Below are 288,358 nucleotides of genomic sequence, written 5' to 3' on the forward strand. Positions count from 1 at the left end.
TAGCTTTTTGCCACAGTTGTGTTCCTGGTTGTGTTTGAAGCAAAGTATTTCACCTAAAAAGTTGTGTTTATTGTTGGTGATTTCATAACAATGTACACAACTTTTGTTAAAAGGTGAAATACTTTGCATAAAACACAACCAGGTACACACCTGTGGCCTAAAGCTAAAAATAGAGACCATGACAAGATAGCCAACTTTGGTTGGCAAAGGTATATACTGTTGGTACAGAAGGTACACAAGTTTGGTTGGGCACAAATTTTTCACACTCTGTCATCCTGCCAGTGTACTCTGCCTTGAGGTGACATAAAGTATAGTGCAAAATTGTCCCTCATTACTGAAACCGTCACAGAACTTCTAGTGGTAATGTCATGGTAATCTTGCAAGGTGGTTTCTTCAGAGGTGTCCTCAATGGAAATGGGTTCCTTGCAGATAACAAAATTGTGGAGTACCACGCACGCTTTGATCACCTCGTCCACAGTTTCTGTCTTGAGGTTGATCGCAGTCAATAGGACCCGTCATTTGGCTGTCAGAATACCAAAGGTATATTCAACCATTCTTCTTGCTCTTGTGAGGCGGTAATTAAAAATGCGTTTTGGTCTTGTCAATCCTCTGCTAGAGTACGGTTTCAAAAGGTGTTCTGACAGCTGGAAGGCTTCATCCCCTACACAGACAAATGGCATAGGTGGACCAGATGTTTGCGGCAGCGGTCTAGGTGGTGGGAACTGGAAGGTGTTTCCATACAGTTTACGCCCCATGGCAGACAGTTTGAAAACTTGAGAGTCATTGGAGCGGCCATAGGCCCCAATATCAACCGCAATAAATTTGTATTCCGCGTCAGCGATGGCCATGAGGACAATTGAAAAATATTTCTTGTAATTTAAATATTCCGATCCCGATCCGGCTCACTTTACAATGCGGATATGTTTCCCGTCCACAGCGCCCAAGCAGTTGGGAAACTGACATATCTGTTGAAACTTGTCAGCAATTTCAATCCACCTCTCTGTTGTGGGCTCTGGTAAAAACTCTTCAGCTAAGGAGTCCCACAGTGCACGGCATGTGTACTTCACTATTCCAGATATGGTGGAAATCCCGAGTCTGTACTGGAAATGCAGTGACGAAAGGGATTCTCCAGTTGCAAGAAATCTGTGGGGAATTAAAAAACAATAAATTAGTTTTAAATCACAGCATTACAAAACTGAGCTATAACACTTGGAGATACAAACTACCACCAACAAGATTGCAGTGAAAGTGTGCTCTGATGCGATCACATCCAATAAATGTGGCTTACCTTAAAGTCACCATCAGACGCTCTGTGGGTGAAACAGAGAAGCGGCAATAGGTGTCCGCTTTTCTTATGAGGTGTGCAATGCGCTCCACCAAGTAATCAAAATTCTCCATTTTCATCCTAACACATCCAAAAAATGTATCCGGGTTTCGTCGAAGGTCCATGCAGAGTGTAGAATAGACCCCACGCGTCATTCTCTTGGCTGTGATGGGGTGGATCCACAAAAGTCGTCTACGATGCCTGATGCGCTGCTGTCTCGCTCTCTCCTTCTCCAGAACAATCACCCTCAAACGATTCGCCTCCGCTATAAAATCCGCCAAATTCTTCAAAATATTTCCAATGACAACATCCATCTTCGCCAGTAACTTGCTCTTCTCTCCAACCTGTACTTTCTCCTCTACAACCTGTCAAAGAAGGGCCGTAGGAACATGCTATATATAGTTTTCCAGGAGCCAATCCCGTTCGGAAGGCCACAAGGGTCAATTTTAAAAACCGGATCCGGCGTAATCCGTCGAAAAACGGATAGAAAAACGGATGAACCGGATGAGACGGATCCGGTTTTGTCTGTCAAGAAAAAGACGGATCCGGCAGAAAACCGGATCTGTCACATCTGGTTTTACTAAACATTTGCCGGATCCGGCGTTCCGGCACGACGCCGGATCGCGCCTGACGCCGAAAACCTGAAGTGTGAAAGTAGTCTTACTTGACCTAATCTAACATCTACATATTGTATATTTACAATGCACAATAGTAAAATGTTAAGACAATACAAACACAGCACATAAATAACAGGGTAGTTATAACAAACCGTCAGGGCACTGCATGGGGACTCGTGCCCTACATGAAAGAGAGAGGGAGCAACTGAGGGTCCCCGCCACCTCCTTACAATACAGAATTTTCCCTCATTAAGCTATAAAACACACGGTCCTGTCCAGCTCACGTCACTTGCTGCCTGCACAGGCGTGATACCCTCACAGTACAAGTCTACACACCCAGCCAGGAAACACACTTTTATGTAGCGCGCTGGAGCATAAAGGAGACGATTGCCTCACCCGCTGCTACTGTCCTGGCCGCGCTACAGAGGCAACAGTGCTCCAGAATGAAAAAGGCACATCATTGCACTACAGGCCCCAACTTTTAGCTATGCAGCACTGCCCATCTAGCAAACAAGAAGTCGACCAGCTTGACGACAGTTAACTGCTAAACAGGTTACGTAGGACCAACCATTTGAGGTATATAATTTTGGGAAAATGTTTGTTAGGTGTAAAATAAAATTATGAGTTTAGCAAAAGATTGTTTATTGAGTTTATTAAAGGAGTGTTCTGAAACTAACCTTCATATTAATCCTAAATATCTCTGTCTATTTAATGTAATAATTGAATCTTTTTTCTAATATTCTTTAATTAAAAAGTCACTATCGTTCCCTCACAACACTTTGTTTGGGAATCCCCCTGGGCAAACTGGGATACTCCAATGAGACGTCATCACGGAGCAGAGGCTGCCGTCACTGCCACAGCCTCTACCCCCAGCATCATTAGTGACGTCCTTTTCAGGGGCTGGGCTAGACCAACTACACACTTCAGTTGTAAATTCCAATGAAAGCTCAGTAGGATCTCATCACTGTGTAATATTCTAATTAATACGCAGTGACAGTGCGCTCCTTCGCCGACTCTGAGAAGTGATGAGCATGCAAGAGAGCGCACTGTAAGTGCGCATTTTAAGGAGAAAACCAAGCGAGCAGAGTACAATACTGGCCCTGCAAGCAACGTCATCAAACAATGTCATCAAATAGGAAGTAGGTAAGAAAAAAAATAAAGCAGTTAGATAGTGTAGTGAGGGAACTATAGGGAATTTTTAATTAAAGTGTATTAGAAAAGACATTAGATCATTACAATAAATATATAAAAATGTAGGATTAGTATAAATGGTAGTTTCTGACTAACCATTTTAGTCAGTCATTAGTGCTTCTAAAATTTGGTTTGCTCTGGAATATACAGCTTTCAAGCATTTTAATATTAGAACAAGGGTTTGGTTTAATGATTTTGTTGCTATTTTTCCTATTGGTTTCAAGATGAAATGAAGTACCGCTGTCCTAAATCAAAGAATTTAGCTGTGTCATATTTTCAGTAGCCTAGAACAGCTTGTTTGAATATTCATTAAAGTGGTAAAGGATCGTATTTAATTTTTAAAAACATATGGTTGGGATTAATGGGTATTTAGGAAAGTTACTGTAGTTTAGCAAAAACATTTCATATTACTCAGCATCCAGTTCAAATGAAATGTATATATTTCATTGGCTTACATTCAATATTTCACCTCTTAACTTAAAGGGAATCTGTCACCAGATATTTGCAGCCCAGTTTTCTAGGGAACTGCAAGAAAATGAAATGGGAAAACTCGAGCTTAGCCTTCTATGCACATATTGTGAAGAATGCTGTTTTCATTTTAAGGTGTACTAATCAATAAGTGTGTAGAGAGGTACTAAAGTGCTGTAATATCTTACCATTGGAGTGCCCTTGTGTTACCTACTCTAATATAGGGATCGTGGATAGAAGTGAAAGTGCCTGTACGCAGGTTACTTGGGTGGAGACAGACAACAGACAATGAGGAGACCGCGATACTTAGCCAACTGTATTTAACTAACACAAAAGTAAAATCTATTTATAAGTATATATATATAAAAGTAAGCACTATATTACCGGTAACAGTAACAGGGTTAATATAGTAAATTAAGATACAGCAATACATACACCGTTCTTGATATCTAGCAGTTAAACGACTATTAATGACTTTATGTCTCAACTTCACGAGCGTCACACTCAGCACTAGGCCCATCCCCGTTGTAGTCTCTATAATTACCTCTGATGGTTAAACTGGCCCTAGTGGAGGTCACAGGTATTTCTCGCTAGGCTGCAAGTCTTAGATATGCGAGTCACTGGGTACACAGTGTGCTTGTCACACATGCCGTCTCCATTCCCTGAGGCACGGCCTCAACCCACACCCTGTACCATACGTCTTTGCTGGAAAAAATGGCCCAGAGGAATGCTCCTCTGCTACAGCCGAATCATCTCCTGAGCTTGGTTTGGTTCTGGTCACGGACTTCTACTGGTGCTGCTTTTGAAATTATATTGGTGCTGCTTAAGGACTTCTACTGATGCTGCTTAGAGACTACTACCGGCGCTGGTAACAGACTTCTACTGCCCTGATCACTGACTTCTACTGGCACGGGGCACAAATCTTCCTCATAGCTCAGGCCTTCTCCTGCATCTGAATGCACTCAGACCTTTCTGTGGCAATGGTGGCTATAAGACCACCTTTCAACCACATGACCTGTCCTGCCGCCAACTCCCTCTTCTCTGCCTGGCCAGGCCTTTTATAATTAGTAAAAGCGATACAGGTGTCACCCGACCTGGTATCGTTGTAATGCAGGTGACTGAATGCAATGCACAGGTAATGCAAGGCAAGAACAGCCAGTGAACTGTATGATCCTGTTTAAATACAATATTAGTTTACTATAATTGTAAGCAGTTGGTGATAATAACAAGGCAAATCAAACAGTAAACCAAATAACGATACACGTAAAATAGCAACAAAAGTTCTTCAATGCATAATACTAATGTCCTCTTCATGAAGTTGGTGTGCCCACTCATGGGAGTTACCACGTAGCTTCTTTCTCTAACTCTGGCCCTAGCGGAGATTACCAGGTTTTCCGGCAAGGCCACAAGTCTTTCTGACAAAGTCTATTTAAACACGTTGAACTTCCCACACACCAACCAGCCCCCTCCCAACCTGTTGTCCGGACCCCAACCGGCCCCGGTACCATATGTCAAAATTAGAAGTGGCAGCCCTGCTCACACGTGCTGTCCCACTGCAATTGCAGCCATGCCTCCCTAGCCGTCGTCTCCTCATGGATCTTCACTGCTTGACAGTCGTCGAATGTTTACTGGGCCTGGAAAGAAGAGATCTGGGACTAGGCTCTTGACAGGCAATAACCAACACAAACCCAATAAATAATTATCACGGCAAAAACTCAAGATACAAACCATAAACCACGAAAATAAGTATAAATTGCCATAAATACAAATTTTATTGAATGCAAAAGCATAACAAATGAATAAATAAAAATAACAAAAATGGATCACTGCTATCCAAAGAGGGAGCCATATTGCACACGTGCCCGAATGAACATATACAAGTAAAGATACAAATCAATTACAATTATTAATCATGGAATGGCATAAAATATGCTGCACTCAAACTAGTAACCATTATCAGAATAAGAACAGCGCGAATGCATCTGAACTCACAGTGCTTTCCACAGTGGGAATGAACATAGCCAATCCATGATTACATATCAATTACTAGGAGCGCCCAGAACAAAAGCACTATAATGGAAAGACAATATAAATGCATACGGACAGTCCAGAAAAGGGCACTTACAAGATATGAGTAATGGCGCTGGCTTCCCCCTCGCCCCAACGCGCGTTTCGCTTCTTCGTCTTCGTCTCAGGTCTCTGGGTCATGACTGGCATAGGGTGTAGGTCCTGGTCTTGTTTGACTGGGTCTTCCCAGATGTAATCCGAACCTTGTCAGGCGATGACCGGCAACCTGGTGATGCAGACTATCCCGCTTCCCCCTATTATGCCTGCCTCAGCACCATCCCTAGTTCACGTCTGTTCCTCTCTCTTAGTGCCAAATCTGCCTGCAGTTTGATGAGCAGGAATTTTATATCCTGGGACTTTGTCCTGTGAGTGACCTGACCAGATCCAGCACACGAAGCTTCTCCCCTTCCAATTCTTTCGGTACAAATTGATTCCACCTGATTGCGCCTGGCAAGCAGATGGCAGTCTTTCCTCACTATGGTCACGTCCCATAAAAGCTCTTCAGCTCTTCTTACATTGTTTTCAAACTTTTCCTGTGGTAACATGGGTTCCCAATATTAGGCTCCTACTATTATAATTATTTATTTTCTTTCCCTTTTGCCTTTGAGCAACAAATGGCGGAGTTCACTTGATTCACATTCTATTGTACTCCTCTTTTGTCAACTTCCTTACCAGCCGTTCCCCAAAACAACTGTGAACTGGAATTGTAACCTGTCCTTTTGGTAGTGAAATGTTGAACTTGATGTGCCTAGGTCTTTTTTCAACCTATGTAACTATGTAACCGTAAGTATGTATTCAAATTGAGTTTTCTAACTTGGATTTTGAAGTGGATCAAAAAATCAACTCACCAAAAAAGGACATAAAATTTGAAAAAGATTACAGAAAAAAGGCTGTAATTACCAACACCAGGTTACAATATACAGTGAATGCACTGCACAATAAAGCAGGTCCCCATGCTAAAAGCAGTGGCAATAAAGGTGCAAAAAATTAATGAAACAACCACTAACAAACCTACCATTCTTGAGGGTAGAACATTATCTGCATTACAGCTTATTAATGACACCCATACTATAAGATCAACGGGCTGCCGAGCACTGTAAAACTGCACCCCACAAGGACAGTCACTTCAATTCACCCAACACTATAGTGCCTGGCTGCACCCTGGAAAAGATGAAAAAAAGTGCAATTAAAAAAAGATGTATAAAATACACAAAGTATTTTGACCACAATTCGCAAGCTCGCAACCCACATCATTATCTTGCAAGTTCCTACATTACAATGCAAAGCAACTCACCAAAAAGGACACAGAAAAAGGGCAACCATATCTACCAACACCAGGTCACAATATTGAAGGTGTTGTCTGGCCTTAGACTTCAAGTCTTCAGTCACTCTAGATGCCTTTAGACTTGCAAATCCTCACATCGGGCACACTGTGAGGATTTTTCAGTGGCTGTGCTAGGAGCAGGTGTTCATGTGACTGTAAATATGCAATTTTTATACCCTCGGCCACATTTCGACTAGACTGTGTCCGGCCCCGCTCAATAGTGAGCATTGAGCGAGGCCGCACACATCTAAGCAAATCACATACTTGCAGTCACGTGCCCCCGGAAATCCCCACAGCTCTCAGTGTGTGTGATGTGAGGATTCACAAGTCTGCAGAAACATAGAGCCTCCATGATAAAGGCTGAGGAAGCACAGGTATAAAATAAAGCTCAACCAATCACTCAAACACCTACCATTCATTTAGACGGTGGTTGTCTAGTTTTAAAAATGCAGACGGCTAAGGCTTGTGTAGGGCGCCAGTCACACAGATACTTGTAGAGCACAGTCTCTGGCTTACAGCCTATTAGTGCTATTAGTGACACCCATACTGAGTTTTTTATGTGGATTTTGAAATGTATCAAAAAAGCACTTAAAATACTCTTTAAATATTCTTCCTATCATTTCAGTAAGAAATCCAGATTGCAGTTCACGCAACAAGTATTTTGTGGTCTTTTCATCATATGAGGCTCCTGACATGGATTTCTTTCTGAAACTACATCAGATTTTTTCGTCTCAGAAAATACTCCATATGAAAATACCATAAGTATTTTTGGAGTCCTTTTAATGTAAAGCTGAGTTTAGACGAGTATATGTAAAAACATCTATTTTTCATGAATTCGCTATCCGTATGCTTTTTTTTTACACTCCAAGTAAAAAATTTTACAGTGCCAAATCCAGTTTCCTATGTTAATAAGTGGATGGATCCATAAAAAAATGAATTGAGTCTGTATGGTATTTGTTTTTTTTAAAACATCCATTGATCTTAATGGGTGTATCTGGTCCAGGAAATGGATCAAACAAGTGCATGCTGAAATTTCTAAGATGTGAACCATTGGTCCATGTGTGAAAACACTCATGTGTGCTCCTCCATTCATTTTGCATGCAAACACCATATGGAAGTAAAAATACTTGTCTGCATGAGTCTTAATGCTTCACATGCTAATGCTATCATCCTGCTGCTTGACAGCTATGTTTTCTATATTAGGCTAGGTTCACATCGCGTTAGGGCAGACTGTTTAACGGATCCGTTAAACGGATGTGCTAATGATGAGCCCCAAATTGTCTGTATTTTTGCGATCGCGATAACACATGCGTTAACGCGTGGTTGTATTGCGTCGGCATACATTAGCAATAGAGCTCTATGCAGAGCGAACGCTTCCGTTCGTTTTGCGTTTGCCATAACGTACCCGAAAACGCGATAGTCCGCGTTCGAAGGTGCGTCACAAAATAATGGACCATCGCTAACGCATGCCAATTTTGACATGTGTTAGGATGTGTTACGCTAATGGAAGTCAATGGATGCATTAACGGATCTGTTACATTGCGGTAGTGCCGCATAGAAATGGATCCGATAAACAGACTGCCCTAACACGAGGTGAACCTAGCCTTAAATATATCAAGAAAGCTGTAAACTAGGGGCTGGAGGGCAGGGTTAGTTTGTAGGTCATCAGAATCAAATTGAAGACCTGGATGTTTGGGTTCAGTGGGTTCAACTGAACAGTTAAAAAAGGTTCAGGTACGGTACAAGAACTGCACCTGGACTCGAACTTGAACCCGGACCCCATTCACTTGAATGGCGGGTCCATACATCGAGTGTATTAGAGTGCCTCTAATCGGCTGTAAAATTATTACCGCTGATCAGAGAGTCGCAGTTCCCATGCTGTCAAATGACAGCGTGACCATGCAGCTGTGAAAGGAGGTAAAAAGTTTACCTCCGTTCACTGGCATCGGATGATGGGACTACGATTCTCATCAGCTTACACCTGCAGCTGCTAATAGAAGAGAGAGCAGGCGGCGACTAATGGGAGTATTCATCAGTTGGTGCCTGCGCTCTAAATAAATAATTAAAAAAAGAAACGGCGTGGGTTCCCCTGTATTTTTAATAACCAGCCAGGCAAAACTGACAGCTGTGGGCTGCAATTCTCAGCTGCTAGCGTTAGCAAGGCTGGTTATCAAGAATAGAGGGGTCTCCCGCCGTATTTTAAATTGTTATTTAAATAAAGAATTCCATTAAAATGACGGACACCAAAGGGGTGAGTCTATAGAGTGTTTTGAGAGTAAGTCAAGTTATTGTAAGTGCTCCCTCCTCCTTCCTCCTGCAAGTGATCATGGTATCAGTGCTACATTGTAGGATCAGGTCCTTAAATAGTCCATGAGAACATCAATAGTGGATCTGAGTTATAAGAAGTTATTATCCTGTGGATGTGTGGCTGCTGTTTAATATTTGAGAAATGGCCATATTTAAATTCCCAGAGGAGTATTGCATGGCCTGTAAGTCTCCTTATTTCTTAGGAGAAACGTTCTCCCTTAGACATCAGTCAGAGGCCTCTCACCTAGCCAAATCAGATCTCCTACTTTGCACTGAGGAGGAGCAACACTCCAAAACACGCGTCTGCAAATGGAGTGTCTTGTCTGGCTTATTACCCTAAGTCATGTGCAGGGCACATTAAGGCTGTGTGCCCACGTAAGCATTTTTACCGGCAAAAATGCATAAAAAACGCTTACAAGAAGCATCCCATTCATTTTAATGAATTCTGCACTTTTTGTGTATATTCATGCACCTTTTCCCGTGGAAAAAACGCATCGCGGTAAAAAACGCAGCATGCTCATTAATTTCGAGGAAAAATCCACATTTCTAACTATATTCTATGAGACTGGGGACGCTCCGGAAAAAACGCATAACAAACGCACAAAAAACGTGTGGAAAACGCATGGAAAAAAACGCTCGTTTCCTGGGAAGGAGTCCTGTTTTTAGTCAGGAATTTTCTGCATATGTGGGTACATGGCCTAAAAAGTCTATATTGACTTTTAGGATTGCTACATCTTATAGTTTGCTCTTGAGGAGTGGGCCAAAATACTTGTCGAGTGGTGCAGAAATCTCATTGACAGGTACAGGAATTGTTTGATTGCAGTGATTGCCTCCAAAAGGTTGTGCAACAAAATATTAAGGGTGCCATCATTTCTGTCCGGGCCTAGTTCATGAGTTTTATTTTATTTTTTTTTATTCTGTGGAAGCATGGTGGAAAAACAATGTCTGACTTTCATCTGTTCATTTTCATAGATTTTTGATTTATTATTACTTTTGTCAGATTCAAGTTATTCCTGTGACCATTGTGGGTTTTTCTGTCGTTAAACGAGGGGTACCAACAATTTTGACCATGTGCATATATCGGCAGCATTTTCTTACCAGAGAGCAATACATTGTAGGCGCTCAGAAAATATTTGTATAGTTAGAGTTAAGCGCATATGTGGGGAGGAGGACCCCCATATAGTGATTGGGCCGGAACCAGGGGGACCGCCATCCGGGTTATTGAAGAAACCACATCAGGGGAATTACAAAGGGAGACATGCGATTGAAGTTGTCAGGGCAACAGGGGGTGGGGCGAGGGTAAAAGGAGCAGGGGGCGCGCTGAGGTGGCAGTTGGAAGAGAGCCTGACTAGGGAGAGAGAGCCGTGTGGCAGAGGGAGGACTGTGGCAACTGACGGTGTGGGGAAGAGAGACAGGCAGGAGACCGTCAAAGGAAAATTTGAGACTGACCGAAGAGCGACGCGTAAGAGACTCTCCCCGGGATTCCCTCCCCGCAGACATTCAGAAAAAGTGACGCCCGCTGATTCCCTCTGTGGTGTGACAGGACCGGGATCTCAGGCGACCTCTGCGACGAGACAGCAATCCGGTACAGTGGCCAGGACACTGCCCCCCTGTCTTCTCCCACAGCTGCGGCCCCGTCATCACCGACCTCAGGGGACGCCACCTCGCTATAGGCGGCCGCAGAGCCCCGTCCCGGTTACTGAGGGGACACTGAGCAGAGTTTGTTAACGTTTATGTTTTTGAAACTGCGTCATGACCTGGCTGGGGAACGAGTGCCTCTAAACGGACGCCTGGGAGATTTTCCCCCCCGAACAGTCTCTTCAGGGCCTGTTGTGCCCCACCGTTCTCATTTCTTCAGGGCCTGTTGTGCCCCACCGGTCCAGCTTCTTCAGGGCCCGTTGCGCCCCACCGTTCCCATTTCTTCAGGGCCGGATGCGCCCCACCGTTCCAGCTTCTTCAGGGCCCGTTGCGCCCCACCGTCCAGTTTCTTCAGGGCCTGTTGCGCCCCATCGTTCCAGTTTCTTCAGGGCCTGTTGCGCCCCATCGTTCCAGTTTCTTCAGGGCCCGTTGCGCCCCATCGTTCCAGTTTCTTCAGGGCCTGCTGCGCCTCACCGTTCTGGTTTCTTCAGGGCCAGACGAGCACAAGTCCTTCCGGGAAATCGTGGATTACAGGGCAGCCACATCTGCAACCCCTGAGTGGTCGTGAACTCGAGCGACGCCCGGAAGGCTAAGTGCATTATAGAAAAATAAGGACCCTTTTTGTTTTACGAGTCCCTGCGAGGACAAATAGGTGTTTAAGCAGTTTAGCCCTTGCGGCTTTAAACTTATAAAAGTTTATTTCACCCCACATTCAGTCTCATGTCTCGTCACTGCATCCTGTGAGCCTGCTCGAACCCTACACTTGGCGTAGTCGGCAGGATGCAGTCTCCGAGCGCGGACAGTGGTGGCCCCGAACATGGGGGAGCTGTAAGCTCTGTAAATAATGAGGGTCCCCGTACCAGCATTTCATTGGGGGCCATGCTGAACAACCTGCCTAGATTCTCTGGCTCAAATACTATGCTATGGAGCTGGACAGAGCGGATGAGGGGGCTTTTTCGGATGCACCCAATGACCCCTGACCTGGAAGCTGAAGTGGCACTCATGGCCCTAGACGGGGAGGTGCGGAGGTCAGTAATGTTGAAACCTCCGGGGCACCGCAACACTTTTGAAAAGGTGTTGCAGATAGTGGAACAGACCCACGGGGATCCCACTAATGTGGGAGAGTTAAGGACCCATCTGTTTAGCCGGATGCAGGCAGAGGGGGAGACGATTACTCAGTATATGAATGTACTCCAAGAGTTGCATACGGCTATTGAAAGAAAAGACAGGGTAGGGGTAGGACCTGTTGACATTACCCTACGTGACCTACTGGTGACTGGACTGCGAGATCCACTGATAAAGCAGGCATTACGGAAACAGATCAGAATGAATCCCCAAATAGACTTTTCAGAAGTGGGAAGTCAGGCACGGGTTCGGAAGCAAGAGCAGGGGATGGCGGTGCCCGTGGGGAAGGTCCGAGGTGTGGAGGCCTCCTCGAACACAGTTGAGGAACCTCAATGGGTGAAGGAGATGAAGGGAGTATTGAAAAATATTAAGAGCGAGTTGGCTGAAGTAAAGAGAAGAACCGAACTGGAGACTGGGCGACCCAGTGTTAATCCCGGTCCCTGGGGGTCACGCTCTCCGCGGGGTGGTCAATCTCTACCGGCCCGGTGTTATGAGTGTGGAGAACTAGGCCACTTCGCCCGAGAGTGTCCGTGGCGTGGGAGATACCCACCCCGGCGGCCATTAAACTAAAGGGCTCCGGGCTGGGGGGACGCCGCTCGGAGCCGAAAACCACAACTAGGGGTGGTGGAAGTCTGGAAGATTTGGTAGCAAAGTGTCCTGAAGTTTGGTCAGAAGCAGAGAGCCGGGCTGTCCGGTGTCTGGTGGACACGGGGTCACAAGTAACCACTATGCCCGCAGCGTAGTTTCAACAAAACTTTCCGGAGGCAGCAAGGCCTCAGTGGGGGCCCATGATTAGACTAGTAGCCGCCAACCAACTGCCGGTTCCGGTTGCCGGGGTAGTGTGGGTGCAGGTGACGTTGTGCGGTAAACCCCTCGGCCGCAGAGGGGTGGTGCTGACTCAAGGAGAAGCTGATCAACGACACCCCGTCACCCTAGGCATGAATATTTTAAAAGAGTTTGGTAACCTGTTGCTTAATGATCCCACACAAAGGACACTGAAGCAGTGGGGTTCTCGCACAGCTCAGGGACAGGTATTCCAGCAGCTGGTGCGAGGTGCGCGGGTGCATCGGGACTGCCAGGAGGGTGAGGCTCTGGGCAAGGTCATCGCGACAGCGGCACCCCTGCTTGTGCTGCCTCCTGGACAGACAGTGGTGGCCCTGCCAATTCGGGCCCCGATACCTTTGGAAGGCGTAGAGGTGCAGGTGGAGCCGTGTCACACAGAGCACTTACCTCCTGGCATACTGGTGGCCCATTCCCTCGCTACGTTGCGAAAAGGAACCGTCCTGGTCCACTGCGTTAACCTTGAAGACCGTGATACCATTCTGAAAGCACGGACTGTACTGGCCAAACTAGTAAAGCCTTTAGAAGAAGTGCTGCCCGCTCCTGCGGTTCAATTACGAGTACACCCCGAGGATCCTGGGGAGGTAACAATACGAACCCTACAGGCCCACGAAGTCTCGACACAAGAGAAGGGCCGAAATATTTTGGAGCAGATGCGGGCCGAGCTTTCTGGACTAACTGCGGCCCAACTTTCACAAGTAAAAGCATTGCTGGGACAGTACCATGAAGTATTTGCTAGTCATGAGGACGACTTTGGGTGTACCACCGCCATCACTCATGAGATCCCCACAGCAGGAGCGGCCCCTATTCGAGAACGATATCGACAGATTCCGCCACAACTCTATCAAGAAGTGAAAACTTTGCTGGCTCAGATGCTACAAAAAGGGGTGATACGGGAAAGTCAAAGCCCGTGGGCGGCCCCCATCGTGTTGGTCCGGAAGAAAGATGGTACACTACGATTCTGTGTGGATTATCGTAAATTGAATGCTTGCACTATTAAAGACTCATACCCACTGCCCCGCATAGAAGAATCTCTGTCTGCTTTGGGCAAAGCAACATATTTTTCGACCCTGGACTTGGCCAGTGGGTACTGGCAGGTGCCCATGTCAGAAGAGGACAGAGCTAAGACGGCGTTCATAATGCCCATGGGACTGTTTGAGTTTAATCGAATGCCATTCAGGCTGGCCAACGCCCCCGGGACATTTCAGCGATTGATGGAGCAATGTTTAGGGGATCTCAATTTTGAGGCCACGTTGATCTACCTGGACGACATCATTGTCTATGCCGCCTCCTTCGAGGACCACCTGAAGCGGTTGGGACAGGTACTCAGCCGGCTGCAAAAGTACGGGTTGAAGGTGAAGCCTCAGAAATGCCACCTATTTCGCTCTCAGACTGAGTATCTGGGTCATGTCGTTTCGGCAGAGGGTGTGAGGCCATCCCGGGAGAAGATTGCTGCTATCCAGGAATGGCCTACCCCCGAGACGGTGAAAGACGTGCGGGCTTTTCTGGGGTTAGCTGGATATTACCGTCATTTCGTAAAGAATTTTGCATGTCGAGCTCGAGCCCTGCATGACCTGCTGAAGGGGGCTCCCGCTGGCGCCAATGGGCGAAAAATCCAGTGGCAACACCCTCAGGAAGAGGCCTTCCGAGATCTCAAGGCTGCACTCTCAGATGCCCCAGTGTTGGCTTATGTGGATTTCTCTCAGCCGTTCATCCTGCACACTGACGGGAGTCTTCACGGGCTAGGAGCTGTGTTGTCACAGGTTCAGGATGGCTGGGAGAGGGTGATCGCATATGGAAGCCGTTCACTCCATGACTCCGAGCGTAACCCTGATAATTACAGCTCTTTTAAGCTCGAGCTCCTTGCAGTGGTGTGGGCTATGATGGAGAGATTCGCAGAGTACCTAGCGCGCTCCGAGGTGGTAGTGCGAACTGACAACAACCCACTGGCTCATTTGGAAAACACCAAGTTGGGGGCTTTGGAGCAGCGATGGGTGGCCCGAATGGCGAAGTACAATTACAAGATTATTTACAAAAGAGGGGCCGAGAATGTTCATGCAGATGCTCTCTCTAGGATTCGACATACAACTCCCGGACAGAATCGAGACGAAGAATTAGAAGGAGAGGAAATACCGTTCGCTCTTACCGCTGCCGTGCTCACCAATGTTGATGCAAAAGTATCTTCCCCAGAGGCCCACAGGGGCATCCTGGAACAATCTCATGATAAGTGGATACAACAGCAACAAGAAGATGAAGAAGTTGGACTTCTCCGGAAATGGGTCGCCGCTGGTCAATTGCCCACTGATACTCAACGACAAGCTTTGACCCAAGACCTGTCGCTGATGCTGCGACAATGGGAGAGACTGATTATCCGAAAGGGACTACTGTACCGTAAAATCACTTCGCAAACAACCTCAACGACTGTTTGGCAGATGGTTACGCCCGGAGCACAACTACACGAACTGGCTCGAGAGGCTCACGAAAGAGGGGCCCACTTTGGAGTCAAAAAGACTTTGCAATGGTTACAACAGAAAGTTTATCACCCACGCTTGTCGGCTGTTGTGGAAGAAGTTTGCCGTACCTGCCGCTTATGTGAATTGGCCAAACCGCCTGCTCAGAGGGCCGCAACACAGACGATTGTGACTTCAGAACCCTTTGAGCTCCTGACGGTGGATTATCTGCACATTGGTCCCGCATTCCAGGGATACGAACACTGCCTCGTCATGGTGGATCATTTCACCAAATTCGCTGTGGTCATCCCTACTCGAGACCAGACCGCGGAGTCAGCCGCCTCCGCAATTTGCAGAAACTTTATACAAGTGTACGGCTGTCCTCAACGTATACATTCCGACCAGGGAGCATGTTTTTTGGGGAAAGTTATGGAGGAACTACACCATCTTTATGGGATTGATAAATCCCGGACCACACCATATCACCCGCAAGGGAATGGGGCTTGTGAGCGATTTAATCGGACATTGATTCAAATGCTACGCACTCTGGAGAGTGACAAGAAAGCTCGTTGGCCTGAATATGTTTCTGAATTAGTGTGGGTTTATAATAATCGGGTACATCGAGTAACGGGCTATACTCCTTATTTCCTGCTGTTCGGACGAGAGGGTAAAGGGATCACGGAGATAGAGTTGGACCTCGAAGAGCCTCGGCCCTGGACTGGAGTGTCGTCTTGGGTCCGAAATCATCGCCACAGGTTGAAAACTCTTCACCGAATTGTACATACCAAACTTCAAGACTGGGAACACCCAGGGAAGAATACAACCTCCCCTCCCTACCTCCAAAGCGGGGACCGTGTGCTTGTACTAGATCAATGCCCCCAGAATAAACTGGAGTCACGTTGGGAAGAGAGTCCTTATCGGGTACTACGCCGTATCCATCCAGAAGGACCCGTGTACGAAATACGGCCCGAGCAGGATGAAACACTGCCCACCCGCATTGTGCATCGTAATATGTTACGCCCGTGTATTTCCACCGACCCGAAGCAACTGGAACCTGTCCCAAAGACATCCGAACCGGAGTCCATATGCTGGGACTCGGACGACGAGGATTTCACTCCAGTTCCCAAGGGCCCTCCACCCAATAATGAGCCAGTTGACACAATTAACCCACCGGCATCTTGCAGACCACCGATGTCCACCACCCCAGAAGATTCCACCCCAGTCGAGCTTAGACGCTCCGAGCGGTCAACAGCCGGCAAACCCCCCGAACGGTATGAACAAGACCAGTTCGTATGGCAACAAATATTGACACCTTTACAGGCCAATCTCAATAGACTAACACCCTCGCCCGAGGACTGGCGAGCTTACAGGGTGGGGGAATGTGGGGAGGAGGACCCCCATATAGTGATTGGGCCGGAACCAGGGGGACCGCCATCCGGGTTATTGAAGAAACCACATCAGGGGAATTACAAAGGGAGACATGCGATTGAAGTTGTCAGGGCAACAGGGGGTGGGGCGAGGGTAAAAGGAGCAGGGGGCGCGCTGAGGTGGCAGTTGGAAGAGAGCCTGACTAGGGAGAGAGAGCCGTGTGGCAGAGGGAGGACTGTGGCAACTGACGGTGTGGGGAAGAGAGACAGGCAGGAGACTGTCAAAGGAAAATTTGAGACTGACCGAAGAGCGACGCGTAAGAGACTCTCCCCGGGATTCCCTCCCCGCAGACATTCAGAAAAAGTGACGCCCGCTGATTCCCTCTGTGGTGTGACAGGACCGGGATCTCAGGCGACCTCTGCGACAAGACAGCAATCCGGTACAGTGGCCAGGACACTGCCCCCCTGTCTTCTCCCACAGCTGCGGCCCCGTCATCACCGACCTCAGGGGACGCCACCTCGCTATAGGCGGCCGCAGAGCCCCATCCCGGTTACTGAGGGGACACTGAGCAGAGTTTGTTAACGTTTATGTTTTTGAAACTGCGTCTTGACCTGGCTGGGGAACGAGCGCCTCTAAACGGACACCTGGGAGATTTTCCCCCCCCCGAACAGTCTCTTCAGGGCCTGTTGTGCCCCACCATTCTCATTTCTTCAGGGCCTGTTGTGCCCCACCGGTCCAGCTTCTTCAGGGCCCGTTACGCCCCACCGTTCCCATTTCTTCAGGGCCGGTTGCGCCCCACCATTCCAGTTTCTTCAGGGCCCGTTGCGCCCCACCGTTCCAGTTTCTTCAGGGCCGGTTGCGCCCCACCGTTCCAGCTTCTTCAGGGCCCGTTGCGCCCCACCGTCCAGTTTCTTCAGGGCACAAGTCCTTCCGGGAAATCGTGAATTACAGGGCAGCCACATCTGCAACCCCTGAGTGGTCGTGAACTCGAGCGACGCCCGGAAGGCTAAGTGCATTATAGAAAAATAAGGACCCTTTTTGTTTTACGAGTCCCTGCGAGGACAAATAGGTGTTTAAGCAGTTTAGCCCTTGCGGCTTTAAACTTATAAAAGTTTATTTCACCCCACATTCAGTCTCGTGTCTCGTCACTGCATCCTGTGAGCCTGCTCGAACCCTACACTTATCTAAGGGGTACTTCACACTAAGCGAGATCGCTAATGAGATCGCTGAGGCGTCACAGATTTTGTGATGCATCAGCGATCTCGCCAGCAATCTCGCTGTGTGTGTGGCACGCATCAGCGACCGGTCCCTCCGCCGGGTATCGCTGTTCATGCAGGAATGTCCTGGGCCATTTTTTGATAGTTGGTCTCACGCTGGCCAGCATGCATCGCTGCGTGTGGCAGCGGGAGACCAACGATCAGCGAACTCCCAGCGATGTTAGCAGACGCTGGGAGCTGGTTACCAGGGTAAATAGCAGGTAACTAAGAGAGCGCGTCCCTTAGTTACCCGCTGTGTACCCTGAATACCAGCTTGCTTGCGTTGGGAGCTGGTATCCAAGGTAAACAGCGGGTAACTAAGCGACGCACGCACTTAGTTACCCCCTATTTACCCTGGTTACCAGCGTCCTCATTGGTCCTGATCGCTGGTGAGTCTGCCTGTTTGGCAGCTCACCAGCGATCATGTAGCGATGCACCAGCGATCCTGACCAGGTTGTATCATTGTCGGGATCGCTGGTGCGTCGTTTAGTGTAACGGCACCCTAACAACAAACTGGAATTAAGCAACTGACACTATCCAAGGACAGGAATGTGTGAATGTATGCTAAAACTGGGAAAAAAAATATTAATCAGATTTTAATGACGCTTTAATGATAAAAAGAACACAGCCTTTCGGCAAACAAATAAATGTTTTGCCTATTTACTGTCTATTTAGTTGTGGTTTCTTTGAGGTTTTTTTTCACTTTTCCTTTCTTTTGATGGAATTCTAGAATTTAATTAGATATATTAAGGAAACGTCTCATTATTAATATCTCATTACCGTCCATTAAAGAACTTAAGAATACGGTTTATTGTAATAGTGCTTTTCATGTGATGGTTTGCTAATATATAGTTTTATGAGAATGCGTATTAATGTGAGCATGTTGTGGGATGAGGTAATGGACAGGAGGCGGAGCAAGGGTTAACATTAATTTTACATGAACAGGGGGGATACTCCATGCAGGGAGGAGAAGAGAGAGACAGGCAGATGATATGAGCACAATACTATAGATGTGCAGAGTGAGGTAACAATGGTATTAAGTATCACAACTGTTCATTAAGGGTTAATTTATGAGTCCGACGGCTTCCTGAATGCAGAGTCGTAGGTTCAAACGGTAGCGCCAACGCAGTTAGTGCATGATAAGTCCAGTGTCATCCTGAAGGCGTCGATGATCCGGCTCCCGGCGGTAACGGTGAGTCCTCGATGTCTTGTGTGGGGTCCTGGGTACAGGATTCGTGGTGTGAAGTGCAGTCTCCAACACTGCCGGAGCTTAACGTAGCTCGACAGAAGTATGCGGGTGAGAAAGGGCACAGTTCTTGGTGAGTCACCCGGTCTTTCTTAAGCAGCACGCACGTGGTATTTACTAGCCCGGAACGTTTGGCACGTTCAGTTGCTGGAGCCAGCCGGCATACCGCAGGTCTCTGATCACAGTCTCTGTAAGGCTAAGTTAACATTAGCATTCGGCTGAGCTACGGAGGGCTGCGCACTTCCTCCGTTAAGCTCCGCCTACTTCTGCACTTCTATTTAGCTCCGCCTACTTCAAAATGATGCATCCACATACATCCGCATACATCCGTATGTCCTGCGTACCCAATGTTAAAGATAGGTACGCAGGATGCATGCAGAGGTAGGCAGAGCTAAACAGAAGTGTGGAAGTAGGCGGAGCTTAACATAGGAAGTACGCAGCCCTCCGCAGCGCAGCCGAACGCTAATGTGAAACTGACCTAAGTGGCAGCAAAGATTCTATAGCAAGGGTCTGCGCTGTCATGGTGCTCAAGAAGACGGAGCACCAAACTTCCCCTGCTGCGCATTCTCGCTAAATCTCCCAGCTTTTTCGCGCACTCTGGCCTTTTTACCTTAGCCATGCTCCCTGCTGTCGAGTGCAAAGGTTGGTCCGGGTTCCTAAGCTTTCCCCCCGGACAACAAAGGTGACAGCCCCGACAGTTCCGCACCCAGCGCAAGAGAGGTACCACCTGTCTGGTCCTTCTTACATTATCAAGGCCACATATGTGTATTATGTAAGCAGAGCGAGGTCAGGACATTGGGTCATCGGGTTTTACTAGAATGCGTTTCTCTCTTTTATCATGGATTACATGACAATGGATTACAAAAATGCATATCGTAATTCCTAACATCTGAAAGGCTAATGGTTATAATTCTTTTTAAGGATTTCATTTTGACTATTCTATTATCTGATGTTGTGATAAATATACAATGTATTGATGTATTAGGTATAGGGAAAGTATAGGGTTAAGATGTAGGACATAAGGTATAGTGAAAGATTTAGGATAGGGCTCATAGTTTAGATATAGGAATTCCAGTACATACTGTTAGAAGATTAGACTAAAGTTAAGTTGGTGAAAGGTGAAGTTTCCCCAGCAACAGACTGCTGAGGCAAGGCAGTTTAGCATGCAGTTTATATGGTTGGGACCAGCCCACCAGCTGAGGGGACAGGTCAAGCAAGGAGAAACACTTCCTGGTTAAGTTAGATAGTGTGAGAGTTCAGTGTTAGTAAGAAGAAAAGCGAATTTCAAGGGCAGTGGGCTGGAGGCACGAGAAGTACCTATCGTTCGGGCAGTATCAGTATAGGAGCCTGTGGAACTCCCTGCGGACATTCCTGGAACTTCCAGAGCCTAGGGCTCAAATCAGTAGGTAAGAAGAGTGCTGACATTACTTCCATAACATGGAAGATAAACAGAGATACGCGTGAAAGGGACATAACAGATCCTGTGAGTACTGCGGAGACTGTCAGAAAATCCCTGGTGCTGAAGGGTCTAATAAGCGGAGGGATAGAACAGACTGAAAGAATGTTAGCCCCCCCGTTGGCCAAAAGAAAATAAAGGGGGGGACTCATGGCCGCATAGACCCCTCGTTTTATGTATAACCTTCTGTTTTGATGAGGTTAATATTGGGTCAATTGAAGGTCATTAAGGCTCAGTCAGGTGAAGCTATGTAAATATAAACAAGCTAGAACTGGTTTAACCGGTTCTTGGTGCCCAATTCTATTTGAATATTGATTGGTTGTGGCATTTTGGGGCTTATTGTGTTTTCTAGCCCGTGCTTATCTCTGTGTGGCATTACGTCAGCATCTGAAGAAAGAAGATTCATTACCTGATGGATGACCTGCTTCAGCAACTCATCGCTAGGGCTGGCAGTGAGGATGGAGAGGATTGGCTAAGGAGCTGCTTAGCTATAAAACCTGTCGTGGCGGCTCCGGTGGTCGTCCCTCCTCCTCATGAGCAATGTTCTCAGGCACAGCCCCCGTCTACAAGCACTGCACCCTCTCCGGTTCACGGTGGTTCCTCCCGGGTCAGGAGACCCCCGAGCTCCTACTCCCCGGCAGCGTCACCTCCGAGATCCAGACGCGCACAGGAAGTGCGTTCTTCAGCCAGAGGGCGGCCGGCGAGGAAGTCCCAGAGCCCAACGCGAGACCTTCCCCGAGATCAGCAGTCCTTGCCGGCTCCGGGTCGTCTTCCGGTACAGGTGCCCGCCGCGGCCGTAAAAGCGCCCCTGCGGTGGGTTCCTATAGTACCGCAGCGGCTCCGGTTGAAGTCTCCAGCGGGTGTTCGCCTCCCCGTGGTTCTCAGCACCGGGGAACGGAGAATCTACTAAAGCTAATGCTTCCTCTGTAGACACCCCAGTTATTATTGAACAGCGCAGTGTCATGATTTAGAAACAAGGGGACCAATTGCTTGGCGGATGGTAATTTGGGTAAAGGAATAAAGTGCGCCATCTTACTAAAGCGATCTACCACAACCCACAAGGTAGTCATTCCCAGGGAGGGAGGTAAATCAGTAACAAAGTCCATGGACAGATGGGTCCATGGCTCGGAGGGAACAGGTAGAGGACATAGTTCTCCCAAAGGCCGTGAGCGGTTAACCTTAGACCGGGCACAAATGTCACACGCCTTGACATAGGCAGTGGCATCCCGGCGTAAAGTCGGCCACCAAAAAATTTCTGGAGATTGACTCCATAGTACCCGAAATACCAGGGTGACCTGAAAGAGGAGAGTTGTGGTATTCATTCAGCAGTCTCAAACGCAAATGACAGGGAACGAACCATTTATTATCAGGAGAGCCGGACGGAGACAAATGTTGAAATTGTTTAACTTCAGCAAACAAATCAGAGGTATTAGCAGCCAAAAACACTTTCTCAGGTAAAATGGGAACAGGTGGGATGTTTGACGGTTGTTCAGGCAAGAAGCTTCTAGATAGCGCGTCTGCTCTGGCGTTTTTGCAGCCGGGTCTGAAAGAAATCACAAAATTAAAACGTGAAAAGAACAACGCCCACCTTGCCTGTCTAGGATTTAGCCGTTTGGCCATTTTGAGATATTCAAGATTCTTATGGTCGGTGAGGACAGTAACAGGATGTTTGGCCCCCTCCAGGAAATGCCGCCATTCCTCAAAGGCCAACTTTATAGCGAGCAGTTCCCTGTTCCCAATATCATAGTTTTTTTCCGCTGGGGAAAACTTCTTTGAGAAGAATGCACAGGGTTTCAAATGAGTCAAAGACGAAGTCCCCTGTGAAAGTACTGCCCCCACCCCCGCTTCCGAGGCATCAACCTCAACAACAAAGGGTCTCTCCTGATCGGGCTGGGTAAGAACAGGAGCAGTGGCAAAGCTCTCCTTAAGAAACGTGAAGGCGTCCACTGCATCCTTACTCCAGTTTACCAAGTCGGAACCTTTCACAGTAAGATCTGTGAGAGGTTTCACCACAATAGAGAAGTTTTTTATAAACTTGCGGTAAAAGTTGGCAAACCCCAGAAATCTTTGAAGAGCTTTCAAAGATGCAGGAAGAGCCCAATTAAGAACCGCTTTTACCTTCTCCGGCTCCATTGTGATGGCCTGGGGTGTCAAAATATGACCCAAAAAAGATAGACTTTGGACCCCGAAAATACACTTTTCTTGCTTGGCGAAAAGTTGGTTATTGCGGAGTACATCCCTTACATGATTCAAATGTGAGTCCCAGTCAGGAGAGAACACCAAAATATCATCCAGATAGACAATTACATAGCGGCCAATAGCATGTTGGAAAATATCATTGGTGAAATTTTGAAAAATCGCCGGAGCATTGCACAGCCCAAAGGGCATAACCAGACACTCGAAGTGGCCCTCGGGGGTATTGAAGGCGGTCTTCCACTCGTCGCCAGCCTTTAGACGAATGAGATTATACGCCCCTCTCAGGTCCAACTTTGAGAACCATCGAGCCCCCTGAACCTGGTTAAACAGGTCCGGAATCAACGGTAGTGGATATTGGTTACGGACAGTTCTCATTAAGACCTCGGTAATCTACACACGACCTGAGTCCTCCATCCTTTTTACTGACAAAAAAGAAACCTGCGGCCAGGGGTGAGGTGGACGGACGAATATGCCCCTTTCTTAGAGCCTCTTGTACATACTCACGTGAAGCTTCTCTTTCAGGAGGAGATAAATTGTATAAGCGTCCCTTAGGGAATTTACAATTGGGAACCAAATTGATAGTACAGTCATAAGAGCGATGAGGTGGCAACTGCTCAGACTCCTTCATAGAAAAGACATCTGCGAATTGGCCCAAAAGACTCTGAAGAGAAGCTTGTACGGAGACGATACCACAAACGTGTGTTAACAGGCATTTCTGTGAACAATCTGCACCCCACTTCTCTAATTCACCAGAAACCCAGTTAATGTTGGGATTATGGAGCTGGAGCCATGGGAGCCCCAGTATGACACTAGTTGGGAGGTCATGCATAACCAAAAATGACAGTTGTTCCACATGCAGTACACCAACCTGAAATGATAGTAATGGAGTAGAGAGACTAATCTCCCCATTAGCTAGTGGGGTGTTATCAATACCAACTAATTTAGTGGGGTGAGCGAGTGGAATTAAAGAAATACCCAAAGAGACAGCAAACTCATAACACATAAAATTAGCAGTAGCCCCTGAATCAATCATGGCCACTCCTCCCTTAGAGGAGGAGAAAGCGATAGAAATTGGCACTAAGAGTCTCTTAGAACTTAAAGGAATTACCTGTCCACCCACAGGCCTAGGTGGTGTATTCCGAGAAGATTCTTGTGGAGTGCAAGGGCGCCGCGGGCAATCCTTTATCCAGTGCCGAGGATCCCCGCAGTAAAAACAGGTTCCAGGTGCGTGGGGTGGACGGCAAGGGCTAGGTTCTGTGGTAGTTTGCATGGCTCCCACTTCCATGGGTTCGGCAGCTGGCAGACTCGGAACAGCCGGAGTGACCCTAGAGAAAACGGAAACCTGCGCTGCTGCCTGCTCCGATCTCCTCGCCCTTAACCTGCAATCAATTCTGACCATTAAGGCCATCAGGTCCTCTAGAGACTGGGGCAGGGTGTAATGTACCAGTTCATCCTTTAGGGCTGGAGAAAGGCCCCGCTGAAATTGATTCCGTAGGGCGGGATCATTCCAACGGGTAGCTAAGCTCCATCTACGAAACTGGGTGCAATAAATCTCTACCTCCTGATCACCCTGAAACAGGGAGGTGAGATTTGCCTCAGCCAGTGCTACTTGGTCAGGCTCATCATAAATATTCCCTAAGGCTTGAAAGAAGTCGTCTACTGAAACACGGAGATTTGAATCTGGCGGCAGAGAGAAGGCCCACTCTTGGGGCCCCTCCCGTAAGCGAGAGATTATAATACGGACTCTTTGAGCTGGAGGACCAGAAGAAAGAGGTCGTAATTGAAAATATAATTTACAATTTTCTCTAAAAGAAACAAATTGGCTTCTATCTCTGAAAAATGGCTCGGGTAAGTTAACTCTAGGCTCAGAATTAGTTGTCCCTGCCACGGCAGCTGCTTGAATTTGCTCCTGACGCTGGACCTGCGCAGCAAGATCTTGCACCAGCTGAGTAAGACCCTGCATCTGATTGACTAAGTAGGTCATAGCGTCCATTTGGGGGGCCGGTGATTATGTTATGATTCCACCACACGGCGGGGAAGGAAGGTGCCACTGAGCTCCACCCCCCCGCTGACCCTACCTACTTGCCGGTCCCACCCTAGCCGGTGGGTGACAACTGGGCGGCGGTCCCTTCCTCGGCATAAGTGCAGGGAGCTACAGTGAGGGTAAACCGAGGGTGGAATTAATGCTGGACAACCTAAGGGAGACAAGCAGCAGCAAGGAGGACTACAAGAGTGATACTAAAGAGAGAACGAACCTGAAGGGTTAATCCATGAAACCCAAAACTACCACACCAAACAGTACTAAACTTTCAGCAAAGACAAGCGGAAAGCTAGAGTCCAGAGGTACTCAGACGAAAGAGAGACCGGGAGGCTGTCAGAGGTTGTACCGGGCAGCGCAGTGGAGAAGGCAGGAATCCGTACCACAAAAGAATCACCGGCAAGGAGTGAAAGCCCTGAGGAGTGCTAAATAGGAAGAAGGCGGGACATACGAACAGGAAACAGTGAAGCAGCCAATCACCAGAACGGGGAAGAATGATGAACGAAAAAGAACTAGTTGATCAGAAACTGAATATTCTGACTGGCTGTGTGGCACAGCCAGTAAGGCAGCGAAACTTGCTGTGGAACCCAGACTAGACCCTGGTACGAATCCTGACACAACCCCCCAGAACCCATTTAAAGAGGCTCTTACATGCGAGCTATCTCCATTGGGTTTCCACTTAAGCACCTCCACAAAAGAGCAGATTTGGGAACATAAATACGTAGATTTATTTTCCCTTCTCCCTCGCAGGGACCATCCGAGCAGGGTTGAGAGGGACAAACCTGAACAGGATGACATCAGGCGTGTTTCCTTGAGGTCGTTCAACAATTGGGTTCAGGCCTTTTCAATATACTCGGCTGTTCTCGGAGAAAAGTTTCCTCATCTCTGTAGTATGCTGTTTCAACATTTGGATATAATATTGGAGGCTTATAGGAATTTTGGAGGCTTCGCTTGGTTAAACTACGACGAAGCTTTCCGCCAAAAATTGGCTGTACACCCTGAAGTTAAATGGGGTGTGAAAGATGTAGGTTTGTGGTTGAATGTAATGCTTCCACAAAGGCAATATGTTAATAGGCAATCCCCTAATATGACCGTGAGGAAAGGTTTTTGCTTTGCCTTTAATGATTCTGTATGTAAGTGGAGTAGTAGTTGTAGATTTCGGCACGATGCTCCTTCTGCGGTAACGGTCACCCCGTGTTCAAATGTTTTAAGAAGCAGTCCTCTCAACAACCACCCAGAGACTTTAATTCAAAGGGCTCAGACCCCAGTGAGACTGGAAAAAATGCTCCCATGGTTAGGCAGATACCCAAATCAGGAGACCAGTAACCTTTTATTCCGTGGTTTTGCCTTTGGGTTCCTTATTCCTACTTTTCAAGGTTCCGGCTGTGTAATATCCAAAAATTTGGTTTCTTTATCTACATATCCTGAGGTGGCGAGAGAAAAGATTTTTCACGAGGTATCGTTAGGCAGAGTTGCTGGCCCCTTTTTGTCCCCTCCTTTTGTTAATTTTCGTATTTCTCCCCTTGGTGTAGTCCCTAAGAAAGAGGTTGGGTCATTTCGCTTAATTCATCACTTGTCATATCCAAAAGGATTATCTTTAAATGATGAGGTGGACAAATCTGTATGTTCTGTTCATTATTCCTCCTTTGATTTAGCTCTGAATTTGTTGAGGAAATTTGGTCGTCTTGCTTTGTTATCAAAGTCTGATATAAAATCAGCTTTCAGGCTTCTTCCAGTCCATCCAGATGGTTTTAATTCTCTGGGTTTTTTCTTCGATAACAAATATTTTTTTGATAGATGTCTCCCCATGGGATTCTCCCTTTCGTGTTTTTATTTCGAGAGCTTCTCAACCTTTCTACACTGGGTATTGGAATCCAGCTGCAGTGAGTCTGGTATATTGCACTACCTAGATGATTTTTTATTTATTGGTCCTCCTGATTCTGATTCCTGCTTAATTGCACTTCGTAAATTCTTTGATATGTGTAGCTATTTTGGGGTTCCAATTGCTCACGATAAAACAGTCCTTCCTTCTCATTCTATCGAATTTTTAGGTATTACATTGGATACCGTAAAAATGGAGTGTAGCCTCCCAATTGAAAAAGTGTTGAAGATTCAGTTTTCTCTCACAGCGATTTTGTCTCAGGAAAAAACTACTTTGAAAGAATTACAATCTGTGCTAGGTTTGTTAACTTTTGCTCTGCGGATTATACCTATTGGTCGAGTTTTCTCCAGGCGTCTTTATGATGCCACTAAGGGCCTTTCCTCCCCTCACTCTCACGTTAGAATTGGTTCTGAATTGAAGGAAGACATAAAAATTTGGCTTTCTTTTTTGTCAAATTTCAATGGCAGATCTTGCCTACAATCTAATTTCGTTATGGCTACTTCTCTTCCTCTGTTAACAGCTAGCGATGAGCTTTCTGGCTGCACAGTCTTATTTCTTTCTCACTGGTCGATTCAGCATTGGCCCAAGGCTTGGTTGGATTCGAAGCTATCCAGTAACGCAGTTGTGACTGATCTTTTTTCAATATTTTTAGCTATCCTTCTTTGGGGCTCTGACTTACAGAATAGTAGATTACTTTTTCTTTCTTCTAATCAAGGTGTGGTTTTCGCAATTAACACTTTATCTTCAAAGAACATCTGGGCGTCAAGAATTCTGAGACAATTGGTTTTACTTTGCCTGAAGTTCAATATTTGGTTAAAAGCGAGGTTAGGTTGTATTGAGAAGGAATTGTCGGTTAAATCTTTACTCTCTGGTGAACGGTCATATTTTTATCAGCAGGTTCCCAACGCGGACCCAGAAGTGACTCCTTGTCCACCATCGGTTTGGAGCTTATTGGAAAGTTAATTCCTCAATTTATCGAGCAGTCCGTCTCTAAGAGAACATGGGCCGATTATTCAGCTGCATGGCAGGTTTGGATTGAATTTTGCCAATGGCATAATATTGATTTTATGGTATCAGTCCTAATGCAGATTTACTATTTGCAGAGATGTTAGTCGCAAAAGGTCTTTCCGTCGCAGCGGTGGCAAAATACTTTGCTGGAATTTCATTTTTCTTAAAATTATCAGGTAATCCACCTTTAACAGGCTTATTTCCCATCAAACAATTTTTAAAAGGTTTCAAAAGGAGTAATTTTACCCCAGATTCCAGACGTCCTATCTCCATCTGCTTATTGCGGGATCTTTGCTTATCGTTGGCTAATGTTTGTAGAAATTCTTATGAAGCGGCTCTTTTTCGCTCTGCTTTTTCCCTTTCCTTTTTTGGAGCTCTCCGCATAAGCGAATTAGTCTCTGGTAAGAAGTCTGATCCTTCCGGCTTAATGCTTTCGGATGTTAGCCTGCATGATTCTTTCATTTTTCTTTTTATACGAAAATCAAAAACGGATCAATTGGGTAGGGGTTGCAGGTTGCAACTAAATAGTTTTCCAGATTCAATCATCTGTCCGATATCGAACATCAGGGCTTGGCTCGGTATTCGGATTACCTCTTCTGGTTCATTCCTGATTCACGAGGATAAATCCCCCGCCACGATTTTCCAATTCAACTGCATTCTTAAGAAATGTTTACGTTTTTTGGGTAAAGACCATCTCAATATAACATCACATTCTTTTCGAATAGGAGCGGCTACAGAAGCAGCGAGATCTGGTCTTTGTCAATCTGACATCATGAAGCTGGGAAGATGGGAGTCTGGGAGATATAAAATTTACGTCAGACATGAATTATATGATTCTTAATTTTATTTTATTGCAGGTCCAGTGATTGTCTGGATTATCGGACATTCTTATGTGCATTGGGCTAGGAAGAGAGCCTATCAGAGATCCTATACCGAGAACTTGTCTTTTAACCATAGTGAAGTTCTAATTTTCTGGCATAGTGTTCGTGGTTTGAGGTGGTCGAATTTTGTTTTTGAATTTATGAAATGCTATTCTCACCTCCCTCGTCCTAATTTGGTGATTTTCCATCTGGCTGGTAATGATCTCGGAAAAGTCAAAACTCTTGATCTTTTGGCCTTCTTGCGTTCTGATATTACGGGCCTGAAGCAGTCTTTTCCAGACATTTTCTTTGTATTTTCCGAAATCATCCCCAGATTAGTGTGGTCTCAGCGTGAATACTTATTTATGGAAAAAATTCGTAAGAGAGTCAATAGAGGGATGTTTAAATTTTTACCGCTCGTTGGCGGTTTTTCATTCAGGCACGAGGACTTGGAGGGTTTCTTGCCCGGCTTTTATCGAAGCGATTCGATTCATCTTTCAGACATAGGTTTGGACATTTTTAATTTGAACCTCCAATCAATTGTGGAGAGATGGCTGTGTTGTTTTGGGGGGCCATGACCCTTCGTGTCGTGGCGTTTGGGAAATCGCCCAGGTATTGGGTGGATTGGTGTTGTTATTTGGAGTATGGTGATTTTATGGTGGTATATATTTATGGAGTTAATTTATTAAAAGTTATTTTTGTAACCCTAATAAACAGCACGGCCATTTTCTGCCAAGTTTTTCTGTGTCAAGTCTTTTATTGTATGAGTGGGTTTTGTGCGGCCATGTTAGCCCCCCCCCGTTGGCCAAAAGAAAATAAAGGGGGGGACTCATGGCCGCATAGACCCCTCATTTTATGTATAACCTTCTGTTTTGATGGGGTTAATATTGGGTCAATTGAAGGTCATTAAGGCTCAGTCAGGTGAAGCTATGTAAATATAAACAAGCTTGAACTGGTTTAACCGGTTCTTGGCGCCCAATTCTATTTGAATATTGATTGGTTGTGGCATTTTGGCGGGCTTATTGTGTTTTCTATAAATAGCCCGTGCTTATCTCTGTGTGGCATTACGTCAGCATCTGAAGAAAGAAGATCCCTCCCACCCTCCCGTTAATTTGACGTTTTTTATTTTTAGTCGTGTTGTTTCTTGTGGGGAAATCGCCCAGGTATTGGGTGGATTGGTGTTGTTATTTGGAGTATGGTGATTTTATGGTGGTATATAATTATGGAGTTAATTTATTAAAAGTTATTTTTGTAACCCTAATAAACAGCACGGCCATTTTCTGCCAAGTTTTTCTGTGTCAAGTCTTTTATTGTATGAGTGGGTTTTGTGCGGCCATGTAAAATGTGAATGGGTCACCCTCCCAGGGCTGTGGGGTACCCGGTACCGGGCTGGTGTCAGCGAGGTGTGTCACAGCAGCGGTGACCCGGTCCGTGGCCCTGGACGCCCAAGTAATGGGGGAATTGAAATGGTGGAATGTAGTTAATGGAATAGTTTGTGACGCCACCCGTGGTGTACGGCAAGTGAGATGTTAAGCCGACGCTGCATGCAGATCCACTGGGACTGATGGTATGGTGCAGCCAAGATGTGAAAGCTCCCCACAGGTGAAGCTATAGTCCCAGGGCAGTGTAGATGTGGCTGGCACGAGGATGTAGCAGTGCCGGAAGGGTAGGAAGCAGACAAAGACACAGCGGGGTGCAATTTATGTACCTTTACTTGATAAATGCAGTCCAGGGTCCTGATTACAGATAGTACTGGAGCAGGCTAGCCTGGAAGCAGCTCAGGGATTCTCTCTCAGCAGATGGGCTGTGCAGTCTCCTTCTTAGCGCTTATTTGAGTGAAGTACTCCTAGTACTGAGTTACACTGAAGTTCTTCCTACTTCTCTTATTGTCTCTTAGAACTACCTTGTATGGCAGACAGCTGTAGCCGTATACCTCCCTTGGCTCACTCCATGCTGTTATGCCTCCAAGTCTTAGATGGGAGTAGGGCATTTACAGCCTCCTACTCCTCTGGTATCTTTTGCAGGACCGTTAGTATCCGTACAACCGTGGAGACCAGGCTCCAGTTCATGCGCTCTCACTGTGAGGGAGCTCTCTTTCCTCAGCTCAACCTCCAGCTTCTCTCCACACGTCTGCACACGTGGACCTCCTCACACTAACTGACCACTCCTTCCTCTTGGCCCTCAGAGAGCACTCCTCCCTTCAATTCCGGTTCAGAGTCCCCCCTGCTGGCCTGGAGTGGAACTGTGTTGCATGCATAGGTTAACTGCGAGAGAGACCCTTCACTGCTTCCAAGCCTGGCATTACCCTCCCTGGAGGAAGGCAAAGCCACTGTGGCGGCCATACTCCTGGAGGCGCCACATGAACGTGTACTGTGCCAGGAACCATAGTAACGAAAATGAAGATTGTGCCCAATACTGCATGATGCCATCTACTGAACTTAAACTGTTAAGTAAAGTTGGACTGGTTAAGCAGAACCGGTGTTGTCTGGTTTATGTGCAGCTGTTCCTGGAGACAAAGACAGCAAAGGTCTGCGGCCAAACCGTGAGTGTACTACAGCACACACAGCACATGGGAATCAGGACACCATTCATTTGTAGGGTGCCAGGGTATGGGAACACAGCAGTCCCTCTCCCATGACTACTGCCCTGTGCACCATACATTTGCATAGGTTTCCTCCGGGTTCTCCGGTTTCTTCCCACACTCCAAGACATACTGATAAGGAATTTAGATTGTGATCCCCAAGGGGGACAATGATGACAATGTCTGCAAGGCACTGCGGAATATGCAGATATGCAGATGGTGCAATATAATTAACACATAATAATACTAACAATAACAATGAGATTATTGCAGGGAATCTACTGATCTACTGCCAGACCCATAATGGTCATGGTCCTCACTAATGTATTGATGAAATCCTGAGGCTTAATTCACACGTCAAGGTTTTACATCCAAGATGGCTCACCTCTCACTGATGACACACCTATCACTGACAGCACACCAGTAACTCATAGCACAATTATCACTGACCGCACACCTGTCACTGACAACACACCTATCACTGACAGCATACCCATCACTGACAAGTGATGGGCGAATTTGTTCAGAAAACGATCGCCAAACATAAATTCGGCCCGAATATGGCACATTCAGATTCGTGATCGGAAACAAAAGCAAAGTTTTATAAGCGCAAAAAAAAATCGGTAGCCTTCGGTAAAAGTGCGAGAAAATATTTGCGTTGCCACAAAAGTATTTTCAGCACTTTAGCAATGATAATGGTGGTGTATTATGAGCGTTTGGCACGTGTTTGATGAGGGGAGAGGGTTTGCAGAGCTCAGAGGCACGGCGTTCTTGTAAACAGTCATTTCTTCCCCCTAACTTTATGTGTGCGCATTGCGGCTAGCCAGTCAGGGTGTAGGAAACACACATAATGTCCTAACACAATGGTCTGTGCAATTTAGTACTGTGGTGATAAGAAACTGTCTACAGACCTAAGGCACATTAAAAAAAAAATATTTTTTCTGTTGCTAAATGTGAAACAGCCTGCTGTATCCCATGTTGTCATATTGTGGCGGTAATATGAAACTGTTTGCAGACATAAGGCACATTAAAAAAATGTTCTGTTGCAGAAAGTTAGACAACCCACCGTATCACACGTTGTCATTTTGTTGGGTTGAAATGAAGCTGTAGAGGCATGATCCATAGGCCACATAAAATGATTCTGTTCCTAGTGTCATACAGTGGGGGAACTGACTTTCAAATAGTTTGTAACATCTAGTGTGTTATAGAGGCCTGATCCATAGACCACAAAAAATTATTCTTTTGCTAGTGTCATACAGCAGGGGACCTAGGGACCTGATTGCCATGGTCATCAGAAGTGGATGCAAAAGCTTCACAGAATCAAGAAGAGGAAATCTGTACTTATGCCCAAATTTTTTTTTAGCTTGGATCTGGGGCAGGACAAACTAGGGTCCAAACAGCATCCTGACCCTCGCTATCAGAGGTTAACTCCTGGGGGGTGATCCTATCTGGGGCTCACATGGACTGTACTGTGCTGTCAGGGCAAGAAGAGGAGGAGGGTATGTGGCACCCCAGGAGTCCGGTTGCCACAGTGGCATTGCCTCCCTCACGGGGGTGATGTCATGCCTGAAAGCAAGGAGGGGTCTACTTACCAGGTAACACCAGCATCCAACACTTCTCCTGACTCTATACCAGTAGGGGGGAGCTCTAACACCTGGTTTCAGGGGAGCTCCCCTATAAATTCTGGCCTGGAGGCGAGGTGAGAGAGTCAGGAGTCTGGGAGAGTCAAAGAGTGAGAGAAAGACCAGTGAGGGAGGAAGAGGGAAGTCAAGGAGAACGTGGGGAGTGAAGCTGTAACCAAGCTCACCCCAGAGCTGAGCACTAGAAACCGGATGCCGGAGTCCGTGGCTGCGTGGGTACAGAAGTCCCAGCAGCTAAATCCAGAGGGCAGGGGAATGCAGGTCTCCTGCCCCCATCAAACACCCATCGTCATAGCAGCATCTCAGAGCTCGGAGCTGCCACGAAGGAGCAACACCTGTAGTAGGCTCAAGCTGCCTGCCATATGGACAAGGACTTAAGTACAGGAAGGAACAGGGGGCTGAGCATAGTTTTAGGCAGCAAGGACCTCAGAGAATATCCCAATAGGAAGGCCTCCAAACCCATCTGGCTTAGTGGACCCTAAATTGCTTCCAGGCTGCGTGGATCTCCGTTACCATCTGTTATCAGTGCTCTGGTCTGCACCTCGAACCATCAAATAAAGGTAAAGAAAACCACAACCCCTGAGCGTTGAGTCATTCCTCACTTCCTCTGTCCTGCACCCCAACATCCATGATCCCTTATAAGAACAGTACCGGTAGCCCTGGGGCCCCGCTCCACCTCTGGGGAGCAGAACCATCCCAGCTGCGTCACCATGGACTCCTTAAGTAGCGTCAGCCATCCATTGCCGAACACGTTAGGTGGTGTCACGTGAAATCCCCTATAAACTTTCCCCTTCAGCATTTTATTGCACGCCCAGGCCCACGGACCGAGTCCCTGCTGCCGTGACAACTCCTGGAGAACTGTCCGACCCGGACCGGGTACCCCATAGCCCTGGTGTGTGTTGCAAGTGACTCCAAAGATGAGGAATGTGATAACATAGACTAGAGGATGATGATGAGATGTTAAATCCCAGTTGGCGTGAACATAGAGGTGCACAGCTGAGTAGGTAATCTGAGGAGGAAGACGAGAAGGTTACGTTGCACCGTACGTTGCAGACACATAGTGATGCAGCCCCAACGGGCGATGCATCCTAGGTCACAACTGTGCCTGCAGGTCTGCAGCTCGCAGGGGTGGCAAGGGTTGCCAAGCCTTGGCATTTTTTGACACTGTAAAGGATGAGCCAACTCACGTAATCTGCCAACTTTGCAAAAAAACTGAGTAAAAAGTGCAATAATTTGACTACTACATGTATGAACCTTCACATGCGCAATCAACATGTTTTACTGTGGGAATCCCACTGCGCAAAAATGCAGACCAGCGGACCTCAACAACCATCAGCGGCCCCATCAATCGCATCTGCTGCTTCTTCTTCCTCCCCTGTTACCATGCCAACTATTGAGACACAGGTCTTTGACCGCAGAACTTCGGGTTCTTTACCCGCTCCAGTCACACTGACTGAGAGCCCACCATCAGCTGTAACGGAAGTGAAAATGCCTGCTGTTTTTGACCGATCTCAGAGAATGAGTGTAAGGAAACAGACACGACAGAGAGCCGGATATCACCCTGCTGTCACCAATCTGTGATGGAGCTTACACAGTCACAGCTCTCTGGTTCCCCCCTTACCCTCAGGTTCATCAGGGAACTGCACCTAGGATAAGTAGTCGCTGCAGAGGCTGCCCTGTCACGTAGTGGTTATCGGGGCACTCTGCAGTGAGGTTGGTGTATATATCACCAGTCCCAGGCCGGAAATATATATATAAACCTCCGGTCCGTCATTGCCAGGATCACCCAATAACACCAGAACGGTACGCTGCCACCGGTTCCTCGTTAGATATAAGCCCGGTCTGTTAACAAAATTATATCGGGTCAGAAACCAACCAGAGGTAGCGTATAAGTACTAGTCGAACGCACGGACGTGGGAAATCGAGTTTCGAGATAAAAAAGCAGCCTAAATTTATTTGATATTTTAATTGCTCTAAGGCACACTAGATGCTACAAATATATACAGAGTAATGTACAGCAGTTACAGGCAGAAGTACAGATAAAAGTAGGGTACAGGTTGGGGATAGCAGTTAGCTGCATGTGTCACGTTACTGTTTCTTATCACTTGTGAATGAGGTGAAGCTCTCGTATCCACAGGCACCTTCTTAGTTTCTGGTGCGCCTCCACATGTCATGTGACGCAGCTTCCATGGCAGGACAAAGAAAAAGGCTAAAGGTGTATAGCTAGCTTTTAACCCCTAGCTCGCCCCCTCCCATATTTGCCACCGCCCATCTGGGTTGGACTGAAGTCTCCTCTCTTGACCTGCTAGCTGAAATAACTCCCAATATCTAGGATGGGTCTTATCTTCCTAGGGGGAGGTCCAAACAGGACGACTGACGTCTCAACAGGTTAGTTGGAGCTGGACCGATATGGAGATTCCAAACTTGGGTCAATTAAGAGGTTCTGGAGAGCAAGTCACGATAGCTCAGTATCTGGGACAGCTAGAGAACTATGAGACACTGGGGTGTGTGCGGAGGGCTCCCAGGGTTCTGATGATATATTGGACTTAACCCTGAGATGCATAGTACTCTCATAATTCATCTCTAGGTGTCGGTGCCCAAGTGTGTTGAGCTTTCCCTTGATGTTAGCTGCTTTGCACAACAGACAGCAGGGGGCCCTAGGTCTCCCACTCCACACCTTCATTAGCAAGTGGCCTCTAATTCTATGGTCATTTGGCAAAGTTCTGTTCTTTTGGGGATTTGTGTACTTCTCCCAAGGGTGGGGGGCCACTTCAGGAGTGGAGGAAGATCTCTGGACAATATACTGAACCAGAATTATTAAATCCAAAATGTCTCCCTCGTCCCTCACAACGAGCACACCACAAGTTTCTCAATCCACAGTAACATCTCCGCCTGCACCTCTCTCACAATTCAGCAGTTTGTTCGGTTCACTGTACTCCGCCCTCTCTCAGCACTGCAGTTGTGGTTACATAAAAGATTGTTTCCTCCTATGCATGACAAAGCTAAGAGGTTGAACTCCACCATCTCCAATCTGTTGGCCACGGAAATGCTGCCTTTCGACCTGGTAGATACAGACGGTTTATGGAAGCTGATGGCTGTCACGTCCCCCAGTACCAATTGCCCAGTCGCCATTACTTTCCTAAGAAAGCTGTGCATGCGCTACACCAGCATGTCGCAGACAACATCACTTGTTCCTTGACTAAATCTCTGTCTGCCACGGTGCATTTCACCACAGACACTTGGACGAGTAAGCATGGCCAAGGGTGTTACATCTCGCTGACTGGACACTGAGTGACGATGGTAGCTGTGGGACAGGGGCTGGAATCCCCAAGGCATGCAGGACAAATCTCTACATTTAACACTTCCTCCACTGCTTCTGCTTCCTTGATCTCCTCTAGGGCCTCCACCTGTTCCCTCAATCTCTGCCTTAACGAAACATGCGTTACAACAGTGCAGAGTGAATCCCCACCACCTCAGTACTGTGTGGCCAGGGCTCACCACAATCAGGCAGTATTAAAATTGATATGCCTTGGAGCTCGCAGTCATACAGCTGAAGAGTTGTGGAGTTGTGGACAGTTCTCCAGGCTGAGTTTGATCAATGGCTGTCTCTGCTGAACCTGCATCCAGGGAAGGCGGTGTCCGATAACGGTGACAAGCTCACATAGGTGCCTTGCCTGGCTCACGTCTTCAACCTGGTGGTACAGTTTTCTCTGCCACTATCCTGGCCTGGGTGAGGTGCTCCAGAAAGCGCAAAAGCTATTGAGGGGTGCTCATTTCCACCATTGGCACCCCTCTGGTCATCGACTTGCATCGATACAGAGGTCTTTGTCCATACCAGTTAACAGATTGAAATACAATGTGCTGTCACTGTGGAATTCCACTCTGCACATGTTTCAGCGATTGTGGCAGCAGCGAGCCTTGACGCAGTATGTCATGATGACGAATAGGCTGGGCTAATGCAGCATGGATGTGGTGTATATCACGTTTACAGAGTGGGCGCAGATTAACGACCTCTGCACCCTTCTGCACAGTTTCGAAAAGGCTTCTGAGATGGTTAGCGCTGATGATGTCATCATCAGCATAACTACTCCGGTCATCTATATCCTGGAGCAGAATTTGAATAGCCTGCGTGAGGAGATGGTGGTACCAGAAGAAGAAGTGGAAGCAGAGGAGGAGGAGGAAGGGATAGCATTGTCTGTAAGTTCAAGACTGTCGTCACACAGGCGGGTGCGAAGGGACGGTGGATCAAGGGGGGCTGGTGATAACAAACTGTTATCGAAGGTGCAAGATTCGAGCAACAAATGGAGGAGGAAGAGGTAATGGACAAGTAACTGTCAGATGAAGAGGATAATCTTCCTCTCTCTGTTGTTCGAGTTTGACAGGAGGGAATGGAGAAAACGAGCCTCATTGTTACCCAGCCACCAACATAGCATGGGCTTGGACCTCATGGTAGAGCCCGACATATGAGTGCCTTCTTGCTGCAACATGATCCCTGTATAGTTATGATTAGAAATACTGCTGACTACTAGGTTGCCACTCTGTTAGATCCACATTATAAAACCAAATTTTGCTAGATGATTCCCACCATGGAAAGGGACCAGTGAATGCTTGAGTATTGAAACACGCTTTTACACAACCTTAAGAGTGCTTTCCTCAAGACAGCAGTGAAGCACACAGTTCGCATCGCAGCTCTAGACTTCCAACCTCCGGCCCGTCAATTTGTCAACGCCAAAACATTAGCAGCAGCAGCAGTGTAAGTGGAAGAAGCAATTTCTGTGAGTCCTTTGCCACTTTGTTTTAAACCAACTCGTCCACTAGCACAACAGAGTCCAAGTCTTACACCTGGTTAAGGAATGGAGAGGATGGTGCAGGAGTATCTAGAACTGAATATAAATACCATCAGGAAGGGTTTGGACCCTTACTAGTGTTGAGCGATACCGTCCGATGCTTAAAAGTATGGGATCGGAATGGATCGGCCGATCTAAAAAAAATATTGGGTATCGCCGATTCCGATACCGGAAGTCCCATTCAAGTCTATGGGACTTCAGGTATCGGAATAAGAAAAACCCTATTTTTGCCTTGTACAGCCTCTCTGGGGTCTGTACGGGCCTTTCGGGGGGCTGTGCCGGCCTGCCGGGGGGTCTGTGCAGGCTCCGGTGGTCTGTGCCGGCCTGCTGGGGGGCTGTGCCGGCCTGCCGGTGGTCTGTGCAGGCTCCGGGGGTCTGTGCCGGCCTGCCGGGGAGCTGTGCCGGCCTGCTGGTGGTCTGTGCAGGCTCCGGGGGTCTGTGCCGGCCTGCCGGGGGGCTGTGCCGGCCTGCCGGTGGTCTGTGCAGGCTCCAGTGGTCTGTGCCGGCCTGCCGGGGGGCTGTGCCGGCCTGCCGGTGGTCTGTGCAGGCTCCGGGGGTCTGTGCAGGCATCGTCCGATGGGACTACAAGTCCCATCGGGCGATGCCTGCTACCATGACAGTGATTGACACATTAGCCAATGATGGGACAGTAGTAGTCCCATCATCCGGCTAATGTGTTGAATGTAAAAAAAAAAAAAAAAAAAAAAAAATTTGCATGCTACATACATGCTACATACATGCTACATACATACAACATGCATACTACATATATACTACATGTAACATACATACTACATATATACTACATGCAACATACATACTACATACATGCTACATACTACATGCATACTACATACATGCTACATACTACATACATGCTACATACATACTACATACATAATACATATATACTACATGCATGCAACATACATACAACATATATACTACATGCATGCAACATGCATACTGCATATATACTATATGTACTACATGTAACATACATACTACATATATACTACATGCTACATACTGTACATGCTACATACATGCTACATACATAATACATATATACTACATGCATGCAACATACATACAACATATATACTACATGCAGGCAACATGCATACTACATATATACTATATATACTACATATAACATACATACTACATATATACTACATGCTACATACATGCAACATACATACTACATACATGCTACATACATACTTCATACATAATACATATATACTACATGCATGCAACATACATACAACATATATACTACATGCATGCAACATGCATACTACATATATACTATATATACTACATGTAACATACATACTACAAATATACTACATGCTACATACATGCAACATACACACTACATGCTACATACATGCAACATACATACTACATACATGCTACATACTACATGCATACTACATACATACTACATACATGCTACATACATACTACATACATACACTACATGCATGCAACATACATACTACATATATACCACATGCATGCAACATGCATACTACATATATACTGCATATATACTACATGCATGCAACATACATATATACTACATACAATACATACATATAGACATACAGTACATATAACATAGAGTACATACTCACCGTCACTTGTCACTTTGATCCCCGAAGCCATTGTCGCCTGAGGAATAAATATCAAAATAAAAAAACACGAATATACTTACCCCGATCCGCAGAAGTCCACGAGGGTCCCACGTCCATCTTGCGTGGAGAACAGCAGCATCAGCTGATGCTACCGTTCTCTACCAGCTCCAGGAATACAATGACGGAAGGTAGGTATCCTTCCGCACTGTATTCCTCCACCACTTTAAAAAAAAAAAGTCCCTAGTCTCACTTTATGCCATTGCTGCGTGGGAAATTGCTGCTGATGCTGCTGTTCTCCACGCAAGATGGACGTGGGACCCTCGTGGACTTCTGCGGATCGGGGTAAGTATATTGGTGTTTTTTTATTTTGATATTTATTCCTCAGGCGACAATGGCTTCGGGGATCAAAGTGACAAGTGACGGTGAGTATGTACTCTATGTTATATGTACTGTATGTCTATATGCATGTATTGTATGTAGTATATATGTATGTTGCATGCATGTAGTATATATGCAGTATATACAGTGGGGCAAAAAAGTATTTAGTCAGTCAGCAATAGTGCAAGTTCCACCACTTAAAAAGATGAGAGGCGTCTGTAATTTACATAATAGGTAGACCTCAACTATGGGAGACAAACTGAGAAAAAAAAATCCAGAAAATCACATTGTCTGTTTTTTTTTTCATTTTATTTGCATATTATGGTGGAAAATAAGTATTTGGTCAGAAACAAGCAATCAAGATTTCTGGCTCTCACAGACCTGTAACTTCTTCTTTAAGAGTCTCCTCTTTCCTCCACTCATTACCTGTAGTAATGGCACCTGTTTAAACTTGTTATCAGTATAAAAAGACACCTGTGCACACCCTCAAACAGTCTGACTCCAAACTCCACTATGGTGAAGACCAAAGAGCTGTCAAAGGACACCAGAAACAAAATTGTAGCCCTGCACCAGGCTGGGAAGGCTGAATCTGCAATAGCCAACCAGCTTGGAGTGAAGAAATCAACTGTGGGAGCAATAATTAGAAAATGGAAGACATACAAGACCACTGATAATCTCCCTCGATCTGGTGCTCCACGCAAAATCCCACCCCATGGGGTCAGAATGATCACAAGAACGGTGAGCAAAAATCCCAGAACCACGCGGGGGGACCTAGGGAATGAACTGCAGAGAGCTGGGACCAATGTAACAAGGCCTACCATAAGTAACACACTACGCCACCATGGACTCAGATCCTGCAGTGCCAGACGTGTCCCACTGCTTAAGCCTGTACATGTCTGGGCCCGTCTGAAGTTTGTTAGAGAGCATTTGGATGATCCAGAGGAGTTTTGGGAGAATGTCCTATGGTCTGATGAAACCAAACTGGAACTGTTTGGTAGAAACACAACTTGTCGTGTTTGGAGGAAAAAGAATACTGAGTTGCATCCATCAAACACCATACCTACTGTAAAGCATGGAGGTGGAAACATCATGCTTTGGGGCTGTTTCTCTGCAAAGGGGCCAGGACGACTGATCCGGGTACATGAAAGAATGAATGGGGCCATGTATCGTGAGATTTTGAGTGCAAACCTCCTTCCATCAGCAAGGGCATTGAAGATGAAACGTGGCTGGGTCTTTCAACATGACAATGATCCAAAGCACATCGCCAGGGCAACGAAGGAGTGGCTTCGTAAGAAGCATTTCAAGGTCCTGGAGTGGCCTAGCCAGTCTCCAGATCTCAACCCTATAGAAAACCTTTGGAGGGAGTTGAAAGTCCGTGTTGCCAAGCGAAAAGCCAAAAACATCACTGCTCTAGAGGAGATCTGCATGGAGGAATGGGCCAACATACCAACAACAGTGTGTGGCAACCTTGTGAAGACTTACAGAAAACGTTTGACCTCTGTCATTGCCAACAAAGGATATATCACAAAGTATTGAGATGAAATTTTGTTTCTGACCAAATACTTATTTTCCACCATAATATGCAAATAAAATGAAAAAAAAACAGACAATGTGATTTTCTGGATTTTTTTTTCTCAGTTTGTCTCCCATAGTTGAGGTCTACCTATGATGTAAATTACAGACGCCTCTCATCTTTTTAAGTGGTGGAACTTGCACTTTTGCTGACTGACTAAATACTTTTTTGCACCACTGTATGTAGTATGCATGTTGCATGCATGTGGTATATATGTAGTATGTATGTTGCATGCATGTAGTATGTAGCATGTATGTAGTATGTATGTTGCATGTATATAGCATGTAGTGTGTATGTTGCATGTATGTAGCATGTAGTATATATGTAGTATGTATGTTACATGTAGTATATATAGTATATATGTAGTATGCATGTTGCATGCATGTAGTATATATGTTGTATGTATGTTGCATGCATGTAGTATATATGTATTATATATGAAGTATGTATGTAGCATGTATGTAGTATGTATGTTGCATGTATGTAGCATGTAGTATATATGTAGTATGTATGTTACATGTAGTATATATAGTATACTGTATATGTAGTATGCATGTTGCATGCATGTAGTATATATGTTGTATGTATGTTGCATGCATGTAGTATATATGTATTATGCATGTAGTATGTAGCATGTATGTAGCATGTATGTAGCATGTAGTATATATGTAGTATGTATGTTACATGTAGTATATATGTAGTATGCATGTTGCATGCATGTAGTATATATGTTGTATGTATGTTGCATGCATGTAGTATATATGTATTATGTATGTAGTATGTATGTAGCATGTATGTAGTATGTAGCATGTATGTAGTATGCATGTAGTATGTAGCATGTATGTAGTATGTATGTTGCATGTAGTATATATGTAGTATGTATGTTACATGTAGTATATATGTAGTATGCATGTTGTATGTATGTAGCATGTATGTAGCATGTAAATTTTTTTTTTTTTACATTCAACACATTAGCCGGATGATGGGACTACTACTGTCCCATCATTGGCTAATGTGTCAATCACTGTCATGGTAGCAGGCATCGCCCGATGGGACTTGTAGTCCCATCGGACGATGCCTGCACAGACCCCCGGAGCCTGCACAGACCACCGGCAGGCCGGCACAGCCCCCCGGCAGGCCGGCACAGACCACCGGAGCCTGCACAGACCACCGGCAGGTCGGTACAGACCCCCGGACAGTCGGCACAGCCCCCCGAAGGCCCGAACTGACGGCGCAGACAGCGCATCATGATGACGTCATTTCGGCAGCCAATCAGAGCCACAAAAGTGGCTCATTGCATTTTGGACTTCCGATTCCGGTATCCGATACGAAAAAAGTATCGGTACTCGGTATCGGAATTCCGATACGGCAAATATCGGCCGATACCCGAAACTTGCGGTATCGGAAAGCTCAACACTAACCCTTACACATTTTGGTCTTCCAAAATGGATCAGTGGCCTGAGCTCGCCTCACATGCCTTGGAGGTTTTATCGCACCTATCACTGATGACACACCTATCAATGACACTGTAAGATTCAGCAGGTACGTGGGATGCAGTGACAAGCAGGAGGCTGATAAAGAGTTAAACAGTATTTAATACAGGGAATACTCCATGCAGGGAGAAAATAGGGGAGGTATGGGAGATTAAGTTTTAGGAAGAGAACAAGTGTTCAAATAAACACCATGGAAGTTAGGGCAAATCCCTCAACGCTCTGATTCTGGGGAGGTTCTATTAAAGGGATCATTGGTATGCAAGTCACGGCAAATCCACTCAGCACTCTGGTTCTGATCCCAGTCTCTCTTAAAGGGATCCCCGGTATGGAAGTGAGGGCAAATCCACTCTGCGCTTTGGTACTGACCAACAGGCCTCTCTTAAAGGGAACTCCGGTATGGAAGTTAGGGTAAATCCCTCAGCACTCTGATTCTCACCCCAGGCTTCTAATAAAGGGACCATTGGTATGGAAGTCAGGACAAATCCACTCAGCGCTCTGGTTCTAACCCCAGGCCTCTCTTAAAGGGATCCCTGGTATGGAAGTTAGGACCGTTCCACTCAGAGCTCTGGTTCTGACCCCAGGCTGACGGGATGATGTGGGATATTAGGGGTAGTAGTCCGGTGGCTCTGGCTGATGGGATGATGTGGGATATTAGTGGTAGAAGTCCAGCAGCTCTGACTGACGGGATGATGTGGGATATTACGGGAGTAGTCCGGTGGCTCTGGTTGACGGGATGATGTGGGATATTAGTGGTAGTAGTCTGGTTGCTCTGGCTGACGGGATGTTGTGGGATATTAGTGGTAGTAGTCCGGTGGGTCTGGCTGACGGGATGATGTGGGGATATTAGTGGTAGAAGTCTGGTGGCTCTGGCTGACGGGATGATGTGGGATATTAGTGGTAGTAGTCCGGTGGGTCTGGCTGACGGGATGATGTGGGATATTAGGGGGAGTAGTCCGGCGTCTGTGACGGGATGATGTGGGATATTAGTGGTAGTTGGCTGGTGGCCCTGGCTGACGGGATGATGAGGGATATTAGGGGTAGTAGTCCGGTGGCTTTGAAAGGATGATGTGGGATATTTGGGGTAGTAGTCCGGTGGCTCTGGCTGATGGGATGATGTGGGATATTAGTGGTAGTAGTCTGGTAGATCTGGCTGATGGAATGATGTGGGATATTAGGGGTAGTAGTCCAGTGACTCTGACGGATGATGTGGGATATTAGGGGTAGTAGTCCGGAGGCTCTGGCTGATGGGACAATGTGGGATATTAAGGGTATTAGTCCGGTGGCTTTGAAAGGATGATGTGGGATATTAGGGGTAGTAGTCCGGTAGCTCTGGCTGACGGGATGATGTGGGATATTAGGGGTAGTAGTCTGGTGGCTCTGGCTGATGGGATGATGTGGGATATTAGTGGTAGAAGTCCGGTAGCTCTGGCTGATGGGATGATGTGGGATATTAGTGGTAGTAGTCCGGTGACTCTGACGGGACAATGTGGGATATTAGCGGTAGTAGTCCGGTAGCTCTGGCTGACGGGATGATGTGGGATCAGAGGCGTAGCTAGGGTTTTGGTTCAGGGGGGGGCGAAACTTCTGAGTGGGCCCCTAACTAGGTAACTTTGATTACAACTCGGTGACACCCCCTAATAGTGGATGTAAGAGATGACTGCGCTGTTACTGAAAATAATCCCTATATAACCACCAATATTGATATTATCGCCATATGGTCAGTGGTAAATACCAGTCCTGCAGAACATATAAGTGATTACTGCACAGTTATAGTTGGTGTCTTACCGCTGACGATCTTTGTGATGGAATCGTTCACTTTTCATGTCTGGCCCAGACCGACATGACAATTTCTCCAGCTACGACTCTGCTACAGAGAATACAACAACACATTTCACTTCTCATATTCCAGCCCCATCTCCATCTTTCTCCAACCTGCACAAACCCCTCATCCTGCTGATACCCCAATGCTGAGCCGCTGCTGCCATATGTGTCCCTATTACTGCACCTGAAACCCCAATACTGAGCCACTGCTGCCGTATGTGTCCCTATTACTGCACCTGATACCCCAATGCTGAGCCGCTGCTGCCATATGTGTCCCTATTACTGCACCTGAAACCCCAATACTGAGCCACTGCTGCCGTATGTGTCCCTATTACTGCACCTGATACCCCAATGCTGAGCCGCTGCTGCCATATGTGTCCCTATTACTGCACCTGATACCCCAATACTGAGCCGCTACTGCCGTATGTGTCCCTATTACTGCACTTGATACCCCAATGCTGAGCCGCTGCTGCCATATGTGTCCCTATTACTGCACCTGATACTCCAGTACTGAGCCGCTACTGCCGTATGTGTCCCTATTACTGCACTTGATACCCCAATGCTGAGCCGCTGCTGCCGTATGTGTCCCTATTATTGCACTTGATACCCCAATACTGAGCCTCTGCTGCCATATGTGTCCCTATTACTGCACCTGATACTCCAGTACTGAGCCGCTGCTGCTGTATGTGTCCCTATTACTGCACCTGATACCCCCTATACACACACTGTTCTGCTCCGCACACCCTTATACACACATGGCTCAGCTCCGTACACCTTGTACACACGCGGCTCTGTTCCGTACACCTTGTACACATGCTGCTCTGCTCCGTACACCTTGCACACACGCACCTCTGCTACGTAAACGCTGTACACATGCACCTCTGTACACACGTGGCTCCGCTCTGTACACCTTGTACACACCTGGCTCCACTCCGAGCACTTGTACACATGCGGCTCTGCTCCGTACACCTTGTACACTCGCAGCTCTGCTCCGTACACCCGCGGCTCTTCTCCGTACACACTGTACACACGTGGCTCGGCTCCGTACACCTTGTACACACCTGGCTCCGCTCTGTACACCTTGTACACATACGGCTTTGCTCCGCACACCCCGTACACACGCGGCTCTGCTACATACACCTCGTACACACGGCTCTGCTCCGTACACCCCGCACACATGGCTCTTCTCCGTACACACACGGCTCTGCTCCGTACACCCCGTACACACACGACTCTGCTCCGTGCACCCCGTACACACACGACTCCGCTCTGTACACAAATGGCTCTGCTCACCCCATACACACGAGGCTCTGCTCCTCTGTACACCTCATACATGCATATCTCTGCTCCGTACACCTTCTACACACACGGTTCCACTCTGTACACCTCATACACACACAGCTCTGCTACATCCGCCCTGTAAAACCCCTCCTGACCCCACACAGAAACTTACTTCACCTCATCCAGCACCATGACAACCAGCACAGCAGAGTCCTGCAGCCCTTGATCATGTGACCCCTCTGACTACACCCCTCCTGTGACCTCATCACAGGTCCTGTGCACACAGAATAGCCCAGGATGACATTGCTGGCTGTGAGATGAGGGGCCTACAGCTGGCATCGGGGCCCCCCCCACCGCCCTCTCCGGGGCCCATAGCGGCTGGGCGGCAGAGTAGGGAGATCGATTCTCCCTGCTCTGCCGCTGAATGTAACTGTATGGGCTCGCTGTGCATGTCGATACAGTTACAGTAGCGTAGCTCCATGGGCTCCCTCAGAGCTCGGGGCCCGGGGCCATCGCCCCCTCTGCCCCCCCGGTAGCTACGCTACTGTGTGGGATATTAGGGGTAGTAGTCCGGTGGCTCTGGCTGGCGGGATGATGTGGGATATTATAGTGAATGTGGCTATGCAGAGTGGGCGGGGCTCTACATTAAGCTTTATATATATAGATATAATTTGTTATAACTAACCATAATTAGTTACTATGCCCGGGCAGCACCGGGCTCTTCAGCTAGTACATAATAAAAACAAGTACAGTAATCTTAAACAATACAAGTCACTGACTGGTACAGGAGGAGAGAGGACCCTGCCCGTGAGGGCTCACAATCTACAAGGGATGGGTGAGGATACAGTAGGCGAGGGTAGAGCTGGTCGTGCTGTGGTTTGGATGATCGGTGGTTACTGCAGGTTGTAGGCTTGTTGGAAGAGGTAGGTCTTCAGGTTCTTTTTGAAGGTTTCCACGGTAGGCAAGAGTCTGATATATTGTGGTAGAGAGTTCCAGAGTAGGGGTGATGCGCGAGAGAAATCTTGTATGCAGTTGTGGGAAGAGGAGATAAGAGGGGAGTCGAGAAGGAGGTCTTATGAGGATCGGAGGTTGCGTGCAGGTAAGTATCGGGAGACAAGGTCACTGATGTATGGAGGACACAGGTTGTAGATGGCTTTGCAAGCCACTTACCCCACCTAATAAATATATAAACTAATTAGCACCTGTACTCTTTCCCCCAATTCAATACCAGCCACTGCATTCTCAACGCCCCCACTATGTATCTCCCATTCCCCCAGTTCATTATATCTACATGACCTTCCCCACGTCATCATTAGCTATCCCCGTCTCCCCTGTTCAACATTTGCAGTCCCCTATCCCCTCTCACTTCATCATTTGCAGTCCCCCACCCACCCTCACGTCATCATTTACAGTCCCCTTCCCTCCTCACTTCATCATTTGCAGTTCCCCTCCTGCCTCACTTCATAATAATTTTCAGTCCCTCTCTCACTTCACCATTTGCAGTCCTCCTCCCCCTTACTTTATCATTAACTGTCCCCCACCCACCCTCACTTCATCATTTACAGTCCTCTTCCCTCCTCACTTTATGATTAACTGTCCCCCAGCCCCTCTCTTCATAATTTACAATCCACCTCCACCCACTTCATCATTTGCAATCCCCCTCACCCCCACTTCATCATTTGCAGTCCCTCTCCTCCGCCGCCTACATTGAATTCATTTTATAACGAAAATAAAAACGTTTTTCAAACTTTCCTCACTGGTGATCCCTTGCCGGCTAGGCTCCGCTTCTGGTGTCCTGACAACAGTCAGTGGCATGTGTACATGTCACCAGATGTCCAGAAAACAGGGAGAGAACTTTAGCTGGAACTTTAGCTGCACAGTCTTTCAGGATCCCAGAGCCAAGGTATGTGCTGCGGCGCACAGTACTTTATTACACCCTGGGGACCAGTGAGAAGCACAAGAGGGGGGCCCAGACTGGTCCAGCCCCCCCCCCCCCTGTACTTCTGCTCATCGGGCCCTATTCAGCAGTAAGGACAATAATGCCCTGATGGGGGCCCTGCTGGTGTACTTCACCCTTTGCACCGTACTTTAACAAGCTTCCATTCCGGCTGGATTCAACAACTGCATTCATCCTGAAGCTCCCAAGAATTATGAATTAGGAAGGTACAAGTCCCTGCTTCCCTTGTACCTTCCCAATTCCCTCTCCAATGCCTGGGGTCCATGTCCCCACCTGTACCTGATACTTAGGGGATCCACCTCACCAATTATTTTGGCCACTAAAGACATTGATTCTGCCGAACTGTGGCTCACTCTGTGTATTGAAATATACCACCACTGTATATTTTCAACATACTTCATCGTGTGCAGTGAATCCTTTCTATCTTCTCAACATTTCTATATTTCAGCAGGTGAATCTCTCAACAACGACAATACAAGACATTTTGAAAGACAAGCTGAAAAGTAACACCACATCTTCCTATGATAATTAGAAATCCATGGCTTTAATGATTATTCACAGAGAATTCATTATACTGTGAACACAGTCAAAAATGACGCCTTCGAAAACTTACACTTGGGTTTAAGTGCTCGGTCCTACAGGCTGATATATTTCACTGTTTGTGGGAATGCGGTATGGTGGATGGATGCTTAATTCATAATGGTTACTTTCACTATTTCATCTTCGTTGACCCCAGAGATGACTTTGTTAAATATTCTAGATGAATACTTTAGCTAACTAGTTTTTCGGCAAGATAGACACATCTTATATTTGCTGGTGTCAGCTACATTTCACTTTGATTAATAAAAATACTGTTTCTTTTCAGGATGGACCTGATGAAAACCTTACTGGAAAATGAAAATATAGCTAAAGACTTCTCAACTCTCTCGGCAAAGTTCATTGCTACACAACCGTTGACCATGAGACAAGCGTTAGATTCTTGGTTTCAATGTACGGGTTGGTACGACGGAATAAAAGGCTGGAGATATTACCCTGCTACTGAATTGACTTTCTATGGTACTGTATGCTCCTGGTTTATGCACATTCAGAGATTCCTTTTAACCCAATTTCCTATAGAGAGATTTGGGGGTGTTAGGCTGTTTGTTAAACCTGAGTTGTAAATGATAATTGGTATGTGTAACAGCTTGGACATAGGGATGAGCAAGTAGAGAAATACTCGGACTCGCTGTACTCATTACGAGTAGCTCCTAATACTCGGGTACTCGTAACGAGTAGCGAGTCCAATGTATGTCTATGGAAAACGCGAGTAATGAGCGGAGACTATGTGTGCAGGCAGAGAATGCATGCGGGGGTCTGTGGGGCTGTGTGTGTGCGGGCTCTGCCGGGCTGATCGGGGGTCTGTGCGGCACAGACCACCGATCAGCCTGGCAGAGTCCGCACAGACCCCCGATCAGCCCGGCAGAGCCCACACAGACCCACGCACACACATATGAGGCTGCGCGGCCAGCCAATCACAGTAATGCCACAACAAAGAAGGCAGTGACTTTACTGTGATTGGCTGACACATGCCTAGTGGGACATCCGAATAGTGCGAGGCGAGTAGTGACATTTATTTGCTAGGATTCAAGTACTGCGAGTACTGCATTACTCGCCGAGTACCAAATCCTAATGCGTATACTCGCTCATCCCTACTTGGACAATTTGTGTCTACTCTGTCTCTGATTTATTGGTGGTGACAACTCACAATGACAGTCCTGTTTTTTGTTTAGGACTTTTCCTGCTGCTTAATCGGGGAGCATTGGTGATAATTTTGGTCTGGTTTTCCACTGCCAGTCAATAGTTCTGTCTACCTGGTCTATAGGTCTGTTCTGTGCTCTTGCTGTGTCATCGTGATATATCCCTTTCTTTGACCTCAACTTGTATTTTGACCACCCGCTTGCTTTCTGATTTAGTCTCTGATGTGACCTCTTGGTATCAAGCCTGCGTGACAAACCTTTTACTGCCAGCTTGCTCCACCGGGCAGCAGTTGACCGTGGCCCCTGCCCTAGGGTCCTTCTCTCAGTTCACATCCCTGTACATGGGTTAAAGGGTGAAAGCCAGGGTAAAACCTGGCATCTGGTAAACAGAATGGCTTGCGCTAAGCCTGTCCGTAGAAGCTCTATTAACAGCTGCCAGGCTTCCACGAACTTGATCATCTGGTTTAGCAAATCCTTGTTTTTCTCATAAAATAAAGCCTGAGAAATTAAAAATTATTCTGGAGCATCTTTTTATAGAACTCTGCCTTGCATCATTTTCTGTTATTCCTCCTGGACATGTATAAATAAATTAATAGCAAGGTGTTACCACCATTCTTTTTGTTATTATGGTGTGTTTCTACATAGTCTGACAGTGTCAAAATGTATAGCAAAAGTCTTTTTACTAGGTAAATGGAGCACACAGTGGTTCATTTGTAAAGACAAGAAGGCATCATGCCACAGAAACCATGCCTCTTTTTCTCTTGTTTGCCAAGTTTTGTAAAATTGCCATTTTGTTGGAGAACTTTATCATAGCCTCTGAGCTTCATTGACGTTGTTCTTGGCATCAGTGGGGATCCCAGCGATCGAACCCCTACCAATCAAAAATTTTTCACCTAATATTTAGGGTAATTAGGCATTCATACACATTAGACTACTTTAGGCTGGACCCACTGATATTGAGGGGTTTAGAAAACATTTTAATGTTTATGGAAGCCTTGGACAATTCATTGTCAGGGTAGATATAGATCAGGCATGTCTGGTTTTGGACTGTAGCTTGCATTACCTCCCAGATATATACTGTTTCCCAGGCATATCTGGAGGAGGCTGTCTCATAGAAAACCCAGGAACGCTCAGCCAAACGAGTGCTTCTGGTTTTGGGATAGCTGGCTGAGATGGCTGCAGGACGAACGGTCAACTGTACCGCCGTTCGGGTGACACTGCATCCATCTTATGCATATGGCAGCCTTAAACCTTTAACTATAATAAAAAAAAGTGCGCCCAATGTGTTCTTTTTTTGCATCTACATGGAACAAAAAGTATGTTGCACACCATATCTATTTTTTTAATGGAAGCATATGTTATTCATACTATTTCAAATCTGTAATAAGTGCTGGCAATTCCCTCATCACTGGTTATACAGCTATGACGAGTGCCCAGTCCCTAGATGTTTGTACTGTATATTCTTTTTATATTTTGAATATAGATATAGATTGCACTAAATGCAAGACTGTAACACTCTGTGCTGCCCACACCACTGAATATGAGCATTCTGCATAGTACAGGAGGGTCATCTCATCCATCTGCTTTATCTCGTACCAAGGTCATATCTGTGCCATTGAGATTAGATTTGGTGGCTTGGAAGCAGCCTTCCATATTACTTGCCACAGTTAATATATAGGTCAAAGCTTACCGTATATACACACACTGAAATATTCTTCTCCAGTTGCTATTCTTTGGAACCAGGATGGTAGAACATCCATGATGTAACTCATGTCTGGAGTACATTTTTACAATTAAACATGTATAGGGCTACCAGCCCTCATTTATCTTACCCCGTGTCTTTCATTGCTACATTTGGATGGTTGTTTCAATGGTAGAAAGATGTGTAAAACCTATTTGTATTTAAAAAAACCTCCCTTGCTAGGTAGTGCCATGGCGTGCCTGCCAACTTTTATAGAGGGCTTTCCACCAGATTAGCTAGCAAAGCACATTGTCAAAAATGTTCACCCAAAAGCACATCTACTTTGCAGCCTACAGCTTTCTACGATTTTTCATGCTCCATAAATGTATCATTGGACACCAGGGCTTCTTCTGGTGACCATACAGTTGTGGCCAAAAGTATTGACACCCCTGCAATTCTGTCAGATAATACTCAGTTTCTTCCTGAAAATGATTGCAAACACAAATTCTTTGGTATTATTATCTTCATTTAATTTGTCTTAAATGAAAAAACACAAAAGAGAATGAAGCAAAAAGCAAAACATTGATCATTTCACACAAAACTCCAAAAATGGGTCAGACAAAAGTATTGGCACCCTCAGCCTAATACTTGGTTGCACAACCTTTAGCCAAAATAACTGCGACCAACCGCTTCCGGTAACCATCAATGAGTTTCTTACAATGCTCTGCTGGAATTTTAGACCATTCTTCTTTGGCAAACTGCTCCAGGTCCCTGATATTTGAAGGGTGCCTTCTCCAAACTGCCATTTTTAGACCTCTCCACAGGTGTTCTATGGGATTCAGGTCTGGACTCATTGCTGGCCACCTTAGTAGTCTCCAGTGCTTTCTCTCAAACCATTTACTAGTGCTTTTTGAAGTGTGTTTTGGGTCATTGTCCTGCTGGAAGACCCATGACCTCTGAGGGAGACCCAGCTTTCTCACACTGGGCCCTACATTATGCTACAAAATTTGTTGGTAGTTTTCTGACTTCATAATGCCATGCACACGGTCAAGCAGTCCAGTGCCAGAGGCAGCAAAGCAAACCCAAAACATCTGGGAACCTCCGCCATGTTTGACTGTAGGGACCGTGTTCTTTTCTTTGAATGCCTCTTTTTTTCTCCTGTAAACTCTATGTTGATGCCTTTGCCCAAAAAGCTCTACTTTTGTCTCATCTGACCAGAGAACATTCTTCCAAAACGTTTTAGGCTTTTTCAGCTAAGTTTTGGCAAACTCCAGCCTGGCTTTTTTATATCTCGGGGTAAGAAGTGGGTTCTTCCTGGGTCTCCTACCATACAGTCCCTTTTCATTCAGACGCCGACGGATAGTACGGGTTGACACTGTTGTACCCTCGGACTACAGGGCAGCTTGAACTTGTTTAGATGTTAATCGAGGTTCTTTATCCAACATCCGCACAATCTTGCGTTGAAATCTCTTGTCAATTTTTCTTTTCCGTCCACATCTAGGGAGGTTAGCCACAGTGCCATGGGCTTTAAACTTCTTGATGACACCGCGCACGGTAGACACAGGAACATTCAGGTCTTTAGAGATGGACTTGTAGCCTTGAGATTGCTCATGCTTCCTCACAATTTGGTTTCTCAAGTCCTCAGACAGTTCTTTGGTCTTTTTTCTTTTCTCCATGCTCAGTGTGGTACACACAAGGACACAGGACAAAGGTTGAGTCAACTTTAATCCATGTCAACTGGCTGCAAGTGTGATTTAGTTATTGCCAACACCTGTTAGGTGCCACAGGTAAGTTACAGGTGCTGTTAATTACACAAATTAGAGAAGCATCACATGATTTTTCGAACAGTGACAATACTTTCGTCCACCCTCTTTTTTTGTTTGGTGTGGAATTATATCCAATTTGGCTTTAGGACAATTCTTTTTGTGTTTTTTCATTTAAGACAAATTAAATGAAGATAATAATACCAAAGAATTTGTGTTTGCAATCATTTTCAGGAAGAAACTGAGTATTATCTGACAGAATTGCAGGGGTGTGAATACTTTTGGCCACAACTGTATATACTGACATCATGTATGAGGAACATTTTGGATCCATTGTTTTTGGATGATTATGGAAGTGCCTAGAAGATTTTCCATGAATTCTGGGAATATTTCAAAGGATCATGGTGCAGATTTTTCTGCACGTGGATTTGCAGTCTGCATTATGGAAAAGAAAGAAACTGACATGTCACTTCTTTATGTAGATTCCATACAAAATCACATGGAGCTACAACCACATACAGATCCACAGGAAGTAAGATTGCAAATCCACAGGAGATACCTGAGAGTCAGACTAAGGCCGGGGTCAGACTTGCGAAAAATTTGCACGAGTCTCACACGCCAGTGCCCGGCACTGCCAACGGCACTCGGATCAGAGCGTTCAGCTGCATGTATTTCTATGCAGCTGAAAGCTCCGGTCCTGAGCGTCGGCGGCAGAGCCGGGTATTGACGTGCGAGACTCGTGCGAGTTCTTTGCAAGTCTGACCCTCGGCTAAGGCTGGGGTCACACTTGCGAGTGTGATGCAAGAAACTCACACGAGTCTCTCGCCTCAATACCCCTGGGGACCGGAGTGTGCAGCTGCATGTCTTTCTATGCAGCTGAACTCTCCGGTCCGAACTTCCGGCGGCAGTGCCGGGTACTGATGCGAGAGACTCGCACGAGTTTCTCGCATCACACTCACAAGTGTGACCCCGGCCTAAGGGCTCACTTACACCACCGTATACATTGGACAAGTGCTATCCGACGTTTCGGACTAATGTTATACTATGGGACAGTGTTTTTTTTTCTCATACCGATTTGGCATAAGAAAAAAAATCATAGCATGCTGCAATTAGCAGTGCAAATCAGATGCTACTCACCCATTCAAGTCTATGGGTGCGTTGAAAACATCGGACGGCACTCAGATGAAATCCAATTTATCCGGACTCACAGAATAGAGAAGAAAGAAATTTCTCCATCTTCTCCTTACAGTGTGCTACCATTCTCTCATCCACGAAATACAGATCACACTAAACTGACATTCTGATCAAACTCGAATCAGAGTTTGATCGGAGGGTCATTAACATAATCGATCCGATTCTCTCGCATGAGAAAATCTAGGGTCGTGTGAGCTAGCTCTAAGATGTCTGCTGCAGATTTCAAGGTGTAGTTGGGTCGCCCTCCCAGTGCTGTGGGGTACTCGGTACCGGGCCGCTGTCAGTGGGATGTGTCACAGCAGCGGTGACCCGGTCCGTGGCCCTGGGCGCCCAAGTAATGGGGGAATGTAGTGGTTTGAATGAATAGTTCGTGACGCCACCTGTGGTGTTCGGCAACTGGGATGTCAGGCCGACGCTGCATACAGATCCTCTGGGGCTGATGGTGTGGTGCAGCCAAGATGATGAAGCTCCCCACAGGTGGAGCTGTAGCCCCAGGGCAGTGTAGGTGTTATGGATGAGAAGAGGCGCAGGCGGTGTGGAAGCTGGTACCCAGATGTAGCGGTGCTGAGTGTGTTGGCGAGATAATGAATGGAGGACACTGGGGCTTGTAGTTCCAAAGCTTTACTCACAGTCTGTAGTACACACAGGTGCCTGCCTCTGGGCCGTGTGCTCTGCGTCAGAGACTCAGTCAACCTCCAAGCAAGATAGGATGCTCCCCTCCAACACTCCGCCAACATGTACCTTTCTGAACGTCTCCTCTATAGCGCCTTTAAGTGTGAAGATCTCCTAGTACTGAGTTACACTGGAGTGCCTCCTGACAGATGTTCCCAAGAACTCTACTTGTATGGCAGACAGCTGTAGCCTGCTTCGGGGACTCCCTTTTACTGAGTCCCGGCTCAATATCCAAGTGCTGTTGTGCCCCAAGTCTTAGATGGGAGTAGTGCATTTACAGCCTACTACTCCACCGGTGTCTGCTGCAGAACCATAAGTGTCCATACAACCTCGGGGACCGGGCCCTGGCCTTGCACTTAGTACCTATAGGCAGGGTGCTTCCTTCCAACCCACGTCCTCTCTGTTCTGTTTTACTCCTTCGTTCTGTACTAATCTCTCTTTCCTATGGATGCTTAGGTTACAGTTCAATGTCCTTCTTCCTCCTTTCCTTTCCTGTGCCAGATGGCTCAGATCACTGAGGCAGCTGCAGCACTCCTTCCTCCATCCCTTCTTCTAGGGATCCCCACTCCTCTCCGAGTGGCTTCCTTCTCTCCAACCTCCTCTCACGGACTGACCTCACGGACTGCCCACACGGACTGACCTGTAATTCTCAACCTCCCCGCTCTCTTATGTATTCTAACTCCACCCACCTCCCAGCACGTTTAGTGTTCCAAGCAGGGAGCCACCAAAGGTGCTCTGCTACACTCTATGCAAGAGCCGCAATGTGGCTTTGCTGAACTACTGTGTTGTGTGAGATGTGAGTGTTGGAGCGTGGAAAGGAGTTCCCACCTTACCTGGATGGTGGGGCACTACACCTTAGGAGAAGGTGCAGTACCTCTGTGGCGGCCGAGCCTCAGGGCACCACATATTGCTTTAATGGAAAAATCCTCATTTCGAACATACACTTACCGAGCCACAACCCATTTATTCCCAATAGTTAATGTCAGTATTAAGGCCCCATAAATGTGTCACATATATGATGCATGCCTCTAGAGGGTAAAATAGTGCGAAGGCAACATGCAAAATCATAATGATTTCATAGGCAACATATACAGACTTGTGGGAATTTGCAAGGTAAGATTAACATATTTTTTTTCCAAATGGTCCATATAAGGATTTCTCTATACAAAATGATGTTTTTCCACCCATCATAAGTCACATAGAAACTTCCTAGTAAGGAATTTCAATTAATTTTCTTAGAAATTGCATAAAAATGTAATCTTGGCCATCATGGTGGCTCAGTGGTTGCTTTACAGCACTGGGGTCCTGGGTTCAAATCCCACCAAGGACAAATCTACAAGGAGTTTGTATGTTCTCCCCCTGTTTGCGTGGGTTTCCTCTGGGTACTCTGGCTTCCTCACACACGTCAAAGACATACTGATAGGGAATCTAGATTGTGAGCCCCAATGAGGACAGTGCCCATAATGTCTGTAAAAAACTGTGGAACTAATGGCGCTATATAAGTAAGCGTAATAAATGAATAAAACAAGCCTGCAAATTTTTGAAAGTTGACAATTCAAGCAATCTAGGAACACTACTTGGGGGTCAAAGCTTGGAATTTAATTCAATTGATGTCTGATTTTCCTTTTCTTTACCCTCTAGACTAGGATAACAGGGTATTTTTCTTTTACTAGCGCTGGCTCAGGGTAACACGACACAGTGGGTTCTGGACCTAGGTCACTATTTCATGGTATTTTCCCGCGGAACCGGCATACCTTTGCAGGCTAATTCCTGAATTACCCTTTTCATCCGCTCTCTCTTACTTGTCTCTCATTTCACTTTGATTGATCTGCAGGTCATAGAGATATGTTGAGGAGGCCATAATCATCCCTGACGCTTCTCATTACGTAGAAGGTGATTCAGACTATTGGAAAGAGGTTCCACCACGTACTGCGGGATGGGGAGGCTCATCGGTCACTTAAGTGACTATCCAGGAAAAATAACAAAGAATACACATTCGCTTATGAGGAAAGGGTTCCTCCACTGAACTCCAGACTAGATTTGGTGGGACCTTCTCCTGGGATAGAGGGTAGCTTATTCTTCCTGGAGATGTTCTAGCACATGTGCGATGTTCAGGACAGCCACTAGAGATCCTACTTTTAGATTCCTATATGGACTGGAAGGTCATTTGAGATAATATTGCCTAACCGTAGAGAACCTCATTACCGGTCACTGTGCCCTGGGCCGCTTGTCCCATTTATTTGGTCTTCTTCCTATCATGGTGTGTATATTTCATCTCCATCATCTCCTCACCCTCCTGTAATGCTGCGTGCCCCCTCCTCTCCTAGCACATACTGTACACCGTACACACACGGTCTGAGCTTCTTCCAATTCATCCTGTGTTTTTTTTTTCCTTTCTCCTTTTCTCCCTTTTTCATCGTTTATTATTTCTGTGTCGTGTCTCTCTCGCCTCTTTCTTCGCACTCGTTGATTCCCACAATCTCTCCCTTCATCCTGATTTCTTTCTCGCTGGCTTTTCAATTAGGTTTGACCCACAATAATCTCCTCTCTGGCTCAGTCTGGCGCTGCACTGGCTGTGGCTGTTCATGATTTTCAAGGCTTCGGTCCCCACCGCTTTGATTTTCTGCTCTCTCTTCTTTTCTCTCGCTCAATGCGCGCCTATCATCCATCATGCTACTGCCTTTTATTTGCTAGATGTCTCTCATCTCTTATGCGGAGTCTCACGCCTCATTCATGCAGCTCTTTCTTTTTGCACCCTGTTCCTTATAGATTTTTGCAATTCTGAATGGTTATAATTCACTATTTTACATTTCAGATTTTTCTTTCCCTATCCATCCATCCATCCATCCCCTTTGCTCCATCGCTGTATTCTGTATTCTTTTCCTCTTTCTATCCTCCTCCTCTATTTTCGCTCCCCTCCCTTCTTCTCTCCCTCTCGCCTTGCTGTGTGGGTGCCTATCTGTTGGAGTAAGACAGCTGGGGAGATCTGGAAAGATTTCTGTCTGGGTGCCTGTCTCTGGCGCCGCAAGGGACACAGCTCTGCTGGTGACACCGTATAGGGGGAAGCGTCAGTGACAAGAAGAGCACGAAAAGTGACAGGGACACCGGTTGCTAAACGGATGAGCAGATCCCTAATGCCAGAGAGATGAGGACCAGGGACCGATAATACCGAGACACTGGTAAAACTGCTTGAGTGGTCACATATGTGTCATATATGCATGCGTGCGTATGTGTATGGATACATGCATGCCGTACGTCCACCGGATTGTGTTGTGCACTGCCAATCTGCTGCATTTTACATATACATTTCTTCTATTAAGTCTGAGCCTCTTGCAATGTATTATACAGCAATGGTGTCTGCATTTTTATTTTACAAAACGAGTATGAAAGCCTTAATCCTAATATGTGAAGAAAACACTATAATACGCTGGGTTTATGTGATCACATTGGGTGTGTTCGGGCTATCGCATGTGGAACTCATTAAATGTGTCTGGTTTGGGGTTAATCAGTTGCATCTGACGAGATCTGCAGATGTACTGTATCGCCGCCAGTTTTGTGCCACTGTGTGCGGATCTGCGTCTATGTAGGCATGTGTGCAGCGGTAGTATCCATTCTGTCACACTCTCATCCATGCTGCTTTGGGTTTTTTTTCTTATGATATTTGCATACGATCATTATGTTTCCAGGCATCTGCTACCTTGTGTCTTACTGTATGAGGTCCCGATATTGAAGTTCATGATGTGTTTTTAACTGATTATTTATTATTTATGGGCATTTAGGTGTCTGATGTGTAATCCTTGAAGCCCACTGTACGTACGTCATGCGCTTTACTACGTCTAGTACATGCTCTTCGTTAACATATGACCGTAAATACGATTGTGGAACAGATGTAGCGCACATTTCTGCTCTACGATGACCCAGCTAGGATTTAGTTTCCACGCTCATTGGAGACTGAGGGTTGCCACCTTCTTTACGACTTGGATGAAGACCAAGATCCTGTGCATTCCTTTAGTCATTGTTTTTATCCGGAGAGCAGCATCATTTCCATACAGTGATAATAATAATTAGTGATTTTCCACCTCCCATGCATGTCCAATCATTACGTAGGCAGCGCCAGCATTTTTTTTCCAAAGGGTTTTCCTTATAATACATTGAAATTCAAGTTTTAAATGTTTTTTATTCCAAATTTTTTTTTTTTTTTTTTTAAATCTCCTTTATTTTGGCCTTGGGTGTCATGTAATAATTGGAAATCACACATACCAACTTGAAATGTGTTTGTTCCCCTCTATAATAGTAGAATGAAAGTCTCGAAGAGGGGTTTCAAGTTTCAATATATGAAATTGGATTATTTGCACTTCTTAATCCCCATTGATGATGAATCCGGTCTTACGTTTGGATCTGAAGGTTTTCTCATGAACAAAGTACATGTTAATCCATAGATCTTGGAATAATAATAATTTCTGCAATTGGATGTGCTTAAATAAAATGTTCCTGTGCTGAGATAATCTTATAAATGTGCCCCTGCTGTGTACTGTGTAATGGCTGTGTCTGACCGTACAGGATCATGCTCTGATCATACCACAGCTCCTGGGCAGGGGAGGAAGCAAAAGAGTCTACAGACAGTACAATTGTGTAAATTATTATTATTCCAAGATCTATTGATTAAAATCTACTGTGTTAGGCCAGGTGGCGAGATCACACATGCGAGGAATACGGCCGAGTCTCACATGTTAATACCTGGCACTCACGCTGACACTCGTATCGAAGCGTGCGGCCGCATAGCAATACACAGTGCCACACGATCCGCTCTTGAGTGCCGGGTATTAACATGCGAGACTCTGCCGTATTCCTCGCATGTGTGATCCAGGCCTTAGTTTTAAAACCCCTTTAAGGACAAAGTATATGGACATATTTTGCCTGTTTATATGTATACAACAATAGAACAGCCTTTAAGGAAACACTATCTACATACTGATCAATACAGACAGTCTGCACCAGATAAAGCGCTATGGACGTGCAACGCCCCAACGCTGGACTGAAAAGTCAGCAAACCTTCCCTAGATTGGAAGCATCTAGTGAAAAAAACATAGTATTTCATTCAAATCCCTGGTCTCTCTATGCTTAGAAGTCCAGTGGGCGGAGCTAGATAGTGAGTGACCGCCCTTTTCTCTATAACTGTGCATAAATAACTGTCAATCACTGAACAGGACCGCCTACTGGACCTCCAATCATAAAAAGTGCAGGGATATAAATGCAGGGATATTAAATAAGTGATGGCAAATCTTTTCTAAGAAGGCTAGCAAGCTCCTCTAGCTTTATACTGTAGGACTCCATGTACAATGGGACTAGACCCCATTAAATAAGTAAGAAGTGGCATATATATACATTGAGGCAATGTATTCTCTAATCCTCTACTGTACAAATAGCTGAGAAGGGTTAATGACCCTAAAAAATTTTCATTTTGTTCCTAAAAATAGGGACAAAGATTTGAATCTGTGCTGTATCTGTAGCCATACTGGGACCCATTATAAAGTAGGATGTCATTTACACCATGCCAGAAATGCTAATATGGCGACATACTGGCAGGTCTATAACTTGGCAAAAGATGAGGAAAAAAATAATATTTCTGCAATACACTGTGATGTGCCAGGTTTATATTAATTGAATCACTGCTTTCCACTATTGGGGGATGTTTAGCTATGGAGGAAATCTCATATTGGAGATGATTCGATGATGTTGAATGGTTTCCAGATGATCCGATCGCAGGTTTCATTTTGAATCAGTCTTTTTAACCCCTAAACAACCTGGGAATTTTAGTTTTTGACTTTTCGATATTTTTTTCCTCCCCTTGTTAACTTTTTGTTTTTCACAGCCATGTGAAGGCTTGTGTTTTGCATTTTTTTTTTTTTAGTTTTGAATGCCACCATTCGTTTTATCACATAATGTAATGAAAACCAAGAAGCATATGCGGTGAAATTGGGAAAAGAATCGTAATTCCACCATCATTTTATGGGTTCTGTTTTTATTGGATTAATGGGCAGTAAAAAAATTGATTGTGGGTGATTCTCTATGTCAGTAACATTACTGCAATACTAAACATGTCCAGTTTTTTTTTTTTATATTTATATTTTAACTTTTTTTTTTAAATTTGCATATTAGAACAATTTTATTTGTGGTGCCATTTTCTGAGCCCAATAACTTTATTTAGTTTTTTTGTCCAGTCCTAGAGCTGGGTGAGGGATTTTTTTAAGGGCTGAGATGATGTTTTCATTACGTATGTATTTTATTTGTAATATATTATTTTGGGGTTCATAGGACATTTTGATTGCTTTTTATTGTATTTGTGGGTATGTTCAGTGACTCTTTCAGTTTTATATTTTGATCGATTGTGCTGTTTTGGACATGGTAATATCAAATATGTGGGTTGATGTGAATTTTTATATTTTTTTATAGTTTTTTTAAAGCATTTTTTTGCTTGTTTTTAGACCCCTTGGAGGATTTGACCCTGCAATCATTTTATCGCTTATGCTGTATACTGCAATATAATAGTATTGCAATATACAGAGAAATTGTGATCCTCCAATCTCCTGTGAAGCTCAGCCTTTGACTTAGCTTCATAGGAGAACCAAGATGACAATTATGGGGGCCTTTGGTAGGGCCCCTGCTGCCTTGGAAATCCAGCGAAGCTCAGCCTTTGACTGAGCGTCATAGGAGAACCAAGATGACAATTATGGGGGCCTTCGGTAGGGCCCCTGCTGCCTTGGTAAACCAGCGAAGCTCAGCCTTTGACTGAGCTTCATAGGAGAACCAAGATGACAATTATGGGGGCTTTCGGTAGGGCCCCTGCTGCCTTGGTAATCCGGTGAAGCTCAGCCTTTGACTGAGCTTTATAGAAGGACCAAGATGACAATTATGAGGGCATTCGGTAGGCCCCCAGCTGCCATGGTAATCCAGTGGTTCACCAACGATTGCGTCGCTGGGTGGCAGATGGGTAGCTGGAGCATTTGGGCACTGGCAATGATATTCTTTAAATTCCATTATTAGCGATTGATGGTTGGTGACATTTAAATGGTTAAAGTTGCTCAGTATTTCTCCAAGTAGGAAAGGAATAACGTTAGTGGCACTTATTGGAGGTACCCTGTAACTCAATTTATAAGGTACCAGGTCCCATCAGGGCAGACCACTCTTTTGACTGTCTGAATTAAATCTTTTGGCACTCCCAATACAAAAACAGTGTGAAGAGCGTCTCATTCTTTCAGCCAAAAACCCAGCTCTAAACTGATAAGAAGCAAGTACCCCAAAACAGCTGTCTGGCTTAGCTAATATCCTTAGTCATGTTTCAAGGCTTGTTAATGTGTCAGATATTCACTGGTAGGGTACCTTACATTTGCAAGATAACTTTTTTCCTCGCTAGAAATTACAGTAATTATTATGAATTAATTGCATATTTTTCTTCAGGAGAGCTTTTCTCTCTTCATTAAGGGGTGGGAAATTTTTGGACACCCATGAAATAGTTTTTGGGCACCCATAATATCCATTTTTCAATGAGAAATTAAGATCTTTCAAAGCCAAGAGTCACAAAATATCTTGGCTTAACTCATGAATCCAATCCGGGGGAATATCCTCAGTTAGAGCAACAGCCCCAATAGGAAAGAACGCAAGATGGTGGTCTTTGAAGGAAAGAGGGCTAGATGGTGGTCTTTGAAGCAAAGAGGGCTAGGTGGTGGTCTTTGAAGGAAAGATGGCTAAGCGGTGGTCTTTAAAGCATTTAAATCTACTTTGAGTATTGAATCCAACTTGAGATTTTGGATATTGCCATTGTATTGAATTGTCTTGATCTTGACTGTTGGGTGGAAACAAAATATACAAACTTGTGAGGTTCTCTACTGTTATCTGTCAAATGTAGTAGACTTTAAACTTTAAGTTTACGACACATACTCAAATACATAATAATTGCAGGGCAAGGATGAAGAATTCAAGGGCCAAATCGTTCTTCTTTACTGACGGCACATTATCTCATTTCACCAGGTGCCATTGTTAATTCGGTAGCAGCTATTTTTACAACCTGAAATGTAGGATACAATATGAGAAAAACAATGCAACCTGTAGCTTCATTATGTATCATAGTTGGCCAATCAATAGCTATGTATACATTAATTAGATGAGCTGGTTCTGAGCAGCCTTAATAAATCACTGTGTTGTGTCAGTAAAACAGTGTAACATGGACACGCATGAAGCCTTCTAATGGGCGATCTGTCATGTAAATCCTGCAATCATAACACAATGCGGAAAAAATAAATAATGTTGACAAAAATGTAAAAGACAACACAATATTCACAGCGCACACTTACTGTCAGTTATATCAGTCACTATTAAAGAGAAAATATCAGAAGGAAATAATTTATTATTTCAGTCAAGCTTTTATCGCAAAAATATTTTTACAATTTTTTTGTGACTTTTTTTGAACTTTCGATTTTTTTTTTATTACAGTTTATACTATGGTCATTTAGCCTAAAGGGGTTATCCCCTTTCAGAAAATCTTAGTCCCCGACTGCAGTTCGTAATAAAAAGACAAGCCGCGCCTTACTCACCGACCCCAGGTCCAGTGCTGAATATCTGTCGCTGGTGTCTGGCATTAGCTGGGGTGCCAACATAAAGTTGAACCAATCAGTGAGCTCAGCAGCTCTACCTGTGCGGATAGAATGCCCTCCACTCAGAGCTGCTGAGCTCACTGATTGGCCGCCATGCTGGTTTAGTCGCCGCAGCCAATATCAGAAACTGGAACCAGCGCAAGAGACTCAGCGTTCAGCTTGAGGATAGTGGGCAATAGGTGAATTTCTTTTTTTTTACAACAAATTACAGCCAGGGACCAAGATTTTCCCAAAAAGGGACAACCCCAGTAATTATATGCAGACATTTTCTGTTCTGTTCTGTGCCTTTAAGAAGTCATTCATGCTCATCTCAGGCATTATAAACAATGAAGGTTATCACTTATCTACAGATGACAAAGGATCCATCGTTCACGATAGGCTATGATCAAAGCTCAACTCTTCCACCCTCCCTGTGCAATGACCTCTGCGTAGATCACAAACTATGCCCACAACTTTTTCCCATAGAAATCAATGAAAGTAATCTCTAAACTATTGTTTCTGATTGTCAATGTGGAGACTATAAGGAATTTTTTCTAGATGTCGTTAACAGCAAATTGTCCCCCCCCCACTATCATGTACAGAAATCCCCAAAAATGTTCACCTTTTGCTTTGAAAAAACGTTTTCAACCTTGAATTGACATTGGCTTTGTTGCTGTTTTAGTTTTGTTTTTTTTTCGTAGCTTTTCTTGTGTTTTATCATAGAAAAAAATTCTCTAGCAACCAGTATACTCACCTCTATACAAAACGTGTGCAATAAATGTGCCATAAATACTGGTATATTTTCTACTGCTTTGAATCGGCTGTTAATATCCCCTGCAGATGTAATCATACCCAATGCCTGAATTACGTATTTATGTTATCAGACTATATAGCTTTTCTTTGTTGTTTTTTTTTTGTAATCTACATATCAAAGTTACAATATAAAACATTAGACATAGAGACGTATTATTAGTTATTTTTTAACGCCTTTTTGCTTCTAACCCTTATTACCTGTTCCAGAACCTTCTCCCAGGCCCGCAAAACTAAAAAAAAACCAACAAAAAATGAAAAGGGGTTTTACAACATTCTTATTCATAAATTGAAATGTTAAGTAATGTTTATTTTTCTAATCTTTTAAAGTTATTCAACCACAGATTATAACCTGTACCAGGCTGGGATTTTTTTGGACTGCAACCCAGATCTTTCATATAAAATCAAATGATTAATGCACCTCTATCCGGAAAGAGAGGAGAGACGAGTTATGGGACATTGTAACCTCAGAAATGTTTTTTAAGTCACCAGCGGTAGTTTTATTATACCTTTCTTTTGTTGGAAAGTAAATTGTAAATTATAAAAATGCCAAAAAAAAATGCACAAAGCGGAGTCCAAAATAAGCCGCACCTGAAATGTACTCTCCATACATTGTAAGACATTCTGCCAATGTAATTTAAAGTGAACCTGTCACCGGGATTTCCCCATATAAAGTAACATCACCACCATTAAGGTGTCTTTTACAGCATTCTGGAATACCGTAAAAAATCCCCGATCCTATCTGCGGTCCAGTCAGATGGGCGTCACTATCTTGATCCGGCGCCTCCTCTCTTCTTGTGATTGCTGTCCTCCTTCCTTACAAGTGTCCTCAATCATGCTCCTGCTCAGGCTCACTTCTCTCTGCCCTGCCGTGCGCATGCGCCGGTTTTACTTCCGGGTCATCGGTGCTCTTTGGCCTTTCCCAGCGCATGCGCACTTCAGTACTTTGCTCTTCCTCAGCAGGGCAGAGATAAGTGCATCTGCGCAGGAGCATGAGTGTGGGAGACTATGTGGTTGATGTAGGACACATCATCCACACGAAGCAGGGAAGGAGGGCTGTGACTGAAGGAAGAGAGGAGGCGCTGGATCAAGGTTAGAGACAACTCTCGGACTGGTCTGTGCCATCTGTGCGTATAATAAAGATCTTTTTTGGGATCTGCAAATAGGATCGGTGACTTTTTTTTACAGTCTTCCAATATGCTGTAAAATATACCTTAATGGTGCCGGCCGTACTTTATAATGGGGAAACCTGGTGACAGGCTCCCTTTAAGCTTTCGGCGTCACCAAGATGGGCTATTAAACTTGCCCCTATCTCCTACATTTCGGACATAGAGACAAATCTCTGTAAGCTGCTCTTGTGCTAATAAGGGCTCAGTAAGTCGCTTGCCATAATTCGAACAACCAAGACACAATAAGATCTGTCAACAGCATCTGGTCTGTTTATTGACTTTTTCCAGTAAGCAACAGAGTTTTTTTAGTATGGCTTACGAGCAAAAAGTGAAATTAGGAAGCCTAAAAAAACAAACAAACCACATAATAAACCTTCATGTCTCAGAATTACTGTATTTTCCGGACTATAAGACGCACCTTTTCCCCAAAAAATTTGGGAGGAAAATAGGGGGTGCATCTTATATTCCAAATTCAGACTTACTGGGGAGGGGGGTGTAGCAGTGGTGTTGCAGCATCCCTTACTCAGGGAACCGGCAGCAGCAGAAGTGTGGCAATGCTGAAGCTTGGTGTCGGCAGTGAGCAGTGCGGAGTGCATCATTGGTTTCCCTGCGGCCACCTTCCTGAAGCCGTGGGCCACCGGAGGCGGTGCATACGCAGATTGAGATCTCGGCTGGGCCTCTCGTGCTCCATTTTCTTAAAGCTGTGGGCTTCAGGAAAATGGCCGATGGAGGCTGCGCCTGCACAGATTGAGATCTCGGCGTCCCTCGGCTTCAGGAAAATGGCCGCCGAGAAACCAATGATACACTCGACTCTGCTCACCATTGATACCGGGCCGCAGAATTGCACTGCTGGGATACCCCGGGACTGCATCATTGCTCCACTTCTGCCGCCGCCGGCTTCCTGAGGAAGGGACCATGCCTCCTGTGACCCCGCTCTACCACCACCGGCCCTCAGATACGATACCTTAAATTCGGAAGATAAGACGGACCCCATCTTATAAAAATTGTTTTTGCTATTTTCCTCCACAAAATTTGGGGTGCGTCTTACAAACCGTGCATCTTATAGTTTGAAAAATACGGTATGTTCCAAAATTATTTTTTTTCACTACTAAGGCCATGTGCACTCCTTGCATTTTGCATTGTTTTGTTGCTGCTTTTTTATGCATATTCTCATGCGCGTTTTACAGTACCAGAAAAGTCTGAGATTTCAGAAATCCTTGTTTTTTTTTTCTGACTGTTTTGTCAAAGAGCTGCTTTTTTTTTTTTTTGTGCAAAATACAGCACATCACTTCTTTCAGCATTTTTGCAGGGTTTTTCACCCATTGAAAGCAACGTGTAGTACAGAAAACGCTGAAAAACAATGCAAAAGAATGGAGGTATCAGGTTCTGCTGCGTGTTTCGTGTCAAATCCTGATGAAGTGGAATTAAATAAGTTTTTTTAATGCACTAAACTTTATCAGCATGTACAGGAGACAAATGTACCCTGACAAAAACACAGCAATAAAATTGCTGCAAAAATGCCTCAAAAACTAAGCAAAAAAACACAGGAAAAACTAAGCAAAGCCTGCATTTTGTAAGCAGCTTAAACTTTGCTTAAAAAAAAAAAATGCAGCAAAACTACAAAGTGTGAACATAGCTCTACAGGTTTAGCTAGAAAAACTTTAGTTCCTCTTTAACACAGAATTCTGATCTGATTGTAAAGTATTATGGTTACTATTGCTGTGTTTATTATTTAATGCTTCGGTGAATATTCACATTTCAGTGATGCTTTGAAATTATTTTCCTAAAAGGGACAGCTTTTTGTACTGATTAATCAAAAATATATCAGTGTAAGGACAAGTGCAGACGAGTGTGTATTCTCTCATATGAGAGAATAGGGACGATTATGCAAATCACACTCTGATGATCAGCGTTTGACCAGAGTGTGATCATAGTGTGATCACATTCTCACAGATAAGAGAAGATAGAAAAAGAATTCTCAATTTTCCCCATTCTGTCAGTGCGTGGAAATTGGACTGCACTCAGATGTCATCCGAGTGCAGTCCGGTGGATTTCACTCACTCGTTGACTTGCATGGCCGAGTGTGATCCGAATATTGGATGAAACTCGGGCATGCAGGAATAAAATCTGACACGTGCATAGAATAACATTGTGAAACATTGCAAAGGCCCTAAGGGACAACATAGATGTAAAATCTCTGCCTAATCATAAAGCGAAAAAAAAAAAATTCCCTCTACCTGCAGTGACCTCTAGAGGATGCTATTGAGATGTAATATTAGGGAACGTTTCTTTAACTTTAAGGGAGTCTGTCAGTACAAAGTAACTGTTCAAACAAAGCACCGGTGCTTGGTGCAGCATTGGCGCAGCAGAGCAGTTCTGTGAAATTTGTCACCTACCGATTTTTATCTACCACCACCCGGAAAGCTGCTCGTGTGTTAATGATACAGACAACTTTAGCTTTACAGGGAACAAAGGAGGGATGGTGATCGATGCAAAGCAAGTAGGCAGGAAGGAGCACTGAGCTGCTTGGCCGTGCCAAGGGTGCACCGAGCGTCTGTGCTGAGTTTGAATAATTATTTTGGGCTTTGGGATTCCATTTGAAATGGTTGATCATTGAAAAAAAAATATCCTTAAGCCATGGGCTCACATTGAGTATTTGGTGAGTTTCGTACCTCAGTATTTGTAAGCCAAAACCAGGAGCGGAACTCTCACAGGAAAAGTGTAATAGAAACACGTCACCACTCCTGTATTTATCACCCACTCCTGGTTTTAGCTTACAAATACTGATGTAAAAAAAACTCACCAAATACTGGATGTTTGCATGTAGCCTTACATGTTTATACAGTGGGGAAAAAAAATATTTAGTCAGCCACTAATTGTGCTAGTTCTACCACTTAAAAAGATGAGAGAGGCCTGTAATTGACATCATAGGTAGACCTCAACTATGGGAGATAAAATGAGAAAACAAATCCAGAAAATCACCTTGTCTCATTTGGCAAGATTTATTTTGCAAATTATGGTGGAAAATAAGTATTTGGTTATTAAAAAAACTTCATCTCAATGTTTTGTTATATATCCGTTGTTGGCAATGACAGAGATCAAACATTTTCTGTAAGTTTTCTGAAGGTTGGCACACACTGTTGGTGGTATGTTGGCCCATTTCTCCATGCAGATCTCTTCTAGAGCAGTGATGTTTTGGGCCTGTCGCTGGGAAACACAGATTTTCAAATCCCTCCAAAGGTTTTCTATGGGGTTGAGATCTGGAGACTGGCTAGGCCACTCCAGGACCTTCATATGCTTCATACGAAGCCACTTCTTTGTTGCCCTGGCGGTGTGCTTGGCATTATTATCATGCTGAAAGACCCATCCACATTTCTTCTTCAATGTCCTTGCTGAAAGAAGGAGGATTTCACTCAAAATCTCACGATACATGGCCCCATTCTTTCTTTTGTGTACATGGATCAGTCATCCTGGTCCCTATGCAGAGAAACAGCCCAAAAGCCCTAAGCATGATGTTGCCACCCCCATGCTTCACAGTATGTATGGTGTTCTGTTATGATTGCATCACCGAGGAGGAGAGAAAGCCCAAGCTAAACCACAGAAAACCAAAGAGGTTGATAACTAAGTAGATTGCAGACCCCTAATCCTATCCACACAACTAGCAGTAGCCGTGGAGCATGCCTACGATGATCCTAGATGCCTCGGCACAGCCGGAGAGCTAACTAAGCCTAAAGCAAGAAAGGGGAAATCTAAACTGCCCCAGAGCAGACCCCAAAGGAATAGATAGCCCCCAAACATATATTGTTGGTGAGACAAGATGAAAACACAAACGCAGGCAGGAAAATAGACTGAGCAAATGATGGGGCCCACACTGACTAGACAGGACAGGAAAGGAAAGACACTGTATGCAATCACGCAAAAAACCCTGCAAAAAGTCCAACACATCTGATGCAAAAAATACTGAAGTCGCACAACTTCGCCCACTATATCAGCACTCTGGTATATTCTGAAAGCAGAGCAAAAAGAGGCCAATCTAATAATGGACAAAAACAAACTGGCACAAGCAGTAACATATGGACGGTGATTCAGCACAGCCCCAGCAGGAGCTGGCTGACCCACACAAAACTAAGATAGACAAAACCAGATCAAATGTAAGCAGAATAGCAAATCAATCAATCAAATTTATTATCGCCAAGTACATATTACATACAGTCATATGTAAAAGTTTGGGCACCCCTATTAATGTTAACCTTTTTTCTTTATAACAATTTTGGTTTTTGCAACAGCTATTTCAGTTTCATATATCTAATAACTGATGGACTCAGTTATATTTCTGGATTCAAATGAGGTTTATTGTACTAACAGAAAATGTGCAATCTGCATTTAAACAAAATTTGACCGGTGCAAAAGTATGGGCACCCTTATCATTTTCTTGATTTGAACACTCCTAACTACTTTTTACTGACTTCCTGAAGCACTAAATTGGTTTTGTAACCTCATTGATCTTTGAACTTCATAGCCAGGTGTATCAAATCATGAGAAAAGGTATTTAAGGTGGCCACTTGCAAGTAGTTCTCCTATTTGATTCTCCTATGAAGAGTGGCATCATGGGCTCCTTAAAACAACTCTCAAATGATCTGAAAACAAAGATTATTCAACATAGCTTTTCAGGGGAAGGATACAAAAAGTTGTCTCAGAGATTTAACCTGTCAGTTTCCACTGTGAGGAACATAGTAAGGAAATGGAAGAACACAGGTACAGTTCTTGTTAAGCCCAGAAGTGGCAGGCCAAGAAAAATATCAGAAAGGCAGAGAAGAAGAATGGTGAGAACAGTCAAGGACAATCCACAGACCACCTCCAAAGACCTGCAGCATCATCTTGCTGCAGATGGTGTCACTGTGCATCGGTCAACAATACAGCGCATGCATAACGCCTTTTTGTATGACCAAACAACTCAGTCTTTGTTTCATCAGTTCACAGGACCTTCTTCCAAAATGTAACTGGCTTGTCCAAATGTGCTTTTGCATACCTCAGGCGACTCTGTTTGTGGCGTGCTTGCAGAAACAGCTTCTTTCGCAACACTGTCCCATACAGCTTCTCCTTGTGCAAAGTGCGCTGTATTGTTGACCGATGCACAGTGACACCATCTGCAGCAAGATGATGCTGCAGGTCTTTGGAGGTGGTCCGTGGATTGTCCTTGACTGTTCTCACCATTCTTCTTCTCTGCCTTTCTGATATTTTTCTTGGCCTGCCACTTCTGGGCTTAACAAGAACTGTACCTGTGTTCTTCCATTTCCTTACTATGTTCCTCACAGTGGAAACTGACAGGTTAAATCTCTGAGACAACTTTTTGTATCCTTCCCCTGAAAAGCTATGTTGAATAATCTTTGTTTTCAGATCATTTGAGAGTTGTTTTGAGGAGCCCATGATGCCACTCTTCATAGGAGAATCAAATAGGAGAACTACTTGCAAGTGGCCACCTTAAATACCTTTTCTCATGATTTGATACACCTGGCTATGAAGTTCAAAGATCAATGAGGTTACAAAACCAATTTAGTGCTTCAGGAAGTCAGTAAAAAGTAGTTAGGAGTGTTCAAATCAAGAAAATGATAAGGGTGCCCATACTTTTGCACCGGTCAAATTTTGTTTAAATGCAGATTGCACATTTTCTGTTAGTACAATAAACCTCATTTGAATCCAGAAATATAACTGAGTCCATCAGTTATTAGATATATGAAACTGAAATAGCTGTTGCAAAAACCAAAATTGTTATAAAGAAAAAAGGTTAACATTAATAGGGGTGCCCAAACTTTTACATATGACTGTATATACAAGGAATTCTTTGTGGCAAAGAGGCAACATAATATATAACAACAGATACAACAAGTAACATCTAACAAGACAGATACAGTATATAGTCTACACATGACGATTTAATTGTTGAACAGAGAGTGGATAGAAGCTGTTCATATGGCGGTTGGACACTTAGCTGAACATGCAGGGACTGAGCTGTAAACAAGGACCTCAGGAGGAAGGAACAAAATCACCAGCAGGGATAGAGGGAGTCGGCTGTCTTAATTCCCAATCTGAAACCCCAGATCTCCAATCGTCGTCCTCATTATCAGGTGGCAAGCCTCTGCTAATCAGATCAGCTCCATTACTTCCAGCAACCACCAGAGGGAGCCCAGAAAGAGAACTCGCAACCCCTCTGTCAATTTGACCAGCTCCACTACCTTCAGTAATAACCAGAGGGAGGCAAGAAAGCAAATTCACAACAGTACCCCCCCTTGAGGAGGGGTCACCGAACCCTCATCCATGCCACGAGGCCGATCAGGATGGGCCCGGTGAAAAGCATGAACCAATCTATCGGCATGAATGTCAGAAGCAGAGACCCAAGAATTATCCTCCTGGCCATAACCCTTCCATTTGACCAAGTACTGGAGTCTCCGTCTAGCCAAACAAGAATCCAATATTTTCTCTACCTCATATTCCACATTGCCTTTAACCAATACAGGGTCAGGAGGTGCCGCCATAGGAACTACTGGCTCCACAAACCTCTTCAACAAAGATTTATGAAACACGTTATGGATCTTAAACGTAACTGGAAGAGCCAATCAAAAAGAAACAGGATTAAGGATCTCCAAAATCTTATAAGGTCCAATGAATCTTGGCTTGAATTTTGGAGACGCAACCTTCATAGGAATATTCTTTGATGACAACCTAACCATATCACCCACTTTAAACAGGGGACCAATGGTCCTATGCCGGTTGGAAAACTGTTGGGCTTTTTCCTGAGAGAGGGACAACTTATCCACCACTTGGTCCCAAATCTGCTGCATTCTCTGTACCACAGTGTGCACACTTGGGCAGGTCAAAGATTCCACCTGCCCTGAAGAAAATCGAGGATGAAACCCAAAGTTACAGAAAAAGGGCGACATCAATGTGGCAGAACTAGCTCTATTGTTCAGCGCGAATTCGGCCAAGGGCAAAAATGAGACCCAGTCATCCTGATCAGCAGATATGAAACATCTCAAATAGGACTCCAAAGTCTGGTTTGTTCTCTCAGTCTGCCCATTGGTCTGAGGATGAAATACAGAGGAGAAAGATAACTGAATTCCCAGTTTGGAACAAAAAGCTCTCCAAAATCTGGAAACAAACTGGACTCCTCTGTCCGACACAATGTTCTCAGGAATCCCATGCAACCGAACCACCTGTTGTAAAAACAAGGGCACCAACTCAGAGGAAGATGGCAACTTTGGGAGTGGTAGAAGATGGATCATCTTAGAAAATCTATCACAAATCACCCAGATAACAGTCATTCTCTGAGAGACAGGAAGATCGGAAATAAAATCCATTGAGATATGGGTCCATGGCCTCCTGGGCACCAGCAGGGGCATCAACAACCCACTAGAACGAGAGCAGGGCTTGGACCGAGAACAAGTCCCACAGGACTGCACAAAATTCCTGACATAACGAGATAAGGCAGGCCACCAAAAAGACCAACTCGCCAAATCTCTGGTACCAAAAATACCTGGATGACCAGCCAACGCGGAGCAATGAATTTCAGACATTACTCTTTTAGGAAAATATTCAGGATTGAGAGTCCTCAGTAGTTGATACCTTTTAATGGCTAACTGAAAAGATGGTAACACATTGCAAGCTTTCGAGACTACTCAGGTCTCTTCATCAGGCTAGACTAATACAAAATCTGAAGTCACATATTTATGCACAATACAGCCTAGAAAAAATGCAATAGATAAGACAAGTGACGTGAAGCAGAACTATCAATATGGGAGAGGGAGAAACATAAATATAAACATTGGACCAGTTCATAGATAAGGAGTCTGGATGTTTTATGGTCCTCTGATTGGGGTCTAGTTCTGTGTTGCCCCGCAAGGTTTTAAAAGGAAATTCCTTAATTGATGTAAAAAGACATAAATCCATGCGACACATTCATTCCAGCACTGAGAGTGTCAAAGTTCGTCATAAATTTGTACTCCCAAACTCGTCTCTCTCTCTGAGATGTGAAGTTACCTTTCAATACCAGTAATTTCATATCCATGCTGCTGTGATCAGGGATACAGAAATGTTTTGCCACAGGTAGATCCATTCTTTTTTCTCTTATTGTGTGACGATGAGCATTCATCCTTGTTCTAAGCTTTTGCCCTGTCTCCCCCAAGGATGAATGCTCATCGTCACACAATAAGAGAAAAAAGAATGGATCTACCTGTGGCAAAACATTTCTGTATCCCTGATCACAGCAGCATGGATATGAAATTACTGGTATTGAAAGGTAACTTCACATCTCAGAGAGAGAGACGAGTTTGGGAGTACAAATTTATGACGAACTTTGACACTCTCAGTGCTGGAATGAATGTGTCGCATGGATTTATGTCTTTTTACATCAATTAAGGAATTTCCTTTTAAAACCTTGCGGGGCAACACAGAACTAGACCCCAATCAGAGGACCATAAAACATCCAGACTCCTTATCTATGAACTGGTCCAATGTTTATATTTATGTTTCTCCCTCTCCCATATTGATAGTTCTGCTTCACGTCACTTGTCTTATCTATTGCATTTTTTCTAGGCTGTATTGTGCATAAATATGTGACTTCAGATTTTGTATTAGTCTAGCCTGATGAAGAGACCTGAGTAGTCTCGAAAGCTTGCAATGTGTTACCATCTTTTCAGTTAGCCATTAAAAGGTATCAACTACTGAGGACTCTCAATCCTGAATATTTTTCTATCCACTGGCTAACACGGTACAAAGATATACATCTTTCCTGTACTCTTTTAGGGCAACTCCATAGGGCAACGTTCAGATTTGTCCTCCTGAAATTCCTCCAGGGCACGTCTTAAATCGGGTGAGATGGCGGAAAGAACTACACCCTCATTTAGAATGGTAGTAGGCTCGGTCACATCAAGAGAATCCACAAAGAAACTCCTAGAAAGGGCATCGGCCTTAACATTCTTAGTGCCCGGAAGAAAAGAGACCACAAAATTACAAAGCGTGAAAAAAAAGGCCCACCTAGCCTGCCTAGGATTCAAGCATTTGTCTGATTCAAGATAAATCAGATTCTTGTGGTCAGCGAGGACCACAATTTGATGTCTAGCTCCCTCCAACCAATGTCAAAAAACCCTGCAAAAAGTCCAACACGTCTGATGCAAAAAATACTGAAGTCGCACAACTTCGCCTCTTTTTGCTCCGCTTTCAGAATATGCCAGAGTGCTGATATAGTGGGCGAAGTCGAGTGACTTCAGTATTTTTCTATCAGACGTGTTGGACATTTTTTGCAGGGTTTTTTGTGTGATTGCAGACAGTGTCTTTCCTTTCCTGTCCTGTCTAGTTAGTGTGGGCCCCATCGTTTGCTCAGCCTATTTTCCTACCTGCGTTTGTGTTTTCATCTTGTCTCACCGACAATATATGTTTGGGGGCTATCTATTCCTTTGGGGTCTGCTCTGGGGCCGTTTAGATTTCCCCTTTCTTGCTTTAGGCTTATTTAGTTCTCCGGCTGTGTCGAGGCGTCTAGAATCATCGTAGGTACGCTCCACGGCTACTGCTAGTTGTGTGGATAGGATCAGAGGTCTGCAATCCGCTGGTTTTCTGTGGCTTAGCTTGGTCTTGCTTTCCTCCTCGGTGACCCAATCATAACAGAGTCGGCTGTCTTAAATCCCAATCTGAAACCCCAGATCTCCAATCGTCGTCCTTATTATCAGGTGGCAAGCCTCTGCTAATCAGATCAGCTCCATTACCTCCAGCAACCACCAGAGGGAGCCCAGAAAGAGAACTTGCAACCCCTCTGTCAATTTCACCAGCTCCGCTACCTTCAGTAATAACCAGAGGGAGGTCAGAAAGCGAATTCACAACAGTATTCTTTGGATGCAGCTCAGCATTCTGTCTCCTCCAAACACAACCAGTTTTGTTTCTACCAAACAGTTCCACTTTGGTTTCATCAGACCATATGACATTCTCCCAATACTCTTCTGGATAATCCAAATCCTCTCTAGCAAACTTCAGACGAGCCCGGACTTGTACTGGCTGAAGCAGGGGGACACATCTGGCACTTCAGGATATGAGTCCCTGGCGGCGTAGTGTGTTACTAATGGTAGCCTTTGTTACAGTGGTCCCAGCTTTATGCAGGTCATTCACTAGGTCCCCCCGTGTGGTTCTGGGATTTTTTCCCACCGTTCTTGTGATCATTTTGACCCCCACAGGGTGAGATCTTGTGTTGAGCCCCAGATCGAGGGAGATTATCAGTGGAATTGTATGTCTTCCATTTTCTTATTACTGCTCTCACAGTTGATTTCATCACACCAAGCTGCTTGCCTATTGCAGATTCAGTCTTCCCAGCCTGGTGCAGGGCTACAATTTTTTTTCTGATGTCCTTCGACAGCTCTTTGGTCTTCACCATAGTGGAGTTTGGAGTGTGAGTGTTTGAGGTTGTGGACAGGTGTGTTTTTACTGATAAGTTTATAAGTTCAAACAGGTGCCATTACTACAGGTAATGAGTGGAGGACAGAGGAGCCTCTTAAAGAAGAAGTTACAGGTCTGTGAGAGCCAGAAATCTTGCATGCTTTTAGGTGACCAAATACTTATTTTCTACCATAATCTGCAAAATAAATCTTGCCAAATGAGTCAAGGTGATTTTCTGGATTTGTTTTCTCCTTTTGACTCTCATAGTTGTGGTCTACCTATGATGTCAATTACAGGCCTCTCTCATCTTTTTAAGTGGGAGAACTTGCAGAATTGGTGGCTAACTAAATACTTTTTTTCCCCAGTGTATGTGTTGTAACTTTAGATGTGTATATGTGTAATATGAATGAATTATCAGAATAGTGACTGCGGCCGGGTAAGGCCTCTTTCACACTTCAGTTTTTTACAATCAGTCACAATCAGCCAGGTTTTGAAAAAAACGGATCCTCAATTTTCTTTTGAGGATCTGTTTTTTTTTCCCCATTGACTTCCATTAATGGCGGATTGTGACGGATTACCGTCCGTTGCATCCGTTTTTTTTGAGGATCCGCCAAAAGTTGCTGTCCGTCACCATCCTCAAAGATTTCAAAACGGAGCTTGCAACGTTTTTTTCTCTGGCGGATCCTCCAGACACTCATTTAACCCGAAATTCTGTCTGGGTGCCAGACAAAAAAAATTCTCTCTCTCTCTCTCTCTCCTTTTCCAGGCTGCGATTCCTTTAAAATTCTTCATTTGTCGGATCCGTCAAAAAAACGGACAGGTGGCATCCGTTGTCATCAGTACTAAAACGGATCCGCCATCCGTCCTTTTGGCGGATTTTGACTGATGCAAAAAACTGAAGTGTCAAAGAGGCCTAATGCACATCTACCCAATATTGATTTGAGCAGGGGTCAGATGTGCAGTACCCGGCCGCAGCCATTGTATAATTGACAGAGCTGTGCTGTTCAGCTGCGTAAATGAGCAGTTCCAGCCAACATCGGAAACAGCTGATTTGTTGGGGTGCCGGGTGTCATACCCCCACCGATCAGACAATGATGACCAATCCTATGGATATGCCATCAGTGTCAAAGTCACAGACACACTGATCAACAAGATCTCTTCGGTGTCCAACACAAGCTGGACATGGAACTGCTAGGATTCAGGCCTAACACTTTTATCTTGGGCCACCTTTCATGCTAGAAGTACATTAGTTGTATATACAGTGGCTTGTGATAGTATTCACCCTCCGTGGATTTAACCTATCTTGTTTTTAAATATTTTTGTAATACACTTTGTGTGTGATTCTTCTGCGCTAAACAGTCTAAGTCTAAGGTTATAAAAAAAAATCCCAACCTCTGATGATCCCCCCAGAGCATCATCAAATCCATTATCATCAAATGGAAAGATCATGGTACTGCAATAAACCTGCCAAGATATGGCCGCCCACCAAAACTCTCAGCCTAGGCAAGGAGGGCATTAATCAGAGAGGCTGGACAGAGACCAAAAGTTAACCATGAATGTTCCCAAGTAGAGACTGGAGTTTCTTTTCTTACGACAACAATATGCCTTTACTTTACTTACACACAAAAATTATAAGGCTTGTTTAGAGTTTGCCAAAGACATGTGGAAGGAAGGTGCTGTTGTCAGATGAGACCAAAATTGAACTTTATGGCCACAAAGGCAAACGCTATGTCTGGCACCAAACCAACACAGCTCATCACCCCAAGAACACCAGACCCACAGTGAAACATGAAGGTGGGAGCATCATGCTGTGGGGATGTTTTTCTTCTGAAGGAATGAAGAAAATGATCCGAGATAAGGGGAAGATGGATGGTGCGAAATACAGAGATATTCTTGAGCAAAACATGTTTCAGTCTCTCAGTGATTTGAGACTGAGACAGAGGTTCACCTTCCAACAAGACAATGACCCAAAAGCATACTGCTAAAGCAAGACTCGAGTGGTTTAAGGGGAAACGTGTAAATGTTTTGGAGTGGGCCTAGTCAAAGCCCAGACCTTTATCCAATTGAGAATCTGTGGTCAGATTTGAAGATCGCTGTTCCCCAGAGGAAACCATCTTACTTGAAGGAGCTGGAGCAGTTTTGCCTTGAGGAATGGGCAAATATCCCAGTGGCAAGACGTGAAAAACTCATAGAGACTTATGTAAAGCAACTGGTGCAAAAGGAGGCTCTACAAAGTACTGAATTTAGGGGGGAGAATAGTTATGTACACTGAAGTTTTCAGTTATTTTGTCCTATTTGTTGTTTGCTTCACAATAATAAGAAAACCAAATGTTCACAGTTGTAGGCATGTTGTTTACATGAACTGATTCAAAACCTAAAAAAGTGAAATTCCAGGTTGTAAGGCAGCAAAGCACAAAAAATGCCAAGGGGGTGAATACTTTCGCAAGACACTGTAATTTTTTCAAAATTTTTTGCTTTCTCACCTGAACTTTGCCCCTCTATATTTATCAAATGTTGAATGCTAATGATCAATTTGGTACAGATTGTGGCAGTACAACATTTTAAGTGTTGAAGAGCACTTCCCTATGGTACGCAAGAACTTGAGAGCAATGTGTCAAATCTTGCAGAAATTGTGACTTGTTTATGTATTCTGATAGGTATATTTCCCAATGCTATGAAAAAAGCGGAACTAATTTGTCAAATGTGACACATTAAGGGTATGTTCACACATTCAATTTTTTCCACATTTTTCAGCATTTTACTGTCCCAGCAAAGTGAAAGAGATTCCTGAAATCTCATGCAAGTTTCTTATTTTTTCCTTACAGATTTGAAGCAATAACAGCTCTGTAGCATATCAATTTCATTAGTATTTTTCACCCATTCTAATAAAAAAAAACTGCATAAAAAAATGCAGGACACATTTTTATGCAGCGTTTTTCCTGACAGGAGATAAATTTTTGATGTGGAAATGTCTGCAGCAAATTATTAAAGGGAATCTGTCAGCAGGTTCTTGCTAACTAATCTGAGAGCAACGTAATGTAGGTAAAGAGAAGCTGAATTCATGTATCCCTTAGTTTACTGGGTGCAGCGGTTTTGACACAATTAGAGTGTATAGATGTAGCAATGCAGCAGAGCTGAGAAAGCTAACCCCACCCACACCACAGCTAACCCTGTCCTCACCACAGCTAACTGCACCCACACCAGGCTCTGTGTACATTGTCTATAGACAGTGAGCTGCTTATTACAGGAGGGGGCAGAGTCAGACAAGTGCCCACGCACTATCTAGTCACTGCAATGATAATCTCCTAGTGATGAAACCCTCAATGTAAGTAAACAACAGCACACAGCCTAACATGTGACACATTGTTGAATTCTGTGTTTTAACTCCTATGTCATGCTGTTCTTAGATTATTTAACCTGCTGACAGATTCTCTTTAACATATGCACACACACTAGTGTAGAATTTTGTGCAAAGTGCAAAACTTTATCCTTAGTAAAAATGGTTGTGACATAAATGTATGCGTTGTATATCTTTTTTTTAAGACTACTTGTCTAGAATATGCAACTTTTATGTTGAAATGCAATTATAAATGGCGTCCGTGATGCCAATCAATGAAGCATGCCCCATTTTCAAGTTATGGCGCAGGTATTAAAAAATGGTGCAATAAATGGTGAAAACATGGATATGTTTGGCTTAAGCATTTGAGACAATGAAATCTTGCAATTTGTTCAAAACTGTTGGTGAAAACACCATGACAAATCTCCCCTACTGATTTTCTTTCCAACAGGAGTAATTTTCAACTGGGTGGACATCTCGTTTAAATAGTACCATTTTTTAAAATAATCTTAAGGCACCACTCCAGTGTTTTCTTTTATTTCAGGGTTGGAATGGCGCTATCAATCTAAATTCACTGACTCTAGTCTTATACTTACCAGTCACCGTCTTCAGCTCTTCCCAGCACCACTCCAGTCCTGCACCTCCATATTGTGACCACAACTTCTGACTGACCGGAAGTGAGAGGTAACGGTCACAAGCTTTCAATGCTATCCTAGCAGAGCCTTGTCCTGGCCTCGTTTTGCCTCTCATAAAGTTGTGCCCTTCGGCTCGCCCAGCAAACACTGGAGCAATCCGGCAGGTCACAACCTGCAGAAGAAGACGGGAGCGGCGCCGATAAAAGACTAAGGCTGGAGTCACACACAATGAATAAAAAATCGGTCCCATTTTAACGGTCCGAAATCGCACAAAGGTATCTTAACCAGTGATGCGTTATTGATGCGATTTTTCTTCATTGATGCGATTTTAATCGCATGTAAGCATCCTTTTGACATCCTTCTGGCGAGATTTTCTCACAGGAAAGCAAAATGGACATATAATGGAGCCCAATGACAGGTTTCCCCACACAAACGAATTAATAGATATAGACACATTAAATAAATATATATATATACATATATATTTTATACATGTTATAGAGACACATTAATATATATATTTCTAGTTCATACAGTTCTTAATTGCAGAATAGCCGCTGACACATTAGCCGGCTTTTGTATAACATTCTCCTGCCCGAGATGAAATGACACATGGTTTACATATAGTTAACCATTTCATTTCATGTTTATTTTTTTATGTCTATCACTATTAATTATATGAGGGCTTGTGGGTTAAATTTTGAGCTTGTAGGGGTTCATTTAAGGGGTTAATTCGTTGTATTAAATTGTGGAGACTCCCGCTGACGTCACTGAGGCTGCATTGAATCCCCGTAATTTAATACAACGAATTAACCCCTTAAATGAACCCCTACAAGCTCAAAATTTACCCCACAAGCCCTCATATAATTAATAGTGAGAGACATAAAATAAAAAACATGAAATGAAATGGTTAGCTATATGTAAATCATGTGTCATTTCATGTCGGGCAGGAGAATGTTATACAAAAGCCGGCAAATGTGTCAGCGGCTATTCTGCAATGAGGAACTGTATGAACTAGAAATATTAATGTGTCTCTATGACATGTATAAAATATATATATATATAAAATTATATATATATATATTTATTTAATGTGTCTATATCTATTAATTTGTTGCTTTATTTAACTAGACACTGTGATTTTACTGTCTTTAGGAAAAAAAATTGCCGGCTTTTGGTGCGATTTTTATCGCAACTCACACATCGGGTCCGTTTTTACTCCCATTTTTTCTCGCCCCCATAGACATGCATTGTCGAATCCGATCCGAAAATCGGTGACAATCGCAGCATGCTGCGATTGTCTCCGTCAGAGGATCGGATGCGATAAAAAATCGCATGATGGGAGCTGCCCCATAGAATAACATGGGTTCGAATGCAATGCGATTTTTTATCGCATTGCATTCGTCCGTTTTATTCGCCAGTGTGACTCCAGCCTAAGATGGCAGATGGTAAGTATAAGACTAAGGGCAGGGTACAATAATTAGTAGCGCCACTCCAACCTTGCAATAAAAAATTCTGGAGAGGTGCATTAAAAGAAAAAGTAAGGGATGTAAAAATGGGATGTGACCATACCTTTACTCCTGGTCTTTGCGCAGATCTACTGAAGCGTCTACTTATGGTAAATGGAGCTCTAACGGTGGTTAATTAGGGCTATGGGGGGGAGGGTCCTGGTGTAATATCTCCCACATGGGAAGTAACATAGGGATGTAATCTGTACATCTGAGCACGACTACATTTCCATTACATTACATTAATGTCTTGTCTGAAACTGGAAAATCCTGATACTGATAAGGCAAACCTAGTGGCTTTTAGTTGTGACCTTTCGCAAGATTAAGTAACTGATATATTAGTTATTGACAATAATGAAGGGTGTCTGGAACACATCGGAGCAGGGTGGGTGATATATAATGTGGCGAGCATCAATCCAGCAAATCCTTCCATTCATGAAATTGCACATTGCCACCTCTAAGAGCACATCACTATACTTATCCTTGCAGCGCGCAACCTTATAAGACATTGAGTTGCAACGAACGGGAAGATGTGATCCTGCAGATCCAGTTGAGCATTCTCCTCTCATTTACATGATAGATATTGATATGGAAATCTGCGCTCCAAGCAAAAAAAAAAATCTAGTCTTCACAGGTGATTTGAATAAAAAGAAAATTTATTTTGCTTAATAAATAAAAATAGATGAAAAGAAATACCGTACATTCATGGGGAGGCCAAGGTGATAGAGGTCTGGCTTGCCACATAAAGGGTGCACAATTTGACTCAACATTCTTGCACACAGCCACAAGGCTTTTGCACGTGCCCAAACCAGACTGTTATTGTATATTATGAAGAATCAGTTTTGTAGAAACAATTTCAAGGATCATTTTATGCAAAAAAGTTAAAGGGGTTGGACAACCCCTTTTCATTCCTCCTGTTTGGCCTTGAAAAAATAGAAACACCTATACTCGCCTCTGGTTCCCGGAGCCATTCCAGCGGTGTCGGCACTCCCATTCCCAAGGCTCATGTGCGGTTGTTATGTCACATGAGCCCGGCGCCCAATCAGCGCTGGCGTCACTGTCCCCGCTTTCAGACAAATCGAACATCAAGAGGAAGTCAGCGCGCAGCCATGTCTTCCTGTTGATGTTCAAACTGTCCAAAGGCGGGGATAGTGACGCCAGCGCTGATTGAGCACATGGTTCGGGTGATGTCACAACCTCACGTGAGTCTCAGAAACGCGAGTGCCGATATCGCTGGGATGGAGCCGGCACCGGAGGTGAGTATAGGTGTTTCTATTTTAATGGGCCAAACATAAGGAATGTTATAGGAGTTGTCCAAGTAGAGCAAATGTCCTTCAGTTACAGATTAGAGGTCTCTGAGTGAAATCTTTTTTTCAAAACATTCTACAGAATTAATAGAAAAATGTACAATACAGCATGATTCACACTGGGGTCACACGACTGTATGTTCTCTCATCTGCGAAAATTGGTCCAGTTATGCTAATCGCACTCTGATTAGACCCTGATCAGAGTGAGATCGGAGTTTGATCACAGTGTGATCTGAATATATATACAGATAAATGAACACAGATAATCAGGGCCGGCCCGAACGTATAGGCGAACTAGGCGGCCGCCAGAGAAAAATAGAAAAAATTATAAAAAATCTTTTCAAAAGGCAAAAAGTTTTAGGGATGGAAAGAAAAGTGTACATATTTAAGGGCAAATATGACGCAAGGGAGGTTGGTTGGGTTGGCAACAATTTCGATAGAATCTGAAGTTGCTAAACAAATTAATCTCGGTGACTTAGTGTCATCCTTTTAAAAAAAAGGCAAGGAAACAAAAATTTTAATTACCTATGGTCATTTGTGTTTTGTGTTATTGATTGCTTTGTATATATTTGTCCTATACAACTTCTCAGAAGATTAAAGAGTTAGGAGAGAGTTAATTAATCATTGTTGTTGTGGTTTATTTTGCTCCTAAATTTATATCCCAAGTTTTCATCTACTGCCAAGAATAGTAGGGGCGCAACAAAATAGTTTCACCTAGGGCGCCGTAATCTCTCGGGCCGGCCCTGCAGATAATTATCTAATAATTTCTGTTATCATCCGCAGGGTGATGATCCCTATGTATGCAGTTTAGCAGAGATCCAGTAAGGACTCTCACATAGTAATTCAATCGTGTCTGTCGCGGCCTATTTTTTGCCTTTTTACAGCCAGACATGCAGTGGACAGATGTTTGTTGTAAGTTTCTTGTAAGTAGACAATCTTTATTTTAGTGGAATGGTCCCTTGACAATAGACTGATTACAAGTTATCGTGCTATTAGGACACATAGCAATCAGCCTTAATCTGTGGGGTATCTCAACCTTAAGTGTTCCGTGTAGCGCCACCACAGGAGAAATGAAGTACTACACTGTGTTAATGGAAATCACTAGGCTTTCTGTATAAAGCTGGTCCTCTGGAACAAGAAAGGCTTTTTATAGAAACTCTCTGATCTGGGTTCTAGAAAGAGTCTCCCTTCAATTTAATCAAAGGTATTTTTGCAATGGATTTGCAATCCCTTTTAATTCCCATTTGAAAAATTTGGCGTCTGCACAATTAAAACACTGAAACACTCTGGCATTTAAAAAATATATATATATATATACTTTAAAAATCTGGTTGGGGGCAATAGCCAGAGAAGGTGTCTTCCATAACAAAAGATCTACTAATCAGGTACCGTGGCACTGTGAGGAGCCGGCTAGGGGAGGTGCCGGACTAGTCTCGTTTCTGGCTATGGTCCCCGGCCAGATCTTTAAAGTATATTTTCTCTGAGCATTTAATAGAAAAATATATCCAGCTACAATCATGCTGCCAGGCTCTGATTCATGCTGCCTGTACTTTAGGCAGCAGCAATCAGGTGATAGATTCTCTCTAATGTCTGGTAGTAGAACTCCAGAGGACCATCAGTTTAGACTGACCCTGAGTCCTCCAGGCTATCCCATTGAAGAATAACACCTCTACCAATATTCTACCCCGTTATACATAAAATATTTCTCATAACCCATATCTGACTTCACTAAAAGGCATCAATGAAGGGTGTGTTATAATTGTTAATTACGCCAGACCAAAAATGTGGTCCCCATACAATAAACCACTTTTAACATCCAAGTTTTGAACACAGGTTTCAGCGTAAAAATGAGGAGCCCTGGGTACAATATGACTAAAAACACCACCTGACTTCTTATAATATGACCATTAGTTGATGGTAAAAATCCACATTAGTAACAGAAAACGCGAAGCTCTCTAACTGCCAAAATCGCCTTTCCTCCACACGTAATGAGTGCCACCTGGTCCTGCTGGAGGACAGGAGGTAGGGAGTTAGATGTGCACAGTAGACAACCCAAGCATGAGAACATTAACAACACAACTCTACAGATACATCTGAGGACAACCATTCAAAAAATTGGGCAACTTTAAAGATCATCTATATTTTTTTTAGGGGCAGGGCATGAAACGTCCTGCTGATCATTGGGAGGACTCTTAAATAACTGCTTCTACAGTGCCGTAGAAAAAAGCAGCCAGCACTCCATCTACAAAATGTGGGGGTGTATTATTGACCCACCTCAATGCCACATTTTGGCTCCAGAAAAAAAAGTGGTGGGCCAGTGCAGTACTAGCTACATATTGAATGGAGCTGTACATTGCACATCATTCATGTTCTTACATCTGGAGTTTATTTCAGCAGATTGGTCGGGATTCTGAGGGACGGAAATTGATGAACTACTGATTTACTGATGACCTATTGACTTATTGGGTAGCTTCCTCCAGTTGGTGATATTAGCAAGATACAATAATTGACTTCCCTTTTGAAAGAGAATGAATTTTTCTACGTTCTTTCACATTGAGCATGGGAAAAACAAGTATATAAATTCTCTTTCAGAAGGAAAGAAAACTACTGTTTTTTGCTAATGTCACCAACTGAAGGAAGCTTCCAAGTAAGTCAATGTCAGACCAGTAACGAGCCTCGCAGCATAACTGGGAATATTGGGCCAGATACACATCTGTAGACTGGGCAGCATGGTGGCTCAGTGGTTAGCGCTGCAGCCTTGCAGCGCTGGGGTCCTGGGTTCGAATCCCACCAAGGACAACATCTGCAAGGAGTTTGTATGTTCTCCCCGTGTTTGCGTGGGTTTCCTCCGGGCACTCCGGTTTCCTCCCACACTCCAAAGACATACTAATAGGGAATTCAGATTGTGAGCCCCATCGGGGACAGTGATGAAATGTGTGCAAACTGTAAAGCGCTGCGGAATATGTTAGCGCTATATAAAAATAAAGATTATTATTATTATTATTATTAGACAGACAACTGTTTCAGAAACCCAGGAACAGCTGTCTGTAGATGGCTCATTAAAAGGTGGTACATTAACTTAAAGGGGTTGTCCGGTCTCAAACTTCAAGTATGCAGTCACTCTTTGTGATTGCAGACTTGTGAATACTCACATTACACACGCACTACGCCCATCCCGCCAACGAGTGACCATGTGACTGCAAGTATGCGATTTGCATACTTCTGGACACTTTCCAAGTAGACTGTATCCGACCTCGCTTAACTCACTTGCATTGAGCGAGGCCAGATACAGTCTAGTCGGCATGTGACTGCATGTATGCAAATCACATATTTGCAGTTAAATCTTACAGCGCTATGTGAGGGTTCGCAAGTCTGCAGTCACATAGAGTGACTGCAGACTTGTAGTTTAAGACCAGACAACCCCTTTAAGCCCCCCATAACCTTTAGATAACTGAATGATGGTTTAGCAGACCATTTGACCAACAGCCATTCTCCCCGACTCTTCCATACGTAGGAGAACTCAGCTGGCGGAAAACTTCTATGTTCTCAATGAGAGAGCCACTGTCAGACATCTCTGATGACAGTCTATTGCTTAGAGAGAAAAAGCAAAAAGACATTCCAAAAATCAGACATGCTGGATCTTTCCGTCTCGTGAGATAAATTGTCGGGGAAGGATTGGGAGGCCTCCATACACATTAGGCCTTCAGCCAAACTTGTCAATATATGTTTGGCTCCAGCTATCATTAATCCAATGAGGCCTTTACAATGTAGCTACCTCCAATATATGACCATATCAAGATGCAATAGCTCAGTTGTTTTTCCATCTGAAAGAGCAAATTTGCATTTTGGCTGCAGAAGTCAATAAGCCATTCCAGTTAATTGATAAAGGTCCTTAACAATGATGAGTGCAAGTGCTCGTTACTCGACTTTGCCCAGTGTGCTCGGGTATGCACCGAGTATCGCGAGTGTTCAAGTCCCCGCAGCCGCACGTTTAGAAAGCCACAAAAAATGTTGGGATTGCCCATGTTTGTCGGGCAATCTTGTGACTGTCTAACAGCCGCAAAACATTCGAACACTCGCGATACTCGGTGCATACCCGAGCACCCTGGGCATACTCGAGTAACGAGCACTTGCGCTCATCACTAGTCCTCAACTTTAAATCCCCAAATGGAGTTTATAAAACTAAGTTTTATGAAGCAACCTCTTTTTATATTACATATAGACCTGTGTGCCGAAAAAAAGCCTTAAAAAGCTTCTGAGACAAAGCGTGGCGTGCAAATATTAATAACCATAATAGAAGAGCTATAAAAGCTTAGGGTCAAAATTCTAAAATCTAAACATAAAAGCTTTAATGAAGATATACAGCATGCTTCAGAAAGACACGCTTACTAAGTGATGCCATGCACGTTACTTGCTAACGAGGCCCATCTCCTTTAATGCATATCCCCAAGCGGGTGAAATATTCAAATCGGTTATTAAGTAATTCCGGCACTGCTCTCACTTAGTACATTGCCCCTCCAGTAAGGACAGGGAAGGCCGATAGCAAGAATGCGCACAGACACAAGAAAAGACATAGACATAGCTACAGTATCTGGCATCGAGAGAGCGATGCCCTAATGCTACTAGTATTGCGCTAACTGGCTCCAGGTTCCATTTAATTATACACAGTACATGAACATGAGTCCCATAGCACATCATCCTTCTGGAAATGCATTAAGGGCTTATCCAATCAATTTTCTCCCACTGCATCTTAAAATAAGATCGTTGCTTTTCTTAACCTACTGCTACTGCATTAAGGTCACTGCACATTAACAAAGTGGCACTGCTTTGAATTAACCGGTATATATATACATATATATATATATTATATATATATATAAATATATATTATTTATTTTAATTTATTATTTTATAAAATAAAATTATATATATATACAGTTAATTATATATTTTTTTATTTTTTCTAATTTATTTTATTTTATAAAATAAATTAAACAAAAAAAAAAACATATATAATACATAATTAACTGGTATATATAGTTAAATATATATAAATATATATATACATATATACAGTATATATATATATATATATTGTAGGTACATTTTTTTTGTATGAATGCCATTTAACCACAAAGGTTGCTTATCGCGGTTATATATTCATTTACACGGGCAGGTATACTCCACTGGATTTGCAGATTGATTGCACGTAGGCCGCCGTCTCTTCGCCAGCTCGGTCTCTCTCTACATCATTTTGCACGGTCACACATGGATTTGCTCTGAACGTTGCTTCGGCGATGCTGTTTTTAAGAGACTGCACATTAACACAATGGCGTTACAAGTCACTTCCAGTATATTTAGTGGCTTTGATCTTGGTCTATAGCGCGGGATTAAATTTGCCCGCTTGTACTTACACCGTAGGTGCTGCACTCCAGGTCTTACAATTACATTAGGGTCCCCCGACGCTGCATTAAGAAGTCTTCATCACTGCTCGCACTTACAGTACAATATGGAAGGTCAGTTGAATTGGTTTCTATGCAACAAAAGTAACGCTGCTCATGGATGGGTGATTTGGGGGTGATGTTTGCAGGGGTGGTGGATTTTCCTTGTTGCTATGGAAACATGGTTATAAGTGATTGTGTATGTATTCCTCAGGGGCCTTTCGTTGTTTATCATTTTTCCAATGCTAATGTTTAATGTATTCGGACATTAATGTACTAGATTTCAGAGCTCTAACAGAAACAGTTGTGGCACGTACTGGGCAACTTTTTGAAATAGACTTGGGTCGCCCTCCTAGGGCCGTGGGGTACTCGGTACCGGGCCGGTATGAGCGGGATGTGTCAGAGCAGCGGTGACCCGGTCCGTGACCCTGGGCACCCAAGTAATAGGAAGATGTGAATGGTGGAATGTAGTTAGATGAATAGTTTGTGACGCCACCTGTGGTGTTCGGCAAGGGAGGTGTTAAGCCGACGCTGCAGACAGATCCTCCGGGACAGATGGTGTGGTGCAGCAATGATGGTATAACCCTCCACAGGCAGGGCTGTTGTCCCAGGGCAGTGTAGATATGGAGACACTTAGATAGTGTAGTGTCCAGCGCAGGGGATGCAGCAGTGCTAGGCGGACGGACGCAGGAAGGAATGGAGGACACCAGGGCATGTAGTTCCAAAGCTTTACTCACAGTCTGTAGTGCCCGCTTCCGAGCCGTGTCCTCCGGGTCTGGGACTCAGCCATCCTCCAGGCAAGATGGAAAGCTCCCTTCCATACTCCGCCAACTTATGTGCCTTTTCTGGACATCTCCTCTATAGCGCCTTTAAGTGTGAAGATCTCCTAGTACTGAGTTACACTGGAGTTCCTCCTGACAGATGTTCCCAAGAACTCTACTTGCACGGCAGACAGCTGTAGCCTGCTTCGGGGACTCTCTACTCCTGAGTCCCAGCTCACTATCCGTGTTGCTGTTGTGCCCTCAAGTCTTAGATGGGAGTAGTGCATTTACAGCCCACTACTCCACCAGTGTCTGCTGCAGAACCATTAGTGTTCATACAACCTCGGGGACCGGGCCCCGGCCTTGCGCTTAGAACTTCTATTCAGGGTTATTCCTCTAACCCATGTCCTCTATGTTCCCTTTTACTCCTACGTTCCGTCCTTGTCTTTTCCCTTCTATGGAAGCTCAGGCTTCGGTTCAATGTCCTTCTCCTTCTTTCCTTTCCTTTCCCGTGCCAGCTGGCTCAGGTCACTGAGGCAGCTGCAGCACTCCTTCCTCCATCCCTCTTCCAGGGATCCCCATTCCTCTCTGAGTGGCTTCCTCTCCTACTGACCTCCTGTCAGGCTGAACTGAACTGAACTGCAATCCTGGAACTGTCTCATTCTTTTATATCTAGTCTGAACTCCACCCACCGCCCAGCACATCTAGTGTTCCAAGCAGGGAAACACCAAAGGTGCTCTGCTTCTCTCTAAGCAAGGAGCCGCAATGTGGCTATGCTGAACTACTCTATTGTGTGGGGTGCGAGTGTTGGAGCATGGTCAGGCGCCTCCAAATTACCTGGATGGTGGGGCACCACACCTTAGGAGAAGGTGCTGTACCTCTGTGGCGACTGAGCCTCAGGGGCACCACATACCCCCCGTTAAACACAGCATGTCCGCGGGCTGCAAGGTAAACAAAGTTGACAGTACAGGAACATGCAACTTTTTGTAATGCTGAATAAATGTTTCTTATACTAAACTTCCCCATATGAGAGTCACTCATTCTTGAACATTGCAAGCAATTATTAATTAACTATCTAAAATTCTAAGTCAAAAAGTGCAATTTTCCATATAATACTTAATTCACAGTGTTATTATCTGTTACTCAATATCACTTCATTATTCTTCATCTTTCCATCTCTAGTACACATTTCTTTTTCTCTCTCTAATGCACATTTCCTACTTTCTTTCAAGTGACAACCGTGATGCCTGGTTCATCATCTACATTTTCAATTCTTTATTCAAATCTCTCATCTCTGTATCAATTCTATATAAAAGCCATTTCCTAGTTACCAATACTCTTATAAGATATATCATTATCAAATACTTCACATTAAAACTTTTCAACAATTCTTGTAAGTGCTGGACACCGCTCCCAGCCGTGATCTCTTGCAGTGTCCTTTGATTGGAGTCATGCTCCAAATGAGGTAGACGTAATCTTTGCAAAGTGTCTATATGTAAAACCAAGAGAGGGCACCTAAAGAGGTGCAACTATTTACAAGCAAAAATTTTGGATCACTCAAAGTTCATGATCGCTAAGTTCAAATGTAAAGGCTGCCAACAACACAGGGCAACTCTGGGAAAATAAAAACTAACCATGATGATCAAAAATAGAACAAAAGGCACAACGGTGAAAATAAACCCTCCTGGGTAACGAGAGTTAGTGTAAGTTATTAGTGTTGGTCCCCTCCTGGGGTTCTGGAAGCTGCTGATTGGGTACCGCTACCAGATGTAATACTTTGGGTATCTTCATCCTGTTGCTGGTTGCTTTCTAATCGCATATACTCTGCCTCCCACAGGGAGAGATGGGACTGTTCGGGGTAATTGAAAGGGCCATGGAAATGTCCACTGCCTGTGGGGACGGCATATCCGCTAACTCCGATGGCACTTCTGCTGCTGCTGGTGACTCAGCCAGCGCTGTCGCTGGTTCCTCGGAATCTGATTCTTCAGTGTCCATCGGGACCTCGGCTGGTAGCACTGCAGCCTGGGGCCGCCGACGGAGGTCAATTGAGCCATTTCTATCTGTGGGTTCCGTTCCCAAGACTAGGGTCAGGTCGGGGGCAGTGGTCGTACCTTATGCCTCCAGGCAAAGTTCCAGTCCTGGCACCTGGTAGTGGACAGCGGCAGCTGCAACTCCCGGAGTTGTTGATGGGATGGACCGCAGTTGGATTTGGGTCATCGGTGGAGGCCGGTGCAACCGCGCCCAGTCCAGACGGAGACGTGGTCCCGGCCCTCCGTTCTGCTCCAGAGCCCTCATATATCTCCTCCAGACGGGGCTCATCCAATGGCAATATCGGTTGTAAGGCGGTGGCGGACGCTGCACAGGATGTATCAACGGTCGCAGCCTCCGTGGGGGCGGCCTGAGGGCGAGTAGCTTCTCCTCCCCCCGTTCTTCTGTCTTCTCTTCTCTTTCCATCATGGCATTCTGGTGTTCTTCTCCCTCCTCTCTTGGCCCCTTTCCCGCCACTGGCTTCTGCCCCTCCTTGGGGCGGCATCTTCTTCCAGCACCTCCATACCAAGCCAGTATATGAACCCCTTCGGGGGTGGGCCATGTTGCTGTCGCATAGTAATTCAGGCAGGGGAGGCCCAATACTTTTCGCGGTCTTTTCGTAGGACCTCCCATCTCGTCACGCCCTTCTTCTCCACGCCAACGGCCATTTTTAATGTTCATTTCACAGTCTATTAAGCTGGGTCTTCTGCACATTCTCAAAAGTTATAAGTCCAAGAAATCCTAGGCGCACAGAACCCGATGGCATCGGGTCTCGTCATCCTGTTCGTGACGCCAAGTTGGGTCGCCCTCCCAGGGCCGTGGGGTACTCGGTACCGGGCCGGTATCAGCGGGATGTGTCACAGCAGCGGTGACCCGGTACCGTGGCCCTGGGCGCCCTAGTAATAGGAAGATGTGAATGTTGAATGGTGAAATGTAGTTAGATGAACAGTTCGTGACGCCACCTGTGGTGTTCGGCAAGGGAGGTGTTAAGCCGACGCTGCAGACAGATCCTCCGGGACAGATGGTGTGGTGCAGCAATGATAGTATAGCCCTCCACAGGCAGGGCTGTTGTCCCAGGGCAGTGTAGATTTGGAGACACTTAGATGGTGTAGTGTCCGGCGCAGGGGATGCAGCAGTGCTAGGGGGACGGACACAGGAAGGAATGGAGGACACCAGGGCATGTAGTTCCAAAGCTTTACTCACAGTCTGTAGTGCCCACTTCCGTGCCGTGTCCTCCGGGTCCGGGACTCAACCAACCTCCAGGCAAGATGGAAAGCTCCCTTCCACACTCTGCCAACGTATGTGCCTTTTCTGAGCGTCTCCTCTATAGCGCCTTTAAGTGTGAAGATCTCCTAGTACTGTGTTACACTGGAGTTCCTCCTGACAGATGTTCCCAAGAACTCTACTTGCACGGCAGACAGCTGTAGCCTGCTTCGGGGACTCTCTACTCCTGAGCCCCGGCTCTCTATCCGTGTTGCTGTTGTGCCCTCAAGTCTTAGATGGGAGTAGTGCATTTACAGCCCACTACTCCACCGGTGTCTGCTGCAGAACCATTAGTGTTCATACAACCTCGGGGACCGGGCCCCGGCCTTGCGCTTAGAACTTCTAGGCAGGGTTCTTCCTCTAACCCACGTCCTCTATGTTCCTTTTTACTCCTACGTTCCATCCTTGTCTTTTCCCTTCTATGGAAGCTCAGGCTTCGGTTCAATGTCCTTCTCCTTCTTTCCTTTCCTTTCCCGTGCCAGCTGGCTCAGGTCACTGAGGCAGCTGCAGCACTCCTTCCTCCATCCCTCTTCCAGGGATCCCTACTCCTGAGTGGCTTCCTCTCCTACTGACCTCCTGTCAGGCTGAGCTGAACTGAACTGCAATCCTGGAACTGTCCCGCTCTTTTATATCTAGCCTGAACTCCACCCACCTCCCAGCACGTATAGTGTTCCAAGCAGGGAACCACCAAAGGTGCTCTGCTTCTCTCTAAGCAAGGAGCCACAATATGGCTATGCTGAACTACTCTATTGTGTGGGGTGCGAGTGTTGGAGCGTGGTAAGGAGCCTCCAACTTACCTGGATGATGGGTCACCACACCTTAGGAAAAGGTGCAGTACCTCTGTGGTGACTGAGCCTCAGGGGCACCACAGACTTGAGGGAGATTTTAGAGTGATTTTTTTCCACCCCATCAGTGTGTGTGTAAAGTGACCGATTGCGGTAGCCGTGGACCAGCTGGTACACCCCTTTACAGGAAAATCATGTCCCTGTCTCAGTGGTCTGTCAGGTGTGTGGTGCATCACACCCACTTGAAGGCCGCAGGCCTCCGCTGTCTCCAGGCCTCCATCTTCTGGAGCCACTACACATAACTCAGGGGACACCCAGTTCGTTCCAACACACAGTAGTTTACTGGACAGTTCAATATCAGTTTGTAACACGTAGCATCGGGCACAAAACGTCTCATTTCTTGTTTCCTTAATAGAGCACATTTTCAGCATCACTATCCGTTCCTTCTGGACTATCTCTAACTTTACTGGCTCTGTCAGCCTCAGAGATTTCCTGTCCAGTTCCGCAGTACACCTGGCATCTGTTATCTTCCCTTCATGTAGTTCCACACCCATCTTTTCCTGTACGCCAGAGGTTAAGACACTCTTTGCAGTACCTGCATCGATCCTTAAGCTCCGGATGTTGCAGGAATGTCCGCAAGGGATCCCAGTAAGGCCCCGAACAATAGATCCATACTTCCACTATCAGCCCACTGCAACTTGAAATTGACCTTGGTTAATGAACATCCCTATATGTCTGCCCATCAGGAAGTAGTCCCTTTATATTGTGGCTTGCCCCTCTCACCATGGGCTAGTCTCTAACTTTAACTATGTTTGTCCCTATGTCTGTACCTAACAGATACACTTTTACAAACATTAAACATTGCATTTGCATACATCAAACATATTACCCTTATAATGCTTACCAAAGTCTCTTACCCTATAGTCACTACCTCATGTTCTAAAAGCTAACCTATGTCTTACTCTATATTTTATACAATACCATAATACAGTCTATATTATAATACACACTAAACACCTCAAGACATAGTTTACACTTCACATGACACAATTTATGAATATAAACGCATGACATTATTCACATGACGCAATTGCTGTCTTTAGGGGTAGAAATGTGACAGCATAGTCCACCACTCTTACATGTATCTAGATGCTGGAGCTTAGGGCTCATTTACACTGGTTGACCCTCCTTTAATAGCCCATTTTGAAAAGGTTGACCAAGATTCTAATGCTCACATAAGGATGGCAAGTAGACTGTCATTTCTCTCGGCAGCACAAACAAGCTTAAAAATCATTTCACCTGACGAACAAGCATTTCGCTCATTCATCAGGTGATTGTCGGGAACGAGTAGTTCATGCTGCAATTTTTTTCACGCAGACCATTAATCCGAATGGAAAATCGGTCATGTACACCGGCACATTGGCTTGTAATGGGTGCGAGTGTTCACCTTTTGCAGTTCGTGATGCACACATGACATCCATATAATGTATGCATCTAATTGAGCCCTAAAACACTTGATAATAAAAAGATATGAAGTAGAAGGTATAGACTTGCATCAAAATGTGTGCATTTTTCTAATTCTAGTATTAATACATATGATTAATGATTGTAGACCGCTCTCCATGCCCATCTTTCTAATACATTTTAAATTTGGTGTGTGCAGTAAATAGTTATGAGGGGGTTTTATTAAAGACGGACTAAAAGATTTGCATTTCCCTGGTCTGGTATCCTCCATGATTCTCCGTTGCAGATGGAGCAGGGTAGTATGAACTTCCACTGCCAGCACTAAGATGCCATTATCTTAGGCCATCGCGATATCATGACATTCCCAGTTTCCTGGTCCGGCGGCAATGAAGTGCCGAAATAGCTGCCAGACCAGGGTAGGGTGAATCTTTTTGCTCATCCCTAGTTTTTATATCTCAGTTAAAAGGGGAAAAAGTTGTTCCGGATTGATTACTCCATTTAGAAAAATAGCTGCCCAAGGAGTCAGATCTGACTGGTTAAACGTCCAATTATTAATTCTGGGTGGTCACCCGTTTTTCTGGCAGAGGACACAGCAAATGAAATGTTGGATTATTTGGTGACTATTGAAATACATGGTGGACCATTTAATACACGGTTGTACTGAGTTCTCCAGAGCATTTGTCCCTCTTTACAGTATCTCTCTGCTATTGTTAAAAAAAGGGGTTCACCAGTGGGACACTCCACTGTATGACCTCTATGCCCTATTAAGAAATAAGTGGAGGTACTGTCCACTGCACATTCCAAAACTAGATTATATTTGCCATTTTTCTGACATATGTTTGAAAAATGACCTGACTGTTATAAGGAACCCAACTTTTTTATTTGCTATATGCGTTCTATCTTTTTCCAATGATTCCCGAGTATTAGAAAAGCGAGAACAAGGCATAGCAAGGTAGCCAGTTCAAAAAAGCCCATCCATGTAAGACTTGATGGAGTTTGGGTCTGGTTCACCAAAGGCTTCCTTTTTCTTCTATTTACCCTAACGTACCCTGAGGTAGGTTTGTCCCATGTGTGATCATCACCTTTCAGGCCTCATATATAGCATTCTATAATGCTATATGTATGTTCCCAGCCCAACCTGAACGAGAAGAGCTTTTATTATTCTCACCTGCGTGGAGATCCAGTCTGAGGATTGTCGCCGGTCTTGATCCGGGGCCTTCCATCTTCTTACGATCGCCGCCCTTCTTCTTCCTTCGTATGAAGATATGTCCCTACGTCATCCACGCAGTCTCTATGGCATCGCGTTCCTGCGCAGGCGCACTTTTCTGCCCTGACTATAGCAGAGTAAAGTACTGCAGTGCGCATGCAATGGTGTTAAACTTTCCCGGCACTGAGCACTGAAGTACTTTACTCTGCCCTCACCACGATGCCGTGGAGACTGCATGGATGACGTAGGACCGCGTCATCCACATGAAGCAAGAAGGAGGTCGGCATCGTAAAAAGATGGGAGGCGCCGGACCAAGAAGAGCAACACCCCTCGTACCGACCGCCTCGCAGATGAGTATAATAAAAGGTCTTTTTCTTCTCTTGTAGGTCAGGTTGGGGGAGATATACAGCATTATAGAATGCTGTATATCAGGACTAAAAGGTGGTGGCCATAACTCATGTCGGCCAAACCTGGTAACAGATTTACTTTAAACAATGGATCTTATAAACCACAATTGCCTAAAATGAAAACTGCCATTGTTGCAAGTAGTAACCGATCACAGCTTAGATTTCATTTTTTCAAACTTATCAAGATAAATAAAAGCTGCAATATAATTGGTTTCTATGGGCAGTTGTCCTTTTAGGGAGTTTTGATAAATTTGCCTGTATGTTTTATTTAAAATGGCAGCTTGTTTTTGTTGTCAGGTTCCCTTTTAAAATGAATCTTTTATCATGTTTTCACCATCTAATATTAGAGCAGCAAGCTGTAGGGGCAGAGACCTTGATTACAGGGATATGTCACTTAGTAAGCTGCTTGTTGTAGTTTTGAAAAATTATTGGTGGTCTAGTAACCCTGCCGCCATGTAAGCCAACCCCGCCTCCACCACTGATTTGCAGGTTTCCGCCTATGCACAGTATACACAAAAATGTTGCCCATAAGTGATGTGTGTGGGTTTATACGAAGCTCAGGCTTCAAAGAATTGTTATATATGCAGCAAATAAAACTGTGATTTTATCAAAACTGCAGCAACCAGTAAGTGATACATTGCTGGAATCAGGCTCTCTAATGTGGTAGCAAAAACCTGCTAACAGACTCTCTCTTTAATGTAGGTGGTGAATGTTTTTCTACAAATTTGGATATTTAAACCATTTTTTGGGGGGTCGTATAAAATGTATAAAATTATCAACTTGAAAATTATCCTGCTATATTTGGTCAGACATTTGATTAACTCACCCCTAATATGATGACTGGAGCTGCTTCTCTTTGGTGCAGATGTGATGTTAGGTGGTATGGGTGATGTTGCTACTATGGGCGAACCCGAACAGTAAAGTGTTATCAGGAATAGAGGGGTCCCCTCCCCATGCCATATTTTTTCATTATTTAAATAAATAATTTTAAAAAAAAGGCATGGGGTCCCCCCATTTTTGGCAACCAGTCTTGCTAAGACAGAAAGCGGGGGGGCCAAGAGAGGGGCAATATCCATGGCCCCTCACCAGCCTGAGAATATCAGCCCCCAGCTGTCTGCTTTAGCAAGGCTGGTTGTCAAAAATGGGGGGGACCCTATGCAGTTATTTATTTAAATAATTAAAAAGTACGGCCTGAATGGGGTCTGGGTTCAGGTTCAGGTACGGGTCCTGTTCTGGTACACAAACTCAAACTTTTTGTAACTGTTCAGCCGATCCCGCCGGACCTGAACATCCAGGTGTCCGCCCATCTCTAGTTGCTACTCATAATTGCCTTTCCAGTTTTGTGCCGGTCTGAAGTGCAGATGACTCTTTGCGATGATAAGTTTTGTAATGAACTCACAGCAGTAAGTTGTTCCAAACACAGATGTATATTACACTGCAGGTCTCCTCACAGAGGGAAATTCCTCACTGCTCATGTTACATTTATAGAACTCAATCAGTGGGAGATCTGCAGTGTATACATCAGATAGGAGATACTGAGACTGCTGTATATACATCACATTTGAGAAACCGAGACTGCTGTATATACATTGGAATGGGGACACCAAGACTACTGTTTACACATCACATAGGAGATGCAGAGAAAGCTGTATACACTACATGGGAGACACCAAGACTGCTGTATATATATATCACATAGAAGACACCAAGGTTTCCATATACAGCATGTGAGACACCGAGACTGCTGCATATACATCATCTAGCAGACATCGAGATTGCCATATACATATCACATAGGAGACACAGTGACTGCTGTTATATAAATCACATAGAAGACATTGAGACTGCTGTTCATACAACACAAAGGAGACACCAAGACTACTGTACATATATCACATAGGAGACACGAAGACTACTGTGAATACATCACATGAGAAACACTGAGATTGCTGTATACATCCATAGGAGATACCAACACTTTTTTATGTACATCACATAGGAGACACTGGGGCAGGGGTAAATACATTATGTAGGATACACTGGGGCTGGAGTATAGAGATCATAGGATACAAAGTGGTTGAAGTATACATTACAGGATACATGTTGGATGTAGTTTGTAAATCACAGGAGGCATGGGGCTGGGCATATTCATCACAGTTGACATAGGGCTGCAGAATATACATCACAGGAAACATGGGGCTGCGATGCACAAATCACAGGACTCGGCTATGGGGCTGGGGCAAATACATCACAAGAGGAGACGGTGCTGCGGATTATACATCACAGGAGGAGTCATAGGGCTGTGAATTATACATCACAGGAGGCAACACAAAGGCTGCTGCTGTGGTCTTCTACACCCAAAAAGTATGTCCTGATGCTGGCACTGGCCAGCATATAATCTTTCATTGTATGTGCTGTAGAGTTCAGCATGGGGCTCGCGCTTGCAGAGCAAGAAAAAAATTAAAGGGCCAGCTGCAATCAAAATGCAGCTACCAACCCGCACACTGCGTTCCCCGGGAGTCTGCTAGGGGCCGGAGAAAAGGTCGCTGAGGTATGGCCCTGGGGTTTTAAGTTTCCCCACACTGCTTTAAGGGAACATGTTATTGGAAAATGGCCTAGTATTTAAATAAGGCTTTAACAATGTGGTAAATATACATTTTTTATCTCATAACATTTTCTTTTCAATTTTCCATCTTTCTATCTATATAAAAAGCACTGATCTCCAAGTTTAATGTTTGCCTGTAAGTTGTATTGATGTATTTAGTAAGCCTGCTCTGCTTATGGTGAAGGGAGGTGAGGTGAGCTGCGATCATCAGCCATTGAGAATGGTGGATCCTGTGTAATCTACTTTGTGCGTAAGTGTTACCTGTAACTGTAATCCTGTCTGTGATGATAATTAGACTGATGAAAATCCCTCTGTGCAGAACAGGAAGTGTGAGTCTAGCATTAGGCTTAGTAGCCAGTGTGAAAATTGCAAGATTGCAAAATTTGTGAATTTCATCATGTAAGTCATGATGTGGAAGATTGAAAAGTGCTTTTTTTTTTAAATATTCCTTTAATGTGGTATTCCCATCTTCAAGATGCTATCCCAATATGTACCAGGTGTAATAATAATCATATCAGCAAATAACTCCAAATAGGAATGTACCATAGTTCTTCTGATAAGCTATATCGCTTAACCTATGTTCACGGCATTGCAGTAGCTTAGAAATCTATGGTTAAGACCACTAACAATTAAATGTCACTATATGTGTGGTCGTAACCATGGATTCCTAAGCTACTGCAATGCCCTGCACATGGGGTAAGCGATATAGCTAATCAGAAGAACTATCTACATTCCCAGGAGGTCATTGCTATTATTGTTACACCTGCTACACATTGGGATAGGATCATGGAGATGGGAAGACCCCATTTTACACAAAAGCCTGTTTTTAAACAATAGGTCATTTTCCGAGGATAACGTCTCTTTTAAGGAGGGAAAAGTGCTGTGAGACAGATAAATATCCGGATTATGCGTTTTCGTCCTTAAGTGCAGAGCTTTGGCTACTGTGAAAAGTGTCAACGTATGTGAAATACAAAAAAGACACATTTTATTATTTTTCTGAAAATGAAATCTTCTAGAATTGGAGCCAGGACTTCGAAAAGATGGGATCTATAAAGTGAATATAGATTAGGAGTCTAATGCTGAGAATGCACCGATGTCACAGATGGAGATGAGAGAATCAATAAGGAAAAAATGAATTCTGGCTCCCCATGCTTGCACAGTTTGTCCAATTTAATATCATGAATTCCCAATTGAAAAGCCATTGATATAAAGCAATACAGGTAATTTCATTCATCTGGTTCATAACTTCTTACACAGCATAGAAAAGAACGGGCAACAATTCCAAATTTTGCATCCTAAAACCAAAGAAGAAGAATATGGCATGAAAAATGTCTCTTCGTTCCTCCATTTTCCAGGAGAGTTAACGCTTGCATCCATAATGCCACCCAGCAGTAGGAGTTGAAAGGAATCTTTCAGCAGGTTTTTGCTGTGTAATCTGACAGCAGCATGAGGCAGGGATAGAGACACTGATTCCAACGATATATCACTTAGTATATTAGGTATGATACAATCACGGTTTTCTCTGCTGCAGGTCTAGCAGTGCTCTGAATGCTGAGCTCTGTATAACCCTGCCCACACCACTGATTAACAGCACTCTGTGTACACTGTATATTGATAGAAAGCTGGAAAGCTGCTAATCAATGGTGTTTTACTGTAAACTTTTTATTATACTAATGGACCAGGATATTCTGACATTTTCACGGCATTACTGAGAACCTGTCCCCAAAGTTTATGGTCCCCAAACTCCGGGCAGCATAAATTAGTGACATAGACCCCAACTCTATCACTGGAGTTCATACTAGGTTTCTTGTTTGGTTTTCATAAAGTCATCCCTGATCAGCCACAATGGGGGCTACGTCCTGGAGATCTCTCCATTATGTGTGGGCCCCCAGATTGTGTAGCATAATCATAGTCCGGTGTGGGGGTTGTCTCCGGATCCTATATTCAGGAGCGCACTGGTTCCCTGCCTCACAGCTTCCTACTTGCTTGGGGGTGGTGCACTCTTGATGTCTTGATGGTTCTGATCAGCTGTACTATGCCCTCTCTGCAGCATCGGGTTCATGCTGGCCACCTCCGGTGAAATGGCCAGCATCAGGGCAGCACCTTCCCGCTGTATATCATACCGCTTGCAAGCGGGCACTCTTTACCTAGGAAACTGTCCACCTCTGATAAACTGCAGAAATGGCCGGTAACCTTGTCAGCGAACGATAAACAATAAAATTAAAAATCCCTCTGTTCTTAACCCCTTCATGCACCTTTGCTGCACCTGTCCATTGAAGATCGTGTCCCTTACTTTCGGAGTGCTAGCCCGCATCTTTCCTGGCAGATGATGACTGATTTAATCACCCATCATGTGCCTTTAATAGTCACAGGTGGAGTGGAGCCGAAGGCTATTAGCCTGTTAAATCAATTTCTGACAATGGCAGTCAACACGCGCTGGCAAGGGGGCGCCTCACTCCACCCGCCCAACAGCACACCCATGACGTGATCGCCGGGCGCCATTGGGTGCAATAAAAGTCCATGGTCTACTGATGACCCTCATCTTTGTCAACCCAATGCAGTCCTCTATATCCTTTAATCACCCCTATTAGCCTAACAGCACTGGACTTGGCCAGTATTGGAGCCCACTTGTTCTAATCGTGATGTTTTTTATGTTTCTTATTGACTCCATATAACTCAACCATGGCAGTGATGGCACAGTCGTGGGATATGCCATTCATTACTTATCGGTGGAGATCCAACAGCTCTGACTCCCATTATTTCTCATAATGAAGGAGCTGGCTTAGTGGTTACATGCACCTTTCTTTGAATGACGCTGTATGGCAATTTCTCTATGCATCAGTTGAACTGGAGCAATGCTATGCAGGAAAATAAAGGGATTTATTTATTTTAAGTGCTTACATAGGCATCATTAATTTCTACAGACATCGTTACTGTCCCCATTGGGGCTCACAATCTAAATTCCACATCAGCATGTTTTTCAAATGGAAACCCATGCAAATATATAAACTCCTTGCAGATGTTGTCCTGGGTGGGACTTGAACTCAGGACCCCAGTGCTGCAACACAACGGTGCTAACCACTGAGCTAGCATTCTGCCCAGCTGATAGGTGGGGATCACAAAAGGGTGTGACATCATAAGTTCACTTCACTCAGGACTGCTACATCTGTATCAGTCACATTCATGTGATTCTTTTATACTAACTTGATACAAAAGTTGTGTCCCCCAGAAAACTTATAATAAAATTAGGTAGTCTCCCCAAGCACAACTATCTGTCCACCCCAATATGTTTATTTTAAGGAGGAAAGGAGGAATATGAAGTGAGACCTTTTTCTCAGTGCCCTTTTCTGTGGTCCCCTAGTCAGTTTTTGCCATTACTTTATCCTATTTGCTCCCCTGAGTATTCATTTTTTTTTTAAATAGACCATGTGGATCTAGCGATATGGATACACCCACAGGGAATCCTGTAAGCCACGCCCACTTGTACAGATTATAAAAATTTGCGCTGAATAGAAAGGCCCATATATAGAGAAAAAATAAAGCAAAAACTAGAATATTAAGGCGAGTAGGGAATAAAATAAGAGAAAACACTGGACACTTCTGCCTTGGTGACAGAATTGAATTTCTTTTTTTTGTCATAGTAACAGGGGACACTAATGTGGTAACAGTTTTGATGGGACTAACAAATATAATATGAAGTAATCTATGAACTTAAATATTAAAGAGGTTGTTCACTACGGGGACAACCCTTCTAAATCCCTCAAACACATTTATTCACCTCTGGTGCCGGCGCTGTTCCAGCGATTTTGATGCTGTCTCTCCCGGGGATCGTGTGACATTGTTATGTCATGCAATCCCTGCGGCCAATCAAGTGCCACTTCACTCTCCCCGCCTTAGGACAAATCACATACATCCGGAGGAAGTGAGTTCTCGGGAGAGACAGTGCTGTCACCGCTGGAACAGCACCAGCATTGGAGGTGAGTATAAGTGTTATTTTTTTACTGGGAGGGAACTGGGGATTGAGAATTGGGTTGTTCCAGTAGTGGACAATCCATTTAAATGATACAACGTCAGGCTTCTGAAACCAGAAATGAATCCGTTAAATTGTGGCATTCGGAAGCAGCAAGTTCCATTCTAATGCCGGTAGGTAGTAACAGGGTTATGATGGTGAGAAGTCTTACTTTACACCCAAGGTCGGGCGGTTTACATGTGTTTGCGGAACTGACATGCTAATATTGATTTTCACATATATAATTCAGTCTAATATAATTCTTGTATTTACTGGGTGAGGAAAAGACTGAGACATATCCTTCCACATGATAGCTACTAAGTTACATCTAACTTGTTTGCTCACATGTCTGATTATAGAAAGGAGAAAAAGAGCTGTCGACAGCAACCAGCAATGGAGAACACGTAAAGACGACCTGTCACTTGCTATTAATAAATATTTTTTTAGCTGGTGTAAAAGCTACTGTTCTCCTGAGTCATGATATATGGCAATTTCTTCCCTGTATATAATGCCAGCTTTTTAGCCAACTGGGTGTGGTCCCAATGAAGATCCGCATAGACAGTAGTTGAAGATCATGCCAAAACGTAACATGTACCTACATAAAAGCAAAAAGACGTAGTTGTAATGTATCTCCTTGTTTGGAGATGTTTGATGAACATAATGCAGCTTTTAAAGGGAATCTGTCAGCAGATTTTTGCTACACAATCTGAGAGCAGCATAATGTAGGGGTAGAGATCCTGATTCCAGTTATGTGTCGCTTGTTTAGCAGCTTGCTGTAGTTTTAATACAATCAGTGCTTTATCAGCAGGAGATTATCACTGCAGGACTAGGTGTCTCGATCCAGCTAATCTGTGTAATCTCCACCACTGATTGGTAGCTTATTGACAATGTGCAGTGTATCCGTTACTCTTCCAATCAGTGGTGTGGGCGGGGTTATACACAGCTCAGCATTCAGAGCACCGCTAGATCCACAGCAGAGAAATCAGAGATTCTATCACATCTGCACCAAGCAGCCCAGTAAGTGATACATTGCTGGAATCAGGGTCTCTGCCCCTATTTAATGTATTCACAAGCTCTTTGAGGATCGCCTCCCAGCAACACCCTATAACTACACTTGCTGGAGGCGTTAGGATTATTATCACCAGTCACATTTGAACTTTCAGGTTTCGAGGGGATTTCAGACTTTTTATTCTTACAGTTTTGCACAGGCATCCTTTTTTTGTTGGCGGTGGACCAAACGTTTAGGCTAAGGCTGGCCCACCATTCTGTGTACATACAATGCATGGTTTTCTGCAGCACATGTTCTGTTCACACAGGATGACGTGCTGCCGAGAACAATGACTTGTAAGCAAGCTTAAAAATCAAATGTTTTTCTCATTAGTTGGATGATTGGCAACCTACATAGACAGACTGATAACTGGGAAACGGGTGTTCCTAGGATGGTCGTTCCTGGGTATTGGCCATTGTAAATCCACCCTCTATCTGTAGTTCATCAGTTTTAGATTTTTTTTTACCTTTATATACAGTACGTAACTCCTTTCCGATAATGTTTCTCTATGCTAAGCATTCTTCTGTTACTTTGATAATTATGGATTTTGCGCATTGATTTAGCACTTTTATTTTTCTCCCATGTCAAGCATTCTTCTGCTTCTCTAGTATGGCAGCATTTTCTGCACTCGATATAAGCACTACTTTCAGATTCCATTTCGACACTCTTGTAATTGTTTGTTTTTTTTGGGCTAGAAAACTCTCCCGGTACCAAGGAATGGCGGAATTTTCGTTTTTCTGTATAGTAATGGATGACATAGTAAACGTGCGGTTTCTTCTATCTACTGGTCCAAAATATTTTGTATCCCTGCACTTGAGATCCAAGTTTAGGTGTGCCAGTAATCAGGACTATGTGGACATAAGCTTTATAAGGCAATGTGCTGCATTTTGCATCCATCTTCTAAAACGCCGTCCTAACTATAAAAAGCTAAAAATTCCTATGTAATAATTTAGGATGGTCTGTATCCAGACTGTGAATGCTGTATATCATCCGTAGACAGGTCTGCAGAATTTGGCAAAACGGACAGACTGGACGAAATGACTTATTATTTTCTGCCGTTGACTTTTATGTTATTAGACATTATCATAAAATAACCGTGTAATCATAAACTTCATCTCTGAGGTTTCACCAATGACTATGTTATAAAAATGTATATTAATTTGCCTAAAATAAAATTATTAGCAATTATTAATATTTTTTAAACAGTTGAATTGTACGTGTATCAACTACTAAACGCCTATGTAAACAGGTAAAGGTCCCGTAGTAAGTAACCGAAGGTTCAGTACCTTGGACAAGACCTTACATACCATTGAAGATTGTGCAGCATCTAAGGGTCTATGTGAAGCTGAGGACCACCTCAGGCCAACCTAATCTCCTTTCTTGTAGGCTTTGTAGATCTTCAGAAAACTTTCTCTCTTAATAATCATAGTTAAGTAGAGATGAGTGGAAAATTTGAAAATCAAATTCGTTGGGTTCTCCAAATTTTCTTCCAAAATTTGATTTGAGAATACATTTCGTCTGATCGCAATCCTGGGAAGGATGTGGAGGAGAGAGACAAAGAGGGAGAAAGAAAGAGAGAGAACACAAGAGATCTGTCTGTTCTGCTTACCCAGTGAATCTGTCGTAGTCAACACCAGTTCTGCGTCCGCCAGGGAGCGCCTGATGTCCAATGACCCAGTGGTGTACTAACCATTAATGTAAAAGCTATGATAATCCACTTGATAAATGGAGATATGATGTCATAGCTTATGAGTATTATGGGGAAGCCCACTCAGCCACAAAAAGCAAAAATAGTCGGGTATTGTCACGAATGTGTCAGAGGCTGCAGACAGGCGCACTGCATCTGGCTGCAGAAGGTCTCAGTGGTTGGCCTTGCAGACTAGTGGCCACCTCCCCCAGCCTTAATGGTGTCACCTGGATCTGGGTGTTTATAACTCCCAACTTCCTGTAGGGAGTTGCGGGTGTTATTTTCTATTTGCTCTTCCCTGTTGAGGCTTGAGGCTGTAGCAGTCTGCTGGCATCCTCTTTGGAGTTTGGAGGTCGGCAATGTTTCTCTCTGAGCCTACTCAAGCTAAGTGTCTCTTTTGTTTCATTTATCCCATCTGTCTTTAGTTGTAGTGGGGATTGACTAGTACATATCCTGTCCTTCCCAGTGCAGCTATTATCGCCAGGGTCAGGCAGGGATTAGGTATCCTACTTGGCAATAGGTGCAGAACCTTTATAGGGATGATAGGGCAGACAGGTGACGTTAGATCTGTCAAGGGGTCTCCACTACTGCACTTCCCTAGTGTTGGGCCTTTGCTTCCCCTTATCCCTTTGTGTTGAACTTAGTCTGTCCTACACTGTGCGTGACTCATACTTCACCAGTGTAGGGAGCGGTGGTAGGTAAACTTATTTTTACAATTCTTGAATCAAGATCAAAGTGTTCGAATTCGGGTGGAACTACGAATTGCAATAAATTCAACTCGAACTTGATCCTCCACTGATCTCTAGTAATAAGACAACACTTACAGATAGATAGGCATGGCTGGAAAACATCTGATTTTTGGAGCAAAGCTGTGGCCAAACAAACATTTTAGCTGTAGACACTTTAGCCTATATACAGTAAGAGGGAATCTATCTAATGGGGCTTGTAGACAAGGGTGGTCTTCATAAGAAAACCCTATTAAGCATGGTACAGCATAGGAAGGGGAAGCTATTAAGAGGGGACCATATTTATGTATTTTTTTTATTTTACTCATTTCCATAGCACCATTAATTCTACAGCTCTTTACAGACATTATCCCCATTGGGGCTCACAATGTAAATATATAGTTACTTTTCCTTGTGGCTGCTTTGCCATTAATTGCTCAAAATCTGATAAAGTTTTGCCCAATGTTTTACAAATTTGAGGTATCTTCTAATATCACACTTCTTTCTGTAAATGTAAAGCCGTCCCCCCTATACAAGGGATTTTGTGACTTATTTATGGCTTTTTTTTAGAAACTCCCAATACAGAAATCTAGCTATAATGTAATTTGCATAGTGAACAGTATCCACATCTGCTTTACTAAATACTTGCATTACCCACAAAATAACAGGGCCTTGTGTCGTTCCTCTGCTATTCCTCTTGAGACAGTAAATAATTTGACACTTGGGTGTTAACATTACCCTTGGCATAGAGGCAGGTTCCTACACAATTTGTCACTGTCACTATTAATTGGACTGTAACACTCAGTTGTCAATTTATTCATTAGTTTATGGGAGGAATAACAAAAGAAGTGCAAAACACATGGGAGGAGATTCATTAAAAATGCACCAAATTTTTTCATCTACGGTAATTAAATTTGGTATCTTCTTAAACGATTGCAAAACATTTTCGGGAATTTATAATTCCCTCTTATGCCAGGTTTTAGACTTCAAAAATCTGTAAATGTGGTACCAGAGGGATTTTTACAAGGAAAAGTATAATGGGGGGCATTATACAAAGTATGGGCTGAGGATGGGAGGCATAACATTTTACCAGGAAGGGGGTCATTACACCAGAAAGGGGCCCAGGACGAGAGACATTATTCATGATGTGGGCCACAATGGGGGAGATTATTACAGGGAACAGCCAGGATGAGGGACATTATTATATGTGGGGTGAACACGCATGCCATTATAGGATCTAGAAGACTACAAGGGCCCATACATCTGACCAACATGCAGATCGGGATCCAAATTTTGCATTGGGGCCTATCGGTCTCTAGTTACGCCACTGGCAGTAGATGAGTGGTTTAGACTTAGCACTGCTCTCCCCCAGTGCCCCATGCCACTATAGAGGCTATCTTGGATGCCGGAGGAATGGAAAAGCATTTTTAGCCATGGAAGCAACCGGAGGCAAATAGAAGGCACCAAGAAGCATGACAGTACATGCAAAATGTGTGGTCCCGTTCCAGGCCCAGGGCGGTAGATCACTTTAATAATGCTATTTTCAACTTTCTCTCCTTTCATCCAGCTGAGAGAAAGTTCACAAAATTCATCCCAAAATTCTAAGAAAAGCTTTAGAATTTTAGCTGTGACTTTCCTTTAAGAATGCTAAGTTGTGTAAAAAAAATAAAATAAAATAAAAAGAGCTGACGGTCGTTCTAAATTGTTAAGTGTGCATATTGATTGCCATAGGTAAAGGAGATAAGAAGATGGTGCATGTCAAAATCCAAGATATTCAACCCTTGTTTGCCCCAAAGCAGACACTGAGGTGCCAGTTATCAGATAGCCGGCTATAAGCAATTACATAATGTGTATGGATAGTTTGTTAAAAGGGTTATTTCACAAATTACACTTAAATCAGCTATCCACAGCAAAGGTGATAAATGTATGATCGCTGGAGGTTTGTCCAATGGGATCCTCACTGATCAGGAGAACCAGGTTACATTGAAATCAAAATGAATAAAGCTGTAGTGTGCATCAGGGGCTGACATATCATTGGTGCAACACGGGCCCATGAGGTAAGGGGGCCCATTTCTATCTCCAAAGCATGTGTAATTTTGCATTTTTAGGAGATCTTGGCCTGCAAAGGGCCCGTATATTGTTGTTGCACAGGTGTCCTTTTATTTCTGTGTCCACCAGTGGTGTGCATGCATGACCAACATTCCACTCTTCATCTTTGGTGGCCACGCAATCGATCCCTTAAACCGATAGAAGTGAACGGATGATGGCCATGGATGCCCAATACTCTTCCATTCACATGAGGGATATGGACTTCATCTCAGGGGTTTGATCCGCCCTGATTGAAATGGTTATAAACTATGGGCTCTCCTGTTCGAGGAGTGGGATGTGGTGGTGGGATGTGGTGGCATGAAGCAGCATCAGCAGGGTGCCAATTTTAGGTATTCTCCCACAATTTAGCAATCATGTATCTCACAATAGTGTATTATAAATTTGAATAACATTGTCTTGTGATTATCCAGAATATTGACACATGTATTTTGGCATTGTGCCGTTTTCGGTGTATTTGTTGATCTGTCCTAATTCAATGTTCTTCTATCAGGGACACGACGAGTCATCTAATACCATTTTTTTTCTGGATCTCATATTCAGATGTTTTTAATATTGACCTCAGGCCGCCATTGTGTGTCTGTATTTGCTTTTCCATTTCGCCTTTGTGCTTGTAATCCCTACATTTGTGGATTTTATCCATCACACTGCACGAATTTCCTCATACAGCTTGTAATCAGAGATTATAAGAAAATAATCTATCGCTACCATTCTGTAAAATTCCAATAAATGCCACCACATTTACATTCTAGAGCTTCTCATTTATCGCCACGCTTTGTGAATCTGTCACGTTCTGTCTCGTATTCAGCCTTTATTGTTTAATTGACGTTTTCCTTCTCCTTGGCCTTTCACTTTCCCAGCCATATTCCTATCGCTCTCTCTTTCCTCATTAGACACCCCCTTTCTGCTCTTTTTCCCCACTGGTAAGAGGCAGTAGAATAGCGGGAAGCTGTCTTTCAGCATCATGTATAAAATGACACATCTTTTCCCACTCCCTCCTTCGCATTCCTACACAAGGACCCCCACCTTCGTTTCTACCGGCATAATCCACATTTTAGTGTGGCACAATGTTCTGCAGGTCCCTCAGCATTGGAATTAACCCACAGCAACACGTTATAATCACAGCCCCGCAACCCCTCCTCCTGCCGCGCTGCACCCAGCTCTAATTAACAGCCTCGTTAGGAGATGGAGGAGCATTACCATATGAAAACACGATGCACTGTTTGTTTTAGTCTGTGTGGGTGCGAGGGAGGGAGTGTGCTTGTCTGAGGAGGGGGCGGCCATGGATTTCGGGGAGACCCTTAACTTTTTCAATGCCATATTGACCTTTTATTCATTTCTTTGGCAGCATGTTATGCATTTTAAGAAACGACTTTAAAAAATGATGTCATGATATGATGTCTTCAAATTTCTTCAGCTTGTCCATTATGATACTCTACTAAATCCGCTTTTTATGGTTCTATACAGTAGAGAACTTTCTCTCCTCCACGCGTCGTGCACATATTTCCCTCCAGGTTTTGCCCCCATCCCACTCATTCTTCCCCCATTTTTATCAGCATACTGCTGATTCTCTGCTTCTGCCATTCTTCACACATTCTCCTTCTTGCCACCACACACCTCAGCTGCTGTCGTCGTTCCCTTTAATTCTCTGGCACATTCATTCTTTCGCCTAAATTCCCTTCTATGTTCCCTTCACATTTGAACATTTTGTATGCCCATCGCAGAATACCACTCCCACTACACCTTCTCCCCATATCTCCGAGCATTGCCCCCCACACACACACACATCTGTCTCTTTTTTGTTCTGCTCACACTCTCCTCCTCCTCCACCCTCTGTGCTCTCCTTCCTTTTATTCTCTCCTTCGACAAGTGTGCCACACTCTGTGGTTTATTCGCTCAAAGCATGAAAGCTTTTTTTTCTCTTAAGGAGGAAGGGAACATATACCTGCAAACAGAAAAATTCACATATGTTCTTATACAAAATATAGGATTTTCCTTTAGCCCCTTGACTAGATTTTCCTCCAGTCACCATGCAGTATTGAATTTAAAGTCAAGCTTGTAAGCACAGAATGGTCCCCCCTATATTGATGGCCTATCCTCAGGAAAGGTCATCAATATCAGATATCAGTTTGGTGGGAATATGACACCTTGGACCTCCACCAGTCCTGGTGCTGGAGTGAATCTGCAGTACCCTGCTGTGGCCACTATACAGTTGACGGGGAGGTGTAGTTGTGCTACGCAACTAGGCTGGCATCGGGAACCGTTGGTTGGCGGGTGTGAAGGATGTCACACCTCTAAAGATGTGATATTGATGACCAGGACTAACTGTTATGAAAAATCAGCCCTGGCACACAAACCCCATCAGCTAACATACTATAACAACCTTTCCTCCCATCTAGGCGCAATGCAAGGTTCAGCAAACTTCGCTTTATATGTTCATGCCGCTCACCACTCCCTTTAAGGGTTTTTGAGGAGCAGCATGTGAATGGAGCTGCATTGCACATGATCGACCATTGCTTGGTTCAGATGGAGCAATTTAGAGCCCCAGTTCTCTGGATCAGAGGGATCTCAGCTGTCAGAACCCCAGTGATCAGAACTTTATCCCCTATCCCAAAGATAGAGGATAACTTCCAAACTTGGGATAATCCTTTAAACAGGTTGTTAAGGATTTTTATTTGCCCATAGGATTGCACACGTAGAAAATAATACACACCAAACCTGACCCTTCCCAAGTCAAATGCTGCCTGTCTGTCAAGAGGGTGCACTATGATATGAATGTATACAGTATATCACAAAAGTGAGAAAACCCCTCACATTTTTGTAAATATTTTGTTATATCTTTTCATGGGACAATACTGAAGATCTGACCCTTTGACACAATGTAAATAAAGTAGTCAGTGTACAGCTTGTATATCAGTGCAAATTTGGTATGCCTTCTAAATAATTCAACACACAGCCATTAATGTCTAAACTGCTGGCAACAAAAGTGGGTACACCACTAAGTGAAAATGACCAAAGTGTCAATATTTTGTGTGGCCACCATTATTTTCAAGAACTGCCTTAATTCTCTTGGGCATGGAGAGGTCACTAGAGCTGAAGCCACTGGAATTCTCTTCCACTTCTCCATGATTACATCATGGAGCTGGTGGATGTTAGAGACCTTGCGCTCCTCCACCTTCCTTATGAGGATACCTAGCAGATACTAATTAGGATTTACAGTGGGGCAAAAAAGTATTTAGTCAGTCAGCAATAGTGCAAGTTCCACCACTTAAAAAGATGAGAGGCGTCTGTAATTTACATCATAGGTAGACCTCAACTATGGGAGACAAACTGAGAAAAAAAAATCCAGAAAATCACATTGTCTGTTTTTTTTTCATTTTATTTGCATATTATGGTGGAAAATAAGTATTTGGTCAGAAACAAGCAATCAAGATTTCTGGCTCTCACAGACCTGTAACTTCTTCTTTAAGAGTCTCCTCTTTCCTCCACTCATTACCTGTAGTAATGGCACCTGTTTAAACTTGTTATCAGTATAAAAAGACACCTGTGCACACCCTCAAACAGTCTGACTCCAAACTCCACTATGGTGAAGACCAAATTGCTGTCAAAGGACACCAGAAACAAAATTGTAGCCCTGCACCAGGCTGGGAAGACTGAATCTGCAATAGCCAACCAGCTTGGAGTGAAGAAATCAACTGTGGGAGCAATAATTAGAAAATGGAAGACATACAAGACCACTGATAATCTCCCTCGATCTGGTGCTCCACGCAAAATCCCACCCCGTGGGGTCAGAATGATCACAAGAACGGTGAGCAAAAATCCCAGAACCATGCGGGGGGACCTAGTGAATGAACTGCAGAGAGCTGGGACTAATGTAACAAGGCCTACCATAAGTAACACACTACGCCACAATGGACTCAGATCCTGCAGTGCCAGATGTGTCCCACTGCTTAAGCCTGTACATGTCCGGGCCCGTCTGAAGTTTGCTAGAGAGCATTTGGATGATCCAGAGGAGTTTTGGGAGAATGTCCTATGGTCTGATGAAACCAAACTGGAACTGTTTGGTAGAAACACAACTTGTCGTGTTTGGAGGAAAAAGAATACTGAGTTGCATCCATCAAACACCATACCTACTGTAAAGCATGGTGGTGGAAACATCATGCTCTTGGGCTGTTTCTCTGCAAAGGGGCCAGGATGACTGATCCGGGTACATGAAAGAATGAATGGGGCCATGTATCGTGAGATTTTGAGTGCAAACCTCCTTCCATCAGCAAGGGCATTGAATATGAAACGTGGCTGGGTCTTTCAACATGACAATGATCCAAAGCACACCGCCCGGGCAACGAAGGAGTGGCTTCGTAAGAAGCATTTCAAGGTCCTGGAGTGGCCTAGCCAGTCTCCAGATCTCAACCCTATAGAAAACCTTTGGAGGGAGTTGAAAGTCCGTGTTGCCAAGCGAAAAGCCAAAAACATCACTGCTCTAGAGGAGATCTGCATGGAGGAATGGGCCAACATACCAACAACAGTGTGTGGCAACCTTGTGAAGACTTACAGAAAACGTTTGACCTCTGTCATTGCCAACAAAGGATATATCACAAAGTATTGAGATGAAATTTTGTTTCTGACCAAATACTTATTTTCCACCATAATATGCAAATAAAATGAAAAAAAAACAGACAATGTGATTTTCTGGATTTTTTTTTCTCAGTTTGTCTCCCATAGTTGAGGTCTACCTATGATGTAAATTACAGACGCCTCTCATCTTTTTAAGTGGTGGAACTTGCACTATTGCTGACTGACTAAATACTTTTTTGCCCCACTGTATGTATGGAGACATGCTTGGTTAGTCCAGCACCTTTACCCTCAGTTTCTTTAGCAAGGAGTTGTCGTCGTGGAGGTGTGTTTGGGGTTGTTATGATGTTGGAATATTGCTCTGCAGCCGAGTTTCCAAAGGAAGGGGATCATGCTCAGATTCAGTAGATCAAATTACATGTTGGCATTCATGGATTCCTCAATGAACTGTTGCTTCCCAAAGCCGGAAGCACTCATGCAGCCCCAAACCATGTCACTCCCACCACCATGCTTGACTGTTGGTAGACACTCTTGTCTTTGTACTTCTCACTTGGTTTCCGCCACCTACGCTTAACACCATCTGAACCAGATAAGTTTTTCTTTTCCTCATCAGACCACAGGACTTGGTTCCAGTAATTCATGTCCATAGTCTGATTGTCTTCAGCAAAGTGTTTGTGGGCTTTCTTGTACATCATCATTAGAAGAGGCTTCCTTCTGGGACACCAGCCATGCAGACCAATTTGATGTGGTGTGCAGCGCATGGTCTGAGCATTGACCAGCTAACCCTCCCCTTCACCCCTGTAACCTCTGCAGCAATGCTGGCAGCACTCAGACGTCTATTTTGAAAAGTCAACCTCTGGATATGACGCTGAGCACGTGCACTCAACTTTTTTGGTCGACCATGCCAAGGCCAGTTCTGAGTGGAACCTGTCTTGTTAAACTGCTGAAAGTTCTTGACCACCATGTTGCATCTCAGTTTCAAGGTGTTGGCAATCTTCTTATAGCCTAGGCCATCTTTATGTAGGGCAATAATAATTTTTTTTCAGATCTTCACAGAGTTCTTTGCCATGAGGTGCCATGTTGAACTTCCAGTGACCAGCATGAAAGAGTGTGAGATCGCTATCGCCAAATGTAACACACCTGCTCCCAGATTGGAGCAAGAGACCGGAGGGCATTAAATAATGTCCTGCTAATGCTGGCACTTACTCCAGCAATGTATACGCTGTCGCTGCATACTGACCATTGCATGCATGTGTTTGCACAGGTGTATGCACGCATGTAAACCTTGATTAGGAAGAAAAATTGAAGGGCTGGCAACCCACTATGTAGCTGAGTGCTACAGTCCACCAGGAATTTACCCAGTTATGCAGATGGCCAATCCTGGCCTTTTATGACCTATCCTAAGGATAGGCCATCAATATAAAGTACTGCACAACCACTTTAACCCCTTAATGTCCAATGACGGACACAGTCCGTCATCAGACATCTCCCCTGCTTTGATGAGGGCTCCGGTGCTGAGCCCACATCAAAGCCGGGACATGTCAGCTGTTATGAACAGCTGACATGTGCCCGCAATAGGCGCTAGCGGAATCGCCATCCGCCCGCGCCTATTAACTAGTTAAATCCCGCTTTCAAAGCTGACAGCGGGCATTTAAATAGCATTTCCGGACGCCGGGCTGGAAATGATGTCATCGCCGACCCCCGTCACGTGATCGGGGGTTGGCGTCATGTTGCCTGGACAACCAGAGGTCTCTATGAGACTTTTATGGTTGTTACAGGCATATGGCTTTCAGTGCCACCCGGTGGTCGGCGCTGAAAGCACAGCAGTAAATCTGCTACATATGGGCAATCTGCTCATCGCCCATATGTAGCAGAGTCGATTGGGTTGCGCATGCTTCTAGCCTCCTATGGAGGCTATTGAAGCATGCCAAAAGTAAAAAAATAATGTTTAAAAATCAAAAAAAATCAAAAAAACCTTAAAGTTCAAATCACCCCCCTTTCGCCCCAATCAAAATAAAACAGTAAAAAAAATCCCACATACACATATTAGGTATCGCCGCATTCAGAATCGCCCGATCTATCAATAAAAAAAAGCATTAACCCGATCGCTAAACGGCGTAGTGAGAAAAAAATTCAAAACGCCAGAATTACGTTTTTTTGGTCGCCATGACATTGCATTAAAATGCAATAACGGGCGATCAAAATAATGTATCTGCACAAAAGTGGTATCATTAAAAACGTCAGCCCGGCATGGAAAAAATAAGCCCTCACCCGACCCCAGATCATGAAAAATGGAGATGCTACGGGTCTCGGAAAATTGCGCAATTTTTTTTTTTTTTTTTAGCAAACTTTGGAAATTTTTTTCACCACTTAGATAAAAGAGGACATAGACATGTTTGGTGTCTATGAACTCGTAATGACCTGGAGAATCATAATGGCAGGTCAGATTTAGCATCTAGTGAACTTAGCAAAAAACAAGTGTGGGATTGCACTTTATTGGCAATTTCACCGCACTTGGAATTTTTTTCCCATTTTTGAGTACACGGCCTGGTAAAACCAATGGTGTCATTTAAAACTACAACTCGTCCAGCAAAAAATAAGCCCTCACATGGCCATATAGATGGAAAAATAAAAAAGTTATGGCTCTGGAAAGAAGGGGAGGGAAAAATGAAAATGCAAAACCAAAAATACCCCTTGTCGTTAAGGGGTTAAAGTGAATGTTCACACTTCATTTTCTTTTTCATTAAATTCTAAAACACACCTGTCTTTTCAGGTGACTTTTCAAAATAAGTTCTCCTGTGTGTTCGTAAGGATAAACACAATTTCTGGACAATAGGTGATTTGAATCCTGCATTTTTCACCACTTTTCCCCTTTGCAGACGTGGATTCTAATCATTAGTTGTTTCTGACCTAATCAGTGTAGATGTCTGCTAGGGTCCTCAGAGGTTGACTTGATACCTTTTAATGACTAACTGAAAAGATAGTAGCAAATTGTAAGCTTTTGAGACTACTCAGGTCTCTTCATCAGGCATGGAGTAACACAAAATCTGAAGAGTATCATATTTATGCCCAAAAGGGAGCAGGAATAATGTAACAGATGAGACAAGTGACATGAAGCAGAACTATCAGTATGGGACTCGGAGAAGAGTTGTTGCCATAAATATTGGAACAGTTCAAAGATAAAGAGTGTGAAAGTTTTATTGTCCTGTGATTGAGGTCTGGTCCATGGTTGTGATGCCCCCAAATGGTCTGAGGAGCACATTTGTTGTTGTAGAGAGACATAAATTCATGCAATACATTCATTCCTGCTCTGAGTGTGTCAAAGGTTGTCATAAGACTGCACTGCCAAATGTTTCTGCCTCTTTGAGATTTGAAGTTACCTTGTCCTAAACGGTAACTTCAAATCTCAGAGACAGAATAATTTGCAAGTGCAATCTTATGACAACCTTTGATACACACAGAGCAGGATTCCAGTGGGGGACACAGGACAGAGGGCACAGGAGTAACACTGGTCAGTAGGTGAGCATAGCTTATTTTTATTCCTTATACCTTTCTGGATCCACTAAATTAGGGAATATCGCCTCTAATCCCCTTATTAAAAATGTGCTTGGTGTTTAATTGTCGACATAAAAATGTTATCTTTTCAAATACATACAGTATATTGTAAGATGTAATATCTCATATTTGATTATACAGTATATACTGTACATATGTATATATATTTATTTAAATATAGTACTAGGTGGAGGCCCAATGCTATCGCATCTGGAGGGTGGTAACGTCACGATGGGGGCAGGCTAAAAGACAATACTGACATTACTGCAGAGGATACATTTTGTGAGATAAAATATTGTTTAAAAACAGTCAGTGTAATATTTTACCTCACAAAATGAATCCTCTGTGATACCCTGCTGTAATGTCAGTATTGTCTTTTGCTTCCTCCCCTGCCCAGGAGATGTGGTATGCTTCGTACACGGTCAGGCAGACAATTTTTAAAATGAACTTTCCTTTGTGGGAAAACCCCTTTAATATGACCAACTTCCTCTGCTTGTAGACACGTCACGCATCTGCTGCCAGGATCAGCCGAATCATTCACTGCACCTGCGCGGAATTCACGCAGGTGCAGTAAATCGGACCGCTGCCATCTTTGTGCAGATAGCGGCGGTCACATTAAAACTATGCATGCGCTTCTCCTGTACAAAGATGGCGGCATTCAGTGAATCATTTGGCTGATCCCGGTGGTGGAGTGTTTGCGACAGTGTTCCGCTGGTGGTACCGCGCAAGAGGCTGCGTACGGTGTGTACAGTGTATGTGGTGTGTACGGCGTATACAGTATGTGTGTGTGTGTGGTGCGACGGTGTGCTGTTGGAGGTAACCCACAAGTGCTGGTACCACCAGTAGTTTCCATATTGATACACCCATTACTTGGGTGTCAAAATATGGCGGTCGGTGAACTTCCGCCGCATGGAATTCTGGGATCTGGACACATCTGGACGGAACAGAATGTAAAGACATTACAAGGTAAGTATATCTTAGATGCATATACTGTATATAAATATATATATATGGTATATATATATTTAGCAATTTCCATGGCATACATTTTTCTGTCATACAGCAATAAAAGAAGATCAATATTCTTTTTTTTCAATTTTATTTTATATAGAGAAAAAGAGTATAGAGAAAAAAAAAATCTCCAGTTCAGTAGAATCGGACAGGCAATGTGCCAGTCAATCTCTTTAATGCAAAGCGACATTTACCGCTGAAGCGATATTGGAGCTATGAAACAGAACAACTACCAGCATGAAAATATAGCAAAACCAGTGCAAAATTTTGAACCTGAAAATGATAAATTGTCAAAAGGTCATCTCTCACTTGAACTCATGTGATGCATTCTGGCAGGAAAACTTTTGACAGGCAGTTGCCTTATTTGTGTCCCAAATTGCGGTTCTGTTCTTATTTTAATATTTCTTCTCCATCGCTGAACCTCATATAAAGTCTATCTAGAATTGACCCCTTTGTGCAACTCTTGGCATTATAAGACCAATACCATCCAGTGACTTCTGAAGCCTTCCTTCTGGCCTTCTAATTCCTTCCTTCTGGCCTTTCCTCATTCCCATGTCAGTGTACATTATGCATGAATACAGAATTCTTAGATTTGTTTTCATTTGTAATTTTCACTCTCACAGGTTCCCTTTTTTATCCTGGTTGTATTCTTTCTAGAGGTAATTCTAACCTTGGTGGTGCAGAAAGTTACAGATCACATATTGTATTACAATATTACAATGAATGCCTTCGTACAAATTACAGAAGAGTCAGCTGAACCTGCAACTTTTAGTGGGATTGGGCAACCACCTAATGGAGGGACTTTGGGACCCCATAACTCTCTTCCAAAAATTAATAGAGTCTAGATCACATGAAGTCATTATCCCCCTCTACTCCTCCTTGGTCAGGTCTCATCTGGAATACTGTATCCAGTTCTGGGTACCACATTTTAAGAAAGACATTGAAAAACTGGAGCAAGTTCAGAGAAGAGCTGCCAGGATGGTGAGCGGACTGCAAAGTATGTGCTACAAGGAACGGTTAAAGGATCTGAGAATGTTTAGCTTGTACAAAAGAAGGCTAAGAAGAGACTTAATAGCTGTCTACAAATATCTGAAGGCCTGTCACAGTGTAGAGGGATCATCCTTATTCTCATTTGCACATGGAAAAACGAGAAGCAATGGAATGAAACTGAAAGGGAGAAGATACAGATTAGATATTAGAAAATACTTTATGATAGTGAGGTTGATCAATGAGTGGAACAGGCTGCTATGAGAAATGGTGAAGTCTCCTTCAATGGAAGTCTTCAAACAGAGGTTGGATGGAAATCTGTCTGAGATGGTTTAGTGAATCCTGCATTGAGTAGGGGGTTGGACACAATGACCCTGGAGGTCCCTTCGAACTCTAACATTCTTTGATTCTGTGAATTAAATAGGAAAATGGTCTGTATCTGATCATCGGTGTGACATTTGCATTTGAGAGCTCTTACTGTGAACCCACAACATGCGGTTAAAGGAGCTCTCAATGGAAGAGAAACAGACCATCATTAGACATCTGTATGAGATGGTTTAGTGAATCCTGCTTTGAGCAGGGGGTTGGACACAATGACCTCAGAAGTCCCTTCCAAGTCTAACATTCTATGAGTCTATGATGTCACAGGAGAAAGGGATGGAGTATGATGAGTTTCAATATCTGATCCTTTCATTCTTCTGAGAGATGTCACCACTAGATACTCTGATGTCTTCATTGAGAACACATGCAGACTCGGCCGCTTTGAGCATGCATGTGTTTAGGGGAAATGGGAGAAAGAACCTTTGACTGACAGTTATCTTTGGTGTCCAGAAGTTTATCCACCTTTATGGACAACTAGCTGAAGAGCCAAGCATTTCCTGGGTTATAACAAATTATAATGATTATATTTCACATAAAAACATTTCACCTCATATATTCAACACTATAGATTTGCAACACAAATTAACTAAACGATTACCCAAGTATTGAGAAGTATTTTATTTTCAACTCATTCAAGAGCCTTTTGATAAACAACATTTTTGGTTTTTCCTTTCGGTGCAAAGATGAACAGATTTTTGGCAGTTTCCGCTCTAGAACAGGCAATGTAAAGCTGACCATGAGAAAAGCATGGAGATTGCAAATCGATCCCTATTACTTTCAAGGACTGTCCCTCAGCATTGTTAATGGACATTACAAATAGCAGTTGAACTGGAAACTGGAGGCGTTTAAAATCAAAAAACAAATCAGATGGAATGAGTGAAATTCTTGGAATGAAAATGTCCTCTCCTGTGGCACATCCTGTTTCTGAGCTGTGTATCTAATCCCATCCTGTGTGATACTGACTGCTGAGCCATGTATCTAATCCTATTCTGTGTGGTTCTGTCTGCTGAGCCGTGTATCTAATACTATTCTGTGTGATACTGTGTGCTGAGCTGTGTATCTATTCCTATCCTGTGTGATACTGACTGCTGAGCCGTGTATCTAATACTATCCTGTGTGATACTGTGTTCTGAGCTGTGTATCTAATCCTATCCTGTGTGATACTTTCTGCTGAGCCGTGTATCTAATCCTATCCTGTATGATACCAACTGCTGAGCCGTGTATCTAATCCTATCCTGTGTGATACTGACTGCTGAGCTGTGTATCTTATCCTATCCTGTGTGATACTGACTGCTGAGCCGTGTATCTAATCCTATCCTGTGTGATACTGACTGCTGAGCCATGTATCTAATCCTATCCTGTGTGATACTGACTGCTGAGCTGTGTATCTATTCCTATCCTGTGTGATACTGGGCTCCCCCTGCAGTCTGTGTCAGAGGGTGGTCTGTGGTGGCACAGTAATAAATTGTGTTATTTCCAGCTTTACAGAAGGACGATAACACCATAGAAATGATAAGAATAATGGTCAAAATTGTTTGGTGAATTGGAACGCGTGGGGTTAAAATTTCGCCTCACAACATAGCCTATGACGCTCTCGGGGTCCAGACATGTGACTGTGCAAAATTTTTTGTCTAGCTGCAACGGTGCAGATGTCAATCCCGGACATACAAACATATACACACACACATTGAGCCTTATATATTAGATTTTCTTTTCTTACTTAAAGGCACTTATTTTTGTATCTGGGTTTCATTAAACATTTTGCACCATTGCCTTCTATAGCCTCTGTGAGTAAACTGAGAATCCGTTAGTGAGCTCTTTTTGACAATTTGACAGCCGAGTTTGTAATCCTTATCTATCTTTTTCTGAGCTCCTTTTAGCTGATTTATAACCACAGACCGCATGAAAGTTGAACGTGCAATTTAAACAAAGAGGCTGTAAAAGTCAAGGGGTGCAACATTTTTAATGAAACCCAACTGCAAAAATGATTTTTATACATGAATTTAGCAAAAAACATATCCCAAAAAAACGGACAACCCCTTTAAGGCAATGTTCACGCCAAGTTTTTAAGGCTGACAGATGCGAACAGTTAATCAAGCAGAAACTGCTTCAGGAAATGAACCTTTTTTTATGGAGTTTTTTTTATCCCTGAATCATTTTCTATAGATAGCTTTAAAGAGTTTTGGACATTTGGTCATGAATTGGTTTTCAAAACCTTTTCTTGAAATAACTCCTGAGTAGCAAAGTGGATTTTCATAGAAGTAAATGGCTATGCACATGGAGTCTTTTTGCTGAGTTTTTGGAGCAGAAACTCAGCAGATGTTTGAAGCAGGATTTCTAGATTTTCCTCTCGGTTTCCGCTCCAAAAACTCCTTAAAAACTTGTGTGCACATAGCCAACAATAAAGGGCTACCAACCACGTTTGAAGGCTTTATCATGCAGAAAAATAAGCGCTGAGCTTTTGGAGCTGAACTAAGTGGAAACTCCAAGTTTTTGATGAGTTCTGATTTTTTTTTATGGAGGATTCGGAGAGTTTGCGCTCAATTTCTGCTCCAGAAACTCCCCAAAAGACGAATTCATCAAACCTCTACTGGAGGAAAATTTGGCGGTGTGGGGGTTGCCACGCCCCATCATGTCCCCGTCCCGCCCCAGCTCCGACAAAGCGGGCGCGAATGGTGTGAGAATGCCAGAAGTCGCATTTTTTGTGCAATATGTTATCTTATTATTCATCAGTTGGGTTCGACTTTCACAGCAAATCCGTGATTTGCATTTTGGTGAACAGGGATTTTTTTTTTTTTAGGGTGAGCTCATCTTATATTTTTAGACATAAAGCTGTTTAGTCATAAAATAAACAAGAAGTAACTGGATATAAAGTTTATTTCTATTGTGCCTGACTTCATTCTGGTTGTCCTGGCTACAGTCAGGATCAGGTTTTTGTATACAATTTTAATTTATTATGCTTATTTATATAGCGCCATCATATTCCGCAGCGCCTTACAGACATCATCATCACTGTCTTCATTGGGGCTCACAATCTAGATTCCCTATCAGTATGTCTCCAGGAATGTGGGAGGAAACCAGAGAACCTGGAGGAAACCCACGCAAACACGGGGAGATGTTGACATGTCGGTGAATCTCCTCTATATTCTGCTGTGAGTGTAGCAATATGCACATAAAAATCATGACATTTTATAAAGTTATTAACCATGAAGATGTTTTTTTTTATTACAAAAGATAATTAAAAAGAACACAATTACAGTAGTTGGAAAGTTTCCTCCATTTTTTTATTTTGCCTGCTACGCGGGTGATGCAGATGTTCAGAATTGCTGGAGGCACTTAGCGACCTGGAAAAAAATTGTGCAACAGAAGTAAGGTTTATATCTAATGTCTGGCATATGAAACTAGCAAATGATATTGGTGCTGGAGTCACCGAGTGGACTCTGTGGGTGCAGTCAGATGACCGTATAAATCAGACTGAGGTCGTAACTCTATGCACTGGCCGGCAGGTGTCCTTACTGAGACGGATTGGCCGGCGGGTCTCCTTACTGAGATGGACTGGCCGGCGGGTCTCCTTACTGAGACAGACTCGCCGTCGGGTCTCCTTACTGAGACAGACTCGCCGTCGGGTCTCCTTACTGAGACAGACTCGCCGTCGGGTCTCCTTACTGAGATGGACTGGCCGGCAGGTCTCCTTACTGAGACAGACTCGCCGACGGGTCTCCTTACTGAGATGTTATGTATGGAAACGTTGTAGCACAACTAGAAAGTGGTGGTGCACAAGTAGGATCCCAATCCATATACTAGTATAGAAGAACTTGGCACACACATAGATGATTGCAAGTGAAAAGGGGGTAATTTAATAAGATACAGTACATACAGTAAACGTTTCGGTCACAAACGACCTTCGTCAACGTACTGAAAGCAAAGATAACAAAGGGTTTTTTTAAATTAAATTAAACAAAGTATACACAATATAAATAATCTTGGGTACAAATATGCAGAAATTGACAATGTGCCGTGTACCAATAACAATTATAGCAGAAAAACGTAATGTAAGAATTGTTGGTGAACATAGATACCCTAGAAGACTCAAAATTATATATATATATGCACGTACCTATATAGTGTACTGACTGCACTTGTATACAGGGCAACCTGTTCTATAAAGAGAAAATATTATATTCTAGATGTTCAATATGAGTGCCCATATCTGAGTCACCTTGTGCCCCTAATATCAAACGGTGCTACATACCATAAGGGAAAGATGCTAGAAGCATAAATGGTTAATTAGTCTCCTTGTAAAAGAGCCTGAAAAATAAGAGGTACTGAAGTGATCTATTTGCGCCATGCTGCCAGTCAAAAGTGTATGTCAGCAACAAGTCACCTTACCGTTGGTGATAACGTGGTTCGGTAAATAGCCTAGACGCGGTTTCCACCGCTTGTCCCCAGTGGTGTGAGGAGTGCGCACAGACCGTGTTATATACACGGTAATAATCGCCGCTAACCGGAAGTGCTAAGGCGGAAGTGCCTTGGCGTGCGGTCCAGCGATGCCGTTCAGTGTGTTCCACAGACAGGAAAGACGTGGGCAATGGGCATGTGCAATATCTATCAATCATGGATTACCAACTCAGGCTCTGGTATACTTAGCGTGCTGATGTATCAGGTTGTGATTTAGTGCAGCGGTACAAGTGCTCTCGAATTGTGCTGATCGAGCGGAAGGGTGATCATTGTGATTCCTTGTTTTACTAGGAAAGAGTTCAATTCCGAGGATTCTGTAATAAAGATTAATGACATTAGTGATATGTATTATATCTGTGTCACAATCACATTGCATACATAGGATAAAAATCACAATAGACAGCCATTTCACGGGACTCCGGTCGTTTGTGACCGAAACGTTTACTGTATGTACTGTATCTTATTAAATTACCCCCTTTTCACTTGCAATCATCTATGTGTGTGCCAAGTTCTTCTATCCTTACTGAGATGGACTGGCCAGCGGGTCTCCTTACTGAGACAGATTGGCCGGCAGGTGTCCTTACTGAGACGGATTGGCCGGCGGGTCTCCTTACTGAGATGGACTGGCCGGCGGGTCTCCTTTCTGAGACAGACTCGCCGACAGGTCTCCTTACTGAGATGGACTTGCCAGCGGGTCTCCTTACTGAGACAGATTGGCCGGCAGGTGTCCTTACTGAGACGGATTGGCCGGCGGGTCTCCTTGCTGAGACGGATTGGCCGGTGGGTCTCCTGACCCAAGTGTGTATAGGAATACACAAATCTGTCACACTCGGGTCAGGAGACCCACCGGCCAGTCCATGCATTGAGATACAATTCCTCTTCCATTTATAGGGCCATCTGACTGTGTATGTGAGCATCCCAAGCTTTTTAAGGGCCAACACAATCCAAGGGACCACCAACATGAGCAATACCTTCTTTATTGTGGAGGAAAAACAGCAATTTGTCTGCATGCAGATGTTACTGGAGTTAATTTTGCTTCTCAATAAATCAGTAATTGATCCTATTGATTGCGTCTTGGACTCTTTTGCACTTTGAAATCCTTAGATGGAGTAAAGAAGATTCCATCCTGCCCAAGACAGCATGCCACCCATGCAATAGGGGTATACAAAATCTGCTTACATGTAGGGTTTTAGCAATCTTTAGCCACTTTACGACCACCATCAGTCCAGAGAGCATAATATGACCGCTCCAAATACAGAAGAACAAAGTACCTGATCAAGGCATTACAGCCGCAGTATCCCAAAAAGCCTAGTATGTATTCTAATAAACTGTTATTGGGTAGCAATCATTGTCCTCCCACTACCGGACTCTCTGTTCCTCAGTTTGGATTGTTGGTAGAGGACGATGAGCTTGCTCCTCAAGTAGTCCTTGGATTAGAAGCTGCAGAGACGCTAACTACAAGCAAGGAGTAATGCCTTTTTAAAGGGTTTTAGTGTTACATGTATTATTTATAAATCTGGTAATTTTTTTTTAATATACTTTTCATAATCTAAATTACAAATAAAAAATAGAAATCTTGCAATTTTCATACCGGCCTCTGGGGCTTTTTTTTACATTCTAACTTACTATTGATTCAGGAAACAACACATGTACAAAGACAAAATCACCTGACCCTATCTTTTGCATTGAAGTATCAAATAAAGTGAGGGAGAGCAGGGTAAGTTGTGACTTTCTTTGTTGTGATTGCTTGATGCTGTGTGATCATCTATGTATAGAGATGTTACCTGTCTGTGTAATCCTGCCTCTGATGATAAGAATCCTGCTGAAAACTCTTCCTGAAAGGAAGTATGAGTCTACAAAAGCCCCAGTGGCCAGTGTAAAAATTGCAAGATTACTCTTTTTTTTTTTTTTTTAAAATAAAGATGTTTATACGAAAAAAAGAACATTTGCCAACATTAAAAAAAAAAATACATGTAACACAAAAAGACTATGTACATATATATATATATTTTACGTTGCTAGAAAATCCGTAGAAGTTTTCATTAAATTTTTTTGCTCACAGCCCTATGCAATCTTTGGTCTAGGGTTCAACCAATCTTTTAGTTGCTGAGTCTCTCACTATGGGGCAACGCTCTGTAGATCATCCGTGAAAAATTCAGACCAGGTTGTAAATGTGAAAGCCGGGGATCAAATTTGTGGTCAGTTTAACCGAGAGGTTACCGCATGAGGTACTATGAGGTCCAAAAATTTTTCAATGGTCTAGGTCAGTTGTTCCCCAACTCCAGTCCTCAAGAGCCACCAACATGTCATGTTTACAGGATTTCCCTTAAAATTACACAGGTGAGAGCTACTCACCTGCACAGACAATAATTCCACCACCTGGGCGATACAAAGGAAATCCTTAAACTCTGACCTGTTGCTGGCTCTTGCGGACTGGAGTTGGGGAACACTGGTCTAGGTCTTCCATTTATAATATATATGCAGACCCTTATACATATATGACAATTCCAGTTCTGACTAAACAGATAAGACAGATTTCTGTGGGGTTTTTTATTGTTTGTTTTTGCTGTGAAGAATATTATAGTAATATATTCTGTTATGAATGAGTCACCGAAGGAGGAAAAAACAAAAATACAAGCTAAGTCCAGAAAACCGGAGAGGTCTGTAGTTATCGGATTGCAGACCCCTGATCCTATTCACACAACTAACAGTAGCCGTGGGGGGTTCCTATGGTGCCCTAGACCCCTCGTTCACAGCCGGAGAACTAAATAAGCCTAAAGAAAGAAAGGGGAAATCTAAACTGCCCCAGAGCAGACCCCAAAGCAATAGACAGCCCCCAACATGTATTGTCGGTGAAAAGCAGATGAAAACACAAACACAGACAGAAAGACAGGTTGAGCAAACGATGGGGCCCAACTAACTAAATAGGAAAGGACAGAAAAGATGCTGGCTGCAATCCGCAAAAATTCTGCCAAAATAATGTCCAACACGTCTGATAGAAAAAAGGCCCTGAAGTCACTAGACTTCAAAAACACTATATCAGCACTCAGGTATATTCTGAAGACTGAGAAAAAGATCAACTAGACCGGAGACAAAAATGAAGCTCAGCCTGTACCAACAAGGGCAGGCAGAACACAAACACTAAGTAAACAGACAATATCTCATGGAAAAATAAGAGAGCAAATACTTAGCTTTCAGAAGACAGATACTGAACAGGTTTGCAAGAGCTCAGAGCAGAAAGGATCACCAGCACCCCTGTAGGGCATCGGCTGCCTTATATCCACTCAGTGATTCCGGGTGTCCAATCAGGCTCCACCTGTTCAGATGACAGGTTCTTCCCAACCCAGTCAATTTCACTACCTCTCTTCACCAGCAGAGTGAGTTCATCAGACATCAACGGTGAAGGGGAAAATGAACTCACAACAATATTCCATTCTGGTTTTTCAAATGATTTGGGGTATAACATTAATTGTGGAATTAAAATGAGCATTGCAAAGAACTAATGCAAGTATAGGCAGAACCTTAGGCTCTCGTCTATGTAAATGTATTGGGTCTTCTATGTAATACCTTATAAAAACAATCGACAAGTGCTTTATGTTGATCTTGTACATACAAACAAATCTCATTCCCAGTGTAGGGGACCTCAAACACTTTGGATTGCTGTAGGCCAAACCATGATTCGGCCTGCAGCTATCTCTCCCAACTCCTCCATACATCGGCACGCTCCCTCTGCCCAGCATTCCTGTATTCTCTGGTATAAGTGAAAATGGAGAGACAAGAAGGGGGTAAGAAGGTGTCGGAAGTTAAGAAGTCCAATCACTTCATGGAGTTGTGAGAATCATAACTCAACTCCTGTAAAATGCATGAGAAGACTCTCGCAGGATCACCAGTGGGGTTTGATGCATTAGAACGATGAATCCGGTCAAGTGTCCAAAGCACGGTCACAGACGGAGATTTGGTCTGATCGTGGTTTATTGCACCAACACGTTTCAAGGCTTACAAACCTCTTCATCAGGGTAAAACCACAGTGAGACTGTAATGTAAAGGTAGGGGACAACCTCTTTGAGACCTATTTGTGTATATATTTCTTTTCAATGTAAAGTCATTCCCCATTTTTATGATTGACATTGGTGTCGATTCATTAAGACTGCCATTGTGGACTCCAGTCTTAATAAAGGGGCTTGCTGGAGTACGATGCACCTCATCAAGAACCATACACAGCTTCGTGAAATAGGAGCATCCGTGAGCTGGTATGTACCATCACCAGAAATGTACTCCAGTCAAGTTTCGCCAACAAGGTGCCTTTCATGAATTATACTGTATGACCAGGCATAGACACAACCCATCCCAATCATGTCCCGCCCGTGTAAAGCCCGTATTGGCATGGTTATCCGCAACTTCCGAGTTGCACAAAAATATTGCGACTTATCAAGGTGTTTTATGCCAGCGTTGGCGCCATAGTGTTCAGCTTTATTCACGATGTCATTGTGAAAAATGCACTACCTCCTGACAGAAGGTTAAATGTTACTTGTCAACCTGAGAAATATAGCAAGTCATGGCTAATCTAACAGGACTAGACAGAGACTATCACGTAGGTCTGGTGGTGACCAAAGTCCAGTGGTATAAGAAGGGACATTTCAAAGAACATCTGCTTGTAGCACCTGTAAGGATAAACTCATACAAGCAAAAATTCTGCCACCATTATATGCTTCTGAATTCAGATCGTTTCTGGATTTTTTTCAAGCTTAAGTTTATGTGTACATGACGCCCATTTATATTTGGCGCAGCCGGAGAGTTTTTCTTGGTGAAGCTCCTTCAGGAAAACACCACTGGTCTTTTTCGCGAAGCAGCTTGGCCATCTTTTTTTTTGCAACACCATAGCCTTTCTCTTCATGAGCGAAGCCAAACAAAGCGGTCCGAAGAATGAACTTGTCACTTCCTTTAACCTCGAGATTTCCAAACCTTGAAGCGGTTAAAAGACATTACAAAAAATGAATATGTGCACGGCAGTGTAGTTTTGATATTATTGTGCCTTATGTTCATTTCTTACAGAGCTTTTTCAGGCGGATGCCACCTGAAGAAGGTGTCGTGCGCTCCTAGCCTGATTCAGATCAATGAAACTGTCATAGCAATTTTGGCAACAGATCCAATAATATGTTTGAACATGACCCAAAATTGAGATCCAATTTGAGACGTTAGCAATTGACACTAGAGGATTACACAGCATCCATGTGTTGTTTACTTTAGGCTGTGGTGACACGTGGTTGCCCACGCCAGTCTTACGGAAGGGAGCACTGGATTAAGATGAGCCTAATTTACTGAGAGGTGCACAACTCAATGAATTAGGTCACATTCACACGTTCAGTATTTGGTCAGTATTGTACCTCAGTATTTGTAAGCCAAAACCAGGGACAATCAGAGGAAAAGTATAATAGAAACAAGTCACCCACTCCTGGTTTTGGATTACAAATACTGATATAAAATACTGATCAAATACTGAACGTGTCCACGAGGCCTTAGGCATATCTTACAACTGCCATCTGTGTGCTGTCTGTAATTAACAATGCGAAGGATTTCAAAAGCTTTAACAGACACATGGACAAACACTGATGAAACATTGATGGTAAAAACAGACCAAACACTGATGACACTGATGGTAAAAATGGACACATGGACCAAACACTGATGATACACTGATACAAAACACTGATGGCACACTGATGGTAATAACGGACAAAGGGACCAAGCAATTATGACACACTAATCCAAAACACTGGTGACACACTGATGATAATAACGGACACACAGACCCAAACACTGATGACTCACTGATCTAAAACACTGATGGCACACTAATGGTAATAATGGACACAGGGACCAAACACTGATGACTCACTGATCCAAGACACTTATGAAACGCTGATGGTAAAAACAGACCAAGCACTGATGACACTGATGGTAAAAATGGACACATGGACCAAACACTGATGATACACTGATCCAAAACACAGATGAAACACTGATGATAATAACGGACACAAGGACGAAAACAATGATGACACACTGATCCAAAACACTGATGACACACTGATGATAATGGACACACAGACCAAAACACTGATGACACACTGATGGTAATAATGGACACAGGGACCAAACACTGAAGACTCACTGATCCAAAACACTGATGGCACACTGATGGTAATAATGGACACACAGACCAAAACACTGATGACACACTGATCCAAAACACTGATGGCATATTGATGGTAATAATGGACACAGGGACCAAACACTGAAGACTCACTGATCCAAAACACTGATGGCACACCGATGGTAATAACGGACACATGGATCAAACACCGGTTACACACTGATCCAAAACACTGATGACACACTGATGATAGTAACGGACACACAGACCCAAACACTGATGACTCACTGATCCAAAACACTGATGGAACACTGATCCAAAATACTGATTTCACACTGATGGTAATAACGGACATACAAACCAAACACTGATAGAAAACACTGATGGCACGCTGATGGTAATAACAGACATACAGACCAAACACTGATAAAAAACACTGATGGCACACTGATGGTAATAACGGACAAGTAATAGAACAAACTGACGGTACATCTAGAACTAGTCTGAATAGGTGCATACCAAAAGGCAACTTACATATTAAATTAGAAAATGGTAGCACACCAAATATGAAATATGTGAAATACGAATAGCAAAATGGCTTTAGTAATATATTTCATAATGGCTTTTGTAAGGCATATCAAATATGAAATAAGTGAAATATGAATAGCATAATGGCTTTTGTAATCTAGAAAAACATATGAGATACTTAGCACAAAATTTGGCCAAAAGATGTGAGCCCATTCACCAACGACAAGGTGATCTCAGATTGAATGGGTCCCTATACTGACTGCCTGGTGTGAACTGACCTCTGGCTAGTAGCATGATAAAGCCTGTATATATAGGACGATAGGAACCAAACATGATGGCACACTGATGGTAATAATGGACACACTGATCCAAAACACTGATGACACACTGATGATAGTAACGGACACACAGACCCAAACACTGATGACTCACTGATCTAAAACACTGATGGCACACTGTTTTAAAACACTGATGGAACACTGGTAAAAAGAAAAGAAAAAACAATCCAGCTCACCGTACTGCCCTGCCGGCAGAATCCAAATCCTTGCGCACGGACTTGATCAGGCAGTCAATCAACAGTGAAAAAGAAAGAAGAGAAATTCCAGCGCCAGAAACGAAAAATTAAAAATCCATTTTATTGTGCCAATGCATATTAAAATTCCAGCAGGTACAGCATACTAGTCGGATGACTGCAGAACAACGCGTTTCGACACCTCAGGTCTTAATCATGTTCTGACATTAAATGTAACCAACTTCCTTTTATTGGATTCTCCCACCTGCAAAAATCAGAAACACATGTGTGGACTGCTCCAAAGCAGCTCCCGATATGGTAATGGTGGGAGAGCCAAACAAAGAGGAAAAAAAAAAACACAGTCAATGTAGACAACACAACATAAATAACATATAATTTAAAAGGGAGATATATATACTTATTTTTGTTATATATTCATCTTTTTCATCTTACATTAGGAGTATATATATCTCCCTTTTAAATTATATATGTTATTTATGTTGTGTTGTCTACACTGACTGTTTTTTTTTTTTTTTCCTCTTTGTTTGGCTCTCCCACCATTACCATATCGGGAGCTGCTTTGGAGCAGTCCACACATGTGTTTCTGATTTTTGCAGGTGGGAGAATCCAATAAAAGGAAGTTGGTTACATTTAATGTCAGAACATGATTAAGACCTGAGGCGTCGAAACGCGTTGTTCTGCAGTCATCCGACTAGTATGCTGTACCTGCTGGAATTTTAATATGCATTGGCACAATAAAATGGATTTTTAATTTTTCGTTTCTGGCGCTGGAATTTCTCTTCTTTCTTTTTCACTGATGGAACACTGATCCAAAATACTGATGGCACACTGATGGTAATAACGGACATACAGACCAAACACTGATAGAAAACACTGAAGGCACACTGATGGTAATAAAGGATGCATGGATCAAACACTGATGATACACTGATCCAAAACACTGATGGCAAACTGTTTTAAAACACTGTAGGAACACTGATCCAAAACATTGATGGCACACTGATGGTAATAACGGACATACAGCCCAAACACTGATCCAAAACACTGATGACACACTGATGGTAATAATCGACACATGGACCAAACACTGATGACTCACTGATCCAAAACACTGATGGTAATAACGGACATATAGACAAAACCCTGATGGCATACTGATGGTAATAAAGGATGCATGGATGAAACACTGATGATACAGAGATCCAAAACACTGATGACACACTGTTTTAAAATACTGATGGCACATTGACCCAAAGCACTGATGGCACACTGATGGTAATAACAGAAATACAGACCAAACACTGATCCAAAACACTGATGACACACTGATGGTAATAACGGACACACAAATCAAACACTGATGATACACTGATCCAAAATACTGATGGCAATAATGAGCACACAGATTAAACACTCATCCAAAATAGTCTATTGGATGTCAAAAATTATATGCACAAAAATAATGAGAGCACATAGATAATGTACTATATTTCTTAAATGGTCACTCTTTTTTCACACAATGTCTTGCTAAATGAAAAATAACAAAATTATTACCCAAAAATTGCATTTTTCCTATAAAAAAAGTGCGATAGCAACTGAATTTTGGCAGAAACTGGGACCATTCCCTGCCTGAGCATGCATGCTCCCGATGTCGACAGGTATAATAGTGAAGCGGGCTCTACATGTGGATGAAGCATCTAGTTGGTGACGGTCAATGCATGAGCGAGCTCCAGCTGGAGGTGCAATGCATGATGTTTAGTAAAGAAAAAGAAGCGACTGGCAGATGATAATTGCCCTATGGCAGGATGGAAATGCCATACAAAAATTCAGTAGCCTACAAAATACATGTACGTGACAGGTATGACTTCAAGGGCGGCCTGTCATCAAATTTCACACTACAATCTACATACATTATTAACCACTAAAGGAAGCAGACAATTGTCATTTTCCGCTTTTGTTTTTCCCCCTTCCTTTTTCAAAGAGCCATAAGTTTTTTAATTTTTCTGTCGACAACTATATCGGGGATGGTAATAAAGGACACACAGACCAATCACTGATGACGATATCAGTGCCATTTTTTCACAGACAGGTGAATGAGGCCTTAGATACAGGTGCTTCTGACAAAAATTAGAATATCATCAAAAAGTTAATTTATTTCAGTTCTTCAATACAAAAAGTGAAACTCATCTATTATATAATGTCATTACAGAGTGATCTATTTCAAGGGTTTATTTCTGTTAATGTTTGATTATGGCTTACAGCCAATGAAAACCCAAAAGTCATTATCTCAGTAAATTAGATTACTTTATAACACCAGCTTGAAAAATTATATTAAATCTGAAATGTATGTTCAGTAAATGCACTCAATACTTGGTCGGGGCTTCTTTTGCATCAATTTTTGCATCAATGCGGCGAGGCATGGAGGCGATCAGCCTGTGGCACTGCTGAGGTGTTATGGAAGCCCAGGTTGCTTTGATAGCATCCTTCAGCTCGTCTGCATTGTTGGGTCTGGTGTCTCTCATATTCCTCTTGACAATACCCCATAGATTCTCCATGGGGGTAAGGTCAGGCGAGTTTGCTGGCCAATCAAGCACAGTGATACTGTTGCTTGTAAACCAGGTATTGGTACTTTTGGCAGCGGGGACAGGCGCCAAGTCCTGCTGGAGAATGACATTTGCATCTCCAAGAAGCTTGTTGGCAGAGGGAAGCATGAAGTGCTCTAAAATTTCCTGGTAGACATCTGCGCTGACTTTGGTCTTGATAAAACACAGTGGACCTACACCAGCAGATGACATGTCTCCCCAAACCATCACTGATTGTGGAAACTTCACACTAGACCTCAACCAGCTTGGATTGTGGTCTCTCCACTCTTCCACCAGACTCTGGGACATTGATTTCCAAATGAAATGCACAATTAACTTTCATCTGAAAACAACATCTTGGGCCACTGAACAACAGTCCAGTTCTTTTTCTCCTTGGCCCAGGTAAGACGCTTCAGGCATTGTCTAATGGTCATGAGTGGCTTGACACAAGGAATGCGACACTTGTAGTCCATGTCCTGGATACAGTTGTGGCCAAAAGTATTTACACCCCTGCAATTCTGTCAGATAATACTCAGTTTCTTCCTGAAAATGATTGCAAACACAAATTCTTTGGTATTATTATCTTCATTTAATTTGTCTTAAATGAAAAAACACAAAAAGAATTGTCCTAAAGCCAAATTGGATATAATTCCACACTAAACATAAAAAAGAGGGTGGACAAAAGTATTGGCACTGTTTGAAAAATCATGTGATGCTTCTCTAATTTGTGTAATTAACAGCACCTGTAACTTACCTGTGGCACCTAACAGGTGTTGGCAATAACTAAATCACACTTGCAGCCAGTTGACATGGATTAAAGTTGACTCAACCTCTGTCCTGTGTCCTTGTGTGTACCACATTGAGCATGGAGAAAAGAAAGAAGGACAAAGAACTGTCTGAGGACTTGAGAAGCCAAATTGTGAGGAAGCATGAGCAATCTCAAGGCTACAAGTCCATCTCCAAAGACCTGAATGTTCCTGTGTCTACCGTGCGCAGTGTCATCAAGAAGTTTAAAGCCCATGGCACTGTGGCTAACCTCCCTAGTTGTGGACGGAAAAGAAAAATTGACAAGAGATTTCAACGCAAGATTGTGCGGATGTTGGATAAAGAACCTCGACTAACATCCAAACAAGTTCAAGCTGCCCTGCAGTCCGAGGGTACAACAGTGTCAACCCGTACTATCTGTCGGCGTCTGAATGAAAAGGGACTGTATGGTAGGAGACCCAGGAAGACCCCACTTCTTACCCCAAGACATAAAAAAGCCAGGCTGGAGTTTGCCAAAACTTACCTGAAAAAGCCTAAAACGTTTTGGAAGAATGTTCTCTGGTCAGATGAGACAAAAGTAGAGCTTTTTGGGCAAAGGCATCAACATAGAGTTTACAGGAGCAAAAAAGAGGCATTCAAAGAAAAGAACACGGTCCCTACAATCAAACATGGCAGAGGTTCCCTGATGTTTTGGGGTTGCTTAGCTGCCTCTGGCACTGGACTGCTTGACCTTGTGCATAGCATTATGAAGTCTGAAGACTACCAACAAATTTTGCAGCATAATGTAGGGCCCAGTGTGAGAAAGCTGGGTCTCCCTCAGAGGTCATGGGTCTTTCAGCAGGACAATGACCCAAAACACACTTCAAAAAGCACTAGAAAATGGTTTGAGAGAAGGCACTGGAGACTTCTAAGGTTGCCAGCAATGAGTCCAGACCTGAATCCCAAAGAACACCTGTGGAGAGATCTAAAAATGGCAGTTTGGAGAAGGCACCCTTCAAATATCAGGGACCTGGAGCAGTTTGCCAAAGAAGAATGGTCTAAAATTCCAGCAGAGCATTGTAAGATACTCATTGATGGTTAACGGAAGCGGTTGGTTGCAGTTATTTTGGCTAAAGGTTGTGCAACCAAGTATTAGGCTGAGGGTGCCAATACTTTTGTCTGGCCCATTTTGGGAGTTTTGTGTGAAATGATCAATGTTTTGCTTTTTGCTTCATTCTCTTTTGTGTTTTTTCATTTAAGACAAATTAAATGAAGATAATAATACCAAAGAATTTGTGTTTGCAATCATTTTCAGGAAGAAACTGAGTATTATCTGACAGAATTGCAGGGGTGTCAATACTTTTGGGCACAACTGTACGTCTGTGTGTGGTGGCTCTTGAAGCAATGACTCCAGCAGCAGTCCACTGCTTGTGAATCTCCCCCAAATTTTTGAATGGCCTTATCTTAACAATCCTTTCAAGGCTGCGGTTATCCCGGTTGCTTGTGCACCTTTTTCTACCACACTTTTTCCTTCCACTCATCTTTCCATTAATATGCTTGGATACAGCACTCTGTGAACAGCCAGCTTCTTTAGCAATGATCTTTTGTGGCTTCCCCTCCTTGTGGAGTGTGTCAATGACTGCCTTCTGGACATCTATCAAGTCAGCAGTCTTCCCCATGATTGTGGAGCCTACTGAAACAGACTGAGGGACCTCTTTAGGGACCTTTTTAAACACTTAGGAAGCCTTTGCAGGTGTTTTTTGTTAATTATTCTAATTTACTGAGATAATGACTTTCGGGTTTTCATTGGCTGTAAGCCATAATCATCAACATTAACAGAAATAAACACGTGAAATAGATCACTGTTTGTATTGACTCTATATAATATATGAGTTTCACTTTTTGTATTGAAGAACTGAAATAAATTAACCTTTTGGTGACATTCTAATTTTGTGAGAAGCTCCTGTAGATTGTAGACGCACTTTCATCTAATTTGTATTGACGTCCTAAATACCCGAGTGTCTTTTCTATGGGCACCTTAAATATTTGAGTGTCTGAGAGCTAAATTAACCAGATCAATGTGAAGTTACATAAAAAGGAGGTTGATGATGATGATGGAAATGATACTAAAGTTCATGTAGAAAATCCTTGGTTGGAAAAGAAAATGAAATGCCTAAAGAATTGGAACAAATAGGAATTCCTGACTGTGAATAAAATGTATTCTGAACCTTGTTCTCTTCTGCATAGCAGTTTTTTTTTTCAGTTTTGCTATGGAGATTTATTACAGTTGCAGGTGTAGACTTGCAGCAGTCTCAGAGCCTCCAGGAATATGAGTCATAACACCGCACGTTATTTCCAAAAGATGTTTTCTCCTATAAGCTAATGTGCTATAGACAGGGGAATGGACTTTGGTTCATTAAGGTCTCAGATTTGACACATGCAGACAGATTTTGACTTTTTTCTATTTCCATTCCATAGGAATAAATGGCTTTATGATTGTACCCATAGAACTTTCCTTAGAATCAGTGTATACAATATGGAGATGTCACTCTCCCATGTCCTTTTTTATTTATAGCTCTGACCCTCTTTCATCTGCTATGTGTCTCTCCCTCCCAGCTTTCTTCTCCATCATTTCCCTTATGTTTTCCATACTTGTTCTCTATTTCTGTACCTCGATCTCTCTGCCGGGTACCTCGTGCCTTCTCTCTGGTGGATGCACAATGTTAGAGGTAGCAGCTGGCATCGTGAGATAGCGGGCTAATTAAATCGGCATTGTGTTAGCAAACTTGGGGTGGGGGGAAGAAGTGTAAAGAAATGGCACTTAGTGCCATAGAAACTGTTTAGCCACACTTGTGTCAACTGCTCATTCCTGCTCCCCCTTAAAGGGAATCTGTCACCTATTTTTTGGCCTATGAAATGCGGCCACCGCCATCAGGGTCTTATCTACAGCATTCTGTAATGGTGTAGATAAGCCCCCGATATAACCTGAAAGATATGAAAAATGAGTTAGATTATACTCACCGGGGGGCGCGGTCTGGTGCGGTGGGTGTCGCGGTCCAGTGCCTCCCATCTTCTAGCAATGACGTCCTCCTCCTTATTTCTGCCGCAGCTCCTGCGCAGGTATACTTACTCTGCCCTGGTGAGGGCAGAGTAAAGTACAGCAGTGCGCAAGCGCCGGACCATTCTGACCTTTCCCGGTGCCTGCGCACTGCAGTACTCTGCTCTGCCCTCAACAGGGCAGATAAAGTGCTCCTGCGCAGGAGCTGCAGCAGAAGTAAGGAGGAGGACATTATCACTAGAAGATGGGAGGCGCTGGACCGGACCGCGACACCCATTGGACCGAACCGGACCCTGGGGTGAGTATAATCTAACGTGTTTTTCTTATCTTTCATGTTACATTGGGGGCTTTTCTACAGCATTACAGAATGCTGTAGGTAAGCCCCTGATGGCGGTGGCCGCATCTAATAGGCCAAAAAATTGGTGACAGATTCCCTTTAAAACATTCATATATGTAAATGTCTAAGCACTTGTATCTGTAACGTGTCACGGGTCGGAAGCCGTTGGCGAGGTACTTGTCTATTCCGCCCCGGCACTTTACATGAAGGTGAGGGTCCAGGCTGGGTGTGTGGACTTGTTCTGTGAGGGTGCTATGTCCGAGCAGGCTGTATATAACTGGTGTTGTTGGTTTGACAGGACCAGATGTTTCACAGTTCAATGAGGAAGACCACCAGTCAAAATTAAACTCTTTACTAAATGGTAACTTGGTAGGAAATATACAGTATATACTGTACAAAAGATAGCTGGTACACAGTCTTGTGGTCATTTCCTTTACAGCTCAATGCGTTTTCCACTCAGTTTCCTTCCTTCTTTTCTCTGTTGTTCTCTATCTTCACCTTTTCTCTTTACTCTCTCTACCTGTTTCCACTGTTTCTCACTACTTCACCATAAACCAGCTTGACACTCCAACTCTGTTTAGAAAGAGTCAAGTACTCGTCCCGCAGTTCCATGTCTTCTCTCCCCTTGGGGTGCCAGTATGGCCGGTACTTTTCTCACATGATGCGGACACTCTGGAAATCCCTTCTAGGGCATTTTACTGGTGTCACATACTCTGTCCTGTCTAGGCCTTTTACCTTCAAGAGTTATAAACTCTGGACCTTTCTGCTAGGCATCCTTTCCTAGGACCTGTCTCCGGTAGATCACTCTGTTTTTTTAGTCACTTTTGTGTTATGATTAGGTCACCTAGGATAACCGGGAAATAAGCTAGGCAAACAGAAAACCAGAAAGGTTGGTGACTAAATGGATTGCAGATCCCTAAAACTAACAACACAACTAGAATTAGCTGTGGGACGTACCTACGATGCTCTAGACGCCTCAGCACAGCCAAAGAGTTAAATAAGCCTAAAGCAAGAAAGGGGAAAGCTAAACTGCCCCGGAGCAGAACCCCAAAGGAATAGATAGCCCCTAAACATAGATTGCCGGTGAGACAAGATGAGGCACAAACACAGGCAGAAAACAGAGTAAGCAAATGATGGGGCCCAAACTGTCTCGATAGCACAGGACAGAAAAGATACTGTCTGCAATCACGCAAAAACCCTAAAAAATCCAACACGTCTGATGTGCAAAAATACTGAGGAGACACGACCTCTCCCCCATTAGATCAGCATTCTGGTGTGAACTGGAAGCAAAACCAAAGACAGTGCTATAGCAGGGGATTAGCAATATTGAACAGACTGACATAAGCTGTGGCATATGGAGCGGGGTCCAGCACCGATCCCAGCAGGGAACAATGCTGAACCCACACAGCAAAGCAGAAAGCAGAGAAAGGCAAAACTGGATCAAATGCAAAAAGATTCCAGCAAACAAATAACTTATCTGAACGATGCAGGACCAAGCAGGGGATAAGCGGACTTCAAGATGCACAGGAAGAAAAACAAATCACCAGCAGCAACTGAGGGAAGCTTGCTCACTTAAATCTTCTCAGTCTGTAACACCTTACTTCCACTCATCGTCTTCAGGTGATGGACTTCTGTCAACCCGACCAGCTCCACTACCAGCAGCCACCACCAGAGGGAGCCCAAACTCAGAAGTCAGGTTAAGAGTGTTCACAACACTCCTGCTCTGGATCTCACTATCTCTTCTTTTCAGTCTCCTCTCACTTCAGGGACACCCCAGAATGTGGCACTGCAAATATTGGACTTTAAAAGCTCTTTCTATCGACTCCAGACCCTATCTGCCTTGCTGACAGGAAAACTGTCACTTTCCATTCAACTTAGGTCCTCCCACTCTGGGATAGTCCCAACCTTAACTCACTATCCCCAATGTTAAACTACACACATTATCAATATTACTAACACTTTTAACGCATATCACAATTCACATTATAGATCACATTTCATATTGCCCCACATAATGTTAAACCTGTATCTTTAAACGGAATGTGGGCAGTGTCTCCGTCTCCTAACATATTTTCTTTGGGGGGGAAGTGGTTGTAGTTTAACCCCTTCCTGACATGAGACGTACTATCCCGTCCACGGTACCCGGGCCCGTATGACCGGGGACGGGATAGTACGTCTACCGCGATCAGCGGCGCCCACGTGGTGAGCGCCGCTGATCGCGGCCGGGTGTCAGCTGATTATCACAGCTGACACCCGGCACAATGTGTCAGGGGCGGTCACGGACCGCCCCCGACACATTAACCCCTTGCACACCGCGATCAAACGCGATCGCGGTGTACCGGGAGTTAAAGGGAAGCATCGGCAGGGAGGGGGCTCCCTCCGTGCTTCCCTGAGCCCCCCACGGCAGCGCAATGTGCAGCGCTGCTGCGGGGGACTCCTATCCCCCAGGCCCCCGAATCCAAGATGGCGACGGGGGCCTTCGGGGGCCTGGGGAAGCTGGCTTCCTCAGTGCCTGCAAAGCGCAGGCATGAGGAAGCCTTGTGCACTGCCTGTGACAGATTGCTGATCTGTCACAGTGATCTGTGATGTGACAGATCAGCGATCTGTCACAGGACAGTGATGTCCCACCTGGGACTATGTAATAAAGTAAAAAAAAATTAAAAAAAAAGTGTAAAAATAAATTAAAAAAAATCGCCAAATAAATTAGTAAAAAAAAAAAAAAATATTCCCCAATAAATTCATTTTTTTAAAATAATAATAAAAAAAAACAATAAATGTACACATATTAGGTATCGCCGCATCCGTAACGACCTGCCCTATAAAACTGTCCCATTAGTTAACCCCTTTAGCGAACCCCTTAAAAAATAAAAATAAAAAACGAAGCAAAAAATAATGATTTATTATCATACCGCCAAACAAAAAGTGCAATAACGCGCGATCAAAAAGACGCATATAAATATCCATGGTACCGCTGAAAACGTCATCTTGTCCCGCAAAAAACAAGCCGCCACACAGCATCATCAGCAAAAAAATAAAAAAGTTATAACTCGCAGAATAAAGCGATGCAAAAATAATTATTTTTTATATAAAATAGTTTTCATTGCATAAAACCGACAAAAACATAAAAAAAGACCTAAATGAGGTATCGCTGTAACCGTACTGACCCGAAGAATAAAAGCGCTTTATCAATTTTACCGCACGCGGAACGGTGTAAACGCACCCCCCCCAAAAGAAATTCATGAAACGCTGGTTTTTGTTCATTCTGCGTCCCAAAAATCGGAATAAAAAGCGATCAAAAAATTTCACGTGCCCGAAAATGGTACCAATAAAAACGTCAACTCGTCCCGCAAAAAATAAGACCTCACATGACTCGGTGGGTCAAAATACGGAAAAATTATAGCTCTCAATATGTGGTGATGCAAAAACTATTTTTACAATAAAAAGCGTCTTTTAGCGTGCGACAGCCGCCAAACATAAAAACCGCCATAAATAGTAAATCAAACCCCCCGTTATCACCCCTTTAGTTAGGGAAAAATAATAAAATAAAAAAAATGTATTTATTTCCATTTTTCCATTAGGGTTAGGGCTAGGGTTAGGGCTAGGGGTGTGTTGGGGTAGGGTTAGGGTTAGGGCTAGGGTTAGGGTTAGGGCTAGGGCTAGGGTTAGGGTTAGGGCTAGGGTTAGGGTTAGGGCTAGGGCTAGGGTTAGGGCTAGGGTTAGGGCTAGGGTTAGGGCTAGGGTTAGGGGCGTGTTGGGGTTCGGGTTGGAGTTAGAATTGGGGGTTTCCACTGTTTGGGCACATCAGGGGCTCTCCAAATGCAACATGGCGTCTGATCTCAATTCCAGCCAATTCTGAGTTGAAAAAGTCAAATGGTGCTCCTTCCCTTCCAAGCTCTGCTATGCGCCCAAACAGTGTTTTACCCCCTCATGTAGGGTATCAGCCTACTCAGGACAAATTGCAAAACAATTTTTGGGGTCCAATTTCTCCTGTTACCCTTAGGAAAATAAAAAATTGGGGGCAAAAATATCATTTTTGTGGAAAAAAAATGATTTTTTTATTTTCACGTCCGAGTGTTATAAACTTCTGTGAAGCACTTGGGGGTTCAAAGTGCTCACCACACATCTAGATAAGTTCCGTGGGGGGTCTACTGTCCAAAATGGGGTCACTTGTGGGGAGTTTCAATAGTTTAGGTACATCAGGGGCTCTCCAAACGCACATGACAACCGCAGACCATTCCATCAAAGTCTGCGTTCCAAAACGTCACTACTTCCCTTCCGAGCCCCGACGTGTGTCCATACAGTAGTTTTCTCCCACATATGGGGTGTCAGCGTACTCAGGACAAATTGGACAACAACTTTTGGGGTCCAATTTCTCCTGGTACCCTTGGGAAAATAAAAAAAATGGTGACTAAAAGATCATGTTTGTGGAAAAAATACGAATTTTTTATTTTCACGCCCGGGCGTTGTAAACTTCTGTGAAGCACTGGGGGGGTCAAAGTGCTCACCACACATCTAGATAAGTTCCTTGGGGGGTCTAGTTTACAAAATGGTGTCATTTGTGGGGGGTTTCCACTGTTTAGGTACATTAGGGGCTCTCCAAAGGCAACATGACACCCGCAGACCATTCCATCAAAGTCTGCATTCCAAAACGTCACTACTTCCCTTCCGAGCCCTGACGTGTGCCCATACAGTAGTTTTCTCCCACATATGGGGTAGCAGCGTACTCAGGACAAATTGGAAAACAACTTTTGGGGTCCAATTTCTCCTGGTACCCTTGGGAAAATAAAAAAATGGTGACTAAAAGATCATGTTTGTGGAAAAAATACGAATTTTTTATTTTCACGCCCGGGCGTTGTAAACTTCTGTGAAGCACTGGGGGGGTCAAAGTGCTCACCACACATCTAGATAAGTTCCTTGGGGGGTCTAGTTTACAAAATGGTGTCATTTGTGGGGGGTTTCCACTGTTTAGGTACATTAGGGGCTCTCCAAAGGCAATATCACACCCGCAGACCATTCCATCAAAGTCTGCATTCCAAAACGTCACTACTTCCCTTCCGAGCCCCGACGTGTGCCCATACAGTAGTTTTCTCCCACATATGGGGTATCAGCATACTCAGGACAAATTGGACAACAACTTTTGGGGTCCAATTTCTCCTGGTACCCTTGGGAAAATAAAAAAATGGTGACTAAAAGATCATGTTTGTGGAAAAAATACGAATTTTTTATTTTCACGCCCGGGCGTTGTAAACTTCTGTGAAGCACTGGGGGGGTCAAAGTGCTCACCACACATCTAGATAAGTTCCTTAGGGGGTCTAGTTTCCAAAATGGTGTCATTTGTGGGGGGTTCCACTGTTTTGGTACATCAGGAGTTTTCCAAACGCGACATGGTGTCCGATCTCAATTCCAGCCAAAAACGTCAAATGGCGCTGCTTCCCTTCCGAGCTCTGCCATGCCCCCAAATAGTGGTTTACCCCCACATGTGGGGTATCAGCGTACTCAGGACAAATTGCACAATAACTTTTAGGGTCCTGTTACCCTTGGAAAAATAAGAATTGAGGGTGAAAAGATCATTTTTGTGGAAAAAATATTATTTTTTAATTGTATGGCTTTATGTTATAAACTTCTGTGAAGCCCATGGGGGTTCAAAGTTCTCACCACACATCTAGATAAGTTCCTTAGGGTGTCTAGTTTCCAAAATGGTGTCATTTGTGGGGGGTTTCCACTGTTTTGGTACATCAGGGGTTTTCCAAACGAGACATGGTGTCCGATCTCAATTCCAGCCAAAAACGTCAAATGGCGCTGCTTCCCTTCCGAGCTCTGCCATGCGCCCAAATAGTGGTTTACCCCCACATGTGGGGTATCAGCGTACTCAGGACAAATTGCACAATAACTTTTAGGGTCCTGTTACCCTTGGAAAAATAAGAATTGAGGGTGAAAAGATCATTTTTGTTTAAAAAATATGATTTTTTAATAGTATGGCTTTATGTTATAAACTTCTGTGAAGCCCATGGGGGTTCAAAGTTCTCACCACACATCTAGATAAGTTCCTTAGGGGGTCTAGTTTCCAAAATGGTGTCATTTGTGGGGGGTTTCCACTGTTTTGGTACATCAGGGGTTTTCCAAACGCGACATGGTGTCCGATCTCAATTCCAGCCAAAAACGTCAAATGGCGCTGCTTCCCTTCCGAGCTCTGCCATGCGCCCAAATAGTGGTTTACCCCCACATGTGGGGTATCAGCGTACTCAGGACAAATTGCACAATAACTTTTAGGGTCCTGTTACCCTTGGGAAAATAAAAATTGGGGTGAAAAGATCATTTTTGTGGAAAAAATATGATTTTTTAATTGTACCGCTGTACGTTATAAACTTCTGTAAAGCCCTTGTGGGTTCAAAGTTCTCACCACATATCTAGATAAGTTCCTTGGGGGGTCTAGTTTCCAAAATGGGGTCACTTGTAGGGGGTTTCCACTGTTTAGGTACATCAGGGACTCTCCAAACGTGACATGGCGTCCAATCTGAATTCCAGCCAATTTTGCATTGAAAAAGTCAAACGGCGCTCCTTCCATTCTGAGCTCTGCCATGCGCCGAAACAGTCGTTCCCCCCCACATATCAGGTATCTGCGTACTCAGGACAAATTGCACAATAACTTTTGCAGTTCAATTTCTCCTGTTACCCTTGGTAAAATAAAAAAAATTGAACCTGAAGTATTTTTTTTATGAAAAAAAGTTAGATGTTCATTTTTTTTTAAATATTCAAAAAAATTCCTGTGACGCACCTAAAGGGTTAATAAACTTCTTGAATGTGGTTTTGAGCACCTTAAGGGGTGCAGTTTTTAGAATGGTGTCACTTTTGTGTATTTTCTATCATATAGACCCCTCAAAGTGGCTTCAAATGTGATGTGGTCCTAAAAATAAAATGGTGTTGTAAAAATGAGAAATCGCTGGTCAACTTTTAACCCTTATAACTTCCTAACAAAAAAAAATTTTGGTTCCAAAATTGTGCTGATGTAAAGTAAACATGTGGGAAATGTTAGTTATCAAGTTTTTTGTGTGCCTTATCTCTGTGATTTAAGGGCATAAAAATTCAAAGTTGGAAAATTGCGAAATTTTCAAAATTTTTGCCAAATTTCCGTTTTTCTCACAAATAAACGCAAGTTATTTGAATGAAATTTTACCACTAACATGAAGTACAATATGTCACGAGAAAACAATGTCAGAATCACCGGGATCCATGGAAGCGTTCGAGAGTTATGACCTCATAAAGGGACAGTGGTCAGAATTGTAAAAATTGGCCCGGTCATGAACGTGCAAACCACCCTTGGGGGTGAAGGGGTTAATAGTCAGAGTATGGATGAAATAGTCTATTGGATGTCAATGTATATTTCTCTGAATTTTGCCATCTGGGAATTACATTTATACGTATTAGATATTACGAATGTTACAAGTTCCATATAGGCATGCCTAAAATTATATGTATAGAAATAATCAGAGCATATACTGTAGATGTCGTACTATATTTATTAAATTGTCGCTCTTGTTTCACACAATTTATTGCTAAATGAAAAATAAAATTATTAGCATTATTTTTATTACCCAAAAATAGAATTTTTCGCAAAAAAAAAGTGCGATAGCAACTGAATTGTGGCAGAAACTGGGACCATTCCCTGAATCTCCAGGCGATAACAACCATGCATACTTTTCTACTATTTAAGCGGCTTAAAAATTTTTTTTGAACTCTGTAAAAAATTCGGTTTGATTTGTGTTGCATTTTTTCAAGGCTTATAACATTTTTTTTTCCTTTTCTGTTGATGAAGCTGTATGATGCCTTGTTTTTAATGTGCTGAGTAGTAGATTTCATTGGGACCATTTTGGTTTTTTTCAGACATTTATATTGCATTATCTTTATTTGTATGGTGCCGTGACCGAAAAACAACAATTCTGATATTTCAATTTTTTCTTTCCTTTTCAAATTGTACATGTTAAATAATTCCATATTTTGATACATTGGACTTTTATGGATACCAAGTATGCAGTATTAAGCAGGAATGTGTATATATATATATATATATATATATATATATATTCTAGCTGAAGAGCCCGGCGTTGCCTGGGCATAGTAACCAACTGTGGTTAGTTATAACAAATTATAATGATTATATTGCACATAAAAACCGTGCATCTAATCCTATCCTGTGTGATACTGACTGCTGAGCTGTGTATCTAATCCTATTCTGTGTGATACTGCCTGCTGAGCCATGTGTCTAAAGCCCCCGTTACACACTGCGATATCGCTAGCAATATCGCTGTAAAGTCACTGATTTTGTGACATAGCAGCGATATTGCTAGCGATATCACTACATGTGATACTTACCTCCGACCGGCTCCCCCGCTGGTTATTGCTGGTCGCGCGAGAAGGTCCTGGATCATTTCTCGTCGTCAGCTTCCTGCTGTGACGACGAGCGACGTGTGGACGCGGGCGGGAGGACATCAGGATCGCCGCGTCTGACAGGTAAGCAACGACCCCCGACCCCTGCGATGTCGCTGGTGAGATCTGCCTGTGTGGCAGCTCACTAGCGACCACTTAGCGATGCACCAGCGATCCATATCGTTGTCGAGATCGCTGGTGCATCGCTATGTGTAACGGTACCCTAATCCTCTCCTGTGTGATACTGACTGCTGAGCTGTGTATCTAATCCTATCCTGTGTGATACTGACTGCTGAGCCATGTGTCTAATCCTCTCCTGTGTGATACTGACTGCTGAGCTGTGTATCTAATCCTATCCTGTGTGATACAGAATGCTGAGCCGTGTATCTTATCCTATCCTGTGTGATACTGACTGCTGAGCTGTTGTCTAATCCTATCCTGTGTGATACTGACTGCTGAGCCGTGTATCTAATCCTATCCTGTGTGATACTGGGCTCCCCCTGCAGTCTGTGTCAGAGGGTGGTCTGTGGTGGCATGGTAATAAATTGTGTTATTTCCAGCTTTACAGAAGGACGATAACACCATAGAAATGATAAGAATAATAGGCTTCAGTTACCACAACTGTCTACAAAGAAAACTGTTGCTGATAGCAACCAATCACAGCTCATTTTTCATCTTTTAAACAGCTCTGGGACAGCGTGGCGAGTTTTGAGTGGCGACTATTGTGTTTCGACTTTTAAGTGGCGAGGTTGGTGTATGTGTGGTGAAATGTGTGCTGAGGGTGGTATATGTGTTGAAGCACGTGGTAGTGTGTGGCGCATTTTGTGTGTGTGTTCATATCCCCGTGTGTGGTGAGTATCCCATGTCAGGGCCCCACCTTAGCAACTGTACGGTATATACTCTTTGGCGCCATCGCTCTCATTCTTTATGTCCCCCTTGTTCACATCTGGCAGCTGTCAATTTGCCTCTAACACTTTTCCTTTCACTTTTTCCCCATTATGCAGATAGGGGCAAAATTGTTTGGTGAATTGGAATGCGCGGGGTTAAAATTTCGCCTCACAACATAGCCTATGACGCTCTCGAGGTCCAGACGTGTGACTATGCAAAATTTTGTGGCTGCGACGGTGCGGATGCCAATCCAGGACATACATACATACATACACACCCACATTGAGCTTTATATTATATATATACTAGCTGAAGAGCCCGGCGCTGCCCGAGCATAGTAACTAACTGTGGTTAGTTATAGCAAATTATAATTATCCTCCATCCCATAGTCCCGTGCCCATATACCCATCATACATATCCTCCATCCCATAGTCGAGTGCCCATATAGCCATCACACATCCTCCATCCCATAGTCCCATGCCCATATACCCATCACACATCCTCCATCCCATAGTCCCATGCCCATATACCCATCACACATCCTCCATCCCATAGTCCCATGCTCATATACCCATCACATATCCTCCATCCCATAGTCCTGTGCCCATATACCCATCATACATATTCACCATCCCATAGTCCCGTGCCCATATACCCATCACACATCCTTCATCTCATAGTCCCATGCCCATATACCCATCATACATACCCTCCATCCCATAGTCCCATGCCCATATACCCATCATACATATTCGCCATCCCATAGTCGAGTGCCCATATACCCATCATACATATCCTCCATCCCATAGTCGAGTGCCCATATAGCCATTACACATCCTCCATCCCATAGTCCCATGCCCATATACCCATCACACATCCTCCATCCCATAGTCAAGTGCCCATATACCCATCACACATCCTCCATCCCATAGTCCCATGCCCATATACCCATCATACATATTCGCCATCCCATAGTCGAGTGCCCATATACCCATCATACATATCCTCCATCCCATAGTCGAGTGCCCATGTAGCCATCACACATCCTCCATCCCATAGTCCCATGCCCATATACCCATCACACATCCTCCATCCCATAGTCAAGTGCCCATATACCCATCACACATCCTCCATCCCATAGTCCCATGCCCATATACCCATCATACATATTCGCCATCCCATAGTCGAGTGCCCATATACCCATCACACATCCTCCATCCCATAGTCAACCATTATGACATCATAGTGAGCGGTGGGGCTTGCAACCTATGATGACATCAGCGTCGCCATGGCAACCATTATGACATCATAATGAGGGGCGGGGCTTGATACACACACACTTTTTCCCCCATTATGTAGATAGGGGCAAAATTGTTTGGTGAATTGGAATGCGCGGGGTTAAAATTTTGCCTCACAACATAGCCTAGGACACTCTCTGGGACTGTGCAAAATTTTGTGGTTGGAGCAGCGACGGTGCGGATGCCAATCCCGGTCATACACACACACACACATACAGTACATACATACATACATACACACACTTGAGCTTTATGTATATATATATATATATACACAGTATATATAATATATATAATTTTTTACGATCTTTGTTATTTTTTTTAATATGTATTTTTAAAATCTTTTTTTTTTGTTCCCATTAGGGAATTGAACCTGTGATCATTGTTACTACCGTATATACAACATTACTTCAACATTCAATAAATAGTCCTACTCATAGTTTCCTACAAAGGTCAGACACAGGCTTCATAGGGGTACCAACAGGGCAATGATGTGGACCTTTATTAGGCACATGCTGCCCTGGAAACCTAACGGCATCCTGCGATCAAGATGCGGGGAGTGATGGCCACCTGAAAAGGAAAACCAAGCAGGATTTCAAAAATGCCACTGACAGTGATCAACATTGGCATCTATCAGGTTAACAGCTGCTACCGGAGCTTGTTCCAATTGCTGCTCTTAAATGCTGATGCTGGCTATGAATTACAGCCGGTATCTGCCTTTGTTGAGTGGGATCAGCTCCAGAGTCCTCCCCGTACACTTACACCCACTTTTTAATGCAATGGTTCATCATGGAGTGGGAAGGGGTGAAATTGGACTCTTAGACCTGATGAGGCTGGTTTGCTTACTTAGAAAATATATGAGTGAATAACTATACGATCTTGTTGAAAAGTTTTCCTGTCTATGATCCAAGTATATTTATTGATGACTAGATGGATATGGCTTTCAAATAAATTTTAGCATTTAGCCATCAATCATACGAGCTGCAAGAAAGGTGATAGACACCAAGGTGTGCAAAAATTCTAGGAATCTTATTTTTAGGTTTTTATCTAGGGTTGGGAAAGGAATTAACATACAGGACTTAATTAATGAATATGCCTTACTACAGGTTATGGACACATAGACGTTGGGTCTGAACACTATAGGAGGCTAATGTTGGTTTCTTACTATACTCTGCATTATCTTATAGCGTATAGAAATAATTGAGGGTAGCGCTCGTATGGATCTGCTCTTTAAATATAGGTTAAGTTAAGAGAGTAGTAAAGGTTATAGTGGGCAATTACTTCATAAATTAGCGGAGGTGACGCCGGGTACAGTGTGTTGTGAGAAGGCACTTACTATACAATAAATGGAAGTATGTTAGTGGAGAATGAGTCCAGGGTACAATGTGCGATGTCAATGGTATTGACTGTTGACCTCTCTTGTATTTCATTTCCATCATGTATTATAGATACTAAGAAAGTACATTTATAACCAAGAGCCATAGCAGCGCATCGGAAGATAAGTCGGTGAGGCTTTTAGTCCAAACATTTTTAATTGGAATATCAAAAAAGCCAATCTGAATTAATTTTATAAGATTTGTACCACCAAATGTATTCTATCCTAGCTTAGGGATTCAACATTCTGGACTGTACTGCCAATGATAAAGACCTCCAACTGATCTGTGCGGAGAGATTGGCACTAGTGATGAGCGAATGTGCTGGGATTAGGTGTTACCTGAGCATGCTCAGGTACTAACAGAGTATCTTCAGCGTGCTCGAAAAAAATGTTCGAGTCCCCGCGGCTGCATGTCTCAAGGCTGTTAGACAGCCGCAACACTTGCCTATTTGTTAGGCAATCCCCGTATGTATTTCAGCTGTCTAACAGCCGCGAGGCATGCAACCCTAACTTCCCAGAAAGTAGTCACTTGCTCTAACACTAAACCCCTTCCATTATGGGCTAGTCTCGAACATTAGCGCTTTCTCACCCTATGCTATCCCACGCTGTACACTACCCACATGTTACACTTATGCATTTTCATACCACAACACACAATAAGCATGAGAAAGAAAAAAAAATGGAAAGGGATCCAGCAATAGACGGGGTAGTTAAAATATAACTTTTATTACAAAAGTGTTAAAAATAATGGATACACATATTGTCTGGCACTGTACACACAGAGGAGCAGATCAACGCGTTTTGACGCTAGTCTTACCCATATTAAAGGGTATGTAAACACCCACTAACCACAAATAAGACAAATAGAGGGGTTGAAAAGCGTCATTGAGAGATTTTATCTTTCTTTGACAGGTTCTCTTTATGACAAGACAATCTAATTGCAAACAATTAATTTAAGATGAAGTGTCTCCCCCAATTCTGTGAGTAAATGTACACCAATTTTGCAACATTGAGGCACAGTGGCTCGAATGTCAGTGCTGTTTGCATTTCCCCGTACATCTAAGATAGGTGTTGACTGGACACTCATTTGACCAACGAGCCGCTTCTGTCTACTCTGCCGTATATATGAATGATTGAGGCCACAATGTTTTCAAACTGTTGCCAAACAACGCCGGCACACAGTGGGATAATTTGAAAGTTGGGCGCCCCAAAGCAAAATTTCCAACAGGGCACCCAACTATCATGAGTCTGGGTGTTAACATATGGACCAAAGGGATCTTTTGGCCTCACCTAAGCAACCCTTATGCCCAACTATGAGCACAGACACAAGAGGGACCCAGTATATGGGCCTATATCATCAAAATGCTCAATGTCACCTGGTTTGGGGGTTGAAATAAGCCCTCTTATCTCTTGGGCCCCTGGTTGCACCAATGATATGCCCAGCACTACTACAGTCACACCCCAACTGGCATGGCTTTTCTCCCATGAGAACAGAATTGGAACTGCTTTGGCATAATCTGTCGGAGATAGCTGAGACCACCATACATATTAGATGACTGAAAGTTGGGCTTGGAAGATTTTTATAGAATATTTATGGTCCCTTTTGCCGCCAACAAATTTAGCCTAGAGTGTATGTACTATTTTTGTTACGAGTAAGAAGAAAAAGTGGAAAATCTAAAGAGTTTGGAACTGAATCATAAGCGCCACTCAGGGCATATGCCGGTGTGAGACATGCCACTATGATCGGTATGCCACCGGGACTTGGTGAGTGATAATGCCTGAAAGATAGGAAGGAGAAACCATTTTTTGTGCGATAACCGGAGTCAAGTGTTGTGTACTGATCTTTCGGATAAAAAAAACTTGAAAACCATAGCAACTAGTCAGCCGTCACATGTAAATTTTTCTACCGTGAGTTGAAAACAATGAATACAATACTTATTCTGAATAGTGTTTGTAATTAACCCTCATTGCGTCCAAAATCGCTGGAGTGGAGGAGGGGGAGCCATGCTGCAATTAACAAACCAACAATACAGTTTTAATGACTTTCACGTTATTAATAAAAGCTAGAGTAACTGCCCAGTTTTTGACATTTCAGACATTTTTGGCCAGCTCTTCTTGTCGTAATAATGTTGGGTTTTTTTTTCTGATGTCATTTATACCTCCTCTGTAGACCAGAAGCTAAACATAGCTAGTCAAATTTTGACTTTCTCATTATCTTTTACATAATAGCGCTTGATAATATGATCCTGACTTGCTTATTCATGCTTATAATTAGTGATATGTATAATTGGGGTAAACAGACAAATAGGAGATAAGTGTCCATGTGGGAAAGTAAAGTGAGGGTTCTAATCTCGGTAATTGCACGCCTTGGGTTTTATCATTTGTCTTACACGTTTGTACAAAAAGTAACTCTAAATACTAAGATGTTAAAGTCTTTGCTTTATTAGTGATCAATTTTTAATCTTCATACATGGAAGTTTTGGATAGGGTAAGTCAAGACACCGGGCTCGGAGACAATTTTGCAATTGCAATTTTGTAAATAATGTGATAAGTTGGGAAAATGAATAAAAGAAAGAAAGAAGTTGTGTTTTACTATCACATTATCAACACTGTCCTCATTGGGGGAAAGTGGGTCATAGCGAAAATTATGCATTTCACTATTTTACATAAATGGTTCTTCCTGTTGGTTGTATTTTCAAAAGCACAGATATCTGCGTTATATACAGTACCTACATACATGGTGCTGCCCAGGGGCGGACATATCGTTGGTGTAGCCAGTGCAGCCACTACCTAAATGAGCCCACTATCACCTTCAAATCAGAAAACAGCTACTCTCATAGTCAGGACTATTGAACTGCAACGGGCCCATATACTGTTCTTGCATGGGGCAATTTTCTGTGTCCGCTACTGGTGCGGCAACAAAAGCCCGAAATAATACAACTACTGTAAATAGGTCACCAATAGAATATAACGCGCATAAAATGTCTTTAAAACGAAAAAAGTGGTTTGGTACCGTGTTAGCCAGTAGAAAAAAATAAATAAAGTGCTCTCAGTGAGAGAAACAAAATAGGAATCTTGTGGGTATGACACCTTTTAATGGCTAACAAATAATAGTGAATGTTGTTACAAAGCAAGCTTTCGGGACTGCTTACGCCTGATGAAGATTCCTATTTTGTTTCTCTCACTGAGAGCACTTTATATATTTTTTTAAAATGTCTTTGTGCTGTGTCCAAATAGCACTGCCACATAGCACCTCATTAAAACTACTATATGACTTATATATGAGTAAATGGTGCTCATATGAAAGCGTGGTGGCTCACTCTTCCACAGAGGCCCACCGGAGGATTTTCCTGTTCTCCTGTAGGCCAGTCCAAGCCTGTATTTACCCCATAATGACCATGGAATCTTAGAGAATGTACTAGCAGCAACTAGTACCACCAAAGTTGCGTACTCTATACACTCCTTTACTGCCTTAAAGCAAAAGTGGTGTAACCATCAACCTCACCTGATTCTAAAGAAGTGTCCTCATTTTGTAAAGTGAGATCATATTACCGGGATATTCTATTACTTTATGATCAGTGGGGTCCAATCTTTCATTTCCTTGGAGAGTGGCCCTCCGGCCACCAGAGTGTGCAAGGAAATCGATCTGATCTTAATGAGTGCACAATGCTGTGGCTCCTTTAGTCTAATGATAGGTGGGGGTACAACTCATCATAGCTTTTTCGTTTGCGCCTTTTTAAAGTCACTTTTTCATGCTTTTGTCTCTTTAGGTTGTTTTAGTTTGTCACTATGGGTGGTGTTTAGGTTTTTGACTAATTCTCAATTTGTGACTTTTCAAAAAGACAAAATTAATGAACAAGGTTTTTGCTACCACATCTGAAAGCAGCATGATGTAGGCGCAGAGACCCTGATTACTGGGCTGCTTGCTACAGTTTTTATAAAATCACTGTTTTATCTGCAGTAGATCTAGCAGTTCTCTAAAACCAGGGGAAGAGTCTTGAGGAGATCATTTGCATATTCCCAGTGCCTTCTGGGATAAGTGAAGAGTCTCCGCGATCTCAACGATCACTGGGTTTTGCACGTTGCAGCTGAAAAGAGGAAATTTTGGCTCATCTTTCATCGTTTTAAAGAAATCTCAATATGGAAGAGGCCAGGAGCCATTTGGTGAGCTGCATTTCTTGCTACATGTTCACAGACTTACCAGTGGAAAAGCCAAATTCACATGCCACAAATGCAAGCTTGTGTCCCTGTTGGAGGAAAAGTTGCAAAATCTCGAAGAGAGGTGAGCTACACTGAAGATCATTAAGGAAGGTGAAGAGTTCTTAGACAGAGCAGAATTATCTCTTCATGTTACAGAAAGAGAAGAAATTCGAAGTGCACCTGAAGAAACAGAGGAATGGAAACGTGACCCAGAGAAGCAGGAGGATCAGGAGGCAGTCAGCTCCCATACTTCTCAGGAACCAGTACCAGGCTCTAACGCAGGAAAACGATGAAGATATACATCAGGATAAGACTTTGCCCACAAACAGCAACCTTGTACGCCTTCAGAGTCCTCCTTGATGGAGAAAGAAAAACGTTGTGAAGAAGAAACGGAGAGTGGTGGTCATGGGGGATTCCCTGTTGAGAGGAACAGAGGCCGCTATCTGCAGACCGGATATAACTTCAAGAGAAATGTGCTGTCTTCCAGGTGCAAAAATTTAAAGATGTGTCTGACAGGATATCAGGACTCTTCAGACCTACAGATGAATACCCATTCCTGCTACTACATGTGGGGACAAATGACACCGCAAGAAACTACCTGGAAACCATCTGTAGAGACTTTGAAGACTTAGGCAAGAAAGTGAAAGAACTGGGAGCACAGGTGGTCTTCTCTTCCATCCTCCCAGTGGATGGCCATGGAACAAGGAGGTGGAATAAGATTCTGCAGGTGAACAACTGGCTACGTCGATGGTGCCGTCAGCAACTATTTGGATTTCTGGATCACGGAGTGAATTACCTTTACGATGGACTACTTGCTAGAGATGGGGTGCACCTTACGAAGACTGGAAAACATGTATTTGGAAGTCGCCTTGCTACACTTGCAAGGAGAGCTTTAAACTAGAACAACATGGGAAGGGAAGCAAAAGACCAGAAAAAGCCATACACCTGACAAATGCTATTGAGAACTCTGCTATTAGAAGTGGAAAGGAAGAACAAAGACAAAAGAATCTAATTAATACAAATATTAGAGAAAGAGAAACCAATAGTAAACTAAAATGTTCCTATACTAGTGCACAAAGCATGGGCAACAAACAAGGAGAATTGGAACTACTAACACAGGAAAATAAATATGATGTCATTGGAATCACTGAAACTTGGTGGGACAATACACATGATTGGAATACAAGACTAGAAGGATACAACTTATTTGCAAGAAACAGACTTGATAAACGAGGAGGAGGTGTCGCATTGTATGTTAGAAACGCGTATATCTGCACAGAGATTGAAGCTTCAGAGACTGGTAGTTCTGTGGAAACTGTTTGGGTAAGAATACAAGGACAGAACAATGGAAAGGACACCATTGTAGGCATTTACAACAGGCCGCCTGTGCAAGCTGAAGATATGGATGAACTCTTTATGCATCAAATGGACAAGTTCTCCAAAAAATATGACATAGTTGTCATGGGAGATTTCAACTATCCAGACATTTGTTGGGAATCTCTCTCAGGCAAAACTAACAGGTCAAGGAAATTCTTATCCTCTCTTGCTGACAGCTTTATCTTCCAAAAGGTAGGGGAGAAAACAAGGGGAACTACTACCTTGGATCTAATCCTTATAAACAGGGAGGAAATGGTTGAGGAGGTAAAAGTGGCTGGGACCCTAGGAGGTAGCGACCATGCTATTTTAGAATTTTGGATAACTAGAGGAGGAAGACCTGTGAAGACTCAGACGTCAAGGTTAGATTTCAGAAAGGCAGATTTTAAGGGATTCAGAAAGAGAATTGGAGGGATCCAATGGCTGGATATCCTTAAAGACAAAAATGTCCAGGAAGGATGGGAAATCTTGAAAAATGAAATTCTCAAAGCACAATTGTTAACAATTCCGAAAAGAGGGAAGAATAGGAAGCATTTAAGGAAGCCAGGATGGATGAACACAGAACTTAAGCACATGCTAAAAAGGAAGAAAAAAATGTTTATAAAATGGAAAGAGGGAGGCATATCTAAAGAAGAATATAATGCTGTCTGCAGAACCTGCAGGGCACAAATCAGATTAGTAAAGCTGACAATGAATTGAGGCTTGCAAGAGATGTCAAAAGCAATAATAAAGGATTTTGGGGATATGTCAAAAGTAAAAGAAAAGTCAAAGATGCTATAGGATTTTTACAGGACGAAAATGATGAAATGGTAAGACAGGATGTTGAGAAGGTCAAACTTTTAAATTGCTATTTTGCATCTGTTTTCTCTCAGAAAGGAAATGTAACATCAACTGTTCTTCACTGTCCTATTAAGGGAATAGAAGAATCCAGGATATCTATAGACAGAAATATAGTGAGGAAACACTTAGCTAACCTAAATGAATTCAAGTCTCCAGGTCCAGATGAATTACACCCCAGAGTACTGAAGGAGATAGCAGAAGAAATTTTTGAACCCCTCTCCATAATCTTTGAAAATTCTTGGAGAACAGATGTCCCAGAAGACTGGAGAAGAGCAAATGTTGTTCCTATCTTCAAAAAGGGGAAGAAAGTGGACCCAGGCTACTATAGGCCGGTGAGTCTGACTTCTATACCAGGAAAGATCTTTGAACAAATTATTAAACAACATGTATGTCAGTACCTGGATAAGAATGAAGTGATTAAACAGAGTCAGCATGGGTTTGTAACTAATAAGTCATGTCAGACTAACTTAATTTCCTTCTATGACGGAATCACTGATTGGGTGGATCAAGGAAATGCTGTAGATATAGTATATCTTGACTTCAGCAAAGCATTTGACAAAGTATCTCATAAAACCCTTATTGAAAAAATGACTAAGTATGGAATGGACAAGGCAACTGTTAGGTGGATTCATAACTGGCTTAGTGATCGGACCCAAAGAGTGGTCGCAAATGTCTGCACATCCAGTTGGAAGAATGTCTCAAGTGGGGTACCACAGGGCTCTGTCCTGGGCCCTGTATTGTTCAACATCTTTATCAACGATTTAGATGAAGGAATTGAGCGTAAACTGATTACATTTACTAATGACACAAAGCTAGGAGGGATAGCTAATATTAGAGAAAAGAGAGAGGATTCAAAAAGATATAAAAAAACTTGAGAAGTGGGCAGCAACTAACAGAATGGTTTTTAACAGGGAAAAATGCAAAGTACTACATCTGAGCAATAAAAATGAAAAAAGCATATACAGAATGGGAGGAATAGGGCTACGCAACAGCACATGTGAAAAAGACTTGGGTATACTAATAGATCACAGACTGAATATGAGTCAACAGTGTGATGCAGCAGCAAAAAAGGCAAATGCAATACTAGGATGTATTAACAGAAGCATACAGTCTAGATCACGTGAAGTCATTATTTCCCTCTACTCCTCTTTAGTCAGACCTCATCTGGAATATTGTGTCCAGTTTTGGGCACCACATTTTAAAAAAGACATAAAAAAACTGGAGCAAGTTCAGAAAAGAGCGACCAGAATGGTGACCGGTCTGCAAACCCTGTCTTATGAGGAAAGGTTGCAGGATTTGGGAATATTTAGTTTCCAAAAGAGAAGACTGAGAGGAGACTTAATAGCTGTCTACAAATATCTAAAGGGCTGTCACATTGTAGAAGGATCAACTTTATTCTCATTTGCACAAGGAAAGACTAGAAGCAATGGGATGAAACGGAATGGGAGGAGACACAGATTAGATATTAGAAAAAACTTTTTGACAGTTAGAGTGATCAATGAGTGGAACAAGCTGCCACGAGAAGTGGTGAGTTCTCCTTCAATGGAAGTCTTCAAACAGAGGCTGGACAGACATCTGACTTGGATGATTTAGCAAATCCTGCTTTGAGCAGGGGGTTGGACCAGATGGCCCAGGAGGTCCCTTCCAACTCCACGATTCTATGATTCTAAATACTGATCTCTGTAAAACCACGCCCACACCACTGATTGGAAACCTTCTGTGTATACTGTGCATAGGCAGAAATCTGCCAATCAGTGCTGTGGGTGGGGTTATACAGAGCTCATGAATATTGAGTTCTACATGGCAGGAGTTTTACTAGTCATATAGTGATATTCTCCTGCTGATAAAACGGTGATCTTACCAAAACTTCAGCAAGTGGCTCAGTAAGTGACACATCGCTGTAATCAGGATCTCTGCCTCTACATCATGTAGCTCTCACATCAGGCAGCAAAAATCTGGTGACAGGCTCTCTTTTAGTGGAGACCTAGGGAGGATTATTGTGTTGTGCTAATATTTAGATAACCAATAACACAAATATTTTGGCACCGAGAACTATATGAATTTTATATGGTTATGATACATCCCAATGTTTTAGGCAATTAGTTATAGCAGAAACCTGTCACCCTCCCTGGGCATTTTTAACTAAAAGAGCCACCTTCAGCAGCACTAAGGCTGCATTCTGTGAAGGTGGCTCTTCCGTTTCTGACCCCTAGTAATGCCGAAATATTAACTTTTATAAATAGGTCCTCATAATGTACCTGTAATGTGTCCCATAGGTATGGTGTGTCCCCCTGAAGCAGCCGCCTCCCCGTCATCAATCATGTCTCTGTAGCGTCTGGGCCCCGCCTCCCATAGCCGTCCATCATGCCCCTGCTCTGCTGTCTGTGCCCCGCCTCCTTCTGTCTCCTATGTCGGCACCTGCTCTCTGAAAACAGTTCTTGAGCATGCGCAGTGCGATCTGCCCATGAACTGACATCAGGCGATCACGCCTGCATGTTGTGGAGGCCCCAGATCCTGCCCCACAGTGTGAATACATCATAACACACACACGCAGTTGTGATCGCCTGATGTCAGTTCACGGGCAGCGCGCACTGCACATGCCCGAGAACTGTTTTCACAGAGCAATCGCCGGCATATTAGACAGAAGAAGGTGGGGCACAGACGGCAGAGCAGGGGCATGATGGATGGCTATGGGAGGTGGGGCACAGACAGCAGAGCAGGGGCATGATGGATTGCTATGGGAGGCAGGGTACAGATGGCAGAGCAGGGGCATGATGGATGGCTATGAGAGGCGGGGCACAGACGGGAGAGCAGGGGCATGATGAAAGGCTGGGAGGTGGGGCCCAGATGCTACAGAGACATGATGAACGGCTGGGAGGCAGCTTCTTCAGGGGGACGTGTTGTGAGCTCATTTTCTCGTTCACTTTTGATGTCCGATGAACTCCCTCTGCTGGTGAAGGGAGGTCGTGAAACTGATTTGGATGGGAGAGACCTGTCACCTGAACAGGTGGATTGCGATTGGACATCCGGAATCTCTGAGTGGATATAAGGCAGCCAACTCCCTGTAGGGTTGCTGGTGATTTCTCTGCTCTGAGCTCTGGCCTCCAGTTCAGTTCCTGTCTTCTAAAGCTAAGTTTTGCTCTGTCATTGTTCCATGAGATTTTCTCTGATTTGCTTAGTTTTGTGTTCAGCCAGCCCCGGCTGGGGCTTTGCTGAATTTCCATTTTTGTCCTGATCGGTTAAATCTCTTTTACTCTGTCTTCAGAATATATCGGAGTGCTGATGTAGGGATTTTGAAGTCTAGTGACTTCAGGGCCGTTTTTCCTATCAGACATGTTGGGACATTTTTGGTAGGGTTTTTGCGGATTGCAGCCAGCATCTTTTCTGTCCTTTCCTACCTAGTTAGTTGGGCCCCATCGCTTGCTCTTCCTGTCTTTCTGTCTGTGTTTGTGTTTTCATCTGTTTTCACTGACAATACATGTTGGGGGCTGTCTATTGCTTTGGGGTCTGCTCTGGGGCAGTTTAGATGTCCCCTTTCTTTCTTTAGGCTTATTTAGTTCTCCGGCCGTGACGAGGCGTCTAGGACCACCGTAGGCACGCTCCACGGCTACTGTTAGTTGTTGTGAATAGGATCAGGGGTCTGCAATCCGCTAGCTACCAACCTCTCCGGTTTTCTGGACTCAGCTTGCATTTTTGTTTTTTCCTCCTCTGGTGACTCATTCATAACAGAATCACCATGCATACTGCAGATTCTAGGGTACTCAATAACAGGAAAGAATTGTAAAAAAAAATGTCAGAATTTTTTTATGTATATTTTTTCCTCTTTTTCTCTGGGGCCGTAGGAGGAATTTTTTTTTAATGGAGATTAAGCAATTGTCTGATCGTGTGGAGCAGCTCACTGCTGAAGTGCGGGGAATTTCCGCCTATCTTGCTCATTCACATGCTGCTGAACCAAAGATCCCTACTCCTGATGTGTTTTTTGGGGATCGGTCTAAATTTTTGAATTTTAAGAATATTTGTAAATTATTTCTTGCCTTGAAGCCTAGCTCATCGGGGAGCTCTGCGCAGCAGGTTAAAATTGTCATCTCTGCTGCGAGGCGATCCCCAGGATTGGGCGTTTTCTTTGAAACCAGATGATCCTATTCTGACTAATGTGAACGCATTCTTTCAAGCTTTGGGGTTGTTGTATGATGAACCTAATGCTATTGATCAAGCTGAAAAAGCCCTGTTGGCATTGAGCCACGGTCAGGATTCTGCAGAGTTGTACTGTATAAAATTCCGAAAGTGGGCGGTCCTTACTACCTGGAATGATGGTGCTTTGGCAGCTCTCTTTCGGAAGGGTTTGTCAGAAACCGTAAAAGATACTATGGTGGGATTTCCTGTTCCCTCTGGTCTTGACGATTCTATGTCATTAGCCATTCAGGTTGATCGGCGTTTACGTGCACGTAAAATTACACGAGAAATGTTGCCACCTGTTGAACAAATGTCTGAACCTATGCAATGTGATAGAGTTTTGTCTAGGGCGCAACGTCAGGAGTTTAGAAGGCATAATAAGCTGTGTTTTTTCTGTGGAGATGCCTCTCATATTATTTCTGTCTGCCCTAAACGAGAGAAACATTTTGCACACACATTTGCTGTGGGTGGTGTACAACCTAAGTTTCTTCTGGCAATTACTCTGATCTGCTCCCTGTCCACATTTTCCGCTAAGGCTATTGTGGATTCAGGAGCGGCTCTGAACCTGATTGACTTGGATTTTGCTAAATGTTGTGGGTTTCCTATGGCACCTCTGCAGACGCCTATCCCTTTGAGGGGTATTGATGCTACTCCTTTGGCGAAGAATAAACCTCAGTTTTGGACCCAGGTGGTAATGCGGGTTGCCCCAGACCATCAAGAAAATTGCAGATTTTTGGTGTTGCATAATTTGCATGATACCATTGTTCTGGGCTTTGCCTGGTTGCAAATCCATAATCGAGTTTTGGATTGGAAATCTGTGTCTGTGCTGAGTTGGGGTTGTCGGTGTGCTCTTAGTGATGCTCCTGTTTTCTCCACCTCTCCCCAGTCGCATGATGTTCCTGACTATTTGGCTGATTTTTATGATGTATTTAGTGAGAATAAGTCTGCGTCTTTGCCTCCTCATAGGAGTTATGCCTGTGCAATTGAGTTGAGCCCTGGGTGTAAATTTCCCAAGGTTCGACTTTTCAATTTATCTGTACTCGAGCACGAGGCTATGCGATCTTATATTAAGGAGTCGTTGGAGAAGGGTCATATTAGACCATCCTCTTCACCCTTGGGTGCTGTGTTTTTTTTCGTGGCCAAGAAAGATGGTCCATTAAGGCCTTGTATTGACTATCGTTCCCTCAACAAAATTACTGTTAAATATCAGTATCCGTTACCCCTGATTTCTGATCTATTCTCCAGAGTTAAAGGTGCTTGCTGGTTAACCAAGCTTGACCTCAGGGGGGCGTATAATCTTATTCGCATTAAGCATGGGGATGAATGGAAGATGGCGTTTAATCCTCTGGAGGGACATTTTGAGCACCTGGTGATGTCTTTTGGGCTCACTAATGCCCCTTCTGTCTTCCAGTGCTTCATGAATGATATTTTCCGGGACTTTGTGGATAAATTTTTGATCATCTATCTGGATGATATTTTGATCTTTTCCAGGGATTGAGACTCTCATGTGGAACATGTTCAGATTGTGTTCCGGATTTTGATGGAAAATTCCCTGTATGTTAAGGGATCGAAATGCCTTTTTGGTGTACAGAGGATTTCATTTTTGGGATTTATTTTGTCTCTGTCAACTATTGAAATGGACTCGGCCAAGGTACAGGCCATTTATGATTGGGTTCAGCCCACTTCTTTGAAGGCCCTCCAGAAGTTTTTGGGTTTTGCTAATTTTTATCGGAAATTTATAGCTAATTTTTCTGGTATTGTCAAACTATTGACTGATTTGACTAAGAAGGGTGCTGATGTGCTGAATTGGTCTCCAGAGGCTATTTCTTCCTTTCAGGAGCTGAAGCGGAGGTTCACTTCTGCTCCGGTTTTGCGGCAACCTGATGTCTCACTCCCGTTTCAGGTAGAGGTGGACGCTTCTGAGATTGGTGCAGGAGCTGTTTTGTCCCAAAAAGATCCGGTAACATCTAAAATGAATCCCTGTGTTTTCTTTTCCCGAAAGTTCTCCCCATCTGAACGCAACTATGATGTGGGGAATCGGGAACTGTTAGCCATGAAATGGGCATTTGAGGAGTGGAGACATTGGTTGGAGGGAGCTAGACATCAAGTCGTGGTCCTCACTGACCACAAGAATTTGATTTACCTTGAGTCGGCCAAACGCTTGAATCCTAGACAGGCTAGGTGGGCCTTGATTTTCACACGTTTTGATTTTGTGGTCTCTTTTCTTCCGGGCACTAAGAATGTCAAGGCAGACGCCCTCTCTAGGAGTTTCTTTGCTGATTCTCCTATTGTGACCAAGCCTGCTACCATCTTAGGTGAGGGGGTAGTTCTTTCTGCCATCTCGCCCGATTTGAGACGTGCTCTGGAAGAGTTTCAGGAGGACAAACCTGAGCATTGTCCCATTGGAAAATTGTATGTTCCTGACCAGTGGAGGAAGAGAGTAATGTCTGAAGTTCATTGCTCCGCATTGGCTGGTCATCCATGTATTTTTGGTACTAGAGATTTGGTGAGTCGGTCTTTTTGGTGGCCCACCTTATCTCGTGATGTCAGGAATTTTGTGCAGTCCTGTGGGACTTGCTCCCGGTCTAAACCTTTTTCTCGCTCTAGTGGGTTGTTGATGCCTTTGCCGCTGCCCAAGAGGCCATGGACCCATATTTCAATAGATTTTAATTCTGATCTGCCTGTCTCTCAGAGAAAGACTGTTATCTGGGTGATTTGTGATAGATTCTCTAAGATGGTCCATCTTGTACCACTCCCTAAGATGCCATCTTCCTCAGTGTTGGTGCCCTTGTTTTTGCAACAGGTGGTTCGCTTGCATGGGATTCCTGAGAACATTGTATCTGACAGAGGAGTTCAGTTTGTCTCTAGATTTTGGAGGACTTTTTGTTCCAAGCTGGGAATTCAGTTGTCCTTCTCCTCTGCGTTTCACCCTCAGACCAATGGGCAGACGGAGAGAACAAACCAGACTTTGGAGTCTTATTTGAGATGATTTATTTCTGCTGATCAGGATGATTGGGTTTCATTTTTGCCCTTGGCCAAATTTGCTTTAAATAATAGAGCTAGTTCTGTCACTTTGATGTCACCTTTTTTTTGTAACTTTGGGTTTCATCCTCGATTCTCTTCAGGGCAGGTGGAATCTTCTGCCTGCCCAGGTGTTGACACTGTGGTGGAGAGAATGCACCAGATTTGGGACCAAGTGGTGGATAAGTTGTCTCTCTCCCAGGAAAAGGTCTAGCGGTTTTCCAACCAGCATAGGACCATTGGTCCCCGGTTTAAGGTGGTGGTTTGGTTGTCATCAAAGAATATCTCTATGAAGGTGGCTTCTCCAAAGTTTAAATCTAGATTTATTGGACCTTACAAGATTTTGGAGATTCTTAATCCGGTCTCTTTTCTATTGGCTCCTCCTGTTACATTTAAGATCCATAACGTGTTTCATAAGTCTCTGTTGAAGAGGTTTGTTGAGCCAGTAGTTCCTGTGGTGGCACCTTACCTGACCCTGTATAGGTTGAAGGTAATGTGGAATATGAGGTTGAGAAGATACTGGATTCTCGTCTGGCTAGACGGATACTCCAGTATTCGGTTAAGTGGAAGGGTTATGGCCAGGAGGATAATTCTTGGGTCTCTGCATCTGATATTCATGCCGAAAGATTGGCTCGTGCTTTTCATCGGGCCCATCCTGATCGACCTGGTGGCGTGGATGAGGGTTCGGTGACCCCTCCTCAAGGGGGAGGTACTGTTGTGAGCTCATTTTCTCGTTCACCTTTGATGTCCGATGAACTCCCTCTGCTGGTGAAGGGAGGTCATGAAACTGATTTGGATGGGAGAGACCTGTCACCTGATCAGGTGGATTGCGATTGGACATCCGGAATCTCTGAGTGGATATAAGGCAGCCGACGCCCTGTAGGGTTGCTGGTGATTTCTCTGCTCTGAGCTCTGGCCTCCAGTTCAGTTCCTGTCTTCTAAAGCTAAGTTTTGCTCTGTTATTGCTCCATGAGATTTTGTCTGATTTGCTTAGTTTTGTGTTCAGCCAGCCCCGTCTGGGGCTTTGCTGAATTTCCATTTTTGTCCCTGATCGGTTAAATCTCTTTTGCTCTGTCTTCAGAATATATCGGAGTGCTGATGTAGGGATTTTGAAGTCTAGTGACTTCAGGGCCGTTTTTCCTATCAGATGTGTTGGGACTAGAGTTGAGCGATACCGTCCGATACTTCAAAGTATCGTATCGGATGGTATCGGCCGATCTTTAAAAAAAGTATCGGTATCGCCGATTCCGATACCGGAAGTCCCATTCAAGTCTATGGGACTTCCGGTATCGGAATAAGAAAAACCCTTTCCTGCCCTTGTACAGCCTCTCTGGGGTCTGTACGGGCCTTTCGGGGGGCTGTGCCGGCCTGCCAGGGGGTCTGTGCAGGCTCCGGTGGTCTGTGCCGGCCTGCCGGGGGGCTGTGCCGGCCTGCCGGTGGTCTGTGCAGGCTCCGGTGGGCTGTGCCGGCCTGCCGGGGGGCTGTGCCGGCCTGCCGGGGGGCTGTGCAGGCTCCGGGGGGCTGTGCCGGCCTGCCGGGGGGCTGTGCCGGCCTGCCGGTGGTTTGTGCAGGCTCCGGGGGGCTGTGCCGGCCTGCCGGGGGGCTGTGCCGGCCTGCCGGTGGTCTGTGCAGGCTTCGGGGGTCTGTGCAGGCATCGTCCGATGGGACTACAAGTCCCATCGGGCGATGCCTGCTACCATGACAGTGATTGACACATTAGCCAATGATGGGACAGTAATAGTCCTATCATCCGGCTAATGTGTTGAATGTAAAAAAAAAAAAAAAAAAAATTACATGCTACATACATACAACATGCATACTACATACATGCTACATTCATACTACATACTACATACATGCTACATACATGCTACATTCATACTACATAAATACTACATGCAACATACATACTACATATATACTACATGCATGCTACATACATACTGCATGCTACATACATACTACATGCTACATACATACTACATGCTACATACATACCACATATATACTACATACATACTAAATACATACTACATGCATGCTACATGCATGCTACATGCTACATACATAACACATATATACTACATGCATGCTACATACATAGTACATGCTACATGCATGCTACATACATACTACATGCTACATACTACATATATACTACATGCATGCTACATACATACTACATGCTACATACTACATATATACTACATGCATGCTACATACATACTACATGCTACATACATACTACATATATACTACATGCATGCTACATACATACTACATGCTACATACATACTATATATATACTACATACATACTACATACATACTACATGCTACATACATACTACATATATACTACATGCATGCTACATACATACTACATGCTACATACATACCACATACATACTACATACATGCTACATGCTACATATATACTACATATATACTGCATGCATGCTACATACATACTACATGCTACATACATACTACATATATACTACATACATACTACATACATACTACATGCATGCTACATACATACTACATACATACTACATGCTACATACATACCACATACATACTACATACATACTACATGCTACATACATTCATACATATATACTACATGCATGCTACATACATACTACATATATACTACATGCTACATACATACCACACAGCAATGGCATAAAGTGAGACTAGGGACTTTTTTTTTTTTTAAGTGGCGGAGGAATACAGTGCGGAAGGATACCTACCTTCCGTCATTGGATTCCTGCAGCCCGTAGAGAACGGCAGCATCAGCTGATGCTGCAGTTCTCTACCCAAGATTGTCGTGGGACACACTCGTGGACTGCTTCGGATCGTGGGTGAGTATTTTTGTGGTTTGTTATGTTAATATTTATTCCGGAAAAGACAATGGCTTCGGGGAACAATGTGACAAGTATTGGTAAGTATGTTACTCTATGTTATATGTACTGTATGTCTATGTATGTATTGTATGAATGTATTGTATGTATGTAGTATATATGTGGTATGTATGTAGCATGTAGTATGTATGTAGTATGTATGTAGCATGCATGTAGCATGCAGTATGTATGTAGCATGCATGTAGTATATATGTAGTATGTATGTAGCATGCATGTAGTATATATGTATGAATGTATGTAGCATGTAGTATGTATGTAGTATGTATGTGGTATGTATGTAGCATGTAGTATGTATGTAGTATGTATGTAGCATGCATGTAGTATGTATGTAGTATGTATGTAGTATATATGTAGTATGTATGTAGCATGTAGTATGTATGTAGCATGCATGTAGTATATATGTAGTATATATGTAGCATGTAGCATGTATGTAGTATGTATGTGGTATGTATGTAGCATGTAGTATGTATGTAGCATGCATGTAGTATATATGTAGTATGTATGTAGCATGTAGTATGTATGTAGTATGTATGTAGTATATATGTAGTATGTATGTAGCATGTAGTATGTATGTAGCATGCATGTAGTATATATGTAGTATATATGTAGCATGTAGCATGTATGTAGTATGTATGTGGTATGTATGTAGCATGTAGTATGTATGTAGCATGCATGTAGTATATATGTAGTATGTATGTAGCATGTAGTATGTATGTAGTATGTATGTAGTATGTATGTGGTATGTATGTAGCATGTAGTATGTATGTGGTATGTATGTAGCATGTAGTATGTATGTAGCATGCATGCAGTATGTATGTAGCATGCATGTAGTATGTATGTAGTATGTATGTAGTATGTATGTGGTATGTATGTAGCATGTAGTATGTATGTAGCATGCATGTAGTATATATGTAGTATGTATGTAGCATGTATGTAGTATGTATGTAGTATATATGTAGTATGTATGTAGCATGTAGTATGTATGTAGCATGCATGTAGTATGTATGTAGTATTTTTTTTTTTTTTTTTAACATTTAACACATTAGCCGGATGATGGGACTACTACTGTCCCATCATTGGCTAATGTGTCAATCACTGTCATGGTAGCAGGCATCGCCAGATGGGACTTGTAGTCCCATCGGACGATGCTTGCACAGACCCCCGGACATCAGCACAGCCCCCCGGCAGGCCGGCACAGCCCCCCGGCAGGCCGGTACAGACCCCCACAGGGTGCACAGACCACTGGCAGGCCGGCACAGCCCCCCGGCAGGCCGGTACAGACCCCCACAGGGTGCACAGACCACCGGCAGGCCGGCACAGCCCCCCGGCAGGCCGGTACAGACCCCCACAGGGTGCACAGACCACCGGCAGGCCGGCACAGCCCCCCGGCAGGCCGGTACAGACCCCGGGCAGTCCACACAGCCCCCCGGCAGGCCGGCACAGCCCCCCGGCAGGCCGGCAGAGACCCCCGGAAGGCCCGAAATGACGGCGCATCATGATGCGCACACACCGCGCATCATGATGACGTCAGGCTGTCAATCAACTGAACTTCCGATTCCGATGCCGAATTCCGATATTGAAAAAATATCGGAAGTCGGTATCGGAATTCCGATACAGCAAGTATCGGCCGATACCCGATACTTGCGGTATCGGAATGCTCAACACTAGTTGGGACATTTTTGGTAGGGTTTTTGCGGATTGCAGCCAGCATCTTTTCTGTCTTTTCCTATCTAGTTAGTTGGGCCCCATCGTTTGCTCTGCCTGTCTTTCTGTCTGTGTTTGTGTTTTCATCTGTTTTCATCGACAATACATGTTGGGGGCTGTCTATTGCTTTGGGGTCTGCTCTGGGGCAGTTTAGATTTCCCCTTTCTTTCTTTAGGCTTATTTAGTTCTCCGGCCGTGACGAGGCGTCTAGGACCATCATAGGCACGCTCCACGGCTACTGTTAGTTGTTGCGAATAGGATCAGGGGTCTGCAATCCGCTAGCTACCAACCTCTCCGGTTTTCTGGACTTGCATTTTTGTTTTTTCCTCCTCCGGTGACTCATTCATAACAGGGACGCATTATACCTATGGGACGCATTACAGGTATGAGGACCTATTTATAAAAGTTAATATTTCGGCATTACTGGGGGTCAGAAACGGAAGAGCCACCTTCACAGAATGCAGCCTTAGTGCTGCTGAAGGTGGCTCTTTTAGTTAAAAACGCCCAGGGGGTGATAGGTTCCCTTTAATATAACTAGTGATGTCATGTGCAGTGAAGTCCAAATATGCAGAACATATGGTTGCTGAAATGCACAGTGCAGTGTGGTTGACGTGGAGTGTAATGGCTGCATGTAATATATGACATATAGCTGTATGGATTCCTACTTGTGCTGACCCACTGGACCTTAGTCTGACACTGCTTGCCGTTGCATCCTTCTTTGAGGCCAGTGCTGAACTACACTGCCCTCTTCTATGTCAATGTGTGCTTTGAACACTTACATCCCAAAGATAGTGTCAAGCATAACCCCATCTCATGACAGCGACATAGTGACAGCCACCATAGTCAGCCAAATAAAATGACAGCCACTGTCACTTGTAGGGAAGCTGTGAAGATAGCTGCCGCCTGGTTGTGCTATTAATAATTTTCTCAGATTGGAGATATATAGCTGATGTTGTCTTCAGCTGGTTCTGAGTCCTGCTAGCTTTATTGCGATCATTTAAGATTTTGCAGGACGTTTCTGTGGATACTCATGACTTAACCCAGAAACCAAGGCTAGCGGTGAATCTGAAACACTGGTAGACTCTTTATAAAGGTATATGTACCCTAATTTATGGGATCTTGCATTGATCCACACTATAAACTGAATTTAACAGAACAACCAAGGAAGACTGTGCATATTTACTGTACATGGTAGAAGTGACCACGAATAATAACCTGATCACAGGAGGTCCTACTGCTGACACCCTTGATAAGTGTTCAGTTTCCCTTCTGCACCATAAAAAAATCAAATCATTACATAGTTCTCACTTAAATAAGGATTAGAGGCTATCCAACCAATAAAATGGAATTAGCGGCTTTTTAATGATACCCCTTATAGACATGATCCTAATTTTTGTGTCCTCTTGCTGTGATTCACCAGGTGTATGCACTGCGCATGCACAAAAACTTTCACAGTAGCTATGTGCTTGTATGCTGCTAACGGCCCACATGATAATGTCCAGACAATAGAAAAGAATGAACAGATAAAGTGTATAACGTAGTGTGGTGTGGGCCGGTGACTGTGGGCAAGGCAACTTGTTTTCTCCTCTTACACCCCGACGCTCTACATGAAAGAGTGGGTCCTGGCTGAGTGTTGGTGTTGGTTCTGCGAGGGCCTTGTGCCCGTACAGGTTGCTTGTAGCCGTTGGCGTTAGCTAGCCCAGATCACAAGTTCCACAGTTCAATAAAGGAGACTCCTGTTCAAACATAGAGTCTTTACTGAATGATAACTTGGCAAACGATAAATACAAGGGATAGCGGGTATAAAGTCTTTTGGACATTTCCTCTACTGTATAAAGCATTTCTTCCCTCATACCGTTTCTTTTCTCTGTAGTTCTTCTCCAAGGCTCTTCAGCTTGTCTGTTTCATTCTTCAACACCACAACCCAGCCTGAATGCCACAGTCATGATTAGCGAGTCTCTTTACTCGCTCTGTGGCTCCGTATCCTATTTCTTTCACTACTGCCACCCTGAATCTACCGCTTGGGACCCCAACTTGCCCCATGAAACTCATTCCTGTTTAGGCCCGTTTCTTTTGGCATTGCTAAGCTCTGGGGTTTGTGACTCGCTGTCCTATCCATGAATGCCTCCTCCGGAAGGCCACTGTATCTAGTCAGTCACCTCTCTTTCTGGATCTCGCTATCAACATTATTGAGTATCCTATTGACTGTGAATCAACCCAACTGCAGCACTGCTTTCTTCACTCTCTAAACCCTATCTCTGTATATATACAGGAAGTAGATGGTTGCCCAAACACTAAGCCCACCAACTATGGGCTAGTCCCAAACATTAACACTATCTTACACTAATGTCACTTATCTAACTATAGTCACTATCTTCTGCTACCTACCTTATGTCCTAAGCCTTAAACTATGTCTTACACTATACATTATCAACGTTACTTAGGCAAACATATATCATGACACAATATATACAAGATGCATTACACTATTCATATTATACAATACACATAATGTGATTGATGTCTTCAGGGGTAAAAACAAGACAGTCCAGTCCACCCCTTACAATAATACCTGTGGTATGGTGCCCCCTAACCCAAAAGCAGTGCACCCACAGAGTGTCCCCGTAAAAAAAATAATGCCTCTTAAGTGCGCGGTTTAGAAAGAATTAAAACTCCCTTTAAAAGTAATGACCCTCAAATGATATCTCCCTGAAAAATATTAAGGCCACCTTAGTGCCTGCCCCCCACACAAAATAATAATTATAGACAAATAATGCTAAAATCCATTTGTAGAAAAAATGTTCAAAGGGCTTGTAAGTGATTATACACAAGAATATGTGGTAGAAAGTAACATTATAAGTGATAGCTAGCATGATTTTACTAAAGACAGAAGTTGTAAAACTAACCTCAACTTTCATGAAGAGGTACAGAACTGGGTAGTTGTGGATATTGTGTTTTTGGATTTTTTAAAGGCATTCAACACTGTTCCACAAAGATGCCTAAGGTATCACAGTGCAGTCTATGGAAGATATTCATAAGTCTCAGGCTGAGTTGAACAAAATGACTGTTTGGGCTATCCACGTGGCAGATAAGGTTCAATTTGGAGAAATGTAAAGTTATGCACCTGGGCACTAATAACATGTGGGCACCATATGGTTTGGGGAAAGAAAACTAGGAGAGTCACTTGTAGAGAAGGATCTGAGTGTACTTATAGATCATAGACATGTTGATATCCATACAGCTGACTCACTCAGAGATCTGTTGCACCCAGCTGGGATATGTGCACTTACAGTACCTGTACCTTTGGCTCTATCAATTCCACTACTACTTTAATCCTTTGTTTTAAGTATTTTGTGCATAGGCCCATCATCCATGTGCCTTCTCCTTCATGCTATGATACATATATATTATTAGAATTGACAGTACAATGCGCTCGTCATTAGTGTTGAGCGATACATTCCGATATCGGGAAATATCGGATCGGATTGGATTGGACCGATACCCCAAAAATATCGGGTATCGCCAATTCCGATACTGGAAGCCCATGCAAGTCAATGGGGCACAAATATCGGAATGAAAATAAACCCTTTCTTTCCTTGCACATCCAGTTCGGGAGGGGGGAAGAGTGTGGGCGGAGCGTGGGCAGGCACTGTGCGTGTCTGTGTGGGCGGGGTCTGTATGGGCCTCTTGGGGGTCTGTGCGGGCCTGCCGGGGGTCTGTGCGGGCCTGCCGGGGGTCATGTATTATGTAGTATATATGTATGCTGTATGAATGTAGTATATATGTAGTATGTATGTAGTATGTATGTATGTTGTATGAAAGTAGTATATATGAAGTATGTATGTAGTATGTAGTATGTATGTATGTTGTATGAATGTTGTATATATGTAGTATGTATGGTTTTTTTTTCTTTTTTGCATTCAACACATTAGTCGGATGATGGGACTACTACTGTCCCATCATTGGCTAATGTGTCAATCACTGTCATTGTAGCAGGCATAGCCCGATGGGACTTGTAGTCCCATCGGACGATGCCTGCACACACACACAACCCCCAGCAGGCCCGCACAGACCCCCGGCAGCCCGCACAGACCCCCGGCAGGCCTGCACAGACCCCCGGCAGGCCCGTACAGACCCCTGGCAGGCACGTACAGACCCCCGGCAGCCCGCACAGACCCCCGGCAGGCCTGTACAGACCCCCGGCAGCCCGCACAGACCCTCAGCAGGCCCGCACAGACCCCCGGCAGGTCCGCACAGACCCCCGGCAGGCCCGCACAGACCGCGCATCATGATGACATCATTTCAGCAACCAATCACAGCCATGCCATTAGTTAACATGGCTAACACAACTGGCTCATTGCATTATGGGAACTTCCGATTGCGGTATTCGATATTGTAAAAATATCGGTACTCGGTATCGGAATTCCGATACAGCAAATATCGGCCGATACCCGATATTTGCAGTATCGGAATGCTCAACACTACTCGTCATACAACCTTTTTAAAACATGGATCTGCCAGGTCAGACAATTACAATACAAACATAGACATAGACAATCTGCTCTTTGATCTGTCTATAAGGAGGGGGCATACTCTCTTAACTCTTAATTCCGTAAAGTAGCATTGGAAAATAGGTTTTCTAAACCAGAAAATCTGTTTAATATTTCTATTAATCTGCTTTAAATATTTAGTAATAAGAAACAACTTACTGAAACTCTCTATATGTTAACTCATTTCCTCCTTTAGTAAAAATATGTTGATGTAAAAGCCACGGGTTACCATATATATAAGCTGAGTTTTTCAGTACCTTATTTTGCTGAAAAAGACCCCCTCGGCTTATACACGAGTCACTGTCCCACTTACCTGCTCTCCGATGCAGTGCAGAGGTCCCCGGTGTCTCTGGATCGTCTGCGTGCTTCCCTGCAGCCTCGGTAAGTATTCCGGTGGCTGCTGACAGGGCCGGCGATCGGTATTGGCATCGGGACAAGTGCCGGGTCCTGAGCAGGCGGGGACACTGGCGCACTATGGGTGAGTATGTCTTTTTTTATTGCAGCAGCAATATAGGGTATATGATCAGCATAAACTGCTTTATTGAGCATTATATATATCAGCATCTTATGGGGCCATCATCAACTTAATGGAGCATTATATGGGGCATATTTTTGTATGGAGCATCTATGGGGCCATCATTAACTTTATGCAACATTATACGAGGCATATTTTTGTATGGAGCATCTTATGAGGCCATCATCAACTTTATTGAACATTATATGGGGCATATTTTGTATGGAGCATCTTATGGGGCTCATCATGAACTTTATGGAGCATTATATGAGGTGAATTTTGTATGGAGCATCTTATGGGGCCCATCATCAACTTTATAGAGCATTATATGGGGCGTATATTGTATGGAGCATCTTATAGGGCCCTTGTCTTAATTAATGTAATTTTATTGATATGTATTTTTATTTTTGAACTTTACCAGTGGCTGCTACATTTCCCACCCTAGGCTTATACTTTAGTCAATAAGTTTTCCTAGTTTTTTGTGGTAAAATTAGGTGCCTCGGCTTATACTCAGGTAGGCTTATACTCGAGCATATACAGTATATTAATCCATAACACGGTGGAAAATAAACAGGAAGATATATACATGAGGAGAAACATTTTTGAACAATAATTCTGACCTCATGATACATGTACATTTTAAAAATAGTTTGCAATACTTTTACAGAACAACATGCTGTAACATACAATGTATGACATTATTGCAAAGAATAAAATGCATAGACTATTGTGGGGTCTATCTGTAAGAGATAAAATGATAAAATGAGCTTTAGAAGGGGTTTCATATCCTTGGTTGCTGAAATAACCAACCTGGTCTCCCTTGGCCCTTGGATACATTTTCTTTTTAGTGTGTGTTTCAATACTTTCTTTGGAAAAGAACCATTCTGAAAGTAGTAAATTTAAGAATTATCAATTATGTCTCGGGACAGACATTAAAGCATATCACTAGGATTTGCTGTCAATTTCCAACCATTGGGAGACCGATCGATATGACCTTAGCTGACCACTTTAATGAAGGCCTTGGTGCTCGGAAAATGCCATGCTTCTTCATCACACCGAATTGCACTGGAGGTTGCTTGGCTGTCCATTTACTGTAATGGGTTGACATCATATTGGTTGGACCGCCGCTGATGAGACTTTGTTGACTTTGTTGGCACATTGTAGTAATAAGCCATCAATGTCTTTCCTGAGAAGACTGTCATTATCAATAATGCTAGGAAAGATAGATAGAAGACATATAGCAAAGATGACCAATTTTATCTTTGCCGCCATGGCATGTGGTATCTAGTCCAGGCTTCTGTTTCAGCAAATCTTCTCGTTAGATCCTTGGTCCTGTATGTTGGGCACTTCTCTTGCATACTAGGCCTTGTGATGTCATGATGTCATTTGAGACCTAGTCACTAGGCCTCACCCAACATCTCGACTTGTATTGTGCCACAATGTCCTGACTTTGCAGGGCTTAGTAAGCACCTAGGATGGCGGGTTGAGGATGCACAGTGCCGAGGTGAAGACCAGCTGTCACAGAAGACTGAAGCGGACGCTGAATCAGGGCATCATAAATCCTCATCTCTAATAGATAGAGAAAAGAACTCAGCAACCCCAATTTATGTTGTATTTTTATGTATAAAGTACAACTAATTGGAACAGGAATTATCAAGAGATCAGATCCAGCAAATAGCCGTTTTCTTGATATTCTGGAAATGACAGGACAACTTAGTGGAAGCATTTAATAAGGAATATAATAGGAGTATGTCTTTATTGTGAGATCAAAGAAAAAAAAATAATGGTTTGTATAAAAAAAGATTTATTAAAGTGGAAATGAAAAGCTATAGTGAAAAAATATAGTCATAGTTCTAGAATGAGGCACTGTGGTGCATGAAGGACAGGGTAATTGAAAAGTTATCATGACCACTTAAGGAAGATTTGATAGTGGCTCTTTATGGGGAAAGATATAAGAAGATTTATTAGGATCCATTATTGTAGCATCAGATAAGGTGTTTCTTCCTTTCAGTAAATTGAGCAGATGGTATGAGAATGATTGTTAGACCAGCATGGGGAATTTGTACGCAAAACTCTATTTTTTGGAGGTGATAGGTGCTTTGATGGACTAGTAGTAGAAAGTATAGTCACAATAATATTCCAAATCTGGCTATTATATAACATAACATCTATTTGACAGGTCCGTAAAACTATGAACTGGGTTTCGGAAAACAGCCTTCCCTTGACTTAAGTTGTCCCCATAAATTTGACAGTATGGTTGATTATGCTTTTTTTTAGTTTTTCATACTGTTCTATTTGCGCTCGAAGATAACTGATGGCAGAGGTGTCAACATTTCTGCCGACCAAACAAGATGAAAGATTTTAGGCAGTTTAGATATATGTAATTGGAGCATTAAACAATACATGTAAAGAACGTGATGCCGAACCTTGATATGAACAGACTAGAGCATTCAGTAGTGTATCCATACCAGTCAGTGAGTCAGATCTTCAGTCCACAACAGGATTGGCACCACGCTGACAGCTGAAAAGGTAAAATGCAGGTCATGCCGTTCCCTTTGTAAGCTTTGATTAATTATTTTTAAAGATTTTTCTAAAAATACATAGTGTGGAGAACCACTTTAATTAGGAGGAGATGATAAATAATGAATTTTACTTCACTTACAATTTCCCACAGTCTTGAGAGATTATTTCATTACTATTTCAAAAGTCTACAGATTTTTTTTCCCGTACTGAAGCCTGCATGGAGCCGGTGTTCCTTCATGGTCACTGAAAAACTTCAACATGTAATCAGGTTGTTCTACTATGACAGACCCTTAAAACGCAACTGTGAATCGGACCGTCAAGACACCTAGCAGGTGCCAATTAGGGAACTAAATCTATTGTGTGCTATATGTATTTAGTTTGAACTGCCTCTTACTACTTTCTTCGCCAATCACAAGTACCAAGAATTCTCCCATAAGTAGACACTTACAGGTTATTATCTAAGACCTTATTCAGACGCTTGTGATTCCCATACATGTTCTTTCTGTGATTTTTACACATACAACACATGCTCATTAACATCTAGGGTGAAATTTACATGTATGTGTTTTTTGTAGGACGTATGTCGGCAAAAAACTCTTGGAGAAATTTTCATTTTTGATCTGAATCTTGGATCAAAATTGTCCGTATAAGTCTATGGGTTTGTGAGAACTCGCCGAAGCGGATATTGTCATCAGTGTGCAATTTGTATGCTGTCTGAAATCAAAACTCTTGCTTTGCACTGATGAGGGGCAACAGCCCAAAACACTTGTCTGCAAATTGAGATTCTGATTTGACTTTTATTCCAAGTTTTGTGGCAAGGTTCATTAGAGGGTCAATATTGACTTTTAGGATTGCTACTTCCAATAGCTGGCGCTAGAGTTCAAGTCCGCTTCCTATCTGAAGAGGCAAGTTGCATCTTTAAGGCTATGTGCCCACGTAGCGTTTTATTCCGGACACTAAAAACCGGACTCCTTCCTAGAAATCGTGCGTTTTTTTCCACGCAATTTCACAGCGATTTTACCGCGATTATGATCACGATTTTGCCGCGATTTTCACGTGTGATATTCAAGCACTTTCCAAGCGATTTGAAACATCGCTTGGAAAGTGATTGACAGGTTGGTCACACTCGTCAAACATAGTGTTTGACAAGTGTGACCAGGTTTTTACTATTGAGGCCGCCTATGCGGCCTCAATAGTAAAAGATAGAATGTTAAAATGCTAAAAAAAAATCGGGGTATATTTACCTTCCGGCGTCCCGCGCTGCCATCCCGGGCCACAGCATTCCCAGTGATGCCTTGCGAGACCTGTGATGACGTAGTCTCATGTTGCTATAGCGATCTCGCGAGACCACGTCATCACAGGGCCTTGTCGCAAGGCATTACTGGGAACGCTTAGGCCCGGGATGGCAGCGCGGGACGCCGGAAGGTAAATATACCCCGATTTTTTATTTTTTATTCTTTTTTTTTACAGGGGTATGGTACCCAGGGCCTGGAGGACAGTCTCCTCTCCTCCACACTGTCGGTACCAACCGCACATGAGACGCTTAACTTCCCGAATGGTGGGCATAGCCACATGCGGGAAGTAAGCGATTCTCATGCATTCCTATGGGTGCGGAATCACGGCAATTCTTTGCGATTCCGCACAAAAGAATGAGCATGCTGCGATTTTTTCCGCGATGCAATTCCGCCGCGAGAAAAAGCGCAGCATTAGCACAGCATGTGCGGAATGCCATAGGAATGCATGGGGGGCGTTCTGTACACGATTTTTAAATGTTTTCGCACCAAAAATCGCGGCAATAACGTTTAAAAATCGCTACGTGGGCACGCAGCCTTAATATTGCTTTGGATAGGAGCAATCTTGCAATTTTTTTCATATAAGAAAATCTCTTTTGAAACACTAATGGTAAAAACTAACTTACCAAACATTGATCACTTTTGGATCGAAATCCCCGATGAAAATCAATCCACATGTCTATGTACAGGAAAAATCAATGATGGCTGAAGTCTAGGTTGCCAACATGTAGGTTCTCATATTACTTCTGATAACCCAAGAAAGCTCAGCTTTGGGATAGTAAACTCTACTGTCATATTAATTCTAGTTTTATACTTAGGGCTCATACTCATCTGTATTTAGAAATTCGGTCCAATGTTGGTCCCGAAAAGTCGGACAAGTGTCATGCGAGTACAATGCGATTTTTCTTACATAGCATTCATATAACATGCATATGCTATCTGCATGCAATGCGTTTTTAACATCAGCTTTTACATACAGGAATTATCTATGTCATGTCAAGCTAGTTTAGCTGCTAACAAAAGAATCTTAGATACAGATATATATAGATAGAAAGTTAATTAGATAAATAGAATCGAGATTAGAGATGGGCCAACCCGAACAGTAAAGTTCAGCATCCGTACCAAACACCTACTGTCCTGGCACGGACACCAAACACAGAGTTCAACAGGAAGTCCGTGTTACTGTTCGGGTTCAGCTGCCCCGAACACTGTGTGTTTGTCGCGCTGTCATGTACATGACAGCGTGGGAAACACCGATTCTGATTGGTGGTGAATTCATCCCCGCCGGTCAGAGAGCCGCGGTTCCCAAGCAGTCAAAAGACAGCGTGAGCGCTCCTCTGTGATCAGAGGTACAAACTCCGGTCACTGGTGTCAGGTGATGGGACTACTGATCTCATCATCCGACACCTGCAGTGGCTAATTACAGTGAGAAGCAGGAGCGGATGATGGGAGTATTCATCAGCCGCTCCTGCGCTGTAAATAAATAATTAAATAAAAAAACGCATGGGTTCCCCTGTATTTTTGCTATCCAATGAGGCAAAATTCACAGCTGGGGGCTGCAACCCTCAGCTGTCTGCTTCAACAAGGCTGGTTATCAGGAATAGAGAGGTTCCCATGCTGGTGACTGAGCAGCTACAAGCGCAACCTCAGTGACTAGGAAGACAGCTTCTGGCTTATATTAATAGGCTAGGAAGGAGCATGGATATTTTCCCCCTCCCAGACTAAGCACATCAGCCCTCCGCTGCCCCAGAAATGGCACATCCATAAGATGCCCCAAATCTGGCGATTAGCCTCGCTCTTCCCACTTGCCCTGAAGAATATGTTGGCTTATATTATATATAATCTTCTATTCTATTCCGACAAATCATTCAAGGAATAGGGGGATGTCAACACAACTGACAGGAACTCTCACCTGTGGAATGGCGAGCACAAAGAGAGGGAGAATGTAAGGAGAAGGACCGGACAAGGCGTATCTTTTCCGTTGCGGATCCGGAACTGTTGGGGCTGTCACCCAAGTTGCACAGGGGAAGATTAAAAACGCTGGACCAACCTTTGCATTCAGTGTTAGGGGGCATGGCTATACAAAAGGAGCTGCAGTGCATGGGAAGCGAAAGAGACTTGGCGGGAACGTGCAGCGAGCAGGAGGACATAGTCAAAGCTCTGACCTTCGTGCAACAGGACAGAGCAGGCCCAAGCCTTAGGAGCCTCAGACCCTCACCCAGAGACTTCCAACAATGGAGACCAGCGAAGTGTACGCTGACACCGGAGACCGTGAGTGACAAAGTTCTCTGTCAGGACATACTGTAGACGTTCGTGTGCTGCAGCCGGAAAGCCGAGTGACCCGCTGTGAACTGAATCCTGATACACCCACTTGCATCTGCCGAGTAACAGTAGCAGTGTTAGAGACTGAGACTGTACCTCGGCTTCGTCTCCTGGACCCAGGACCCCTGTCAGGGCAACGAGGATTCGCTGTCGCTGCCAGGATCTGGAGCGCCATCTTCAGTTCGACGCTGGACCCCTCGTGCACCATTGCCTTGGTGCCACTGCTTGAATCCGGGATTTCAGAATCTGACACCGTCGGACTGATAAGTGTTACATTACTGAACCTCCCCTTTAAATTGCCTGCAACTGTTTCATTGCACGTTAACAATTTGTGCCCAAATCAGTTTAGTCCCCTTTCCTCCCTGCGTGGAGTATCCATTGTTAAAATAAATCCCACATTAACTCTTTCTCTGCCTCCGGTCCATTACTGCATCCCGCAACCTGTTCACATTCCGTGTAAATTTTTACTCACATTCATTGATTTGCATTGGCAAGTCTCATTCAATATACATGGCAACTTGCTGTATGCTATGATTTTTTTCTTCAATCCTATCTGAGCTAAGAAAAAAATTGCAGATGAGCACTGAATCATTGAATAACATTAGTCAGAGTGCAATTTGATTTTTTATGGAATTGCACTCATCCATTTTTAACGCAGATGAGGATGAGCCCTTAGACTAGGTTCACATTGTGGATGGCCAAGCTGCGGAAGGGCTGCGAACTTCCTCCGTGAAGCTCCACCCACTGCTGCTCCTCCTCCGGTCAGCTCTGCCTAGCACGCAGCCTGTGTACCTATCTTTAGCATTGGGTATGCAGGCCGTGCGGATGTATGCGGATCCATCCACATACTAAAGGCTTGAGGTGTAGACCGGAGCACTGGTACAGATGGCAATGGAAATCCAGCAGCCTGAAAGCAGTTTAGGGTCCCCTGAACTAAGTGTTGTTGGAGGCCTCCTTTCTTCGCTAGTGTCTGAGGTCCCTTTAGCTTGAAGCTATACTCGGTCCTCTGTTCTCTACAGTCCTTAGCACTTGCCCTTATGGCAGGCAGCTTGATCTTCTTCCTCTGTGGCAGCTCCAGGCTCTCGTATGCTGCTGTGCCTCTGGGATTTTGGTGAGGCCAGGAGGCCTCTCCGGATTTGGCCACTGAGACTGTCGTTCCCAGACAGCCATGGACTCTGGAGTCCAGTGTCCAGCGCATTGACCTGGGGTGAGCTTCCTTACAGCTCCACTTCCCCCCAGGCTTCCCTTTGCTCTTTCTCCTTTCCTCGCTCTACTTTAGTCTGGGGAGCAGTTCCTTCATGCTTCCTGCTTCTTCTCCCTCCCAGACTCAACTAACTAACTCCTCCCCCAGTCCAGAACTTGCTGGAAGCTCCCCTAAAACAGGGTTCAGAGCTCCCCCTTCTGGTCTGAAATAGGAAAAGTGTTGTGTGTAGTGGTTACCTGATCAGAGAACTCTTCTCTGCTTCCAGATATGTCATCAGCTGTGGATTCCGTGCAGAATTTTCCACAGCATGTGCACAGCTTTTTTTTTTCCTATTGAATTACATTGGTTGGTCACACACTTGCAGATCTGTAGCAAATCTGCAATGTGTGCACATACCCTTAGTCTACAGCCATAGAGAATCTGTGGTTAGCTCTCCAAGATGTTTGGAACAACCTTCTTCTGAGTTCCTGCAAAAACTATGAGCAAGTGTATCTAGAAGAGTTGATACTTTGTTGCTGTTTTGAAACAATCCAAATACTGATTTCATTTAGATTTATCTTTTGTTCATTTACTTTGCATTTTGTTTATTGATAAAAATAAACTAACACTTCTAATTGTGAAAGCAATCTTTACTTTTCCACCCCTGCCTAAAACTTTTGCACAGTATTGTATGTTTGCATCATGTAGAAAGTAATAATAATAAATCTTTATTTATATAGAGCCAACATATTCCGGAACACTTTACAATTCAACAGTTCATATTGATTTGAATAGGAGGTGGATGTGTGTGGAGAAACGGGGTCAGTGGGTGCTCTCGTCCGCTCGCCCGGCTGTCTTTAGCAAGACTGCATGGACCAGGGCTCATACCATTAAGCGCCCACTCTATCTCCCGGTGGTCAATAGATTACACAGACAACATAGGGTTAGAGAAAAACAGTGTGGCAATACTTTATTGAACCACAACACCCAATAGCAAACAGAACAATCCCAGCAATTACCCCAAGATGGTGCACATTACATGGTCTCACCCTTCCGCTGTCTTGCCGGGATAATGGTAAATGTTAAGTCCGAGCTCCCAGGGTCGCTACTCCACCTGTGATATGCACACAGAGAAGAAGTAACAATAAGCGAGGGAGATAAGTGAGAGCAGTCCTTGGAAACCATACAAGGACCAAAGCCAGTTGACTCAACGCCAGAGCTCCCAGGGTTGCTATTCCACCTGTGATACACACACAGAGAAGAGGTATCGACAAGTGTAGGGAGATGACAGAGAACAGTCCATAGTGTCCGTACAAGGTCCAAAGCCAGTTGACACGAGAGTCATCACCTGGCATATCCGACCATCTCCATGGAACAAGGCGAACAGCGGGTCACAAAACCTGGCATTCTCCAAACATATCCATAGTTCAGAGATGGTCACTGGATCAGATCTGTGTCCTTCCAACCGTAGCCGAAAACCCCTAGGTTGTTTCCTATAGAATCATAGATCTGTGTCCCTCCTGATGAATTGCTTGCAGTCCTGTGTCTTGTCCATTGGGTGTTTTGCAGAATGTCCGGCTGGTAGCTCTGTGTTACTTCAGTCAGAGTGATGAGATCTCTGAGTCTTTTTAAACCTGAGGCATGTAAGCTATTTTTAGAATTACCCAGTGTCCTTCAGTCCACCCTCACATTCTTGTCCCTCTTTACTATCAAAGTCAACAAACTAGTTCCAGAATGCAATACACAATTAGCATGTTAGCACACATCAATAAACAAAGATAAACACACACTATGTACAAGTCACTTTTACAGACTTACACAGTATGTTAAATGGTATATCAGTTTGCAAGTCTCTCTTCTTGACTCACCAGAAAGAAACACTAAAATCCACAAGCCAATAAATACAGTAGATAAAAAGTCAATTCTTCTTGGTTTGCAAAAACATAGTGGTATGGGTAATTAAGATATACTCTGGTTTCTTCACAATGTGTACTACCCTATGGCGGCCAATACAAGAAAGACAACCTGCTCCGCAAGTGAGTACTTCCAGAAGGTTGCTGCTGCCACCGACACCGATGGCAGCTGATCGGCATCAGACATTGATGACTTATCCTAAGGATAGGTCATCATTGAAAAAGTAGATGACAACCTCTTTAATTGAGTTGGAAGTTCATCATTCTGATTTGTACTCACATCACTGGACATTCAGGTTTGCAGTAGTAAAAGTAAAATGTAAAAAGCAGAACCTATATATTGTTCAATCTCAGCAATTCTTTGGCTCATTACATGTACACATGGCTCAATTCTCTTTTACTACAGTAAAAACACATGGTAAAAGCTTTTAGTATGTAACACCCACACAATATTCTAGTTTTAAATGAGACCAAGTGGAGTAGCATAAGAAGATAATAGTCATATCTAGGCCCCTAATGTAGGCATCATCTTAGTTCCTTTGGTCTTGACTACTTTGGGGACCTATGGGGCCTCCATTACCTACCAAAGACTCTATATCCTATATATGAAAACAGCAGCATTATATTGAAAGCCAGATTTTAGCGAAGAAACATAGTGCAGGTGTCCTGGTGTCTTGACTACCTTGGGGACTTATGGGGCATCCATTACCAACTTTAAGATTTTGTATAACCCAACTCAGCTGAGAAGAGGTGGAGAGGAATTATGATCATGCATGTACAGCAGCTCTCTCTTGAACTCTAAGAGTTAGCTGTTATGATAGCATCAGTGGTAGACTCAGACACAAGAGGTCCCCTGAGCAAGAACAGTATAGGAACCCGTTTCAGGGTAATAGCCCATCATAATGCAGAATTGCACCTACATTGCACCTACATTGAAGGTGAAATTGGGCCTCCTTACCTAGTAATCTCAAAATGCAGATGAAACACAACAGATGTTTATATTATATAATAATCCTACATGGTACAAGAGCACATCTTTAAATGTAAAATTATGAGGTGGGCTCACACTTACCAACATTTAGAACTGAAAATTTCCAACAATTAGGTAATGCCCACGGGACCACCCAGAAATGTCCAGGAATGATCACTCCAGAACACACACCAGTAGGTATGCCTTTGATTGGACTTGTCCCCTTGCTATCTAGCTCAAGGGACTGTCCTGGTGAAATCAGGACTGGTATGGACTTAAAGAGAACCATGATTTTATGATATAAAAATGGCGCTGTAATATTGGTTACATTTAGAGATGAGCGACTTTTCCTTTTTTCGGGTCGAGTCGGGTCTCATGAAACCCGACTTTCTAAAAAGTCGGGTCGAACGAAATCTGCCGACTATAGGGAAAAGTCGGGGTCCGACTGAAACACGAAACACGAAACCCAATGCAAGTTAATGGGGAAGCAAAGTCGGCAGGGAGTGGAGGACAGTAAACGCAACTACAGTGCCCATTTCAATGCCAGCGACATCAATTCTTATTACTGAAGCTTGGCAACCTTAATTTACTTTGTAATAATAATTACGCATTGAAAACTGGGGGTTATTTGGCTAAAGTTGTGGGGGGTAGGGCTGGCTCCAGGTTTTCGAGTGCCCTGGGCCAAAGAGTGTCAGTGTGCCCTTTTAACACATACCACAATTTATAATGCTCCGATACGGTACGGAAATATAGGTATTGTCAGAGACACCGCACTGCACTTGCTCATAGAGCCAGTGCGCGTGTCCTGTGTACAGAAGCAGTGCTAAAAGATACCTGTAGAGACGGGCAGCAGAGGTGACCATGCGTGCTTCAGGCTAATAGTGTCAGGGTCCAGTCAGCGCTGGAAGGTAAAGAGGCATGGGAACTGCGGACACTGAAAATGAATAATCTGCACGGGACCTATGGTCATGTGACAGCAAGGGGGCGGGGCTTAGCGTCCTGTATTCAGCTAGGACAGGACACCATACAACAACTCAGAGTCAGGCAAAACAAAGGTCACAGCAGTACGGGCAAACGAGGCACAGGAGGGACAAACAGACGGGTAGTCAGACAAAGCCAAAGGTCATACACAAGAGGGCGACGTGGTACCAAGGGGACAAGCAGAGAGAAGTCGGGTCACAAGCAGAGAGTCATACACGAGAGGTAGCGCAGTACAAGAGGGTCAGGCAGAACTCGCAACAGGGACAGAACCAGATCACAACCGAACAAGCAAGCAAGATATCAGGCACAAGGCACACGTATACAAGAGGTCACTTAACTCAGCCGAGGGCAGGAGTATAACTGACACCGGACCCAGGTCCAGTGAGCACTAAATAGCCTCCTGCTGCCAGAGAGAGGCAGCACAATTAACCCATAGTATAACGAGGACGGGTCAAAGCGAAATCCCGTCCTGGATCATGACAGTACCCTTCTCTCAATGGGGGGCCACCGGACCCCCAGGTCTCTGAGGGTACTTGGCGTGAAAGGCTCGGATCAACCGATCCACATGAACTGATCGAGCAGGAACCCACGAGCGTTCCTCAGGACCGTAGCCCTTCCAATGTATCAGTTACTGAAGGGCGCGACGGACCAACCTGGAGTCGACAATTCGCTCCACCTCGTACTCAGCCTGCCCATCTACCAGAACCGGTGTCGGGGAAGATGATGAGCCCTCCCCACCGGACCTCACAGGTTTCAAAAGGGCCTTATGGAAAACATTAGGGATCCTTAGAGATGGCGGAAGACTCAACCGAAAAGCCACTGGGTTAACTGCTAGGTAATTACATAGGGACCTATAAACTTGGGTCCAAGCTTCGCAGAGGGGACTTTGAGCCTTATATTTTTGGTGGATAACCATACCTTATCTCCGACCTGAAACACTGGACCCACGGATCGTTTTTTGTCCGCAAAAAATTTAAATTTGTCCTGGGCCTTCGTAATGTTATTCTGGACCTCCCGCCATACCTCCCCCAACCGCTGGATCGTCTCGTCCACCCCAGGACACCCAGAATTCAAGCGGGAAAATTCTCCAAAATGAGGATGAAACCCATAATTGCAAAAAAAAGGAGATGTACCCGTAGACTGGTTAGTGCGGTTGTTAAATGCAAACTCAGCCAATGGTAACACAGAACACCAATCATCCTGTCGGGCTGAGGTCAAACAACGCAGAATTTGTTCCAGAGACTGATTGGTCCGCTCGGTCTGCCCATTAGTCTCTGGATGGTAGGCGGATGAAAAGGACAGACCAATACCCAACCTCCTACAAAATGCTCTCCAAAATCTGGACACAAATTGCACTCCCCTATCAGACACCACATTCAGGGGTACCCCATGCAACCGCACCACAGCTCCACAAACAATCTGGACAATGTTTCCGCATTAGGTAGAGCTGCCAAAGGTACAAAATGTGACTGCTTACTAAACCTGTCCACTACGACCCAGACCACGGTATTACCCTTGGAAGGGGGAAGGTTGGTGATGAAATCCATGGACAGATGAGTCCATGGTCTCTCAGGAATTGGCAGTGGTACCAATTCCCCGGCCGGCCGGTTATGGGGAGTTTTCGCACGGGAACAAACCTCACACACAGACACATACTCCCCAACATCAGAGGCTAAAGAAGACCACCAGAATATTCTAGCAATGGCCTTCCGGGTCGCTGAGATCCCTGGATGTCCACCCAGAACTGAGTCATGGAACTCCTGGAGGACCTTGAGACGAAACTGAGCTGGCACAAAAAGTTTATCCACCGGCTTAGCTGGAGGTGCAAGATCCTGGGCTTCTCGAATCTCCCGTTCCAACACATTAGAAACCTCTGCCACCATCACCCCAGGCTGAAGAATGGAGGATGGAGGTTCCGGGGGGTACACCGGATCAAGACTGCGTGACAACGCATCCGCTCTGATATTCTTGGATCCTGGTCGAAAAGTGATCGAGAAGTTGAATCGGGAAAAAAAAAGTGACCATCTAGCCTGTCTGGGAGTCAACCTTTTAGCTGACTCAATGTAAGCTAGGTTTTTGTGGTCCGTGATTACCGTTATAGGATGAACAGCCCCCTCCAAAAAATGCCTCCATTCTGCAAAAGCCAATTTTACAGCCAGAAGTTCCCGATTCCCCACATCATAGTTTCTCTCCGCAGGGGAGAACTTCTTTGAGAAAAAGGCGCAAGGTCTTAAATTGGTCAAAGTGGCGGGTCCCTGGGACAATACCGCCCCCACCCCCACCTCTGAGGCGTCTACCTCAACAATAAATGGTTCAGAGGGGTCCGGTTGGATAAGAACCGGGGCTGACATAAAACATTTTTTCAAAAACTGAAATGCCGCTACCGCTGCTGTTGACCAATTCTTGATATCGGCCCCCTTTTGAGTCATGTCTGTGAGGGGTTTAACCACCTGTGAGAACCCCCTTATAAATTTCCGATAATAATTAGCGAACCCTAGGAAACGTTGCAGACCCTTCAAATCACATGGTTGAACCCACTCGAGAATGGCCTGCACCTTATTAGGATCCATGCGATACCCTTCAGCAGACACGATGAACCCCAGAAAGGACAGTTCCTGAACAAAAAATAAACATTTTTCAAGTTTAGCAAACAGACAGTTCTCCCTGAGACTTTGGAGAACTGCCCGAACATGACCAATGTGAGTCTGTTTATCAGGCGAGTAGATTAAAATGTCATCCAAATACACCACCATAAAACGTCCAATCAAATCGGAGAACACATGGTTTATGAAATTTTGGAAGACCGCTGGAGCGTTGGTCAGGCCGAAGGGCATGACCAAATTGTCAAACAACCCTTCAGTAGTGAGAAAAGCGGTCTTCCATTCATCTCCGTCCCGGACTCGGATAAGGTTATACGCTCCCCGTAGATCTAATTTCGAAAACCACTTAGCTCCGGACAACTGATCGTATAAATCAGGAATAAGTGGAAGGGGATAAGTATTCCTCACAGTTATTTTATTTAACTCACGAAAATCGAGGCATGGGCGCAAACCACCGTCTTTTTTTTTACAAAAAAGAACCCTGCCGCCACAAGAGAAACAGAAGGACGAATATGTCCCTTACGGAGGCTCTCGGAAATATATTCCTTCGTCGCAGCCCGTTCCGGACCCAAGAGGTTATACAGGCGGGCTTTGGGCAATTTAGCACCTGGAACCAGGTCAATGGCACAATCAAATGGGCGGTGTGGTGGTAAAACCTCAGCCTCTTTTTCGGAGAAAACGTCAGTATAATCTATCAGGCACTCCAGAATGCCTTCTAGACCCATGGACGACACAGACACAGAAACAAGACATTTCTCAGAGCAATAGGGACCCCATTTAACAATATCCAGAGATTCCCAATTAATCACAGGATTATGCAGCTGTAACCAGGGGAACCCCAACACCAGTCCCGCAGGCAGGTTGTTCATTACAAAACATGAAATACGTTCCTGGTGTAAGGAACTCACTTTAAGGAGAAACTCTTCTGTACAAAACACAATGTCATTCTTAACCAGTGGTGTTTTGTCAATAGCAACAAGGTGAATCGGAGTCTCCAACCTAACTGTCCCTAACTTACACCTGGCCACCAAGTCAGAGTCAATAAAGTTCAATGATGAACCGCAATCCACGAAGGCAGAAGTGGATGTGGAGACACTCCCACAACAAAGTTCCACTTGAAACAACATTTTAGAGAAGGCAGAAAAGGGTACCTGAGAGCCTGGGTGACCTCCACGATAATCACCCGGGCTCAGTCGCTTGTTGGTTAGTGGCCGGGAGGGGCAATCCTTTTTCCCATGTCCAGACTCGCCACTGTGAACACAGCATTTTCTCACGTGCCGTTGTCTCCTTTCTTCCTCCTTAAGGTTGATGGTTCCCATCTCCGTGATTTTCAATGAAGAACTGGCTCCCCTTCCTTGGGAGAATAATGATGTCTCGGTTTGTATCACTCCCCTTGCCGGTAACCTGCGATCCATTCGGACGGCCTGTGTCATAGCTTCCTCCAGGGCATCAGGTGGGGGGTGGAGAGCCAAGGCGTCTTTCAGATGCTCAGACAAGCCTCTACGGAACAACCCCCGGAGAGCGGCGTCGTTCCAGCAGACCTCAGCAGCCCAGCGTCTGAACTCTGAGCAAAACCACTCGGCTGAGTGTTTCCCCTGCAAACATTCATCAGCCTGTCCTCAGCCATATGCACCCGATCAAGCTCATCATAAATATGCCCCAGGGCCTCAAAAAATGCATCCACAGTCATATGCTCAGGGGCCGTGGTAGGAAGGGAGAAAGCCCAAGCTTGGGGGGCTCCCCTTAACAGAGACATAATGACCCCCACTCTCTGACTTTCATCCCCAGAAGAGTGTGGTCTTAAGGAAAAAAAAAAGCTTACAGCCCTCCTTGAAAACTCTGAAGTCATTTTTATCTCCAGAAAAGGTATCTGGTAATTTAACCGGAGACTCAAAGGAAATTAATGTAACATCCCGAGCCCCCCATGAAAGAACCCCCTGCACAGTGTCGGCGATCAGCTGCTGAGACTGAGCCAGGACTCTTTGTTCTCTAAAGAGTTTCTGAGACATCTGCGTCAGATGCTTAACCTGCTCAGAAAGAGTGTGCATAGGATCCATCACACACACAGGTGAATGGGAGCAGAGAAAAAAAAATGGTATGGGTCAGTTATAATGTCAGAGACACCGCACTGCACTTGCTCATAGAGCCAGTGCACGTGTCCTGAGTACAGAAGCAGTGCTAAAAGATACCTGTAGAGACGGGCAGCAGAGGTGACCATGCGTGCTTCAGGCTAATAGTGTCAGGGTCCAGTCAGCGCTGGAAGGTAAAGAGGCACGGGACCTGCGGACACTGAAAATGAATAATCTGCACGGGACCTATGGTCATGTGACAGCAAGGGGCGGGGCTTAGCGTCCTGTATTCAGATAGGACAGGACACCATACAACAACTCAGAGTCAGGCAAAACAGAGGTCACAGCAGTACGGGCAAACGAGGCACAGGAGGGACAAACAGACGGGTAGTCAGACAAAGCCAAAGGTCATACACAAGAGGGCGACGTGGTACCAAGGGGACAAGCTGAGAGAAGTCGGGTCACAAGCAGAGAGTCATACACGAGAGGTAGCGCAGTACAAGAGGGTCAGGCAGAACTCGCAACAGGGACAGAACCAGATCACAACCGAACAAGCAAGCAAGATATCAGGCACAAGGCACACGTATACAAGAGGTCACTTAACTCAGCCGAGGGCAGGAGTATAACTGACACCGGACCCAGGTCCAGTGAGCACTAAATAGCCTCCTGCTAACAGAGAGAGGCAGCACAATTAACCCATAGTCTAACCAGGACGGGTCAAAGCGAAATCCCGTCCTGGATCGTGACAGTTATAGTACAATGAAAAATACTTCACTGCTTACACGACATGACTGATATCTATTTTAAATTCTACAATAGGTCAAAAACCGGACAGTATATTACTCCATACAGTATTATGGCCACCACCTTGTGCGCCATACAGAATAATGAGCCCCATATATTTCTCCATACAGAATAATTGGTCCCATATAATGTTCCGTACAGTATAAGATGAGCTCCACATAATGCTACAATATATGTTGGTCTCCATGGATGATGCTCCACTGTCTTTTGGGCCCAAATAATGCTTCATATATAATGGGCCCCATTTCTAATGCTCCAGTGTATAATGTGCCCCATAAATGCTGCTCCAGTGTCTGATGTCCCCCATTTGGAATGCTCCAGTATATGTTGGTCCCCATGGACGATGCTCCAGTGTGTTATGGGCCCAAATAATGCTCCATATATAATGGGCCCCATTTCTAATGCTTCAGTGTATAATGGGCCCCGTAAATGCTGCTCCAGTGTTTGATGTCCCCCATTCGGAATGCTCCAGTATATGATGGGCCAAATGGATGATGCTCCAGTGCATGATGGGCCCCATATATCATTCTCCAGTGTATATTGCTCCACAAAAAATGCTCCCAACAGTTAAAAAAATTAAATATCTCTCCTCACTGGGCACTGCTCTACTCTGGACTACTCAGCATTGCCATTTTAAAGCTCTCTGCACTTGTACTGTTTCGGTAGAGGGCATACAGACGTGATGTCATCGCGCTCTGTAACCTGAATGTCACTGTCAGGAAAGGCGGAAGACGTCATGGTGGTGGAGCAGGGAGAGGTAAGTATTGCAAGTGCTGTTGCCCTGAGCAAGCATGGGGGGCCCACTCGTGGGTGACTGCACTGGCACAGGGCCCCTCATAGTACGCCAGTGTGTTTGATGGCGAGTGGGCCCCCCCACCGTCAGAGACACTTTATAGTACTATGAGAGGCCCTGTGCCAGTGCTGTCGCCCAAGGGTTGGGCCACACACCTGTTCAGGGCATCAGCACTTCCCCGGGTGTGGCAGGTGTTGACCCCGGGCTTGGTGTGGGGGGGCAGCCCATTTTGGGTGGTTTAAAAAAAGGCATATGTTGATGTGTTGGCTGGACTTTCAGCTGCTGCAAATGGAGGAACTGAAGAAGTCAGAGGAAGATGAGGACAAAAGCGAGCCTTTTTTCTGGCTGCCTATGTGTTATCAGGGGAGGGTGGGAAAAAATCTTTTGAAACCCATGCATGGTTCATTTTAATGAAGGTTAGATCATCAATAGCGTTGAGCATTCCGATTCTGCAAATATCGGGTATCGGCCGATATTCGCTGTATCGGAATTCCGATACCGAGTACCGATATTTTTACAATATCAAATACCGGAATCAGAAGTTCCCATAATGCAATGAGCCAGTTGTGTTAGCCAGGTTAACTAATGGCATGGCTGTGATTGGCTGCTGAAATGATGTCATCATAAGGCACGGTCTGTGCGGGCCTGCCGGGGGTCTGTACGGGCCTGCCGGGGGTCTGTACGGGCTGCCGGGGGTCTGTACGGGCTGCCGGGGGTCTGTGCGGGCTGTGTGTTATATATGTAGTATGTATGTAGTATGCATGTATGTATGTTGTATGAATGTAGTATATATGTAGTATGTATGTATGTATGTATGTTGTTTGAATGTAGTATATATGTAGTATGTATGTATTATGTAGTATGTATGTATGTATTATGTAGTATGTATGTATGCTGTATGAATGTAGTATGTATGTAGTATGTTTGTATGTTGTATGAATGTAGTAATATGAAGTATGTATGTAGTATGTATGTATGTTGTATGAATGATGTATATATGTAGTGTGTATGTAGTATGTATGTAGTGTGTATGTAGTATGTATGTTTGTTTTTTTTTACATTCAACACATTAGCTGGATGATGGGACTACTACTGTCCCATCATGGGCTAATGTGTCAATCACTGTCATTGTAGCAGGCATAGCCCGATGGGACTTGTAGTCCCATTGAACGATGCCTGCACACACACACAAACCCCGGCAGGCCTGCAAAGACCCCCGGCAGCCTGCACAGACCCCCGGCAGGCCCGCATAGACCCCCGGCAGCCCGCACAGACCCCCCGGCAGGCCCGCACAGACCCCCGGCAGGCCCGCACAGACCCCCAGCAGGCCTGCACAGACCCCCGAGAGGCCCGTACAGACCCCGCCCGCACACACACAGTGTCCGCCCATGCACCGCCCACACTCTTCCCCCCTCCCGAGCTGGATGTGCAAGGAAAGAAAGGGTTTATTTTCATTCCGATATTTGTGCCCCATTGACTTGCATGGGTTTTCGTTATCGGAATCGACGATACCCGATACTTTTTGGGTATCGGTCCGATCCAATCCAATCCGATATTTCACGATATCGGATGGTATCACTCAACACTAATCAACAATTTGGGTCAACAGACGGGTCCTTTTTTCTGTCAGGATTGATCCAGCAGCACTGAAAACTCTTTCAGAAAGCAGACTACCAGCAGGGCAAGCGAGCTCCTGTAAGGCATATTGTGCCAATTCAGGCCATGTGTCCAGTTTTGAGGCCCAATAATCAAAGGGGAATGACCTGTGAGGGAGAACCTTGATATGGGAGGAGAAGTAGTTTGTAACCATAGTTGACAACTGCTGTCTCCTGTCACTTACAATCGATTCTGTATTAGCTGTCGTGTGCGCGGGACTTGAGAAATCAGACCACAACATGGTCAGTAAACCCCTGTCTCCAATGCCAGTTCAGCTGTGTGCACCACGAACACCTCTTCCATTTTGCCCACTACGGCTCGTGGGAGAACCAGCTCCGCTGCTGTGTGCTGGGAATGCCTCAAACAACCTGTTTACCAGAGTTGCTTGTTTGTTAACCAATATTAGCTCTAGGTTCTCCTGTGGCATGATGTTGTGTAATTTGCCTTTATAGTGTGGATCCAGGATGCTGGCCAACCAGTAGTCATCATCCCCCATCATTTTGGCAATGCGGGGGTCCCTTTTTAGGATCCGCAAGGCATAGTCACACATGTGGGCCAATGTTCCAGGTGTCAATGCTGCACTGCCAGTGGTGAGTGGTGGAGCACATTCTGGCAAATCCACATCCCTCCAGTCACGCACAAGCCCTGTACCTGACCTTGGCATGCCCACATGTTTTCTTGCCCCCTGAGAAGCATCCTCCTCCCCAAAACAATCATCCCCCTCATCCTCCTCCTCATCTTCTTCTTCTTCCTCCACCTCGTCCACGACAGTTCCCTGACCAGACAATGGCTGACTGTCATCAAGGCTTCCCTCCTCCTCCTCCTCTTGTTGCTCCTCAGCTGCAGATGCCTGATCCTTGATGTGCGTCAAAGTTTGCATGAGCAGACGCATAAGTGGTATGCTCATGCTTATGATGGTGTTGTCTGCGCTTACCAGCCGTGTGCATTCCACAAAACACTGAAGGACTTTACAGAGGTCTTTCAGCTTTGACCACTGCACACCCTACAATTCCATGTCTGCCCTCAAACTGCCTGCCCGTGTATCCTCCCACAAATGCATTACAGCCTGCCTCTGATTGCACAGCCTCTCAACCATGTGCATGGTGGAGTTCCATCTTGTAGCAAGGTCTATGATTAGGCGGTGCTTGGGGAGGTTGAATGATTGCTGCAGCTTCTGCATATGACTGGAGTGGACATTTGAGCGATGGATGTGTGAGCACAGTCTTCGTACCTTATGGAGCAGGGCTGTTAACTCAGGATAATTATTTAGGAAGCACTGCACCACCAGGTTCAAGGTGTGAGCCAGGCAAGGTATGTGTGTGAGTTTTGAAAGGGCTATGACTGCCACAAAATTCCACCCATTATCACTGACTACCTTGCCTGGCTCAAGATGTAGACTGCCCAGCCATGACTCAGTTTGTCGATGCAAGTACCCAGCCAGTACCTCCGCGGTGTGTCTACTGTCGCCCTAAGACATCATTTTTAAAACAGCCTGCTGCTGCTTACCACTAGCTGTTCGATAGACTTTTGACTATGTTCATATTGCGTACTTCAATTAGTGCATTATTATACTTGCTGTCTGCATGTTTTTCATCTTGGGTATCCTTACATTGTGTATATATATATATATATTCTTTTTGTCCCATTGCATGAAGGATGCAGCCCTCAGATAGAATTACTCAATCTCCCCAGCTGCTGGGTGGTACAAATGGGTTCTTGAAGTTTATATCATTGAGTGCAATATTGTACTTGGTTTCCTCATTTTTGTGTCATTTGCACTGTATATTCAATATGTGGGGTCTGTGCAGAGGCGCTTACCCTTTTAGGGTATGTCTTTAATAGGGTCGCATTCTTGCGTTTTTAATTGTTTTTATATTTAGCACAGTGTGTTGTTTGTTTTGGATTTTTTCAATAAAAGGTTAATTATCATATTATTTTGGTGATCCCTGTAATGTACATGCCTCTTTCTTTACATTAAGTGTTGTGTTTTTATAGCATGTACTTTGAGATCCCATACAGCGGTGCCCTTCATATATTTTCTGTGCATACTCGGCCAGTACCTCCGCGGTGTGTCTACTGTCGCCCTAAGACATCATTTTTAAAACAGCCTGCTGCTTACCACTAGCTGTTCGATAGTGGGACACCTCGTGTGCAACACTGACAGATGTGGATGGAGTGCTCGTGCAACTGCACTCTGTCGACGAGCTTTCGCTTATGGAAGAGGAGGAGGAGGGTTGAACGCCTACACCCAACTCTTTCCTATACCGTGGGCTAGGCATCACTGTTCCACCCTCGCTGTCCCCTGTGAAGCCTGCATCCACCACATTAACCCAGTGCGCAGTGATGGACACGTAACGGCCCTGGCCATGCCTACTGGTCCATGCATCTGTTGTAAGGTGCACCTTTCCAATCACTGATTGCTTTAGTGTATGGACAATGCGGTCTTTCACATGCCGGTGGAGGGCAGGGATGGCTTTTCGAGAAAAGAAGTGCCGACTGGGTAGGTCATAGCGTGGGACAGCGTAGGCCATGAGCTCTCGGAAAGCTTCACTTTCTTCCAAACGGAAGGGCATCATCTCTAAGTTTGGCAATGTAAGCGTCCAAAGCTAGTGTACGCGGATGAGAGGATGAGTATTTTCTTGTCCTACTCAGAGTGTCTGGTAGGGTGAGCTGGACTTGAGAGCTGCATATGGGGGAACTAGCATTGGACATGACGGACTGAGAAGGGGTTGGTGATGGTGAGGGTGTTGATGGCCTAGATTCAGTGTTTCCTCGCGAAAATATTGTGTTTGCATGACTGGTTTGGCCTAGAGACGACACCTCAACATTTCTTGATGGTAGTGTGCTTAGCGGTGGCCTTACAGTGGGGAAAGTGATGGAGCGTTGCCGGCTAACTTGAGTCGGAGCAGGTGCACAGGTGCTACCTGAGCTTTTGTAGTCCGTCCACTCTTGCAAGTGCATGTTGGTTAAATGTCTAAGCATGCAACTGGTATTCAAATATCTTAGATTTTTCCCTCTGCTAAAAGTCCTTCGGCACTTCTTACAGATAACCTTTGCATCATCAGTAGGATTTTGTTCAAAAAAGTGCCACAGTGCGCTCTTCCTACTATGGTTCAAATTTTCAGGGCTTGCACGCTGTGCTAATTTTACCGTCTGGCCAAGCAGTCCTGCAACTCTTTTAGTTTTCTTGCCAAGTTTTTAGACAGCTACGGGCCTGCCGGATAACCGCTGCTGCGATGACGATGCCTGCTGTGGATCCGTCTCCTCTTCTGACCTATTGTCACCAGCACTCTCTTCCCCCAATGGATACCACCAATCCGGGTCAACAACTGGGTCATCCATGACCTCATCTTCAATGTCATCTGCACCTTCCTCTGTACCTTCCTGTGTCACCGTGTAAGGTGGTATAGTATGCGGGAAGGGGCACCTGAGTTTCATCAGGGTCTGATTCGGGCTCAGTAGACTGTGAGGGCAATGCAGTGCTGTGGGTGAATGTACCAGCAGATTTGTCTAACAGTGGCTGTGCATCAGTGCACTCCATGTCAGATTCATCTTGGACTGGGGAATTCAGGATTTGACTTGATAACCCAGGAATGGTATGTGAAAAGAGCTCTATGGAGTAATTTGAAGTGTGTGCTGCAGCATCATTCACTTTTGGTGTGGGTGAAGGACACAACGAAAGGTGTTGCTCCTGACCAGAGGTCTGCACTGATGACTCTGTACTTGCAGTTTTTGTAACTTCAGAAGAGGAGGCAATAGAGCTGGAGGCTATTTCGGCAATGTAAGCCAAAACCTGTTCCTGATGCTCCGGCTTTAAAAGCGGTTTACCTACTCCCAGAAAAGGGAACCTTAAAGGCCTTCTTGTGCCACACGATGACGCAGGCTCAACACCTCCTGCCTTAGCTGCTATTGTGATTTTGCCAGAACCAGCCGATCCACCACCACCACCAATACCACCATCAGCACCAGCTGCGCCCCCCGCCTACGTCCGCGGCCTCTTCCACCAGACTTCCTCATGTTTGGGAAAATGTGCCAAAAATACCAGCGGAGAAATGGTAATGAATGAGTAGCGTACAGCTGTGTAAGGTGTATGTAAGAAGTGAAATCTCTGTATATATTTTGTGAGTCACAGACGCTCACCAAGTATGTATTTCACTGTAATCCAACAAGCAGATATACGGTACTGTATCAGAGGTGTACAGCTGTATACGTTGTTGGTGAAACTGTCAATCTACGTATATGTATTTATGGAATGTCACACACACACGCTGACTCTGTGTAGATGTGACCGTAATAAGAACACCAGATATCCGATACTGTTTGAGAATCGGGCAGCTCAATACGGTGTGTAGAGAAATGGAAATGTTCGTATATGTATTTATGGAGTGTCACACACACACGCTGACTCTGTGTAGATATGACAGTAATAAGAACACCAGATATCCGATACTGTTTGAATCGGACACCTCTATAGGGTGTATTTATGGAAAAATGTTAATCTCCGTGTATTTTTTTATGGAGTCACACACATATAGCATGTATTGGTCCATGATACCAGCCGGTACACGGTAGTGTGTGAGGAGCGTACACCTCTATACGGTGTGTGAAAAAATGTACGCTCAGTATCTACTGTGCAGAAAAAAAGGAATAAAAGGATTTTTGCTTTTAAAAAAGCAGTCTGCACAGCAGTGTGCAAACAGCAATGCAGCTATCAGGGAGCCTATAAGTGTCACGTGGACCCATCCTGTGTGACACGGCTCGCAGGCTGGTAACTAAAACAACAGGACGCGGCACGTGATATTGTCCTGTGTGACACGGCTCGCAGGCCGGTACTAAAATGACAAGACAAGGGGTAGGGAAACAGTTACAATGGTGGGCCCTATCCCACGATAGGGATAGGGGACGTGGAGACCTCCTGCACTCCCCTGAATCAGTGTCCCTAACGCTGCTAACGTTCCCTATGCCGGTTCCGCACCGGGCGCCGATCACGAACCTGTCGCCCTAGCACACCCTACACCTATCCCTTGCTAGGGAGCTGGGTGGCGCAGGTAGTGGCCCCACCGCTGCACTAATACACACTAAGGAAAAAACACAAACGGGGAAAACAACTTAACTTTACTCTGTTGCACTTGCTCCTGGCAACAGAGTCCACCACCAGCATGCAGCTCTCCTATGAATCACTGCCACCAAGCTCTGTCAGAGCTAAGGAAATCCCCTATGACTCCTTTCACACCAGGTTCTGTCAGAGCTGCTCTCCAGCTCCTTCCTCCACCAAGGATGGTTGAAATGAACACTATCAACAACACTGGTTGCAACACCTGTGACTCTCTTATAGCAGAGCCAGCAATCACACCTACATTCTAAACATGTGCACTTAACTAAGAAACCAGAGTGCAATGACGCTCACCACCACCGGGGGGAAACTTAGAAAAAAGCGACACCACAGTGCAATAATTCTAATGGCCACCGGGGGCAAAAACCCATCATAAGCACAGCTTAGGAAAAAAAAAGGTTACCTGTGCTTTATATCTGTCATGATCCAGCATGGATCATGACAATAAGGCAGCCTAATCACCAACAGAGCTGCTGCACAAAAAAGTGTGAAAAAATGAAGGATTGGTATCTGTGCAAAAAAAGGAATAAAAATATTTTTGCTTTTAAAAAAGCACTCTGCACAGCAGTGTTCAAACAGCAATGCAGCTATCAGGGAGCCTAATAAGGCAGCCTAATAACCAACAGAGCTGCTGCACACAAATATATCCTCCCCTGTCACTGCACACTATACAGTTGTGTTTTACAGTGACATTCGGTATCAGCATAGGCAATTTTTTTTTCTTTTTCCCTGCCTAAACACTCTCCCTATAGAGAACGATCAGCAGCAACCTCTCCCTATGCTAAGATCGGCAGAAGTAAGATGCCTTTTTTAGGCACTGTGACGCCACACAAAGCCAGCCAATCACTTGCATGCCCTTCTCTAACATGGTGGGGGCCGCTGCCGACGTAATCGCGCTGCCCACAGTGTGCGTCCTTCATGATTGGCTGAAAATAGGCACTGGAAGGAATGTGGGAAATGTGACTTTGGCACTCAAGTCGGCGACCTCATGGCCGACCTCACGCTATGGTCGGGTTTTGATCGGCAAAACCCGACTTTAGCAAAAGTCGGCGGATTCTGAATTTGGCCGACCCGTTTCGCTCAACTCTAGTTACGTTGATACCTTTGGTGGAGAAATCCACTTTGTTGTTCTTCTCTAATCACCTTTTGAATTTTTCTGATAATTAGATTTTGATGCACAAGGGCAGGACTGTGCACTGGGTCTTCTCCTACCTGTCTGTGATTCTTCAGCTCCTCCACCTGCCTCTAGTCCGTGAATGAAAGCCACTGTTGAGATTTCAAAGAGAGTAAGCAGGTCATTCATGGACCAGAGGCAGATGATGGGGCCGGGGAATCACAGACAGGGAGGAGAAGACCCAGTGCACATTCCGGACCCTATACACTAAAATCTACCATCCAAATCATGCTGACAGGTTCTCTTTAGGTATAGAGGAACCAAACCAAAATTCAAATTGAGCCCTCTCTTATTACTAGCTTACAATTTTGCACCTACTGTTTGACAAAACAGCATTGAGTGAGAGGCATTTGTTTGTGCCATTTATAATCTTATGTAGCGGAAAGGTTTCACCCGAGCTATTCCCCTTCATTACTGTTATTAAATATTGTACTTTACTAACTAAAGAACCTTGTGCAGAAAGATAGTGCTAACTTGATCTAGGGCATCCTCGCAGCTGTGGGGGTGCTCACACCAGGCAGAGAGAGAGAGCATACACCTGCTATGGGTCCATGTAGATAGCGGACCTGGACATTATTGGATTCATCTCATTTGCAGTGTTAACAAACAAGTACTGTAGATGAGAAATGACCAAGGGTCATGCATGGATCGGACTGGGAAAAATACCTTTCCTTGGTAGGAAAACCTGACCCTATCATTGACAGACCAGTTTGATCTTTGGCATGGAACTCACTTTCTTCGATTTACATCGACGACATTTAGGTAATATTTTGAGAAAGAAAGTTATAATGTTATGGCGTAATAAAACTATTAGCTGCTGAAAAAAATGTAGGTGCCAAACAGTTTACAGATATTATACTATAGCGAAAAAGTATTTTTTAGCCCATTAGCTATTAGAAATTATATGGGTAGACTGGTTTCTAGAAGAGCGCAAAGTCAATGATCTTAAGATACACTTCCGAAATCTGCGCCACGGTACCGATCCTGCCTTTTGTAGGTATTGGGTTAAGAGAAAGCTCTCACCTGTCAGTGCAAATCTCAAACCCATTAGTCTCAGGACATCTCTCCGAGGATAGTGGGGTTAAAACATAAATTTCTAACCGAGCCCACTTAGCACAGTAATATCATGCTCTGCTGCTTCTCAACTGGGACTCACTCACAGCCGCTTCTCGCTTTCTATCTCGTGTCAGATCTGATCTGTAAGAGAAAGGGTGGTGTGATACTCTGCCGTCCTGTAATGGTGCAGGACTGAGAAGATCGCTGAATTGGATATTAGTGGCGTAAAGCTCTGCATCTCCGACAAATACCATAATATTATTAGGTTGATGCTCTACAGGTTTTTTTCCTTGCAAGTGGGCTGCCAGTGGCGTCATGATATGTAGGTTCTAGCCCTTCATTATCGGCAGCTTGGAAACCTCTGTAAATCAGATTGCAGAATTCCAGGAACACTGTCCAATAGCCCGAGGCTCAAACAATTAACTGGAAATAATAAAGTACTGTGTACCGGGTAAGACCAGCAACAAATATACTCTGACATTCACACACAGATTCACGATAAATGTTTCTTAAATTATGACAAAATGGGACAGGCTTGGAAAATTGGTAAAATTCAACAAGTGCTATTTCTGTAAATCAGTAGAATGAATATCGTGTGGTCTGAGCACTAGCTCTTTCCTTCTTTCTTCGAGACCGGAGACTCTGATGTTGCTCAGTAGAAGGTCCAAGATTAGTGACGTCTCACCAACTTGTGAATTATGGTAAAAACACTGATTAATCATGGAAAAATATTAGAATTTGTTCCAAGGGTGCAACCAATTTTCATCTAAACAACAGCGAGGAATTTTTGAATTTTACCTATAAGGGTGTGTGACATTTTTGAAAACATCTTGTAGTTTTGCAATTTTCTTCTTAGAAGAGAACACTAACCAATGGTTTACCATAGTTGCCAACATTCCCAATTTTGCTAGGTCAATCGCATTAACCAGACCACAAAAGTGATGGGATTCAATAAGAGATAAAGTTGAGCAAAAAGATCTGTAGCACCTGTGTCCGACTTCTATGTCAGATGGGTTATTGCACAACCATATACAGGGATCATAGAAATATTGCAGGGCTAGCAACACAACGAAAAAGCATTATATATGTATGTATATATATATATATATATATATATACAGCTCTGGCAAAAATTAAGAGACCCCTTTCAAATGTCCAGTTTGTCTGATTTTTCCTTTTCTTGGTATATTATTTTGTAAAATGTATATTGTGATTTTAGTCTATAAACTTCTGCCAACATGTCTGAAATTCCAAACTATAGATTTTATATTTTTTTCAGACAAAGAAAAATGGTCAAAATTAAAAAAAAAACAACAGTGATTTCAGACCTCAAATAAAGCAAAGAAAAGAAGTTCATAATCATTCAGAAACAACAATACTAATGTTGTAACTCAAGGAAGAGTTCAGAAATCAATATTTTGTGGAATAACCATGATTTTTAATCACAGCTTTCAGGCGTCTTGGCATGCTTTCCTCCAGTTTTTCACACTGCTTCTGGCGCAAAAATTGAAGCAGTTCTTCTTTGTTTGATGGCTTTTGACTATCCATCATCCTCTTGACTACATTTCATAGGTTTTCAATGGGGATCAGGTCTGGAGAATGGGATGCCCATGACAGGGTTTTGATGTGGTGGTCTCTTAATTTTTGCCAGAATTGTATGTACAGTTGTGGCAAAAAGGATTGACACCCCTGCAATTCTGTCAGATAATACTCAGTTTCTTCCTGAAAATGATTGCAAACACAAATTCTTTGGTATTATTATCTTCATTTAATTTGTCTTAAATGAAAAAACACAAAAAGAATTGTCCTAAAGCCAAATTGGATATAATTCCACACCAAACATAATAAAGAGGGTGGACAAAAGTATTGGCACTGTTCCAAAAATCATGTGATGCTTCTCTAATTTGTGTAATTAACAGAACCTGTAACTTACCAGTGGCACCTAACAGGTGCTGGCAATAACTAAATCACACTTGCAGCCAGTTGACATGGATTAAAGTTGACTCAACCTCTGTCCTGTGTCCTTGTGTGCACCACATCGAGCATGGAGAAAAGAAAGAAGACCAAAGAACTGTCTGAGGACTTGAGAAACCAAATTGTGAGGAAGCATGAGCAATCTCAAGGCTACAATTCCATCTCCAAAGACCTGAATGTTCCTGTGTCTACCGTGCGCAGTGTCATCAAGAAGTTTAAAGCCCATGGCACTGTGGCTAACCTCCCTAGATGTGGATGGAAAAGAAAAATTGACAAGACATTTCAACGCAAGATTGTGCAGATGTTGGATAAAGAACCTCGACTAACATCCAAACAATTTCAAGCTGCCCTGCAGTCCGAGGGTACAACAGTGTCAACCCGTACTATCCGTCGGCGTCTGAATGAAAAGGGACTGTATGGTAGGAGACCCAGGAAGACCCCACTTCTTACCCTGAGACATAAAAAAGCCAGGCTGGAGATGCCAAAACTTACCTGAAAAAGCCTAAAACATTTTGGAAGAATGTTCTTTGGTCAGATGAGACAAAAGTAGAGCTTTTTGGGCAAAGGCATCAACATAGAGTTTACAGGAGAAAAAAAGAGGCATTCAAAGAAAAGAACATGGTTCCTGCAGTCAAATATGGCGGAGGTTCCCTGATGTTTTGGGGTTGCTTTGCTGCCTCAGGCACTGGACTGCTTGACCGTGTGCATGGCATTATGAAGTCTGAAGACTACCAACAAATTTTGCAGCATAATGTAGGGCCCAGTGTGAGAAAGCTGGGTCTCCCTCAGAGGTCATGGGTCTTCCAGCAGGACAATGACCCAAAACAAACTTCAAAAAGCACTAGAAAATGGTTTGAGAGAAAGCACTGGAGACTTCTAAGGTGGCCAGCAATGAGTCCAGACCTGAATCCCATAGAACACCATCTAAAAATGGCAGTTTGGAGAAGGCACCCTTCAAATATCAGGGACCTGGAGCAGTTTGCCAAAGAAGAATGGTCTAAAATTCCAGCAGAGCATTGTAAGAAACTCATTGATGGTTACCGGAAGCGGTTGGTCGCAGTTATTTTGGCTAAAGGTTGTGCAACCAAGTATTAGGCTGAGGGTGCCAATACTTTTGTCTGGCCCATTTTTGGAGTTTTGTGTGAAATGATCAATGTTTTGCTTTATGCTTCATTCTCATTTGTGTTTTTTCATTTAAGACAAATTAAATGAAGATAATAATACCAAAGAATTTGTGATTGCAATCATTTTCAGGAAGAAACTGAGTATTATCTGACAGAATTGCAGGGGTGTCAATACTTTTGGCCAAAGCTGTATGTATATATATATATATGAAATTCCTCATCAGGCATTTGGACGAGGGTTGGATGGGCGCATCTTCTGATTACGAGGCCCCTGAGACGTCATTAGCTCACAATACGATGCATATCATGATATCGCATTAGACTTGGCAACTAGGTCTCACACAATGTCATAGGCTTCTAAACTAGAAAGGGCATCCAGGTTACAAGCATTGCAGTGCCAGCCAAGGCAGTTTTCAGGACCCTGTCCTGCCTGCCACAAATACCTGACAAGAGTCTTGCAAATCATTTTTCCTCAACTATAATATTACCACATCCAAAATAGGGTTTTAGAGCTGTCATTGGGCATTCCTGGAGCCAGGGCTGATGGATGGGGGAGCCAGGTGTCGAATTTCCACTGATCAGACGTTGATGTCATTGACAGCCCCTTTAAAATTTCATGATTTAGACATTCTAAATGTTGAAAAGTATGTTTTTGCTTGGCCTAATATCTGTGAGTCTAGTCAGAATATATTACACTGTGTTCCAAATTATTATGAAAAAAATATTTCCTCATATTTTCTCTAAATTACCTATATGAATTGCAGTAAGTGTTATTTTCCAGTCATCTAATATTCTAGTATAATTGCAATGTTTTTGAACAAACTGCCTATGAAAACAGTATATTTTTAAAAATAAGAAACACTCAAAATGCATGTTCCAAATTATTATGCACAGCAGAGTTTTCAACCTTTTTATTTTTATTTTGAACAAAAAAATGGTCAATTGTGAAATTATAAGCATTATCAGCATATTACAAAATGAAATCAAACAGTTTTCAAGTCAAAACTTTATTCTAGGTGATGTTACATTTGCAATAGGACCCCTTGTTGGAAAGAAGCTTCTGAACTCTCTCGTCCATTGAATTTGTCAGTTTTTGGATGGTTTGTGCTTCAGTTGTTTTGCCTGTGGACAGAATACCCTCCCAGAGCTGTTGCTTAGATGTGAACTGCCTCCCGCCATCATAGACACTCCTTTTGATGATGCTCCAGAGGTTCTCAATGGGGTTGAGGTCAGGGGAAGATGGTGGCCACACCATAAGTTTGTCCTCTTTTATGCCCATAGCAGCCAGAGATGCAGATGTTTTATTTGCAGCATGAGATGGTGCATTATCATGCATGAAAATGATCTTGCTGTGGAAAGCACGGTTCTTCCTCTTGAACCATGGCAGGAAGTGCTGTTTTAGGAACTCCACATAGATTATGGAGTTCATCTTTACCCCTTCAGGGATCCTAAAGGGGCCGAAAATTTCTCTCCCCATGATTCCAGCCCAAAACATTACTCCACCTCCTCCTTGTTGGCGCCTTAGCCGTGTTTTCATGGGGTGTCCATCAACCAGCCATCCTCCACTCCATCCATCTGGACCATCGAGCGTTGCACGGCACTCATCAGTGAACAAAACAGTTTGGAAGTCAGTCTTCATGTATCGTTTGGCCCAATGGAGCCGTCTCTGCTTGTGTGCAGTGGATAGAGGTGGTCGACAGGATGGCTTACGCACAGCTGCAAACCTCTGAAGGACCCTGCACCTTGTTGTTCGGGGGACGTTGGAGGCACCAGCAGCTTCAAAAACTTGTCTGCTGCTATGACAAGGCATTTTTGCAGCTGCTCTTTTAACCTGACGCAATTGCCTGTTGGAAAGAGTCCTCAATTTTTCCTTATCAGCACGCACACGTGTGTGCTGGGAATGGGCTACATACTTCTTGATTGTGCGATGATCACGATGAAGTGTCTTGGCAATGTTGATTGTAGTCATGCCTTGACCTAAATACTCCACAATTTGTTGCTTCTCAGCAGCCGACACATCCTTTTTCTTTTCCATTTTGGCAAAAAATTTAGGCTACTTAATAATGTGGAACAGCCTTCTTTAGTAGTATTGCCTTTATTTGGACACACCTGCCAAACTAATTTGCACAGGTATCTGCAATTGCTTTCAGTTATATAAAGAGCCCTGACACACATCACCATCAATGAGTTTAAATGACAAACAAAAAAAATTCTAACCTTATCACTCCGAAACTCGTTTTGCATAATAATTTGGAACACAGTTTAGAAAGATTAGAAAAGCAGGAACCCGAGTATCCACACCCACAAGATGACGCGCCATCAAAACTATAAGGAGTCCACTTGGAAAAATGCACAATAAAAAGTAACAACATCCAGTCTTGGAGAATGCAAAAAAGTCTTTTATTCTGCCATACAAGATGCAACGTTTCAACCAAATAGAGGTCTTGACGAAGACCTGTATTGGTCGAAACGTTGCATTTTGCATGGCAGAATAAAAGGAGTTTTTTGCATCCTCCAAGACTGGACTGTGTCTATTACTTTTTATTCTAATCAGAATATAGTATATCATCAGTACTCACCAATTATGCCCTGCCGGGTAATAACATTTTGTCATAATCTACATCAAATGGAAATCCAGTACCATCTGATCCTAAACAATCTGCTGAAGGGAGACTGAGAGAACAGATATGCCTGGGATTTTCCTTATAATATGCACTACAGTAATTAAGTCCAATGACAGATGCTTGTCTTTTTAAATGAGGCCAGAACCACGGACTAAACCAGGACTCCGATAAGCCTCTACTGTGTACAGCCGAAACATGAATTCACTCCTCGGCAATTATTACATCCTAAAATCAATAACTTTTAGCTTAATGAATGTGTGCGAATCACAAAGGATATAATTTACTGGACACAGATGGACTGATACAATGAAAAAGTAATTGTTTATTTTACCAATTTTTTTTCCTTTTTATATTGTGATAATATTACAGAGTAGGTTGAAGGGCATTGAAATTTTGATTTACTATGTGACAACCGGAGGGTGGGATTTAAATTTTTAGTAACCGGTTCCTTAGCCTTCTGTGATGGGAGTATTCTCCAGAGCAAGGAGGGACAACAGGCCTGGGAATGATCCAACAGATTTATTGACCAGAAAACAGGAACAACACGAAGGTACTTTGCAGAGTCCCAAAATAAGTCCACAGGAAACTGATTCGGGGGCACCTCCCGACAATCCTTGTGCCAGATCACAAAACCATAGTCCTTTAAGAGTCCCAGAAATCCACCACGATCACACAGAGGCCGAGGCTTCCTCAGACAGCCTCGTCCTTCTCTTTTAGCATCCAACTCACATCTGATCTTAAAACAAGAATGTATTGTCAGGGCTCCTGGCATCTGCCCATCTGAAGGGGGGTAGGGGTCACACCTACTATACAATGGTTTGGTCCATCAGAAGATTCTAGAAATGTAAGGGCTCCACTGAGTCTACAGGGTGTGTATTGTAGGTTATCTTCTGCTTAGGAAATCAATAGCCAAAGTTCCACTAGCTGTTGACACAAGCCTAAATTAGATTATGGTCCAGGTACATCACAAGACATTGCAAAGTATTGGGGGAAGGAGACATGGTTAATTTACAGCAAATGAACCAGAGAAAAGTTAAATGACATATTATACAAAATACAGGACAGGGCAAGACTACAAATCATGACAATCCCTTCCCCTCCCAATTTGTGTACGTACTAGGGGCCTCTACAGGTCACTGGTTAAGTACACACAGGCATGGCTGACAGGACTCAGGGCTCCTCTTGCCTGGACAGTCCATCTGCATTTTGGTGTTGGCTGCCTCTTCTATACTGTATGGTAAAGTTATAGGGCTGCAGTGCCAGGCTCCATCGTAGTAAGCGTCCATTGTCCCCAGAGACTCTGTTCAGCCAGGTGAGGGGATTGTGATCAGTAACCACAGTGAATTCTCGTCCATACAGATACGGCCTTAGTTTCCTAAGGGCCCACACTACAGCCAGACATTCTTTTTCAACAGTTGCATAGGCCACTTCTCGGTCCAGCAGTTTCCGGCTGAGGTAGGCAATGGGGTGCTCGTCCCCAGCTGCATTCACCTGGCTGAGTATAGCTCCCAGTCCATAAGCAGAGGCGTCTGTCTGCACAATGAATCTCCTCTTGTAGTCTGGAGCAGCCAGAACAGGGTCACAGACCAGAGCGTCCTTCAGCTGGTTAAAAGCCTCATCACAGGCTGGAGTTCAGATCACCAGCCGGGGCATCGTTTTCTTGGTCAGGTCGGTAAGAGGCTTGGCCACAGTGCTGAAATGAGAAACAAATTTTCGGTAATAACTGGCAGTGCCCAAAAAAGCCATAACTTGTTTCTTAGTTTGGGGTACAGGCCAGACTCTAATAGCCTGGATTTTGGCAGGTTCGGGACGGAGTTTCCCTCCTCCTACTCTATGCCCTAGGTACTGGACTTCACCCATCCCCAATTGGCATTTATCTGGTCAAATGGTTAGGCCTGCTACAAGAAGCAGGTCAAGAATAACGGCTACTTGGTTCAGATGTTCCTCCCACGTCTGGCTGAAGATGGCGATATCATCCAAGTAGGCACAAGCAAAGTCACCACATCCCCGGAGGATCTGGTCCACCATTCTCTGGAAGGTGGCCGGGGCATTCTTCATTCCAAAGGGCATATGTAGGAATTCATACAGACCAAAGGGGGTTATAAAAGCGGACCGTTCTCTCCCCTCCTCCGTCAGAGGGATTTGCCAGTATCCCTTACTGAGATCAAAGATAGTGACATATCGGGATCCAGCCAGTCGGTCTAGAAGTTCGTCAATACGAGGCATTGGGTAAGGATCACTGACGGTATGGTCGTTTAGTCGTCGATAGTCCACACAAAATCGAGTACTCCCATCCTTCTTGGGTACTAACAACACAGCAGAGGCCCAAGGGCTATGGGAGGCCTGGATTACCCCAAGCTGTAACATCTCCTCCAGTTCGTGCTGCATGGTGTTTCGAACTGATTCAGGTACCCGGTAAGGAGCCTATTGTATGGGACGGATGCCCTGAGTGTCCACATGATGTTGGGTGACGGTGGTTCGACCTGGTTGGGATGAGAAAGCAGCACGTCTCTGTTGAAGCACTCCCAGCATCTGGTTTTTCTGTAAGGAATCCAGGTGATCTCCCAGAGGAACCTGTTCCACAGTGGATGGGGCTCTCGCTGCTTCCACGAGATCAGGTAGGGAGTCCTCATCCTCTTGACCGTCCTCTGAAGCTAGCCGACAGCTTGCTATCATTGGAAGGGTCCGGTCATGGTACTCCTTAATCATATTCACATGGACAGTCTTTTGTCTTAGCCCCTGATCATCTAAAGCAAGAAGGTAATTGGTGTCATTCAGTTTTCTGAGAACCCGGAAGGGACCCTCCCATGTTGTCTGCAGTTTATTCTGCCGATGGGGAACAATCATTAAGACCTGTTGTCCTTCTACAAACTCCCGGTAGCGTGCTTTACGGTCATACCATGTCTTCTGTCTGGTTTGAGCCATCCGCACATGACTCTGGGCAAAACTAGCAAGTTGGGCCAGGGTTTCTCGCAGCTTTAGGACATAAGGGACAACATGGGCCCCTGTATCTTCAACTTGCCCCTCCCAGTATTCCTTGAGCAGGGTTAAGGGTCCTCGGACCTTTCTTCCATAGAGTAGTTCAAAGGGGGAGAACCCAGTGGACTACTGGGGAACTTCCCGATAGGCAAACAAGAGATGGGGTAGGTACTTCTCCCAGTTTGAATCTCTGTCAGTGAAGGCCCTCAGCATATTCTTCAGAGTGCCATTGAATCGTTCACAAAGTCCATTTGTTTGGGGATGATACGGGGTCGTGCGGATCGCTCGTACTCCACAGGTGCGCCACAGACACTGGACCAGCTCTGACATGAACTGGGAGCCTTGGTCCGACAAGATCTCACTGGGAAATCCTACTCTGGTGAAAATGGTAACCAGGGCCTCGGCCACCTTGGCTGCAGAAATACTTGACAAGGCCACCGCTTCTGGATATCGGGTGGCATAGTCCACAACAGTGAGAATGTACTGCTTTCCAGATTTACTTGGTTTAGCCAGAGGTCCAATGATATCAACAGCTACTCTTTGAAAGGGTTCTTCTATTATAGGGAGCGGTTGCAGGGGTGCCTTTGGGTGATCTCCGGGTCGCCCTCTACGCTGACATATGTCGCAAGTTCGGCAGAAATGCGCCACTGCTTGGGAAATCCCAGGCCAATAGAAAGATTGAGTCAATCGCCTCTCGGTGCGGGTTTTGCCTTGATGGCCAGCAGTAGGAATATCATGAGCAAGGTGTAATAGGGGAATTCTGTATTTCTGAGGAACAATCAGCTGTTTGCTATAAGTCCAGGGCTTATCTAGGGAGTCGGCATTGGTAACCCGATACAGAAGTCCATTTTCTCTGATAATTCTTTCTCCATTCTCCCCTAGCTGCCCTATTTCAGCTCGAGCTCTAAAACTAGCTAGGGTGGGGTCAGTCTCCACTTCTTGTCTAAACTGAACTTTATCCCAGGTAACATTCATATTATCCCCACAAGAAGAATCACTCACCGGCTGTGACGGCGGTTCTGGTGGCCTCATTTCCATGGATGGGTTGTACACGTCCACATTTGCTGCTCTCTTGGCTTGACTTCGGGTTACCGCACCGACAAAGTGGCAATGAAGATTCCCCACATCATTTCCTAGAAGAACGTCTGCAGGGAGGCCGCTCATCACACCGACCATGCATTGTTTGGCCCCAAAGCCATAATCCAGGGTCACACTCGCTCTTGGAATATATCTCTGGGTACCTCCAGCCAATTCAATGGCAATTCCTGGTCCCTTTTGAATTGCTTCTGGTTGAATTACTCGGGGATCGGCTATGGTGAGAAAAGCCCCAGTGTCACGGAAGCCAACAACTTTTTGACCATCCAGCACGACCTCCTGTAGATGTTTGTGCTGAAGATCAGAAGAACAGGTGGCTGGGGCTCGCACCCCATAGACTCCTAGTAGGGAAGCCAGGATATCAGAGTCACTTGGCAAGTCATCAGGCACTGAATCCATCTCTTCTCCAGGTGAGGGGGTCTGTAGATAATGAACAGGCAAAGGCGGTCTGTAGGTGTTCTGCCTCCGTACACCTGGACATTGGAATTGCATATGCCCGGACTGCCCACATCCATAGCATCTGCGCTCTGGGATTCTTCCTCCACGTCGTAGTCCCAAAGGTGGAGCAGGAGTAATGCGAGGCACAGTCACACGAAGGCCACCATGAGTTGATGGTCTAGTGGGATGGTGAATATTGGAGGCAGAAGGACCAGGGGCCACCAGCGTTGGGGGGCTGGTAGTGTTTTTCTCCCTGAGTAGTAATTTTTTCCACTGAGGCTTGATGGTGAGAGCCTCATCAGCTAGAGCTGCAGCTTCCTCCACTGTTGCTGGTCTCCTTTCACGCACCCATTCCCGTATCTCAGCGGGGCACTTAAAATAAAACTGCTCTTTTAGGATGACCTGCAGGAACGTTTCCCAGGTTATGGCCTCCTCTGCCTCCAGCCAGCGATGACATATATGTTTGAGTTTGTGAGCATACATCTTGAAGGACACTTCCTCATCACAGGCTAAAGTACGGAACTGAGTCCTGTAAGTGTCTGGGGTCACAGCATAATGTTCTAGAATAGTCTGTTTAATCTCCGCATACTCACAGTTCAACCGAGGGTCCATAGCTCTATAGGCTGCGGCAGCTCCACCCTCTAAGAGCCCCACAAGATGTCGGACGCGCTCCCTTTCCGGGACTTCCATTAATCGACACTGATGCTCAAAGTCCTGGAAGAAGCCCTCAATGTCACCGGAAGCCTCATTAAACGGCTTGAAGTCTTTGCGGGACACTCTGGGGAGTTCCCTCATGGGGGATGCTGTGGGTACAGTCTGTCTGGAGCTTCTCGCTGCCTCCAAAGCGATCTCCCTCTCCAGCATTGCCCTCTGCCCCTCCAGCAATGCCCTCTCCTCCATCCTGCGCTGCCTCTCCTCGGCTCTGCGCATGACCTCCATCTTATATTCTATGGAGACCTCTTCTCCCAGCAAGGCCATCTCCTCATCGTACCACACAACCCACTGACTTTTTTGGGTATTTGCCTCCGGCTGCCGTCTTTCCTCTCTTTGCTGTGAGGATCCTTCCTCAGCATCATCTTGCAGGCGAACTGCTTCCAAAGTCTCAATCAGCTGCTCCTTGGAGAGTCCCTTGTAGCTGACTCCCAGTTCACGGGCCTTTGTTTGTAGGTTCACCGCAGTCCAGTTCTTGTACTCTGCGGTGCTGGTTCCCGATGTTGATGGGCCGTTCTCCTCCATTCCTTCTGCTCCAATCCCACCGCTGCCAACCAGTTTGTGACAGGAGTATTCTCCAGAGCAAGGAGGGACAACAGGCCTGGGAACGATCCAACAGATTTATTTACCAGAAAACAGGAACAACACGAAGGTACTTTGCAGAGTCCCAAAATAAGTCCACAGGAAACTGATTCGGGGGCACCTCCCGACAATCCTTGTGCCAGATCACAAAACCATAGTCCTTTAAGAGTCCCAGAAATCCACCACGATCACACAGAGGCCGAGGCTTCCTCAGACAGCCTCGTCCTTCTCTTTTAGCATCCAACTCACATCTGATCTTAAAACAAGAATGTATTGTCAGGGCTCCTGGGATCAGCCCATCTGAAGGGGGGTAGGGGTCACACCTACTATACAATGGTTTGGTCCATCAGAAGATTCTAGAAATGTAAGGGCTCCACTGAGTCTACAGGATGTGTATTGTAGGTTATCTTCTGCTTAGGAAATCAATAGCCAAAGTTCCACTAGCTGTTGACACAAGCCTAAATTAGATTATGGTCCAGGTACATCACAAGACATTGCAAAGTATTGGGGGAAGGAGACATGGTTAATTTACAGCAAATGAACCAGAGAAAAGTTAAATGACATATTATATAAAATACAGGACAGGGCAAGACTACAAATCATGACACCTTCCAACAAAGTTATCCTTTTTGGCAAATTACCTTCAACTCACCCAGTTATCACTGGCAGATTCCTTGCCAGTACTGCGGAACATTCTCTTATAGCTGCCAGTGGAGGAAATGAGAGAAGACCGAGTCATATTCTGTAAGCAGAAGCACAAAAGTCAACGGTTCAGAGAACACTAGCGCTAGAGAGTTATTGTGGCTTATACTCATGATAATGCTGTGGTTTACACTCTGAGAGGCACACATTTTACTGCAGAACCTGGTATTGCCCCAGTGGGTGTGGCGTGCCAGATTGCTATTTGAAATGAGGTTCTGCAGTAGCTGGAGGAAGTGTTAAAAAATAGTGTACCTTGCCCATAAAATATTAAAAGTAATCTGTCAGTATGTTTTTGTTATGTAATCTGACAGCACCATGATGCAGGGCCAGAGACCCTGATTCCAGTGATGTGTCACTTAGTTTACAAGCTGGAGCAGCTATTATAGAATCACAGCTTTCTCTGTTGTAGATTAAGCAGGGCTCAGAATCCTGAGGCCTGTATAACCCTGCTCACAGCACTGATTTGCCGCATTTTGTATATTTACAGAAAACTTCTAATCGGTGGTGGGGGCTGGACTAGGAGGCATGAGGCAGCTTGTCCTGTAATGATAATCTCCTGATGATAAAACACTGACTGTAATGCAACAGCAAAACACAGCCTAGTAAGTGACCCATCACTGCACCTATATCATTGTGTTCTCAGATGATATAGCAAAAGCTGTTGGGAACTCATTTTCTGGTTTACCTCTGGCTTCTGGTAAGGGTGGTGGAGCTGGCTGTGTTGACAGAGGAGTCGTGAGTTCTCCATCCGGTCTCCCTCTGGTGGTGACAGCAGATAGTGAAGCTGATCTAAATGGCAAAGACCTGCCACCTGAGGAGGAGGACTGTGAGTGGACTTCAGGAGTCTCTGACTGGATTTAAGACAGCCGACTCCCTAATTTTGTGCTGGTGATTTTTTTCCTGCCCTGAGGTTCTGGTTTCCAGTTCTGTTCCTGCCTTCTCAAGCTAAGTGTGCTCTGCTATTTTTTCACATGAGATTTGGTCTGGTTTACTCAGTTTTTGTGGTCAGCCAGCCCCTGCTGGGGCTGTGCTGAATTTCCATTCTTATGTCTCTGTTTATGCCAGTTTGCTTTTTGTCCCTGATCAGATTGGTCTCTTTTTGCTCTGTCTTCAGAATATACCAGAGTGCTGATATAGGGAATTGAAGTCTAGCAACTTCAGGGCTTTTGTTATCAGAAAGTGTTGGACATTTTTTGGCAGGGTTTTGTGCGTGATTGCAGACAACATCTTTCATTTCCTGTCCTTTCTAGTTAGTGTGGGCCCCATCGTTTGATCAGCCTATTTTTCTATCTGTGTTTGTGTTTTCATCTTGTCTCACCGACAATACATGTTTGGGGGCTGTCTATTGCTTTGGGGTCTGCTCTGGGGCAGTTTAGACTTCCCCTTTTCTTGCTTTAGGCTTATTTAGTTCTCCGGCTGTGACGAGGCATCTAGGATCATCGTAGGTACGCTCCATGGCTACTGCTAGTTGTGTGGATAGGATCCGCTTAGTTACCAACTTCTCTGGTTTTCTGGGGCTTAGCTTGTTTTTGTTTTTCCTCCTCGGTGACTCATTCATAACAGAATCACCAGCCATACCGAAGATTCTAGGGTACTCAAAAGCAGGAAAAAAAAATTGTAAAAAAAAAAATAGTGTCAGAATTTTTTTTTTATATGTATTTTTTCCTCTTTTCTCTGGGGCCGTAGGAGGATTTTTTCCTTAATGGAGATTAAGCAATTGACTGATCGTGTGGAGCAGCTCGCTGCTGAAGTGTGGGGAATTTCCACCTATCTCGCTCAATCACATGCTGTTGAACCAAAAATCCCTATTCCTGATGTGTTTTCTGGGGATTGGTCTAAATTTTTGAATTTTAAGAATTGTAAATTATTTCTTGCCTTGAAGTCTAACTCATCGGGGAGATCTGCGCAGCAGGTTAAAATTGTCATCTCCTTGCTGTGCGGCGATCCTCAGGATTGGGCGTTTTCTTTGACACCTGAAAATCCTATTCTGACTAATGTGGATGCATTTTTTCAAGCCTTGGGGTTGTTATATGATGAACCTAATGCTATTGATCAAGCTGAGAAAGCCCTATTGGCAATGAACCAGGGTCAGGATTCTGCAGAGTTATATTGTCAAAAATTCCGAAAGTGGGCGGTCCTTACTACATGGAATGATGGTGCCTTGGCAGCTCTCTTTCGCAAGGGTTTATCAGAAACCGTAAAAGATATTATGGTGGGATTTCCTGTTCCCTCTGGTCTTGACGATTCTATGTCATTAGCCATTCAAGTTCATCGGCATTTACGTGAACGTAAAACTACACGAGAGGTGTTGCCACCTTTTCAACAAATGTCTGAACCTATGCAACGTGATAGAGTTTTGTCTAGGGTGCAACGTCAGGAGTATAGAAGGCGCAATAAGCTGTGTTTTTTCTGTGGAGATGCCTCTCATATTATTTCTGTCTGCCCTAAACGAGAGAAACGTTTTGCACACACATTTGCTGTGGGTGGCGTACAACCTAAGTTTCTTTTGGCAATTACTCTGATCTGCTCCTTATCCACATTTTCCGCCAAGGCTTTTGTGGATTCAGGAGCGGCTTTGAATCTGATGGATTTGGATTTTGCAAAACATTGTGGTTTTCCCATGATACCTCTGTGGACGCCTATTCCTTTGAGGGGTATTGATGCTACTCGTTTGGCAGAGAATAAACCTCAGTTTTGGACCCAGGTGATAATGCGGGTCGCCCCAGACCACCAAGAAAATTGTAGATTTTTGGTACTGCATAATTTGCATGATACTATTGTTCTGGGTTTCCCCTGGTTGCAAATCCATAATCCAGTTTTGGATTGGAAATCTGTGTCTGTGGTGAGTTGGGGCTGTCGGTGTGCTTTTGTTGACACTCCTGTTTTCTCCACCTCTCCCCAGTCTCATGATGTTCCTGACTATTTGGCTGATTTTTATGATGTATTTAAAGTAGTGAGAGTAAGTCTGCATCCCTGCCTCCTCATAGGAGTTATAACTATGCAATTGAGTTGAGGCCTGGGTGTAAATTTCCCAAAGGACGGCTTTTCAACTTATCTGTACCTGAACACGAGGCTATGCGATCTTATATTAAGGAGTCGTTGGAGAAGGGTCATATTAGACCATCCTCCTCACCCTTAGGTGCTGGGTTTTTTTTCGTGGCTAAGAAAGATGGTTCATTAAGGCCTTGTATTGACTATCGTTCCCTTAACAAGATTACGGTTAAATATCAGTATCCGTTACCCCTGATTTCTGATTTATTCTCCAGAGTTAAAGGTGCCTGCTGGTTTACTAAGCTTGACCTCAGGGGGGCGTATAATCTTATTCACATCAAGCATGGAGATGAATGGAAGACGGCGTTTAATACTCCGGAGGGACATTTTGAGTACCTGGTGATGGCTCACTAATGGCTCACTAATGCCCCTTCTGTCTTCCAATCCTTCATGAATGATATTTTCTGGGACTTTGTGGATACGTTTTTGATCATCTTTTTGGATGATATTCTGATCTTTTCCCGTGATTGGGATTCTCATGTGAAACATGTTCGGACTGTGTTCCGGATTTTGAGGGAGAATTCCCTGTATGTTAGGGATCGAAATGCCTTTTTGGTGAACAGAGGATTTCATTTTTGGGATTTATTTTGTCTCCGTCAACTATTGAAATGGACCCGGCCAAGGTACAGGCCATTTATGATTGGGTTCAGCCCACTTCTTTGAAGGCTCTATGGAAGTTTTTGGGTTTTTCTAATTTTTATCGTAAATTTATAGCTAATTTTTCTGGTATTGCCAAACCACTGACTGATCTGACCAAGAACGGCGCTGATTTGCTGAATTGGTCTGCAGAGGCTGTTTTGGCATTTCAGGAGCTGAAGCGGAGGTTCACTTCTTCTCCGGTTTTACGGCAACCTGATGTCTCACTACCATTTCAGGTAGAGGTAGATGCTTCGGAGATTGGTGCAGGAATCGGGAACTGTTGGCCATGAAGTGGGCATTCGAGGAGTGGAGACATTGGTTGGAGGGAGCTAGACATCAAGTTGTGGTCCTCACTGACCACAAGAATTTGATTTACCTGGAGTCGGCCAAACGCTTGAATCTTAGACAGGCTACATGGGCCTTGTTTTTCACGCGTTTTGATTTTGTGGTCTCCTTTCTTCCGGGCACTAAGAATGTTAAGGCAGATGCCCTTTCTAGGAGTTTCTTTGCTGATTCTTCTATTGTGACCAAACCTACTACCATCCTAGGTGAGGGGGTAGTTCTTTCTGCCATCTCGCCCGATTTGAGACGTGCCCTGGAAGAATTTCAGGAGGACAAACCTGAGCGTTGTCCTATGGGAAAATTGTATGTTCCTGACCAGTGGAGGAAGAGAGTGATGTCTGAAGTTCATTGCTCCGCGCTGGCTGGTCATCCAGGTATTTTTGATACCAGAGATTTGGTGAGTCGGTCTTTTTGGTGGCCCGCCTTATCTCGTGATGTCAGGAATTTTGTGCAGTCTTGTGGGACTTGTTCCCTGTTTAAACCCTGTTCTCGTTCTAGTGAGTGGTTGATGCCCTTGCCGGAGGCCAAGAGGCCATGGACCCATATCTCAATGGATATTATTTCTGATCTTCCTGTCTCTCAGAGAATGACTGTTATCTGGGTGATTTGTGATAGATTTTCTAAGATGGTCCATCTTGTACCACTCCCAAAGCTGCCATCTTCCTTAGAGTTGGTGCCCTTGTTTTTACAACAAGTGGTTCGGTTGCATGAGATTCCTGAGAGCATTGTCGGACAGAGGAGTCCAGTTTGTCTGGAAAGCCTTTTGTTCCAAGCTGGGAATTCAGTTATCCTTCTCCTCTGCATTTCACCCACAGACCAATGGGCAGACTGAGAGAACAAACCAGACTTTGGAGTCCTATTTGAGATGTTTTATATCTGCTGATCAGGATGATTGGGTCTCATTTGTGCCCTTGGCCGAATTCGGCCTAAATAATAGAGCTAGTTCTGCCACATTGATGTCGCCCTTTTTCTGTAACTTTGGGTTTCATCCTCGATTTTCTTCAGGGCAAGTGGAATCTTCAGCCTGCCCAGGTGTTGACACTGTGGTAGAGAGAATGCAGCAGATTTGGGAAGAAGTGGTGGATAAGTTGTCCCTCTCTCAAGAAAAGGCCCAGTGGTTTTCCAACTGGCATAGGACCATTGGTCCCCGGTTTAATGTGGGTGATATGGTTTAGTTGTCATTAAAAAATATCTCTATGAAGGTTGCGTCTCCAAAGTTCAAGCCAAGATTTATTGGGCCTTATAGGATTTTGGAGATTCTTAGCCTGGTTTCTTTTCGATTGGCTCTTCCAGTTACGTTTAAGATCCATAACGTGTTTCATAAGTCTCTGTTGAAGAGGTTTGTTGAGCCAGTGGTTCCTATGGCGGCACCTCCTGACCCTGTGTTGGTTGAAGGTAATGTGGAATATGAGGTAGAGAAAATACTGGATTCTCATCTGGCTAGACGGAGACTCCAGTATTTGGTCAAGTGGAAGGGTTATGGCCAGGAGGACAATTCTTGGGTCTCTGCCTCTGACATTCATGCTGATAGATTGGTTCGTGCTTTTCACCGGGCCCATCCTGATCAGCCTCGTGGCGTGGATGAGGGTTCGGTGACCCCTCCTCAAGGGGGGTACTGTTGTGAACTCATTTTCTGGTTTACCTCTGGCTTCTGGTGAGGGTGGTGGAGCTGGCTGTGTTGACAGATGAGTCGTGAGTTCTCCATCCGGGCTCCTTCTGGTGGTGACAGCTAATGAAGCTGATCTAAATGGCAAAGACCTGCCACCTGAGGAGGAGGACTGTGAGTGGACATCATCAGGAGTCTCTGACTGTATTTAAGACAGCCGACTCCCTAATTTTGTACTGGTGATTTTTTCCTGCCCTGAGGTTCTGGTTTCCAGTTCTGTTCCTGCCTTCTCAAGCTAAGTGTGCTCTGCTATTTTTTCACATGAGATTTGGTCTGGTTTACTCAGTTTTTGTGGTCAGCCAGCCCCTGCTGGGGCTGTGCTGAATTTCCATTCTTATGTCTCTGTTTATGCCAGTTTGCTTTTTGTCCCTGATCAGATTGGTCTCTTTTTGCTCTGTCTTCAGAATATACCAGAGTGCTGATATAGGGAATTGAAGTCTAGCGACTTCAGGGTTTTTGTTATCAGAAAGTGTTGGACATTTTTTGGCAGGGTTTTGTGCGTGATTGCAGATAGCATATTTCCTTTCCTGTCCTTTCTAGTTAGTGTGGGCCCCATCGTTTGCTCAGCCTATTTTTCTATCTGTGTTTGTGTTTTCATCTTGTCTCACCGACAATACATGTTTGGGGGCTGTCTATTGCTTTGGGGTCTGCTCTGGGGCAGTTTAGATTTCCCCTTTTCTTGCTATAGGCTTATTTAGTTCTCCAGCTGTGACGAGGCATCTAGGATCATCGTTGGTACGCTCCACGGCTACTGCTAGTTGTGTGGATAGGATCAGGGGTCTGCAATCCACTTAGTTATCAACCTCTCTGGTTTTCTGGGGCTTAGCTTGTATTTGTTTTTCCTCCTCGGTGACTCATTCATAACAAAAAGCCTGGTGACAGTTTTCCTTTAAGTAGCCAAGTATGACCTGTAGGAAAAAATGTAGGTGATTGAAGTTCTCTGCTAATATTCATATTAATGAAATTTGCATATTTAATTAACTTTACAAAATTAGCAGTCTTTTAAAACAGTCCATTCTGTGTCTCCTTCTAAAGCCCTAGCACATAATGTGTATCACAATCATGACCGCAGCAATATTAAGATCAAGCGGTACGGTTTGGTCAATAACTCAATATGCATTTTATTGAATCCCTTTGCCAGTCTCTGTGCACACGCAGACAGGTGTGCACACTGTCTGCTGAGCTGTACACTTTTCGGGGGGGATGGGGGGTCTATAGTGTCATCACTGGGGTCTTCAGGACCCAAATCCCTATTAATCTGCAGGCAATTTAAGTGCCTGCTAAATATGAAAAATCAGGAAGAAAGTTTAGTTACTCTTTGAGGCTCAGTCCTCTTTATAATTTACAGACTTTTCAAACATTATTTAATTTAAAAGAAAAAAAAAATCAATGTGCCTCATTATAAAATCAGAGTCAAAAGGGGTATTCTGCAGATCACGTCCTTTTTATGGCTACGGATGACAAGATGGAGCCATGATTTGACCTTGTCCATGAGACGTAATTGTAAATCATCTTTGTGGATTGGGTTAAAATATTTGTATTCATTAACTAAATATTTTTGCTTTTTAGTGTTTTTATATTTGTACAATTTTTATATTGTTTAAAACCTTCCCTTTTCTAGAAGTCCCATTCGTCCGTAAATTACAATATTACATGACCTTCGACATGTTATTCAAAATATTCTCTAAAACTGGATTCATCATGTTTGGTCCTCGGAATATGAAATATTTCATTGCCTTTTGTTCCCCTTTAATCTTCAGCCATATAGGCAGTAGTGATGAGCGCGTATACTCATTGTTCGGGTTTTTTGGCGTGTTCGGAGATTTAGTTTTTGTCGTCTCAGCTGCATGATTTATGACTGCTAGACAGCTTGAATACACGTGTGGAAAGCCTGTTTGTTAGGGAATTCCCACATATATTCAGCCTGTCTAGCAGTCATAAATCATGCAGCTGAGATGACAAAAACTAAATCTCCGAGCACACCAAAATACTTGGAGACCACCCGAGCAATGAGTATACTCGCTCATCACTACTAGACATGCTCCTTTGTATAGAACTTTTTCCGGCTGTCACTCTGCCCTTAGATCTGCTGCCATTAGGTCATAAAATTATATATAAAAATTATGTCCTCTCCGAGTCCGTACTGAGAACATACAATGACTAGGTCACACCTGCATTAAATCGGAGCTTTGCTAGCAGCAACAAAATCTTCTTGTATCAATATATTCCAAAACATGAGAACAAGTTGTCCCTGGATCTCAGTATGATTGTACCATCATGTCAGATGAGTTGCTGTAAAGTGCTTTGTATCATGTGAAGAGGATGGAAAGCTTTCTACCAAACTAGCCTTGCCCCCACCACTCTGCCTCCAAACCACTTTTTCGCATTGATATTGCTGTACAAGAGAACATCTGCGAAGGTTTTCTCCCTAGTATTTAAGATAGATCCAAGCGATGCCTAACCAAGCAGCCATCTCTGCAGCCACTAAATTGCTGTTGTTTGTTTTAAGTATACAGCAATTAGGGAATGATTGTTTCTCTTACCCAGCAAATAATAGCCTCATGCATCAATACGAAAGGCAAGGTATAGTTTTTCGTGTGTAGCAATGACCTATATTTTTCTTCCGTATGACGATGTCGAAACAATATGTCTTACATTCATTTGGGCATACTTTCCACTATAATCACACGGCGAAAAAGAATTCATCTGACAAACACCATCTTTTTTGGCAATGTTCATTAGTGCCCAAAAAGTGCCCCTCGATGGTGGGAGTTAAGTTGATTTTGTACTGGTTCTTGTCTACTTGAATTTACATCAACCTCTTCAATCCTCATTCTTTCACTCTTCCTCTCTTTATCTTTCAACTCACTGGCTTTGATTGCCGCTCTATCTCCTGCTTATCTCTCTCCAACTCCCCCTTCTATGTAGTGTGAGGATCATTTACATATTTATCACCTACTTCCACTTGCCTAGTCTCTCATTTTTTCTCTCTGTCTCTTGCATGGTATCTTTTCTTTTATTCATTATCTTGAATCTCTTCTGTCACTTTTAGTCCCATCCATGACACCATGCCTTTCCTCCTTCTCTATATCTATCGCCACAAGAATCTGCCTTTCTTTTCCTGTCTCCCTCCCGTTGAGTTCTCTGCTGACGTAGTCTTGTCTCTCATTTTTTTTTTCAGAGTCTGGTGGCAGCTGGATACGGACGGACACAGAGACAGATTCATCTCTAAAAATCTACAATCCTGTGTCAGAGAGGCGGCTGGCACACAAATACACATTCTCTGTCTTCTGACTCCAATCATTCTTTTTGTTCATTCTCCGTTACCAAGGCTCGATAAAAGATGCGGAGACACAAATGAGTAACTGTTGCTAACTAGAAGAAACCTAGTTGATTAGATTGTTTTATTTAAAAGAGACTTGCTCTCATATCCTGTCCTGTAGAACATGATGCACAGAATTTTAGGAAGAACTGTGGAACACAGACTTCTCTAATTCAAGCACAAATTTCCAGAGTTGGACATCATCTCTCGCCTTGACCTTTCATTCTTGATATGGCCATCATGTCATGCTGGTGGGTCTTTGTAACAATAACTTTTTGCTTCTCGTACTTGCCACCAGGAACAAATAGTGATTGCTGGTTGATTGAGGGAGAAAAGGGTTATGTTTGGTTGGCTATATGTAGTCAAAATCAACCACCTTATGAGACAATTCCTCAGCATATCAACAGTACAGTTCATGATCTCAGGCTTAATGAAAATAAATTAAAGATAATTGGTTATGCTTCCCTATCCCGCTTTGGAAACCTAACAGATTTGAACCTAACCAAGAATGAGATCTCCTACATTGAAGATGGAGCCTTCCTTGGACAGTCCAATTTACAGTATCTTCAGCTTGGTTATAACAAGCTAACCAATTTGTCTGAGGGAATGCTTAGAGGTATGCCTAGGTTACAATTCCTTTATGTTCAACATAACCTGATAGAGGTGGTGACCCCAGGAGCGTTCTCTGAATGTTTGAGCCTTGTGAGCATTGACTTATCCTCTAATCGACTCCAAAAATTGGATAGTTCAACTTTTATTGGTCTTCAAGCATTGATGACATGTGAACTGGCTGGAAATCCTTTTCATTGTGGTTGTGAGCTCTACGGCTTTCTTGATTGGCTTGTCATGTTTAACAATTTCACTCGCAATTTTGATCGCTTGCAGTGTGAAAGTCCTCGGGAATTTGCTGGTTACCCACTCCTATGTCCCAGACCTCACCACAGTCGAAATGCCATTACTGTTCTTCAAGCTCGATGTAAAAATGGAGGCATATTTTCTGTGCCACGTGACAGGCCAACACCATTCATACCAGATTCTTTACATGATCCAGATGAAAATTCTGGTTATAGTCCAGGAGATGTTCTTTATCCTGAACCAACCCCTCCCTCCACTACTGATTCTTCTGTTATGCCTACCATTGATATTCATCATGTGACTGGTAGCTCTGCTACTTTGATCGTCACTATACCATATCCATATAAAAAGATGTATATTTTGGTGCAGTATAATAATAGTGCTGTATATGATATAACAACCTTGAAGCATAAGAAGGAATATATAACCTTAGACAAGTTGAAGGCTCATGTGAATTATACTTTCTGTGTGGCTTCCATTCGCAACTCAAAACGCTACAACCATACCTGCCTCTTTGTATTTACTCGTTCCAAGGATAAGGAAGAATTTTCCCCAAATACTTCCACCACTACACACTATATCATGACCATATTGGGCTGCCTCTTTGGCATGGTTATCATACTGGGAGTTGTCTATTATTGCTTAAGGAAAAAAAGGATGCAAGAAGAGAAGAAAAAATCACTCAATGTTAAAAAGACTATTCTTGAAATGCGATATGGTTCAGATGTTGACCCATGTCTGGGAGCACATTCATCACAAAAAATGTCAGAGCATCCCATTCCTATATCTCGCATTTCTTCACTGCCTACTTCAGTTTCTGGGCTCGGGAGTGGAGATAAAGGTATTTCCAAACCTATGAATTCTCAAATGGGAACACCGAAAGGTCCAAAGGGAACAAACTACATGGAAGTACGAAGTGGAGAAGGACTAGAAAGAGGTCAAAGAGGGATTTCAGGAGGGGATGAAGATGAAGAAGACTTTCGAGAACTAGACAACGGTGAAGGTTCGGCATCTGAGATATCAACAATTGCCAAGGAGGTAGATAAAGTGAACCAAATCATCAATAATTGCATTGATGCCCTAAAACTTGACACGGCTTCTTTTTTAGGCGGGGGGGACCCGGAGCTGGGCTACGATTGCCAGTCAATCCCTGCCAGTTCTTCGGGTCATCTGGAACGATTGAGCTTCCTCTCTCCTCCATACAAAGAGGGTGTTCATCCTCTTCAGCGTCAGCTGAGTGCAGACGCTGCCACAGTTGCGAAGAAACGTTGCAGCATTTCGTCTAGTGGCTCCATTAAAAGTGCCAGAGTCTTCAGCTTGGATGTACCTGATCAGCCTCTAAAGTGTGACTCTAAGTATATTGAGAAGAGCAGCCCTTTGAATAGCCCATTGGATCGACTTCCACTGGTATCTTCTTCTGGAGTCCACCATTTAGATGTCAAGCCTTCCTATCACTGTAGTGAACACCGTCACTCCTTTCCTGCTCTGTATTATGAGGAAAGCGCCGATACATTAAGCCAGAGAGTCAGCTTTCTGAAGCCACTTTCCCGCTCTAAGAGAGACTCTAGCTACTCTCAATTGTCACCGAGACACCATTTCTCTGGATACTCCTCCAGTCCAGAGTACTCTACTGAAAATACCCACAAGATTTGGGAGCGCTTCCGTCCTTATAAAAAACACACCCGGGAAGAGGTGTACATAGCAGCTGGACATGCCTTGCGCAAAAAGGTCCAGTTTGCCAAAGGGGAGGACTTGCACGATATCTTGGATTACTGGAAGGGAGTGTCTGCTCAACAGAAACTGTAAATGACACCTACTAGGGTACTTAGAGCCGGCTAGGGCTGTGAACATGTCTCTGCTGAGAAATGTGGTGCTGAAGCGCTACAGTTTGCTAATAAAGTTTACATTGGAGGTGGGGATGTACCCTCACAGAGGGGAGACAATTAGATTTGTGAGTTATGCACAGGGAATTTTCTGGCACAGACCGCCTCCCCTTTTTAACACTTCTCCCTACATCTCCACACTATGTATTGGTGAAATTCTTTCCAGTTACATAATTTTGTTGCTAATTTTTTATTTAATTTTTTTTTCATTTAAATTTTGTTAAAAAAAAACGATATGTATTGCTCTAAATGTTGCAAGCTGATGTCATGCACTATCCCAATACCAATCCTCTAATTCTTTTAAATAATAATCTTCCACGGTTTCTTTAGTACTTGTGTAAATTGACAGCAATGAGTTATGACACAAAGCTGGCATTAAAGCAGCAATCTGACGATACATTATGGTGAATATCTTCCCAGACCTCCGGAGAATAGTCTGTCCTGCTTACACTAATGAAATAGTAACTTTAAATAGAATTTGTCATCGCAAGCTTAAAATAACTTCTCCGTAGTATCTTTGAATGCTCTGTAATGTACAGGTATGATAACCATGATTACTGGAGAAGTTTGAGTCAGCATAATATGTCCCATTATACATTTAACATAGACTACAAAGCTTCCCTTTTATTCTACACTTCATATCAAACATGAATTATTTGGTTCATTTCTCTATAAATAGTTGTATTTGGCATTCACAATTTCATAGTGATCCTGTTTCATTACTTCTTTCTACTACTAATATACCATATTTCTCAGTGTGCTTAGCTGGCCGAAAGGAAAGTCCTAAATGACCTTGAGCCATCTGAAACTTGTACATACAGTTTGGAATAGTATTATATGTGTGAAAGTAAATTGAAATAATTTTCAACCCGTGGTTGAAAAATAGCATAAAATTAGAATCTGCAAATGCAAAAGCATTGCCAGTAGGCTATAAAGCACTAATTAGCCTTAAAATTTATTTATTTATGTGTCTCATATCAGCCAATTTTGGCCTCCTGCTTCATATGTTCCTTTGCCTGAAGGATGTAAGGCAATTTAGAAAAAAAAGTGAAGGGAGTTCCAGCTTCTGGTAAAAAATAGTGTCTTTATTCCATCAAAGTTTAAAAAAATCAAAGACAGCATGGTCAGCAAGCAATGTGTTTCAAATACAGTTGTTCTTTGTCAACTTCCACCTGACTTCCTTAGCTAAGTCCCACTTGACTTCCTGAGCTAAACCCCACCTGACTGCCTTAGCTGAGTCCCATCTGACTTCCTTTATCTAAGTCCCATCTAACTTCCTTTAGCTAGGTCCCACCTGACTGCCTTAGCTAAGTCCATCTGACTTCCTTAGCTAAGTCCCACCTGAATTCCTTAGCTAAGTTCCACCTGAATTCCTTAGCTAAGTCCTACCTCACTTCCTTAGCTAAGTCCCATCTGACAACCTTAGCTAAGTCCTACTTGACTTCCTTAGCTAAGTCTCACCTGACTTCTTTAGCTAAGTCCCACCAGACTTCCTTAGCTAAGTTTCACCTGATTTCCTTAGCTAAGGCCCTCCTGAATTCCTTAGCTAAGTCCCACCTGATTTCCTTAGCTAAGTCCCACCTGACATCCTTAGCTAAGTCCCACCTGACATCTTTAGCTAAGGCTCACCTGACTTCCTTTGCTAAGTCCCACCTGACTTCTTTAGCTAAGCCCACCTGACTTCCTTATCTAAGCACAACCTAGATCATCTATTAGGCCTCATTCAGATGTGTGCTATACATGTACATGTTCTCTGTGTTTTTCACAAGTAGAACACGTACCCTTTATAGTCCATAGTTGTTCACATGTCCATGTTTTTGCAGACCACGTCTTGAAGGGTCTGTCTTCAATTGCATTTTTAGAATCAAAGACAATACAAAGTTCAATATGAGCTATAACACCCGTTTCATGATTTCAGCTTGCAACGTCTTTTTTTGTGGTTAATCAGTGCATGGTTTTAACTTTTGTCACTTCTACATTGCCCTGTATTTCTTGACTTTTTAGAATTTAATTGCCAAAATGGCATTTTTAGGTTCATATTTTATGTTAAAGGATACAAAATGCTCACATACATTGGAGGCAGTAAATTTTGTGGCTAAATCAAAGTACTAATCCACATAGATCAAATCTTATGCGGTATCTCAATGATAGCACTCATTTCTGTCAACTGATATTCTCATGACTATTTTTCAGACTTCAAAATGGGTGCCTGTATTGTGAGTATGCTGCAGGTATAATTTAAAGGTTTACTGCTATGGTTACAGAGATATCTTTTTGGCTTTTTGTTCAATTTTTTTTTGTGGAATTCAGGGTATGGGAGGGTTCGGGAAAAAGGGATGGAGGGGTATGTAAACAAGACTTTTGGCCAATGATTTTCCAGAGAGGAGATGCGAATTGTATTTTTTGCATGCATTAGTGTAAAAAAAAAAACTTTAAAAAAACACGCAAGATGATGAAGTAAAGAGATATAAAAGCACTCAGCAAATTTCACTTTTATAAGAAATCCAGCAGTGACACATGGAGATATCCTACCTGCTGAGGATTGACTGGTATCTGATGGGACCTAGAAGAGAGAAATAATTTGCAGCCCGCCTCACTGTGTCTCTAAATATAATGCATTATCCAAACCTAGCATTATGTAATAAAAAAAATAGAATATGGACTGAAAAACTTGCCATTGCGTGCTAACAAACATACTCAAAAGTAAGTATTGAACCACACACACTCAATAGCTTGACATCTCTCCATTGTCTAGTTTATCAACTCCGGGAAGAACCATCAGTTTCTTGAGTTTCAAGACAATGGGTTTTATTGTATAATATATGGCAAAATAAGTCACCTGGGTACCACTACATTTGGTAAACTTTATAGTGAAGACAGTAGTAAATTTCATCAATCCCATATGGTAAGTTTGATGTGAACAAAAATTAGAATTTACCATAGAAGATTTCGCACAAGTGTCACATGAGATGGATAATAAAGCAAAAGTGAAATTTTTTGTTCGTTTTCAACAAGCTTCTGCCTGTCGACTCAGTTATGTGTTAGAAAATGAGCAAACTGACCTTCATTCACCTTGGGTCTCCGAAGCTGCTTCGGTCTCTGTTGTTTGGCTGCAGCAATCAACATCGCTGTGGCCGATCATTGAGCTCCTTCTGTTTACATTGGCTCAGTGATTGGCTGCAGTGCTTTCGATATGATATCATCAATCCATCCAAACAACAGAGAACGAGGAAGTAAAGGAGACAGAGGACATAACAAGCTCAGTTTGTTTTTTCACACATAGCTGAGCGTGAACATAAAGGTTTGGTGGAAGGGGACCAACCATTCAATGTGAATTCGCCATTAAAAAAATTACTATTCTCTACCACACCATGATCTGATAAATCTACCAATGTCATGAACAAAACGACTTGGATGAAGTTACCAGTGTATTGGCCACCCAGAAAACAATGTTGACAAGAGTGACCAAGAAGAATATGGCTGAGTATTATATCGTGGACACTAGGTAACCATTTTGCCGATCTCCAGCTTGAAAAGCTTGGCTCAAATTTTTATTTTCAAATTGTTGCCTATAAACATTCATATATAGTAAGTCAACTGTAACTAAATTTCCTATGGAATCACAGGACGACTTCAATACATTGACAAAGGTCTTTATTATCCTATATCCTCTGAGGTGGCTGAGATAACTCCCGATCTACTACTTATGAAGAGGCATCATTTTTCATTTCAGCTACACTTTCTGGCCACTTCAAGTTCAATGCACAACAATATTTCGACAAAACTTTTTGCGATTAGATCACTGGATAATATCCCAAAATATATTGGAGTTTAAATGATTGAAGGCTTTAAAGGGAACCTGTCACATTGTGCAGTCCTACCTGTGGACAGCACGGTATAGGGAAGTGGAAGATGATCACAATGATATCTAGGTCAGTTAGAAGAGATTTGGTATAACTAGTATGTTATTAATTGAAATCCCATGGTGTTTGAATGTATATGAGTCCAGTGGATGGTGCTAGTAGTGATTGATAGCTATGTCACCCTTCCCGTAGATTAGATACAATTTTCAATATGACAGGTTCCCTTTATAAAGCTGGTTTCTTACAGGTTCTTGGATGTAGGATCCTAATTATTGGAAGCACTGATGGGATTCAATCTCTTTCAGAACTCCGATCCAAAGTTTTATATGGAAAATGCTTTACTTCTCCCAAAAAACTGGATCCCCCAAAATATCGTCCATTTCAAACCGTGTTGTGTAAATATGAACAATGATGTGTGCTTAATTTGATAAATATCTTCTTCATTTTCAGCATTGGTTTACCAAGACAATTCACGTGATCTTTTCACCACAACTGACATCATTCTTTAGCGGTATTATAATCAAGCCAATATTTAATAACTTCTCATTTTAATCCAGTTAGTAATACTAGTTTCCTGGTTTACTATAATCAATGGCTATAAGACTGCTTTCACACTTTGTGGCCAAGATGCAATTTTTTTATGTCTCAATGGTAGCATCATTTTCTAATATTTCAGAAGAAATAAAAGAAACACAATACGGATGCCAAGTCTGAACGCAGCCTAAGTCCGTATACAGTCCATAAAGAAATCACAATGCCCATACTGATCGCCGGTCTCCTGAACCAATTTACAGCCTCATTTATGCCTATGAGGCTGTACATTTGAGTCAGGACATCGGATGAGTGAAGATATATACATTTTCCTTGGCATTCTATAGATAAATAAAGCAGCCATTGCAGAAAAGGGTCAAACTTATTGTTAACTATAAGACCTGCAACAGAAGAATTGCCTGTTATAAGTAAGGAACATTTCTACTAATTGGACAACCTTAGGCAAAGCCTTAAGGTTACATCTGTCCACCAAGCAGGGCAGCAATATCATAGCTGACACTGACCTTTTCCTCTATAAAATTGGTAAAAGAGGGAACTTGAGGCAAATGAGTAATGAATGGATATCCTGGCTCTAATTGGATGCCCGTTAGCCCCATCCGTTCTTATGACATCCATTCATTACTCACAGGCAGAAAAACCAGTAGAATTAAGAATTAATAATAAAACATTGGTGTGTGATTATTATAATGCTGCTGTTCATCTCAATAGCTGGAAATGTCAGGACTTAATAGGTCATGTTCTTAAACTGTCCTTTTATAAATGAGTGTGTAAATCAAGTATTAAAATTACAATAGGAACAACACAAATAAACCTGGCCATCTAAAATGTAGAATCGTGTCTTTTTACAAGGGTATTCCCATACTGTAAATTAGATATGACATCAATGTATAGTAGATGCGAGTCTCACCCAGCATTGATCTGAAGATCCGGGCCCAGTTGTGCAGTGACGTGAATGGAGAGGTTATAGGAATTACTGTACAAATAAATGTCAATTACGACCACCTCTTTCCACTGACAGCAACACAAGGTAGGGTCCCTGTCTCAAGATATACGTGGGTCCCATTATTGAGACTCGCATCTACTGTTCATTATGGCATATTCTATGGATATAGGGTGTATTGTTACAGGATTTTCTCCTCCATGCATTTGCTAATTATTTTATTGATGTCTTCCCAAGTGGCAGAGGGGTCCGTTATTCTACAAAAGCAAATAAAAAATCCTCTCCAAGTCATGCAGATTTTGTTGCGGCGATGCTAGGTGTTTCAAGCAAATTACACCGCGTTCTATTGAATGATAGCAAGCAGAAATCTTGAAAGGGTTGTCTGGCCTTAGGGTTCAAGTCTGCAGACTCTATGCGACTGCAGCTTTGTGAGTCCGCACAGCACACTGTTAGGATTCCCTGTTAGGGTGCATGACCGCAAGTATGCCATTTGCACGCATGAGGTGATGTGCAGACTAGAGTGCATTGAGAGATGCCGGACACGTCTAATCGGAATGTGGCCGGGATATGCAAATCACATATTTATGGTCACATGACCACCCAGAGAATTCTCATAGCGAGCAGTGTCGGACCGGGGTGCCAAAGGCCCATCAATAACCAATTCCAGGGCCCCACTTTTCAACTACATGCAAATGTACATTATCCTCAATCACAAATTTATATAACAGTGAACTGGGTAGATTATGAAATGAATAAGATGCAGCCTCTGTCTGTACATGGTGATTCCAGTATATTGGGCCAAGTACGGCTCATATCAGACGGTGGTGGCTCACTCTTCCACAGAGGCCCACCAGAGGATTCTCCTAGTCTCCTGTGGGCCAGTGCAAGCCTCGGGACAACCCCTTTAAAGATTAGGCAGAAAAACATGGGAAAAGCACATGTATTACCCACTTGCTAAAGTTATTGTGAGCTGCAATATAAGATGCTACCATCAGACAAGCAGGGGGTTGGACCAGATGGCCCAGGAGGTCCCTTCCAACTCTACGATTCTATGACAAGAGTCATATTTTTTCTGGGGGCAAAAAAGTACTCTTTTCCTTTAATATGAGGAAACACCATTAAGGAAGTTCTAACTGAAAATGTAGTATGCTAATAACTACAAATGAAATGTAATTTGATAAGAAGATATCACGAATTTAGGCCTCATTTATTAAGACAGTTTGAAAGGGAAGCTTCCTGTGTTGCCCCTAGCAACCAATCAGAGCTCAGCTGTCATTTTGCAAACAGGTTTGGCAAAATGAAAGTTGCGCTGTGATTGGTTGCTATGGGCAACAAGGTTTGCTCTTAGTTTTTTGCATGCGTTGGTCTTATTTAAGATAGATAGATATCAGATTGCATACACCACTTCTAATTGCCTTCCAAAACCCATTTAGTTGAATATTTCATCTTCTCCTGTGACTCAGCAGATACCAGCGATCAGGTCTCCTATATTTTGAGGACAACGAGGAACATGATGGTCCTCTAGTTTGTTATCTTTCTAAATTTTGTTTCAAAGGTACACAATTGTTCCTAAAACGGACAAGAAAAAAAAGGATTAATGAATGGAAAAAAAAAATTCTATTTCTATATTTGCAATAAATTTCGTATGAAAATCAAGGAACATCGGTGTGATTTTTTTTTTTTTTAAATGCTGGTATTCGAATGGTGTGTTGAGTGTTTTTTTTATGATCCATTGTCGAATTTTAAAATATTATGGTAGAAAATCAGGTCAAACAATTATATTCTGTAAAATCTGTAACAGACATCTAAAGAGGACTTGTCACATACAATTAATACGCATTTTGTCTTCACTTGGCGTAAATACCACTGTTCTCCGAAATCTGGCATTATGTATTTTTTAACGCTGCGTCTTTCTGTTCCTTTGTTCCTAACATATGGCACCTTCTTCACTGAATATAAATCTTGTTTTTTAGCCAACTGGAAATTATCCTTAAGAAGATTTTGAGAAATAAAAGTTGACATGACACCCATTCCCCCTCGGCTAAAAAGACTGAATTTAACGTATTTTTTTGAACCATAGGATGCACCACCTTACACCTTAGGTTTAGACAGGACAACACAGAAATTAGTAGATCTAATGTTAGTGATTCTCTGCAGCACGTGTATTATACACATATAGCCTTACAGCACGCACATTATGCATACTCTGCAGTCACACACCTACATAACACTCAGCTCTGCTGCATACACACACATCTGCTACATTTACATACACAGCTTTTCTAGATACACACAGATCTGCCACATGCATACACACAACCCTGCTAACACACACACAGCTCTCCATACATACACACTCACAACTGTAGAACATACGCAAGCAGCTTTGTTATATACACACAGCTCTGATACAAGAGCACACACATATCTCTGCAACACACTTTATATACACATTCCAATTTTCAAGTTCCTGAACGATCAAATTACCTGAAAAGCCCTTCAGAAAGTACGTGAAAAGTACTTTATCTAGTCAGGACCTGAAGCATCTATGCAAGTTTAGTGATGTGCAGGCCTTGGTAGTTTTCTCTCCCACCCTGCACCGTTCTCATAGAGAAATGTCAGGTATCAGGATCCTGACAGCGCTGGCGTACAGCCTCCGCTGAGCAGGGACTCACCCGCACTGTAGGGACCCCTGGGGACAAGAACAGCCAGAAAGCACAGATGCACAGGACCTGAGCGCTGAAGTTTAACAAGCCGGCACAGGACCTACGGTCATGTGACCGCAAGGGGGTGGGGCTTAGCATCCTGCTTTCAGAGAAGGTAGAAAACTCAGAGTCGGGCAAAACGGAGGTCATACACAGTACGGGCAAACAAGGTACAGGAGGGATAAACAGACGGGAGGTCAGACAAAGCCAAAGGTCATACACAAAAGAGCGGTGCGGTACCAAAGGGACGAGCAGAGAGCAGTCAAGTCACAAGCAGAGAGTCATACACGAGAGAGCGGTGCGGTACAAGAGGGGCAGGCAGAACTCGTAACAGGGACAGAACCGGATCACAACCAAACAAGCAACAAGTTATCAGGCACAAGGCACACGTATACAAGAGGTCAACAAACTCAGCCGAGGGCAGGAGTATAACTGACATCGGACCTAGGTCCAGTGAACATTAAATAGCCGCCCTCTGCCAGAGAGAGGCAGAACAATTAACCCCCAGTCTGACCAGGATGGGCCAAAGCGAAACCCCGTCCTGGATCATGACATCAGGTTGGAAAAGAGAGACCTGTGCCACTGTGTAATTCTCTCAGTGATCAGGAACAACGCTGTGTCAGCATCTTATAGTCCAAAAATGCATACCAAAAAGTGCCGCAGCACACTGTGTGCAAACATTGCATATAAATGTAAACTGCATTACTTCTATATATTTACTTATAAAATGAATATATTAAGTGTACAAATTGGCCAATTTGTGTGTGCCCACCAGCCACAATAAGGAAATATTTTTCTGATTGGACCCTAAACACCCCTTTCTTAATGGGGTCATATATCAGAAATGGAGAGTTGCAGGAATAAAAGAAAAACAATGCCAGGTTCAGAAGAGCGGCATTTACAATTGTTAAACAAAATTCCATATTAATGGCAAGTGACAGATGCTCTGTATGGCCATGAAGACATCGGAACAGGTTCAAGTGCACAGACTACATAGCCTTTTCTTGTGCAACACAACACCCCCGACTGTCCCTGTATGACAAAATCATCAATCCATTTAGTAGCATTCACCACTAGAGTTGAGCGAAACGGGTCGAAAAATTTCAAAAGTCGCCGACTTTTGGCAAAGTCGGGTTTCATGAAACGAAACCCGACCCTAGGATGAGGTCGGCCACGAGGTCGGCGACTTACGCGCCAAAGTCGCGTTTCAAAAGTTTGTTTTGCGCTCTTTTTCAGCCAATCAGGATCCACGGACACTGTGGGCAACGTGATGACATAGGCAGGGGTCACCACCATCTTTCAGAAGGGCATGCAAGTGATTGGCTTGCTTTGGTGGGCGTCACAGGGGGTATAAAAGGGCGTGCACGCCGACCGCCATCTTACTTCTGCCGATCTCAGTATAGGGAGAGGTTGCTGCTGATTCTGTAGGGAGAGCGTTAGGCAGGGAAGAAGACAAAAAAACTGCTTCTGCTGCTAGCGATTTGGCCTGCACAACACACCAGTCACTGTGTGTGCAGTGCAAGGGGAGGCTATATAGTGGTGTATCAGTGGTGTTGGTTGTAGGGCTGCCTTCTAAGGCTTCCTGACATTCCTGCATTGCTGTTTACCCAATGCTCCGCAAACTGCTTTTTAAAAGCAATCCCAATTTTTTTTTTGTCCTGCTGAGAAGAAAAAAAAACTGCTTCTGCTGCTAGCAATTTGGCCTGCACAACACACCAGTCACTGTGTGTGCAGTGCAAGGGGAGGCTATATTGTGGTGTATCAGTGGTGTTGGTTGTTGGGCTGCCTTTTAAGGCTTCCTGACAGGCTGGCATTGCTGTTTACCCACTGCTCTGCAAACTGCTTTTTTAAAAGCAATCCAATCTCCCTTATCCTCTAGTCACTTTGGTCACAGCTGTGCCATCGAGCCTGTCACATAGCACTCAGATATTCATTGGGCCTCACACAATCCAAAAGTGTCCGGTGTCCAAAAGTGTGTGCAGAGATTCAAAATCTCCCTTATCCTCTAGTCACTTTGGTCACAGCTGTGCCATCGAGCCTGTCACATAGCGCTCAGATATTCATTGGGCCTCACACAATCCAAAAGTGTCCAGTGTCCAAAAGTGTGTGCAGAGATTCAAAATCTCCCTTATCCTCTAGTCACTTTGGTCACAGCTGTGCCATCGAGCCTGTCACATAGCGCTCAGATATTCATTGGGCCTCACACAATCCAAAAGTGTCCAGTGTCCAAAAGTGTGTGCAGAGATTCAAAATCTCCCTTATCCTCTAGTCACTTTGGTCACAGCTGTGCCATCGAGCCTGTCACATAGCGCTCAGATATTCATTGGGCCTCACACAATCCAAAAGTGTCCAGTGTCCAAAAGTGTGTGCAGAGATTCAAAATCTCCCTTATCCTCTAGTCACTTTGGTCACAGCTGTGCCATCGAGCCTGTCACATAGCGCTGAGATATTCATTTGGCCTCACACAATCCAAAAGTGTCCAGTGTCCAAAAGTGTGTGCAGAGATTCAAAATCTCCCTTATCCTCTAGTCACTTTGGTCACAGCTGTGCCATCGAGCCTGTCACATAGCGCTCAGATATTCATTGAGCCTCACACAATCCAAAAGTGTCCAGTGTCCAAAAGTGTCTGCAGAAATTCAAAATCTCCCTTGTCCTATAGACACCTTGTACCTTGTTTTACATTACTATATAGTTTGTTGGATTTTGTCTACATTTCTACCAAAAATGAGGAAGGCTGGTGGAAGAGGCCGTGGAATTGGGTGGGGGTTGGCAGCTGGTAATGATGGTGTTGGTGGTGGATCTGATGGTAGTGGCAAGAGCAAAATAGGACCGAATGCAGGAGGTGTTGAGCCTGCGTCATCGTCTGGCTACATAAGGCCTCGAACGCTTAGTTTTCTAGGAGTTGGCAAACCGCTTTTAAAGCCAGAGCATCAGGAAAAAGTTTTGTCTTACATTGCTGACTCAGCCTCCAGCTCTATCGCCTCCTCTTCTTCAGTTGTAAAAAGTAAAAGCACTGAGTCGTCATTGGAGGCTCATGTTCATGAACCACACCTTTCCTTGTGTCCTTCAACCCAACCAAGATTGAAGGATGACGCAGGCCATACTACTGTTTACTCCATGGAGCTGTTTTCACATACCATGCCTGGATTATCAAGTCAAATGGTGAATTACCCAGGCCAAGATGAATCTGACATGGAGTGCACTGATGCACAGCCACTGATGGATGATTCTGCTGGTACATTCACTCAGAGCACTACATTGTCCTCGCAGTGTACAGAGCCAGATTCTGACCCTGATGAGACTCAGGTGCCCCTTCCCGCACACTATACCACCATACACGGTGACACAGAGGAAGGTGCACATGACATAGAAGAGGAGGTGATGGATGACCCAGTTGTTGACCCAGATTGGCATCCATTGGGGGAAGAGGGTGCTGCTTCCAATAGCTCAGATGAGGAGCATCCACAGCAGACATCGACATCGCAACAGCTGTTATCTGGCAGGCCCGGAGCACTCCAAAGACAGGTTCCAAACATCAAAAGAGTTGCTGGACAGCTTGTCCAGAGGGTCAAAAGATCACAGCGTGCTAGGCCGCAAAATGTCTGCCAAAGTAGGAAGAGTGCAGTGTGGCACTTTTTTGAACAAAATCCTCATGATCAGGCCAAGGTTATCTGTAAGAAGTGCGCAAAGACCTTTAGCCGAGGGAAAAATCTGAAAAATTTGAATACCAGTTGCATGCTTAGACATTTAACCAGCATGCACTTGCAAGCGTGGACACAACACCAAACCTCAAGTGCCACATGTGCAACTGATCACAACGAAGGTAGTCAGCAACGCTACATTGTTTCCCCCACTGTAAGCCCACCGGTTAGCACAGCAGCAAATGTTGAGGTGTCGTTGCAAGGCCACAGCAGTCAGGGAATCCCACTGCTATATCAACGAAAGACTGATTCTAGGCTATCAGAAAGAACACCAACTCCATCACCATCATCAACCCTCTCTCAGTCCGCCCTGTCCACCGCTACTTCCACCATATGCAGCTCTCAAGTCCAGCTCATCCTCCCAGACACTATGAGTAGGTCAAGAAAGTACTCAGTCTCTCATCCGCGTACACTGGGTTTGAACGCCCACATTGCCAAACTAATCTCGTTTGAGATGATGCCCTTTCGGTTGGTGGAAAGCACAGCTTTCCGCGAACTCATGGCCTATGCAGTACCACGCTATGACCTACCCAGTCGCCACTTCTTCTCTCGCAAAGCCATCCCAGCCCTCCACCATCATGTGAAAGACCGCATTGTCCATGCACTCAAGCAGTCAGTGAGCGGAAAGGTGCACCTCACAACTGATGCATGGTCCAGTCGGCATGGCCAGGGCCGTTACGTGTCCATCACTGCGCACTGGGTTAATGTGGTGGATGCAGGGTCCACAGGGGACAGCGGTGGTGGGACAGTGCTGCCTAGCCCACGGTATAGGAAACAGTTGGCTGTAGGCGTTCGACCCTCCTCCTCCTCCTCCAGAAGCGAAAGCTCGTCCACAGAGCGCAGTCGTACGAGCACTCCATCTGCAGCTGCCACTGTTGCACACGATGTGTCCCCCTTTCGAGCAGCTAGTGGAAAGCGTCAGCAGGCTGTGTTGCAGATGATGTGTTTGGGCAACAGACACACCGCCGAGGTGCTGGACGAGTACTTGAAGCGACAAACTGAGTCATGGCTGGGCAGTGTACATCTTGAGGCAGGCAAGGTAGTTAGTGATAACGGCCGTAATTTTGTGGCAGCCATAGCCCTTTCAAAACTCAGCCATATACCTTGCTTGGCTCACACCTTGAACCTGGTGGTGCAGTGCTTCCTCAAAAATTATCCGGAGTTAACAGCCTTGCTCCAGAAGGTGCGAAGACTGTGCGCGCACATCCGCCGGTCGCCTGTACACTCCATTCGTATGCAGAAGCTGCAGCGATTGCTCCACCTTCCCAACCACCGCCTCATTATCGACATTGCAACAAGGTGGAACTCCACCCTGCACATGGTGGAGTGGCTGTGCGAGCAGAGGCAGGCCATAATGCATTTGTGGGATGATACACGGCCAGGCACTTTGAGAGCAGACATGGAGTTGACAGGTGTGCAGTGGTCGAAGCTGAAAGACCTCTGTAAAGTCCTTCAGTGTTTTGAGGAATGCACACGGCTGGTAAGCGCAGACGACGCCATCCTAAGCATGAGCATCCCACTTATGCGTCTGCTCATGCAAACTTTGACGCACCTTAAGGAGCAGGCGTCTGCAGCCAATGTTGATGAGGAGGAAGAGGAGGAGGGAATCCTTGATGACATTCAGCAATTGTCTGCTCAGGGACCTCTCCTGGACGAGGTGGAGGAAGAAGAGGAGGAGGAGGAGGATGATGGGGATGATTACTTAGGGGAGGAGGATGCATCTCGTGGGGCAAGTGAAAATGTTGGCGTGGCAAGGTCTGGTACAGGGTTTGTGCGTGACTGGAGGGATGTGGATTTGCCAGAAAGTGCTCCTCCAACCAGCACTCGCAGTGCATCATTGACACCGGGAACATTGGCCCACATGTCAGATTATGCCTTGCAGATCCTAAAAAGGGACCCACGCATTGCCAAAATGATGAACGATGACGACTACTGGTTGGCCAGCATCCTGGATCCACGCTATAAAGGCAAATTACAAAACATCATGCCACAGGAGAACCTTGACCTAATATTGGCTAATAAACAAGCAACTCTGGTAAATCGGTTGCTTGAGGCATTCCCAGCACACAGCAGCGGTGATGGTTCTCACACGAGCCGTACGGGCCGGGGGCAGCTTGGCAGAGGTGTTCGTGGTGCACACAGCAGAAGTGGCGTTGGAGACAGGGGTTTCATGACAATGTTGTGGACTGATTTTTCAAATACCGCTCACACAACTGGTAATACTGCATCGATGGAAAGTGACAGGAGACAGCAGTTGTCAACTATGGTTACAAACTACTTTTCCTCCCATATCGATGTTCTCCCACACAGGTCATTCCCCTTTGACTATTGGGCCGCTAAACTGGACACCTGGCCTGAATTGGCACAATATGCCTTACAGGAGCTCGCTTGCCCAGCTGCAAGTGTGCTATCGTAAAGAGTCTTCAGTGCAGCTGGATCAATCCTGACAGAAAAAAGGACCCGTCTGTCAACCCAAAATGTGGATGATCTAACCTTCATTAAAATGAACCACGCATGGGTTTCCAAGGATTTTGTCCCACCTTCCTCTGATGACACATAGGGTGACAGAAAAATGGCTTGCTTTGGTCCACCTCTTCCTGGGACTTGACCTATTTCACCTTTTGCATCAGCTGAATGTCCAACATCAACATATGCCACTTTCTAAAACTCCCTAACTGTGCTGCCTCCCCCCCCATGGCCGGGGTCACCACCTAGCGCACGACACCGTGTGAGTGCCGTTGCCCTGGACAGGTGGGTAGGCCGACTCTTGGGCGCGGGCACTGGTACAGGGTCCTTCATAGTGCAATCAAGTGCCTCTGACGGTGGTGGTGCACACCCGCCGTCAGACACACCGCCGTACTATGAGGGGCCCAGTGCCAGTACCGACGCCCACGAGTGGGCCCCCCTTGCTTGGGCAGGGCCCCAGCATTTGCAATCTTTACCTCTCCCAGCTTCTCCGCTGTGTAGTCTGGGCCGTCAAATCCATACTGTGCCTGACACCGTCTGAGCCTGCCTCCTGATGTATAGACATATATTTTGAATGTGTACGCTATCCATACATGTTATCCGGGGAAACGGTACCCTTTCTAACCTTTGTGCAATCACGTGCAATCCATACTGGGCCTAACACCGTCTGAGCCTGCCTCCTGAGACATATATTTTGAATGTGTACGCTATCCATACATGTTATCCGGGGAAACGGTACCCTTTCTAACCTTTGTGCAATCACGTGCAATCCATACTGGGCCTAACACCGTCTGAGCCTGCCTCCTGAGACATATATTTTGAATGTGTACGCTATCCATACATGTTATCCGGGGAAACGGTACCCTTTCTAACCTTTGTGCAATCACGTACAATCCATACTGGGCCTAACACCGTCTGAGCCTGCCTCCTGAGACATATATTTTGAATGTGTACGCTATCCATACATGTTATCCGGGGAAACGGTACCCTTTCTAACCTTTGTGCAATCACGTGCAATCCATACTGGGCCTAACACCGTCTGAGCCTGCCTCCTGAGACATATATTTTGAATGTGTACGCTATCCATACATGTTATCCGGGGAAACGGTACCCTTTCTAACCTTTGTGCAATCACGTGCAATCCATACTGGGCCTAACACCATCTGAGCCTGCCTCCTGAGACATATATTTTGAATGTGTACGCTATCCATACATGTTATCCGGGGATACGGTACCCTTTCTAACCTTTGTGCAATCACGTGCAATCCATACTGGGCCTAACACCGTCTGAGCCTGCCTCCTGAGACATATATTTTGAATGTGTACGCTATCCATACATGTTATCCGGGGATACGGTACCCTTTCTAACCTTTGTGCAATCACGTGCAATCCATACTGGGCCTAACACCGTCTGAGCCTGCCTCCTGAGACATATATTTTGAATGTGTACGCTATCCATACATGTTATCCGGGGATATGGTACCCTTTCTAACCTTTGTGCAATCACGTGCAATCCATACTGGGCCTAACACCGTCTGAGCCTGCCTCCTGAGACATATATTTTGAATGTGTACGCTATCCATACATGTTATCCGGGGATACGGTACCCTTTCTAACCTTTGTGCAATCACGTGCAATCCATACTGGGCCTAAGACCGTCTGAGCCTGCCTCCTGAGACATATATTTTGAATGTGTACGCTATCCATACATGTTATCCGGGGATACGGTACCCTTTCTAACCTTTGTGCAATCACGTGCAATCCATACTGGGCCTAACACCGTCTGAGCCTGCCTCCTGAGACATATATTTTGAATGTGTACGCTATCCATACATGTTATCCGGGGATACGGTACCCTTTCTAACCTTTGTGCAATCACGTGCAATCCATACTGGGCCTAACACCGTCTGAGCCTGCCTCCTGAGACATATATTTTGAATGTGTACGCTATCCATACATGTTATCCGGGGATACGGTACCCTTTCTAACCTTTGTGCAATCACGTGCAATCCATACTGGGCCTAACACCGTCTGAGCCTGCCTCCTGAGACATATATTTTGAATGTGTACGCTATCCATACATGTTATCCGGGGATACGGTACCCTTTCTAACCTTTGTGCAATCACGTGCAATCCATACTGGGCCTAACACCGTCTGAGCCTGCCTCCTGAGACATATATTTTGAATGTGTACGCTATCCATACATGTTATCCGGGGATACGGTACCCTTTCTAACCTTTGTGCAATCACGTGCAATCCATACTGGGCCTAACACCGTCTGAGCCTGCCTCCTGAGACATATATTTTGAATGTGTACGCTATCCATACATGTTATCCGGGGATACGGTACCCTTTCTAACCTTTGTGCAATCACGTGCAATCCATACTGGACCTAACACCGTCTGAGCCTGCCTCCTGAGACATATATTTTGAATGTGTACGCTATCCATACATGTTATCCGGGGAAACGGTACCCTTTCTAACCTTTGTGCAATCACGTGCAATCCATACTGGGCCTAACACCGTCTGAGCCTGCCTCCTGATGTATAGACATATATTTTGAATGTGTACGCTATCCATACATGTTATCTGGGGATACGGTACCCTTTCTCACCTTTGTGCAATCACGTGTAATCCATACTGGGCGTGAGAACGGCTGGCGAGCTGTTAAGCAAGCTACAGCACCTGTGGTTTGCACACGTAAGTTTTTCATTTTTTCAGGAATGACGGTTAGGCCTAATTCCGGAACTGCGGTTGACCTGCACTTACTGGGAAATCATTGTTCGTGGGTAATAATTGTAATCAGTGATCCCCATCACTAACGTTGTTCAGCGGGTTATCTGCACCTGTAAGCGACAAAAGCTGGCCTTTTCAGTGTAGCGCACATGCAGCCACGGACATGTAAGGGCATGACACACCAGTTATTGGCCAATCTCATGTGCCAGAGCCTCACGTGTCCCTCTAGTAAGCCGGACTCGGACCGCGGGGCATGACGGAGTCTCGTTCGTTAACGGAATTAAGCTTGCAATGTGTGCATCTGTTCTGTAGCTGGCATGGTTGAGGTTTCCCAGGTGGAGTCGAATTTAACCGTAGGCTCCACTCCTGGTGGTGCCCTTCTGGACGTTTCTTTAAGGTTCAGCTTTGCAACCATACTGCCCACGTAAAACAAACACTTTGCCTTCATGAACGCTGTTTGGAGGGTCATGACTCGTGGGAATAACGCCGCCCAATCAGTTAACCTGCTAGAGAGATCCTTCGTTGCTCCCAAGCATGACATCACACTCCCTAGGAAGAAGGTAATGCCACTGTGGCGACCGTACTCCTGGGGGCGACACAAGTGCACTGATGCCCAGCCACTGCTCGATGAATCTGCTGGTACATTGACCCAGACCACTACATTCCCCTCGCACGCTACACGACCTGAATCTGACCCTGATGAAACTCAGGTTACCCTTCCCATATACAGTTCCATCTTACACGGTGACAAAGAGGAAGCTGCAGATGAAAGTGCAGGTTCGGCCCACCCGCCATCAGACACACCACCGTACTATCAGGGGCCCTGTGCCAGTGCCGTCGCCAACGAGTGGGCCCCCCCTGCTTGCCCAGGATCACAGCACTTGCAAAGTTGAAATACTGTGCAGTGAGATGGAAGATGGGGACGACGAGGAATCCAGACAAGTACAGGGATTCCCTAGCGAGGAGACTGATTTGATTGTTTTCAATGTTGGGACAGCAATTTTTGGGGAGCACTATACTCTGGAGAATGATAGATGGGGCCCACCATACACTGGAACATTCCAAAGGTAGACATCAGACACTGGAGCAGCATTTACAGGGCCCATTATACACTAGAGCATTAGATATGGGGCCCATTATGTTTGGAGCATTATTTGGGCCCATAAGACAGTGGAGCTTCATCCATGGGGACCAACATATACTGTAGCATTATGTGGAGCTCGTCATATACTGTTTCAAACATTATATGGGACCAATAATTCTGTATGGAGAAATAGATGGGCCTCGTCATGAGATGTAAAAAGTGAGGTATTTTTCATTGTACTATACCGCTATTTCTCTGCCGTATCGGAGCATGATGAGTTGTGGTATGTGTTAAAGGGGCGCTCTTTCGCCCAGGGCACATGAAAACCTGCAGCCAGCCCTCCCCCCCCCCACAACTTTAGCCAAATAACCCCCATTTTTCAGTGCGTAACTTGTATTATGAAGTTAATTAAGGTTGACAAGCTTAAGTAAGAAGAATTGATGCTTTTGGCATTCAAATGGGCACTGTAGGTGTGTTTCCTGTCCTCCTCTCACTGCCGACTTTTATTCCCCATTGACTTACATTGGGTTTCGTGTTTCGGGACGACCCCGACTTTTCCCTATAATCGGACGATCTTGCTCGACCCGACTTTTGGAAAAGTCGGGTTTCACGAAACGAAACGCGACCCTAAAAAACCAAAAGTCGCTCAACTCTATTCACCACCTTTAAGGACCATCACACCTAGGGACCTGCATAGTATCAGATGACCCATCATGCTTCAGGAACAGCATATGATCGATGTTTTTTTTATATGTGGCTCTTCACCCTGTAGTGTACATCAGAGGTACACATTGATGGCACTTGTCTTTTCATGGCTCCCATACATTATACAATCTTTTTTTTTTTTTACTGGATAGTTCAGTATAGAATATTTTAGCTGGCTATGCTATCCTATAAGGAACACAAAAAGCATAAAACATATCCACAGATATTTCAACCCAAGGAAAGTTAAAAGACTCTTTTTTTAAGTGCACTGATTAAATACAGTTGTGGCCAAAAGTATTGACACCCCTGCAATTTTGTCAGATAAAACTCAGTTTCTTCCTGAAAATGATTGCAAACACAAATTCTTTGGTATTATTATCTTCATTTAATTTGTCATAAATGAAAAAACACAAAAAGAATTGTCCTAAAGCCAAATTGGATATAATTCCACACCAAACAAAAAAAGAGGGTGGACAAAAGTATTGGCACTGTTCGAAAAATCCTATTATGCTTATGTGTAATTTGTGTAATTAACAGCACCTGTAACTTACCTGTGGCACCTAACAGGTGTTGGCAATAGCTAAATCACACTTGCAGCCAGTTGACATGGATTAAAGTTGACTCAACCTCTGTCCTGTGTCCTTGTGTGTAGCACATTGAGCATGGAGAAAAGAAAGAAGACCAAAGAACTGTCTGAGGACTTGAGAAACCAAATTGTGAGGAAGCATGAGCAATCTCAAGGCTACAAGTCCATCTCCAAAGACCTGAATGTTCCTGTGTCTACCGTGCGCAGTGTCATCAAGAAGTTTAAAGCCCATGGCACTGTGGCTAACCTCCCTAGATATGGACGGAAAAGAAAAATTGACAAGAGATTTCAACGCAAGATTGTGCGAATGTTGGATAAAGAACCTCGACTAACATCCAAACAAGTTCAAGCTGCCCTGCAGTCTGAGGGTACAACAGTGTCAACCCGTACTATCCGTCGGCATCTGAATGAAAAGGGACTGTATGGTAGGAGACCCAGGAAGACCCCACTTCTTACCCCGAGACATAAAAAAGCCAGGCTGGAGTTTGCCAAAACTTACCTGAAAAAGCCTAAAACGTTTTGGAAGAATGTTCTCTGGTCAGATGAGACAAAAGTAGAGCTTTTTGGGCAAAGGCTTCAACATAGAGTTTACAGGAGAAAAAAAGAGGCATTCAAAGAAAAAAACACGGTCCCTACAGTCAAACATGGCGGAGGTTCCCTGATGTTTTGGGGTTGCTTTGCTGCCTCTGGCACTGGACTGCTTGACCGTGTGCATGGCATTATGAAGTCTGAAGACTACCAACAAATTTTGCAGCATAATGTAGGACCCAGTGTGAGAAAGCTGGGTCTCCCTCAGAGGTCATGGGTCTTCTAGCAGGACAATGACCCAAAACACACTTCAAAAAGCACTAGAAAATGGTTTGAGAGAAAGCACTGGAGACTTCTAAGGTGGCCAGCAATGAGTCCAGACATGAATCCCATAGAACACCTGTGGAGAGATCTAAAAATGGCAGTTTGGAGAAGGCACCCTTCTAATATCAGGGACCTGGAGCAGTGTGCCAAAGAAGAATGGTCTAAAATTCCAGCAGAGCATTGTAAGAAACTCACTGATGGTTACCGGAAGCGGTTAGTCGCAGTTATTTTGGCTAAAGGTTGTGCAACCAAGTATTAGGCTGAGGGTGCCAATACTTTTGTCTGGTCCATTTTTGGAGTTTTGTGTGAAATGATCAATGTTTTGCTTTTTGCTTCATTCTCTTTTGTGTTTTTTCATTTAAGACAAATTAAATGAAGATAATAATACCAAAGAATTTGTGTTTGCAATCATTTTCAGGAAGAAACTGAGTATTATCTGACAGAATTGCAGGGGTGTCAATACTTTTGGCCACAACTGTAAGGACTTATCCATGCATTACCTGGTGCATATATTAAATGTGAATTGCAAACACTGCAGTGTGAAGCCACCCTTAGAAGTAACCAAGGTATTTGAACCAACACCTAGGAGCAAGTCATTGGGAGCCATTAACAAAGAGTTCAAGAATTAAACTTAAATAAGTTTTCTTAGAGGGAACCTGTCACCTTGGAAAACATTATTTACTTGCAGATATAAGGTTAATCTGCAGGTAAATAGCTTTACAAAGCTGCCCGACTGTTTTCCTGATATTGTGGCTACTGGGACAAAATGGACTTAACTCCTCCTGGAACCTCCAGCTTTTTAGTTGTGGGGGCAGCTACAGTCATCGCTTACAGTATCGCTTCCTATATTGAGTGGTGGTTGTAAGCACATTCTGGCACTTAGATAGACAGACTGCAGTGAATCTGTGCAAAATGAGCAGTCAATCAAACTGCTGGGATGTGCTTATAACCACCGGTCACAGTATAGTGAGCAGTGCTGTGAGCAGTGATTGTGGTCATCCGTGTCTGCCCCCATGACTGAAAGCCCCTGGAATTAAATAACTTACCGTATTTTTTGGATTATATTATGCTCTTTTTCCCCCCAAATTTGGGGGGAAAATGGAGGTGCGTCTTATAATGCGGATATACCTTACCGGCTGCAGGCTGGGATGAGCGGGTGTTCGGATGTGCAATGTGGCGCGACACTGCGGGTGTTCGGTGCTGTGGATGTTCGGTGCTAGGGGGGCTCTGCCGGCATCTTGTGAAAGCCCAGAGCCCCCGCAGTTGCATCTTTTCCCATGCGGTGGACTGGGCTTCGGGAAAATGGATGCTGGCCAGGGGCGGCGTATGCGCAGATGGAGATCTCGGCACCATGATCTCGGGAGATGAGATCTCAGCAACGCTCCACTCTGCCTCCTCCAGCAGCGACCCTGGGACCCTGCTTCACTGCAGCCACCACCCCCGGTAAGCAATAAGACGCATAGATTATAAGAAGCACTTCCATTTTATAAAAAAAAAAGTTTTTTCCTATTTTTCTCCTCAAAATTTGGGGTGCGTCTTAAAATCCGGTGCATCTTATAATCCACAAAATACAATATTTTTTTCCCAGTAGCTACACATTCAGTAAAGCAGTTGGGGAGCAGAGTAATACTGTTTACCTGCAGAATAATCCCTTATCTACAGATAAAAAACAACTTTCAAGGTTACCGATATCTCTTTTTTTTAACAAATGATTAACATAGTGGAGACTGTTTTACCCATCCTTGGTTTGATCCATTCTCACATGACGTGGAGGAGTTCTATTTTGGATCAGATCTGAAATGCATTTCATATAATGTAAAACAGAGCAAACAAAATGTTTTGCAAGACAATTCTGAACCTGAGGTCTGATTCTTCTCTAACTTCCCTATTAGTTCTGGACTAGAACAATCAATGAAGATGGGACTCCATACAATGCTTTGCTAGGTTAGCATCCATTGCTTTGCTAACATTCAAGGATTAAAAAATTGTGCAAGCACTGTTAACCATTCTCCATCCATAATTGTCCATTGGGTCTTCTTTAGCTATCTTGGGCTCTATTGAGTAATCACGTAGTAACTAAAAAGGGTGCAAAGTCAATAGCAAAAACATGGTATGCCATGTGTGGCAAATCACTTTTGTAAATAGTCACAGACTGTCGATGTTTAGATGAAACAAAAATTACAACTACTGTGATGAGCGAGTATACTCGTTGCTTGGGTTTTTCCGAGCATGCTCGGGTGACCTCCGAGTATTTTGGCATGCTCGGAAATTTAGTTTCTGTCGACCCAGCTGCATGATTTGTGGCTGCTAGACAGCCTGAATACATGTGAGGAATGCCTGTTTGTTAGAGAATCTCCACATGTATTCAGGCTAGCCAGCAGCCGCAAATCATGCAGCTGAGGCGACGAAAACTAAATCTCCGAGCACACCAAAATACTCGGAGGACACCCGAGCATGCTCGGGAAAACCCAAGCAACAAATATACTCGCTCATCACTAATGTCCACCTGTATGAAAAACTTTTTGCAATTGAAATGCTAAGCAAAATAAATACAAATTCTGAACCAAATCTCCTAAGTAAAATGCTGGAAATGATAAGAAAATATCCAGATACTAGATGAAGAGCCCAGCGCTGCCCGGGCATAGTGACTAACTGTGGTTAGTTATAACAAATTATAATTATCCTCCATCCCAAAGTCCCGTGCCCATATACTCATCATACATATCCACCATCCCATAGGCCCGTGCCCATATACCCATCATACATATCCTCAATCCCATAGTCCCATGCCCATATACCCATCATACATATTCTCCATCCCATAGTCCCATGCCCATATACCCATCATACATATTCACCATCCCATAGTCCCATGCCCATATACCCATCATACATATCCGCCATCCCATAGTCGAGTGCCCATATACCCATCACAAATCCTTCATCTCATAGACCCATGCCCATATACCCATCATACATATCCTCCATCCCATAGTCCCGTGCCCATATACCCATCATACATATCTGCCATCCCATAGTCGAGTGCTCATATACCCATCACAAATCCTTCATCTCACAGTCCCATGCCCATATACCCATCATACATATTCTCCATCCCATAGTCCCGTGCCCATATAGCCATCATACATATCCGCCATCCCATAGTCCCGTGCCCATATACCCGTCATACATATCCTCCATCCCATAGTCCAGTGCCCATTATGACATCATAATGAGGGGCGGGCTTGATACGCACACACTTTTTCCCTATTATGTAGATAGGGGCATTATGACATAATGAGGGGCGGGGCTTGACGCGCACACACTGTTTCCCCATTATGTAGATAGGGGCAAAATTGTTGGGTGAACTGGAACGCGCGGGGTTAAAATTTCGCCTCACAACATAGCCTAGGACGCTCTCGGGGTCCAGATGTGTGACTGTGCCAAATTTTGTGGCTGTAGCTGCGACGGTGCGGATGCCTATCCCGGACTTACACACATACATACACACATACATACATACATACATACACACTTTGAGCTTTATATATTTGATAGCAAAAATTGCAACTCTCTTTATATCTGCATCTAGACAAAATTCTTTTCCATACAGTAGGTCTCAGAGACAGTTGCAGGGAACTTACAAGTAAGCCTAGTACAATTTTTGTTCATTTTTTAGGAAGTACTTGACTTCTACATATTAAATATCCTCTATGGGCAGATATTTCAAGTTAATGGTATTGTTATATGTCTACACAAACCATTTTCAGTGATATCTGCCTCTGTCACCAGGCACCGCCATATTTATCCTGTGGAAGATGTTCGTGATAGAGAAGATGGTATGATCAACATCGCTGGGCAGCGCAGGCTCTATTAAAGGGAATCTATCACCTATTTTTTCGACTATAAGCTGCAGCCACCGCCATCAGGGACTTATATTATACTCACCCAGGGGCGGTCCAGTTCCGGTCTTGGTCAGATGGGTGTCATGGCCCCGGGGCGGACACAGACTGTAGTAGGCCCCTGAGCAAGAAATTTTTCGCCCCCTCCCCCGCCCTTCATAGGGCAACAAAGTTATTTGTTATTTGCTGTTATCTAATATTGAGGCTATGCAGGGCTGGATATATTATCTGTAGGGTGCTGCTGGGCTGTATTTATTATTTGCCAGTTGCAGCCTCCAAATTATATATACAGGCCAGCACAGCCTCCAAATAACATATATAGCCCACTAGCCCAGCATTGCCTCTAGTTGTTAATATATACAGCCCAGCACAGCCTCCGAATAAAATATGGTATACAGCCCAGCATAGCCTTCAGTTAATATATACAGCCCAGCACAGCATCCAAATAACATATACAGCCCAGCATAGCCTCCCGTTAATATATACAGTCCAGCAACAGCCTTCAGGTGATATATACAGCGCCCAGCACAGACTCCAGGTAATATATAAAGCCCAGCACAGCCTCCAGTTAATATATACAGGCCACCACAGCCTCCAGGTGATATATACAGCCCAGCATAGCCTCCACTTCAGGTAATATATACAGTCCAGCATAGCTTGAAGGTAATAGATAGTCCAGCATAGCCTTCAGGTAATATATACAGCCCAAAACAGCCTCCAGGTAATATATACAGCCCAGCATAGCCTCTAAATAACGTATATAGCCCAAGACAGCCTCCAGGTAATATATATAAGCACCCCCATTTCCCTTTGTTTCATAATGCTCTCCCCCATATGCGGTCTACTTTTGGCATAGTGCTTCTTGTCCTATGTGGCCCCCCAGTTTATACTGCTTCTCACCATGCGGCCCCCCAGTTTATGCTGCTTCTCCCCCTATGTGGGCCGCCCGATTCATGTTTCTTCTCCTCCCCATGAGCCGCCCCATTCATGAGCAGCCAAGCATCTCCCCCAGGGGCCCCCCTCATTCATGAGCAGCCATGCATCTCCTCAGGGGCCCTCCCATTCATGAGCAGCCAAGGCCATGCTTCTCCCCAGGCCAGGTGCCCCCCATTCATGAGCAGCCAGGCCACGCTTCTCTCCAGGCCAGGGCCCCCGCGGGCTCCACATGGTAAATTTGAATAGGTAAATAATTAGCCATACCTCCCAACTTTTGAAGAAGGGAAAGAGGGACAAAGGCTGCAGCGCGCCGCCGCAAATTTTAGGCCACGCCCCCGACCACACTCATTTTGTGACTAGTCACACCCATGTCCACACCTAACCACACCCATTTAGCACTGCTGATCACACTGACTGGTACTGGGGGCATAGTGGCTGGCATTATGGGCACAGTGGCTGGTACTGTGGGTACACTGACTGGTACTAAGGAAAAGAAAGAAAACAGAGAAAGAGACAAAAGAAAATAGAGAGAGAAAGAAAGAAAGAAAGAAAGGATAGCGAGAGACAAAGAAAGAAGAGAGAGAGAAAGAGCAGATAGAAGAACAGAGAGAGAAAGAAGAAATAATAGAGAGAAAGAAAGAGGCGAAAGAAAGAACTGCGAGAGAAAGAAAGAACAGAGAGAGAAAGAAAGAAAGAAAAGAAAAATAAAGATGGGAAATAAAGAAAGAACAAAGAAAGAGAAAGAAAAAAGAACAAAGAGAAAGAAAGCAGGGACTGAAAAAAAGAACAGAGAGAGAGAAAGAAAGAGGGGAAAGAAAAAAGAACAGACAGAGAGAAAGAAGGGAAAGAAAAAAGAACAGAGAGAGAAAGAAAGAGGAGAAAGAAAGAACAGAGAGCGAACAGGTAGAAAGAAAGAACAGAAAAAGACAAAAAAGGGGAAAGAAAGAACAGAGAGAAAGAAAGGGGAAAGAAAAAAAGAACAGAGAGAGAAAGAAAGAACAGACAGAGAGAAAGAAAGAGGGGAAAGAAAGAACAGAGAGAGAAAGAAAGAGGGGACAGAAAAAAAGAACAGAGGGAGAGCAAAAGAAAGAAAGAGGGGAAAGAAAGAAAGAATAGAGGGAGAGAAAGAAAAAGAAAGAAAGAGGAAGAAAGAAAGAAAGAACAAAGAGAAAAAGAAACAAAGAGGGGAAGAAAGAACAGAGAGAGAGAAAGAAAGCGGAAAAAAAATGAAAGAAAGAACAGAAAGAAAGAGGGGAAAGAAAGAAAAAACAGAGAGATAGAGAGAAAGAAAGATGGGAAAGAAAGAACAGAGAGAGACAGAAAAAGAACAGAGAGAGAGAAAGAAGTATAGAAAGAAAGAAAGAGGAAAGAAAGAAAGAGAGGGAAAAGAACGAACAGAGAAAGAAAGAACAGAGAGAGAGAAAGAAAAAGAGAGGGAAAGACAGAACAGAGACTGAGAAAGAAACAGAGAAAAAGAAAGAAATAAAGAAAGATTCTATAAAGATACCATAGCAGCCCAGCTCCCATTGTAATGCCCACCTGAGCCTCCCGCTGCAGGACATATCATGATCCGCACACATGGCCGGCATCCCTGATTCCAAGGCGATCCTGCTGTCCGTGCTGTCGAGGAGGACATGGTGATGGATCTGAAGCATTCCTGGTTCGGTCACAATCGCCTCATGAAATTACCTCATTTCAGGTCAGCTTCCAGCACATCACTTCCGGTGGAACGTCATATGCGAGATTTAAAGTGCTCCTCAGGGTTCCGACATGTACTCCTGTGTGCGTGGGAAAAGCCCACTTTGTATGCCTCGTACACACTTGGCTCCGCTCCGTACATCCAGTGCTCATATGGCTCCACTCCGTACACACGCAGCTCCGCTACCCACACCTCGTACACACGCGATTCCACTCCGTAACCTCATACACACACGGCTCCGCTCCGTACACCTCGTACATACGCGGCTCTGCTCCGTACACCTCGTACACATGCGGCTCCGCTCCCCACACCTCGTACACACGTGGCTCCACTCTGTACACATGCGGCTCCACTCCGCACAACTCGTACACATGCGGCTCCGCTCCGTACACCTCATACACACACGGCTCCACTCCGTACACCTTGTACACACGCGGCTCTGCTCCGTACACCTCGTACATACACGGCTCTGCTCCTACACCGCGTACACATGCGGCTCCGCTCCGCACACCTCGTTCACACGTGGCTCTGCGCCATACACCTCTCACACACACAGCTCCGCTCTGTCCACCTCGTACATGCGTGTCTCCGCTCCATACACCTCAAGCACACACAGCTCTGCTACATCCACACTGTAAAACCTTCCTGACCCCACACAGAAACTTTACCTCATCCAGACCAGCACCATGACAACCAGCGCAGCAGAGTCCTGCAGAGTACAGACAGACACGGAGCCTCAGGCCCCTGATCATCTGACTCCTGACTCCTCCCCTCTCACAGGTCCTGTGCACACAAAATACACAGCCCAGCCACATCATTGCAGGGCAGGCTGCAATGGGTCTATCGGCTCTGTGCAATTCTGGAAAAATAGCATCCGGGCGGGACACAGGAGGGGGGTGTCAAAAACGGGACTGTACCGCGGGAATCGGGATGTTGGGAGCCATGTATTAGCCATGCGGTGCTGGAGGGGCCCCCTCTCCCCCGGGGCCCCCGTTCAATGAACGGGCTGCACGGGCAGTAGGTCCGCCCCTGCACGGTCCGGTCCAGTGCCTCCCATCTTCTAGCGATGGCGTCCTCTTCTTTGCTTCCCGTCGCGGCTCCGGCGCAGGCGCACTGCTCTGCCCTGTTGAAGGCAGAGCAGAGTCCTGCAGTACACAGGCGCCAGACCTCTTTGACCTTTCCCGGCGCCTGCGCACTGCAGGACTCTGACCTGCCCTCAATAGGGCAGAGCAGTACACCTGTGCCGGACCCATGATGGGAAGCAAAGAAAAGCAATAGTATAGTATGTTACCCATGTGCAATGTCCTACCATTAGAGTAGGCTTATGGACTGATCTGGCCAAAAATGAGGGGGATGACATGCCGTTTTTTAAAATTATTTATTTAACTAATTAAAAAATATTGCGTGGGGACCCCTCTTTTCTTGATAACCAGCCTTACTGAAGCTGATAGCTGAGGGTTGTATCCCACAGCTGTCAGTTTTGCCTGGCTGGAGTCAGGGCTGCTCCAATGCAGATAGGTGCAGGCTCCACTAGATGGCGGTAAAGTGGACACAGAACTGCCCCCAAACAGAGCAGGCTTGCAATGCAGCACCCCGACTACCAAAGGTGGCAGCAGATTAGTCAGGCCGAGTCCAGCATCACACTGTAGCGAGGTACAAAGTGGAATAGACAAATTCAGGGTCAGAGGCAAGCCGAGAAGGTCAGTAGTGGTCAGTAGCGGATAAGACAAAAGACAGAAGCAGGTCAGGATACAAGCCAAGTCAGTACTGGGAGGTCAATACACTAAAGGGTATCATCGAGTCAAAACAGGAATGGGGGAAAATAGAGACCCGGGTTCAGGCAGCAAACACAGGAGGACAAATCAGAGCAATCAGAGTCAGCTACAGCAGCCCTAGGCAAAACTATAACCGGCATAGCCTGCAGGAAGCAACTGCGATAAACAGCCAACCTGAACCCAGAATGAGGCTGAGGAAGGTAACCCCTTCATGACCAGACCGGGAAAAAGGGAAAACAGGACTCCAACCCCGGTCTGGATCATAACAGTACCCTCCTCTCAAGGGGGGCCATTGGAACCTCAGGTTTCTCAGGATGCCGCACATGAAATGCCTGAACCAATCGATCAGCATGAACTGATCGCGCCAGGACCCAGGATCGATCCTCAGGACTCCAATGGACCAAATACTGCAGGGAATTGCGGACCATGCGTGAATCCACAATCCATTCTACCTCATACTCCATCTGCCCATCCACAGATACCGGAGGTGGAGGGATTGGAGACCCAGCAGAGGCAGGTACACATAACTTCAGGAGAGACTTATGGAACACATTGGGGATCCGCAGCGATATCAACTGGATTGACAACCTCAATAACCTCATAAGGACCTATAAACCTGGGACACAGCTTAACAGAAGGAACTTTCAGCCGAATGTTCTTGGTAGACAACCACACCTTATCTCCCACCAGGAACATGGGTCTTGTAGACCGTCGCTTATCCGCAAACTGTTTATGTTTGCCCTGAGCTTCCCCAATGCTCCTCTGGACCTCCCTCCATAACTCCCTCAGCTGCTCAATGGCCAAATCAGCCCCAGGACACCCCGATTCCATCCTGGAAAACTCACCAAAATGGGGATGAAAGCCATTATTTCAAAAGAACGGAGAGGTGCCCGTGCACCGATTAATACAATTATTAAAGGCAATCTCAGCCACTGGTAACAAAGAACACCAATCATCCTGCTGGGACGTGGCAAGGCACCGCAAAATTTGTGCAAGAGACTGATAGGTTCTCTCCATTTGACCATTGGTTTCGGGATGATAGGCCGAGGAGAAGGCCAAAGTAATACCTAACCTTTTACAAAAAGCCCTCCAGAATTTTGACACAAATTGTATCTCCCTATCTGAAACCACACCATGTAATCACACCATGTGCTCAGCAAACAACCTAGAAAAAGTTTCAGCATTAGGCAATCCAGCCAAAGGTAGAAAATGCGCCTGTTTACTGAATCTATCCACCACCACCCAGACCACAGTTTTGCCATTGGAAGAAGGGAGATCAGTGATAAAGTCCATGGACAAATGAGTCCAAGGTCTATCCGGAATTAGCAATGGCACCAATTCCCCGGTCAGCCGGTTATGGGAGCTCTTAGCACGGGCACAAGTGTCACAAGCAGACACAAACACGGCGACATCAGAGGCCATAGAGGACCACCAAAACAGCCTAGCAATAGCTTTTTGAGTAGCCGAGATCCCAGACTGAGGCTGAGAAAGGTTAACCCCTTCATGACCTGACCAGGAAAAAGGGAAAACAGGACTTCAACTCTGGTCTGGATCATGAAAGCTGGTTATCAAAAATACAGGGGAACCCTTGTCAATTTTTTAAAATTATTTATTTATAGCGCAATTGATGGGTCAATTGTCTGCCCCTTATTTTAGCTGTTTGCAGCCTTTTGACCCCCCCTGAATGTGACTATTCATTTGGTTTTACGATTGAAGTCAACGGGGTTGAGAAATGTTCATCGAACCATTCAGCGAACATGTTATGTGAACATCTGGACGTTCGCCAATCCAAGCCTTAAAAGGTTCGCTCATCTCTAGTTACAAGTCCATCTCCAGAGATCTTGATGTTCCTTTGTCCACAGTGCACAACATAATCAAGACAACCTATAGCGCTGTAGCTAAACTTTCTGGACGAGAATGGCAGAGAAAAACTGATGAAAAGTTGCAATGCAGGATATTTTGGATGGTGGATAAGCAGCCCCAATCAAGTTTCAAAGAAAATCAAGCTGTCCTGCAGACTCAGGGGGCATCAATGTCAGTGCGAACTATCCATCAAAATTTGAAAGAAATGGCAGGAGACCCAGGAAGACTCCACTGCTAATACGAAGACGTAAAAATGATCTTTATGGTAAAGCACAACCGAAAATGGAAAGAGGCCCACAAACAAAAGAGCACAGTACCTACAGTGAAATATGGTGGAGGTTAAAAGATGTTTTGGGGTTGTTTTGCTGCCTCTGGCACTGAGTGCCTCCACTGTGTGAAAGGCATAGTGAAATTTGAAGATAACCAAAGGATTTTGGGTCACAATGTGCCGAGTGTCAGAAAGCTGCGTTTGTGTCCTATGTCATGGGTCTTCTAGCAGGACAATGACCCCAAACATACTTCAAGAATCACTCAAGAATGGAAGGAAACAAAGTGCTTGAGAGTTCAGAAGTGGCCAGCAATGAGTTTGGATCTAAATGCCATTGAACACCTGCTGATGATGGAAGGCACCCTTCAAATTTGAGACCCAGGAGCAGTTTGCAAAAGAGGAGTGTGCCAAAATTCCAGTTGAGTGGTATAAGTAGCTTGTTGATGGTTATAGGAAGTGATTGATTGCAGTTATTTATTCCAAAGGTTAGGCACCCAAATATTAAGTTGAGGGAGGGTGCCACCAACTTTGTCAGGACCATTTTGGGGGTTTTGTGTGAAATTATGTCCAATTTCCCTTTTTCCTCTGTTTTTTGTGTTGTTCCAATATACACAAAGGAAATAAACATGTGTATAACAAAACATGTGTAATTGCAATTATTTTCAGGGAGAAATGATTAATATTCTGGAACAATTTCAAGGGTACCAACACATTCCACCATGACTGTAGGTATAAAGTAGCAATCTATTGGAAGGGGCATAAGACCTGTCCGGAAATTAAAATGCTTGACTGCTTCTTTAACTTCATGACTGATAAATTGTATACACCAAGACATATCCATTATTGACCCAGCTGCAGGGGCTAGTTCTACTATGGAAATTTTTTCCACCATAATCTCTATTTCAGTCTTCATTGTCCTATAAGAAATAGCAACTTTGTAATATGAGGTTCTCCCATTGGCAAAAAGCACAGTTTTCTCAGATTTGATCATCTGTAGTAACCATAATAAGTATTAATGAATTTGCCTTAGGTATGTTTTTTTTATAGCCATGGAACATCTAGTACCAACTAATACTATTACAATGTCCATTACTCTGCATCATCTGTGATATAATAATCCATCTGGGTATCTACTTCCTATATTTTAATGGAAGTGCATTAGAAATTGAAGAACAACTTGCAAGTTGTTTAAATCTTTTATAAATGTGAGGTATAAACTGAGAGGTATTATGGGTGAGGAAGCTTATTGGCTCTGACAAGTAAGCAATTATTCCAAAGGAAAATGTTAAATTTATAATGCTTGTACCGCATTCTTTACAAATATTAACTTTTCTTCATGACAAAAATTTTGGTTATCTCATGTATATCTGTAATGGGGGCCATGGTGTCAGTCGTGGCGAGGGGCATTAACTCTTCCACACCCTGATGCTCTGCTATTGTAAAATCAGAATGTCCATTTTGTAATGTACTGTGTGTTAGTGGTTTCACCCACCTGAGGGCCAGCATTTTCCTGAGAAGACATGGTTCCTTTTCTTCTCACACACACACAAATATTGTCATAGTCACTGTTCATTTTTTGCGAAACTTTACTTAATTCATTCATACTTGCAACAGTTACAGTTCAGTATTTCCCATATGACACAGAAACTTCTGTTATGAATGAGTCACTGAGGAGGAAAAACAAAAACAAGCTAAGCCACAGAAAACCAGAGGGGTTGGTAACTAAGCGGATTGCAGACCCCTGATCCTATCCACACAACTAGCAGTAGTAGTGGAGCGTACCTACGATGATCCTAGATGCCTCATCACAGCCGGAGAACTAAATAAACCTAAAGGGGAAATCTAAACTGCCCCAGAGCAGACCCCAAAGCAATAGACAGCCCCCAAACATGTATTGTCGGTGAGATAAGATGAAAACACAAACACAGATAGAAAAATAGGCTGAGCAAACGATGGGGCCCACACTAACTAGAAAGGACAGGAAAGGAAAGATGCTGTCTGCAATCACGCACAAAACCCTGCCAAAAAATGTCCAACACTTTCTGATAACAAAAACCCTGAAGTCGCTAGACTTCAATTCCCTATATCAGCACTCTGGTATATTCTGAAGACAGAGCAAAAAGAGACCAATCTGATCAGGGGAAAAAAGCAAACTGGCATAAACAGAGACATAAGAATGGAAATTCAGCACAGCCCCAGCAGGGGCTGGCTGACAACAAAAACTGAGAAAACCAGACCAAATCTCATGAGATAAAATAGCAGAGCACACTTAGCTTGAGAAGGCAGGAACAGAATTGGAAACCAGAACCTCAGAGCAGGAAAAAATCACCAGCACAGAATTAGGGAGTCGGCTGTCTTAAATCCAGTCAGAGACTCCTGATGTCCACTCACAGTCCTCCTCCTCAGGTGGCAGGTCTCTGCCATTTAGATCAGCTTCATTACCTGCTGTTACCACTAGAGGGAGCCCGGATGGAGAACTCACATCTCCTCTGTCAACACATCGAGCTCCACCACCCTCACCAGAAGCCAGAGGTAAACCAGAAAATGAGTTCACAACAAACTTCCTTCTTTAGACTTTCCCTAACACCATACGTCCCAACTTTTTAAGAAATAAAAGAGGGATAAAGGCTGTGCTGCACTGCGTGTGCCGTGGCAATTTTTAGGCCACGCCCCGACCACACCAATTTCACAACTAGTCACACCCATGTCCACATCCAAACCACACCCATTTAGCACTGTTGATAACACTGACTGGTACTGAGGGCACAGTGGCTGGCATTATGGGCACAGCGGCTGGTATTGTGGGCACACTGACTGGTACTGAGGAAAATTAAGAAAGAAAGAACAGAGAGAGAAAAAAAAGAAAACAGAGAGAGAAAGAAAAAAAACAGAGAGAGAAAGAAAGAGGGGAAAGAAAGAACAGAGAGAGAAAAAGAAAACAGAGAGAAAAAGAAAGATAAAACAGAGAGAGAAACAAAGAGGGGAAAGAAAGAACAGAGAAAGAAAGAAAGAGGGAAAAAAACAAGAGAAAGAAAATGAAGAAAGAAAGAAAGAAAGAAAGAAAAAGAAGAAAGAAAGAACAGAGAGATAGAGAGTGTTACAGTTCTGCAGCACAGGACTAAGGTAGGAGGGGGAAAACTGACCCTGCACTGCGACTAGGCTGTCGCAGACCCACTGACGATCCTAGGCTAATCTCAAGCAAAGATCTATAGATGGGGAAGGGGGTCCCTGAAAGATATAAGGACTGGGTACAAAAACAGGTCACCTCCTAACAGAAAACACAAAGAAGGCTGCAGAAACAAACTGAAAGCAGAAACTGAGACTAGCAGAATCAGAGGCTCCAGAACTACACTAAATAAAAACACACAGAAAGCAAAGCAGGGCTGCAAGCCAGACTTCAAGCGGATTAACACTGTTGTCCAGCAAGGAATGGGAGACAGGCACAGGCTAATAATGGGTGATATAATCACCTGACCAAAGGCAAATCCAGCACCAGGGGAAAAAGATCAGCAGCCAGAACACGACAAGAAAATGGCGGATAGTCACAAACTGAGCAGATTCTAACAGAGAGAAAGAAACATGGGAAAGAAAGAACAGAGAGAGAGAAAGAAAGAACAGAGAGAGAGAAAAAGAAAGAACAGAGAGAAAGAAAGAGGGTAAAGAAAGAGAACAGAGAAAGAAAGAACAGAGAGAAAGAAAAGAAGAACAGAGAGAGAAAGAAAGAACAGAGAGAGAAAAAAAGAAAATAGAGAGCAAAAGAAAGAAAGATTAGAGAGAAAAAGAAAGAGGAGAAAGAAACAAAGAAAGAACAGAGCGAAAGAAAGAAAAGAGAGAAAGAGGGGAAAGAAAGAAAGAACAGAGAGAGAAAGAAAGAACAGAGAGAGAGAAAGAAAGAAAGAAAGAAAGAAAGAGGAGAAAGAAAGAGAACAGAGAGAAAGAAAGAAGAAAGAAAGAAACAGAGAGAATGAAAGAAAGAACAGGCAGAGAAAGAAAGAGAGGACAGAAAAAAAAGAACAGAGAGAGAGAGAAAAAGAACGAGGGGAAAGAAAGAACAGAGAGGGAGAAGGAAAAATGGGAAAAAAAGAAAGAACAGAGAGAGAAAGAAAAAGAAAGAGGGGAAAGAACAGAGAGAAAGAAAGATGGGAAAGAAATATGGGAAAAAAGAAAGAACAGAGAGAGATAAAGAAAGAGAAAGAAAGAACAGAGAGAGAGAAAGAACAGAGAGAAAGAAAGAAAGAACAAAGAGAGAGGAAGAGAGAAAAGAAAGAAAGAACAGAGAGACAGAAAGAAAGAAAGAAAGAAAGAACTGAGAGAAAGAAAGAAAGAAAGAAGGGAAAGAAAGAGAACAGAGAGAGAAAGAACAGAGAGAGAGAAAGTGCAGAGAGAGAAAGAAAGATTAGAGAAAGAAATAAAGATTAGGCTGTGTTCACACACAGCGTTTTTTTAGCGGTTTTTACCGCGGTTTTCACTATAAAACCGCTAAAAATAAGCTGCACAGTCATTTCTATGCATTTTGCACTTTTTGTGCACATTGATGCGTTTTTTACCGCCAAAAAAACGCATCGCGGTAAAAAACGCAGCATGCTCATTAATTTTGCGGATTTTTCCGCGGTTTTGGCTTCTCCCATGCGTTTAGAAACCGCTGCGGTAAAAAACGCATCAAAACCGCGCAAAAAACGCGCAAAAACCGCCGCGGAAAAATAGGTGCGGTTTCTGGGAAGGGATTCAGGTTTTTGTGCAGAAATTTTCTGCAACGTGTGCACTTGAGAAAGAAAGAGGGGAAAGAAAGAACAGAGCAAAAGAAAGAACAGAGAAAGAGAGAAAGGAAGAGGGGAAAGAAAGAACAGAGAGAGAAAAAGAGAGGAAAGAACGAACAGAGAGAGAGAAAGAACAGAGAGAGAAAGAAAGAACGATTCTATAAAGATACTGTACTATAGCAGCCCGGCTCACATTGTAATGCCAATCTGAGACTCCCGGATGTAGGACATATCATGAAACGCTCATATGGCCGACATCCCCGAGTCCAAGGTGATCCCACTGTCTGCGCTGTCAGAGGAGTACACGATGATGGATCTGAAGTATTCCCTGAAGTGCCTCCATGGTTCCATCACAATCTCCTCCCAATATTACCTCATTTCCGGTCAGCTTCTAGCACCTCACTTCCAGTGGAACGTCACGTGTGAATTTTAAAGTGCTCCTTGGGGCTCCGCCGTGTACGCCTGTGTCCAAGGGAAAAGTAAGCTCCCGGCTGGGGCAGTGGGGCAGACTCTCAAAATTGGGACTGTCCCGCTGGAGCCGGGATTTTGGGATGTATGAATGATCCACACCATACACCTTGTACACGCACTGCTCCGCACACCTCATACACACACGGTTCCGCTTTATATGCTTTGTACAGGCATGGTTCCGCTCCGTACACCTCACACACACACGGCTCCACTCAGTACACACATGGCTCCACCCTGTAAACCTCGCACATATGGGGCTCTGCTCCATACACCTTGTAAACATGCAGCCATGTTCTGTACACCTTGTACACACATGGCTCTGCTCCGTAAACCTCGTACATACGCGGCTTAGCATGCCCTGTACATACGTGGCTCCGCTCCATACACCTCGTACACACACGGCTCTGCTCCGTACACACACGGCTCCACTCCGTACACCCCGTACACACGTGGTTCCGCTCCGTACACCCCATACTCACGCGGCTCCGCTCCATACACCTCGTACACATGCGGCTCCGCTGCGTACACCTTGTACACATGCGGGTCCGTTCCGTACACCTCGTACACATGCGGCTCCGCTCCGCACACCTTGTACATACATGGCTCTACTCCGTACACCCCATACACACATGACTCCACTCCGTACACACCATACACACGTGGCTCCACTCCGTACATCCCGTACACATGCGGCTCCGCTCCGTACACCCCGTACACACACGGCTCTACTCCCTACACCCCATACAAACACGGCTCTGCTCCACTCTGTAAACACATGGCTCAGCTTCGTACACTTTGTACACACAGGACTCCATTCCGTACACCTCATACACACATGGCTCTGCTCCGTACAGCTCGTACACACGCGGCTCCACTCTGTACACCTCGTACACACACAGTTCTGCTCCGTACACCTTGTAAACACACGGCTCCGCTCCGAACAGCTCATACACAAACGGCTCCGCTCCGTACACCTCATATACACGTGGCTCCTCTCCGTACACCTCGTACACATCTCCGCTCCGTTCACCTCGTACACACATGGCTCCGCTCCGTACATCTCGAACACACCCGGCTCCACTCTGTACACCTCGTACACACACAGTTCTGCTCCATACACCTTGTAAACACACGGCTCCGCTCCGTACACCTCATACACACATGGCTCTGCTCCGTACACCTCGTACACACGCGGCTCCACTCTGTACACCTCGTACACACACAGTTCTGCTCCGTACACCTTGTAAACACACGGCTCCGCTCCAAACAGCTCATACACACGTGGCTCCGCTCCGTACACCTCATATACACGCGGCTCCGCTCCGTACACCTCGTACACATCTCCACTCCGTTCACCTCGTACACACACGGCTCTGCTCCGTACACCTCGTATACACACATCTCCGCTTGTACACCTTGTACACACACACAGCTGTGCTACATTCACCCTGTAAACCCCTCCTGACCCCACACATAAACTTCCCTCATCCAGCACAATGACAGCCAGCACAGCAGAGTCCTGCATACACTGATCGTGTGACCCTTGACTCCTCCCCTCCTGTGACCTCATCACAGGTCCTGTGCACACAGAAGAGAACAGTCTAGCAACGTCATTGCTGGCTGTGAGGGGCTGCGATGGTTGTCTCTGGGAGGGCGAGGATGGGGTGCATTTGGGGGCATGCGGCTTATCTCAGTGCAGTGCGGGAAAAATAGAATCCCAGGCGGGTGGGAGGGTCAAAATCAGTACTGTCCCGTTGGATCCGGGACGGTTGGGAGGCTTGCCTAATACTGTCTTCTGGCACAAGATCTGGTTCCCAGGTGACCAGTATCACAGCTAACTGAGATGATGGTCCCATTTCTTCCCGGGGCTCCCCGTTCATCTTCCATACAGGAACATCTCAGGAGTTGCCCAAAAGCCTCGCCATTTGTTCCCTCAGGCTGCCCAGTCCCACTTGTTTCCTGTCAACAGTTACCATCTTTTCTGTAACCCAAGCCTTCACTTCACTGTGTCTCCCCCTCAGGCACTGCTTTTGTACACTTCACTCTTTACCTCAACTCCTCACAACTCTTTCTAGAACAATCAAGTTACCTCAGAACTAGCTCCTCCCACTAGCTAGCTTCCTATTGGGTTAAACATTTAACTATTACTACTCTCACTAAAACCAGCTAACTATCATCTTACATCTAAATCTACATCCCTGCCTCTATAGTGCCCCCACTGCACTATACGTCACATAACCTCAGACTATGCTAAACATTAGGCCTAACTTTGTGGCCAACTGTCCCTACCTTAGTCCCTAACTAGTGTTGAGCATTCCGAAACCGCAAGTATCGGGTATCGGCCGATACTTGCTGTATCGGAATTCCGATACCGACTTCCGATATTTTTTCAATATCGGAATTCGGCATCGGAATCGGAAGTTCAGTTGATTGACGGCCTGACGTCATCATGATGCGCGGTGTGTGCGCATCATGATGCGCCGTCATTTCGGGCCTTCCGGGGGTCTCTGCCGGCCTGCCGGGGGGCTGTGCCGGCCTGCCGGGGGGCTGTGTGGGCTGCCCGGGGTCTGTACCGGCCTGCCGGGGGGCTGTGCCGGCCTGCCGGTGGTCTGTGCACCCTGTGGGGGTCTGTACCGGCCTGCCGGGGGGCTGTGCCGGCCTGCCGGGGGGCTGTGCTGATGTCCGGGGGTCTGTGCAAGCATCGTCCGATGGGACTACAAGTCCCATCGGGCGATGCCTGCTACCATGACAGTGATTGACACATTAGCCAATGATGGGACAGTAGTAGTCCCATCATCCGGCTAATGTGTTAAATGTTAAAAAAAAAAAAAAAAAAAATACTACATACATACTACATGCATGCTACATACATACTACATGCTACATACATACTACATATATACTACATACATACTACATACATGCTACATACATACTACATGCATGCTACATACATACTACATGCTACATACATACTACATGCTACATACATACTACATATATACTACATACATGCTACATACATACTGCATGCTACATACATACTACATACATACTACATACATACTACATGCATGCTACATACATACTACATATATACTACATGCATGCTACATACATACTACATGCTACATACATACTACATATATACTACATACATACTACATACATGCTACATACATACTGCATGCTACATACATACTACATACATACTACATACATACTACATGCATGCTACATACATACTACATGCATGCTACATACATACTACATGCATGCTACATGCATGCTACATACATACTACATGCTACATACATACCACATACATACTACATACATACTACATACTACATATATACTACATGCATGCTACATACATACTACATGCTACATACATACCACATACATACTACATACATACTACATACTACATATATACTACATGCATGCTACATACATACTACATGCTACATACATACCACATACATACTACATACATACTACATACTACATATATACTACATGCATGCTACATACATACTACATGCTACATACATACCACATACATACTACATACATACTACATACATACTACATGCTACATACATACTACATATATACTACATACATGCTACATACATACTACATGCTACATACATACCACATACATACTACATACATGCTACATATATACTACATGCATGCTACATACATACTACATATATACTACATGCATGCTACATACATACTACATGCTACATGCATGCTACATACATACTACATACATACTACATGCTACATACATACCACATACATACTACATACATACTACATACATACTACATGCTACATACATACTACATATATACTACATGCATGCTACATACATACTACATGCTACATACATACCACATACATACATACTACATACATACTACATACATGCTACATACATACTACATGCTACATACATACCACATACATACTACATACATGCTACATATATACTACATGCATGCTACATACATACTACATATATACTACATGCATGCTACATGCATACTACATGCTACATGCATGCTACATACATACTACATACATACTACATGCTACATACATACCACATATAAACTACATACATACAATACATTCATACAATACATACATAGACATACAGTACATATAACATAGAGTAACATACTTACCAATACTTGTCACATTGTTCCCCGAAGCCATTGTCTTTTCCGGAATAAATATTAACATAACAAACCACAAAAATACTCACCCACGATCCGAAGCAGTCCACGAGTGTGTCCCACGACGATCTTGGGTAGAGAACTGCAGCATCAGCTGTTGCTGCCGTTCTCTACGGGCTGCAGGAATCCAATGACGGAAGGTAGGTATCCTTCCGCACTGTATTCCTCCGCCACTTAAAAAAAAAAAAGTCCCTAGTCTCACTTTATGCCATTGCTGCGTGGGAAATTCCCACACAGCAATGGCATAAAGTGAGACTAGGGACTTTTTTTTTTTTTAAGTGGCGGAGGAATACAGTGCGGAAGGATACCTACCTTCCGTCATTGGATTCCTGCAGCCCGTAGAGAACGGCAGCAACAGCTGATGCTGCAGTTCTCTACCCAAGATCGTCGTGGGACACACTCGTGGACTGCTTCGGATCGTGGGTGAGTATTTTTGTGGTTTGTTATGTTAATATTTATTCCGGAAAAGACAATGGCTTCGGGGAACAATGTGACAAGTATTGGTAAGTATGTTACTCTATGTTATATGTACTGTATGTCTATGTATGTATTGTATGAATGTATTGTATGTATGTAGTTTATATGTGGTATGTATGTAGCATGTAGTATGTATGTAGTATGTATGTAGCATGCATGTAGCATGTAGTATGCATGTAGCATGCATGTAGTATATATGTAGTATGTATGTAGCATGCATGTAGTATATATGTAGCATGTATGTAGTATGTATGTGGTATGTATGTAGCATGTAGTATGTATGTAGCATGTATGTAGTATGTATGTAGTATGTATGTATGTGGTATGTATGTAGCATGTAGTATGTATGTAGCATGCATGTAGTATATATGTGTATGTATGTAGCATGTAGTATGTATGTAGTATGTATGTAGTATGTATGTGGTATGTATGTAGCATGTAGTATGTATGTAGCATGCATGTAGTATATATGTAGCATGTAGTATGTATGTAGTATGTATGTGGTATGTATGTAGCATGTAGTATGTATGTAGCATGCATGTAGCATGCATGTAGTATGTATGTAGCATGCATGTAGTATGTATGTAGCATGCATGTAGTATGTATGTAGTATGTATGTAGTATGTATGTAGCATGCAGTATGTATGTAGCATGTATGTATTATGTATGTAGTATATATGTAGTATGTATGTAGCATGTAGTATGTATGTAGCATGCATGTAGTATATATGTAGTATGTATGTAGCATGCATGTAGTATGTATGTAGTATGTATGTAGTATGTATGTAGCATGCAGTATGTATGTAGCATGTATGTAGTATATATGTAGTATGTATGTAGCATGTAGTATGTATGTAGCATGCATGTAGTATGTATGTAGTATTTTTTTTTTTTTTTTTTTTTTTAACATTTAACACATTAGCCGGATGATGGGACTACTACTGTCCCATCATTGGCTAATGTGTCAATCACTGTCATGGTAGCAGGCATCGCCCGATGGGACTTGTAGTCCCATCGGACGATGCCTGCACAGACCCCCGTAGCCTGCACAGCCCCCCGGCAGGCCGGCACAGCCCCCCGGCAGGCCGGCACAGCCCCCCGGAGCCTGCACAGCCCCCCGGCAGGCCGGCACAGCCCCCCGGCAGGCCGGCACAGCCCCCCGGAGCCTGCACAGACCACCGGCAGGCCGGCACAGACCACCGGAGCCTGCACAGACCCCCTGGCAGGCCGGCACAGCCCCCCGAAGGGCCCGTACAGACCCCAGAGAGGCTCTACAAGGGCAGGAAAGGGTTTTTCTTATTCCGATACCGGAAGTCCCATAGACTTGAATGGGACTTCCGGTATCGGAATCGGCGATACCGATACTTTTTTTAAAGATCGGCCGATACCATCCGATACGATACTTTGAAGTATCGGACGGTATCGCTCAACTCTATCCCTAACACAATACAGCTATATTAACATTACATCACATGTAAACGTATACTATAAAAGCCATATACTGTTAGGTCCATATATATTTGGACAGAGACAACATTTTTCTAATTTTGGTTCTAGGCATTACCACAATGAATTTTAAACAAAACAATTCAGATGCAGTTGAAGTTCAGACTTTCAGCTTTCATTTGAGGGTATCCACATTAAAATTGGATGAAGGGTTTAGGAGTTTCAGCTCCTTAACATGTGAAACCCTGTTTTTAAAGGGACCAAAAGTAATTGGACAGATTAAATAATTGTAAATAAAATGTTCATTCAAATGAAAGTCTGAACTTCAACTGCATCTGAATTGCTTTGTTTAAAATTCATTGTGGTAATGTCTAGAACCAAAATTAGAAAAATGTTGTCTCTGTCCAAATATATACGGACCTAACTGTACACATAAGCACATTAGTAAAACATCCACAGCGCATCTGATTTGATCCAGCAAATATGCATAGAGACAGGGGCGGACTTATCGCCTGTGCAATCGCTTCATTGAACAGGGGGCCCTGGGGGAGAGGGGGCCCCTCCAGCCTCCTGCACCGCATGGCTAATTATTCAATTTTCAAATTAGCCATGTGGAGCCCAGGAGGAGAGGAGAGCAGCCCCAAAGCATTGGAGGACCTGTGGTGATGTCATCGTCATGTGATCAGGAGGTGGAGCTGATCACAGGCCTTCACCATTGATCAGCTCCGCCCCCTGATCACATGATGATGACATCACCACAGGTCCTTCAGCTCACGCAGGAGCTGCATCTTCCAGCAGGAGCGCAGCCAGGTAAGAAGAAAGTTTTTTTTAATTTAATTATTATGTTTCCCCGCAGGATGGAGACAGATGGACCATGTGTCTCCATCCTGTCAGGACAGATTGGAGACAGGGGGAGGCAAGATGGAGACCAGCAGGATTGGAGATGGGGGCAGGATTGGAGATGGGGCAGAATTGGAGGGAGGGGCAAGATGGAGATGTGCAGGATTGGAGATGGGGCATGATTGGAGACATTGGGGGCAGGATGGAGATGGGGGCAGGATTGAGATGGGGCAGGATGGAGATGGAGCAGGATGGAGACGGGGCAGGATTGGAGATGGGGCATGATTGGAGACATTGGGGGCAGGATGGAGATGGGGGCAGGATGGAGACATTGGGGGCAGGATGGAGACATTGGGGGCAGGTTGAGACAGGGCAGGATGGAGACGGGGCAGGATGCAGACGGGGCAGGATTGGAGACTTGGGCAGGATTGGAGACGGGGCAGAATTGGAGACATTGGGGTAGGATTGGAGATATTGGGGCAGGTTTGGAGACATTGGGGCAAGATGGAGATGGGGCGGGATTGGAAACAGGACAGGATGGGGGCAGGATTGGAGACAGGGCAGGATTGAAGATGGGGCAGGATTGGAGACATTGGGGGCAGGATTGGAGGCAGGGCAGGATTGGAGATGGGGCAAGATTGGAGACGGGGGTAGGATGGAGACGGGGGCAAGATGGAGACAGGGCAGGATTGGAGACATTAGGTGCAGGATGGAGATGGGGCAGGATGGAGACGGGGCAGGATTGGAGACATTGGGGGCAAGATGGAGACAGGGCAGGATTGGAGACATTGGGGGCAGGATGGAGACGTAGGGGCAGGATGGAAACATTGGGGCAGGATTGGGGGCAGGGTGGAGATGGGGCAGGATTGGATACAAGGGGCAGTATTGGAGATACAGGGGGCAGGATGACAGACACTGGGGGCAGGATGGCAGACACTATGGGCAGGATGGCAGACACAAGGGGCATGATTGGAGACCGGGGGGCAGGACAGGAGGCATGGAGGCAGGACTGGAGACACGGGGGCAGGACTGGAGACACAGGAGGCAGGATTGCAGGTACAGGGGGCATGATTGGAGACAAAGGGGGTAGGATGAAAGACATGGGGGCAGGATTGCAGGTACAGGGGGCATGATTGGAGACAAAGGGGGCAGGATGAAAGACACAAGGGGCATGATTGGAAACAGGGCAAAATGGAGACATGGGCAGGATTGGAGACAGATGGGGCAGGATCATGGGGCAGGATGGATACGATGGAGACAGATGTGGAGATCATATGGGGCGCAATGGATACTCATGAGGGTGGGATGGGAGAACACATTGCTGAAGCCAGGAATGAGACACATGGGGGCCAGGATGGGGGATATTATTACCGTAGGGGATAATTAAAGGATATTATTACTCCAGTGATGTATTTATTTTAGTTTTTGAGTATACTGTTTTAAATGGGGGGGCAGTCCTGTTACTGTGTAGAGTGATACTATGTTGCCTTTTTTTCTTCATGTGATGTAATGTAGACGTTGGGAAAAAAATAAGTAATGTGTTCTGCAAGTGGAGCTCTAGATAACTGTGTTATTTTCAGCAGAGATGAGCCTTGGATGGAAGACATGATGGCGATCTGTGCTGGATGAAAGATGAAAAGCAAGGATGAAGGACTTTACCTAGAGATGTCACTGGTGAGTTAGTGTGTTACCTATACACTGACACTATACACTGTATACTATATACAAAGGTCCTGTGTATAATGTCACCAGTGATCACTGTATTACCTGTACGTTATATGCAGAGCTCCTGTGTATAATGTCATTAATCACTGTATTACCATATACAGACACTGGATAGTAAGTACAGATCCCCTGTGTATAATGGCAATTATGGCGATAGTATTGTTATTACTGATCAGTATTGTAGTAATCAGTCACTATGTGGTGGTAATATGTGGTCTAGACATGGTGTTTCGGTATATATCCCTTGTATGTGCTATTATTTGGTCACTTTGTGGTGGTAATATGTGGTCTGGTCATGGTGCGGTGGTATTTGTTCCTTGTATGTGATATTATTCGGTCTCTGTGGTAGTAATATATAGTCTGGTCCTGGTGTGGCGGTATTTGTTCCTTGTATGTGGTATTAATTATAGGTCACTATGTGATGGTAATATTGTGTCTGGTCATGGTGCGGTGGTATTTTTCCATTGTATGTGATATTAATGGTCATTTTAAAAATTGAAAAATAAATATAAATGTACCTAAATTGTATTGCATATTTTAACAAATATTTAATAGGTCACAGTAGAGTAGAGCCCGGCCAAAAGTGTCTACAGTGTTGTGATGGCGGCTTAAAAAATATTTTTGGGAAAAAAAAAATCTGCCAGCTATATGTGTGATCTGGTTATGGGAACTGTTAATGTGTGATTGGTGAGAAGTGGAGTTTTCCAAGAGAGGGCGGTGGGACTGTGGACAGTTTGAAGGGTGGAGGCGGGGCTGGGGTGGAGCATGGGCGGAGTCTTATGGGGGCCCTGAAAATTTTCCCAGTATGGGGCCCTGAAATTCCTAGTGGCAGCCCTGCCCATATGCTGCAGCAGTTCAGGAATGTGCAGAGTGCGGACACTGGACAGTGTGGAATGGATGGATCCTCTTAGTCTGGCCTGCCCTGCCTGCTCCAGGTAAGAGTACTACCAGAGCTGAGCAGGACTGAGGGACTGGGACCGAGGCACAGCCATGATTTTGGGGGGCTCCTGGGGTGGAGGAGAACTGAACATGGCAGGCATGATTTTGGGGGGCTCCGTCCTGGGGGAGAACTGAAGCATGATGGCCTGGCTGCTCATGAATGGGGGGGCCCTGGCCTGGGGAGAAGGGAAGCATGGCCTTGGCTGCTCATGAATGGGGGGGCCCCTGGGGAGAAGCATGGCTGCTCATGAATGGGGGAGGCCTGGGGAGAAGCATGACTGTTCATGAATGGGGGGGCCCCTGGGGGAGATGCTTGGCTGCTCATGAATGGGACGGCTCATGGGGGGGGAGAAGACACATGAATTGGGCGGCCCACATAGCGGGAGAAGCAGCATAAACTGGGAGGGCACATGGGGAGAAGCAGCATAAACTGGGGGGCCACATAGGGCGAGAAGCACTATGCCAAAAGTAGACCGCATATGGGGGAGAGCATTATGAAACAAAGGGAAACTGGGGTGCCTATATATATTACTTATCTATATGTTTACATAACTTTGTTGACCGGGGGGGCCCGAAAAATTTCTTGCACAGGGGACCACTACAGTCTATGTCTGCCCCTGTATCGAGATGCAGGGGCGAAATCAGCTACCTGCACACCCCTTACACATCTTTGAGTTGATGGACTGTAAAGTTATTTAAAGAGAACCTGTCATCAGGATTTTATACTACAAACTAATGACATGTATAAAAAGGTGCTTTACTGATGATTAAATTCTTACCTTTTCATACAGAAATCTATAGATGAAATTAAATACCATAGAGCTGCAAGTGCAGTGGGTGGGCCCTGCACTTATAGCTCTCCCGATCCACCTATTCCCTGCCCGCTGCCTGCCTCCTATCTCTGACTGACTGATTTCTCATATTTCAGTACTCTGTGAGTCAGAAACAGGAGGCAGGCATGGGGAGAAAGGGCAGGAGAGCTGTAAGTGCAGTACCCACCCCATTGTACTTGCAGCTCATTAGCATACAATTTCAAATAGAGATTTCTCTAAAACAGCAAAACTGATTTTTTTAAAGAAAGGTAAGGCTTTAATCACCATAAATTTACCTTTAAATATATGCGATTAGTTTGGGGCTGTACAATCCTAATAATAGATTTTCTTTTGAAGGGCCCAATGATCTTTCCAAGTCATACCAAAATGTCATAATGTGGTAAGAAGCTATGCCACATTGAATGTATCTACTGTTCTACTAACCTATGAACTTTAGTGGTAGGTCTTTTAACCAGAAGTGGCAAAACATGTTTTGGAAATTAATTGAGTATTATAAAAGACATAGGTCATCTAATGGAACATGCATAGTTAGGTATAAAAGAGCAGACCATTGTACTTAGAGCTATTTTGCATTTCATTGTAGCTGTAAGCTCTTCAATCTGTACTTATTTCCAGCTTTCAGCTACTCACTTGTGATAAACCTTCATAAATCTTAAGGGCCAGTCACACTAAGCGATATCGCTAGCAATATCGCTATAACGTGGCGCCGACGAGCGACGTGTGGACGCGGGCGGGAGGACGTCAGGATCGCCGCGTCTGACAGGTAAGTAGCGACCCCCGACCCCAGCGATGTCGCTGGTGAGATCTGCCTGTGTGGCAGCTCACTAGCGACCACTTAGCGATGCACCAGCGATCCTGACCGCGTCATATCGCTGGTGCATCGCTAAGTGTGACAGTACCTTTAGTCAGTGGGCATCAGGGACTGCATTAAATTTCCATCAGATTTTATTGGAATAATTCTGCTGCATATATTGCTATGAACCCTGTCTTAACAATGGACACCACAACAGAAACCAACAGAAAGCTTTAAATGCTGATGGATAGAGTTGAGCGAAACGGGTCGAAAAAATTCAAAAGTCGCCGACTTTTGGCAAAGTCGGGTTTCATGAAACGAAACCCGACCCTAGGATGAGGTCGGCCACGAGGTCGGCGACTTACGTGCCAAAGTCGCGTTTCAAAAGTTTGTTTTGCGCTCTTTTTCAGCCAATCAGGATCCACGGACACTGTGGGCAACGTGATGACCTAGGCACGGGTCACCACCATCTTTCAGAAGGGCATGCAAGTGATTGGCTTGCTTTGGTGGGCGTCACAGGGGGTATAAAAGGGCGTGCACGCCGACCGCCATCTTACTTCTGCCGATCTTAGTATAGGGAGAGGTTGCTGCTGATTCTGTAGGGAGAGCGTTAGGCAGGGAAGAAGACAAAAAAACTGCTTCTGCTGCTAGCGATTTGGCCTGCACAACACACAAGTCACTGTGTGTGCAGTGCAAGGGGAGGCTATATAGTGGTGTATCAGTGGTGTTGGTTGTTGGGCTGCCTTTTAAGGCTTCCTGACACGCTGGCATTGCTGTTTACCCACTGCTCCGCAAACTGCTTTTTTAAAAGCAATCCAATCTCCCTTATCCTCTAGTCACTTTTGTCACAGCTGTGCCATCGAGCCTGTCACATAGCGCTCAGATATCAGTGGGCCTCACACAATCCACAAGTGTCCAGTGTCCAAAAGTGTGTGCAGAGATTCAAAATCTCCATTATCCTCTCGTCACTTTTGTCACAGGCAGCTGTGCCATCGAGCCTGTCACATAGCGCTCAGATATCAGTGGGCCTCACACAATCCACAAGTGTCCAGTGTCCAAAAGTGTGCGCAGAGATTCAAAATCTCCATTATCCTCTCGTCACTTTTGTCACAGGCAGCTGTGCCATCGAGCCTGTCACATAGCGCTCAGATATCAGTGGGCCTCACACAATCCACAAGTGTCCAGTGTCCAAAAGTGTGCGCAGAGATTCAAAATCTCCATTATCCTCTCGTCACTTTTGTCACAGGCAGCTGTGCCATCGAGCCTGTCACATAGCGCTCAGATATCAGTGGGCCTCACACAATCCACAAGTGTCCAGTGTCCAAAAGTGTGCGCAGAGATTCAAAATCTCCATTATCCTCTCGTCACTTTTGTCACAGGCAGCTGTGCCATCGAGCCTGTCACATAGCGCTCAGATATCAGTGGGCCTCACACAATCCACAAGTGTCCAGTGTCCAAAAGTGTGCGCAGAGATTCAAAATCTCCATTATCCTCTCGTCACTTTTGTCACAGGCAGCTGTGCCATCGAGCCTGTCACATAGCGCTCAGATATCAGTGGGCCTCACACAATCCACAAGTGTCCAGTGTCCAAAAGTGTGCGCAGAGATTCAAAATCTCCATTATCCTCTCGTCACTTTTGTCACAGGCAGCTGTGCCATCAAGCCTGTCACATAGCGCTCAGATATCAGTGGGCCTCACACAATCCACAAGTGTCCAGTGTCCAAAAGTGTGCGCAGAGATTCAAAATCTCCCTTATCCTCTCGTCACTTTGGTCACAGCTGTGCCATCGAGCCTGTCACATAGCGCTCAGATATCAGTGGGCCTCACACAATCCAAAAGTGTCCACTGTCCACAAGTGTGTGCAGAAATTCTAAATCTCCCCTGTCCTATAGACACCTTGTACCTTGTTTTACATTACTATATAGTTTGTTGGATTTTGTCTACATTTCTACCAAAAATGAGGAAGGCTGGTGGAAGAGGCCGTGGAATTGGGCGGGGGTTGGCAGCTGGTAATGATGGTGTTGGTGGTGGATCTGATGGTAGTGGCAAGAGCAAAATAGGACTGAATGCAGGAGGTGCTGACCCTGCGTCATCGTCTGGCTACATAAGGCCTCGAACGCTTAGTTTTCTAGGAGTTGGCAAACCGCTTTTAAAGCCAGAGCATCAGGAAAAAGTTTTGTCTTACATTGCTGACTCAGCCTCCAGCTCTATCGCCTCCTCTTCTTCAGTTGTAAAAAGTAAAAGCACTGAGTCGTCATTGGAGGCTCATGTTCATGAACCACACCTTTCCTTGTGTCCTTCACCCCAACCAAGATTGAAGGATGACGCAGGCCATACTACTGATTACTCCATGGAGCTGTTTTCACATACCATGCCTGGATTATCAAGTGAAATGGTGAATTACCCAGGCCAAGATGAATCTGACATGGAATGCACTGATGCACAGCCGCTGATGGATGATTCTGCTGGTACATTCACTCAGAGCACTACATTGTCCTCGCAGTGTACAGAGCCAGATTCTGACCCTGATGAGACTCAGGTGCCCCTTCCCGCACACTATACCACCATACACGGTGACACAGAGGAAGGTGCACATGACATAGAAGAGGAGGTGATGGATGACCCAGTTGTTGACCCAGATTGGCATCCATTGGGGGAAGAGGGTGCTGCTTCCAATAGCTCAGATGAGGAGCATCCACAGCAGACATCGACATCGCAACAGCTGTTATCTGGCAGGCCCGGAGCACTCCAAAGACAGGTTCCAAACATCAAAAGAGTTGCTGGACAGCTTGTCCAGAGGGTCAAAAGATCACAGCGTGCTAGGCCGCAAAATGTCTGCCAAAGTAGGAAGAGTGCAGTGTGGCACTTTTTTGAACAAAATCCTCATGATCAGGCCAAGGTTATCTGTAAGAAGTGCGCAAAGACCTTTAGCCGAGGGAAAAATCTGAAAAATTTGAATACCAGTTGCATGCTTAGACATTTAACCAGCATGCACTTGCAAGCGTGGACACAACACCAAACCTCAAGTGCCACATGTGCAACTGATCACAACGAAGGTAGTCAGCAACGCTACATTGTTTCCCCCACTGTAAGCCCACCGGTTAGCACAGCAGCAAATGTTGAGGTGTCGTTGCAAGACCACAGCAGTCAGGGAATCCCACTGTTATATCAACGAAAGACTGATTCTAGGCCATCAGAAAGAACACCAACTCCATCACCATCATCAACCCTCTCTCAGTCCGCCCTGTCCACCGCTACTTCCACCATATGCAGCTCTCAAGTCCAGCTCACCCTCCCAGACACTATGAGTAGGTCAAGAAAGTACTCAGTCTCTCATCCGCGTACACTGTGTTTGAACGCCCACATTGCCAAACTAATCTCATTTGAGATGATGCCCTTTCGGTTGGTTGAAAGCACAGCTTTCCGCGAACTCATGGCCTATGCAGTACCACACTATGACCTACCCAGTCGCCACTTCTTCTCTCGCAAAGCCATCCCAGCCCTCCACCATCATGTGAAAGACCGCATTGTCCATGCACTCAAGCAGTCAGTGAGCGGAAAGGTGCACCTCACAACTGATGCATGGTCCAGTCGGCATGGCCAGGGCCGTTACGTGTCCATCACTGCGCACTGGGTTAATGTGGTGGATGCAGGGTCCACAGGGGACAGCGGTGGTGGGACAGTGCTGCCTAGCCCACGGTATAGGAAACAGTTGGCTGTAGGCGTTCGACCCTCCTCCTCCTCCTCCTCCTCCTCCTCCTCCAGAAGCGAAAGCTCGTCCACAGAGCGCAGTCGTACGAGCACTCCATCTGCAGCTGCCACTGTTGCACACGATGTGTCCTCCTATCGAGCAGCTAGTGGAAAGCGTCAGCAGACTGTGTTGCAGATGATGTGTTTGGGCGACAGACACACCGCCGAGGTGCTGACCGAGTACTTGAAGTGACAAACTGAGTCATGGCTGGGCAGTGTACATCTTGAGGCAGGCAAGGTAGTTAGTGATAACGGCCGTAATTTTGTGGCAGCCATAGCCCTTTCAAAACTCAGCCACATACTTTGCTTGGCTCACACCTTGAACCTGGTGGTGCAGTGCTTCCTCAAAAATTATCCGGAGTTAACAGCCCTGCTCCAGAAGGTGCGAAGACTGTGCGCGCACATCCGCCGGTCGCCTGTACACTCCGTTCGTATGCAGAAGCTGCAGCGATTGCTCCACCTTCCCAACCACCGCCTCATTATCGACATTGCAACAAGGTGGAACTCCACCCTGCACATGGTGGAGCGGCTGTGCGAGCAGAGGCAGGCCATAATACATTTGTGGGAGGATACACGGCCAGGCACTTTGAGAGCAGACGTGGAGTTGACAGGCGTGCAGTGGTCGAAGCTGAAAGACCTTTGTAAAGTCCTTCAGTGTTTTGAGGAATGCACACGGCTGGTAAGCGCAGACGACGCCATCCTAAGCATGAGCATCCCACTTATGCGTCTGCTCATGCAAACTTTGACGCACCTTAAGGAGCAGGCGTCTGCAGCCAATGTTGATGAGGAGGAAGAGGAGGAGGGAATCCTTGATGACATTCAGCCATTGTCTGCTCAGGGACCTCTCCTGGACGAGGTGGAGGAAGAAGAGGAGGAGGAGGAGGATGATGGGGATGATTACTTAGGGGAGGAGGATGCATCTCGTGGGGCAAGTGAAAATGTTGGCGTGCCAAGGTCTGGTACAGGGTTTGTGCGTGACTGGAGGGATGTGGATTTGCCAGAAAGTGCTCCTCCACCCAGCACTCGCAGTGCATCATTGACACCGGGAACATTGGCCCACATGTCAGATTATGCCTTGCGGATCCTAAAAAGGGACCCCCGCATTGCCAAAATGATGAACGATGACGACTACTGGTTGGCCAGCATCCTGGATCCACGCTATAAAGGCAAATTACAAAACATCATGCCACAGGAGAACCTTGACCTAATATTGGCTAATACACAAGCAACTCTGGTAAATCGGTTGCTTGAGGCATTCCCAGCACACAGCAGCGGTGATGGTTCTCACATGAGCCGTACGGGCCAGGGGCAGCTTGGCAGAGGTGTTCGTGGTGCACACAGCAGAAGTGGCGTTGGAGACAGGGGTTTCATGACAATGTTGTGGACTGATTTTTCAAATACCGCTCACACAACTGGTAATACTGCATCGATGGAAAGTGACAGGAGACAGCAGTTGTCAACTATGGTTACAAACTACTTTTCCTCCCATATCGATGTTCTCCCACACAGATCATTCCCCTTTGACTATTGGGCCGCTAAACTGGACACCTGGCCTGAATTGGCCCAATATGCCTTACAGGAGCTCGCTTGCCCAGCTGCAAGTGTGCTATCGGAAAGAGTCTTCAGTGCAGCTGGATCAATCCTGACAGAAAAAAGGACCCGTCTGTCAACCCAAAATGTGGATGATCTAACCTTCATTAAAATGAACCACGCATGGGTTTCCAAGGATTTTGTCCCACCTTCCCCTGATGACACATAGGGTGACAGAAAAATGGCTTGCTTTGGTCCACCTCTTCCTGGTACTTCACTTATTTCACCTTTTGCATCAGCTGAATGTCCAACATCAACATATGCCACTTTCTAAAACTCCCTAACTGTGCTGCCTCCCCCCCCATGGCCGGGGTCAACACCTAGCGCACGACACCGTGCGAGTGCCGTTGCCCTGGACAGGTGGGTAGGCCGACTCTTGGGCGCGGGCACTGGCACAGGGTCCCTCATAGTGCAATCAAGTGTCTCTGACGGTGGTGGTGCACACCCGCCGTCAGACACACCGCTGTACTATGAGGGGCCCAGTGCCAGTACCGACGCCCACGAGTGGGCCCCCCTTGCTTGGCCAGGGCCCCAGCATTTGTAATCTTTACCTCTCCCTGCTCCTCCGCTGTGTAATCTGGGCCGTCAAATCCATACTGGGCCTAACACCGTCTGAGACTGCCTCCTGAGACATAAATTTTGAATGTGTACGCTATCCATACATGTTATCCAGGGATACGGTACCCTTTCTAACCTTTGTGCAATCACGTGCAATCCATACTGGGCCTAACACCGTCTGAGCCTGCCTCATGCTGTATAGACATATATTTTGAATGTGTACGCTATCCATACATGTTATCCAGGGATACGGTACCCTTTCTAACCTTTGTGCAATCACGTGCAATCCATACTGGGCCTAACACCGTCTGAGCCTGCCTCATGCTGTATAGACATATATTTTGAATGTGTACGCTATCCATACATGTTATCCATGGATACGGTACCCTTTCTAACCTTTGTGCAATCACGTGCAATCCATACTGGGCCTAACACCGTCTGAGCCTGCCTCATGCTGTATAGACATATATTTTGAATGTGTACGCTATCCATACATGTTATCCAGGGATACGGTACCCTTTCTAACCTTTGTGCAATCACGTGCAATCCATACTGGGCGTGAGAACGGCTGGCGAGCTGTTAAGCAAGCTACAGCACCTGTCCAGACAAGTACAGGGATTCCCTAGCGAGGAGACTTATTTGATTGTTTTCAATGTTGGGACAGCAATTTTTGGGGACCACTATACTCTGGAGAATGATAGATGGGGCCCACCATACACTGGAACATTCCAAAGGTGGACATCAGACACTGGAGCAGCATTTACAGGGCCCATTATACACTAGAGCATTAGAAATGGGCCCATTATGTTTGGAGCATTATTTGGGCCCATAAGACAGTGGAGCTTCATCCATGGGGACCAACATATACTGTAGCATTATGTGGAGCTCATCATATACTGTTTCAAACATTATATGGGACCAATGATTCTGTATGGAGAAATAGATGGGCCTCGTCATGAGATGTAAAAAGTGAGGTATTTTTCATTGTACTATACCGCTATTTATCTGCCGTATCGGAGCATGATGAGTTGTGGTATGTGTTAAAGGGGCGCTCTTTCGCCCAGGGCACATGAAAACCTGCAGCCAGCCCTCCCCCCCCCCACAACTTTAGCCAAATAACCCCCATTTTTCAGTGCGTAACTTGTATTATGAAGTTAATTAAGGTTGACAAGCTTAAGTAAGAAGAATTGATGCTTTTGGCATTCAAATGGGCACTGTAGGTGTGTTTCCTGTCCTCCTCTCACTGCCGACTTTTATTCCCCATTGACTTACATTGGGTTTCGTGTTTCGGGACGACCCCGACTTTTCCCTATAATCGGACGATCTTGCTCGACCCGACTTTTGGAAAAGTCGGGTTTCACGAAACGAAATGCGACCCTAAAAAACCAAAAGTCGCTCAACTCTACTGATGGAGTCTATTTGGTTTGGCCGAGATATCTCCCAAATGATAGATGATTTTTGATTTACCATTTAAAAGTGAAATTGTGTGTGAAGATAACTTTAGGTTCCATAAACTAAAAGCATAAAATACTATAGTTGGTGTCTCTATGAAATTTGTCTCTGCCACAGCCTGCCCTACTCATCTACTCCTCATGGTGTTGCACCAGTTAGTAAGGAGCAGAACCTAAGAGAAAAGCAAAATGAGCAAATACCCTGAAGTAAGTAAATAAATAATGGTACATGCATTTTTACAGGGCTACCACTAGGAATTTTGGTATTAGAACAAAACCGTGGGCACAACCCTGGTAACTGGAGGTGGTGCACAAGTAGGATCCCAATCCGTGAACTTCAATTTATATAGACTTGGCACACACCAAAAAGATTCTGATGCAGAAAGGTGGTTTTAATGAATTGCAGTACATACATACAGATGTTTCGGTCTAGGACCTTCATCAATGTACAATAAGTTGTACTGTGAGCTCTTAGTGACTGGGCTTTAAGGGAGATACCAATACTGCAAGGAGGCACCTGCGGCCGTCCCACGTGGTTCTATATAACAAGTGGACGCAGTATCCACCGCGAATCCAAGGTGTGTGCCAAGTCTATATAAATACTAGGAATTTTGGGGCCCCATACTGGCAAAATTTTTGGGGCCCCCTTGAGTCTCCGCCCAGGCTCCACCCCAGCCCCGCCTCCACCCCTCAAACAGTCCACAGTCCCGCCGCTCTCTCTTGGAAAAACTCCACTTCTCACCTATCACAAACTAACAGTTCCCATCAACAGATCACACATATAGCCGGCAGCTTTTGTTTTGGCCAAAAGATTTTTTAAGCCGCCACCAGAACACGATAGACACATTTGGCTGAGCTCTACTCTACTGTAACCTATGAAATATTTGTTAAAATATGCAATACAATTTAGATATATTTTTATTAATTTGTACATTTTTAAAGTGACCAATAATATCACATACAAGGAACAATTACCGCCCCACCATGTCCAGACCACATATTACCACCACATAGTGAATGAATACTACAATACTGATCAGTAATAAAAAAAAACACAATACTATCACCATAAGTGCCATTATGCACAGGAGATCTGTACTTAGTATGCAGTGTCTGTACAGGTAATACATTGATCAATGACATTATACGCAGGAGCTCTGTATATAATGTATAAGTAATACAGTGATCACTGGTGACATTATACACAGGACCTCTGTATATAGTATACAGTGTATAGTGTCAGTGTATAGGTAACATACTGACTCACCAGTGACGTCTCTAGGTGAAGTCCTTCTTCTTTGCTTTTTCATCTTTCATCCAGCACAGGCCGCCATCACTTCTTCCAGCCGGGACTCGTCTCTCCAGGAAATAACACAGTTATCTAGAGCTCCACTTGCAGAACACATTACTTTTTTCACCAACTTCTACATTACACCACATGAAGAAAAAAGGCAACATAGTATCACTCTACACAGTAACAGGACCCCCCCATTTAAAACAGTATACTCAAAAAATAAAATAAATATACCACTGCAGTAATAATATCCCTTAATTAGCCCCTATGGTAATAATATCCCCCATCTTGAGCCCCGTGTTTCTCATTCCTGACTACAGCCATATGTTCTCTCATCCTGCCCTCATGAGTATCCATTCTGCCCCATATGATCTCCCCATCCTGCCCATCTGTCTCCATTGTATCCATCCTGCCCCATGATCCTGCACGATCTGTCTCCAACCCTGCCCCATCTGTCTCCTGTCCTGCCCCCAGTGTCTCCAATCCTGCCCCCATGTCTTTCATCCTGCCCCCTGTGTCTCCAATCATGCCCTGCATCTCCATTCTGCCCCCTGTGTCTCCAATCATGCCCCGTATCTCCATTTTGCCTCCTGTGTCACCAATCATGCTCCCAGTGTCTCCAATCATGCCCCAGTGTCTCCAGTCATGCCCCCATGTCTTTCATCCTTCCCCTTTGTATCTATTCTGCCCCCTGTGTCTCCAACCATTCCCTGTATCTCTATTCTTCCCCCTGTGTCTCCAATCTTGCCTTGTATCTACATTCTGCCCCCTGTGTCTCCAATCATGCCCCCTGTGTCTCCAATCATTCCCCCAGTGTCTCCAATCATGCCCCCAGTGCCTCCAATCCTGCCCCCATGTCTTTCATCCTGCCCCATGTCTCTAATCATGCCCCCTGTGTCTCCATTCTGCCCAGTGTCTCCAATCTTGCCCCAATGTCTCCAATCCTGCCCATTGTGCCTCCAATCCTGCTCCCAGTGTCTCCAATATTGCCCCTTGTGTCTTCAATCCTGCCCCCTGTGCCTCCATTCTGCCCCCCGTGCCTCCAATCAAGCCCCCTGTGTCTCCATTCTGCCCACTGTGCCTCCAATCATGCCCCCAGTGTCTACAATCCTGCCCCTGTGTCTCCAATCATGCCTCATCTCCATCCTGCCCCCAGTGTCTCCAATTCTGATCGTGTCCATCCTGCCCCCGTGTGCCTCCAATCTGCCCTGGCAGGATGGAAACACATGGTCCATGTGTCTCCATCCTGCTGGGAAACATATTGGCCACTTTCAATAATTAAATAAAATAAAAAAAAATCTTTCTTCTTACCTGGCCGCACTCCTGCGGCGAAGATGCAGCTGCAGCTGTGTGAGCTGAAGGACCTGTGGCAACGTCATTGTCATGTGATCAGGGGGCGGAGCTAATCAATGGTGAAGGCCTGTGATAATGATGACATCACTACAGGTCCTTCAGCTCTTCCACTTCTGTAGCTCTGATGTCGGCCGCTGTGGCGGCTGTGCTGATGTGTGTGCCACAGGTCTGGCCACAGCGCACAGCACTTGGGGTCTGATGACTAGAAGCACAGGAGCGGGGCCACTGACCTGTGGGCCCCCTTCTGTACTGCTGTTCATCGGGTCCCATACAGCAATAAAGGCAGTAAGGTCCTGATGGCGGCCCTGCATTTTTATGCCAGGCCCTTTAGTGTTGGTTGGGTGTATTGGGGTGTCTGTCCTTGTGGGATACACTTATAGAGTACTGGACAGCCCACCTAACAGTATGGACATCATCAATAGGCTGTAAGCCAGACAGCAACACAAATGTGGTGCAGCAACATGGATTGAACACAGGACAATAATATCATGTAATGAGAAACGCAGACATGTTTATTGTAGGGGAGAAGAATGTGAGGAATCAACAAGGAACATTTTAGATCCAACAAGTAAATTAAGGTTTACAAGGTTACAGGACGCTGTTATAGGAGAGGAAGGAAGAACTTGATTATAAATAAGAAAAAAATCAACAAGGGCCTATATAAAGATCAAAGCTCCACAAAGACAGAGCATAACTATGTTAAATGAGGCTTTGTTAAAGCAACAAACAAAAAAGAACCAAGCCTTTTATTTAATACCTTGATCTTGACCCCCCAAAATAAACAGCAATAAGTTATCTTTGCATCTTATTGACATTCCATATTATGTGTTGCTTGTGAGCCTGAACTGACATAAGAAAAACGTACCTGAGCCCTTGGTCACATCACATTTATGGCCTCTACTCAGGCTTGGACTGGCGTACAGGAGAAAAGGAAAATCCTCTGGTGGACCCCAGTGCAAGAGTGGCCACCATCCTCAGATATGAGCAGTACTTGGCACAATATGCTTTTTATCTCTATGTACAGACAAAGGCGGCATCTTATTTATATAACAATCTACCCAGCTCATTGCTATAGAAATTTGTAATTGAGATGATGTCACATTTGTTTGTAGCAAACTGCAAAAGTGGGACCCTGACGTTGGTTACTGGTGGGCCCTCGGCACTTCAGTCTGACACTGCCTCTGTTTAACATATATGAGCTTGTATGAAGACATTAAAAAATACCATACAGTGGCATTCATCTTTTTTTTTTATTCAGCAAAAATAAAATTTAACAATTACAACATATACCAAATAGCATACAATTAGGCATTTAGAAAATTATATTCCTTTTTGAAATTTATGTTAAAGAAACACCCTCCCTCATCCCCCCCACCTCTTAGTAGACAGTAATCACGTTGTACTCCTTCCTGTGGGTACCCAAATACAAACTTTGCAATACAAACTAATACCATAATGTACAGGTAAAATAGGGATCCTGCCCAGGATTCTCTAGACAATCTCTAGTATAGCTCGAAAGTCTATATACCCTCCTTTACTTTAACCTCAACCATGATGCCCAAATTTGTTAGAACTTTTTCACAGCATTCCTTCTCCTATAGATAATTTCTTCTATACAAACTGTATAGTCCATTTGCTGACTTTCCTAGAGGGCGGCTCGGCCCTATCCAACACCTCGCAATTATCTTTCTGGCCACGAATAGCAGCCTAGCCACAGCCATCTTCCTTGAATTATCAATTCCAATTTCTTCAACATACCCCAACACACACTAACGGAGTCCTAGGCACTACACATTCATACCTCCCTTCAATCAGACTAATCACCACAGCCCAAAAACCTTGTAATCTCGGACATTCCCGCAACATATGCAAAATGCCCACACCCTCATTCATACATCTCGGACATTCAGAAGTACTTCTCACCCCCACCCTGCAAAGAAACTCAGGTGTTCTGTAAGCTCTGTGAATGATATACAATTGCCACAACCGCCCAGGCTCACATAATGACAATTTCATCATCATCCAATCCATCCAATTCCTCCTCCCATTTGTCCAGCGCAAGGATAGGATGCCGCAACAAAAAGGTATGTAACAGGTCCTCATATATCCTGGTAACAGCCCCTCTCGTGGTCCCCTCCATACAAATATAGTCTAACACAATATCTTCCTGCACCCTTAGATCACTTACCCGCCTCTGCTGCCTATAAGCATGCTGGACCCTCGTATACGGAAACCGGTCTGTATCTGGCACCTGAAATTCTTCTTGCAAGGATTCAAACAACTTCAACTCCTGATTCATAAGTATCTGCGACATGTAGCATATCCCCCTACGTGACCAAGCCTCTTTGGACCATGAAGAAGGCGGATTAGGTGAACCAGAGTGCATGGCAGAAATAAACACAAATGGGACTACGCGTTTCGGCGACCTAATCCGCCGCCTTCACGGTCCAAACTTTGGACCGTGAAGAAGGCGGATTAGGTCGCCGAAACGCGTAGTCCCATTTGCATTTATTTCTGCCATGCACTCTGGTTCCTGATCCTTGTGGGTCGTCTTTTTAACCTTGTTGAAGAAATAAAGAAAAGCATCATTTTACTCCAACCCTGGTTTCCTGAGTTCTTGCTGGATTTCCTTTTTGTTCTCCTATTGAAGGATTTACTCCTAATTCAGTCCGTGCAGGTACTTGATTACCAGGTGAGAAAGACCCATGAGTCTCATTGCTGCAGCTGGACACTGACACACATATATATATATTGAGACTGACTCTGTCAAGCCCACATGGCAAATATTTCCTATTAGAGGTGGGGCATATCAGAAAGGAAGAAAAGAAAAGGAAGGAGAAAAGTAAAAAAAAAGACAAAGAATGGCACATTACCGAAGACAGAAGTTAACACAAGGACCTCTACAGTTACATATTTGAATTGGCCTATGCTGCATCATATCAGATATGTCGGGTAGTTCGGGAGTTATCGGGTAGCATATGCTGTGATTAAAAGTGCTGATGCCAGCTCTACATACTCTACATACTTGACGTAGGTAGCTCACAGCAGATATGTCCACCATTCCATGCTCTTCCTGTGATTGCTTTAGGCTGTTCAGTGTCTCTTTCCCCCAAGCAGGGAATAACAGTGTCATTTTTTATTACCATAACTTTTATTTATTCATCATGGCTACCCTGAATTATTACTGTTGAATAGCAGTAAAATCTAGTGAATACTGCATGGTGCCGATGTCACGACTCTTGTCCAGGCCCCCATCAAGCACTTCAGAGATGGATGGTTCAGAAGCATAATGAGGAGAAAGTGCAGAGCAGCTGTAAAAGAAGAATCGTGGAGGTGATATTGCAACTAACATCATCTAAATTAGAGAGCATAAATGATGAATGGTGGGGGAAGGTGATATGCAGTGCTTCTTATAAGAATCAGGTGTAGGAACGTGTGCCGACTGGGGGGTGGTCCACTTTCCACCGCGAACAGACTTGAGACAGAGACAGATGTGCGTCCAACAGGTCCTCTTTATTGGCCGTCCTCTCGACGATCGCAGCACCACACAGCAGCTGCTTGACACCTTCCGCACACAGGCCCGGGTACCTTCACTTTCTTCCTTTTCCTAATTGACGTCCCTCGCGGCTCTTTCACTGTGGTTGCCCTAGGCCTACCACCACAGCGCTTCACCCATTCCGAGTCCGTCCATCTGGTGCCCCTGGGTTTCCTCTGTTCTGCGGCTTCTCCTGTCAGGGCCAACCCCCTGACCGTCTCTGTTATCAGTCCCTTCTGGAGCTTCTTCTCGGTCTGTCTCTCCCTTCAATCTTCTCCTCTCCTGAGCTCCTCTCCCCAGATTGACTTCTTCTGGAACTCTCTACCCATTCTTATATCCCTCTCTCTGGGAATTCCCCTCTAGAACTCCTGTAACTCCGCCCCCATGACTGCGGTTTCGTAGCCTTAAGCTGATATTAAGCCCTTTCCTCACTGCTCCCTGCTTCCATCTAGTGGCCAAACTACAGTACTACACCTTCTTATTTTCCTGCTGTCCTTGGTCTCCCCCTAGTGGCCACATCAAGCACATTGTACACTTACCCTTCTGCTGAAGACAGGTCCATAGGTCAGTCCACTTCCCCTACACAGGGATAAGCAACAGAGCGCAGATGGACATCAGTATGGGACAATGGCTTGAGAGGTTTTGCTGCACTTGAAGCAGGTCTATAGATTATAGTAATAAGATCCAAATACATAGAGGGAAGCAGAAAGCTGATATACAAACATGCAGGTGAATGGAAACACATGACTGTATGTCCACTTAGTATTCATAGTGTATGTTCCCTTAGTCTCCCATGCTGTATTTAGCTTTAATCTCCCATATTGTATGTACTCTTAGTCTTCTATGCTTTATATTCCATTAGTCTCCCATACTGTATGCACCCTTAGTCTCCTATACTGTATGCCCTCTTAGGCCTGTTTCACATTTCCGTTTGTTGCCATCAGTCAAAATCCGCCGTTTTGCAAAAAAAACGGATCCGCCATTTTTTTTGGCAGATCCGTTTTTTTTCCCTTTGACTTGCATTAGCAGCGGATTTTGACGCATGGTCATCCGTTGGATCTGTTTTTTGACGGATCCGCCAAAATTTTGGCGTCCGCTGACTTCAGTGGACGGACAATGAAACGTTTTTTGTCTGCGTCAAAATAGCGGATAGCAACGGATCCGCCGCTATCCGTCATTCGTTATAATGATCGCCTATGGGCGGCGGATCCGTTGCCAACCGTTTTTTGACGGAATCCGGCAACGGATCCGCTTTTTGACACTGAGCATGCCCGGAAGAATTTCCTTGCCAGAAATTTAACCCCAAATTCCATTCTGGCGGCAGCAAAATCTCTCTCTCTCTCTCCTTTTTCCAGGCTCCTGTTCCTTTAAATTTCCAACACTAGCTGATTATGCGGATCCGTCAAAAAAGCGGATCCGGTGGCTTCCGTTTATGCCACAACAGAAACAGATCCGTTTTTTCACATTCTGGCGGATTTACACTGACGTCAAAAAATGGAAATGTGAAAAAGGCCTTAGTCTTCTTTGCTTTATGTTCCCTTTAGTCTGCCATATTGTATGTCACCTTACTCTCCCGTAGTATTTGTCACCTTAGTCTCCTATAGTGTATGTCCCCTTAGTCTTCTATGCTGTATTTCCCTTTAGTCTCCCATACGGTATGTCCCCATTAGTCTCCCATACTGTATGCCCACTTAGTCTCCCATATTGTATGTCACCTTAATCTCCCATACTGTATTTTCATTTAGTCTCCCATAGTGTATGTCCCCTTAGTCTTCTATGCTGTATTTCCCCTTTGTCTCCCATACTGTATGCCCATTTAGTCTCCCATATTGTATGTCCCCTTAGTCTCCCATACTGTATTTTCATTTAGTCTCCCATAGTGTATGTCCCCTTAGTCTCCCATACTGTATGCCCATTTAGTCTCTCATATTGTATGTCACCATAGTCTCTCATACTGTATTTCCTGTTAGTCTCCCATACTGTATTTCCATTTAGTCTCCCATATTGTATGTCACCTTAGTCTCTCATACTGTATTTCCCGTTAGTCTCCCATACTGTATGTCCCCTTAGTATCCCATAGTGTATGTTCCCTTAATCTTCCATACTGTATGTCCTCTTAGTCTTCTATGCTGTATTTCCCGTTATTCTCCCATACCGTATGTGACCTTAGTCTCCCATAGTGTGTATCCCCTTAGTCTTCCATACTTTTTGTCCCCTCAGTGTTCCATACTGCATGTCATCTTAGTCTCCCATACTGTATGTCCCCTACGTCTCCCATAGTGTATGTCCCTTCGTATCCCATAGTGTTTGCCCCCTTAGTCTCCCATACTGTATGTCCTCTTAGTCTTCCATACTGCATGCCCACTTAGTCTTCCATACTATATGTCCCCTTAGTATCCCATACTGTATTTCCAGTTAGTCTCCCATAGTGTATGTCCTCTTAGTCTTCTATGCTGTATTTTCCTTCAGTCTCCCATACTGTATTTCCATTTATTCTCCCATACTGTATGTCCCCTTAGTATCCCGTAGTGTATGTTCTCTTAGTCTTCCATACTGTATGTCCTCTTAGTCTTCTATGCTGTATTTCCCGTTAGTCTCCCATACTGTATGTGCCCTTAGTCTCCCATAGTGTATGTCCCCTTAGTCTCCTATAGTGTATGTCCACTTAGTCTTCCATACTGTATGTCCCCTTAATCTCCCATACTTTATGTCCTCTTAGTGTTCCATACTGTATGTCGTCTTAGTCTCCCATACAGTAACTCCCCTACGTCTCCTTAGTGTATGTCCCTTCATATCCCATAGTGTATGCCCCCTTAGTCTTCCATACTGTATGTCCCCTTAGTGTCCCATACTGTGTGTCCTCTTAGTATTCCATACTGTGTGCCCCCTTAGTCTCCCATACTTTATGGCCCGGCAGTCTTTCAGCTGACCTATTCTGCCAAGTTCTTACAAATCTTTTCCAGCTGTCTCCTTAATTACATTTGTATATGGAAAAGCTACTTTACAAATTATATCTGTTGTGTAGCAATGTAAAATGTGACTAGCTATGTGGCCGTACAGTGGTAATGAATATGATTGTATTTAGGGTTTGAATTTAAAGCTAATAATAAATTATATCCTTTCATGTAAACCACACCCCTCAAAAATGACTCCAATATTTGGTGCAACACACAAAGCAGAAGTATCACCCCATTTAAGATTTTCCCAGGTTGGGAATATATATAGGCAAAAAAGGCAAAAAGTAGTACATGTGGAGGTTAGTATGTGGTGCATTATAAAAACAATAGGATAAAGGTGTAAGTCATTAATTGTCATCAGTATTTGATTAGGGGGTCATAGAGTAAATCGTAAGGTTTCAGTATATGCAGTATTGGGCGAAAGAATAAAGTAATTCCCATGTAGAAGGCATATTCTGATATTTGCACGCCCTGCTCACAAAACAAACAAAAATGTAAACACATTGTACTTTTGTTGCTATGATGGCTTAGTAAGAGTTGTGAAAATGTATTAATAGAGATGAGATTAATAGAGATGAGCGAGCACTAAAGTGTTCGGATGCTCGTTACTCAAATCAAGCAATTCCTAATGCTTGGATGCGCGTTTCGAGTAACAAGTATAATGGGAATTAATAGGAAATCCAAGCACTTTTCTGTCAGACCCTACAAGCATTTTTCTGGCAGACCCTACAAGGTTAGATTTCAGAAAGGCAGACTTTAAGGGACTCAGAAAGAGAATTGGAGGGATTCAATGGCTGGATATCCTTAAAGACAAAAATGTCCAGGAAGGATGGGAAATCTTGAAAAATGAAATTCTCAAAGCACAATTGTTAACAATTCCGAAAAGAGGGAAGAATAGGAAGCATTTAAGGAAGCCAGGATGGATGAACACAGAACTTAAGCACATGCTAAAAAGGAAGAAAAAAATGTTTATAAAATGGAAAGAGGGAGGCATATCTAAAGAAGAATATAATGCTGTCTGCAAAACCTGCAGGGCACAAATCAGATTACTAAAGCTGACAATGAATTGAGGCTAGCAAGAGATGTCAAAAGCAATAATAAAGGATTTTGAGGATATGTCAAAAGTAAAAGAAAAGTCAAAGATACTATAGCATTTTTACAGGATGAAAATGATAAAATAGTAAGCCAGGACGTTGAGAAGGCCGATCTTTTAAATTCCTATTTTGCATCTGTTTTCTCTCAGAAAGGAAATGTAACATCAACTGTTCTTCACTGTCCTATTAAGGGAATAGAAGCATCGCATCCAGGATATCTATAAACAGAAAGATAGTGAGGAAACACTGTGAGGGTATATAGGAAATAGCGACCACAATATTGTACAGTTTCACTTGTCTTTCGCTAGGGGAATATGTCAGGGAGTCACAAAAACACTGAACTTTAGGAAGGCAAAGTTTGACCAGCTTAGAGATGCCCTTAATCTGGTTAACTGGGACAATGTCCTCAGAAATAAGAATACAGAAAATAAATGGGAAATGTTTAAGAACATCCTTAATAGGCACTGTAAGCGGTTTATACCTTGTGGGAATAAAAAGACAAGAAATATGAAAAACCCAATGTGGCTAAACAAAAAAGTAAGAGGGGCAATTAACAGTAAAAAGAAAGCATTTAAACTACTAAAGCAGGATGGCACCGTTGAAGCTCTAAATAACTATAAGGAGAAAAATTCTTTATCTAAAAAAATAATTAAAGCTGCCAAAAAGGAAACAGAGAAGCATATTGCTAAGGAGAATAAAACTAATCCC

General features: G+C 44.2%; 1 protein-coding gene across 1 annotated transcript; it reads left to right on the plus strand.

Moving 5' to 3' along the window:
• Positions 1-56,947: 56,947 nt before the first annotated feature.
• ELFN2 (extracellular leucine rich repeat and fibronectin type III domain containing 2) lies at positions 56,948-229,912 on the plus strand. Its single transcript, XM_073574336.1, has 2 exons — positions 56,948-58,103; positions 220,019-229,912. The coding sequence occupies exon 2, from the start codon at positions 220,391-220,393 to the stop codon at positions 222,818-222,820; it is 2,430 nt and encodes an 809-aa protein (XP_073430437.1). The 5' UTR covers positions 56,948-58,103; positions 220,019-220,390; the 3' UTR covers positions 222,821-229,912.
• Positions 229,913-288,358: the final 58,446 nt, after the last annotated feature.

This window comes from Dendrobates tinctorius, unplaced genomic scaffold (genome assembly GCF_039654945.1).
Source record: "Dendrobates tinctorius isolate UK_male_01 unplaced genomic scaffold, ASM3965494v1 ptg000038l, whole genome shotgun sequence".
Taxonomy (NCBI): domain Eukaryota; kingdom Metazoa; phylum Chordata; class Amphibia; order Anura; family Dendrobatidae; genus Dendrobates; species Dendrobates tinctorius.

Excerpts from the sequence above, each read along its gene's own strand:
- ELFN2 (XM_073574336.1), top strand. The coding sequence starts at position 220,391 with ATGGCCATCATGTCATGCTGGTGGGTCTTTGTAACAATAACTTTTTGC.